The sequence below is a fragment of the Vulpes vulpes genome, chromosome 6 (assembly GCF_048418805.1).
Source record: "Vulpes vulpes isolate BD-2025 chromosome 6, VulVul3, whole genome shotgun sequence".
NCBI classification, from domain to species: Eukaryota; Metazoa; Chordata; class Mammalia; order Carnivora; family Canidae; genus Vulpes; species Vulpes vulpes.
Window position 1 is genome coordinate 88,440,554 of NC_132785.1, and position 288,358 is coordinate 88,728,911.

A 288,358-nucleotide genomic window follows, 5' to 3' on the forward strand; every position below is an offset into this window, starting at 1 on the left:
AAACAAAAATGCACTGGAGAGGAGGGATGTATTTTTAAGGTAAAGATATTATTAGTAAAAACATTAAAATATTACATATATATTAAATAATGCAATTTTGTTTTGACAAGAAAGGAGGAGTAAGGGCTTTTAGTACAAAGTACTCCTGTCAAAGAGATTACCCCAAATCTGGTTATTTTACTTATCTGATTCCTCACCTTCCCCTTTTAGAAAACTTAGCTTTAGTTTAAAAAGATTTTGTTTACGAATTATGATGGACTGCTGGATGTTTCATGACTACCACCCACATATGAATTCAGTGCCTGCCCCAGGGATAGTGTGGAGACAAACACAGCTACTGTCTTTTGAGATATTAGACAAACCACTGGCGTCAACAGACAGACAAGTAAATACACATGCATTTATTCAAACATTGATCATGACTTTATGTTAAGAAAGCCAGTGAGCTACCCAATTATACTAAGTACCAGCATAATGGTGAATGAAAAGGAGACTTAGAAACAAAATCTGTAAATGGTAGATCTGGGAGTTCGAGAGACATGGGAGGCAGGAGGATGCATCACAGGTAGGGTGAAGCCTAGGGAAAGCTGGAGCAAGGTTTGAGCTAATCAGCTGAGCAAACCTTGTTAAAAATGCAGATTCTCAGTCTGGGGAGTGGTCTGAAATTCTGCATTTTTAACAAGTCCTCAGGAGCTACGTGGTGATACGAAGTCAGTAACTGCAACTCACAATTTAGACTTCTGCTATTCTAGTCAGAAGGAGAACAACAAAAAATAAAATAAAAATTTAACAGGAAACGGTTGCATTTCATCAGTTGTTAATCTTTCATCTAGAGTCCACAAGCTTGTGTTAAAAACTAGAAACTCCACACAAATGAGAATATCCGCAAAGGATCAAAACATCCTGACTTACCAAACACTTTCTGCGGCTCTTAGGCAAGGGAAGGTGGGGGTTTTCAAATACTGGTCAGTGTGAACACTGCTTCCTGTAACAGGAAGACACTTCATTTCAGCGCTCGGGACTGTCGTGAAACATACCTGAAGGTATGCCACGAAACAGGACAATGAGGTAGAAATAGCTTTCCTCTCAAAAGCCATGTGTACAGGAGAGCTGACAACGTATTTTCTGCTGAGAAATGCAGCGAGATCATATTGGTTTGCCCTCAAGCAGCTTTCAATGCTCTTACAAGAGATGAACTCTGGACTTGCCACCACTGGCCCACTCCTATGCAAGTCAGAGCCTGCGTTTGCTCTTCTGAGGGTACACAAAGTGACAAGGCACATCAGCAGATTACTCTTAATGATATCAAATGATGGTCTAGTTTTTCCCTGCTGAATAATGGCTGATTTTAAGTTCACTGGGGTAATAAGTTCTGTAGAAAGATAGAATTCTTAGCCTGCCGTTCTTTATTTTGAGTCTCTTCCTGATTTGGCAAGGAATCAGATAATTAATTCCCTCAAGTTCACAAAGCTTGTTTTTAAGGTAAATTGAAAAACATTTCATAACCACAAGTTGGTCTGAGCAGATCAAAGGAGAAAAGAGAACTGCCCCCTACCACTCCCTCTAAATCCACAGAAGCTGCGGAATGGTGATAAACGTCTTCTCTACTTTTCTTTCTTTCAATAAATCAATAAACTGCTCTGTAAATTTAGATTTCCACATAGCCAATGATCCCTGAATGCACTAACATGCTGAGCCATACGAAGGGTGGGGGCAAGATGGAAGGCTTTATTTACATCCAAGGGGGCTGTTGGGTCTGAGCATCCCAGATGAAAGATAACTGAGACAAAGTGAGCATGGGTCTGTGGAGTGAGAAGTAGTGTGCCAGTCAGGCGAGGGGGGACAGCCTAGACTTGGCACCTCCCTAGAGGAATGACTCAATGGAATCTGTACTATAGCCAGCACAGAAGCAGAGGTCGGCCCAGGGAGCTCTGTTAGTGACTGAATTCTAAGAAATGCTTTCCCTCTCAACGGTGGGACACACAGGACATGAAGACCTTACAAGCAAACAAACTTTGTTTTCTGATGGAACAAATCATTGAAAACTGTTTCCGGGGAACACCACAAATTCAATAGTGGTAACTAGAAGCTTATTGGGCAATGTGAATTGTGCATGACTAGTTACAGCAGACTTGGCACAGGTTCTGAGGAGAGGGAAGGGTTCTGTAGATGTTGTTTGATTCAACTCTAAGACACCTGCTGTGAGCACCTTTCTGCTCAGAACTTTGGTAATGATTGTTAAACTTTAATGCCAGGCTGTTGCAATTGTCTTTCCCTTCCTCCTCCCAGGAGCCAATTATTTTCATAGAACACTATTACTGATAAACTTTCAATGATTCTCGTTAGATAGACTTCAAGAATTTTTTTAAGTCAAGAATTTTGGCAATAAAATGATTTCCTGTAGGGGGTTCACAATGAACACTATGTTACTGTAAATCTTCCTTCAAGAGAGACTTCAAAAAATATAAGTCCATTAACCTTCAAAAATCTTCCCAGCTTGGGGCACCAAGCATGCAACTCTTGCTCTTGGGGTCATGAGTTTAAGCCCCACATTGGATGTGGAGCCTACTTAAAAAAAAAAAAAAAAAAGACTCTTCCCAGCTTGTGCCATTTTCTTTAGCAATGATGTATCTGATGTGCTTGAGGGCATGCCCACCTAGAGGCATGCTGCTTTCCCAGAAGATACATTTTGTTTTTTTATGGAAATAGTTTCTTTTTTCATAGTATAATGTATTTAAAATACCACCCCAGTAAATAATGTATATGGTAAATACTATTATGAGTTTTTCTGACTCCGTTTCAAGTCATCATGAGAGTGGTGATGATGGCTAGTGAGGTCAGCTTTGGAGACTAGCAAAAGCCACACAGTCTCTCATTTTTATGCACATCAGAAATATATACTTCCTGGGTCTGACAGGAGAAAAAGGGATGGTTTCCTAGAATAAAGGCCACTTAACAGTAACAAAGGTACCAGGTATGATTTTCAAAGAGCAAACTTTCATTAAATTCTGGGGAAAATGTGCTTCAAAAATTTTTTTTTGAGATTGATTTGCTGAGTTTCTTTTAAATTTTTCATAGGATAGTAAGGAGATAAGAAAGAAAATCCTTAAACATTCTGGGGTATAATGAATACCACATGGAACTTTCAAAGACTGAAAATGGATACCATATATTGCTTGGTCAGATGGTGTCAAAACATTGGTTGTCCTGGAAATGCAGGCTAAACTAGATTTCTCACACTGGAACTCTAGGTTAGTTCATTGAGGAAGGGAACTCGTTATTTTGTTTTTATAAATTTTGTGATTGTTATTTTTTTAAGATTATTTATTTATTCATGAGAGACACACAGAGAGGCAGAGACATAACCAGAGGGAGAAGCAGGCTCCCCGAGGGGATCCTGATGTCGGACTCGATCCCAAAACCCCAGGATCATGACCTGAGTCAAAGGCAGATGCTCAACCACTAAGCCATCAAGGTGTCCCTAATTTTATGATTATAAAATACACATTTCTTATGGAATATGAGTCATGTGGAAGAACAAATATAAGATAGTAAAAGTTACCTGTAATCCTATCTCCCAGAGATAACTACTGTTGAAACTGATGTATTTTTTCCTAGTATTTTACCTTTTTGGCTTCTTTTGGATAGTCATACCATCCATATGATTCCATACCTCCTTTCCTCAACTAACATAAAGTTTCCCATTTCATTAAAATTAATACAAATATAATAATAACTACATCGATATTTATTATATAATACCATAATTTATTAAATTATCCTCTTTTTCTTAGGCAAAATTAACATTTTACTGGGAGCCTATCTGTGTACCATACATTTTACATATATTCATAATGGTTTTGTGAAGCTGGTATCTCCATTTTGCAGATGAGGAAATTGAGGCTCAGAGGCATCAGGTAAACTAATCAAAGCAACACACCTCATAATGAGTTGCAATTAGGCCTCAAATTAGAAACCAGATCTCAATTAGGGCCTACATATTTTTCCCTACACAGTGCTGCCCTCTAATTTATTTATGGATACCTAAAACACACTGGTCCTTAACAAAATTTGGAAGTTTATCTTTCAAGATGTTCCTAGTATTATCCTTCTGAGACTTTTCCTTGGTGCATTCTCTCATCCCACCAAACCTTTTAGTTCCTTCTTGCTTAGCTCAGAGAGTGTCAAAATCCTGATTGCAGGAAGGAGAATGGCGCTGACACTAAATTTATTCTCATCCTTCCTCCCCCTTGCGATTAGTTCCAGCCTAGGTCGCCCTGTCCTACCCTGAGCACTCTTCTATCTCAGACTAACTCATAGAAGTGTGGGAGGGGCTCAGAGAATGTGGGCTTTTTGGAAATCGAATCCAGCCTCTTTTTGTTAATGATGTGTGTGTGTAGGGGAAAAAGAAAGGGAGAGAGAAAGCGTAAATCATACTTAGCATCAGGGAAGACTATTCAGACTAGGGCGATTGTAGGCTCAAAGAATGACCAAAGATAAAAGAAACAAATACCTAAGAATCCAGTTTGGTTATATAAAAATCAAAGGAAAGTGATTTGTATGGACTGATTACTACTGTGCAGATTTCTGCAGAACACTATAACTATACATATTAAATAGGTGCCAGATTTATTGGACATAAAAGTTACAAGACTGCCTGCTTGTATCTTATAAAAAAAAATTAGAACAGTGAGCTTATGTGTCTTGTAAGATAAACAAATTAAGGAGGGCGAGACTGAGTATAGAGAAGAATACTGAACGTGGACCTGGAAATCTGGGGATATAGAGCCATGTTTGCCAGCAGTGTGATCTGAGGTAACTCCACTGCTTAAGAGTCTCCATTTTCTCACCTATAAAATAGCAGCATGCTTCCTACCAGCAAGAGTTATAGGGGAAGGTCATAAGTCAAAAGATGTGCTCCTCCTTTTGCATGCTGCAGAGAACAGATGTCACACATTGTAGAGGGTCTGCATTCAGGTGTCAGTGATGAATGTTTTCAGAGTATTCTTATGAGTCAGACATTATGTGAGGTGCTATGGCAGGCTCTCAGCTCTTAGGGAACTCACATCCCAAAGGGGGAAGACTGCTAGTTTTTAGTGATGTCAATTTAATGCCAGAGATATTAGAAGAGCTCTATATTAAGTATCTGTAAATTATAAATCACCCAGAATGCTATGAAGGAGAAGTATTTTAATAACAAGATTTTGAAAGATGGCTCACATACCTGCCATCCATCTCGGATCTTCTGATTGAAGATTCCATATTCGTATCGGATGCCATATCCATAGGCTGCAAGTCCCAGGGTTGCCATGGAATCCAAGAAGCAAGCTAAATTAAAGAGAGCACAGGCAAAAGGCAGAGTCATCAAGGTTAGTCCAAATTTTATCTTTTAAAACAAAACAAATTTCATCTTTCTTTAAAAAACATGGCAGCCATAAAACATTTTTCTCTGAAAAACCACATGTGTATTTTAAAGCACAGAGATAGCTGTACAGTATTAAATTTTTTAAATAACATTTTAAAATTATAAAATGAGTATTATAGAAAAAAATCAGAAAATACAAAAATGTATAAAGAAGAAAACAAACAGCATTTACTATCTCACCATACATGTTGTCTGTAACATTGTGTACATGTTGGCATTTCATTTGAGAATGATAAGGAAGCTGGCCTGCCTTAGATATATTCATTATTGTGTCTGTCACTCACACTGCCCTTTCTAAGGGAAGCTGTCTCTATGGCCCCTGCTTGAAAAGATGGCCTTAGGAGAGTATTATTTACATGTGACCAGCTACCCAACTAGCTGTGGCAGACTATCTTTCTGGTTAATGGAATTCCAATGTTGTTCAGATATCAGGTGGTCACATGCTTCAGGGAGGCTGGGCCAGGAAATGAATCATGCTTTGGTCTAAGCTTCAAAGCCAAATCTAGTAATTCTATTTCCTTCACCAGTGATTGGTTTTGGCATGGGCACACAATGGCCTACAATCTAATGAGAGGTTCTGAGAAGTCTGCTGGGTGCAGTGAAAGATTTCCTTGCTCTTGCCATTTTTTCCCCATGAAACAAAAGCCAAAAGAACCACAAAGATCCCGAGTCCTGAAGAATCATGGAGTCCTTGCTTAGTCAGTGATAACACATGTCTTTGTTGGTTGAACTCACTGATGAAAGATTTTCTGTTTCCTCTAGCCAAAACCATTAATGACAGACCCCCCCCTATCCAGAGCAGCCAATCAAAAGGCTGGGCAGGGGTCTATGTTGTGGCCAGGTGCAATCTGAGAGGTTACTATTGTAACTGTTACTGATTGTTCCTTTCAGGAATTTGAACTGAGAAATATACAGAGAATGAGGAAATGTACAATAGGATCTAAAACTGAAAAGAGCATTTGTAGATCAAACAGATACCGGCTGAAGTAGGTTCAAGTAGGTTCACGGTGGGGCCCTAAAACAGAGAATCTACAAAGGCCAATGCCTTCAAGTTACTGTAACATCACAGTGGTCTTTCAGTCCCTGTGCTGCCATGGCCTGACTCTGCTTAGTTCCTGCTCTCTCAGAGCTGTGGCCATTTGCTTTTTCCTTGCTTTTGATCAAATTATTTTCAGAGCCTGACCAAAAGGGTCCCAACTTTTTCAGTCATGTCAGAGATGAGGCCATCTAATGAGAATCACTCAGCCTCATTTACCACTTCACATTGTGACCTTAGCCAATGGAAGGTCATTAATATCAGGTACAGAGTGGGGTTAACCCAGACAACAAATAGGCCTGGGGCTTTACATAAATGAAAGGCAGGCTGGTTGTCATTCTTCAATGTGTATGCCACTGGTTCTGCTGGTCTTTCTACAGCCTCATGGAAAGCCTACTAAATTGCTCAGTGGTTGACTTTACAAGGTAGTATTTTTTAATACTAAAAGCAATGTCCATGCACACTGCAACCAATGTAGTAAGGATTGCACACTGCAACCAATGTAGTAAGGATTAAATACCATGAAATACACTCCAATGGATTTTCAGTAATTTGAAAGTGTGTGTAAAATTAAGAGATACTGAAATCGTTTCTGAAAAAAGAAGAAATAGATTATTTTTCGTAGAGTGCAATCTGATAAAGACCTGTATGGTGGTACATTTTTATTATTCAATTTAAATTTCACAAGTACACTGTATATTAATTATACTGGAATTAAAATAAAAAAATAAATTTCACAAGCAATATATCCTCATTGTAAAAAACATTAAAACATTAACGACAGGGTGAGCACCCTCAGTTTTGCACTCCTCTCTAGGGAAGATCAGAGGGAGCAGTTTAGTATTTCAAATTCCAGACTTTTTTCCCTATGGATTTACACATATACTTACAGAAAATATTTAATTTTTAAAAAACATAAATCATATCACACTGTGTTGCTTTTAATGCCACTTGCTTTTTTTCCTTCCCCTTTAGAGGTCTACCCAGAGAAGTGCATACAGATCAATTTTATTGTTTTTATTCTTTTACTGCCTATTTTTTTTGCAGCATATATGTTCCAATACTTACTTACCTATTCTTAGATCAAGGGAAATTAGGTTATTTCTAATATTTTGCCTTAGCAAACAATAATATAATAATTTTTTCACATGCCTCCTTGTGCACTTTTATCTTTGAATATATCTTTAAGAGAGTAAATATCAGGAAGTAGAACTGCTTGGTCACAGGGAAGCATATTTTTAATTTAATGGAGTTGGTATTATCTTTTTAATGTTTTCCTTTATATCTGTTGAAAAATCATTTCCTGGATAAAGCACTCAAACTGGATCCATACAAAAAAGATATTAATGAACTAAATCATCATCATCTCAATAATATGACAAGAGTATCATTGCCTACTAGTCAATCAGAAGCAAACTGTTAAGAGCACAAGACAACAACATAATGGTAAAACAACTTAGGTCACAGCTCACAAGTATGTGAAGTGAGTAGCTGTGGACAAGTGCCAGTGACAGAAAGGGACCACTTTGGAAACCCGTAAGTGCACAGGAAGGAGCAGGTTAACTGTGGGGTTTTAAGCAATGTCTCCAAGGGTTTTAAGCAATGTCTCTTTTGTTCCAGTTCCCATCTCTACTCTTTGTATAGAGCTGATCAAGCCATAGTGCAAACTCAAAAACATAGACTTCTATAACCAGGTCATACCTTGCACTCCTCCTAGGGAGCCCATCTGTCTCTGAGAAGCCATCAACTGGCTAGATAACACATAACACACTCATGACGTCACTTACCGGCAAGCCTCCCAAGACCACCATTGCCAAGCCCAGCATCTTCTTCAATTTCTTCCAACTCCTCCATATCCAACCCAAGCTAGAAACAAAAGGAAAACAATGCTGGATGCAGACACAAATGTGGTCATCTCGGGAAGCATGGTCGTTTCCTAAAGCTCTGGGTTGGGCACCCAGGGTCATCTGTGTAATCAGTTCTGTCAGTTCCCTCACAGAGTGTTCTGGCCTCAGATGCCCACTGCAGATGTTCATGACTGCAGATGCAAACCGTATGAGATGGCCCAGCAGCAGTGTGGGACGAGGGTGGGCTCCAAAGGTCCATTACTGGCTCTGTTACTTAGCTCTCTGACTCTAGGAAATGTAAATCTCTACACTTTTCCTCTCTTATTAAAAAAACAAGGATAACAATATCTGCCTGATTTAGGGCTGTTATAAATTTATTTTTATTTATTTTTATGTTTTAAAGATCTTATTTATTCATGAGAAACACAGAGAGAGAGGCAGAGACACAGGCAGAGGGAGAAGCAGGCTCCATGCAGGGAGCCCAACACCGGACTCAATCCCGGGTCTCCAGGATCATGCCCTGGGCTGAAGGTGGCACTAAACCAGTGCGCCACCTGGGCTGCCCATGTTATGAATTTAAATGAGCTTATACAAACAAAGCATTTAGAATTAGTCCGAACAGATATTTCTCAATAAATGTTAGCTACTACTATTTCTTAAAATTATTTTCTTGTGTGCTACGTAGAAAATGTCAGGAATGGTCTAGCACCATGTTGACACTAACTGGGCTGAAGGATTTTGGAAACTATCAAAAAGTATGAGGTCAGACTTTCTGGGATGGGCTAAAGTTCATTTTTCATGACCACAACACATTATTTACTCAGTAGGGTCAATGGTTGTTAACCCAAAACCAGTTACTGAGTCACTGCCCATGAGACCTAGGGCCAAGGAACAGTCTGGGAAACAGCCTGGGGGCCAAGTAGACAAGGGCTAAAATCCTCTGCTTCTTTCTGTGGTGGGTAAGGGACTCTGGGAGGCCAATGAGGACCTGTGAGCTTGGTGATGGATGGAACCGGTTGCCAGCCAGCTCCCTGCCCCATGTGTTTGGCTTGCACAGCCAGAGGCCCCTGGCACCAGCATGGACTCGTGTCAGAATTTCGTGGACCTGGAGATTGCTTTGGGCCACTCATCTTACAATGAGGAAACTGATGGCTAGATAAATTAAGTGACCTGTCCTATGTTGACTAGATAGCAATCTAGCCTATGCTTGGCTAATAATGTTCTGTTGTGCAAATGACTGTATTCTTATCTGAAAGTGATGCAATCCATTAAATTAGGCATTATTTAAAATGGAAACATAATTTACACACTTACAAACATAAACACAAATTAGAACCAAGCTTGAAGTTAATGCCCCAGTTTCCATGGAGCCACATACTTGGATCTCCACCCTTACAACCAAAAGTGGCTTCCTCACACAAGTCTTGATAACTAAATCTTCTGAGAGTTCAAAAATGGCTTTGCCTTTGTTTATTTTTGAAGGGGCTTCCAAATTTGCTCCCCGTGACAAGAGTTCAGCAGGGTCCTTGCACAAGCCAACAACACAATGGTTAAGTAATTTAGGTAATACCACAAAATTTATGTGACTTGAGTAGCTGTGAACAAATAACCATAAGGTAAAGAAGAGGCCACTTTGGAACCCACTCAGTGCCAATGCTAACACTCAGGATTTTTTCAGTTCTAAAAATGGAAGTCTAAAGTAGGCTGTAAACTTTGAGGCAGTTGATATAGGTTACTTCACCCCCTGGTTAGATGCCAGGCCAGGGGAGGTATATTGTTTTCACCTAAAATCAGGGGAAGCAAAGAGAAGGTAGATGGAAGGGGAGCTGCAATGATTCTTTCATAGAAAATACCTAACCCCCTGTGAAGGAAACCAGCCCTTAGTGACAGCAGCTGGCCACATGAGACAATCCCAAGGGAAAGGAGCAGTTTAAATGGTCTCTCATGTAGAATATGTCTTTGCAAATACATATTCCTCCTTTCACTCACATGAAAAGGATTAAGAACTATTTGTTTTTTGGCATGGAGATCCTTGAAGCTCAGGGGAGAAACCATTAAATACACTCATAAAAATAAGTTAGCATATTAAGTTTAAAACCTCAAGCTCCTCATTTAAAAAGGAAGTGTATTTTACATCTCATTAAGCAGTAAAGAAAGTATGTCAATGTAATTGAAAAAACTTATTATTTAACATGCTGCTTTGATATGTGAAAAATAATAGTCAAATTTCGATCATTTTTAAAACTAGATAGGAGGAGTGCCTGGCTGGCTCAGTGGGTGGAGTGTGTGAGTCTTGATCTCGGGTTGTGAGTTTGAGCCCCACATTGGATGTAAAGATTACTTAAAAACAAGTTCTTAAAAAAAAGAAAAAAAAAAAACAAAAAAAGGTAGATAGGAGTCCAAAGTAAAACTTTGGGATTCTGATAGCAGGGGCTCAGGTACTTTTAAAAAACTCGTTCAGATGCTAATTCCTAACATGTAATTTGCTGGAGAATGCTGTCAAAAACTGATTACAGAAGTAAATCTCTGAGGCAAAACCAGTTCTTTAACATTTCTCTTAAACCAGAGAGCTCCACTAGTTTATATTTCTAATTGTAATAGTCATAGCTAAAGAAACAATTTTTCTTTTATTTTTTCAGTGCTACATTCCCAAGGTTCCTGAATTGAACTTGAAATTTAAGGGGAGAGAATGAAAGAAATACGGCAACAACATACCTGGTAAATGGCCTCGTCACAGGCATTCTGCAGGCCAAGGTTTATCATGGTGTTCTGTAATGTTCGGCCCATATAAAATTCCAAAGAGAGGTAATAAACCCTCTGAAACAAAGACAGGACATGTTAATGCTATAAGGACAGTGTTACTTGTCATCATAAAAACACAAAAGGTCACCAATAAGAAACTAACAAGCGAGACTAATACAGGTTCAAGTGAGACTCCTACAGATGGATGAAAGGCTACATAAAAGCATGACTGACAACTGGCTTTGAGAAAAACCATTTTATACCCTATTTTTGGCAAAGAAGTTTTTATCCCCAGGGAGGAAAAAGGCTAACTCATCCAACTAATTAGGTTCAATGTTTGGTGTGTGTGTTTTCCTCCCGGTTCAGGTACCTCATGAATTAAGCATTTGTTTTGGACAAACAGAAGTCAGACTGCCAGAGCTCATCACTGATTTGTAACATATTTATACAACAAGAGTTAGGTGGGGTTGACTGTGATCATCTCATCTCATCCAGGAGACCTAAAGATTAACTCCTTCAAGATACACACAATGGCTATAGTATAGCCAGTGTGATTACTGCCGGTAATACTAGAATAATTTTATTCTAGAAAGGCTATGCATAGTCTGGTAATAACAAAATACTACCTCAGGCTTATTGGTTTTTGTTCTCTGCGAAATGGGAAATTTCTCTATCAACTTAGAAACTGTTTGCCTCTGACATAAAGCCAGATAAACACTATTTGAGTTGAAAGTGAAAAGTGCCAAGGTCAGAGTTGCCTAAAACCTTTCAAAATACAAGATCAGTTTACTAACTTAAAATAAGGAAGATCAGTGAGTAACTTCATCATCCCCTTTCACAATACCTTACTTTCCATATCACTTCTCCTTTTTCTTTTCCGCCAAACTCGAAACAACAAACATCTATAAATGCATCAATATAAAGTCACTTCAAATTTTAGGGATTCCTTCATTACCTAATAGGAAGAACTCAAAAGAAAAGTACTCGGTCAACCCAAAAATATAAAAAGAATATAGCTCTAAATCACAAATGCTTATTACAATATTTAACTCATTAGTTATACATATATATTTAAAATAAAATATTAGTGAAAATGTCAACTTAGGAATTTTACTTTTTCTCACTTTCACTTTTTTTAAAAATTTTGTTTATTTATTCATGAGAGGCACAGAGAGAGAGGCAGACACACAGGCAGAGGGAGAAGCAGGCTCCCGGCAGGGACCTGACATGGGACTTGATCCCAGGACCCCGGGATCACAACCTGAGCCAAAGGCTCAACTGAGCCACCCAGGTGGCTTCCCACCCTTCCCACTTTCATCTTATGGAACAATTGAATTCCAAGCATTCCCATGGATTGTCAACATCCATTTCTTAGTGGGTCATATAACATGATTTTCCAGACCATATCCTCATTATTTTTATGCAAGGTGTTTGAATATTTATAATGCTCTCATTAGGGGTCTCATCAGCTTATTAGATGTCTCTGTGTGAGTCAAAAAAAGGTATCTTTTCTGAGGCAGAAACAGGCCAAAGAGATGCATGGTGCCACTCTCTCCCGCGGATGTACCTTGTACAGGAGGCTACTGCATCCCAGGAAGAAATATCTCAAGCCATAAGCATAACATCAGGGCAGTTTTTCCCATTCTTCCCTGTGTATTCATGATCTTGATAATAAAATCCCTATGTATTGCTTTTTATGTTTTAGTGATCTCTGAAAAGCTTGTTTGTAAATAGAGTATATATATATCCAACACTTGCAATTGTGAATTCACACCCTCAGATGACTACATCTGTGTTAAATTTCTTTGCTTTCCTTTTTAAAAAAAGATTTTTTAAATTTATTTATTTTAGAGAGGGAGGGAAGGAGAGAGAGAGAGTGGTGGAGTGGGGAGGGAGAGGGATAAGCAGACTCCCTGCTGAGCACAGAGCCTGAGCCAGAGCAGTAGCAAGTCCACAGGGGCTCAACCTCCTGACCCTGAGATCACAACCTGAGCTGAAATCAAGAGTGGGACACTTAACCTAGTGAGCTACCCAGGTGCCCCTCTTTATTTCCCTTTTAATGATTCCAAATTAGCATGGACTCTAGACATTTTAAGACACTTCAAGGTCTTCCTAAAAAAAATGTTGCTTAAAATAAAATAATTGAAAAAGCACCAGGGCGCCTGGGTGGCTCAGTGGTTGAGCGTCTGCCTTTGGCTCAGGTCTTGGTCCTGGTGTCCTGCAATCGGGTGTCCTGCAATCGAGTCCAGCATCAGGCTCCCCACAGGGAGCCTGTTTCTCCCTCTGCCTATGCCTCTGCCTCTCTGTGTCTCAAATGAATAAATCTTTAAAAAAGAAAAGGCACCTCATTACATGACAGACTACAAGCACATGAATTTAAGGTGCTTTTCTATTTTGGGGAAAACTTCACTTCATATTTGCGGATATACCAGACCTTGAAAAATGGACCTCTCCTGTCCTCTTAGTCAGTGGTCTCTAAAGACTTAAAAACATACTCCTAGTTGTAAAGTGTTTGAATATCTCTAGCACACCTTATAAATTACATGCATGCACTACTATTACTGATATTTTATGTATATTTTATACAAAGTGGACATTTTCAAAAGGCTTACAAAGATAAAATAAAGACGATATAACAATAACCAGTATTATAAAAATAATGTTATTTTTATTCCTAGGATCAATCAGCAGACCTGGGTACTTCTGGGAAGCCCTATGAACAGGCTGCAACACAACTGTGACTTGCGGGACAGGCAAGAGTTGAGAATGGGGACACGGGGGGGAAAGGCATCCCATGTGACAGGTGCATTGTAGGCAGAGACCCAGAAGCAAGGAGTACTGAACATAAACGGGGATGGAGATAGGTTCAGTGGGAGAGTAAGGTGAGCCCAGGCAGATAGGACAGGAGGGACAGGTTTACCTGGACCGAGAAGGGCCTTAAATGCATGACTGTGACAGGCAGTGGGTGCCAAGATATCTGAGAAGGCCATATGTGTTGCTTTAGGAAGTTTAACTGGACAACAGTGCACGGAATGAGATGGGATCACACATCCAAATGCCTTCAAGAGCCAGGCAGAGAAAATAAATGTGTAATGGAGGTCACATGAAACAATGAGGAGTCGTGGGCCAAGAAGAGGGGGTGTATGTATCCTGCTTGCAGGCACTGAAAATTTAACTGCCTAAAGGTGTCTTGCTGGCCAAATGAGAGACAACAGCTAGCCACATTCAGCTGCACACTGCCAGCTTTACCACTTGTGGGAAGCAAGGTAATCAGTTAGAGGTCCACTTCATACACCAGTACCCTGGGCCTCCAGTGCAGAGAAGTGAGAACGCAGGAGAGTGGGTACTTTAAGAGAACCCACAGGTATCAACAGAATTTGGCAACCTGTTGAATGGGGGATAAAGGAGGAGATCAAAGGTGAGATTAAAGTTTTGTGTCTAGGGAACTCTCAGGGTGGCAATACTATTAAAATTATAAACAGAAGACAGGCCAGGATTCAGAGGGATGATGATTTGCGTTTGAGGGAATAGAAGAGATCCAGGTATGCACACTAGGTACTCAGAAATGTAGAAATAGAGTTTGAAAAGGAATTGAGGCTAGAGGTCCAGATTTGGGATTCATCTGTACAGTTACCACAGAGCAGGGGAGATGGGAAGAAGGCTTGGACACACTTACTGACTCCACTCTGTGTCCCAGTGAGGGCAGGGACCTTCTGTTAGGGAAACGGTTGTCACAGAGGGAAATACTTTACTGATGTGTGTAGAATGAATCTTGTTTGCTGTTATATCCCCAGCGGATCACTGCCAGAACACCTAGTTCTCTCTGTACTCAGGTAGGAAAGCACTATCCAATGAAGAAACCCATCAGAGGACAGGAGAACAATAAAGCACCAGATAATCCATCAGAGGAGAAACATACAAGGTGAGTACGTTCTGTGGTGCTAAGGGCTATGAAGGTAGGTGTAGGTGTGTGTGTGTGTGTGTTAGGGGGTGGGGTGAGGTTCTAAAACTTCCTCTCATAGTCTCACTCTCCAGTTCAAAAACTTAAAATTATTTTTAATGGGAGGTACAGTCCCTTCTATACAAATAAAAAGGATACAGTAAATATAAGTATACACTAAGTGTTTTCTAAGATAATATTTTAGCATTTGCCACTTTTGGGTAGAGGCCTAGGCCTCTGGGGGTGCAGAAGCACTTGGAAGCTTTGTTAGAGCTTCAGTTTCTTACTACAAGAATTTACTTTCCTTTGTTCGTGGGTTCTTTGGACTAGTCTTTTTCCCCCATGTTTTTATTTTTCCCCCCATGTTTTTACATATTAAAACCATTCCTAAAAAAAAAAAAAAAAACATTCCAAATAGATGTTTATATTCATTTCCCACTGCCTCCTGGATATATCTCTTTCACCCTTTCCAATATGCCTCCAGCCAGTTTTTCCAGTTTCCTCTCCCAATACATTCTCACACCCACCTCGCTCTGCACAACACAATACCTCTTCCTGCCAGGTCCTTTCCAACCTTCCCACCCCACCTTCCCACACTGGCCAGGTGTCCCCTCTGTGCGCCCCAAAGCGCCCTGAGGACCCTTGCTTTCTAGCGCCCAGGGCAGTGGGGAGGGGGGGTCGGTGAGCAGCCTTGCCCAGCCGCTCCTGGAGTAGGTCTCAGAGTCCAGAGCGAGTCCGGGCCCTCCGCCTCCACCCCGCAGGCCACAAGGAAGTGCGGGAGCTCCACACCCCTCCCGAGCAACTGGTGGGAGTGACGGGTGCGCTCCGACCGCGGGGCGGGACCTCTGCCCCTCCCTCTTCACCCCACTCAGACCCGGGGAAGTGGGGTCAGCCCCGCATCCCCCAGGCCAGCGTCTCCAAAGGCTCTCGGGGCACTGGGCACCTTCCTTCGACTCTTTTTTTGCCTCCTCTGCACTCCTCCCCCGCCCCGCTACCCCGCGCCCCAGTCTTACTACCGTCGGACGGTCTCGGTGTTTATCTCCCCTCCCTAAACATCAAACTTAGCCAAAGCGGGGCTTTCTTTTGTGGGTTTTGCTCAGGGCCGACTGGCCTAGGACGGTGCCTGGCGTACACACGGGGGGCGCCGAGTACCTCCCATTAAATGCTGATGTGGATGCTGCAGAGTTTGTGGACTACGCGGGCGGGCGAGGGAGGCCTGGGCGTCGGCCGCCCAGGGGGCCCCGGAGCGCGGGGGGGCGCGGGGCGCGGGGGGCGCGGGGGGCGCGGGGGGCGCGGGGGGCGCGGGGCGCGGGGCGCGGGGGGCCGGCGGGCGGCGGGGCCGAGCCGCGGTGCAGTGCGTGGGCCGCGCAGGGGCCGTGCGGCCCGGGCTCGGGGGCGCCTCCCCGCGGGGAGCCGGGGCAGCGGGAGCCAAGAGCGCGGCGGGGACCCCCGCCTCCTCCCGCCCGGCGGCTACCTTGGGGCACTTCTCGTAGTAGTGCTGCTGCGTGCGGATCCAGCGCCCCACCAGGTGGTCGCGCACCGTGTGAGCCAGCGCGAAGAAGTAGTCGCGGGGGGTGGCCACGTTGCGGTCCTTGACCAGCGTGAAGTGCAGGTGCCGGTTGAAGCCCTTCTTCAGCTCGGCCACGTTCTCCACGCCCACGATGCCGCGGATGCTGATCTGCCGCCGCTTCTCCTGGTCGGTCAGGGGCTTGGCCATGGCGGCGGCGGCGGCGGCGGCAGGACCGGGGAGGAGCGGGCTCCACGCTGCGCGCCGCCGCTTTTGAGTCCGAGGAAAGTTTGGGGTCCGCCCCTGGGCGCGGCGCCGCCCGGCTCCGGCCCGCGGGCCAGGGGAAGGCGGAGGGATCTCCCGGGCCGCCCCGGACAGCGCAGCGGGCGAGGCGGGGGGCGGCGGCGGGGCGCGCGGGACCCCTGGCGGCCGGAGTCTGCGCGCCCGCGGAGCCCTACGGGGCAGGGGGCTGGGGGCTGGGGGCGAGGCTGCGGGGAGGGCGGGGCTCCGGGCTGGGGGCGGGGCTCCGGGGAGGGCGAGGCTGCGGGGAGGGCGGGGCTCCGGGCTGGGGGCGGGGCTGCGGGGAGGGCGGGGCTCCGGGCTGGGGGCGGGGCTGCGGGGGGCGGGGCTCCGGGGAGGGCGCGGCGGGGCTGTGCGGACCCCCACTACAGCGGGCGGCCTGCTCCCGGATCTGGGAGTCCCCAGAGAGCGGCACTGGTCCTGTCAACTCTCTCGGGATGCTCCGATGCTAGGAGGATGTCGGTGTGTGGAAGCACGCGTTGGCAAACTTTTGTGTTACAGCTGTTTATTATTATTATTATTATTATTATTATTATATTATTATTATTATATTATATTGTTATATTATATTATTATATTATTATTATATATTATTATTATTATTGTTATTATTGTTATTATTTCTCACCTGGAAGGGGTTCCACCATAAGCATCTGAAGGCATCAGCGCGCTTTCACTTCAGCTGTCCCATCGTCCTCCTGCTCCGTCCTTGGCATTGTCCCATGGGGCATCCCAGACCTCAGAAAGAGATCCCAGGGTGCCTCCTTTGCTTCCAGTTATTTTTCCAAGACTCAGGGATTCGGATTTCTTGACTCCTCAGACCCATCCCCAGTTTGCCCTATCAGAAGCTCACCCTACTGCTCATCTGCAGAGACAGGTTAGTAAGAATCAGAAAGTCCTGAGGTGCATCTTTGGGTTGATTAGGCCCCGGGAGCTTTTATGTCAGGCCTCCTGTTTGAATTACCTTCTAAAGGGAGGTTGGGGTGGAGTACAGAGAAAAAAGAAGGGTATGTGTGTGGGAAATGAAGGGATAACTCACCCAGCCAGTTGCCTTGTTTACATAAAACAAAGCAGTCTGTGTTAATCTACAGTATAGGCTGATCTTTGCACTGGTCACCTCCAGCTTTGGTGGTGGTAGTGGTGGTGGTGGTGTGTGTGTGTTTAAGCCTTGGCAAAGGCAAACGCATGGTATTTTAGGATGTCGGAGGCTTTTTCTTCTTCAATAAAGGGTAGTGTTAATCTGTTAGACTCTACTAGAAACAGTCCATTGCCAGAATTGCCAGCCTTGCCAACAATGACTTGTGTTATTCCTGGGTCTCAACTACTCCCCCGTGGGTGCTGTGATGAAAAGGCACTTAGGAAGAGCTGAACAAACTGTCCAGACCTCACAGGACAAGTCTAAGTTGCCCGTTATAGGAAAAGAACCCTGGGAAAGTGTGTTAGTCCAGGAGATTTTGGAGAATCAGATTCTAAAACATGATTAAACAGGCAAAGATTTTATCAGGGCAAATGCCAGAGGGAGAGAAAACAGAGAAGGAGCCAAGTTAGCTGGAAGAGCATCAGACTATGAGGCAAGTCTGACCCCCCAGGGAAGGAGAGAGGGACTGAAGAGTGGGAGGGGGCATCCCAGGCTGCCCTGCGGTCCTAGGAAGAAGCAGCAAGGCCACCAGGCTGTTCTGGAGCCAAAGTCAACTGTCAGAGGTGTCCCTGTGCTGAGTCATCTGTGGGAACTTGCCCTGGAGGCAAAGCCTCTGCACAGGCAAAGCGAGACTATTTGCGGCCCTGGGTCAGGTCAGTTATTGCTGCCTGCAATCGGAGATCTCTGAGCCCCATTCTGGTGGCCACCACAGAAAGATATCAGATAAACATAGGTTAGCAGTTACTGTGTTTCAGGGTGGAGCTTACTGTGTTGGCATACCACTTTCGGATTCCTCCAGACTGCAGCGAGCATTTCCCGAGGGCTCCGGCTAGGCACTTCATGGGCATTCCCTCATTTAATCCTCTCACCAGTTCTGTGGGGCCAGTTGTAGCTTTCTTCCCACTTGGCAGATGAGGAAACTGAGGCTTAGTGAGGGTAAGCAGCTGGCTCAAGGTCACTGAAGGAAGGAGCCAAAGAGGTTTTCAGACCTCTGCATTTTGCTTTTCCTCTTCCAAAACAGGGGGTTGGGAATCTTGTTTTGTAAACCCAAATTCTGACAGCACCTCAGCTGACCTATTTACCCTATCCACTTGATTGTTTCGTCCTGTTCCCTGGCCTTTTGACCTACTTCTAATACGTTTTGAAATCCAGGGAAACATCAGAAGTCCAGAGTGGCCCCGCAACAGATCACTCGCACTTTGGAGATGGGCATCGTTGAAGGTGAGCTGAGGTTTCTGTTCAGCGAGCATATTTAAGCACGTTCCACTCAGTATATTTAATGTATGAGTCTGTCAACCAAGGTTATTACCTGGGCTCTGCTGTTTTAAATATTTAGTAAGATGACTGAGAGCCCAGATTTATTACACTATTGAATGCCCTAAGAATCTGCCGACAGCATGGCTGACCGAATTGCCATCTCTGTAATTGGCTGTGACTGTGACCATTCACTTGGTACCTGAATATATTTGGCTTATCTTAAAGCAAGTGAGGGTTTCTGACACTTTCACGTCCTGTCATATTTGATTTGCTCATTAATACAGTAGTTTGACTTATTAGATGTGGTCCAGTGGGAGTTCTCTAAAAGCCAGAAATATTTAACAACCTGTCTTTTCCCTGTCCATCAAATCACTGACAGTCTTAATGTGACTACTGTGGAATATGCTGAGACTGGAGAATCCCTTAGTGCCTCAATTTCAATTTCTGTGAAATAAGACTAAATCTCTCTGTCTTAATCAGTCCACAACATAGCTAAGCCCCCCCCAAAAGTACACGTGGAGAGATACTGGATATGTTAAAAGCATTCTTAAGACGTTAACTTTGGGTTTGGGATGATGTTTTGGAATATTAGAATTTTTTGGAATTTTCTCTTGGTAGTTTACTTTTTCCCCATCTCCCTTGAGGAGCCGCTCTAGTATTGGTGCTTACAATCTCTGAGGAAAGACATGAGCCTGCCTGGTTTGGGACAGCTGGCCTAGGTTCCCTACCATTTGGGAGATGCATGAAGAGTGAGGACCAAGAGGTTGAGGAGACTGGGGCAGGGGTGAGAAGATGACATGACAGGTGTGGGAGGAAAAGTGATGCTGCTGGTCTTGCAGCAAGGATCCTGGAGCCTGCTTTTCTAGGGAGGCAGCAGAAACCCCAGGTAGCCTGAGTATGTAAAAGCAGCCTGGGATGTTGCTCTGCTTCCTTGGAAGATACAGGGAAGTAGCAGGACCCCAGGGAGGATGTGGTTGCTTGGAGACTTTCCACAATCAGGGCTTAGACAAGTTCACAAAGACTCCTCACTCCCAAGAAGCCATCGGCTGAAAGTTGGTGTGAAGCTGACTTGGAGAATCTCCAAGGAGAGAGATGTCAAGGCCTGAGGCTTGCATCCTGCACCCCTTCCACTGGTGCCTTGGTCTCTAAATGAAGGGACCGCTTGACTGAGATCACATTTTTCCCCTTCTTGAAGAAATGGGGGCTCAAATGAGAAATTAAGCTGACATATGATAAAAAGCTGCAGTTTTTGCACAACTGAGTTTATATGCTGCTTGTGCTTGCTTTACTACTAATGCAACAATGCATGTTTCAGAAAAAGCTTTAACTTATTATGGGAAAGAACGAGAAGGTTAATTCTGAGAAAATTTTGCAAAGACTTATGAAGAAATTCTGACAAATGAAGGGAAAAGAGAAATGTGCTAAGCATAGGGTTTCAGCAGAAAATCATAATGCAACATGCCCTAGAGACAGCATCCCAGTAAGCTTGTCTCAGGCTCTTGGTCACGCAGACACCTAAGTGAGCTTGCATTTTGACTTGCCTTTTGTGCACAATTGATTAATCATAAGCATTAACCATATAAAACATAAACCATATAAAATGGTGGTTCTGGGGCACCTGGGTAGCTCAGTGGTTGAACTTCTGCCTTTGATTGGGTCGTGATCCCGGGATCCTGGGATTGAGTCCTGCATCGGGCTCCCTGCAGGGAGCCTGCTTCTCCCTCTGCCTGTGTCTCTGCCTCTCCTTCTCTGTCTCTCATGAATAAATAAATAAAATCTTTAAACACAAAAACAGAAACCATGGTTCCCTGAAAAGCTGTGGTTCTCCTATGCAAATTTTATTTGTTTTTAGAATTTAGTTTCCTTAGGGGGTAAATTTAAAGAATCACCAACACCAGGTTCTCAAATGCAAAATACTTTCACATTTCTGAGCTGTTTAATTACTAGCCTTTAAAGCTTTAATCAGTAAGGTGTTTAGATACTGAATGCTTAAAACATACAACACAAGAGAAAAACAGCTTCCTTTTCACTTAATATTTTCAAGGATGGAGCCTGGGAGTTGGGATGGTATATTGAAAGCTGTCCTCCAACACAAATGCAGTTTTGCATGTTTAGTTTTCATACCATAATCTAGCTGTTTTTCATTTTCAATATTTCTAATTCATTGATTTATTAGAAAAATATTTTTAAGTGCCTACTGTGTATCCAGCATTGCACTGGGCACTTGAGATACATCAATGAACCAAACTGACCATAGAGTAACCAGATACATTGTTTCCCCAGTATTCTGTTTTCTGGGGACTACCTCTCCCTCTTTACCTCCCCCTCACCCTTATACATTTAAAAATAAGTCTATATACTTATTCTGGGAGTGGTCATTTTACAATCTGACCCAGGTTTTACCACCATGACTATAGGACTTCCCTGTGGTCATGTCACAGATGAAAGAAGGACCTAGAAGTATTGGTGAACTTGGAAAGTCAACAAAGGAATCATTGAATGATCACCGACTATATACAAGGTACCATGTTCTCTGCTAATGGTACAAAAGATACAGGCCACCGTCTCAGCCTTACCAAGAACTTTAAAACTATGTTAAGGTACCACACTCACATGAAAATACAAGGCAGGGGGCGCCTGGGTACCTCAGGTGGTTAAGCACCCAACCCTTGATTTTGGCTCAGGAGGCTCTCCCTCTCCCTCTGCCTCTCTCCCCCACTCTCTCCAAAAAAAAAAAAAAAAAAAAAAAGGAAAGAAAGAAAGAAAGGAAAAAAGAAAGAAAAGAAAATACAAAGCAGAATATGCTAAAGGAAAAAAATAATTGGCCCAGAACGTAAGTTCACAGGAAGGAAGGAGCAACAACCTTGTCTTTGTCTTGAAGTCAAATGACAACAGCTGTTTCCCTTTCTTCCTGGAAGTTCTGTGCCCTCTTGAATGATAGCATCTTAGTCATGGAATCATACATAGTACACTTCCAGCTTAAAATGAAAACACCAAGTTTCACTGCATTAATAATTTTCATGACAAATCATCTTTTATGTTTCTGATGAAAAGATTTAGTGTGAGAACTGCTAGAGACAGATTCATACCAGCAGGTGGAGGAATTTGCCATTTGAACTTGATATTTCAGGTTATCCAGTGGTTCGGCAAGGTTGTGGTTGCAATTTTAATCACTGCTTTATTTCCCTTTGTTCCAGATATTTATGTGCCAAAACACCCTAAAAGAGATACCCATATTCTGAAGAAGATAAATAAATATTGATCATTTTCATCACTCTAGCCAGAGCATAAAGTAGATGGCCCTTTCTCCCTTTCAAAATATTGGATGTAAAATATTGAAATCTAAAGAAATAGTTTATTCTGAGACAGAATATTAGAGAAGTCTTAAAATTAAAAAAAACAGCATGGGATCGTAACATTCTTACACTAGATTTAGAACACACTCAAAGTTGGGTGTGCTAATGGGTTTCCCAGTCAACCGTATGAGTTTGGTTTTCAAGCTCATCTGGGCATGTCTGAACTGATGAAACGGAGCCTGAGTGAAGCCAATGTGCCCAGGGGAGTTTGAGGTCATCTGGAAGGAAGTCAAGTCATGCCTGTTGTGGGGTTTGGGTATGTATGAGCTTGTCTAACAAGTTGTTGGTGGCTGGTGAGGTCTGAGGAGCTTCCTGGGTGACAAATCACCCTAAGGACAGGAGGGCAGCCCGGGTGGCCCAGCAGTTTAACGCCACCTTCAGTCCAGGGCCTGATCCTGGAGACCAGGGATCGAGTCCTGCGTTGGGCTTCCTGCATGGAGCCTGCTTTTCCCTCTGCCTGCATCTCTCATGAATAGATAGATAAATAAATAAATAAATAAATAAATAAATAAATAAATAAATAAATAAAGGCAGAAGGAACCTGGTGATTAACTTGAGCCAAAAGGAAGCCTTAGTTGTCAGAGGGGAGCGGTGGGTCTGATTGGGACATTGTAGCTGTTATTTGATTGTGTTCTTTAGCTACTTAGAAGCATGGGCTTCAAGGGAACAAAGAGGGCTGTCCATGAAAACAATGAATTTTCACACTAAGTTTTATAAAAAAAAAAAAAAAAAAACTCAGATCCCAGGAATACTGTTTTCCCTTTCAACATGAACTAGTGAGTCATTCTCTTGCACTTCACTCTTGCACAGCTTGGAGGGTCGGAAGAGCTGCTCACTCAAGGGGCAGAGGGTTGCCCACAGAATTGGGAGCACGTGGAGACACCTTCTGGAGACTCCCAGAAGTACAGGACTTGTTATGCAGGGGTTGGAGGTTTGGTCGCAGGAACCAGTGACATTGTGTTGGAATTAATGGAATGCCCTCTGAATCAGAGGTTTGTAAGAAGAAGAGAAATAGGCATTATGGATATACTATTAGCCCGGTTCTTAGAATCATAAAACATTTACTAAAAGAATCTTCATAACTATGTCTTTCTTGATGTATAAGCTCTTTGGCAAAACTGCTTTTCTTGGGTAGTATTTTTAAAGCACTAAAACACATGCTGGTGAATAAATCTTAAGTTTGTATCACAATGAATTTTATAATTGAATAACTCATGAAAACTCACATATATTGATCTACAGAACATTATGAGCAGCCTAGAAGCTTCTCTTGGATGTACTTCCACTCTCTTTCCCTCAGGATAATCACCACCCTGATTTTCAACATCACAAATTACTCTTGCTTTTTTTAAACTTTGCATAAGTTGAATTATACAGAACATCTATATTGTCTGATTTGTCTTACTCATCAATATTATGCCTGCGAGTTTCACTTCTGTTCTTGCCAAATCTCTAGTTTTCTTTTTTTAATATTTTATTTATTTATTCATGAGAGACACAGAGAGAGAGGCGGAGAAACAGGCAGAGGGAGAAGCAGGCTCCCTGAAGGGAGCCCGACGTGGGACTCGATCCTGGGACTCCAGGATTATGCCCTGGGCTGAAGGCAGCGCTAAACCGCTGAGCCACCGGGCTGCCCAAATCTCTTGTTTTCATTCCTGTATAGTATTCCATTATAGGAATGTAGCACAATTGCATTTATCTCTCCTACTGTTGGTGGACATTTGGGTGGTGTCCAGTTTTTGATTATCACGAACAATGCTGCCATAAGGATATCGGTACATGTTTTTCCTGAACACATGCCCTCATTTCTGTTGGGGATGTAATGGCTAGATCTGATATATAAGTTTTAACGTCCCTTTTATTTCTTCCTGATATAGAAAATGTAGTTTGATTATAGATTTACAGTCCTCTTGAAGTAAAGATATTGAAGTAGTGATGAAAGTAATTTGAGGCTAGGAAGAAAGCATTGGCATTACTTAGACTAGCTGGGTATGGATACTTTTGAATCATTGTTATCATAAGTTATAATGAATGGTAACAATGTAAACCATGCCCTTGTTCATGACACCTTAGGATAGTTTTCCACTGCTACCTAGAGTATTCTAGGATATTTCCTCCCTCTCGGAAGCTAATTTTTATTATGAACCTTAGGAAATTTAGCTTAGGAAAATAATTAAAATTTAAAACAATTCTTAAAATTTTTTTTTCAATTCTTTTTTTAAAAAAAGATTTTATTTATTTATTCATAAGAGACACACAGAGAAAGGCAGAGACACAGGCAGAAGGAGAAGCAGGCTCCATGTGGGGGACCCAATGTGGGACTCAATCCCAGAACCCTGGGATCATGACTTGAGCTAATAGCAGATGCTCAACTACTGAGCCACCCAGGAATCCCTAAAACAATTATTTCTGTCCATCAGTGGAGATGGCTAAAAGTTGGTTGTAACACTCTCAGTGTGTGGTGTTTACCACTGGAGGTAACTGATGAGAAATATCAGTGGGTCCTAATTTTTCTATTTTTAGTTAATCTGTTTTACTTGTTGGCCATTGTGTTTCATGAATTAAAGCTATAAAGACCAAATGGAAGGGAACAGTGCTGAGTTTGGATCCCCAGAAACAAATGTTTTATGCTGTAGGCCTCACCCAGAATCTGTGGCCAAAAATATCCCTGGGGTTAAAGTTCTCTAGTAGCTCTTGTCCCAACACTGCAAATTCTGAATCTAACCTACTAGACTGTCACTTGGATTTGTTTAAAAACTAACATTATTTATGCTTGTCTTCTAATTAGGAAACTACCATGCATTTATACTAGGAAATAAGAAATGACTTGTGAAAATATAACAAACAAACATTGCATGTAATAGCATCATTCTTTGTTAGTATTTTGGATTAATTTCTTTCAGTTTTTAAATTGCCCAATTTTTTTTTTTACATAGCTCTTTTCTTCATTACATGTTTTTGAGAACTTCCTATGTATTGATGGCACAAATAAATAGAATCAGAGATCCTGAAATCTGTTACAGGGCCTCCAAGACTTGAGCTTACCCCACAGAATCCAGGACAACTCTAAGATTAGAGATGGTAGGGTAGGGGGCTGGCCAGAGTGACCTCCAGGAGACGGTGCAGGAAAGATAACATAGCAGCCCTGAGACAGCTGTCCTTAGAAAGGCTTGCTTTCAAGTTGGGCCATTGTCCAGCATCTGGAAACTTAGAATTCAGGAGTTTTCTGACCATTCCCTAACTGATAAGGAAGGTTTGCTGTATCCAGCCTAGACTGTTTGGGCAAATGATACGTTTATGCTGAACACTTACTCTTCTCCTGGGAGTCTGGAATTTTGACACATGGCAGGTCCCTATGTGAGGGACCTCCAGTAAAAACCTTGTATTCTAAGTCTAACAAGCTTCCCTGGTAGACAACAGTTTGCATGTGTCACCATATATGTTGTTGGAAGAATTAAGTACTTCTTGTGACTCCACTCGGACAGGTTTCTAGAAGCTGGTTCTAGGTTCCTCAGGACTTTGCCCCTGCATCTTTTTCTTTTGCTGATTTTGCTTTGTATCCTTTTGTTGTGCCAGTGAGTATAACTGTATCCTATGAGTTCTTCTAGCAAATTACTGAACATAAACTTGGTCTTAGGGACCCCTGACATGGTGACCCACTGGGAAATAAAGTTACCCAGATGAGTCATTGCCTCTCCTTTCATGGTGACCTTAGGATAAAGCTGAGAATACAACTCCTTGAGTGGGTGTCCTCCAATGCGATGCTCCAAAAGTAGAAAATTAGGCAAGATAAGTGGTTTAATTTACCAGGTAACTTATAGCCACAGGAGAGTTGGGGGAGACTGAAACCGAGGAATATCTATATATTCAATTCATATCCTCCTCTGCCCTGATCAGTCCTATTGCTGGAGAACAGTCTCACTGGTTTGAAAAAAAAATTCCAACTACCACTATAGTTCAATATACCTCAACACAAATATAACTAAAACAAGGCAGACCAAAAGCATGATAGGCATGGATTCAATAGACAGAACTGACCCACAAAAGAGAGAGAGTTAATACAGGAAACAGAGGAAATCTTAAAAATATGTACAAATATGTAATAAAATGGAGATATTTTTATTTATAGAGCTCTTCTTATTGAGAGCACCGTATGTGTTAGAAGAAATGTGTTGCTTGGGTCCTGGCTTATTCTCAATCAATCCTGAGCATTTTGGTTTACTCTCTAATCCCAAATCACTTGGTCTCAAACACTGAGACACTTCTCACTTAAAACTGGCACTAGTTTATAGGAGTTAAGCATCTGAAGAAAAAAAAGAGTCTTTAAAGACTTGGCAAGGAGGGTGGTAATAGAAGAGAATCCTGTCACAACACAGGAAATATCTTTTTTATTATTTATTTATTAATTTATTCATGAGACACACACACACACACACACACACACACACACACACACACACACACAGAAAGAGACACAGGCAGAGGGAGAAGCTGATTCTCCCTCAGAGCTCAATCTCAGGATCCCAGGATCACGACCTGAGTCGAAGGCAGACGCTCAATCACTGAGCCACACAAGCACCTGAAATATCTTGAAATTGGTGATCTGATATCATTGTGCACAAAGACCATCAGCCACACTGTCAGAAGGAGTTTCTTTCTAGCTGGTTCTTTCCTTGAATCCTGTTCTGCTTCCATGTTCTTAGAGACCACCCTTTTAGATCAGAGTGGCTTTTTTCATCTCCTCTTTCCCTTGAGATCCCCAACTGCAATCTCTGGGCTTCCAGGAGGAAAAAGAAGTCTCTTAAAATAAAATGAACAAGCAAACCCAAACCTATCTGCCCAAACATGAAACACTCATGTTACAGCACAGAACAATTTAGCTCCACATTCTCTCAGTCATCTATCCTTGTTGTGAGTTTCCCTTAAAGTATTTTAATAAAACAACAATAACAACAAAACAAAAAACAAACAAAAAACAAAAAACAAAAAGGAAAAAAAAAGCAGTTTTCCCTCAGAGCAGTTGTCCACAGTGTCCTCAATGTAGCAATAGTGACAGCTCAAAAAATTTTAAGCTTCCCTTCCTTTTGTTCTGTTTCAGTAAGAAAGGTAATTTTCCTCAACAAGAATATTAGCAAAACACCCTTAGCATGGCTGACCTCTGGAGATCTTCCTGCCTCAAGCCTTCTTGTGCCAGCATCACTTCCATGGCAGGGTACACCCGCTCTGCCTCCAACTATGGGTGTTCTGAGAGGTATAGTGCTGAGTGGAAACAAAAAGAAGAGGTGGTGCCCTGTTAGGAGCACCGGGACATAGCTCTCTGGGTATTATTTTGTGTACTCAGGCCCTGGATTTCTGAGCTGGGTACTGATAACAGGGTAACTCACACACTTTCTCTGTCCATTCCAGGCACCCAGTGGCTCTGTCCCAGAGGGTGGAGTCTCTTTGTTTCAATCAGTTCTCTTTGCATCTGATGTTCCACAGTCCAGCCCCCTTTGTGCTGACATGGGGCTAGATGGGTTTTAGGTCCTGCCAAATGGTGGACAGGATTTCTTTTGTTGAAATTTTATATTTCAAGAAGCTCATATGAATATGAATATCTACGTGGGAATTTGCAAGAAGTTGTATTGGAGATTATTACCCTGATATGGCAATAACCTCGAAATTGAAGGCTGGGAGATTTGATTAGTGAGGGAAGTAGAGGAAAGATTGAGCTAAATATGGTTCCTGAGGTAGGGATGGGGTTAAGTTGCAGCTGTTGGAAGCTTTCCATACTTAGGATACTGTATTTCTGGTGAGGAGGGATGAATGGAAAGGACAGTGACAGGTTACCAAAGAGATATCTTGTTTACTTTGAAAATTTTCCTGGAGTTGGCTTTGGTCTTAATCCTCCCAGACACTGGATGGGAGTGAGCCTAAACAAGAAATCCTCTTTACATTACTTGGTGATCCTCTGAGAGGGCCAAAGCCAAAGGCCAGGGTGCAGGAAGACCAGGTCTCTATCCGAATTTCTCCAAGTCCTTTAAAAGAATTAAATTTTATTGTAGTGAGAACATTTAACATGAGAACTATTCTCTTGACAAATTTTTAAGTGTACAACACAATATTGTGAACTATAAGTACAACGTTGTATAGCAGGTCTCTAAAACTCATTCATATCATTTAACTGAAACTTTATGCCCAATGATTAGCACTTCCCCCTCCCTACTTCCCCCAGCCTATAGCAACCACCATTCTACTCCTTGACTGTATATATTTTAGCACTTCCATGTTCAATGCAGCATTATTCATAATACCCAAGATATGGAAACAACCTAAATGTCTGTCTACAGATGAATGGTTAAAAAATATGGTATATATGTACATTGGAATATTATTCAGCCTTAAAAAGAACTGAATTCTGTTGAACAGAATGGATGAATCTTGGTGACATGATACTGAGTGAAATAAGCCAGTTTCAGAAGAGAGAACACTACATGATTCCACTTAAAAGAGGTATCTAAAATAGTCAAATACTTGGAGATAAACCATCTTAATCCATTCCAGGAAAAGAAGACTTATGTCCCTCTAATCCCATATCACTATCTGATTCCAGTTGATAACATCTTCATGCCATGTGTGCCACTTGCATGAACAGATGGAGCTGAGAAACTTGGCCAATATCAAGTGTTAAAGGAGTGTACATAGGTAGTTGTGGCTCATTTGTTCATGTGTCTAAGGAAGCATATAGGAAATGGTTGTTTCCTATTGGAATAATGCTAAAAAAGACAGGTCCCTGTCCTCCAAGAATTAATTCACATAAAGTATTTTTCTAACAAGACTTAAAACTTGAAAACTCAAAAAAAAAAAAAACACTTGAAAACTCTTTAAATCTATTTTTGAGGATCCACAAAACACATGTAATTTTAAAATTGGAGTTGTAATTTGTTATTCCATACCCCAAGTGAAACAACTTTGCATGTAAGGGAGGAAGCTGGGCATCCCACTGAGGGTATATGTGGATTAGTGCTTCTTTCCTATTTGGAAAGTAGAGCAGAATGGTTAGGAGTGAAAGCCCCAGAACTGACATGTGGGGTTTCCAATCACACAGCTCTATCACGTACCAGCTGTGTGACTCTGGGTAACTTACACAAACTTTATTTGCTTTAATTTCCTCATCTTTAAAATGGAGGACAACAATAATGCCAACCTCATAGGGCTGTTATATCGGTTAAGTGAGTTAATAAATGGGAAGTGTTTAGAATAGTGCTTGGTACATTGTGAGCACAGTAACAATTGCCATTAACAATTACTTACCCTAAGAAACATCGGTGTGAACAATACTAAAGGAATGAAAATCTCGTAAAGTTATTCAAGGCTAAAATACTTTGCAAACCTTTTCCCCTTCCTCATCCACATTGTAAGTATAATAGCAAGGTGTATTTAATTACATACTGACCATTCTGCATTGCCAGGATCTGCAAGAGCTTAACCAAGAGGAATCCCGATGAGATACTATATTAGGCATGTCACTTATTTTTTCACTTAATCCTTATAACTATTATATCATGTAGGTACTATTATCTCCAGTTTATAACAAATTAAGGCTTATTGAGGTTAATTACCTGGTTTAAGGTTATATCTAATGAAGTGGTTAATGTGGGTGGGAAACCTGGTTTTTGTGACTCACTCAAGAATCCATGTTGAGACAGATTTTCAGACCAGCAAGATCCAAAGAATGATTTAAAATGTTTTTTTTTTCAAATTAAGTTAATGTTTTTATCAACTTAAAAAGTAAACAGCATATAAATAAATATGGGACGAGGACAACCATGTTATAGAATAACAGTGAGTTGCAAATGAGCCTTCAAAACCACAATTTGACAAAAATGAAAACTAAACAATGATTACATAATCCAATTTCAAAAGTATATACAAACTCAAACATTTTATTTTTATTTATTTATTTATTTATTTATTTATTTATTTATTAAAATTTTATTTGTTTATTCATGAGAGACACAGAGAGAGGCAGAGACACAGGCAGAGGGAGAAGCAGGCTCCATGCAGGAAGCCCGATGTGGGACTCGATCCCGGACTCCAGGATCATGCCCTGAGCCAAAGGCAGACTCTCAACCACTGAGCCACCCAGCCATCACTTATTTTTATTTTTAAATAATTTTATTTAAATTCTAGTTCCAATACAGTGTAATACTGGTTTCTGAAGTGGAAGTTAGTGATTCATCACTTACATACAACACCCAGTGCTCATGACAACAAGTGCCTTCCCTATCCATCACCCATTTAGTCCACCCCTCACCAACCTCCCCTCCAGGATGCCTCAGTTTGTTCTCTACAACTAAGTCTTGGGGCAGGTGGGTGGCTCAGTTGTTTAAGCATCCAACTTTTGATTTTGGCCCAGGTCATGTTCTTGAGGTTGTGAGAATGAGCCCATTGTTGGGCTCCGTGCCCAGCAGGGAGTCTGCTTGAGATTCTCTCCCTCCCTCTTCCTCTGCCTCTTGCCCCCTGTGCATGCGCTCTCTCTCTAAAATAATAAATTAATTAATCTTTGAAAAAGAAGTTCTCATGGTTTGCTTCCTTCTCTTTTTTTCCCTTCCCATATGTTCATCTGTTTTGTTTCTTAAATTCCACACATGAATGAAATCATATAGAATTAGTCTTTCTCTGACTGACTTATTTTGCTTAGGATAATGTACTCTAGCTGCATTCATGTCATTGTGAATGGCAAGATTTCATTTTTTTTGATGACTAATATTTTATCGTTTGTACATGCCACATCTTAATCCATTCATCAGTCGATAGAAATTTGGGCTCTTTCCATAGTTTGGCTATTGTTGATAATGTTGCTATAAATATCGTGGTGTATGTACCCCTTTGAATCTGTATTTTTGTATCCTTTCGGTAAATATCCAGTAGTACAATTGCAGAATATTAAGGTAGTTCCATTTTTAACTTTCTGAGGAACCTCCATACTATTTTTCAGAGTGGCTGCACCACTTTGCATTCTCACCAACATGTAAGAGTGTTCCCTTTCTCTGCATCCTCACCAACATCTGTTGTTTCCTGTGTTAATTTTAGCCATTCTGAGAGTCATGAGGTGGTATCTCATCATGGTTTTGACTTGTATTTCCCTGATGATGAGTGATGTTGAGTATCTTTTCATGTTTTGATAGCCATCTGGACGTCTTCTTTGGAAAAATGTTTATTCATGTCTTCTGCCCATTTCTTTATTGGATTTTTGGATCCAATCTTTTTGGATTATTTGTTTTTTGGGTGTTGAGTTTGATAAGTTCTTTATAGATTGTGGATACTAAAGCTTTATCAGATATCTCTTTTACTAATATATTCTCCCATTCTGTACCCTGCCTTTTATTTTTGTTGACTGTTTCCTTTGCTGTGCAGGAACTTTTTATCTTGATGAAGTCCCAGTACAACTTTGCCTTTGTTTCCTTTGCCTCCTGTGACGTGTCTAGCATGAAGTTGCTCCAGCCAAGGTCAAAGAGTTAGTGGCTGTGTTCTCCTCTAGGATTTTGATGGACTCCTGTCTCACATTTAGGTCTTTCTTCCATTTTGAATTTATTTTTTTATATGGTGTAAGAAAATGGTCTAGTTTTATTCTTCAGCATCGGGCTGTCCAGTTTTCCCAATACCATTTTTTGAAGAGACTGTCTTTTTTCCATTGGATAGTCTTTCTTGCTTTGTTGAAGATTAGCTGAGCATATAGTTGTAGTCATTTCTGGGTTTTCTGTTCTGTTCCATTGATCTATATGTCTGTTTTTGTGCCAGTACCATACTGTCTTGATGACCACAGTTTATAAAAAAATATTTTATTTATTTATTCATGAGAGACACAGAGAGGCAGAGACATAGACAGAGGGAGAAGCAACTCCTCACAGGGAGCCCCATACGGGACTCGATCCCCGGACTCTGGGATCAGGACCTGAGCCAAAGGCAGATGCTCAACTGCTAAGCCACCCAGGCGTCCTGACCACAGTTTTGTAATACAGTTTGAAGTCCAGAATTGCAATGCCTTCAGCTTTGCTTTTTCAGGATTGCTTTGGTTATTCGGGGTCTTCTGTGATTCTCTACAAATTTTAGGATTGTTGGGACACCTGGGTGGCTCAGTGGTTGAGCATCTGCCTTCAGCTCAGGGTTTGATGCTGGAATCCCAAGATCGAGTCCCATATTGGGTTCCCTGAATGGAACCTCTTCTCTTCCCTCTGTCTATGTCTCTGCCATTCTCTGTGTGTATGTCTCTTGTGAATAAATAAATAAAATCTTAAAAAAACACAAATTTTAGAATTGTTTGTTCTAGCTTTGTGAAAAAAGCTAGTGGTGCTTTGATAGGGATTCCATTAAATGTGTAGATTGCTTTGGGTAGTATAGACATTTTCATAATGTTTGTTCTTCCAATCCATGAGCACAGAATGATTTTCCATTTTGGGGGGTCCTCTTCAATTTCTTCATAAGTGTTCTATAGTTTTCAGAGTACAGATCTTTTATCTCTTTGGTTAGGTTTATTCCCAGGTATCTTATGGGTTTTGGTGCAATTGTAAATGAAATAGATTCCTTTTTCTGTTCTTTCATTATTGGTGCATGGAAATACAACAGATTTCTGTACATTATTTCTTATTACTTTGTTGAATTCATGTATTAGTTCCAGCAATTATTTTTGTGGAATCTTTTGGGTTTTCTAAATAGAGTATCATGTTTCCTGCAAATAGTGAAAGTTTGAAAGACTTCTTCCTTGCTGAATTGGATAACTTTTATTTTGTTGTTGTTGTTGTCTGATTGCTGAGGCTAAGACTTCCAGTACCATGTTTTTTTTTCCAGTACCATGTTTGTTTTTATTTTTTTTATTTTTTTATTTTTTAGTTAACTTTTATTGGTGTTCAATTTACCAACATACAGAAAAACACCCAGTGCTCATCCCGTCAAGTGTCCACCTCAGTGCCCGTCACCCATTCCCCTCCAACACCCATCCTCCTCCCCTTCCACCACCCCTAGTTCGTTTCCCCGAGTTAGGAGTCTTTATGTTCTGTCTCCCTTCCTGATATTTCCCAACATTTCTTTTCCCTTCCTTTATATTCCCTTTCACTATTATTCATATTCCCCAAATGAATGAGAACATACACTGTTTGTCCTTCTCCGATTGACTTATTTCACTCAGCATAATACCCTCCAGTTCCATCCACGTTGAAGCAAATGGTGGGTATTTGTCATTTCTAATGGCTGAGTAATATTCCATTGTATACATAAACCACATCTTCTTTATCCATTCATCTTTCGATGGACACCGAGGCTCCTTCCACAGTTTGGCTATTGTGGCCATTGCTGATAGAAACATCGGGGTGCAGGTGTCCCGACGTTTCATTGCATCTGAATCTTTGGGGTAAATCCCCAACAGTGCAATTGCTGGGTCGTAGGGCAGGTCTATTTTTAACTCTTTGAGGAACCTCCACACAGTTTTCCAGAGTGGCTGCACCAGTTCACATTCCCACCAACAGTGTAAGAGGGTTCCCTTTTCTCCGCATCCTCTCCAACATTTGTTGTTTCCTGCCTTGTTAATTTTCCCCATTCTCACTGGTGTGAGGTGGTATCTCATTGTGGTTTTGATTTGTATTTCCCTGATGGCCAGTGATGCAGAGCATTTTCTCATGTGCTTGTTGGCCATGTCCATGTCTTCCTCTGTGAGATTTCTCTTCATGTCTTTTGCCCATTTCATGATTGGATTGTTTGTTTCTTTGGTGTTGAGTTTAATAAGTTCTTTATAGATTTTGGAAACTAGCCCTTTATCTGATATGTCATTTGCAAATATCTTCTCCCATTCTGTAGGTTGTCTTTTAGTTTTGTTGACTGTATCCTTTGCTGTGCAAAAGCTTCTTATCTTGATGAAGTCCCAATAGTTCATTTTTGCTTTTGTTTCTTTTGCCTTTGTGGATGTATCTTGCAAGAAGTTACTGTGGCCAAGTTCAAAAAGGGTGTTGCCTAAAAAAAAAAAAAAAAAAAAAAAAAAAAAAAAGGGTGTTGCCTGTGTTCTCCTCTAGGATTTTGATGGAATCTTGTCTCACATTTAGATCTCTCATCCATTTTGAGTTTATCTTTGTGTATGGTGAAAGAGAGTGGTCCAGTTTCATTCTTCTGCATGTGGATGTCCAATTTTCCCAGCACCATTTATTGAAGAGACTGTCTTTCTTCCAATGGATAGTCTTTCCTCCTTTATCGAATATTAGATGACCGTACATTTCAGGGTCCACTTCTGGATTCTCTATTCTGTTCCACTGATCTGACTTCCAGTACCATGTTAAAGAGTAATGGTGAGAGTTGACATTACTAACTTGTTCCTGACCATAGAGGAAAAGCCCTCAGTTTTTCCCTATTGAAGATATTAGCTGTGGGTCTTTTGTATATGGCTTTTATGATGTTACAAACTCAAACATTTTAAGACGTTAAGCAGCAAAATGAGACATCCCAACACCAAAGGAGAAAACTGAAGGCAAATGGTTACCTGATGGCACAAATGCCTCCAGAAAATATTATTGTTAATAATCTACAGGAGAGGAACTTTCAAGAGTTTATGGTTCAGATTCCAAATGTTTTTGGGTAAAGTGATCTGAGACTGATTCTTGAGTGTGATATAATTCTGAGTAAGATATCTGAGCATGTCCTTCAAAAGGTATCATGAAATGAGTAAACAGGAAATCTTGTCCCTTCATGCCTTTCAACACACAAAGACCAAACCATATTCATGAATATCGGACTCTTTCTAGTAATGCAGAATGTAAAGGAGCTGACTGGTATATAAGGAGGTGTGGTACTTCTATTTCCTTTACATATGTTTTGGCTCAAGTCAAAAGGCCTACAATTTAATGAAATAAAGGAATGCTCATGTTACATGCTGAAGGACACTTACCATGAATAGTGAATCTACAAATATTACTTTCAAAGCCTAGAGTTATCTGTTAGCAATGCATATTATCAAGAGGTTTTATAAAATGTCTAACCATGACTTAGACATGAGTGCTATGTGCTAAGTCCAGAATATTGATAAAAATCAGCCAGCATGTCACTGACTTCATTTTATTTTAATTTTTGAAAGAGAGAGAGAGAGAGAGCACGCAGGGGGAGGGGCAGAGAGAGAGAGAGAGGGAGAGAATCCTGGGCAGGCTCCATCCTTAGCGCAGAGCCTAACACAGAGCTTGATTTCATGACCCTGAGATCATGATTTGAGCCAATATCAAGAGTAAGACGCTTAACTGACTGAGCCACTCAGGTGCCCTCAACTCTCATTTTAAATAGGCATGTGAAAATGAGAATGCTGCTGTATGGTACTGAGTAGTATATACTGAAGTTAGTGTGCTTTAATGAGTATCTGCTCTACATTAATTCCCTTCAATTAAAGAAGCACATGAAATAGAAAAAAAATCTTATCAGTCAATAAAAGGAGTTAGTGTTTAAAAATGACAATGGAGCACTTGCAGCTTCATTTTTCAAAACTTCACAAAGGTGCAAACAATGTACTGCTTTCCAGGCTCACATGGACAGATCAGTACTGTTATGTCTGGTCTTCCTAGATGCACCGGCATCTCGTGGCAGTACTTTCTGCAAATCTGATAGAGCAGCAGCTCTCTCCTCTTTTTTTTTTTTTTTCCTCCTCTTGATGTCTATCACAGCATGCAACTGTGTGTGCCTGGTAGGGGTCTGTGGAAGGGCAACGGTAGGCGTTTTTGGAGTCTGACAGTCGTCAGAGTCACTGCCACCTTCCAAGTCAACCTGTATGTAATTGAGCTGCCTGTGTTCTAAACTTGGGCATCTGATATCAAAGTTAAAGACTGTCAGCATACAGTCCCAATGTCTTGAATATTCCATTTTGTAAGCACTTGCTGGCACTCTTACATTCTCTGTATTTACAGTTATGATCTGGATCTAGATTAGTATGGTGGCCCTTTAGAGATGGGATCTATGGTCCAAAGTTGTCATCTTCATCCCTGCTTAGCTTGGGCGCTTCCTAGATAGGAGGCAAAGATGATAAATTTTCATAGTTTAATAACACAGTTCTTCTCTGAGCTGAAGTATTGATATTCTGGGTAACTGAGGTAATGCCAGATGTTAAATGACCTCTCCTGACCCCTGAGGCACTAGGGATAGATAGCCCATTGATATTTTCATACACCAGTTTGTTAATAGAGGGTGCAATTCTTCACTCATCATTATCATATTTAGTGTCCCATTCTGTGCTATTGTCACCACTTCCGCTGACTTGGTCTCTTTCAAGTTGTTCTAGTTTCTCATTTTACATTAACTACGTTTGAACAGGAGTTGGTCCTAAGACAAATTTGACTCCTTTGGATTCAAGAAGAATCTGAGGGTCTCTGTCCTCAGTACTACTTGGTTGTGCTGCTTTCAGCACTAGAAATCCTCACCTCCAATGGGACATGCACATTTGTATGGTTTTTCTGCTCTTCTTGAAACTCCTGTAGTGTTGATATAGGTATGTACTTGCTCCCCAAATTTCAAAAAAGTTTTTTTTTTTATCAGCTATGTGGATTTTTATGCTATGAGAAAAAAAAAAATTCCCAGTTCAGTTCTGAGTAGCTTAGAGGCAGTGATATCTTGTGTTCATTTCTTGGAAAAGATGTATTAGGTAAAATCGGCTCTGGCCTCAGTTTCAACTGAGCTGTGGAAGTTCTGTTGTTTTTTGAGCTAAATCAGTTGGCTTCCTGCTATTTCTAAAATATTTGCTTTTGTAAAAAAAGAACATATCCCAGTAATTAAAGGCACAGATTTAAACAGCATTCATTCACTCAAATCACTGCATAGATATAACTGTCACTTTCCTTTGCTCATTTTGCTGCCAGCACCCACCCCCACTTTTCTGGAAACAGCACTCAGATCGAACGTGGTGGCTTGGATCCTGAGTCATGGTGTTCTGCTGTCCTTCAGCCAAGAGTCAGACACAGGACCCAAGCAAAATCATACTCTTTTTGGAAATCAAATCTTGAGCAGAGAGAACAAGATGGGAAAGAGCCAGAGAAGGCCAACTGCTCATCACTTTCTGCTCTGGTTCCCATCTTTCTGAGCTACCATTCTAGTACCTTCTATCTGTGCCTTGAGGTCAGCCAGAGTCAGGTTCCATTTTTTTGTAACCAGACTCCTCTCTGGTGTATGTGGCCTGCGAGAGCCTCGGTGGTCTAGCCCTGCTCAGCTCCCGAGCTCACCTGGCGCTGCGCCCCCTCTCACCACAGGCCAGCTGCACTGCATTGCTCTCTAGCTCCTTGGACACACGGAACTCGTTCCCACCTTGAGCCCTCTGCCATTGCCCATGGCTCTGTTGCTCAAATGCCACCTGCTCGGAGAGGCAAATGCTGACACTCCAAAGCTTTCCATCTCATTAGCCTGTTCAATTTCTGATACTAGTATTTAAAATTATCTCTTGTTTTATTTACTTACTTATTATTTGCATTTCCCGGTTAGAATATCATGTCTAAGAAGCTAGAGACCTTGTCTACTTTGTTTACTGGTATCGCTAGCATTTCATAGCATGTGGCACTTAATAGGTGCTCATTAAATATGTATTGAATGAGTGAGTGTGTTGTATGTAGTACACCCTGGGTAGAGCAATCTTGTGTCCTATGACTAAGTGGTTAATGAAGAGCATACATAGGCTTTGGTATTAGGCTGTCTGGATTTCAATCTTGGCTCTAACGCTTGCTGTGTGGCCTTAGGTAAGTTACTTAAGCTCTTTGTGCATCAATTTTCCCATTTCTAAAATGCTAATAACAAAAATGTATAAGTAGGATGAAGATTAAGCAAGTCTTTGGTACATTGCATGGAAAACAATGAGGTTGAATATACGGCTACCAATATTATTAGAGTGTTTCTCAATTGTAAGAAGCTTTTGTCAGAGATTGTAAAATGTGCCACTGGCTTCATATTAGTGCTTCTGGAGAAAACCAAAATCAAATACAACATTAAATGAAAACAAATCGGGCAACCCCAGTGGCTCAGTGGTTTAGCACTGCTCTCAGCCTGGGGCGTGATCCTGGGGACCTGGGATGGAGTCCCATGTCGGGCTCCCTACATGGAGCATGCTTCTCCCTCTGCCTGTGTCTCTGCCCCTCTCTCTGTGTGTCTCTCATGAGTAAATAAGTAAAATCTTAAAAAAATTAAAATAAATGAAAACAAATCTACAAAAACTATTTGCAACATCATACTTTATCTCTACAAATACATGCTGTTTCCTTTTTCAGAATGCAATCATACCTGGCATCAAAAATGCCTATCAAGTGTGGTGGCCATGGGCTGTTCCATGTAATATAATGGTAACCTCTGCTGATGATCTGGACCTTGTTAGCATCTTTGTGATGCAGCAGAATAATTTAAACCCGTCAAAGAATTTCGTGGGTTATGTGGTAGTTTGTTAGTTTGTTTGCATTTCCCTTTTGGCTACATTGTATTATTGTTGCGAATTGAATTATAAGTAACTCTAAGTAAAGAGCTTTTCTGGGAAATAGCTGGACGCTTTTGACAGATTTGGACATGATAGTTTTTGATACATCAATTGGTCCCAACAATTGAAAATCTTGTAATCTTTTCTCAGAATTTTGGCAATTTTTACTGCTTTCAATCACAGAATCCAGTGTATGGTTATTAATTTTGTGCATACACTAATTTTTTTTCTGTTTTCTATTTTTTTTTCTATATTTTGCATTATAGTAGAATCTTTTAAAAGACCTCTTTTTTTAAAGATTTTATTTATTTATTCATAGACACACAGAGAGAGGCAGAGACACAGGGAGAGGGAGAGGGAGAAGCAGGCTCCATGCAGGGGGCCCGATGTGGGACTCGATCCCAGGTCTCCAGGATCACACCCCAGGCTGCGCCAAACTGCTACGCCACCGGGGCTGCCCTTAAAAGACCTCTTTTTAAAAAATTTTATTTATTCATGAGAGAGAGAGAGAGAGAGAGAGAGAGAGAGAGAGGCAGAGACACAGGCAGAGGGAGAAGCAGGCTCCATGCCTGGAGCCTGATGCGGGACTCGGTCCCAGGACTCCAGGGTCACGCCCTGGGCCAAAGGCAGACACTGAACTGCTGAGCCACCCAGGGATCCCCCTTGAAAGACCTCTTAACTGATAATTGTCATGTGAATTTAAATTTACCAGCTACCTGTACACCTGAAACTAATATAACACTACATGTTGGTTATCCTGGAATTAAAATTTAAAAATAGTAAAAATAAATAAATTTACCACCTACCAGTGCAGATAACTTCCCAGAAGCAACAGGCCAAAGAACTGACCCACCCCTACATCTTATTAATTTCCCAGACATATAGACAGTGCAAACTGTGTGTATATGCCATCCACACATTCTCTCTCTACCTCTGCCTTCTCATGCCTGACTGCACACCAGAATCATCTGGGCAACTTGAAAAAATCCCACATTCTCAGGCTGAATGCCAAGCCAATTAATGTAGTATCCCGGTATCACTGTTTCTAAAATTCTTTAGATGATTTCAATGTGCAGTGGAGGTTGAGAAGCACTGCCGTACCAGTGGCTGGTGAGATTCTTTTGACACATGTGAGATGTGTCTTAATTGCAGAGATGTTAATGTGTGGAAAAAAAATCTTTGCATCTGAAAAAGAAGAAAATATGATATTGTTTTGTTATTATTAGCCTAGCCCCAGGAAGCTTCAGACCATGAAAAATATATTGGGTCAGACCCATTTTTGTAGAAAACGGACATTCCTTTGTTGCCCTTAATAGCACCTTTGGTAGTTCCTACTAGGAATGTGTCCCAGTGATGACGTTTCCTCTAGTTACTGCCAGAAACCTGACAAGGGGCTTAAAGATGAAGCCTGACAGCTGAGACCTCTAAAGAGTAAAAATCATGTGCGGAATGCATCTGAAGCTCCTTGTCAATGAGCCTGCACCTGTTGTCCCCTTTGAGCCCCTGATTTGGCATCCCAAATGCTCCAGGACTGGCCTTGAGTGTGTTGTCTGATCCAGTGGGATCTTCTCTCTACCCATTCCCAAGGCATGGAGAACAGATCTCAGATTCTCTTAAAATCGAGGAAGGATTGGATGATAGACAAGCAGCTTACACGCAGTCTGAGTATTTATTGCAGGTGGTAACTGCACTACATTTCAATACTTGGTCTTAGTTGAAATCTTGAAAACTTGAAAGTTAATAGTGGCATAGAGTTTTGGCTGATCCTCACAAGTTTCTAAGATTGACTGATTTCTTTCTGATAGATACTTGTGATTTTTTTTCCTGCTGGTCTATCAGGTCTGAGCAAGCCCATCACTATATCTAAATATTAAAGTCTGCATGTTTGTATAGACTATCGCATTGCCAACAAAGAAACCAAATTCATGAGAAACTGCACTTAACCTTCACCTGCTCATCATTTTCAGCCTGCCAATCAATAAGACTGGAGACTTATTTCTTCACATCTGACATCCACATTGTCCACCAGGGCAATAGGAAAATATATTGAGTGGAGTGTTCTTTTCACAGATCTTATGTGGAAATCCTCATTAAGGAAGGAAGCATTAGGATCCTCATTTACCTCAGACAACTTTCTCATTATACACTTATTAACTGCTAGGTTGAAAATACAGGCCAAAACCAGAATGCAGAGTAGTTAATATTTAATACCTTAATCTTTCCTTAAAAGTAGTTTGTTAAATAATGACATAATAAATCAATGCAGCTGATAAATCTATAGTACTAGAAGTAGGTTTAGGCAGGATAAAGATGGGCCCTGTTAATTAAAGAAGAAAACAGATGGGCATGATATATAGGCAGGGATAACAAAAGAGGAACCAAAATGTAAAGTATAATTTGGAGAGGGGTTTTAGAAAATTGATAAGCCTATTATATAAAGTAATTTACAGTGATTTAAACCTCCTTGAGAAAGATCAGATGAATATTTGTAATCTCTTCTGGTTTATTAAAGTTCTAAATATTTTGTTTAACACCTTAATATCTGGAATGTAAGTATGATTAAGAATATAATTTTGCTTTCCAAATAGCTAGCCAATTTTCAAATATTTTTCAACAATGCCGAATAATTTTCATTTCCTCCTTCCTGATTCTCTGCTCAATATCTATTAAAATCTCTATTTTTGAGTTGTAGTTGATTTTAGTAATAGTATGCCATTTTGATTACTGTGGCTTTGAAAATAGATTTTAATGTGTCATACGAATTAAGTGACTGCTTTTGCTCAGAATGTCCTTGCCTACAGTCTTCTATTCATTTAACAAATGAATTTAACATTTTGTCAAGTTCCATAGATAGTTGTCCCAGGAATATGAATCATTATTGACACTCAGTTGAGATGTTAGTAATAAAAAAGGGAGGGGATGGGATGGTGGCATTATGAAGAGTCTGCACACAAACGAATAATCCCTAACACTTCAAAGCACTCATCATGGGCCAGGTACTGTCCAGAGTGTTTTACACATATTATTTGATCTAACCCTCAAAACCATTCTATTGTTACCTCTACTTTAGACTGTGGAAAATGTGGGTGAGCTTTCATTCCATGCTCCTGAGCAACAGCTGGCACAACATGGGGCCAGGACCAGAAATTAGACAGTGACCCCCAGATGCTGCTCTGTCACTACACTTTTCTCCTCTCAGGGTTGTCTGATAAGGCAGAGTATAGAGGTTATTTAATAATTAATACTCACATTTAACCCGTCTTTCCTCTCTATTGCACAAAGTACTTATTTATGTGTGATCTCATGTTGTGCTCCTTTCTTTGTGCAGAACTCAAAGAAATGCATGATTGAACACACAATCCTTACCAGAGAATTTTAGCCAGGGTGGTCAGTCCACTGGTTCATACCTTCATGAAGTTTCTCTCATCAAGATGGTTTCTTTAGCTGTATGCTTTATTTTACATATTACAAATGGTGGCTATATATCAAAAGATGGTTTGTAAGTTGTTAACAAATAATTAAAATAGAATATTCAGCCATCCTTATTAGTGGAATAGTAATTTATTATATTCGTTATTAGAGAATTTTAGACAAATATATTGGTGGAGAAAGGGCAAGAACAACCAACCAAAATATCAACTCTTCTAGATTTCATGGTGAACATTTATTTTTACCTGGTGGGAGAAGGAAGAAAAATATGAGTAAGATTCATAACCACTGGGGGTAAGAGCTTCCTTAACGGGAGTCAGGTTTTCTACTTTTTCCACCACCCCGGCCTTTCAGGAAAGGGATAAGTTAAAGTCCATGTCAGAAAGGTTCAGAATAAAATGGAGAGGCCATCTTCACCATATAGGAAGAGGAAGCAAATCAAAGCCCTTTCACCACCAAGGGAATATGGGAAGGAAAAAGTAGGGTCAGGAGATCTGCTCCTAGGTCCCTGAAACCCTTTCTTCTGCCTTGGGCTTTATCTCAGAGGACAGCCTGGGGGAAATAGGAACAGACTGGGGTGTAGTTGGAGGGAGGCTATAGGGAGATCCTGGTCTTGTCAAACATGGCCCCTCAGCCTTTCAAAGTGTATAATTCAGTGATTTAACAATTACAAGGTCATGCAACTATCACTACTAGTTCTGTGCTATCTAGTTCTTACCTGAAGCTTTTCTTAGCACAGCTGTGGCAGAGTGGTACAGATAATACATCTGAAAACTCCACTGATCTTTCTGTGCATTTAATTAGGGGCCTTCACTGTTCAGTCTTTTCCAATACCTCAGCTTCTGTGTGTATCCCAAACACTGGTTCTTTGGATAAAGACACGATTTAGGAAGTCTCAGTTACCTGTGATGTATTATGTCAGACTCAGGCTTCCCTAAACGCCAGTGGAAGTAGCTGGCACATATATTTGAAGATATGTGCAGGTGTCTTTAGTGTATTCGTATAGATTACAAAGTAGTGTGATCTGAGAACTTCTTTAATTACTATAGTTGCTTTGATTCATGATCAAAATCCTGATTCAACAGAAAATTCTCCTTTCTTATCAGTGAGCTGAATAGATAAGCAAAAGATTAATGTGCACATTAGAGGCAGAAAAAAAGGATTTCACTTCCCGAAAATAGGATGATATCTTGCAAATCACTTCTTTGTTCCATGAGGCAATGCCAGGAATCAGAAGTTCCATTAACCTCACTGCCATGAGAAGAGTAGAAAGCTGCTAACATGTTCTCTTAGAGAATAGGAGGGAAGAAAACCACCACAGTGAAGGGACCCATAGAAGACAAAGGGTAGTGGGTGAGGAAACAGGGATGTGGAAACCTGGTGAACACAGAGCAGGCGCAGCTGCCAGTTTCCTAGTGTGGCGTTCTGATGTCATACGGTGGATTAGGTGCTTGTAGGAGATATTTTTTCCTTAAAAAAACAAACAAACCCATGAAAAAACCCCAGCTCATTTTATAAGGGTGATGATAGGGGTGCCTGGGTGGCTCAGTCAGTTAGTTGAGCATCGAACTCTTGGTTTCAGCTCAGGTCATGATCTTGGGGTTGTGAGATGGAGGCCCCAAGTTGGGCTCTGTGCTCAGTGGGGAGTCTGCTTGGGATTTTCTCTCCCTCCCCCTCTGCCCCACCCCCCCTGCTTGCACTCTTTCTCTCCAATAAATAAATAAATCTTTTTTTTAAAGCGTAATGACAGTGTAAAGGAAATCAGTACAGTTGTGATTATTTATTTATAAAATATTTTATTCATTTATCTGAGAGAAAGAGTATGCACAAGCAGGGGGGAGGGGCAGAGGGAGAAGCAGGCTCCCCACTGAACAGGGAGCCCAATGTGGGATTCTATCGCAGGACCCTGGGATCATGACCTGAGCAGAAGGCGGACACTTAACCAACTGAGCCACCCAGGCGTCCCTGTTGTGATTATTTAAAAACAATCTTAATGTTCAGTCATTCAAAGTAATGTTGAAGAAACCAGATTTGAAAAAGTCAGTGACCCTATACTTTGTAGTACAAGTTTATGGCCTTTTTCAGGAGTAGGTTTGTGAAAGTAAGTTTCTGAGATTTGGAGGTAGACCCACACAGCATCTAAACTATAGATGTTTCACACGAAGAAGTTAAGGTTCAGGAGGTATGTAGGTACCACCAGGAGGCAGTATTAGGGTTCTCAAGGAAATCAGGTGAAGACCAAGTGCTTTCAAGAACTCTGGAGGAAAAAAAAAAAAGAACTCTGGAGGAATTTCCAATTACACTTGACTGAAGACCTATTGCTCTGACAAAGGTGAATTGTCATCCCCAATAGACGAAAGCTAAGAAATTCTCAAGAGACACAGGATATTGTCTCATAAAAATCTTTTATTGGCACACTGGGAATACCCATTTTTTTCTAGTACAGTAGCTGTATGCATCTACAATGGCAATTCTGTGTAAACTATGTGTTACAAGTCACTAGAAATCTACTTAGCAGGATGAATTTAATAAAGAACAAGAGTAGCTATGAGTCTACAGCGGCCCAGCCATCGAGTCTCATCGGAGAGTAAATCAAATATCAAACTAGTGTTGTCCTGCAACAGAGTTTTTCTGTAGCCAAGAAACCAGATGGACATAAACAGGATAGCACCCATTCAATAAATTAGGTACACTTAAACTAGAAAAACACTGTAACTGATAGAAATGATCTAAATAAAGCACAAAAGGAAATAATTAGCTATTTACACATATTACTTCTTGCCAAAACTTTAGTTGGTTAGCTTTCCCAACATACCTCTTCTCATTTTTCTGTTATTCTTGTTTGTTCACGTGGAATTTCTTGGCTCACTGGCAGATATGTAGACAATGTTATCAGAACCTCTTTCCATGTTCTACATTTTCTAAAGCTTCATGTCAAACTAAAGAATCTGAAGGTACCTATGTAAGTCTATCTCTATAGAGAAGTAATAAGAATTATTGTTCTGCTATTGGTCATAGCAATGACATACAATTTCATTTTCTTCCAAACATGATTTGAACTACTCCAGAAAGTTAGGTTGTGAATGGCAGCAGAGTGGATGGGTTTGTCATTTGTAACAGGCACAGATATACATGGAGACAAGTGTGTTTATCCTGAGAATGGGGATGCCGTGGACTGCAAATTAAGATCCCCCATTACTGAAAATGGGTTCTCTCTCTGGTCACTACTTTTTTTTTTCACATTTATTGTTAAGGCTTTGTGTCATTGCAGCATTAACAAATAAGAATGCCGACATCATTTCTGCCAAAGGAGGGCTCTGTGATGAATGGCAGCAGGTACCATAATTAAAATAGTGTAGCTGAAAAGGCATTGAGTTGGTATGTTTCCGGTGCCATGGCCAGAATGGGTAGATTTTTAGCATCTTCCTTGGAGATCTGAGAGATCTTGCCAATGAGCCTCTTTGCCCCATGTTTATTTCCTTTTCTAGTACCTATAACAATTTGTAATTGTATTATTTTTGGTTTGCTCTCCTATGAGAATATAAGCTCCAGAAGGGCAGTAACCACACCTGTGTTCACCACTGTGTCTCCATTGTTTAGAACAGTGCCTGGTCTTTAGTAGGTTCTCAGTTAAAAACTTAGATTAAATAAATAAACCAAATCATAAATCCCCTGGTCTGCCTATGTCTAGAGATTTTCTAGTTTGTTTCAATGACCAGGGTTGGCCTGTCCCAATGACCCAGCTATCCTAATGATCCTACCTGCTGTGAACCTTTGTGTAGCCATGTGGCTGATATTTTTGTGCTTCACAGGATAGTAAAACTTCTCAATGCTGCATTCACTCTGCCCACCTCTCAAAGATTAGCTATGCAGGGCTAGCACTGCACGAGAGGTAACAGCAAGAAACTTCTAGGAGGTAAACTGCAAGCTCCAGATTCACCTGATTCTTCCCCACCTCTCTCTACAACCTCTTTGTCAGAGAGCTTAAGAAAAAGGTTATCGGGAGAATATTTTCTTGGCAGTAACAGTTCAGTAAGTCACCAATAACGTGATCAGAAAAGAAACAAAATATAACTCACCTACAAAAAAAAAAAAAAAAAAAACTATGTAAAATAAAAGCAAAATCTCGGAGTGGAAACCAAGTGCCACGGTGGGCCGTCTGGGTCCTTTCTTGGTGAGAGTTGCCGGACTCGGAAGTGAACGCAGGCATCAGAGCAGGAGAGAGGTTGGAAAGGAAGGGGCAGAGCAGAGCTGAGGGGCATGAAGACGTGGGACCAGCTTTCCTCTCCTCCTCGCCCTCTGCTTCCAGCTCTCCGGCACCCCGCATCCCACCGAATGCTGGCTGAGCTCCTGCGTCGCTCTCGGGCGGAGGTAAGAACGGGCAGCTGGCGCCTCCACAGCCCATCCTTAGGCTATTGATGCTCTGCTGGAGTAGAAGTCAGGGACCGGGAGCCCGGTGTGAAGCGTGACCTGGGGGACGAGACTGTGAGTCCTGGAGGCACGCGGGAACCCTCCCTGCACGCCCCTCCCCAGGCCACAGTGGATGTGTCCCTAATTCAACAGGGGGCCTGTTCATGTTCTTTAACGTCTATTCTAGTAGACGTTAAAGAGAATTCCAGTAGAATTCAGCCTGTGCTAAGAGCCTGGCCACCGGTGGTGGGTTCCCAAATCCTGGAGACACTTGTTAATATGGTTCTCATCCACCTGCCTCTTTTAAGGGTCCTGGGAAGGCTGCGTTCCTTGTGACTGAAGACACGGGCAGTGATCTGCAGGTAGCAAAGCCTGTTGGCCCCGGGCGCAGTGACACTGCCAAATCCATGGGTAGAGAACCGGTGAGCGGATAACCCTTCTCTCATCACTTGTCCACTAGTTACTCCAATTAGGATGAGCCTTCCGTTGGGGGGAAGAATAGGTGGTTGCCAGGTTTAAGAAACATGGGCACTTGTACTGTTCCCCTGGCTCCTATGTGGCCTGGCACCTCCTCGGTGGACAGCTGTGAGGACGAGGCTGGAACTGTCTCCTGCAGGACTATCGTTACTGTCATTCTTCCCCTTCTTGTCCCTGTCTCCCCAGCCCAAGGATCTTTCTCTAAAGATACTCAGGACATCCTGGAAAACACTGAAGAGCACCGAGTACAAGATTCTTTGGAAGGGGAACCAGCTGAAAAATGTGGAAGACTTTGAAGGAGGTTTTTCTAAGACTCACGTCTAGGGCAATTTATGGTTTCCTTTCTTCCAATGTAGAGGCTGAACTCTGAGAGATTAGATTTCAGCCTCCCAGAAAACCCCATCTAGTTGCAGGAAGAGAGAAGGGCAGAGGTCACTGGGTTGCAATCACTTTTACTGCACACACTGATAAATAACATTTTTTTTGTTTTGTTTTGTTTTGTTTTGATAGCTCCCAAGACTGTGGTTCTGAACAGAGGAAAAATCACCTGCAGGCTTTTGATTCCCACAGCCTAGCTGTCTGCTGGATGAGGTGAACAACTGATAATGAGAGCTCTGGCTGAGAAGGGCAGGGGAAGCTTGGCTTAGCAGTGCCTGCCAGGCACCCCACGACTCTGATCTGTACCCCCATCCTGGCCTCTTGGCCCCTTTTGGCTCCCAGGAGGCTCCTTATGCCTTAGAAACTTTGTGCTGGTTGTCCCCTCTGCCTGGAAGGCTCCCCACAGCTCACCTGTGACTGGAGTAAGGCCCACCCACCCTGAGCAGCCCCACTGAGACTGCAGCTGCCTTCCCCACCCCAGCATTCTCAACCCTCCTCGCCCTGCCCTTGGCCTGGTCTCCTTTGCACATATTGTCTTCTAACTATGTCATTAACACCACCATTGTGCTTATTATTGATTCTATCTGTAACAAGGGCACGATTTTTATGTTTTGTTTTCACTGATTAACAACAATACGTATAATAATTATAATAACCGTGCCTTACGTATGAAAGGCACCCAGCAGTTGCTTGTTGAATGAATGCATGAGAAGAACCTGTTCGTTTGTCATTTGTAGTAAATCGTAAGTAAGTGGCCCGCAGGCGGGGACTGCTTTCTATCCCCGTGGCACCTAAGAGAACGGAGGAAGAGTGCGGAGAAGATGCTCAGGATTTTCTGATAATGATGCTAATACGTCAGTCTCATTCCTTCACCTCTCGAGTGCTCGCTCATGGAGCTTTGCATAAGTCTTTTTCATCTGTTTTCGAGCCAGCTGGTTCAGGAGTTTCATTCCTACTAGGGATGAAACTCGGCCTCAGGGCCGATCAATAGCAAACCGTGAATTGAGTTCCAACTTCCCACTTGCTGTTAATTAGACTGTCCGAGCTTAACGAAGGGGCTGATGCTGATCTGGAATCATCTCGGTTGTCATCGGGGATCCCTTTGCCCTCTCCTTTCCTCCGTGTCTTGGTCTGGGCCTTACCGGGTTGGCTTCCCTCTCTCAGGGATTAATGTACCACCCGCGGGCCGCCTTTGGAGTGGAGTGGGCAGGCGCTGCCGGAACACGCGGGGGCACGGTGCTTACCTGCACGTTCCTGTTCAGGCTGACCGCCGGGAAGAACAGGCCCTCCACGTTCTCGAAGGCTATGGGACCCTGCTGTTCGTCGTTGATAAAAAATGTCAAGGTTTTCCTATTTAAGTCGAGGAGGACCCCGATTGTGGCCCCCTTGGCGATCCCTCCCTCTGTTCTGTGGGAAAAGAAAATGACTGGGTTTCACTTGTCATCAATCTAGAAGCTCCCTTTTCGGTACACAATGTACAAATCCCTCTGTACTAACCAGTGATTCTCAGCCGGTTTAAAAATATCATCCTCCACATCCCAGGAGTCTTTTTAAATATTTTTTTTTCCCTAGTCACCCTCCTCACATGAAATTTTAATGCCACAGATATTCTGGGTATCTGTTGATGTGTTGTGTGTCTATCTGTGCTCTGTAAATAAAAAGTATGATTTTTTGCTTACCCCCCCCCCCACACCAATTTTCACTCTTTTGGGGGGAGATATCACTCCCTGTGAAGAATATAGATTCAGCAGTGCTGCTCTGCTGTTGCTGAGAGTGAACTCCTTGCCGGAGGGTCTCTACCGCTGAGCCGCAGCAGTAGGAAACAAACCGTTCAAGTCCAAGAAAAAAAAAAGTAGGCTTTGGGCTATCAGAGCTCTGTCTACAGCTGTGTCGCACACTTTGCACAAATGGTGTGAATTAAACATCAACTCCAAAGTGACTTAATTTGAAAGTCAAAATAAAGAAGCACTTAAGCTGAATCTGAAGCATATGCATGAAGAAAAATTGGATTTGGAACCTTATGCTACCCATTTGACAGAAAAAAAAAAAAACACCTTATTCCAGAAAGATGTTAATTTTGGGCATGTTGAGCTTAAATTGAGAAGGCTCTCTAAAAAAATGACAACATTGAAGATGATTCTCTTCTGCAAAATGAAACAATCATATTGTAGTAGATGGAGGAGTGATTTTAAAAGAACCTGCACTGAAATGTCATTTTAAAGCAAATTATGTCTTATGCTTCGATTGATGGTTTTGCAGAAACCATGAACATGGATGATCTGGTTTGCCTTTTCCATCCCTCTTTGAGGTCTAGTAATATTGAACTTCATCTTTATCTCAGCTGAGCACAGAAGGGTGTTATTCTCTTCCCCTGGCCTGCAGGCTGCACACAGTTGTTAAAAGACGAGTTTATAAATTGCATCTTGCTAATTCACAGCTTCAACAAGGACAGCACAGTTTGCACGCAAGCAGACATGTTCAAGTTTAAGAACATGTCTCTTTGCAGTGTGACACTTGTGTTGTTATTTACTTCCTCACTCACAAATAATATTATTTACTTCCTCACTCCAAGATAAAGAAGCTAGAGGAGAAAAGTAAGTGTGGTACACAGGGGAATGCATTAGGAATCTCGTGATTGATCATTCTCCCAAATGTAAATCACCAAAAACAACCACTTATCCACATCTAGTAGGATTTGATATCGGGCTGAAATGGTATGTATGTTTACTTTAAATGATAATAAACAATACACATCTGAATGGATCTGTATAGAAAATAAAATGTCCAAGGGAATGGGAGTTGGGGAGTTGGAGGTCCCAGGAATCCTACTGGCTAGAGAAGGAGCAGTGATGATCATCCAGAAAAAGCTGAGAGTGGAATCCACCAGCCTGCCACTGCCAGACTCGCTTTCCTTTTGATATGACTGAATAGAACTGTATTTTTTCCCCCAAAACACCAGTGAGAGTGTATCTTAGAGAAATCTTTGAGAATAAGGTGCATGAAAATCCATGCAAGACACCTCCCTACCTACACAAACCAAATGATAAAGGAAGTCTAGGGGGAAAAATACAGTTTGGGTTAAATTATAATTGCCTGTATTTTGGTGTGAGAGGCAAACCTAGGTAGACCTCTATGTTCTCTTTCCCCAACAAACCGGGTGCTCTGAATTTATACAGTAGTAAGAGAGTTCTACAAATTCTAAAGCTATCCAAACTGGCATTTGTAAGATTTAGTTTGATGAAGTGCTTCTATTCTGGGCAGTGATATTGATAATAATCATAACAAGAAGAAAATGGCTTCTGTTTTCAGATACCTCTAATGTGAGGCGTTTTCACATATCGCATTTAATCTGGAGCACACTGTGTCTGGAAAAATATTATTATCCCAATTTGGTGGATTTTGAAAACTAAGCTGCTTTCCCAGTAAGTTGTAGGTCTGGATTTTAGGATCCTGGTATGTTTTCCTGGAATTGATATGTGTGGGGATTCTTAGTTTCTAGCCACGGTGGAATGTAACACTGAAGGGCCTAGGAAAGTGCTCATGTCTCTGGCATTATGCAAAAAAAAAAAAAAAAAAAAAAATCAATCAATAAATCCATCAATGAACCACTGAGGAGTCAGGGAAGAGTAGTAGAACTCCTGTGCCACTTACTGAAGACCACCTGCCTGGCTTCCTCAATGTTGTTTATTTAATAGGACTTTGAAATTGGGCTCTCAGTTTTCACCAGAAGCCAACGTGAAGAAGGCTTGGTTTGGGGGCTGCTGGGTACCTGTTGGTGTGCGAGTTGTTGTGCATGAACCAGCTCCGGTTATTGTCCACATACATTGCCCAAGCTTTGTCGTCCTTCCCTAACATCACATCCTTCATCACGTCGATGCGAGCCACACCGAAGGCAGGGTCAGGGTGGTTGTCGTAGCGATCCACAGTTAGCTCCCAGTAGTGGACGCCCTTGGAGAAGCCAGTCTTCCCCAGCACCACCCGGTCATCATAGCTGCTGCAGGTCACAGTCAGGTTGTCATTGGAGAAGATGATGTCAGAGTGTGCCGAGCCAGGGTCGAAAGCAAACCAGGCCACTGAGAACAAGAGAAGGGAGTGGGGTTACTGAGGCAGACCCAGAGAAGGTGGTATCGCAACGCACTCCTGCACGGGTGAGGAGCGTCGTGTCCCGTTTTCATGCTGCCATGCAGGAAGGAGGTGTCCGGGGCCAGAAGGGGCCGTGAGTGAGCAGACAGGGGCACATCCTGGGAGGCGGTACTCTCTGCACCCAGAAGCAGACGGAGGACACAAGACCGATTCAGCAGGGGTTACCTGACTCAGACTGCACTCCCAACCAGGTGATCCGGGAGTGAAGTGGCATCGGTTTTGGAAGGTGCAAGTCCCTTCACCCGGTGACTGGGACAACAGTACACCAGAGACATAAAGGGAGAGGGTGCGCTAAGATGCCTGTGTAACCCTGAGGCGGGGAGGCTAGGATCTACGGTCCTAGATGGAGGAGGGACAAAACACACTGAGTGAAACCAGGAAATATCCCTTCAGCAGACATGTAGTCATTCTGACAACTTGCTCAGCTCTAGCGGAAGCTCAAAGGCTGCAAAGCCATGAGTGACTGTGACATGGAGGTAAGACAGGTTGCTTCCTTCGTACCTTAAAAATAACAGTTTGCATGTTACTCCTAACACTGACATGTAGCCGATTTTGCTGGAGCAGTAGGTATTTTGGATATTAGGTGAAGATAGAATGACATCTTTGCACACATCGTTGTGACCCAAGTCCGAAATGTCGCCTACCAAGAACATACTCCAGAGAGATGTCATTGCCGCTGTATCGAACCTGTGAGCTACCTCACATGCACTTTGGTCTTTGCTATTTGTAACAGAATAAGGTTATTCCATACCTGCTAACAGCTTTTTAATGTCAACTGTTGTCATTCCAAGTGAAAGGCATGGGAGAGAGAAACAGGAAGCAAAATTGACATCGATAAGAAAACACGTCTCTTTTGATAGACTAATAACCAAAAAAGGGCTCAATTGAAAACACTACACATGCTACTGCGGTTGATCTGACTTGCACCTCTACCCACGTTAGCACTCGTAAAGAGTGCTCTGCATTGACGTATAAGAAAACTGGAGGGCAAGTGCCATCCTCTCTTAGGGTATAAAATTTTTAAAAAATGCCTAAGTATTTGGCAAAGTGTTATAATGGGCTTTTCATGACCATGAGACAATTTTATTGACACACAACAAACTGCCGCCATTTATTTGGTGAAGGAAATTGAGCATGCCAATCACACGAGGAAAAGATGACAATCACGGTAGTTGTACTTGCCTAACTGAGTGTAAGGTGCGGACTGCGGCTCAAAACTGCATCCTATAAAGAGATACTGCACATCAAAGCTATGAAACAGCAACCAGGCGCATCAACATTATTCGTATACACTTCAAAAGCACCAGCTGAAAAGAGTCACCAGAGGCCTGATTCATGAAAAACCAAAGCCCTTTCTCTATTAGTTTACTTTGCTGGGTAAAAATGAGTTCTTTTGCTCTTTCAAAATGAAAAGTATATCACCCTCCCCCCATTTAATCAATCCTTCTCCAACTGATTCTAAACCATACAGCTTAAATTTCTATCAGCCTCCCCTCCCCAGCCAAGCTCAATCTTTTCCACTAAAGTTTCCATATTAAAGAGAAGGCTTAACTGTTTAAAAAATGGGGAAAATCTGGGGTTGGAGGGAAGCAAAATAAATTAAATAAAAGAGAAAAAAGAAAAATTCACCTAACTGAAAAGGAGAAATGACTGGATCTTAACAAAACCCTGTTCCATATCACTATTTCATGCTCTTCTAACTCTGTTGATAAGCAGAGGGCCTTTGTCGAGACTTGATATGTACATATGCGACTGAACATAGAATGTAACCTATATGTTAATAAAAACATCTGATAATTTTTCATAATGACATGAATTAAATGTAGTGAAACAAATTACTTCATCTCCTTCTTGGATCATTTCATTACATCAGTTCTTCTTACCTAAGGGAGGGGTGGGGGCTGGGGGAGATAGAATGGTCTCAGAGAGGGGTGACTCAGGGATTGAAGATCTGTCTTCAGCTCAAGTTGTGATCCCGGGATCCTGGGATGGAGTCCTATATCGGGCTCCCTGCATGGAGCCTACTTCTCCCTCTGCCTATGTCTCTGCCCCCCGCTTTTTTTTTCTCTCTCTCTCTCTGTGTCTCTCATGAATAAATAAATAAAATCTTTAAAAAAAAAGAATGGTTTCAGAGAGAAGCACCTGTGGAACTTTCCCACACCCCCTTCCTCAAGATTTGGATGCCCCCTACCTACTGCATGTAGAGTGGTGTTAGGAACTGACCTGGAGAATGTATTTTTGATGACCACTAGGGTACCCCTAGAGAGGGTCTAGGGGCCTTTCAACTCAGTAAGGCCTTTATACACTAATTTCTAAAACAATCGAAGGATAATACACTGAATTAAAAGAATTTTAAATTAATACAGCTTTGACTATAAAAAAGGACTAATGAGGGATCCCTGGGTGGCGCAGCGGTTTGGCGCCTACCTTTGGCCCAGGGCGTGATCCTGGAGACCTGGGATCGAATCTCACATCAGGCTCCCAGTGCATGGAGCCTGCTTCTCCCTCTGCCTATGTCTCTGCCTCTCTCTCTCTGTGTGACTATCATAAATAAATAAAAATTTTTAAAAAAGGACTAATGATTGAGTCAAAAACCAAAATTGAAAGGTATAACCTTACTTTTGGTTATTTTACTTTGGAATGAATTCACATACAAAAGAATCTTTTTTTTCCCAACTCATGGCTGATTTTTGTTTAGCTTCTATCACTTAAATTCCTATCCACAGGTAAAAGGACAGAATACAAGGAGCTTTAAAGCTGAATTTCATATCCAGCTTTGGAAATAAATTTATAGAATCTGAATAGGGCTTTTAAAAATTTTAAATGAATCATGCCTCGTGCAAGTCTTTTTCAAAACAAATGTTCTGAAAACTTTTTACACTATTTAAAACATACCACCATACATTTTAAGAGTCAATGATACAACTAGAACAATGCTGTCAAATACAGCCATCACATCGTCCCAGACCCACATTTCATTTTATTCTTGAGACAGTATACATTACAAAGACTGTAACAGTATTTCAGTACATTGGACACAAGTGAAAAGAGTTCCATAACAAAGCATGTTTGAAAGCCAGTAGTGCACAGAAAAACAATAAGAAACGTAAAAGCACAAAGAAAAATGTCATTTTAAAGAGAGCTTGAAGTCCCTGCATCCTTTTTGCACTGTCATGCTGTGGCCTTCTTCATTCCAGGATGTGGGATGAGCAAAAAAAATAAAATAAAAAACAAAAGAAATCTTTGGAAATGTGAAATGTGCATCATGTGTATCCACGATTACAATATAGTCCTGAAGAGATCAAATAGGTCTGCATCTCAGATGCTTTAGGATTCTGTGGGCTAGCAGAGTTGATTGCACAATAACGCATGTCTAGCTTCCCTGAAATCAACCTGAAGCCCTGTCACAACCTGCTTGGCTGTGGGACACTAGGGGGAAGCTAGCCTTTTTCATGACTTGGATCTTTGGGCCTTCAGCCAGTTAAGGGTTTCTAATTTGGCTAGTGATGGTCCCTCCCCTTTGCTAGGAAAAAAATCTGCCATGAGCCAGACTGTCCTACCAGTGAGCACAGGCTTTTGCAGAAAATACTTTCATTTTCAGCTCTCTGGTTTGCCTGCTTTGTAGGATGCATTCTGCTGTTGTTGTGTTTTGACTTGATTTTTTTCAATAAAGATCTCTTGAGTCTATGTTTAATCAGACCCCTATGGGCTGGATGCACTGATCCAGTCTCCCAGACATGGCTGGTTTCCTGGATACAGCAGGGTTGCAAACCTCCAAACTAAGGCCACAGCCTCCACTCAGCCAGCGCCTCTGCCGTGCTATGCCACTGCATGTGATGACAGAGCAGGTTATCCATGGTGGAGCCAGCTTGTGCAAAAAGAACAACTTCACTCGTCACTTTCCAATGCCATTATACATTGACCACAGCTCCATGGTTGGGCCTTACACCACACGAACAAGAACACCACAAAGCTCCAGCATCCAAATGCTCCTCATACTGGAAGCAGGCCACAGACATAGAGACCAGCTCACCGCCCTCTCCATGCACATATGAATGGCAAGAACAAAACAGGTATTTCAGAGATGCCATGGAGGCACAGAGAGATCAAGGGGAAAGGTCAGACGAGCTCAGCTCACCCGGTGCATTGAGAGACTGCAAAGAGGAATGCAAGCTCAGCTGGTGGGGTGAGGATCGGAAATCAAAGTAGGATCTCCCGGGGAAGCTGGGTTGTAGATTAAGGGTGGAGGAGAAAGGACTCATTCTACGGAGCGGCAATCTTTCCGAAGGCACTGGAAAAGGGAGTGTCTGTTCTTCTGAATCTGTGTCTAGATGTAAGATCAATGCAAACTAGAGATCAGAAATCTGCTATGGTTCCCCAAGACCTGCCTTACCAATGCATTTGCACAAAGCCTCACCCATCCCGCAGGTGCCACAAGGCATTTACAAAACCAAAGTGGCTTTGGGCCGGGAGGGCATTCTCAGCAGATCAGGACTCAAACATCATGGACAAGTGCTTTCATTTGCCCCTATTTTTAGTGGTAGATAAAGTATCTTGGAAGGTTTCCTTTTCATTAAACTTTTTAGAGTTGAATTTAGAAACTCTAGAGGTAGATTTTACCCATTGATGACCAAGAGTAATACTTTACCCGCCTTCAGCTACCTTGGAATTACTACCTGTGCGGCAATGGCCTATTAAAGGGTTTCTATTTAGATGATGATTTTCTTTAACCAATTCTTTGCTTTCCCATAGTTTTCCCTTTTCTCTCTTATATATATATTTCCACTTCTAAATGGATGAGATGATTTTTCTATACTAGCATACTCAATACTTGTTCTTTGAATAAAAGAAGATAGGACTGAACAAGTAATCAGATAAGGAGTCTTACCTTTGTTTCTGAATTAAGATCAGACCCCAGGGATGCCACTTGGACATCTCTGGTTCTCTAATAATAAACAGTCTGTGGGACAGTGGTGAGGTGCGTTGGTGGCAAAAATGTCTTTATTTTCAGATACTTGGGTATGGTGTGAAGATCACTAAATTACAAAAATCACTCCTTTCTGTTTTGTCAAACAATAGTTGGTTCTATGTAGTAGGGTGGTTCCAGTCAGAGATAGATGTTTTACCAATTGGGCCTTCTTAGAACACAGTGTGGACAATAATAATTTAAGAAGTAGAGATGGCATGATATGGTAACATTCTATGTCCAAAACCGAGGAACTATCTTTTCATTACAAAAACAATTTTGTTTTAGGGGATTGTTCCTGAAGATGTTCCTGAGAATATTTTTCTGGCTTGAGTCTGTCAGCATGCTTCTCTGTGTTGAACATACCCTTGTCCTATAAAAATGCTATTGTGGGCATGTTCAAGCCAAAATAAGTAGAGTGTGTGTATAACATGATAATATTTGAAAAGCTCAGAACAAGGGCACTGACTTGTTTTAATTGAATACTGTCAAGAGTCAGCTGCATTTTAGTTTCTCCATTTACAATATTAAAGTTAGCTTTTCAGGCTTTAATCTTATCCTTGGAAAAGTTTTTGTTTTGTTTTGTATTGCTTTTCAAGAAAATTATAAAAAGATCTCAGAGTAAAGGAACTGTTATTATGGAGTTAAGGTGTTGTATTCCCAAAAATATATATTCAAAGTTTCTTCTATCTAAACTTCATATAATTTGGGTTACATGACATAGTGGTCATTTCTTTGTTCAGAATCATAAATCAGAAATGATTCCTCTTATAATTGTCTCAAGGGGGAATTAGTCTTTTAGTTTAATGGAAAATTTGAAGTACAACCCAGCATCATAAACTGACATGGGCTTTGATTAGGGAGAGAAGGCCGCATTTATGTCATAAGAGATTTTTTATTAATAAGAATTTGCTTGGAAATGTATTTTCACCAGGTGGTAGCAATCAATTCATTATATTGAAAATATTTGTTGCTTTAAAAATTAATGAAAAGGATATGCATAGTGAAATTAATTCTAGAGTATATGAACCTCCAAGTTGTCATCTGAAAACCAGTGAAGAAATGCATACAGAATCCAGACCTTGGGTAGCATTTCTGAGCCATCATGAAACATACTCACCTTTCCTATTCTGAGTACCAAGTTGGTGACGGCACCACTCTGTGGGGTGGGGCTGAGAGTAGCTGTGGTTATTCATGGGATTAATTACTTGACACTAGAATAGTTATTGTTTTTCTAACCTTTTATGTGGATCCATTATTTATTGATGACCCAATTTGCCTTGACTCCTCTCACTTTTGAATGATGTTCTCTTTTCAGGCAAGCTTATTTAATACCCACATTATCCAATCATCCCATCTCTTTTTTTTCCCCACCTATGGCCTCCCATACCCTTCAGCTGGGCCCTTACCCCATTTTCTCTAAGGAGCTCCTAAAAAATATTTCTTATCTCATCATTAAATCTTTCCAAATGAATTATGAGAGGGAGAATGTTTTCCACCTAATCCCAGGTTTAGCCAGACTAAACAAGCAAGCAGTGCTCCTTTATGCCCTTCCCCATAGACACATAGTACAAATATTTGGTCAGTTGCCTGTAAGTCATCCATGTTACTTGATATTATCTTAGATTTCCGGAGTCTTAGAGGAAGACACTTGGGAAAATCTGGGGACCAATCATCAAGCTTTCCCTTGAAATATCCTGGGTTGAGGAACTCATTGTCTCTGGGCAGTCCCCTTCAGTTTACTGCCATTGCTTATATTTGTCTGGATATACCTCTTTGGGAGCTCCACTTATCAACTGTAGCATTATTCTCTGGGGCCAAGATCACTAGTTTTTCCAGTATTTGAGTGCAGTCACCAATCCCCTTTAAATCTTCCCTTTTCTGGGCTAAAAATAATCTATTTCCAGCCCTTTTTCTATGCTATGAATTTCAAATCTTAACTCTCTTTGTCTTGCCCTTCTGGACATACTAAAAAACATGAACCAAAGACACTAAGACAATATTGGGCATAGTATTGCCACTTCCTGGTTTAGTCAATTACACAACTCACAATGAACATACACACAGCTATTCAAGGGTATATTTTATGCTATACCCATGGGATGCAGGAAGGATACATCCCACTTCCTCATCTCCCCTTGAAAGCACAACTGAGAAGGGCACTTGACGGGATGAACACTGGGTGTTATACAATATGTTGGCAAATTGAACTCCAATAAAAAAATATTCAAAAAAAAAAAAAAAAAGCACAACTAATGAGATTTGTAGAAGACTTCTCAGCCATTAATGTTCTATTAGCCAAGACAGATAGGAACAGGGTTTATCTCTACTCACTCTCCACCCAAACAAACACATGATATGGAAGCTGTTTCAGGTCATTGCTAGTATTCAGGATCATTATTATTAATTTTTAATGTATAGATAGGTCACTAGAAGAAAAACAAGTCGCAACTTAAAAGATTTTAAATTTCTTGTCACATTTCACGACTTGCAGTGACCCTGTCTGCTGAACAGTTTTGCTGAATAAAAACAGCTTATCGGGGAAGACCAATGGAAAGAGAAGTAGAGTGCCAGCTGAATACTGGCATGGTGACTCTAGGCACAACTGGAATTCTGGGGTGAGGACTGTGCTTATAAGGGGAATGTGTCAAGACACACTTTCAATCAACTTTGTCATTGACCACTATTTTCCTCTTGTCCTTGCCCAGACTGCTTTCCCTTTCCAACTGGAATTGGCTGGATTCTGGAGTCAAGGCCTATGCTTAAAAGAAGCCATCAAGAATAATCAAAGCAAAGAGCAGCTGGGGAATCACACTTATTATTTATTGACTTTGGGTTCAAGGTGAAAAAAGAATGTCTAGGTGGTATAGTCCTGTGTGGCTTATGGTACACGCTTCTTTTATTTATTCACTTGTTAACATTTATTGAACATCTACCATGTGCCATTGTATTAAAACTGGGCAGGTGGGAAACATGAAGTTGAAGGGAGAGCTGACCCTAAGAAAAAGACTAATTTAGAGAAAATCTTCTAGGAGTAGAATTTCTTGACTTATCCCAACATGTACAGGGTATGAAAGATTTCTGCATTGTGGTAGAGTGATTTGGAAATATTCCTCACCAGTCTGTGAGGTGTTATTTTTGGAATTTGAAGAGGAAAAGCAAACCGACAGGGCTTCCTTATGACAGTGTACATTAATGCAGCTCTCTCTCTTTTTTTCTGCGACTGGTAGAATTCTTGGTTATCTTTTTGTCTGGTAGTGAACAGCTTCATAACTCAGGCAGCCCTGGGGTATTGGTCCAATAGGACGGGCGTATTTCAAAGCCCAGAAAGATGAGATATATCAGAACTGCACAAGCAGCATTAAAGATGAGTTTCAGTTCAATTATAAACCAGCTATAAAATAATTCGCTTTTGTTGGGAAGAGTTTAAAGAGACAAATGAATGAAGGAGGCTAAGTTTCCTTAAATGATCTAATACGCATACAAAGTCACAATTATGTCCAACTTGTACATAAGTTACAGTGAAAGGTGGTATTTTAAGCTCTTTTAAGGGTGGCATTAATTGCAGTTGAGGAGTGAGAAACAAATCTGTTTTTGAAAAAATTCCTTATAAGAGAAGAAATGAAATAGTCTCTTACCACCCCTGGGACAGTTGCACACTTTGTCACCAAATCCTCCACTCCAATTTAGAATACCATGGCATTATTTATAAGTAACTACCATCAGAAGAACTAAAAATTCCTGTATTTCAAATAGATAGAACAGATTCCAAAGGACTAATCTGCTCCCCAGAGTATCAACTGCAAAACATATTCCCCAGAACCAAATATAGGGTCTGGATTAAATTCAGTACTATGGGAAAATTCAAGAAATTCACTGGGGTATCATGCATGTGGTCAAAATTAAAAGGAACAGACTATCTCTCTTTTCTGGGCTCTGAAAACTATCACATCTCTTACTTTGGATTTTGTAAAATCTACCCAAATTTGTTCAGGTATGATTTACCTACCTTGAGGATTTTGTCCTGGGAATGCACATTCTTCTAACTAAGTAATGTTTTGGGAGCTCTGATGCTCTGAATTAAGAAAAATAAAGCAGAGGCATAGGAAAAATGATCTCCAGTGGATGATATACTCTTCCCTATACAATCCTTTATCAATAATTTTCTATTAGTGTTGAATTCTCAGTATCATAAGCAGAGCTCTAAGACCTATTAAGACCCTTGCACAAGGCGGAGGTGTCTATGCCTGTTCATAGCATTTTCTGAAACAGTTAACAGATTTCAGCAGTAATTTTGAAGAGAGAAACCATACAAGAAAAGCAGGGGTACAAGTTGAAAAGAACTTGGAGGTTATCTGCTCTAAGTCCATAGTGATAGAGATAAAAACAAAAACAAAAACAAAACAAACCCTGCTCTAAACCAAGAAAGCCCTCCCAATACTCGCCCACCTGTCAACACAAAAACAACAAAACAAAACCCACTGAATTCCAGAAAGGTTAAAGGACACTGCCCAAGTTACACTGCCTGCCGTGGTAGGACAAGATAGGGACCCAGGCAGGATCAATTCCAGGGGAATAAAATTTTGGGAGTGACAGGGCTATTGCTTCTCTTTCTGTGCCTTGGAAATGTATAAAAGGTAGTTTATACCACAGGCCATGGCGTCGTAGGGCATGAACAAAGTTTGTGGAGATGAACCTAGTTATCATTCTTTAAATCTTGTACTATATTGAGTGAGGGTGACTCTTCTCCAAATGGAGTGTTCTATGGACTGGGGCAATTAGGGATTGAAAGCCAATACATCATCCTCTCCTTTGGAATTTTGGTCTTGGGGGATGGTAAGTAGAGGAGTTCCCTGCTGGTCTTCTGAGACTGGGTGAGGTTCTTCACCCCACCTGCCCAAGGTTACAAGTTCTCTCGGGGGGGGGGGGGGGTTTAATACATCAGGATTTAAGAGCGCTGTACTTACATTGCTCCAAAATCGCTATAAAATATCTGCAAAGAGATTTTGGACAGATGCATCTGGGGCCATATGCTGCTTACGTCACTGAATATTCTTTGGGTTAATTTATTTCAATGCGTGGAAGAAGGAGATATCACATTGGAAGGGGTAGTATGATGCTAATAGCCTAAAAGGGATAATAGGCATTTTAATTTTATGAATAACATCTTCTATGCCCTTTTTTAGAAAGCATTTTCTAAGATGTAATTTTAAGAATCCTAACCCTTTTATTATCATTAGAGAAGATAATCCTGAAAAGTGTTGGGGAGATGACTCCTGTGGACATTCAACTAAGAAGATGCTCTCAAGCATCTTGTCTAAAGCCCGATCCTCCATTTATCACCATTTACCTTCTCTTCAGTTTCCTCAACAGTTGAGATCTGGAAGGCTGAGAGCTCTTGCCAAGAATGGCTCTGTGGTTTCAGTCAGAGCGGCTGCAAGTCCCAGACCTCATTTGGTAGGGTCTTTTAAGGACCTGGGAGATCTGGCTCTGATATTCCTTTTCTTTCCCAAGTAGCCACCTGTCCCTGCCAGCCAATAGCATGTTCTGTTACCAACAGAGGAGAAGGGCCTCTCACTTTGGGGAGGGAGGGTGAGTGGGTGAGAAATTGGAGATGCAGAGACAGAAGAAAAGGACAGGACCTGAGTAGGAGCTTGTATATGATGCTGGAAAGGACAGCCTCTCCACACCTCCTTCTTAAAGGAAGAGTGTTATTTTTTTTTTCACCAAAATTCTAACATGACTCTTTGAAAGTGTAAAAGTCCATTTATTGCTGGGGTTTCTGGATAAACACATGAGGCAGCTACACGATGCTGCTGCATTTTGACAAGATGTTTTCACTCACTTAGCAAACAGACTTAGGATAGATTTCCCTATTTCCTCCCTGTGCAAATAGCACTGTTCTAATGTCAGCCCCAAAATGCACCAGGCAGTGCGGGTTGGAAGGCCCAGGTCTGACATGTCACTTAATGTCTCAAAAGCTTAATTTTCCCATTTGTAAGATGAGATAATAATCATACTATTTCCTCCTAGAGTGTGTGGTAGGTGGAATAAAGGCATGCCCAAAATGTCCATGTCATATCATCCTTGGAATCTGTTATCTTATGTGGTAAAAAGAACTTTGCAGATGTAATTAGAGTAAGGATTTTGAGATAGAGAGATTATCCAGATGGGCCAAAGGTAATCACAAGGGTCCTTATAAAACAGAAGCAGGAAGCCCAGAGTCAGAAAGAGATTGGAAGATGCTACACTGCTAGCTTTGCAGATGGAGGAAGGGGCCATGAGCCAAGGAATGCAGGTGGCTTCTAGAAGCTGGAAAAGGAAAGAGAACAGATTCTTTTCTAGAACTACCTGAACAAATATAGTCCTATTGATACCTCACTGTTTGCTTAGTGAAATCCATTTAGAATCTGACCTCCAGAAATGTAAGGTAATAGATTTGTGTTGCTTTAAACTACTAAGTTTGTAGTAATTTGTTACAGCAGCAATAGGAAATTAATACACAGGGTAAGTCTGGAATATTGCAGCAACAGAACAGGAGGGGGGGTTTGCATTAGCAGTGGGGATGGAGATATAGTCTAAAGTCTTTATAATTATTTTAGGGTGAACAAAAAAAAATTCCTAGTTTTTCCTTAGGACCTTATAGCAAAACATAGAATGGCTAGTTTTTATACAGTTCTTCTACTGGATTTCGGTATTCTTAAAAAAAAAAAAAATTTGTTGGCTGTCATGTTGCTGTCATTTTTCATGGAATCTTTTAATGGACAATGAGAAAAGTTTCTAGAAGTTCCCTGACACAAAATGAAATAGGGTTTATTGCAATAGTTTTCTCATGGTATTTTGTATTGTGATTCAATAAAGCCTTCTGAGATATACCTAATCCGTTACCAAGGATTTCAGATAAATACTGACTTTTAAATGTTAGATGAAAATATTTTTACAATTCATTTTACACTTTCTAACTTTCTTAACCAGAACATAAACCACAGAATCCTCTCTTTTGACTTTTTTTGTGGGGGGGTCTGTTCTCAATTTTCCCAGTTACCTTCCCTACTCACCAATCCCTTTCCTCTCTTGTAATGTGATGCTCCTCATCTGCTGCAGTCTTCCCAAGTGGGTCATGAGCTCAGTGGACTCATGTATAAAGTAAGAGTAAGCAATAACTGAGTGAGACCAAGGACCCCGCTGTAAGGACAGCACAGAAATGTCTATACCTGAGCTTTGTCCTTTTTACCCCAATCAGAGGTCATTGTCACTTCTTGATTGTAAGATAACTATCTAGATTTCAGGTGAATATCTTAGCTCTAGAGAGGTGAGGTACCATAAATTTTAGGCGCTCTGAGTCAGGAGTCATGGAGTTTAGGAAGGAGGAATGGAGTCTCTATGCTCTAGGGCAGGGGACACACCTCATGCATCTTTGTGATCCTGGACCCAGCACAGTGCCTGACAAAACTTAGGTGCTCCATTAATGTTTTTAAATGAGTGAGTTTTCTTTATCATAGTCCACTCAAGGCCAATTTTGAAGTTTTTGCCTTGCATACAGTTAATCCTGTTTGGATTTCTGTCTGTCCATCTGGTTCTCTGTCTACCCTCCTTTTTTGGATCATATTCATTTTCCCTGAAATATGTTGTAACTTATTTCATGTAACTATTAGATGTAAAACCATCAGAATATGACTTCTATGGAAATACAAATGTAAAAGGCCCTGTTGCTTGTTAGTCAAAATTAAATTCTAAATAGCAGAATTAAAGTGATTTAAAAAAAAATGGGATGGTTCATACATTTCTCGTATAAAATCTAGCTGGAAAGCAATTGAGAAACACAGATCAAGGACTTTAAAAGTGGGGGATCCCTGGGTGGCACAGCGGTTTGGCGCCTGCCTTTGGCCCAGGGCGCAATCCTGGAGACCTGGGATCGAATCCCACGTCGGGCTCCCTGCATGGAGCCTGCTTCTCCCTTTGCCTGTGTCTCTGCCTCTCTCTCTCTCTGTGTGTGACTATCATGAATAAATAAATAAAATCTTTAAAAAAATAAAAAGAAAAGGACTTTAAAAGTGTTTATACTCCTTGGTCCAGTAATTCCAACTCAAGAATTTGTCCAAGGAAGGTAATAAAGATTTGTGTTGGAGAGTATTGATTGAGTAAAAGTGCCACCCTTCATGTTCTTATTCCCCCAAAGGACTCTCACCTCTGCTAAGACGGTTGAAGCATTCCTTGGTAATTTTTTCCCCCCAAGAGAGGGGTCAGTGAGAGATCCTCTTTTCAGCCAGCTGAGAGTCTTAGTGAGTTATTTGAGCCCCAGGAATGTTACCTTTGGTCTATTTCATTTTCTCTCCAGATTCAAGAACAAGAAAAAGGTAAGTCTGTTTAGATAGGTAGAGGGAAAATAGGTTAAAGTAAATAGGAAAATATCCTATTCTGTTCTCAGCCTTGTATTACAAAAAAAAAAAAATTGTCTTTCAGGAGTAGAGTCTCCCAGACAGAATAAGCCCCAGAACTACGTAGGAAGAAGGCCTTGTTACATAATGGATATTCTTTTGCAGATAGTTTCAAAGACTGTGACATAGCCATGAGGGCTATTAAATGAATTACTTTAAAAATATATACAATGAGGGATGTGTGCCACATTTTAAAATTTCATTAAGGTTCTTAATTGCTTACAGTTATATTTCTTCTTAAGTCAAGGTAATTTGGCTTAGATCTGTGACTGGCTTTATTTGCATGGCTCTCTTAGGTACATTCCCAAGAACTCTGCCTTCAGGAACTAATCACACTTAAACTCACCTAGTAATGCATTTTTCTTTCCTTTTCTCTTTTAATAACACATTCTTTATAATTTCCAATGAATTAAATTATTTTTCATTGTTTTCTTGACTGATCCCTGGATATAAATGATGTCTTCCTGCTAGTCTTCCTTCCCAGTGGTTATAATTACTTGTAAGTATGTAACTGGTTGTGTCTGGTTTTTCAAGGCCTATCTCTCCTCGTAGACTGTAAGCTCATAAAAGCAGGGGTGACATCCGCTCAGCCCTCTACACCCACAGTGTAGCACACAGTGAGCCTTTACCAAGTACTACCCAATAAATAGATAAACAAACAGAACTGCTTCTGGAAAAAATGATCAGCATTTATAACAATGTGGACATCTGATCTCCCCTGCATAATGTTACCTGTAAGTCAGCAGATGGTTTTATGATAGTTCAAAGAGTATAAATGACAAGTGGTTTAGACTTTGGACTAAATGCATGTAAACACAAGCTAGACTTGCTATCACATATGAATCAGATCCTTCTGTAATACAGACTTTTGTTTTGAACTTTGGAAAAGGGTCAGCTGTTGCTAAGAAGACTGCTAAAGATCTTGTTACAGTAGAAAGCTGAAATGAACCACCACATCATCCCCAAGAACAGCAAACAAAAAGCAACGTCCAAAGCAAACCTTTCCAGGAACTGTAGGAAGAAAGATTAATAGAGTATAATATAAGTTCAGTTAATTTATTGAACCCTGTCAATGGCATTTTTCTCACTGATTTCTAAAAAACAAAAAAATATATATATAATTTTTTAATTCTATAGGCTTTCTATATTTTTACAAGGTTGATCAATTTTTTTTAAATTAGCTCTTCATTATATATTTTTTTCTTGCTTTCTAAACCTTGTCTCACCATGTGAATGAGTTAGAATGAGGGAGAAACAAATAGAACAAACCAAAGTTATGGAGAAAGTATGTGTGTGAACTTTATTTCATCATGAGAAAATCACTTCTGTGCAGTAACAGAGAATACTGATATATCTACACGATGATAAGGTTTTCTTTGTATTTAGATACATACCTTATATTTGTACACAATATATAAAATTCATGGAGGAAATTAATTTCTACAGTACAGTTTCTTTGTTGGAAGAGGACTTGTTCCGTTAGTTTCTTTTAGAAAATGACCCCCAGTTCTGTGACTGTGGTACCAGGGATCGCAGTTCCAATCCTGTAATTTATTAGACACCATAATCTTATGAACAATAAGAGAAACTGAGAAACTACATCCTCCTGCAGGATGAAAAGAGAAACATGAATGCTCAAGCTGCTATGCTAGTAACTGATTTTAGCGGAAGAATATGATTTCCATGATGTATTATGAATAGAAATTGTAGGTCTCATGATACATATTAGCAACATTGCTGCAAACTGTCTCCCTGCTCTGATGGCATGCACTTCACTCGTCAATCAAACCGCCTTTTACGCCCATGGGAAATGAGGCCATCATCATGAAGGGCCTTCTGCATTTGTAGGCAACTCTTGGAGGGCTTTAGCATTTAGGCAGGGTACTTGGGAAAAGAGGCAACAGCTCTCAAGGAGACAGGTCATCCCAGAGAGACATTACTAAAATGATCATTCGGGAAGCTGTCGCTACCACATCCCTCTAACCCAATGGGAATAGGTCGTGTGGGCATTTTGCCTTCAGTGAATCCTTTGCTTTGAATAGCATCCCTCACAGACTTACAACTGCTCCCCAAGCATGGTTTTTATGGCTAGGGGCCCGTCAACCTTGCTGTGGGATTTGAAGTTGTGCTTGTTTTTAACCATGTGAACCATTTTAAGGGTGATTGGCACCAGCCAAGGTTTGTGGGAAGTGGGAAAAAACCACCACCACAGTTCTTTGAGCTAAACATCTTGAATTTGAACAAAATCAACACAATTAGTTCTGCAGAGGGAAAGTATGGGGAATGCCAGGGGGGGTGACTTCTATGATTAAAATGACACCCAAAAGGTCTGAAAATGCTTTGGCACCGACCACAAATACCTCTTCATAAAGGTTTAATTTCATGTGCTGTGATTGCTTTTTAAATGAAAGTGTTAAAAGCCTCAGAGGTGATACCTGGTCATCAAATGCAAGCCCCTCTTTTGAGAGGAATGGGTTGACTTTGATGACCAAAATATTTACAGTACGGCCAAGAAGCAAAAGTTCTCTGGGGCTTGACCTTGTACGATGGCCCTTGATGGCCTAACCCAGCCTAACAGGATGGGCAAAGGTGAAAATGGCGAGGTAATGCGGAGTTGCTGGTCATTTCCTGTTTGGTGCCCACAGGAAGCCTCAGTCGTGGTGCCGCCGGCCTCAGCTTTGGGAGTGAGATGGAAGCGGTCCGCGCTGGGGAAGCCAGGAGTGGCCGACAGGCCCTCTCCAAACAGCTCTAGCACCCCGCACCCCTCGGAAACACGTGCAGTAACACAAATCCACAGCTGGAAAGAACCTTGGCCCCACCCTCACAAACAGGCAAGTGCTACAAAGCAATTTAGAATCATCTGGGTAAAACTGGCAAATGATGTGTATCGTGGAGAATGGGAGCCTGCCCTAGAGCCTAGAATACATTTGTTTCACACACTGGGGGTGGGGGACATTCAGGCCTTCATTTTTTCAGCGTCTTCAACTGCAGCTTATTTAGTGTTATCAAAGGAAGCCGACGCCCCAGGCCATTTGAACTGCCGCTGTGGACTCTTTGGTTTGATCACATCCACATACCATGGGCTCTCTAACGCACGGCAGGAGAGGAACAGCGGCTTTGTGCCAGAATGCAGAGCAAGTCATGGAAACACTTCAGAATTGTGGGCAGTGGTGGGGTTACCTCCGGGCTTGGCAGCCACGTTAGATGCCTCGCAGTTCTCGCTCTGAGGGATACTGCTGAAGGGCCTTACCCTCAGACGTTTGGAGGACCAGGGTCTTGCTGTACTGGCTGACTCCTGTTTTATTGAAGGCCTTGATGCGGGCATTGTATGTGCTGTTGAAGTGAAGACCGTCCACGGTGCACATCGTCTCCTTTCCGACATACACTTCCTGAGGGTCAACAAATAATAGGCTGCTGTTTAATGCCAGCCCTCGGGAGGGCTTAGGGAGGCAGCGTCACTCTGTGGTTAAGGAGCTAGCATTTTGGTGTCAGCCTGATCTGGATTCAAATCCTGTGGGATAGCAAACCACGTAATTGACCTTTTCATTTTTTTTTTAAGATTTATTTATTTATTATTTGAGAGAGAATGGGGAAGGGAGGAGAGGAGGGAGAGGGAGAGACAGAGAATCTCAAGTAGACTCCCCACTAAGTACGGAGCCCAATGTGGGGCTTGATCTCATGACCCTGAACTCATGATCTGAGCAGAAACGAAGAGTTGGATGCTCAACTGACTGAGCCACCCAGGAACCCCTAATTGGCCTTTTAAAGTCTCAGTTTCCTCATCTGTAAAATGGGGACAGATGAGTTTATGAGGTTTATGAGGTTGCTATGATGATCATAGAAGGAGGTCCTGTGCACAAACCAACAGAGTGCCTTATGTTTAGCATGGGCCTGTCAGCTTAATGCATGGTATTTACTAGTGGTTAGGGCTTAAAACACTAAAATTGAGTGCTTAGAGTTAGCATTATGCTTATTACTATTACCTTGGCATCTATACATATATTATACCTACCCAACTCTTTACCCATCAGTGTGATTTGTAAAAACTTGTTTGGAAAACATGAGGGTGGTCTCTATGCTGTGTTTATAACTCCACTGGTAACTTCAGGAACTGTGACAAAAATTACACTCAAAGTCATAGGCGTATAGGTTTTATCACAGTGCAGAGGGAAGGGGGGAGGAAATGAGCGGGAGGAAGAATGACATTTCAAAGGCTTAAAATAAATTGCAGCATGATGCATCTTTAGCATAGGTTAGGCATGTGCCTCCCTCTTTAGCTGTATGCTTTTGCAACATTATGCTGATGTAATGAGTAAAAATAATTTGTATTCAAAGCACAGCCTTAAAATGATAACTCTCTGGTGGGACACTAACAAGATGGGGGTCTGGGATCCTGGCATGCTAAGAATTTTATATGGATTATCTAACTGACTCTTAAAAACAAGAGTGAGGTACAGGTTCATATTACAGACGAAGTCCTGAAGGCTCAAAGAAGTGAGAAATGGGCACAGTCACACTGTTAGATGGTGGAATTGGGACCTGAGTGCAAGCAGCTGGACTCCAGAGCTTGTAGTATGGCATGTGCTTTCTCTTAAGGAGGGTAGAGTAGTTTTTATTCAGAGACTCTTTCCTCCATCTTTGATGGTTCGAGAAGAATGTAGGCCTCAGATGAAGGAGAGGCAGACTCTGCCAGGATGGTCTGGCCTCGGGGGAGGTGGGGAAGCTTGGCTTGAGACTCCACAATAGGTCCTCTGAGGTGGTCACTGGCTTTGGTTAACAAATAACAGATTCTCTACTCACCCGAAACTGACCACCATTGCCATCATCCAGCTCCAGAATGTAGCCTTCGGCAGGCACCGTGGACAGAGGTGGCTGTTTCCAGGACAGCGTGGCACTGTTGTTGTGGGTACAACACTCCTCCAGCTGCAGAATGGGGGTTGCTGGGACTGGAGAGGAAGCTAAACAGAAATTAGTGTAACTCTGGCTTCTGTTGAGTTGCAAAAATTTCAGTATCTTGGAATGAGAAACATCCCCCTCATCAACCAAGTAGCTAGCCCAGGGGGGACCTGACCTGGATCCCTTCCAGAGTCTCTAGGAATGGGACTGGTTCCTGAGCCACTGTGCTGCCTTCTGCCAAACTCATGATGATACTTCCTACCTTACCTGCCGGGGAGATAATTGCTCTGTTTCTCACCCCCTTGGGCACTGAAGACATCATCCCTAAGGGGAAGGTATTTTATGGGGGATGGGTTTCCAGCTCAGCCCACTAAAGCCTATTTAACCCATGGCATGGCTGAAAAACTTATCATTAAATTTATTCAGAGCCTTGACCTCCAGTGTATAAACTTGGAACTGCCTATTCTGAGCAGGTTTTTGTTTGTCTATTTGTTGGTTTTACTAGCGATTCTACTCAAGGTCTTGTGTGTAAGTAGCTGTAATAGTGAATTTTTGAAAAGTTAGTACTAAGTGACATAAAAACAGTGATTTCTCCATATCAAAACTTCTAAGAACTTGACCTCATTCTTTGAAGGTAGCTATGCTAGCTCAAGTCCACTTTCTGCAGGTGTAGAACAGCCAACTGTGAGCCTGGAGAGTAGTATGGGAGCAGAAGGGGCCCAGCAGGGGAGGGTCAAAATGTCCTTACCACTCTGTGATAATCTGTCACAGTATTACTAGTCACAACATGCCCCTGTCCCCATTTTGTGCTGAGAGTCTTTCCTATTACTTCAAACTGTAGAGTGGTTGAGCCTTTAGACACACATATATGGAAGTGTTGGATAACAACAGTCCCAGTTCCTAATATGTGAACTCAATGTATGTATTTGGGAGCAATGTTTTTACCAACTGCTTAGCAATGTTTTTAGCACCAAAACATTAATTTATTTGTGTAGCACTTTAACAATAGAGAGAACAGTTTGGACCACATCCAGGGACATTTAAATGAACAAATGTTAATTATAGAACACCTGGTATGCTGTACCAAAATTGGACTCTGTGTCATGCATCAAATTATCTGCTCCCTGCCATCACCTCAGCCAAAAATGGTTTATTTAATAGCAGTTTAGGAAACAGGTTCTATGGTGGATAGCCTAGAAAACAAAAGCAGTGACCATAACACAAGAGATGTGAAGGTGAGGCAGGTTGATTATACTTATGAAAAGACAAGAAAACCAAGCCTGAGTTACTACATCAAACATAATGAAATCAAAAGTATGACCAGTTAATTGGAGGTGGTGAGTTTAGTAAGGGAAAACGTGTTTCAGGTTTCAATGGCATAGAGTTCTGTAGGTCTTATAAGAGTGGCTTCTACAGCCTCAGAGGTTCCCGAACATCTGGAATCAGAGGAAAGCAGATAATTCATTGCTTTGTCCAAGGAATAGACTATAGGACTGGATGGGAAGGGGAGGAGAGAGAAGATGTAACTCCTAATGATCATCTACTCATAAACAAGATATCACCTGAGAGTTGTAATTGGAGGGTGAACTTTAGGTCATCATGTATTAGGAAACTACTTTGTCATCAACATTATTTCCCTAATAAAAATAATAAACTTTAATATATTAACCAGGGAGTAAATTATGATAAATTTAAGCAAACCGTTCTTCAAAGGGCTTCTAGAGATGGAATGATTCTCCCTGGGGATATTTGCTCTTAGCTGTCCTTATGAATCAGAGCCTACAATAAAACAACCTATTCCTTGGATTCTCTTTATTTTATTAGCTGCCCATCAATCTTCAATTTCCCTTTATTAGGAAATCTTTATTTCCCTTCATTTTCCCTTTATTTCCCTTCATTTCCCTTTATGTTTCAAGGAAATCTACATTTCATCAATTTTAAAATCAAAGAATAAGATCACAAGATGGTTTCAGCTTGAATCATGCAAATGCTTGCAATGTCTCTGATAAGAAACTCAAGTTTCCTTGTATAGACATTAGGTATAATTAACAGATTAATTGAAATACTTGGTGTCAGGTGTAATTAAAACATGGGAACTTCATTTGTAAGTCCTCAGTGGATACACTTTATTTTTTAAAATTTTTTAAAGATTTATTTTTATTTATGATAGACATAGAGAAAGAGAGAGAGAGAGAGAGAGGCAGAGACACAGGCAGAGGGAGAAGCAGGCTCCATGCCAGGAGCCCGAGGCGGAACTCGATCCCGGGACTCCAGGATCGCGCCCTGGGACGAAGCAAAGGCAGGCGCGAAACTGCTGAGCCACCCAGGGATGCCCGTGGATACACTTTAAAAGACCAAAAAGATAATAAAAAGTCTAACCACTTACTGACCTTCAGATTTTAGTACTGTTCAGAATTTAAACAAATTAAGCAAACAAATAAGCAAAATGAGAGAAGGAGGGAGAGAGAATAAGAGAGAGAAACAAAAATGAAAGAACATAGAGACATTTGCATGTCTAAATCTATTTCTCAATGTGCTTAGAATTATTTTTTCTGTTTCCTTATTTACCACAAAGTGATGTTGCATATAAGAGGCAAGTGTGACAAAATTACAGCCTCATTAGCAAAGACTAAGGCTGACATTTTAGAAAAGCAGATTTTATAGTGGGTGTTATTACCCTATTTCACTTTATTAGGTATAAAATAAATGGTCTATAAGAATCCAGAGTATTTTCAAATTAACTTATTATTTGTGTTTTGGAAATACAATTTGGATTGCATCACAGTTCCTGGGCTGAACTCTAAGAAATTTTTATTTCATTGAAAATTCTGTCATTCGGCTGCCATAGCTGTCTTAATCTTAACACTTTGACCACTCTTGGATGTTTTTGTTTTTCCTAAAGAACTAGTGGTACCTGACCTTATCAGAAGTCTATTGCTCAGCATTCTTTTAGCTCATAAAAATCAAGCTTCAGGCTAAAAATTCTCTTCTTAGTTATAAGGGGTAACTGTTCTTACAGACTTCCTTGAAGGTGACTTCGTAGAGCCTTGGCTCAAAATTAAATTCTGCAATGGTGTCTCCTTAAAGTTTTCAAATGTCTTACCATTCTAGTTCAAATTATAACTTACATCTTTCATATTCATTTAATTTTTTTTCAAGTCCTTCCGATTGTCAACACAATGGTGCAGGATTCCTCTGTGAAAGGTCATAGGACAAGAGTGTGACAAGGACATGGAAGGACACATGGCCACCCACTCTGGATGTGGAAACTAATGGCTGCTGATGTCTTCTGAGCACTTACCAAATACCTGGTAGTGTGGTGAGAGGATGCAGTCACTCATGTGGTTTTCACAGCACCTCCACAATAACAGATGCTGTTATTATTTCTAATTGGTTGATGAGGAAACTGAAACACAGAACATCTTCATGGCTACTAGTGGCAGAGGCGGGATCTGAGGACAAGCAGGCTGGCTCCAGGGCCTGGGTGCTTCAACTGCACTACACTGTCTCTCCAATCTAGTGTGCGGTAATAGTGTACTAGAGAGAAGTCCCTGCATCCAATTCCAAGAGGAATGGTTTCTTTTGCTTCCTGTATCATGAGTGGTAAAGTTCCCCAAGACTTGCTGCTATGGATTAATGAAATATTTCACCATACATAGATTAATGTATCAACTTATTGTATTGCTATGTTGTACACCTGAAATGAATGTAACGTTGAGTATCAACCATACTTAAAAAATTTCAAAAAGAAAAGAAAAGAAAGAAACATTTCACCATAAGAGCTAGGGTGGTTGGGAATGCAATTCTACTGAGTCATCTTGTTTCACTGTCCCTTGGTGGACCATCATTCCTTTGTATTGGCTGACCAATACAGTTGGCATCTCAGGGAAGTTTAGACTTTAGAGGAACAACAAGCCATTTCTGCAAAGCTCTCATTATCACACTGTTAAAGAGCAAATGTGAAATACGTGATGACACGTATTTCAGGCCTCCAAACCATGAATGGATCACAAACATGAACAGATTAGAGGCGAGTCAGCATGTGTGCACATCCCCATCCCCGTCAAATCTCTGGGTGCTCTTTCTCCATGATTTATAAGATGCTCTATTCACATCACACCAACCTTGCTTATGACCTTGGTGCATACTCAGGGCTCTTACGTTTGACATGAGTTAATAAAGATAAACGTGTTCTTAGGTGACTAGAGGCACTTAAGGGATTAACAGTCATTGGTCTATATGCTAAAAAGGCTTGGGGGAGCATTAGGTCACTGTTTCATCCTGGTTCAGAATGAACATGCAGGCATTTCTTTTCAGCACTGACTCATGAATCTTGGGACACTTTCTGTACTTAAAACAATTCTGGGATAATACCCTTCTGGGGATGTTTGAACAAAGAAGGTACCGGCATTCTCAGTTAGATCTCAGTTGCTTGAGGGTGATGTAGAATCAGAAAGAGACCAGTTAAGTCCTTAACTAATAAGAGAATAATTTTCTTGCTGAGTAGTTGCTGGCTTAACTGGAAACATTTAAAAACCAGCAACAGAGCTGTGTTCTTTGATATCAAAGAGAAAAAGGCATCTGAGATGAAATTTCAAAACCAGAGAGATGTTAACATTTTTAGTCAAGAAATAGATATTTCTGTTGTTAGAGTCAGAATTAAACACATATTTTAAGTAGCTTGGAAAATATTTTAACTTTCTACTGTAATCTGCTTAGCATAATTAGAAAACGTATGTTGAAGTATATGCATTGTATTAATGGTCAGATTACTTTAGCACTATTCCCAATGCTATTTACATTTTGGCCATTTGTACGTGTATTTTGTGGTACAGTTTCTTGAGATGTTTTTACTGAAAGCTGTGAAAGTGCAGTTTATTAAACTGACCAAGCATATCCTAAAGAAAAGCACTGTCTAACACTATACCAAGTACAGTTGGGTATGTTAACAGATATCAGAGAGGCCAGTAGGAGTAGCCTTAACACCAGGCAATCAAGTTCTATTACGCAATGACCTTTTGGTTTTTTCTTCCCATCGAAAACATCTGACAGATAAAAATTATTCACAGTCTAAAAAGGACTTGGCTCTCACTGAATTAATTAAACTTAATGAGCATAAAGCGAAGCATATAAATTAACTCTGCAGAAGGATACTAATCAGAAGTAAATTAAATTAATATGAAGTGTTAAAAAGAAATGGAAAATGGAATAATCCAGTCTCATACGAAATGGCCTGTTACATGAACTTCATAAATAACTGCTTTGGATAATTTTGTGTTCCAGGTGAATATTTGCTGTAAGTGTGTTCTGGGTTTTGGTCTTTGGAGTGTTTGGCACTGTTTGCCATGTGTGCAGACTTTGATGGAGGGTATACACAGCCATGTTCACGCATATTTCTGCAGGTAGCCTTAAACGGACAAGTGACACTGCTTTAGGAATGTGGTCTGTGAGGCATAGCACATGAGTCTGCAGTTCCCATGCCAGATGAAGGGCCTGTTTATTCCAACACAATTGTTACCATCCTGCCAATTCGCCTGGACTCCACTTTGGGCAGATGGACATGATTCAGAAGGACAGCAAATGGGGGAGGAGAGGCCTCTATCAGATGGTGAAAGCAGTTTAAAGCCCAGAGGCTTTTACCCTCTACCTGCTCCATCATCAAGGCTAATTGGGTTGGCTAATTTTTTTCCCCTCTTCCTCCAAAAGCCCTTCCATTGCCCTTTCGTGACATATTTTCTCCTCTGTGCTATTTGTGACATAATCTTTCAATGATTTTACTTCATGGAAAGAACTGGATACAGACAGGCTGATGGAGGGGGATTTTCCTGGGGCTCCATATATTACTCAGGTGGCTGTATTTCACGGACCACCATATGGGTGTTAAAGGAAAAATTTTAAATAGCAAGAAAGACATTCTACAACAAAAAAATCAAATTTCTTAAGTTTAAGAGAGGAATTCAGTTATTCCTTGAAGAAGCCAATTCATAAGACACTAATGTTATAGCACAAACTGGAAGTTGTAGGTGCAGGTTCTGGAAACTTACTCCTTGGGTCTGAATCCCTGCCCTGACATTCACCAACTGTGTGATTTTAGGCAAGTCGTACAGTCTTCCAATGCCTCAGTTTCCTCAGATGCCTACTAGGGTTGTGAGAATAAATTGAATTAATCCACATGAGGCACTTAGGAGAGAGTATCTGGTTTGGTAAGTAGTCAGTAAATGCTAAACATTTTTGTTACTGCAACCATGTACTTTTATTTACAATCTATATACTATTTACTCCAAAATTTAATTAAGGCATCATCCCAAAGCAATGCATAGTAAATGAAAGATGAGAAAATGGGGTCTAATAAAGGAAGCATGTAGATTTTTCTTAAAATATCTTTCTTTTTAGGGGATCCCTGGGTGGCTCAGCAGTTTAGCACCTGCCTTTGACCCAGGGCGTGACCCTGGAGTCCTGGGATCGAGTCCAACATTGGGCTCCCTGTGTGGAGCCTGCTTCTCTCTCTGTCTGTGTCTCTGCCTCTCTCTCTCTCTCTCTCTCTCTCTCATGAATAAAGAAATAAAATCTTAAAGAAAAAGAACAAAAACTTTTTTAAGCACTGAATTCTAAGTCCTTTCTTATGTGGCTGCTTATTGGGAGAAGCAAAGAGCAAATCAATTTCTTCAGTTTTAAAAAAGATTAGAAAATGACAGAATACAGAGATGAAGAGCAGATAGGCGGTTGCCAAGGATTGGAGATGGAGGGGATAGGAATGGGTAGGACTATATGACCACAATGGGGTAGCATGAGGGTGGTACAATGATTCTGCAACTTGATTGCAGTGCTGATTAGATGACTCTATACACATGACAAAATGGCACAGAGTAATACGTATACACTGTACCATTGTTAATTCCTGTGTTTTTTTTTTTTTTTTTAAGTGGGTTCCACTCTGGGTGTAGAGCTCAATGTGGGGCTTGAACTTACAACCCTGAGATCAAGACCTGAGTTGAGATCGAGATTCAGATGCTTAACTGACTAAGCCACCCAGGTGCCCCTAATTTCCTGGCTTTTATATAAGATGATAATTATGTAAGATGGAACCACTGATAAAAACTGGGCTAAGGGTACACTGGACCTCTCCTTACTATTTTTGCGACTTCCTGTGAATGTATAAATATTTCAAAATGAAAGTTAAAAAAGTCAAAATATTTTTCCAATGAATATTACTTATACTGCCACAAAAATATTGCATAGTCAGCTTTTTAGTTTTCTTTGAAAGAGTTCTTTTCCTTAAGATAATTTTAGGTACTTGGACTTCCTCCCCACCCCTAGCCACCCAAAAAAATCTCAAGGAGATCTTGCATATCCCTTAACACATAAGCCAAAAAATTTAAAAAGCTAAAATTGATTTCAAATCTTCATATTCTTCCTGTAACCAAGCTTGGCATTTCCTGACCAGTATTGGAAAGCCAACTAGGATCCTCTCAAATTCCCACTAATTCATGCTCAACCATTTGCTCAGGACCTATCCATGTGGAAGTAGTCATTTCGATCCTGAACTGCCTCGATATACGTATCAATGTTTCTGGGTTACTTTCTGTAACAAGATTTTATTTATGCACAGTGATGCAGTCTTATCACCTTATTTATTTATTTTTTTAATGTCAGCTATTCCCTGACACTGGGCTTGTGACATCCCTAAGACTCTTAAAGAGTCAAGCATTGAGTTTATCTGAATTTATCTGGCTTTCTTAGAGGCAGGTCACATGGATGCAATGCTATGTTTCTCTTAGGTGATAAGATAGGAGCTACTCCAGATTTTTGTATCATTACCCAGAGGTGTGTGTGTTTACTTCCCCACCTCTTAGGTCACTGATAACCTGGCAGCTGCCTTTTGTTTGCTGCAATCTGGCACAAAGCCTCAATCCGGCTTTAAGCATAGTATCTGCTTGGGATGTTGCTCTATTTGGGGGGATGCAGGGACGCACCTTTCATCTGCACAAAGTCGAGCTGGTGAATGGATTGTAGCAGAGGGCTGTTGTCGAGACTCAGGTCAAAGTCCGTGGTCATCCTGGGAGTGAGCGTGCCTTTCCCCCACTGATCCTCAGTCAGATGCACTCTCCTTATGAGGGCGTCAGAAATCTAATCACATCAAAGATCACAGCCTAAGAAATATAACATCACACTGGACACAGAACACTGCCCCACCACTCTCTGGGAGCATTACCAAACCGATTTGAAACCCACACCTTTCCTGTCTACATGTAGGCAGTGAGAAGCCTACTATGACAATGGTTACCCATGCAAATCTGGATGCTTTTGTGAGTCAGAGGGAGCCACTATAAATAATTAGCAGCTGTAAATTGCTCTAATAGACAAACCTGGATATATGCTAATGCCTTTTATGATTAATCAATGAAAAGCCAACAACATTAAATAATATGTTGGTGATCAGTTAATTTTAGTAGAACTAAGAACCCAAGTTTCTAATAGGAGGTGGGGGTATTCTGTTAAAGCTTGGAATGAGTTTTATAAAATAGTTTAGCGGGGCTGCATATGGTAATCTGTAAATTGGAACTTCTTACGCTTTAAGCCCATCATCTTCTGTATCATTTTATTCTTTGATAGAGAACTCTTTCATTTCTTATATTTAATCTCCCTTTGTCACTCTTGGCCAGTATGATAAAACGTGAACTGGAAAGGATCTATGTATTCCTTAATAAAAGCTCCCTTAATTTTTGAGATCAAAACTTAAAGTAAAATTCAGCTGACATCATCACGTCTAATTAAAACAATCAACAGTGAAAAAATCATGAGAAATCCAAAGAATGAAAAAACTTCACTTTATTTGGGAAATCATTGATTAGCTGAACTGGCTGGTAGGAACTGTCAAGAAGGTAGAAGCCTTGCATATGTAGACATTTCTAGCTGATAGAGCTGTCCAAGATATTAGTGGAAAGGGACCCAATTCTTAGGCAAGGCAGTAACTCTGCTTTGGAGGAACTTACAGGGAATTTCATTTTCATGATTAAACGTGAACAAAAACAAACTTTAAAAAGGCCATGTACTTCTCAATCTTGTAGCACATGGTGGCAGAGACTTTCAGTAAGTCACTGGAGTTTTGCTGGTGCCCACATATTCATGGCACTCTGAAGGTGGGTTCCATTGTGGAGGGACCCATGCTCTCAGCAGGGGCCGTTGGGAGTCTGACCTTGGCATTGTAGACTGAGTTTCATGGGCCATTGAGAATCTGAAAGAGAAACTAGTTGACACTTACCTGCAAAAAGCCACTAGGATCATTTTCCTTAATGACCTCCAGGCAGTACTCCATGAGACCTGTGGTCTGGCGCAACTTCACTGTGCAGTGAGAGATCTGATCTCGCACCACCTAAGATTGATGAGAGAACAGAACAGTCCAAAGTGGCACAGGGTTTAAAAAAGGAAGCAAACTGGGACTTTGGAAAGCTTCTTCAAACCATAATCCAAGAGCATCAATGGATGGAACTAAATGTATGAGAATATTTTGTGGCAATGTCTGCTGTGGACAATGGCTCTGGAAGACAGATTATATAAAGGCTATTATTACGGGGACTTGTGACAACAGGACCTATCAGAAAGGTGCACAGATGCTGGAAGCCTGGGAAACTGGTTACTGTGGTGCCTGGAAGGACATCTTCCTCAGGTCCCTCTTGCTCCCCATCTTCCAGGAAACTATTACTGAGAGCTGTTTTAAGTGGGAGGTTGTGGAGAGTCTACAAAGGAGCTGAGTAACCCGAGATGCAGCTGCAGCATCTGCTCTGTGAACAGTCACCCACCCTGTGCCTGTCTCTTCTAAAGAGCAAATGTCCCCATCTGAACCCAATTCCTTCTCATTATGACTCTTTTTTCTGAGTGGGTGGTGGGATGGGGTTAGAGGTGAAATTTGCTAAAAGACAATGAACTAATGACAACAAGGAAGCCAAAGATGGGTGCAGAATTAAGTTTTGAATATAACCCACTTCAAAGCAATCACTGCCTCATTTGGGAGAGCAGTTTTAAAGGCTCTCTATTTACCATGCTGCGAGTGTGCTTTAACCTAGAAAGGCATCTCTCTGAACACACAGTTCCTGCCTCTGGGGAAGTTGTCTTTGCAGTGTCAAACACAGGATAGTCCTTGAAGAGTTTCTTTCTTTAAAGATGTTCATTTTCCATGTCCTCTGCTCAGTGACCCAAATCTAGAAGTGGTTTCTAAGGCTAGAGTTGAACAGGAGTTTTCTAGGAACCTTAATTACTTATATCCTTGATATTTATATTACTTTGAAAAGCCTCAAAAATATCCAGCCTTCTGGATTTTATGAATAACTACAAGGAGTTTTAATAATAATTGTTGAAAAGCTTTTTCTTTGTTCCTTCTTTTCAGTTTTGGTCATACATTTTCCATTAAAGATTATTACATCTACGTTCAAAAACAATTGGAAAATAAACCAAAAAAAAAAAAAAAAAAAGCAATAATCTCGTCACTTTAATGCAAATTTTTAAAGCATTTTGATATTTCCTCTTGGGTTTTATCCTTGAGCTAGATATATTTATAGTTGCAATCATAATATGTGACAATTTTACCTCCTTCCCACTTAACACTATAACATAGGCATTTTAAATGTTGCCACCATCAATAAATGTTACTGGCTCCATAAATATCCCACTGAGTGGGTTATCATAATTTATTTAATCATTCCTGTTCCTCTATTTTTGGACATTTAAATTCTTCCTATTTTTTTGACAATGCATCCATTTATTATTGCTGGTCTCTGCTTCTGTTTTTTTTTATCGTGATAAAGTATATATAACATAAAACTCACAGGTTTAGCTATTTTAAATTGGGTAATTCTGTGGCATTAGATACATTCATATTGTTGTCATCACCATCCCTTTTCAGAACTTTTTTTTTTTATCTTTCCAAACTAAAACTTTGTATCCATTAAACAATAGCTCTCCATTCTCCCCTCCTCACTGGCGCCTGGCAACACCACCATTCTACTTTCTGTCTCTATGGATTTGACTCTCATAGAAGTAGAATCATATAATATTTTTGTTCTTTATGACTGGCTTATTTCATTTAGCACAATATTTTCAAGGTTTACCCATGTTGTAGCTGATGTCAAAATTTCCTTCCTTTTCAAAAAGCTTTATTTATTTATTTATTTATTTATTTATTTATTTATTTATTTAAGAGAGAGAGAGAGAGAGAGAGAGAGAGGGAGTGTGTGTATGTGAGTGCATGAGTGGGAGGGGCAGAGGGAGAGGGAGAAAGAGAAACTCAAGCAGAATCCATGCTCAACATGGAGCCTGATATGAGGTTCGATCTCATGACTCTGAGATTATTCCTGAGCCAAAACCAAGTCGGACGCCTAACCGACTATGCCACCGTGTTGCCCCTGAATTTCCTTCCTCTTATGACTGAATAATATTTCATTGTAGGTACATATCACATTTCTGTTAGTGGACACTTGGGTTGCTTCTACCTTTTGGCTATTATGGATAAAGCTGTTATGAAAATTATATGCAGAAATCTGCGAAAATCTCTGCTTCACTTCTTTTGGATATATATTCTGAAGTGGAATTGCTGGATCATATGGTAATTCTATTTTAGTTTTTTGAGAAATCATCATTCTGTTTTCCGCAGCAGCTGCACTGTTTTATATTCCTATTAGCAATGCACAAGGGTTCCAATTTCTCCACATCCTCACCAATACTTATTACTATCTGTTTTTTTAAAAAATAATAATAGCCATCCTAATGGGTGTGAAATTGTATCTCATTGTAGTTTTGATTTGCATTTCCCTCATGACTAGTGATGCTGAGCATCTTTTCATATGCTTATTGGCCATTTGTATATCTCCTGTGGAGAAATGTCTATTCAAGTCCTTCACCCATTTTTTAATTGGTTTTCTTTTATCTTTTGATGCACAAAATTTATAAATTTTCATGAAGTCCAATTTGTCTACCTTTTCCTTTGTTGCCTATGCCTCTTGAGTAATATCCAAGAAATCACTGCCAAATCCAGCATGAAGCATCTGCCCTATGTTTTCATCTAAGAGTTTATAGTTTCAGTTCTTACATTTAAGTCTTTGGTCCATTTTGAGTTAATTTTTGTATATGGTGTTAGGTAATGGTCCAACTTCATTCTTTGGCATGTGGACAGCCAGTTTTTTCCAGTGTCATTTGTTGACTGCCCTTTCCCCATTGAATGGTCTTAGAACCCTTGTCAAAAATCATTGTACCATATGTGAGAGTTTATTTCTGGGCTCTCTGTTCAGTTGCAGTTGTCTATGTGTCTGTCTCCATGTCAGTGCCACACTATTTTCATTGTTGTTGCTTTGCAGTAAGTTATGTAATCAGGAAGTGTGAGAACTCCAGTTTTGTCCATTTATAGGATTGTTGAAATTAATTAATTAATTAGTTTGGAATCTCCAGATTTTTTGGTAGATGACTTATTACCACTTTTTAATTTAAAAAAATTAAAATAAAAATTGCAGTGTAGGATTTAACATCTCTGGATCAGAATTGGTGAAAGAAACCAACTTTGATGTGAAGATCGTTTTGTGATTTTGGCGGGGAGAGGGGAGATCAAATTTAAAATTCATTGGTTGGGACACCTGGGTGGCTCAGTGGTTAAGCTTCTGCCTTCAGCCTAGCATGTGATCCTGGGGTCCTGGGATAGAGTCCCACATCAGGCTCCCTGCATGGAGCCTGCTTCTGCCTCTGCCTGTGTCTCTGCTACTCTCTCTGTCTCTCATGAACAAATAAATAAAATCTTTAAAAATAAATAAATAGAAAATAAAATTCATTGGTTGACTTATTTTCTTCTAATGTCTGGTGTAATGTCTGGTATTATGTCAAATCACCACTACTATCTGTTGGTCTGGGCTCATGGAATGCAAATTATTTTATTTTTTTAATAAAAAAATAAGAAGGTTAAGCTTCTGCTTCTTAAGGGGAAAAAACCCCACAGAACACCCAAAAGTATAATAAAAAACGCAGGACAGGTGACAGCTATAGGCTACTCGTCTCTGCTATCTTAGGCATTACTAAATTGTTCCAGAAGATATTTTGATATTTTGGTAGCCAGTGCATCAGCGCTTCTAGGTAGCAGAAACTCAGCAGTCACCAATCACTATGTGAATGGCATCTGTCCTAGGACAGTGCTTACAAAACTGACTTGTACTCAAATCTGAAAAACAAGCACGGACTAGATCTGGGCATTGCAACCCAAAGTGAGTCTGCTATTGAGGCAAAATAGACTTGAAATGTTGTGTTTACTTTCCAGAACATTTAGATCAATGATAATTTTATGACCCAAATGTACTGAAATAGATACATTAATCAGGCCTCATAAAATTCTATGTCTGCTTCTATAAATTTCCTTCTCAAGCCGGATTTATTTGATGCCAAAGGAGCTGAGTGTGGGGTTTCTCTGACTACTCTTAAGAAGCTTCATTGTAGCAATGCCAAAGAGTTGGTGAGTTTTAGTGGGAGTTTGCCATTGGCTCCTGTATTCCACGGTTCAAGCTTCTTGGAAGGACTCAGTATCCCTGAGTTCCTGGCTCTCAACTGTATTACAACAATGGATTTTGGTCCATCTTTTTAAATTTTAATCAACCCTTTCACAATGATCCCTGTAGCCAGTGATAAAAATCACTGCTAAAAATTAAACTACAGTGTTCCCAGAAGCAGCACTTTGGGTGTGTTGTAATTGACATTTAGTTTCTGAATTAATTTGGCAAGATTTCCCATCCTATGGAAATCAGCCAAATAATTAGATATTTTAAGAGTATAATATTTTTCTAGTTGTTTTTAAATAAGCTCTCTTGTTACCTTCTTAACTCTGTTTTATTTCTACTACTATTATTACTTATTTCACATTATATTTTTTTTTATGGAAAACCAATTCCTAGGAAACTAGGCCATGTCACTTTTTCTTTGAGTTCCACATTTCTGTGCAGTTGCTCTGATGCTCCAGAGAAACCATTGGCACCATGTTTGCAGCTGGCTGGAGTTGAGTTCCTTTTCTTAGGAAGGAAATGTGCAAATTGCAAGAGTGACACACACAGGGACTGGGAAACAATCTTCCTGGTTTCATCTGCATGATGGCCTAAACCAGCTCTCTGGGGACAATGAATTAATCTTTAGTTCAGTTTTAGAGAAGGCTTTCACAATTTTATTAGCAGTTCCCATCTGTTCAGGATGGCAAATCCTATTGATCGTTTGAACGTTTTATTTTGTTAAGTGGCAAATTTATTAAGGTCATTCCTTGGATCAAGATATGTCACTGATACCTATTTGGCAAAGGAGGATTTGAGAATGGATAGTTGTGTCCCTCTGAATGCTCAAGTTTTTTTAGTAGCATAGAGCCATCCATGATAGCTTATACAAGTGTAAAATTTTGTTCTGCCTATCCACAGCTACATTTCCCATCGCATCTCTAGCAGACCAATCTCCTTCCTCCACTCAGCTCATATAACACAGCCAGCAACAAGAACTGAAGTTAATTAAATTGAATTTCATTATTTTATTCAACCTGACCTTGACACCCTTTCTCTGTCTCCATTCACCTCTCCATCTTATGTATGGCTCTTTAAAATTTATTCTTTTTAATAAATACTTTCTCTCATACTATTTTGTCTCATCATGAGGTGTGGAGGGATACTACTACTGAATTTTTAGTCTAAGTAAACACTAACATTCTCTCTCTCCTATTTCAAGAAATTCTTTCTTAAATATAATATATACCTTCTTATCACAGTTTAAAACAGTTTCCCCTAAGTATAAGGCAATCCTTTTTTTTTTTTCTATGTAAGGTACAAGTACTTTCAGGATGCAAGCTTGAAGAATTGATTCTCCATAAGTCCTTTTGGTCAGTGGGAGGGGTTTCTACATGTACCATCATTCCTACAGCAAGATGACCAACTAATGCTTGGAACTGACTCATTTGTGAGTCATAGGTGAAGTGCTTTGAATATGAGATTCATCTAGAAAAATAACAAATTCTTTTGTTTTTTTTCCCCTAGAGTAGAATATCATCTCCAATATTATCATTATATTCACTGAAACTTAGAGGAATTTAAGGTTGAACATTTTAAATTTCTCACATGCCACCATTCTCCCACATGCTGATTATGCAAATATTTCCCCCATTCTCTTGATACCACTCTTTGTACTAATCTCATTAATGTTTATCAGTTGCCAATGTTTACCCACATTGGCAACTAATCATTTCAAAGACAACTCTTGAGGCTTTGAGTTTTTAATCAAGAAAAGGATAATTTAGCCGTATCAAATAAATAAAACATGTACCTGTTTGAGGAAGGCTTGAGATTTTAACAGCAAAACTGAACTTTCCATTCCAAAAGTGTGAATGCACCAATAGCCTCATCAATTGAGGCTCAAAACATTGAGTAGAATATGCAAAGCAGGCTCTTAGTATGTAGTATACTATATCCTTATACAGAGAAGTTAATGAAGAAATACAAGTCGTTTGTAGAGATTAGCATATTGATGTGGTCTCACCCACACAGGAGAACATTTGCCATTTATGGTGGGCCTCAGTAAGAGTGATGCATGCAATGTGGTACTTTGTAGGCTGTGAGGTACAGGGAGACACAAGATCACTGTCATCTTCAAAGTATGTGTTTAGTGCCCTCTGGAGGTAAGGAATGTGACTCACGCCTGGGTTTAGGCAAAGGGCCTTAAATAATGTCTGTGACTGCCCTGCATTGACATGGCCAAAGTGGGCAAAGAGTGTTCAGAAGAGTGTTCCCTAACTTTGGTGAGCTCCAGTTGTGTGAGGTGGCATCCTAGTGATCCCATGGGCACCCCGGGTACTCTGTTCTGTACAGTCCCTCTGTGACTTTTGCTTCTATGTGGTAGGAAGCAGAGATCACAGAATTTGCCAAATGAATTCATTAATAATAGCCTTATAATTAATAATTATTGAAATTAAAATTTTAGAGTTGGCCCTGCAAGGGCAGTCAAAGGTTTCAAGTGTTTCAATGTGCCTATTTTTTTTTCCAAATGTTTTCATTTTAATGGACTTACAGAACCTCTTGCCAGTAGTTTTGTTGGGATTGAGCTGATTATTGGCTTAAATTTGTTGCTTTTTCTTTCTAGTAATTGCTGTAGCCAGTCAAATCCTCTATAGTTATTTTTTAAAATTTTGTGAGCTTGGATAGGTCTGTCTTCCACATATACTCCCTCCCTCTCCCTTTCTTTCTTCTCTATCCCCCAGATCCATCTAAAGCAAAGAAAGGATTACTAGCCTGTTTTCAGGCAATGGAAAAATAGCTTAAGTAAGCAATCTGACAAGCCAGTAATGTCCCTAGTGTAAATTTGTACTCTGACTGATATGACCATTTAATTAAATTTTTTAATCAACATAATGGGAACACAACAGGCAGTACATGGTAAATAATAACAAAGATGATGATAATAATGATAATGATTCTAACAAAACCCAACAGTACAGTTGGCTTCAAAGTCAAACATCCTGTATATAGTTATAATGGAGATACAGAGGTTCTCTGTAAAAATGAAATGTTGTAAAAACCAGTAAACTTTATCATTATCTTTTAGCATTCTTTCTGGGTAATTTTATTGGTATGTTCCTTTACCAACTACACATGGAAATTAAAGATTAGATTTTTTCAAAATATTTTTAATAACTATAATTTTTTTTCTTCCAGAGAATCTTAGAACCGAAAGGTAACCAAGAAGATATCTGTCACCTCATATTATTCAGCATATGAATTTACTCTAAAATATTGGAGCAATATACATTTAAGATGATTGTAGAATTATTTCAAATTCTGAGTTGCATAAATAAAAATAATTCTTAGATATTTCTTTGGGCTTACTAAAAGAGAAATGACATTTGTAAGTTCCCTGAGAAAAGCACAGACCTTATTAATGGCACATTTAAGTGTCACAAATTCCCTGTGAGGACATTTTAAGGCCTTACTCAGGTCAAGAACCCAGGAAGAATGGAATCAAAACATATACCTCAAACAAAACACCTGGGGGATCTGGTTTTTTGTGCTTATTGTGGGCGATATTGCCCAAGTAGTCCCAAACACAAATTAGGAGTATTTCTTAAAAGCTCAAAAGCATTTTTTCCCCTTCAGTAGCTTTCTGACATTTGATTAGTTCACCACATTCTGAAAATAGATAGTTGTCTCCCAGTGTTTTTTTTTTCCCAAACCACAGAATAGTATTAACTGTAATTTACATTTCAAAGCATTCCTAAAATACAGTCACAGCTGCATACAAATGTCTCAGAGCCTTTTTACGAACTTTAAAAATAGCTCACCAAACTTTGTGAACTATTTTATAGGATGATCAATTAAAAACTCAAGCCACTTTCCTAAGTTCAGAGACAGTCACATCTGTGTATAGACTAATTCTATACCCTGTACTCTGGTATTACAGAAGTTAAGTCCCGAGGAGCACTTCTTCAGTGGGCTGGGTGCCACCATACTTGCAGGCATTCTTTCTCAATAACAATAATAATAGCTAACATTTCCTGAGGACTGTGTGCTAAGTGCTTGGCAATGCTCTGGGAGGTGACAACTGCTTCTGGCCTGATTTTACACACAGGTGAAAGTAACTGAGTCATAGACTTGCCCACAGTTAGAGACCTGGTAAGTAATAAAGTATGTCCTCACACCCCGTTCTCTATGACACAGAAGCTGGGCTCTTCACCTCTCCGCTCCAGCTTGTCTCAGAACCAGAACCATTCAATCTGCTCAAGCCATCAGTGCTTTCAGAGAGGGGCATGAGCAGATTATAAAGACTGTCTTTATACACACTCACTTTCCAGCATCCCCAGCCTTTTGGATTGCTCAAGAAGAGAAAGTTGCCAGAAAAATACACACACAACTCTCTTCTTTGTCAGCAAAAAGTAGGCCCCTAGAGAACTCTGCCAAAGGGAAGCGGAAGACCATAAGATTATCCCTGCCAGCCTGTGAGTGATGGGTTAGCCAACAAAGACAGAAAGAAGTACTGTGCTTGGCAAGCGAAGTCTATAAAAGGCCAGTCTTTTCTCACAAATCTGAGTAGCAACAGAAATGACAAGAAAGGGGAAAAGCAGAGGAGAAAAGCAGAGGGAGGGGGACTTGGAGGCTGGGGTCAGTACTCAAGGTGTCAGCACTGCTGTCTGTCTTTAGCAGTGACGTACAATTTGCTGAAAACAGCAGAGAAACAAATCACTCAAGATAGAAGACAGAACAGCTTGGCTGCCGTGGGGTACAACCTGCCACCTGCTTGTTGTTTCTGTAGCCCTTTGGGATCTGGGGCAGGGCACTCCACCCTGGGCAGGGTGGAATGAGAGCAGGCAGCTGCCTCCACTCCACTCTGTGGCCCTGGGCGCCTTGGTGCGCCCTGTTGGGGCAGGTCACCTGTACTGATGGACTGTCACCGGGCCAGACATGACATCTCAGCCATGAGTAAAAAAGCCGCTCCTGTGCAGTCTCTGTGCCCACAGCACAGCCCATAATGGATTTTCACCCAGTTTCATTCGGCAGAGACAGCACTAAGCAGGGGGCCCTGGGGGGCTTTCTCGCCCCTTTGCCCCTGTCTGATATGGATAAATGATGCTTTCTCAATCTGTGATTCCCTTTTCTGTTCAGATCGCTGCCCTTATGGCTCTCCCATGTAGAAAACCCAGAGTTGCCACTACAGTCACTATATGATTTATCGGTTCACTGTGTTCAGTTTAAAGATGCCAAGAAAGTGTCTGAAATGTTTTAAAAAAGAGATTTCCACTGAGAAAAAGTTAATGTTTGGTGACTACATACTGAAATGGCTGGTCTACTCTTTAGAGGGAAAATCCAGCTGTCCAGCTCATTTCCTGTAGACAGCTGTGGTTTCATTTTATTTTTTTATTTTTTATTTTTTTATTTATGATACTCAGAGAGAGAGAGAGAGAGAGAGAGAGAGAGAGAGAGAGAGGCAGAGACACAGGCAGAGGGAGAAGCAGGCTCCATGCACCGGGAGCCCGACATGGGATTCGATCCCAGGTCTCCAGGATCGCGCCCTGGGCCAAAGGCAGGCGCTAAACTGCTGTGCCACCCAGGGATCCCTGTGGTTTCATTTTAGACAGCTCTATGTGATTCAAATGATATTTGGGTTCCACCATCACACTAAAAATTCTAGGTTTCTAAAGGGTGTTAAGTGAAAGGCTATAGTGACAATGTTTTAGTAATGTTAGAGCAGGTGATGGAAACAGGTTTGAGCTTATTCAAAGACGAACCTATCACTAGGTTTTCCAGTTAGGTCTAACTAAGTGAGACTAGTGATAGGTCTTACCTATCACTAAGGAACAGGAATGGCGTCTCTGGAAGGAGTGTTATAATCACCAGCCTCGGTTCTCTGTCCAAACCAACAGCCAGAGGCTCTCTGAACATTAGAGACCTATGCAATTTGCTTTACAAACTTCTGGTCCAGATTTAACTTCAAGCCTTGCAGTTTTCTTTATGAAGGACTCTACTGTGCCTCTCCTGCTGTCTCGTCAGGAATGCTCAGAGAGACCTGGCCCTGACAGAGCACCAGAGAAGGTCAGGCCAACAAACGTCATGATTGCGGGGAGCCCTTAGGAGCTCTCCCAGGCTTGGACCTTGTTACCCTCAGCTTGCCTCCTGCCTGTTTCAGTTCTGCAAGCCTTCAGGGTGACCCCTGGGCAAGTCACAAAGGCAGGGGAGAAAGGTTTATATTCCAGCCACATTATTAATAGCCCTGACTTTGGGGAAGGAAGAGAAGGTGTATGGCTCTAAATATGTTTTGCAGCAGGTGGGCAGTGGAAGAGGGAGCCTCTTAGAGGAGGGAGCTAAAGCTGGGGTTTTCTTACTTTTGGAGAAAACTGTGAAGCTTCCCTGGGGAGTGGTTGTTCTGTAGCATGCTGCCTGGCCCCTGCCTTCTTCCAGAGCCCCCTGGGGCTCAGGGTCCTGGTGTGTGGCTGAGGCACAGAGTAAAGTTGGAAGGTTGGTGACTCTGCTTCTCAGGGCTCAGAATGCCTGTTTTACTGCAGGTCTTGTCCAGGACTCGTACCCTAGTTAGCACCTAGTTTATTGCCTTGTTTCTGGTACCCATGGAATGAGTACTGGCCCGGCTTGAAGTTCCCTGCCACCAAACTTGAGTCACAAATCTTGTAAGCTGTGTTTTCTTATTTCTTCACTTTGAAACTCTTCCTTGGTTCTCCCACTTGAATCTCATTTGTTTAGATGGGGCCTTCCCTTGTTCTTCAGGGACTACAGCCTGTTCTAAACTGCTGGGGTATCTGATGCTTACAGGCCTTTTCATGAGCTCCCTTGAGGTCATATCCATTCTGTGCTGCCCACTATTGAAGCTCCCTGATGTTGACTGCCTAACCCCAACAGAGAGCCTGGAGTTAGACATCACCTCACCTTGTACCCTAATCAGACCAGCACAGCATATCCTCTACCCTCCACACATTGGTAGCTACCCTGGGGCTTACTGGCAATGAATGCGGACCTCTGTTGACTGCTTACTTCTCATCTTTCCAGCCTGCTCTCACATCTTGTTGCCCTGCTCCAATGGGGGCAATGGATGGGGTATCAGATGTCTCCAGGAAGACCAATCTTTTTGCCAATAGGGCCCCAGATTTGTAATCAATTGATTCCACTGTGTGATGACAAAAGTCTGCAGCTGTCCCATTGCACAGTTTACTTCAGAAGTTAAGACAAATCTTGTTTGTTTTCTGGAAGGTATGGTTTCCAATCCTATTTCAAAAATACATTTTGCCTCTGTATGGTCACTCTGGTCACCCTGTCTAGAACTTCAACTTCCTTCCCCAGTATTCCCCATTCCCTATTCCTTATTATTTTTCTTAGTGCTTTTTTACTAAATACTGCATATCTTACTTACTTATCTTGTTTATTCTTTGTCCCTTCTGGTGGAATATAAGCCTTATGAGGGCAGCAGTTTTTATTATTTAATTATGCCTGCACCAGAGCAATTCTTGACCCAGGGGAGTCACTCAACTAATATCAATGAGGTAAATTAGGGAGTGCATGGTGAATGAAGGGATGCTGGCTTCTTGCCCTCTGGGGCATTGGCCACCCAAGACTGTGGGCATCTGGCCTACCCATCTAGCTTGTCCATCTTGTTCCCAGGAGCTGGGCTCCTTGGCTTTCTGCTCTCTCCATGGCACAGCACTCACCTTCAGCTTGTGCTCATGCTCCTTGTTAACACGTGCAAGCAGCTGGGCTTTCCTTCTGTTAAGGGCATCGATGAGGGCATCACATTGGGCCACCAGGCAAGCCTCAAACTCCACGCTGTTCTCCTGCATGAGAGAGCACATGTCTTAGCCCCAAAGCACCTGGGTTCCTTGGGCTGCCAGAAAAAAAAGAGCTCCCCTGTCCATTTGTGGGATGGAGATCCCTGCTGAAGGAGATAAAAAAGAACTCTGTCCACAATGCACATTTAGCATTTTAAAAATAACTGCACAAATTTCATTCTACAGTGGTAATATTCACTTGAATTTTACATTGAAAAGGATAAGCATTACTTAATAAATTAATTTTTATCAAAAGGAGATCATCTCCACAGTCCACATTATATTGCATAAAATAAAGCTTGGTTTGTAGAGCTGAACAGGAATCCTTCTGAGGGCTGGCATATGTCTACTTACGTATGGTGGAAGGTGGCATTCAGAGAGGTTGGCTGCCTGAAAGGGTGGGGTATTGTGAAGGCAGGAGAGTTAAAGAATCATTAAATTCAAGAAGAGAGAGAAGAAAGAGGATGGCAGTGGTCTTCAATATTAAACAATAATCCAATAACAATAGAAGTTTATTAGAATAATCATGGGCAAATTACAAAAGTACTTGCTCCTTTCATTAAGGAAAGCAAATAGTTAATGCACATAGCTAGCTGATCAAGAACAACTGGTACATGTAACAAGCATCATTCAGCTATAAAAGTCAAGCCATGAACCAACTGCTTGTGGGAGAAAACTATGTTTGAAATGAACTATAAAAAAAAAAAAAAAGAAAAGAAATGAACTATAGCTTCTCCATGATGTTTAAATTGAATCCTGGATCTAACTATTGACTTGATTTAAATCTATACATGCCATAGACATTTTCTTTCAAGTAATTCTCTCCTAAATCATAAGGATTCATTAACAGTAATCCTTTCAATAAGTTACATGTATAATTTTAATTACCAAACCATAATCTGAAAAACAATTGTAACAGAGAAAATGAAAGATGAATACTCACATATTCATGAATAGCACTGAAAAAATAGCATCCAACTGAGTCAACCGTAAGCTTTTGGGGACTGGCGAGGAAAGAACAGCTTAGCCTATCAAAATTTAATTTATTCCCCAAATCATAAAGAACTTAATATAAGGATATACTGATAGATATCTGATAATTTCTCAAGTGCAAGGTCTTCTTCATTTAAGGTGTGCATTAGTAATTGCTAAAGCAATGACTCCTACGTGTAAAGTTTCAGCTTTCATGACAATTGCTTTTGAGTACTCAGAGAAGTCTTATGGAAAACATCACTTAAGAGCTCTCTCTGTCCCATGCAGGGTAATATTGGGAGGATGAGGGCAGGCTTCTTACAGGTTCTGATTTAGAGCAGAAAGAAAGCTTTGCTCTGACGAAGAGGTGGGGTGCAGAGGCAAGAGCAGAGAAGAGACTGACTCTGTTGCAATAACCTCTGTTGCTCTGGGAAACAGAAGGAAGTGTGCAAGTGGTAGGTTGTTGGGGAACCAAAAATTTTAACATGAGCACACATGCAAAAAAGGATGAGGAAGTCAGTGTGAGATGCTTTGAAAGGCTGGCTTACATTTAAAAAGATATTTCTACCTTCACATGGGTTAAATATTAACTCAGACAGCAATTTACTGGAGGCCAGAGTGAAGGTTATTTCTGTGGGGCAACCTCAAAACATAAGAACAGTAAACAGAGAAGGTCATTATTTAAGCATCTTGTGCAGTTATTGGCTTCTTCCCTTTAGCAATAGTGGAGAATTCATGGGCTCTTAAATGCTGGCTGATCTGTGTGTCATTGTGTTCAAATAAAGTAATCTGAAATTATAGCTACCAAGGGGGCTCATGGTTGGAAAATACTTAAGTATCTAAGTAGAGAAGAAGCATTACTATGCCAGGAGGGAAGGAAGGAGGAAAGGAAAGAAGGAAGGAAGGAGGAAGGAAGGAATGAACGAAGGAAGGAAGGAAGGGAGGAAGGAAAGAGGGAGGAAGGAAGGAAAGGATGGAGGAAGGAAAAGAGGGAGGAAGGAAGGAAGGAAAGAAGGAAGGAAGGAGGAAATGTGACCTGTTTGTTACCATCAGATAAGATATAACTATTGGAAGGTGTTTTGGGAATCTGAAGAGTTTAAAAAATGCAACAGTTATGACTCTGAATTCACAAGGAGACCTCTTTTCTAAATCCAGAGTAATAGAGGACCTCAGTCCCAAAGACAGGAACTATTTGGAAAACCAGGCTGTGTTGCCACCTTGTTGGCAAAATATAACCACCTTGAGAAGGGGGCATATTTGAGTTGATCTGTACTCATGTTTGTATTAGAAGAGACAGAGGAGAAAAAAATAATTGGAATTTCCCCACAACACACAAAAGTAGAAGAAATAGACAAACTTCCCCACTACACAGCTACATCTTAACCTGTGGAGGTTTGCTTTCAGTCTCAGGTGCTGCCAATACCTGGATCTGCTGGACCATGTTGCGGAGCTGCACCAGAAACTCCTTGGCTTCTTTGGCCCTGTCTGACAGTCCATTCAGCGCCTGAGACAGCTGGCTCTGCAAAGATAAAGAAGGAAGCCATGGAGCTGTAGTCATAGAAAGTAGCAAAAAGATTGTACAGAGTTGTTTCGATCCAAGACCCCAGCGTCTTCAACCTCCTCAGATTCTTCTTGTCAGAGCTTGGGACATGTAGTCAACATTTGTAAAGAGGATTCTGGTAATAAAGGTATCCAGACATCCTTCCGCAGGCTCCTGAGAACTTTCTCTTCTGAAGCAGTGAAAACTCCGGGCTATCGCAAAGGGCCTCACCACCTGATATCTGCCTGAAATTACTTCATCTCATTAATTAGTTAATTAATTCAGCAATAATTTATTTAATTTAAAATTAAAAGAAAACAGTGAGTCAGATGATTTGATAATCGCCAAAGTTATTTAGGCCAAAGTGCTATTGGTCTGGGCCTGAAGTAGGAAGATTAGAGTCAAGAACAGGATGAGAAGAATGAAGGGTTAGAGCACTGGTGTGACTCTCTGGGGCCGCTCCAATGGAATGACAGATACAAAAGCCACAACTGCATTCCTCCTCATCAAGGTTGCCTTTCTTCTCCCAATTGCAGCCCTCCCTGTTGCCCTTACTCCTCTCTACCCCTAAACCAAGGCAGACTCTTCCTGATTTCCCACACTGTCCTGTCCATATGGGATGCAATTCTGTTGGACGGCTGTGTGTGCATGTAAACACTTGCTTTTTTCTCCAGCCTCTCTGCCTGCTGGGGTGGCCACGGGACACACTGCTAAGTGATGAGACGGAAGTGGCTGTTGGCTGGAGGTAAGGAGGGTTCTGAGAAAGCTCTTGCTTTTCTCTCACATGAGACCAGTGTGTCTGGTGCAGCCTCTGCCCTTGTGTTCCCGACTTTATGGTAGATGTCTTAGGACTCTCACTGAGATGGCCAACGTGGTAAGGGAGGAGGGTTGGAAGGAGAAAGAGCCTGGGTTCCAGGGGCAGCTTTGAGCAGCTGGATAACCCTTGAAATCTCCTACCACTAGGCTTCTTGTCTATGGGGAACATTTAACTCCCAGTTAAGTTTCTGTACTGGGGTTTCCATTACTCCCAGCCACTACCATTGTACTTAATGCAAGAGTTCTTCTAGCAGCCCAGGCATATCCTTCCATCTCTCCTGTAAATTATAGAGACAAACTCCTTTCCCACAATACCTTCTTTGAAAGCTAAAGCCCACTCTCTTCCTTGCCAACACAATACTTTAACCACTCTTCCCTTTCAAGTAAAAGGACAGAATCTTAAGATTATATCTCTTGATCTAATGAATGTTTCTCTTGTCTCTTTTTAAAAAACTTTAAATCCAGTATAGTTAACATACAATGTTATATTAGTTTTAGGTGTATAAGAGAGTGATTCAACAATTTCATTCATTACTCAGTGCTCATCAAGCTAAGGGTACTTTTAATCACCTTCAACTTACCATATGTAATTCCACTACTGGATATTTATCCAAAGCATACAAAAACACGAATTGGATAATATATACACACCCCTATGTTTATTGCCGCATTATTTATAATAGCCAAGATATGGCTCAGCCATAGAAAAGAATGAAATCTTGCCATCTGCAATCACATGGATAGAACTAGAGAGTATAAGGCTAAGTAAATATTTTTGTCTTATATTTGCCTTATTAAATACAAAGTTGGGCACTGGATGTCCCCAAAAATATGCATGCCAAATGCTTAATAGAAGCAACGTGGGGTGGTAGAAAGAAATAGGCCTTGGAAGGGCTCAAATCCTGCCTCTGTCCTTTACTAAATGTGACCTTGAGAAAGTTCCCTGTGCCTGAGTTACTCCAACGCAAAAAAAGCATAATAATGTTTTGTCGTTGGGTCATTGTGAGCGTTTAGTGCATTTACCAATGTAAAAGCTCCTGTTAGCTAAGGGTAATGGCTAAGGGATCTACTCTGAATTCATAAATGCTGCCAGTTACTTGCTGAAAACCTTTTATAGATAGTATTACCTCCTCCAAAAAATGAGAAGAATATTACTATTCTTGGGTGTTATGAGCATTGCATGAGATACTAGATTAAAGCCCCCCCCCAAAAAAAATAAAGCCCAGAACCCCTCTGATGCATGGTACATGATTAATAAATGTTGGTTGTTATTAACTCTTTTTTTTTTTTTAAGATTTTAATTATTTATTTGAGAGAGAGACACAGAGAGATAGCATAAGCATGAGAGGGGGGAGGAGCAGAAGAAGATGGAGAAGCAGGGAGCCTGACATGGGGCTTGATCTGGGGCTTCAGGAACCCGAACCAGAATCATGACCCAAGCCTAAGGCAGACGTTTAACCGACTGAGCCACCGAGGTGCCCGGGTTGTTATTAACTCTTATTCATCTTCTTTCTTCCTGCTCACAAATGCCTGCAGCCTGATGGGGGAGATTCGCAGAGCATATTCCTGGAACAGGATCTGTTGGAAAACATCCTTCATCACTAATACTTTGATCTATGTACTCAGACTCAGGGAGGCTAGACCAACACAGCTGAGTAAAAAAAAGCACAAAGTGAGCCTACAATGCTGGAAGGACCACTCAATTATTTATTACCAGGTTTCAGCTGCTCCCATAATTTGGGGTAAAAGCTTTCTCCTAAAGAACTTTTCCCAAGTCCAGGGGATGGAGGAGGGTAGGAGGGTCTCATTTAGAGGAGCAGGCAATAAAATGAGAGACATATTCTTAAGGAGACATTTTTCTTTTCTTTTTTTTAAAAGATTTTATTTATCTGTTCATGACAGACACACACACAGAGAGAGAGAGAGAGAGAGAGAGAGAGAGAGAGAAAGGCAGAGGCACAGGCAGAGGGAGAAGCAGGCTCCATGCAGGGAGCCCGGTGTGGGACTCAATCCTCTGTCTCCAGGATCAGGCCCTGGGCTGAAGGTGGCGCTAAACCGCTGGGCCACCGGGGCTGCCCAAGGAGACATTTTTCATAGTTACTTTAGAACTCATATCCCTTTTTCTGAATGAGCAAAAGTTTGCTGGCTACCACAGTTTTCTTCCCCCTTTTATTATAATCTCTGTCTTAGTAACCACATTTGGATATTGGAATATAGAAACCAAGTTCATTCAGCTATACAGAACTGAAGCTACATAATTTCTTATATCCCCACCTGGCAATTAATTGTACAATATGAGTTAGACCTGACACCCATAAAGAATTGTTGACCAGTCACTGCTATCCACTTAGAAAATAATTATTCCATAGTATGCAAATAGTGTTGGCCTCATCCACTCCCAGGTTTTTATATGGCAAAGCAATAAGTGAGCTGAAAAAAAAAATCAATTCGTTTGCAGATTACCTCTCTTTGTGTCTATATTCAGTCTCAAGAATGCCTTCTATCTGGTTAATGGTTCTGGTATTTGATAAACAACTGCATTATATGATAAAGATCTAAAAACCTTTTTCTTAAGTTTTGCCAACTTGTAGAAATTGAGCAGGAGACAATGAAAAATCTTGGAAACTATTTATCACTAGAAAATGTTCTTATTATAAGGATTTATGTGTGCTTGCTTTTATAGGATAGTCTTTTGATCACACTTATAAGCTACATCTGATGTAGAAGAACATTATTATTATTGATTGATTTTGTTTCCCAGAAGCATTTAAATTTCTGCTCCGGGCTCACAGAAATGTTTTGTATTCAGGACCACAGACCAGCCCTGTAAATTTATATCAGAACACCAAAGATGCAAATATTTAGTGTGTGTTTTCATTACAGCACCTTTGGCTGTATATGTACCCATTAGAAGCAGTTTATAATGCCAAAGCAATGCCATTCTGATTTCCTGGATAGTTGTTTTCCAATTTTCTGAAAAGCTGTCATGATCAGAAAGTGAATGAGAGTGGGGAAATGTAACCAAGGAGGCAAGAGCTCAGAGCATGCTCTGAATCACCAAATCTTCCATCCCAGAAAAAACGGCAAGTTGCTCAGAGCGTGAAGGAGAGAAACAAAGCATTCTACCTCCTCCCTCCTTTCTGTGCTGCTTTCTTTCCAACTTCCACCCAGATTCCCCTCACATTCCAAAGGAGTGAAGGTTATAAGGGATCAAGAACTCAACCTGGAAACCCTGGGGGAGGACGGTCCACACCCTATTATTATTTAGGCTTGGTAGATGGGTATGGGATTCATTTCCTCCTGACCAACTCCTCCGTTGGCTGAGCATCTGCCGAGCTGCCAAGTATGCCCACATGGAGGATGGTGTCTCTTTTCCTCGCTCTGCCATGAACATCATTCATGTGTCATTTCCTCCCTTAGTTTACTACAAATATTGGATGGAGACAATTGGGACACATGAAGGAAAGCTTCCTGGCATCTGTGATCTGAAGTTTCAAGCATGGGACGGGTCAAAAAGGATCAACCCCAAAGAATTCATACAAAACAGATGAGGCCACACGCAAGCAACAGTGGCTTGATAGTCCCTGTGACTGTCACAGTGCACTCCACTCAGGTGCTATGGCCGATGCCACCTCCTTCTCAGGTACCAGGGTCAACACAAAATGCAGAAGCAAAGTGACAGTTGATGTGATGTGACTCTGAAGTAAGGCCCCTAGGAGAAGAACAATTTTTTCCTGGAAGAAATGCTGATTTTTAAGTCTTACTACATTAAAAAGTAAAGGCAATGGGGCACCTGGGTATCTTAGTTAAGTGTCTGCTTTCAGCTCAGATCATGATCCCAGAGTCCTGGGATTGAGCCCTGAGTTCGGCCTCCTGCTCAGTGGGGAGTCTGCTTCTCCCTCTATCCCCTACCTGCCATTCGTGCTCACACTCTCTCTCTCAAATAAATAAATAAAATCTTCTTAAAAAAGTGAAGGCAAAAAATTCTAGTAAGTTATGAAATATTGATCATTTCTTATTAGAAGAAGGGACTGAAAGGTGCTTCTTTTTATTTTTTAGCCATTAAATGGATATTTTCTTTTTGTTTATTTATTTATTTTTTATTGGTGTTCAATTTGCCAACATATAACATAACACCCAGTGCTCATCCCATCAAGTACCCCCCTTAGTGCCCGTCACCCAGTCACCCCCACCCTCCACCCACCTCCCTTTCTACCACCCCTTGTTCGTTTCCCAGAGTTAGGAGTCTCTCATGTTCTGTCTCCCTGAAAGGTGCTTTTTATGTGCATCCTATTTAATCTCAATCACTACCTTGCCATTTTGCAGACGCTCAGAGTTGAATTTAGTTTTTACAACTCACATATAAAAGAGCCCTAGTCTGACTACAGAGTTGTGCTCTTTGCTTCCACCGTCCAAAGAAGAAGTAGAGGAGTCGTCTCATACTCATACAGGAAGAAATAAAAACCACACATGGTGAGAGCATGTAAAACCAAGGAAGGTGAATTGGTAAGGGGATTATGATTGATTATGAGGAAATCTGATCATGTTTAACAGGCAGATAAAACGTAAACCATAGCATATCTAGTTAACCTATGAAATGTTCAACTGCTTTTTTCCTGCATAAAGTTTTTTAGTAAATTTGAATAGGATCTGTCAATGAGATCCATGGGTCTCACGGGAGAAGGCCAAAAGCTTTGGACTGAGGTCCAGCGCTGGCTTTATCACCCACTGACCCAAGACCTTGGGAGGGATTCCAGTAAAGGAAGGAATAAGAAGTCACCAAGTGACTAGAACTTGGGGAGCCTTTGAGCTGAACTCTCAGGGGGACTGATTCTCCTTCTGACTAAAACTTCTGTTTCTGGACTGTACCTCTTCTTCACATAAAAGATCTCTCGTCTGGTTTCCCTGGTTATGGAAGACCCTGGACCTACCCCAGCCCCAGCTGATGAATTAGATGGGCAGGAAGACTCACAGGCTGGCCTGCCTGGAGATGAGGGCCAGCAGCGGGGCAGGGGCAGTAAACAGATTGTGATATGTAAACAAATAGTCTAAGTACATGTATGTACGTGTATGTGTGAAAATGAATGTGTATGTATGTGAGGAAGTATGAGCACAGAGTGTGTGAGTGTGTAAGAACGTGTGTGAGAATACATGTGTATATGAGACATCTCATCAGTGGAGTATAGGGAAGCTCTTGGCTTTGGGTAAGGCTACCAGCCTTGGTAGGGGCCTTATGGGCAGTTGATTTGGGTCCACTAAACTGCTGATTATTGATGATTGGTTGTGATAAAGACCCTCTCTGTGGCTAAACTGTAGCCAGGAAAGTGACCAACTGTGTCACTTTGCCTTCTTCTGTGCCTTCTTCTCAACCTTGGCCTATAAAGACTTGATCAAAACACTAACATAGTTTCTAATGGCTTGTGGCCACATCTCTAGGATGACCCTAGCCCCCTTAAAATGTCAGCCTGAGGAAACTCAAGGCCCCTACATGAATTTACTGGTTGTTTCAGCCAATACCTGAAGATAGGGCCCCTGTCTCCTAGTGTCTGTAGGAGGATAGACATCTAAAGTCAATAAGCACCAGTGAGCAGCCCCAGATGGGTTTCACATGGCCCACCCCCTTCCCACTCTAATTTCTCACTTCCCTGCCTCTCCTGAGCCCTAGCTAATCCCCTTCCCACTCCCTCCTTCTCCCTGTAAAATGCCTTGTCCCTCCTGTACAAATGGAAGTTGAGTTCAGTTCACACTGAACTCCCACTATTGCAACAGTATATTACTGATTGAAATCTGTCTTCACCACTTTCACTGGTGTCCTGCTTTGTTTATATCTGATAGTGGCTAACCCTGGCCCTGACCTAGGGCAAGCTGGGGTAATTGTGAGCAATGAGCTGTCCCTTCAGCAGGCCCGCGTTAACCTCAAGGGTAGGGAAGGAAGCACATCCAAGTTCCCCTGCCTAAACTGGCCCATTTCTCATATATTAAACCAATCTTACCATTTTTACTGTGATTGTGACTTATAAGCTGTGTGGAAGACAGAAAGGAGGAAGACATTATGCATCTATAATCTAGAACACTGTTCCATATAATCCCCTTTCCCATTCCTCAGTGCTAGATCTGCACACACAAGTATGCAAACATCTACACCAAAAGTTAATGCGTAATACTACTTACCACCTTTTTAATAACAATTCAAACCCAAATATTCTGTTTCAGTTATTCTTTAAACCATAAACATAGACCAGAAATGTTCTTTTTTTTTTTTTTTTTTTTTTACCAGATAGTAGCAACTGACTGAGGTAGACAGGGCAATATGGACTAATCTGGCACTGGGGTTAAGAAGATAGACTTTAAAGTCAGATGGACTTAGGTTTAAATCCTAGCCTTTTTTTTACTAGCTGTATGACCATGAACATATTACCTAACTGTAGTGGATACTCTGCCCTGATTCCCTTTTAAAGGCTGTTGCACATAGATGGAACTGGAGGGTATTATGCTGAGTGAAGTAAGTCAATCGGAGAAGGACAAACAGTGTATGTTCTCATTCATTTGGGGAATATAAATAATAGTGAAAGGGAATATAAGGGAAGGGAGAAGAAATGTGTGGGAAATATCAGGAAGGGAGACAGAACATAAAGACTCCTAACTCTGGGAAATGAACTAGGGGTGGTGGAAGGGGAGGAGGGCGGGGGGTGGGGGGAAATGGGTGACAGGCACTGAGGGGGACACTTGATGGGATGAGCACTGGGTGTTTTTCTGTATGTTGGTAAATTGAACACCAATAAAAATTAATTTATTAAAAAAAAGAATAAAAAAAACAAAAACAAAAAAAAAATAAAGGCTGTTGCAACTCTATGATCAACTAATCTTTGACAAAGTAGGAAAGACTATTCAATGGGAAAAATATGGTCTCTTTAACAAATGGTGTTGAGAAAACTGGACAGCCACATGCAGAAGAATGAAATTGGACCATTTCATTTCCTCACACCTTACACAAAAATAGACTCAAAATTGAGGAAAGACCTAAATGTAAAATAAGAATCCATCAAAATCCTAGAGGAGTGCATAGGCAGCAACCTCTTTGACCTCGGTTGCAGCAACTTCTTGCTAGACATGTCTCCAAAGGCAAGGAAAACAAAGGCAAAAAATGAACTGTTGGCATTTCATCAAGATAAAAATCTTTTGCACAGCAAAGGAAACAGTAGACAAAACCAAAAGACAACCCACAGAATTGGAGAATATATTGCAAACTACACATCAGATAAAGGGCTAGTAATCAAAACCTATAAAGAACTTATCAAACTCAACACCAGAGAACAAATAGTCCATTCAAAAAACGGGCAGAAGACATGAACAGACATTTCTCCAAAGAAGACATACAAGTGGTCAACAAACACATGAAAAAATTCTCAGCATCACTTGGCATCAGGGAAAAACAAATCAAAACCACAATGAGATACCACCTCACAGAAGTCAGAATGGCTAAAATGAACAAGTCAGGAAATGACCGATGTTGGTGAGGATGTGGAGAAAGGAGAACCCCCTTACACTGTTGGTGGGAATGCAAACTGGTGCAACCAGTCTGGAAAACAATATGGACATTCCTCATAAAGAGGTTCCTCAAAAATTTGAAAATAGAGCTACCCTATGACCCAGCAATTACACTATTGGGTATTTACCCCAAAGACACAAATGTAGTGATTGGAAGGGGCACCTGCACCCCAATGTTTATAGCAGTTAATAGCAGCAATGTCGACGATAGCCAAACTATGGAAAGAGCCCAGATGTCCATCAACAGATGAATGGATAAAGAAGATGTGGTATATATATATATATATGTATATGTATATGTATGTATATGTATATGTGTGTGTGTGTGTATATATATATATATATATATATATATATATGACTACTACTCAGCCAATCATCAAAAAAAATCTTGCCATTTACCATTATGTGGATGAAACTAGAAGATATTATGCTAAATGAAATAAGTCAATCAGAGAAAGATAGTTATCATATGATCTCACTCATATGTGGAATTTAAGAAACAAAGCAGAAGATCATAGGGGAAAACAGGAAAAAATAAAACAAGATGAAATCAGGGAGACAAACCATAAGAGACTCTTAATCATAGAAAATAAACTTGCTGGAAGAGAGAGGGGTGGGGGGACATGACATCACTGAATGTGGAGTTAGAAGAGATGTATACTATCAACTCTTGAGCAGTGAGCAAGTATGAACTGATCAGCATACCTGCATACCAGTGGACATACCCCATACAGTGACTATGGGCTTCAGAAAGAGAGCATATGTAATAGAACTTCAGACTACCTACTGTGATAGAACATGAGCAAGGAATAAAGCTTTGCCACTGAGATTTTAGGGTTTTTTTTGTTACTGTAGCAAAAGTGACTAATATAGATAGCAATTATAATATTTTCCTTCATGATTTAATTTAATTAATATTCATAGAGTTTTATCATGGACGCAGGCACAGTGATTCATGCTAGGAAAATAATGATAGAGAAAGTAAACACAATCCCTTCACTAAGGAACCATCATTGTTTTGAAACCACAACCATTCTGAGCTTAATAATTTTTATTTAAAAATTCTCTCTTATGTGATCTCTAATGAAGCAGAAGACTAGACTATTCTAACATCCAACAACAGAAAGGTAACTTCTCCACCTCTGAGGACAAATGAGAAGTATCTGCTTTCCTCACCAGACATAGCCAGTTCTGGCTAGAGTTTGAATTCTGGATGTACTCTACACAGCCTTTATCCATGAAACTTAAAATATTTTTCTGCCTTAGGAAACTCTCAAGCTGGAGATACAAATCAACATAGAGGGTTTTTCCAGCAAGATAGAAGAGTCACTTTTTGCCTCAAGGCAAAAAACAAAAAACAAAAACAAAAAAAACCCCAAAACAAAAAAGAAACTGTTGCCTCACCCAATGTTCATCATTTCTTGGGGGAAAATCAATTTGCCATGTCTCTATGGATTTTGCAGAATTCTGGAAGCTGTGAAAGAATTCAGGCAGCAATTGTTGCAATGAAAGGCATGAAACTTTAATAAAGCAGCAAGTATATAGGCTGCAAGGTCAACACCACTCTGCCCAAGGCTCTGTCAGAGAACATGCCTTTCTATGGATATTTAAAACCATGTTATGTGTGTTGTTAGGCAGTTACTAAGTATTTATAGCTGAGGATCAAAAACAAGCCTTCCTTGGGCTAAGCCTTTGTGTAAATATTGGATTTTACATCCCACAGATGGACTACCAGATAGATCTCCTTTGTATGTATGCTGCCTTTTCTCTTTGGAAAATTGTAGGGCTCCACTCAGCAGGCTCTGAGTCCTTTCCCAGAAAGCTGTTTTCTCTGTGGATCCCTCTGGCTGCCTTCATGTCCACACTGGTCTGCCATGACCTTCCAGGTGGTATAGCATTCCACACTGTCTGATACTACCAGGGCACAGTTTTAAGATAAGCAAAATAGAATTGAGGTAAATAAATTTTCAGTTTTTTATAGTATTTAAGTGTCCCAGATAGAAACTCTCATTCTTCAAACAAGGGTTTTTCTTTTTCTTTTTTTTAATAATAAATTTATTTTTTATTGGTGTTCAATTTACCAACATACAGAAAAACACCCAGTGCTCATCCCATCAAATAATTAAAAACGTGCTCCTAGAAATATATATGATGAGGTGAAAAAAAATCACTGAACTATTTTTCATATAGAAATGCTTTTCCTGTGCTCTTTCAGAGACTTAAGTGTTAAGTGCCAATGCAGGAATGACTACTATCTGTCCCTCAAGCTTCTAGTGATGAGAATGAAATAACTAGTGGGAGCAAGATGTTTTTGTTTTAAAAAATAACTTTCCCTCCATATTTCAAAAACAGAACATGCTCCTTTCAGAAAAATTGGAAAATAAAAGATTTAATAGAAGAAAAAAACAATCTCACCTGATATATTAATAGCCTTGATAATGAACCCTTGATGCTTATCCTTGAAATCTTGTATACATTGATACTGTCTATCGACAGCCAGATATGTATGTCTCTATATAATGTGTACCAACAAAACTGGGATAATATCGTATACCCATTGCTGTTTTTGAAATCTGCTCTTTTCACTTCATATGCTATATTTTCCCATCTCACAAAAACTATGTAACTCCCCCCCCTTTGTAATAGCTATATAACACTTTGATAACATTTACTATGTGGCAAGCACTGCTTATAATGCTTTGTACATATTAACTCCTCTTTGTTTCATAACACAACCCAGCAAAAGTAGGTACTTTATGTTACTCAGAATTTTTGTAGGTGATAGAATTAAGCAAGGAAGGTTATATGGTCCAAAGTCCTAAAATTGTTAAGCAGAGCAGTATCCAAACCCATGAGGTTTCCGGCCAGCATTTATTCTGTTAACCACTAAGTTTTAGGGTAACCCACTATGTAGATGCATCATAATTTATTTAACTACTCTCCTGTTTTAGAACGTTTAGTTTGCTTCCATCTTTTGCAAAGAACTGACATGAATTTCCTGGAGTAAATCTTTCAACACATTCTTGATTATTCTCATTTTCAGAAATGAAATTTCAAATTTACTCATATTAAATGTTATCATGTTATTAAAATGTCCCTGAGTGCTCATTCAATTTATACTCCTGATAAAGGTGATGTAATACCTGCCTATATAATGCACTGGAAATATTATCATTTGTATTAATTTTTGTGATCAGATAGACAAAGACTGGAATCTCATTTCTAAAATTTGCTTTAAAATTACCAAGTTGAGAGGAGGGAGATTTTTTCCAAAAGCTTCTTATTGATTTTTTTCCTAGTCAAGGTGAAAATTCTCACTGATATTATTTGTAAAGCATTTGAGAGAGAGAAGTCCTAGCCCAGAGTGTTACTAGTATTACTGAAGTGTTTGTCAAGGAAATTAGCTTCTTCCCACTGTTGATGACTATCTTGAACAAGGCTGGCCTCAGGACACTTGTTTGCTTACCAAGAAAGCCATAGGGACCAAAAACAGAAAAACAACCTAGAAAATTTGGGTGGCTCCCAGAGAAGTGAAAAGTCATGGCTTAATAGTTTTAGTAGAATTTGGTCAGATGGTCTGGTTCACAAAATCTCTACTCTTTAGAGATTATTTTGTGGACACATACATGTATGCAAGAGCTTCTGGTAAAGATTCAATGAGCATAAGAGAAGAATATATTCTTTGCTTCTCAGAGAGTGTATATATATTTTTTATATAATATATAAATATATATATAATAAAGACAATATGCATAATATAAACTTTATAACACATTTGTCAACATAATTAAACTTGTTAACCAGATTCTTGCTTATTATTTGTCTCTTTGGCCTATAATATTCTAAAATAAAGAAGTGATTAAATTTCCCACAAAGATTGTGCTTTAATCATGTTCTTTATTTATAAGAGTTTTTGTCTTATGTAATGTGGCTGTGTTATTTGTTCTATCTTCTTTGTGCATCATTATATCTTTTAACATTAGATCATATCCTTTTGTGTTTCACTTAATTCTTTTGGCCTTGAACTTTATTTCATCTGACACTATTAAATTTTCCCTCCTCTTTCTCTCTCTCATATAGCTTGGCCCATCCTTTTTTTTTTTTTTTTTTAGATTTATTTATTTAAGGGCAGGGAGGGGCAGAGGGAGAGAATCTTCAAGCAGACTCTTCACTGAGCGTGGAGAACATTGCGGGTCTCAATCTCATGACCCATGATACTGTGATCTGAGCTGAAACCAAGAGTCAGATGTTAACTGACTGAACCACCCAGGTACCCCCACTTTGCTCATCTTTTATTTTATTTTATTTTATTTTTATTTTTTTTCATCTTTTATTTTAAAACTACGTTTGTTTTTAACTCAATGTGATTTTTTTTACCTTATCATAGGGAAATTTCGGCTATTTACATTTATTATATTAATTGATATAGTTGGCTTTATTCCATCTTTAGTGTATATATTTCTATTATCCATTTCCTTTAAAAATTTTTCATAGCATAATCACATTTCTTTTAACATCTAAAATTACTCACCAGTTAATTTGGATATTTTGCTATGTTTTTCTATTTTGCAAGCTGTTACCTTCCCATCTTTCATCCAATGTAAACCTACATTTGTCTATTATTAAGTCAAAATTAACTAGTAACTTTGATCCTCCTATCGAACTACATTCCCTCAAATGCTTCCTTTAATGTTTATTAATGTCTTGCACATTAAGAAATATTTAATATTTAAATATCTAAATAACTCCTGGATCAAATAGGAAATTAAAGCTGCATTTATAAATTTTCTATATATTAATGAGGAGAATCAGTTTATGAAAGTATATTTTTTTTTCAAATATGATTTTTTGCAGGGCTAGCTAGGCAACTCAAACACTATAACATTGTTCCCTTTAGAAATACTGTTCTTAGATGGAACATAAAAGAATGGATGAGGAGCCCCTGGGTGGTTCAGTTGGCTAAGCGTCCAACTCTTGATTTTTGCTCAGGTCATGATCTCAGAGTTGTGAGACTGGGCCCTGGGTAGGGCTCCATGTTGGGTGTGGAGTCTGCTTAAGATTCCAGAGGAAAAAGAGGTGGCTTTTTTGCACTTACGTTCTCTATCCAGGGCTTTTTGGCACTTAAATGCTATGCCCAGGATGGCTCTGACACATTGTTCTTAAGTTTTAAGAATTCAATAATTTCAGAATTGTTTTTTAATGAAATCTCAGCTTACTTGAACTTATCTTAGAAAAGCTATAGTTGGGGATCCCTGGGTGGCTCAGCGGTTTGGCACCTGCCTTTGGCCCAGGGCGCGATCCTGGAGTCCCGGGATCGAGCCCCGCATCAGGCTCCCAGCATGGAGCCTGCTTATCCCTCTGCCTGTGTCTCTGCCTCTCTCTCTCTCTCTATGTCTATCATAAAAAAAAAAAAAAAATCTTGAAAAAAAAAAAGAAAGAAAAAGAAAAGCTATAGCTTCCAAAAGCATGGGAGTCATTAGTAGGCTGGTAAATGTTAATCACAATATCCGAATTTTAATTCTGACCTCAGGACCCCACTATATCATCAATGCAGACATTAGCAAAAATTCTTTTTCTTTTTTTTAAAGTTTTTAAAATTTATTTAAGCAAACTCTATACTCAACATGGGGTTCTAATTCATGACCCAAAAATCAAGCATTGTTGTTGCATGTTCTATCGACTGAAACAGCCAAGTGTCCCCACACATTCTTTAAAAACAAAAGGTACACAAAGACCACTACAGACCCACCAGACTGACAACATTAAGTGCTGGTGAGGATGGGGAACCTCACACACTGATAGTGGGAGTTAAAATGGTAAAACCATTTGAGAAAACTGGCTCTTTCTAATAAAGTTAAATGTACACCTACCCTACACAACAGCATATGTCCCAAAAGACTTGGATAAAATGTTCATAGCAGCTTCATTTATAATAGCCCCAAAGCTGGAAACAGTGCAAATGTCTGTCAACGGTAATATGAATAAGTTGTATATATTCACACAATGGAATACTGTTTAGTAATAAAAAAGTACAAGTTAATGATATACACAAAACATACATGAAATTTAAAAAATTATATGGAGTAAAAGACATGAGACACAAGAAATTACACATTGGTTTTATGTAAATTTCAAGAATAGGCTATTTCAAGAACTAACCTATAATGATAGAAGTCAGGAAAATGAGGAGATTGACTGGAAAGTGTTGTAAAAAAATTCTCTGAGGTAGGGATATGTTCTATCTTGATTGTGGTGGTAATTTTATATATATATATATACACACACACATATATATACACACATGTATGTGTATATATATATTTATACATATGTATATGTATGTATATATAAATATATACACATATATAAAAATTATATATATACACATGTATACAAATTACATATATATGTTAAAGTTTATTGAGTAAATTTAAAATTTGTATATTTTACTATAATTTATGCTTTTCAAAAATGGATATTTTTGATCCTGAATAGCCAAAGCAAGAATTAAAAAACAAAGTTGGAGGCATCATACGCCCTGATTTCAAGCTATATTACAAAGCTATAGTAATCAAAACAGTATGGTATTGGCATAAAAACAGACACATGGATTCATGGAACAGAACAGAGAGCCCAGAAATTAACCTACACATATACGGTCAATTATATTATGACAAAGGAGCCAAGAATATACCATGGGGAAAGGACAGTCTCTTTAATAAATGGTGTTGAGAAAACTGGATCACTATCTTACATCATATAAAAAAATTAACTCAAAATAGATTAAAGGCTTGAGCATAAGACCTGAAACCACAAAATTCCTAGAAGAAAACAGGTGAAAAACTCCTTGACATCAATCTTGGCAAGGTTTTTTGGATTTGATACCAATAACTAAGACAACAAAAAGCAAAAATAAACAAATAGGATTAGATCAAACTAAAAATCTTCTGCACAGCAGAGAAACCATTAACAAAATGAAAAGGCAACTTGCTGAATGGGAGAAATATCTGCAAATCATTTTTCTGATAAAGGGCTAATATCCAAAATAGATAAGGAGCACATACAACTCGATAGCAAAATAACAAATAATCATGTTAAAAATGGAGAGAGGGTCTGAACAGATATTTTTCCAAAGATGATACAAAAGGCCAACAAGTACATGAGATCACTAATAACCAGAAAAATGTAAATCAAAACCACAAAGTAGTATCACCTCATTCCTGTTAGAATAGCTTTATCAAAAAGACAAGAAACAACAAGTATTGGTAAAGATATGAAAAAAACAGAACCCTTGTGCACTGTTTCTGGGAATATAAATTCGTGTAGCCAATGGAATATTGTATGGAGGTTGCTCAAAAATTAAAAATAGGACTACCATAGGATCCAGTAATCCCACTTCTGGGTATTTACCCAAAGAAAACGAAAACACCAACTTGAAAAGATATATGAAGCCTCATGTTCACTGCAGTATTAATTACAATAGCCAAGATATGGAACTAACCTGTCCGTTAGTAGATGAATTAATAAAGAAGATGTGATATATCTCTCTTACACACACAAAATGTAATGTTATTATTCAGCTACAAAAAAGAATGAAATCTTGCCATTTGTGACAACACTGATAGAACTTGAGGGCATTAACCTAAGCGAAATCAAAAAGAGAAAGACAACTACCATATGACCTCACTTATACATGGAATCTAAAACAAAACAAAAAAGACCCCCAAACTCATAGATACAGAGAACAGATTGGTAGTTGCCAGAGGTTGGGGGTAGGTAGGTGGTGGATGGGGATGGTGAGTGAAATGGGTGAAGAGTGTCAAAAGATACAAACTTCCAGTTATAAAATAAATTGAGTCATGGAGATATAATGTACAGCATGGCAACTATAGTTAATAACACTGTACTGTATGTTTGAAAGTTGCTAAAAGAGTAAATATTAAAAGTTCTCATCACAAAAAAATGTTTTTTGTAGTTACATGTGATCATGGATGTTAACTAGATTGAATGTGGTGATCATTTCACAATATATTCCTTATCATTAATAATATATTCCTAATCATGTTGTCATACACCTGAAACTGATATAATGTTGTGTTTCAATTATACCTCAGTACTAAATAAATAGGTTAAAATAATGGACATTTTTCCCCAAAGATAAATACTCATTATATAATTAAACTCTGTTTACTAAGACCCCATGCTTTGTAGAAAAAAAATGTCTTGAGATGGTCTTATTTTTTCAATTTAATTTCTGAATTTAAATAGATATTTGCAAAACCCTCAAGCATCTTATAATGGGCCAATAGAAATGTTTCACTCAATTTTGTTTAATACTTGATACTGGGAGCCTTCCACTCACAGGCTCTTATTGCCTTGGATGATCTCATGCCCTTCCCCTGGTCATATTGGCACTTTTCTTCTGTTGTAAGTATCCAGCAACACCTGAAATCCAGTTACCTGGTCACTGCTAACTGGTCTGTGCGCCCTCTCACAACGACGTGATTCTAATTTTAAAGATGTGTCTGATAAAGGTCATTTAGGAGGAAATGTATGCCTAATTCGAAAAGTGGCAATTCCTCAGAGGAGCAGGAATGATTGGCGCTATGGAATAAGAAATGGGATGACACATACCACCTCTTCGCCCACCCTCAGAAATGTCCTATCTTTTGGGAAGGCACAAAACCATCTCATAATGCAAATGTGCCCTTTGTGGCCAACTTATGATGTCATAAATTATAGGAAGAAGAACTTGTGTGCAGACATTCTTGATTCCTTTACATTGACTATGAGTTTGAGAGGCATGTTATCTTTCGTTTTGCTGATAAATCCACATGTCCTCTCTCTCACAGTCCTAATGTTCAATTTATAAAGCCCAAATATTAAGAAATTAAATTATTCTTAATATAACTCTCCTTTTTACTACCATTGCTTTGGTTACTTTGAGAACAAAGTAAAACACAATCTTATTCTAATAAATGATCGTCTTTAGCAAAAGAGAAAATCTTTGGGATATCTCAAATAGCTTCTCAAATATATTTTGTTTTTTCTCCCTCAGTATTGAAAGATTTGTTAGGATCCAGTACTTATAGTCAATTTCCAACCAACATAAAATTAATAGTGATCATCAATAACGTTCAGGAAAATGGATTTAAGCCATGTCTGATTTCTTTTCACCCTTTGCCTCTGCGGCTCTGTCAATCTCCGTGCAAGTCAATTGCAGTGCCAGCCTAGTGAAAAGGGAATGGTTTCTATGACAACAGATTTTTGCTCTGCTAGTTAGAATCTAAGATTTGACTCCCACAGAAATAAATCTCACCATGGGAATTGGTTGATTTTGTAAACGACTAAATAACTGTGCAATCATTTCCAAAGAAAAGCCTGTTAAAAGCTTGCATGAGCAAGGGTAGGTTATGCAAGGTGACTGCTGAATCTGCCACCAACATCACACAGAGAGAGCCGGGAAATGCCTGTTTTGAGCTGCAGCTTGCTCCGTTCGGCACCCACCAAATGTGGGCTGCACAGCCTGGCCCTCTTGTGAATTTCAATGATGCTTTAATTCCAGGTGGAGGGAATAGATTTGAGAGCACCTCACAGAAAATGGCAAGTGTTCGTCACCAAATGTCTTCAAATGTCTTTCCTCTTATTTCCAGAAACTATTAGTTCCTTGAAAGGACAGGATTCCCAGAGCTGTGATTAAGGCAATCAGCACAGTATGACTTTAATTGCTTATTGCCTATTTCTCAGTTAAATTAAGTGCTGCTATTGTATAAGAATACTCTTTTAACTATCATTTCCCCTTTTTAATAATCCGCTTTATTTATTAATTTAAAATATATAGGAACACTTACAGATTTTTAACTTTCATTTTAAAACCTAACATGCTGCTAAGTGTTTCAAATAATGGTTTGTAAATATATTTTCCTAATAACATTTATACAAATTATAATGGTTAATTCTGATCTATAAGAAAATAATTGCTATCAATCTAGTGGTATATGATTAAAGTGAATTCCATTAATTCCATTCCTGGATCCAGTAAGCCAGGTTTCCTTCTGAACAGTGGGACTTGCTGCTGTAGCAGGAATTTCTGTTGCGGTGAGGTGGTATCCTCAGCAGAGATGTGAAAAGGGAATGAGTGTATGGCTTGAATAAGGATGCAAATATTCAGGACTGTGATGAGGACGCTCTGCAAAGTGCAAACTCAATAGCTAAATCAACTCTCTCCTACATAGCACGTTGATGCATTAGGCTCAGCAAGCTGGTTTTAAAAAGCCATTGCAAGTATGCAACAGAATCCCAGCCTGTTGCTGTCCCCACTGAGCAGAAGATAATTATGGCCAATTCTGGTAAAGTCTGCACCTCTATGCTGTACGCCTTCCTTGTCTCTTCAGGCTGTTCCCTGATGCCAACTCTCCTTTTTCTTTCTCCTCTCAAAGCTTAGGAAGGATCTAATAACAGTCACTTAAGAATGATGGGCCAAGGAGCCCATTAGCCTTTCATTGAAAATCATGTGTATTAAATTTTTATCTAAACCAAAGATTTCCCTTTTACATTTTTCATTTCTAGTTGTCAAATGAAAGACTTGGTAGTTAAGGAAATTTTCAGTAATATTTAGAAAAGTGGGAACAATTTTGCTTAGGAAAGGGGACCTTGAAATTTTATCAATTTTAGCTTGCTGGTCACAAAGGCAAGCCTGATAACATCTTTTTAGGATGAAGTCTCTCTCCTTCCATCCCTCCCATTGGGCATCTTCTCCTTGGGGTAAGAGCATCCCTGTGAGGTCATTGGAGGCCTAGTCATATCAGCAGGTAAGAATGGAGGAAATGATCCCTTCATTCCGAGCTTTTCCCAAGAGCCAAGCCTAACATGGTGCAGACATGCTGGCAGTTCCTCTTCTTGCAGATCTGTCTTATTGTGTTTCTACCTCTAAATTTCTGACAAAAGAATGTTGTTATTGGAGTACATCAATTTGATGGCATTTTATGGAGTGCATCTTCCTGAATGTCTTATATTTAGAATATCACCTTTTGACTATTTCTACTTATATATTTAAAATGATAGAACTCAGATTTGCAAATGGGCTAATCAATGAGTCAGGTGTGGTGAGAGGTGAACTATTGGGGAAGGTAGAAACCAGAGTATGTAGAATATGTGGTTTCATGAGCAGAGTACAACAGAGACATCAAGTTGGGGGAAGGAATAATATCCAAAGGAAGGAGACAGTGAATAGTAGGAACAACAGAAAGAGGAGAAAGGTAAAGAGATACACAGAGGGAAGATGGAGAACAAGTTAAAATAAAATATCAGACCATGTGGGATGCTAGGGAAATGCCTGTGGTCTCCAGAGCACTTTGATCAATTCTATCAATGGTCCAGAAAGCTAGGCAATGTGGTGTCAACTGGGTCTAACCCTGAGGGACCAGCAATGCCACAGAGGTTATATGAAATCTGGAGAGAAAATCAAATATTAGGACTTATAACTTAAAGATTCTTTTTTCTCCCCACTGTGTAACTTAGAGATTCTTTATCTGTTTCTTTATGACATGCAATCAGAGTCAGCAGAAGTAGGCAGCTCACTAATTACATGAATGCTTTTCAGTTCATGGTGGTACAAAGAAACTGGAAGAGGTGGTAGCTTCCTAATGTGTCAAGGTAGGTGAAATTACATCTCTCTTTCCTGTATGTATAGTTAGGATGGGCCACAAGAGAGATATAAAAGATATACATAAGTCAGGGATTACCCACATAGCAGTCATAATGAACATAGTGACATACGTCAACATATCAATTTTGAAAATATAATGTTCACTGGAAAAGAAGCAAATTGCAGTATAATAGATGGATTAAGAATTCAGACTTTGCATAACATTTTAGAAATGGAGGACAGTTTGGTGGTTGTCAGGGGTTAGGAATGGGGTTGGGGGATGGGTTTGGAGCAGGTTGAGCAGACAAAAGAGAACATATGGGTTTCAAAGGGCTACATGAGGAATCCTATTGATCATCTTGACTCTGGTGGTATCTATATAAACTTATACAAGGGATAAACTTGTATTAAACTTAATGTACACACACACACAAGTAAAAGTAAAATTGGGACATCTGAATAAAATGGGTGAATTGTATCAATGTAAATACCCAGTGATATTGTGATATTGTACTATAGTTTCATAAAATATTATCACTGATAGAAACTGGGAAAAGTATAGAAGGGATTTCTCTATAGTCTTTCCTACAACTGCATATTAATCCACAGTTTTCTTAATTTAAAAAGGAAGAAAGAAACATTGCTTCAAATGAGAAAAACCTGGAAAATATTCTTGGCCTCTTGTTCTATGACAGAAATTTTAAAATTTGCCGGCACAGAAAAGCAGGGTGATTCTCACTAATAAAATTACTTTTAAAGCCAAGGGGGAAAATTCAGGCTTTGGAACCAGATTGCTCTCCCACTTACCATTTTTGAAACTTTGGACATATTAAACTCTGAACCTTAGTTTCCTTCTTAGTAAAATGGGATAACAATAGTACCCACATCATTGAGTTATTGTGAGAAGAGACTGGCTCAATATATTTAATGTTCACAACAGGGCTTGGCACATCTTAAGTGCCCAGTAAGTTGTTGGTTCTTTCTTTTTTTTTTTTTTTTTTTAAGATTTTATTTATTTATTCATGAGACACCGAGAGAGAGAGAGAGGCAGAGACCCACGCAGAGGGAGAAGCAGGCTCCATGCAGGGAGCCCAACGCGGGACTTGATCCCGGGACTCCAGGATCATGCCCCAGGGCCAAAGGCAGGCGTTACACTGCTGAGCCTCCCAGGGATCCCTCTTATTATATGAACGCTATGACTCTACTGATACAAAGTTTGAAAATAGGTGATACTAGAATAGGAATTCATATGTATACAGTGAGACTATAAAGAAATGCATGGAGGTGAATAATATAAATTCAGGACAGAAATACCTCTGGTGGGGATCCCTGGGTGGCGCAGCGGTTTGGCGCCTGCCTTTGGCCCAGGGCGTGATCCTGGAGACCCGGGATCGAATCCCACGTCAGGCTCCCGGCGCATGGAGCCTGCTTCTCCCTCTGCCTGTGTCTCTGCCTCTCTCTCTCTCTGTATGACTATCATAAATTAAAAAAAAAAAAAAAAGTTAAAAAAAAAAAAAGAAATACCTCTGGTAATGAGGAGGGGAATACCCTGGGGAAGGACACACAGGGATCACCATTTGTCTGCATAGTGTTATTTCTCAAACACCACCTCCTTTGAGACGCCGTCCTTAATTGCCCTGCCCCAGGTGAGATAATCAGTTAGCACCCAGATAGTACCTTATCTACCTCTGCTGTAGCACTCCTTCTTCTAGTGCTGTGTATTTCATTGGAGCTCCTTGACAGCAAGAATGGGTGCATTATGCCATGGCTGACTATTGAGAAATGAACATAAATGCTTAGAAAACCATTCTGTAGGATAATGAAATCATGGGACTGATTTATTTTCAGAGGTGTTGCAAAGTTATAAAGCAAGAAAGGACAACGAACACTCTGCAGCAAGGTATTTGATGGGTAATTAATTAAAATATTCACGATGCACCTAACATGCGTAAGGCATCAGTCTAAGCTCTGCCGTACAAAGACAAACAGGATAAGGCACATACTCAAAGGGCATATGGTCTAGTATAGGAAAGACTTGCACCTATGATCTGTCTCTAGTAAGGAAAATGGACAAAGAAAGATATCAACCAAATGTTATGGGAGAATCTGAGTCTTCTAATTTCCCCAAGTGAGAATAGCACAAGACATTTTAGAGAACAAGAATACACTTTCAATGGGACTATATAGCTTTTAGCAACATGTTATATAAAAAATGTTTTCAATGGAAATACATAGTCTTTAACAAAAAGTTATATTTTATTCTAATTTAAAAACCCCTAAATAATACTCTATTTTGACCATATATAATCTTATGTAAAATTTATTATTTTAAAAAATCCCCTTAGCAAATGTTATAACCATGCAGTATATGCCTTCATTCAGGCACTAAAAGGTAACATTTTCCTTTCTGATTAATAGCTTGTTTGTTCCAAGATGCTATTTCCTAAATTTAGCTCACACAAAATGCTGCTGTTAAGTTTAGAACAATGAACATCTAGCTATACCAAATTAAATTCCCCAATTGTTGTGCAGTGCTGAGGTTTTCAGAATTAAAATGGTTGTCTGGCAGCTTACAGAAGAATCATCACTTCATGGGCAATCTTTGCCTTGTGAATGTTCAGCTGTATGTGATGTAGAGGCTGTGCTGAATACCATGCAGTTCTGGCCTTAAAAGCCAGTCCTGAGAATTCTTATCTCACAGATCTTATAGATAGGGGCTGTATTCAATATGACAGTCTAGGAAGAGAGCCACCAACCTTTTCTACAGTGAGTAGGATATTAGGATGAGTACATCTCCTCTCAGACTTTCAATACTCTTCTTAGTAGAGCACTGTTAAGAAAGTTCATGCATTTGTCTGTCTCCCTTCTATCACATCTTCCTCTAGAATGTGTGCTATGTAAAAATCATTGGCTTCTTGGTGGAGATACAATAAGACCAAAAAGGACTAGACTCGGGATGCCTGGGTGGCTCAGCGGTAGAGCGTCTGCCTTTGGCTTAGGGCGTGATCTTGGAGTCCTGCGATCGAATCCCACATGCCGGGCTTCCGGCATGGAGCCTGCTTCTCCCTCTGCCTGTGTCTCCCATGAATAAATAAATAAAATATTAAAAAAAGGACTAGACTCTGTTTTTAAGATACTGGTGATCCAGGAAAGGGCAGGCATGCAACATATTAAATGTAAAAAAGTGTTAGAGTTCTGCGAGAGGTGTGCATACAGGGTACCATGGAATCAAGAGAAGGAAGTATCTAGTTCTACTTTGAAGTGGGTGTGGGTTAAGCAAGGCTTCAGAGAGGAGGTGAGCTCAATAGGTGTAGCATTCCCAAAACAGGGAACATAGTAAGCAAAGGTATGGAGGTGCAAGATGGCCTGGCTTGGCCAGGAACCATGAGCAGTTCAACATGGCTAGAGCACAGCAGTGAGGAGACCTGGTCCAGAGATGCCTTGATGCTTTTTCTGCTTCCCACAGCAAGTACAGCCATCGCTGATCAAGTTGTTGCTAAATTTCTTAAATTAGCAAGCATGGGCATTAATCTTGATTTTATTCTGCTGGCTTTCAGAAAAGGTCTGACCTATCATTTCATTAGCAGTACAATTTACCTCGTACCCAGTGATATGCAAGGCAAGCCTGCCTTTTAAATGTATAATAGAATCCTATTTACCCTGAAGTTTTAATCCTTTGATATAGTATCATTAAGATAGTGCTCCACAATTTCAAGAAGCCCCAAAGATAGTTGATTTTGGCATGAATGATGAACAAATTCAGAGACAAATTGCTGGGTTAGATTCTGAATCCACAGATTAAAAGTCATCCCATCTCAGTCTTATCATTTACATTAACACAGTTTATGTGAGTGCCATTATGGGCCTTTCTTACTCATTCATCAAGATTGAAAAGATGATACCAGGTCTCACTATGACTTGCAGTAATGTGAATGTTTCTTGGCAGCTAGAATCTGTGCATGTAGTGGAGTCCTGCCCTGCCTAATCCTCCCAGACACATTCATTGCAGTGCTGCCACCACTGGTCAGAGCATGGTTAATGGCCTTCAGAAAGAGTTACCATCAGTTTGTTTTTTCATTCACTCACTCAGCACATACACACATTGAACACTTCCTCTGGGATATACACTGTTCCATGCACTGAACAAAATGAGTTCCTTCCCTTAGTGATAGTAGCCTTGAAGAAAAATAGAGCAGGGTAAGGGGAAAGGGAGGGAGAAAGAAAGAGTGTGTGCATGAGCACACTAGGTAATGTGGGGTCACTGGAAAAGCTTTTCTCAAAAGGCACTTTTTAATCAGAGACCTGAATGAAGCAAGAAAGCAAACCATGTGAATATCTGGGAGAAAAACTAATCCAGGCAGAGGGAATGAGCTTGGTATATGGGAGAAGTGGTGAAAAGACAGTGGTTGAAATGGGGGAGGGGTGTGGTAAGAAAGAGGTTCAGAGTGAAGGGCTAGGTCATGTAAGGCTCTGTAGTAAGAAATTTTGGAAGTAGTTGATAAGAAGCTATTAGACAGATTGATATGATCTGATTTACCAGTTCTATAAAAGAGTTATAACCACTTAACCTAAGTGGTTCCAAATCCTCCCCTTGGAAGACTATATTTTCCAAAGTTGACCGTATCTATATATTTATCTCTTCCTAACTATACTTCTAACAATATGATCCCCCAAGAGAAGGAATTCATGGAGTCTGGAGAGGCTCTTGGAGTATGACACAGGTAATCTTATGTACCTTCCAAGGTTAGGTCATAAAAAGGATAAACCTTCTTATTCCAATCTCAATCTCTCTCTCATTCTCCCTCTCCCTCTCTACTCCCCGCTCCCCTCCACTCTCTCTCCCTTCTGCCTCTCTTTTCCCTTTTCTCTCCCTCCTTTTTTCCATGGATGCTCACCATTGGAACCCAGCTGCCAGCTTGTCAGGGAGCCTGGCCTACATGGAGAGACCTATGTGGAGAGGAATAGAAGCTCCCTGAAACAGCCAGCACTAACTTGCTAGCCATGTGCTAGCCTCCTTGGAAAGGAATTCTCCAAACCTACTCAAATCTTATGATGCCTTTGGCACCAGATAACAACTGACTGCAATCTCAGGAGAAGCTCTTAGCCAGAATTACCAGCTATTCCTGATTCCTGACCCATAGAAACTGTTAGAGATAATGAATTGTTTTTGGTTGCTAAGTGGTGCCTCAGAACTAGATCATGTAAGGCTTTGTAAGTTATGGTAAGGATCTTGGATTTCTAAGTTTGATGGAAAGTCATTGAAGTATTTTTAGTAAAGAATTGATATGCTCTGATCTACCAGTTATAAAAAAAATTATCATAGCCAGATAGCAAAGGAAACCCTCTTTGTCCGTAAAAATTTTATATTTTTTCTCTTTCCTCCTATTTCCTTATTTAATCTCTTCTGTCCTCACTCTCTCTTTAATGTTTCTCTCTCTCTAGCTCTTTCTTTCCCTTACTCTTCTTGGCTCCCTGCCCTTCTCTCAGTTATTCTTATAACTGCGTAAGAATCCCTCCGTGTACTGCATAAGGCCACTCAGAGGAACATGTTCCTTGGCCAAACCATCCCTGTAGAGAAAAGATCAAAGAGGAATTTGGGTTGGGTGGAGTGGGCACAGGCAACTCTTACCTGGCAAGCCTCTGTTGTACATTGGGATTGAGAGATCAGAGATTTGTACACAAAGTACCTAGGAAGAGATGAATTCACATAACTTGCTAGTGTGGGTGTACTTGGCAGAGAAGTATAATGCAGATAGCTAAATCACCCTAAACTTGGATTGTTAGTGAGATATAAACGTGGGTCCCCTGAAGAAAAAGATGGCAGTCAGACAATCCATACTTAAAAATTTTTATATGACAGTCATAATGATCCAGTTCTGAATTCTATTAATATCCTTATCTGACTTGTCATTAAATTAATTCTTTCAACATATATTTTCCCAAAATCATTAATATGTTGGCAAAAAGGCCTCTAAATGTTGTAAAGCAAACTGCCAACTCCCTAATATTTGAAGAGACTCTTTAAAAATAACAAAAGAGCCAAAGTCTGTAAACAAGATCATAAATTACTTTTTAGTTAATAAGGACTCCACAAAACCTTTTTACCCCCTATTGTGTGTCTGCTGGAATTCCTTTTCTCCTGGGAATTAAATGTGATCATCAACAGCCTCAAACCCCTAATTTTTTGGCTACTGTTGCTATTACCAACATTTAATTCGTATTTAATCCCTATGGATTTGATTCTGAATGGGAAGGAGACAATGATTCTGATTGCCTGAAGCACACCACTGAACTGACACATCATCACTCTTCAATGAGGTAAGTCCTTGATTTCAAAGTAGGAGTTTTGATGTAGGCAGAGAGGTTGCCAAGATTATGACACTCAGTTTAGCTGCTGCCACTATGTACTCAGACTCTATTACATAAGCAGTTTTCTTCAGCCCTCATTTTAGACTCCAGATAAGATATTATTGCCTATAAACTCTATGTGTGGAAGATTAGGGTTGGGCAGGTCACATCACTGTACTGGTGCTCCGTATAAGCCCCAAACCTCATTCTTGGCACTGACGGAGGGAATATGTCACTTTAGTATCTTTAGAGCAAAAAAAGAAAACAAAACTCAGAATCAAAAAGAATCTTGAAAACTGCTTTACACAAAGCAGTGCTACTTCATATTTATGAAATGTTTTATTAATGATAAGACAGGCTTATTTTAGGTACTCTCAGTATTTATCAGACTCTTAAGAGTTCCAGGACAAGTCAGGTTAATAAATACTCATTTGCTCCCAAGGTCCTGAGGGTAATCCTCTGCTTCGCTCAGCAATTTCTTTTAAAATGTTGTCTTTGTGGAGGGGTGTGTGTGTATATGTCTGATGTTGGGGAAGTGATACACAGTGACAACACAGGATACTTCAAATGTGGAAAATTTCATTCAATACTCAGTTTGTAGTGCACACTTTATGCTCTTTAGAAGTACCTCACACATATGAGCTCAACTGTAGAATTGATAAGAACAGCTATCCTTATGGATGAAGTTACAAATTATCACCCAAAGATAAAGACTATCAAATGTAAAGAAAATATTTATGGGCAAAGAGGACCCTATAAGGTTTGGCTATCTTACAATCTTTAACAAAGGAAATTGTCAATTTTATCAGCTAGCATCTCTAAAGATAAATGAATGGCCAACCTGAATTTAAAAATTCATTATTTTAAAATTTGGTAATTGAAATCCAGAGATGATCACAGAATTTATTAATCTTTCTCTAGAAATCATTTTGACATCATTTTGAGAGTATGATTTATGACTCACTCAGAAGAGAAATAATTGAATCTTACTTATACTCATTTGGTTTATTACTGTGAAGCTACAGTTATTTCATTAAGTCTAAATGCCATTAATTTTAAGAAGCAGCATTATTTTATGTTCTGATAAGAAAGAAGAATAGACAATTAAACTAAGAACAATATTTTCTTGTCACATTGTAGGATGTATCCTGTTTGTGGAGATGATAAAAATGTGAAAAATAAAATGTGGTAGGCAGAATAATGGGCCCCAAACATTTCCATATCTGGATCCCTAGAATGGATATGTTAGGTTACATGGCAAAAGGAAATTAAGGTTGCAGATGGAATTAAGGCTGCTAATCAGCAGATGGGGAGATTATCCTGGATTATAATCACAATGTAATCACAAGAGTCCTTAAAATGCAAGATGGGCAGAAAAATCAGAGGGAGCTGTGATTAAAGAAGAATGATTAGAATGAAGCAATGCTGCTAACTTTGAAGATGGAGGAAGGGGTCATGAGTCAAGAAATGTGAGTGGCCTCTAAAAGCTAGAAAAGGCAAGGAAATGGATTTTCCCCTATAGACTTTAGAAAAGTATGCAGCCCTGCTGCCACCTTGATTTCACCAGTATCAGACTTCTATCCTAGAGAACTATAAAAGAATACATTTGTATTGGTTCAAGCTTCTAATTTTGTATAATTTGTTATAGCAGGGATAGGAAGCTAATACAATGTACATCTTAGAATCAATGAATACAACATAATTTGCACAAATTTGAAATTATAATATTTAACTTTTACTAGATATATAAATTCATGAGAATTCAATTATTATTCATAAATAAATAGTCTTAGACAATCCTGAAAATCTTATGACACTCCTCTGCCTTAGGGGTTAACTTTAATTAGTATGTATAAATTATACATTGGGATGTGTAAATTATAAATTGTATGTCCAAAATCCAACCTCACTACTCAACACTCCTTTCATGTCTCTGATGTTTTGTTCACTTCTATTTATTGCAGACATGGAAAGGCAAATCTTTGCAATGGATAAAAATTGTGCATATGCATTCATAGTCCCTGATCCAGCTAAAAAGTTAGAAGATTACAGAAGTATTAAAACCTCTCTAATCAGAAATTAGTTTTATAGTTAGTGAATCTTTATCATGCAATGTACACAGTAATTGGCTTATTAAGCTTTAAATATTTTAAAAATTTCAAATTCTTTGTTAGCCTTTGGTCCAGCACATAATACATTAATTCTATACAAATGCATAGCTTGCAACTGTACTGCATAAATCCAAGACTGAATCTCTAATAACAAAACAATAAACTCATCATGAAATAATTCCCAACACCAGACATGCCACACTCTAAATCCCAGATCTCATAATCTAACATATAAAACGTTGACATTAAACAAATGAGTCCAGCATTTTTCAGGCAGTTTGGAAATGTCACCTCACATGTGCACAGCAAGCTATCCATCAGAGAGCAAAGCACTCTGAATACAAAACAGATGACCAAGGCAGTTTGTTTGGATCAACAGCTCAACAAACCATCAAAAAAGGCTATTGCAGTATTTTGCTTTTTTATGCCATTATCCTTCTTTCCAGTTTCACAATTCCAGGATCTTAATTGCAACTGGTCCAAGATCTTGACTTTTCTGGTAACCAGTTTTTTTCTTTTCATTTCTTTGTTTCCTCTATCAGTGCTATCTTGTCATATGGAATACAATTTGCCCAAGCTTTTCCCTTACCTCCTTCAAATCAAAGGTCAGTGTGTCCAGCTTCTGGATCAAGAAGCAAATACTATTAAGGAAAAATAGAGAATCAAGGGAATATCTTATATCTGTTAATATTCATCTGACATGGCATGGCTTAGCTTCTGCCTACCAGATAGGAGAATGAATAATTAACCCATCTCCCATTCATTAACAACCGTTCTGGAGCCTTTTACTTTCTGGAGCATTTGGGTAGCCAGCATAGGGCCTCAGACATATTCTGCTGCATCACCACTGATGCCGTACTCTAAAAAACCCCATCACCCTTTGGTAGAAATTGCTGTTCACACTTTCAAGGGGAAGCAAATTACTTGGGTGGCCATGACAGCAATTACTTAGCTAATGAATTGTTCTAATACTGCCTAATTATCAAGAGTGCTGCTCTTTTTACAAAATTAAAATGTTTCTGTCTTCTAAAATAATTCAAAGAAATTTACAAATGTTTACAAATTAAATATTCCTTTAGTTATCTTTAATGATGATGATTATAATGAAAATCTTATTTTCTTGCATAGATGAAAGGATTTGTTTTCTGGAAGTCAATTAATATTATTAAAGAGTTCCTTTTTATAGCAATACTGTATCTGCTAAAATAGAACACTAAATTTAAAGGACTGCTTTGTTATTTTTGAAATTTTTTCTTAGATTTTTCACCTTTAAAATCTGCTTATCTACTGTTTGATACACTAAGAATATGACACCCATAGAGTAGCATTGTACAACAGCAGTTTTCAGAAGGTATGAAAATCATATTTTATTTTTGTTATGAAATCAAAATCATGATCTTTTGATTTATTCATCTTTCTTCTAGTACTGTACTCTATTCACTTAAAAAATAGGTCAAGTTTACAAAATCTGTAAGTTAAAAAATTCTTTTGAGACTAAAACATTTGTATAAGATTAAACCTTCTCCCTGGAATTTAAGTATGAAAGAAGAGGTGAGTGGAAATGATCCCTGAGGAGCCAAGCTGATACATGAGTTTATCCACTAAAGACTAATTAAAGATAATTTACTCAAATGAGAGAACTTTGGGTTCTGATGCCAAGCAGATTTATATTATTTTAAATTGAATTCTAACAACCTTGTTTATTTACTTTCTAATTCTACAACTTATTGAAGGTAACACTTCTATAAAAAGATTAACAGCTGATGGTCTGTTAGTAAAAAGACTGAAAAACAAGTGAAAATGAAAAAAAAGTCTGCTGGTAATCCAGAGGCCTTGGCTAGCACACAAGATTGAGGATGTCCCAGCATAAGAGCACAACACAATCATGCACTGGAAGTCAGAGGCTCGTCTAGACATAACTACTTAATAACTGAGTACCACTGAGTGAACATGCAGATGCTGGGAGACTGGCAACCACAAAGGAAAGGGTTATTTCTGCCTTGCCTATTCCTTCAACATTACTGGTTGGGAAGACCAAATGAGATCAAATAAGTATTAGGTTATTGATTCAGCTGCATATAAATCCTCTCTACCAGAATAAAAGACTGCATTTCTTAGCCTCTCTTGCTCCTGAGTGTAGCCCTAGTATAAACTCTGGCCATTGGATGTGAGGAGAAGGCAACCTCCAGAACATGCCCTCCCTTTGCCTTTTTCTACTGCAGTGGTGAGAATGCAGGTAGGGTGGTGAACCATCCTGAGCCATAAGGAGGATGGCAAAGGACCAAAGACACCTGTATTCCCAATGACTGCTTCAGCAGAACAGATATACTCTGCTCAGACTCTTATCTGAAAGAAAGAAATTTCTGTCTTGCGGATGCCCCTTCAATTCAGCTGCATGTGGAGTATCTCTATCACACTAATTCAGAATGACAAATGCCCTGAAGATTCTGGATGGGATTTGTTATAAGATATTTGAAAAATAAGAAAAATATTGCTTATTCAGAAGCTTACATAGCTTATATTCTTAGCTCTCCAAGTATAAGAAAGAATTTTCTGTGATCATTTGCATTTTTTAGAGACTAGTAATAAACAAGGATTCAGGAATCCTTGGATTGACTACACAGTTCCCCAAGTTCCTTAGGGCAGATCAGAGTATGTCCATAAAGGAAGAAACTGATGAAGAGGAGGCTTAGTTGGCCAGGCCTAGACCAGTCCAATGTCAGCACAAATCCCTGCCTTCTCCCCACGATGGTTCTTGGGAAATCAGCTCATTCCTCTGAGGAGAAAAACAGTGGAACATAGAAGATCAGAGAGCAGAGGAAGGGCAGAGATTTTTCATTTCCCCTAAACACCAATTCTACAACTTTGCCTCATGTTACCATGGTTACCACATGACTTTTGAATTAATTTCTACAGAAACAGCAATTGTGGCATAGCACAGAATTGCAGCTACGCAGGTGCCCTCATTATTAATAGAAAATACAGGCTATCTGTTAAAGATACACACGATATATTTTTCTTTTTTTAAAAAATGATTTATTTATTTATCCCAGAAAGAGAGCAAGAGAGAGAGAGAGAGGGACAGAGAATGAGTGGGGAGAGGCGAAGAAGAAAGAATCTTCAATCAGACTCCCCGATGAGCGTGGAGTCACACGTGGGCTAAATCATGACCCATGAGATCATAACCTAAGCCAAAACCATGAGTGGATGCTTAACTGACTGAGACACCCAGGTACCTCCACAAAATGTATTTTTCAACAATTAATTTTAATTGTTCACCAATATTCAAATTGGGAGCACAATGAATCACCTCCTTCTGCTTATAACGCATCTAAATTTGTAATGGGTTTTCTACCTTTTTGTTTCTTTCTTCTATAAATCAAATTGCACTTGGTTGTGAAGATAATATTTCAGAAACATTTTCATCATATTATCTATCAAGAATCTAACTATTATTTTGTTTGGTTATTCTCACTCCCTTAGACTACCCTTTGAAGTCTTATTCTGGCTCATCTTCCTGTTACTATCTAGTTAATTTCTTTACTCCCTCAGTAGTGACATCATAGCATTCTCTGCCTATATCATATTTTTATAGAAGCATATAGCATGTATGCTTTTATTCAACATAAAGTTTCTGAGATTCATTCATATGTATCACAAGTTCATTCCTTTGTACCATGGAGTAGCATTCCATTATGTAGCTATTCCACAATTCGTCTATCCATGGTCCTATTTATAGACATTTCGGTTGTTTACAGGTTTAAGCTATTTTGAATATGACTACCATGAACATTCTCATACAACTTTTACTGGACATATCCACTTGGGTAAATATCCAAGAGTAGTATTGTTGATTCATAGCATATATAAATGTTTAACTTTATAAGAAATCACCAGTTTTCTAAAAATCATTTTATTCCTCCACCAGCAGTGGATGAAAGTTCTGGTACCTTCATATTGTTGCTGATATTTTGTAATGTCATCTTTTAAAATTAAATTAAAAATTAGATGATATAAAATTTAATGTATAATATAAAATAGTGTCTTATTGTAGTTTTAATTCACATTTACTTGATTAATGATGTTGAGTATCTTTTCATGTGCTTAATTGCCATTCCTATTTCTTTTGTAAAGTGTCTGCTCAAGTATTGTCATTTTTGGGGCACCTGGGTGGCTTAGTGGTTGAATGTCTGCCTTTAACTCAAGTTGTGATTCTGGGGTCCTGGGATCGAGTCCTGTAGTCGGGCTCCTTGCAGGGAGCCTGCTTCTCCCTCTATGTCTCTGCTTGTCTCTCTCATGAATAAATAAATAAAATCTTTTTTAAAAGTACTGTCATTTTTATTTGAGTATAGTTGACACACAATATTACATTAGTTTCAGGTATACAACTTAATGATTTGACAAGTTTGTACATTATGCCATGTTCACCACAAGTATAGCTACCATCTGTCCCATTACAATGCTATTACAATGTCATTGCTGTATTTGTTATACCTGCTTTTTATTACTGTGATTTATTCTTTCCCTAACTGGAAATCTGTATCTTCCTCAAGTCTTGTCATTTTTATTTTTATTTTTTTAAGATTTTATTTATTTATTCATGAGAGATACAGAGAAAGGCAGAGACATAGGCAGAGGGAGAAGCAGGCTCCTCGCAGGGAGCCTGATGCAGGACTGGATCCCCAGACCCGGGAATACGTCCTGAGCTGAAGGCAGGATGCTGCCGCTGAGCCACCCAGGCATCCCAAGTCTTGTCATTTTTAAATTGGAGTATTTATTTTTTATTGCAGGAATATATATGCCATATTCAAATTCTTTGACACGTATTTTATTTATTCCTAGTCTGTGTCCTGGTGCCTTTTGGTTTATAAGAATTTAAAATTTTGATGAAGTTAATTTATGTATTTTTTCCTTTATGGTTAACACTTTTTGTGTTCTTTCTAAGAAATTTTTACTCTTTCCAAATGAAACATATATTCTCCCATGTCTTCTAGCAGCTTTATGATTCTAATGTATCCTTCTAGGACTATAATTTAAACTATTTTTTATACATAGATTGATATAAGACTTGAGGTTTGCATTGTGTTTATTATCTATCTATCTATCTATCTATCTATCTATCTATCTATCTATCTATCTTTGCATACAGTAGCCAGTTGTTTCAGTATCATTTATCCTACTTAGGTTTCTGTTACCTTTTTTGAATCCTTGGGTTGAAACAACTTTTCAAATTTGGATAATTCACAGACATCATCTCTCCAAATATTTCTTCTGTACCATTCCCCTTCTCCACTATTCTGGGACTCCAGTAATATGTTTGTTAGGCCATATAATATAATTCCACAAATTTCAGACCCTCTGTTTTGGCTTTTTGTTTGTTTGCTTTCCCTTATTTTTCTTCTTAGTGTTTTAGTTCAGATGATAACTTCTTCAAGTTCACGGATTATTTCTTCTGCTATATCCAGTCTGTTATAAAGCTCAATTAATAAATCCTTTACTTATGATAATAGGGCTTTCTACTTCCAATATTTACATTGGTTCCTTTTTATGGTTTCCCTCTCTCTGCTGAAATTACTCATCTGTTTGTATATGTTATCCAACTTTTCTACTAAATCTTTTTGTATGTGTATCACACTTATTTTGATATCCCTGATGATGTCAGTATCTGGGTCACTTTGTGTCTGCTATACAGAGGGCTTCCTGTCTTGACTATGTGTCATGTTTTCTTGATTCTTCACGTCTCACAATTTTTGTTTATATGCTAGCAATTGCATTGAAAAAAAAAAAACAATAAAATGCCAGCTTTGCTAATGGTGGAATAACTTTTATTGAAATAACCCTTATACAAGTATCAGTTATAAACCATAGGAAAAACATGTATTTAAAAAGTATTTGAGGGGTACTTGGGTAGTTCAGTTAGTTGAGCATCTGACTCTGATTTTGGCTCAGGTAATGATCTCAGGGTCATGAGATTGAGCCCTGTATCAGGCTCTGTGCTCAGCATAGAGGCTGCTTAAGATTCTCCCTTTCCCTCTGCCCCACCTCCTGCTCATGTGCACTTTCTCTCTCTCCAAATAAATAAAATATCAAAAAATAAAAAAGAAGAAAAAGTATTTTAAGGCATTGGAAACCAACCCAAAACAGGTACAAATCATTCCTTATTTACCACCTCCTTCCAACTACTTTCCTTTTTTTTTTTTTCTTTTAAATTTTTTTAAAATTTTTATTTATTTACGATAGTCACAGAGAGATAGAGAGAGAGGCAGAGACACAGGCAGAGGGAGAAGCAGGCTCCACGCACCGGGAGCCCGACGTGGGATTCGATCCCGGGTCTCCAGGATCGCGCCCTGGGCCAAAGGCAGGCGCCAAACCGCTGCGCCACCCAGGGATCCCTTTCCAACTACTTTCCATCTCATTTTAGTATTTTATTTTATTCTTAGCACCTGTCCTTATCTGAAAATATACTATTTATTTGGGTTTGTGTTATGTCTGTTTATTCCAACACAATATAAGCCTCATGATAGCAGAGATATTCTTGTTTACTGCTGTATCCCAAATTTGTAAAAGTTACTGACAATGGTAGGTACTTAATACCTGCTGAATAAGTGAATTAAGGTTTGAGTGGTAATCAAAATTCCCTGTAAATCAAAATTACCTAGAGGGCTTATCAAAACAGATTGCTGGGTCCCACCCCCAGAATTTCTGAAGCATGAGTCCGGACTGACACTCAAGAATCTGCATTTTTAACAAGTTCCCAGCAGATGGTCTAAAGACCACACCCTGAGAGCTGAACTAGTATTTACTGGGTGTCAGCTATCTTTTTAGCACTATGCTAGGATCATGAGGATTAAGGAGAAGAAACACAGGGTTCTGGTCCCCAATAAGTACAACTCTATTTAAAAAAAAAAAAAGAAAAAAAGGGCAGCTGGGTGGCTCAGTGGTTTAGCGCCACCTTCAGCCCAGGGCCTGATCCTGGAGACCCAGGATCGAGACCTGCATCAGGCTCCCTGCATGGAGCCTGCTTCTCCCTCTGCCTGTGTCTCTGCCTCTCTCTCTCTCTCTCTCTCTCTGTCACTCATGAATAAATAAATAAAATCTTAAAAAAAAATAGAGTTTTAGGATGCCTGGGTGGATCAGTCAGTTAAGCATTGATATCAGCTCAGATCTTGATCTCAAGGTTATGATTTCAAGCCCTGTGTTGGGCTCCACACTGGGTGTGAAGCCTACTAAAAAAAATAAAATAGAGTTTATGTGTATGTGTGTGCATGTGCATGCATGCTCACATGTACACAGAATAAAGTCAATGTATGTGAGATGTCAAATAGGCAGCATAAGTGGTAGGATCAATAAGATCTCACAAGAAGAAGGTACAACGAAAATAAATACCATGTGACATTCATTAAGAGCTTCCTGTGTGCCTAAAATGGGCCTAGTATCTTACATGGAAAATATTAGTTAAGTCTCATAACAACCTTGTATGTATTATTTTTAATCCTCACTTAGCAGATAACAAAAATGAGGCTCAGAAAGGTTAAAGAACTTCTTGAGAATTTTAACCTTAGTTTGCTTATCTCAAAACCCAAGAACTTAAAAAAAAACAAAAACAAAACAACAACAACAACAACAACAAAAACCCAAGAACTTAGCCAGTCACTGTTCTGCCACCATGGGTGGGTTGAGTTGAGAAGAACAGAAGAACGGGAAGTTGGGTAGAATTAGAAGAGGAGGAATTAGAAGAAGCTAGGCTATGATGGAGCCAAGGCTTAATCCAGGCTTCCTGGCATTCTAGAACACCTGTTTATTCTATTGCCATGCTTCCACGCCTCTTCTGATAAGCTCTTACAGGAGTTGTTGGGTGCTTAGCAATGATCTCTGATAAAAGAAGCACTGTCTAACATTTTTAAATGAGGGCTAAAATGGTATGAAGTTAACAACATGATAAAAAAAAATCAGTGTCTTCAAGTATTAATTCGTAGTGATGGCCTGATGGAATATACAAAGGGTAAACTAGTGTACAATGCCCAGTTAGGAGACTATTGTGGTAGGCTCGATGGGAGGACATAGGGGACTGAGATAAGGATTTTAGTAAGAATAAAGGGGGAGTTGAAGGTAAGAACTGGTAGGTTTAGAAGTAGAATACATATGAATGAGAAAGGGAAATATCTGAGTATTTGGAGGATTTAGGCCTGGATAATCAGGAGAGTGGCAGTTTTAGGAACAGAGAAAAGTTGAGTCATAGATGCCTTTATGTGGTTCATCTGTCTTGGTCTAGACCAGTGGTTCTCAACTAGGGGTGATTTGGCAATATCTGGAGGCATTTTTGGTTGTCACAGCTTGGGGGTAGGTGGTGAGTTAGATGCACTACTGGCTTCTGGCCAGCGGGGGCCAAAGGTTCTATAATTGTCCTACAGTGCATAAGACATCCACCTTCCAACAAAGAATTACCTAGCCCAAAACGTCAATAGTGCTGAGACTGAGAAACTCCGCTCTAGGCTACAGGGACAACTCGTAAACCTGAGGCCCTCAGGCAAGTCAGACAAGGTAAGGAGATATATTTAGTCTGTTCTATGGTGCTGTTGTTTTTAATTTAAATCAACATCTAAAACCAGGAGAATTCACATTAAAATGATCCAGATGGCGGGCTTCTCTTGGAAGATCTGCCAACTCTGGCTCCAAATTTCTCCTGGGTGATATCTGACTGTAACTGCACCTTCCTTAGTTTGCCAGCCTCATGACTCCCATTTTCTCTGTTATCATTGAGACCAAACTCAGACACCATTTGTCTTTGTGTTCACACTATTATTTCTTCATGGTGCAACAATACAATTGATCTTTATTATTCAGATTCCATATCAGTAAATTTGCCTATTTCCTAAAATTTATTTGTAACCTGAAAATCAAAAATCATAGGACTTTCACGGTCACTTATGGAAAGAGCAGTGAAAAAGTCTGAGTTGTCCAATGCACACATCCTAGCTGAGGTAGATGCTCTGCCTTCTTGTGTCAACTCTCATACTGTACACAACTGTCCTTTTCATGTATATTTATTTAGAGCTCTGGTTTTTGCATTTCCGTGCTTTGTTGGTAATCTTGCTATTTAAAATGACCTCCAAGTGTAGTGTTTAAATGCTGTCTGATGTTCCTAAGTGCAAGAAGGCTCTGATGTGCCTTATGGAGAAAATGCATGTGTTAGATAAGCTTTGTTCAGGCATGAGTTGTAGTGCTCTTGGCCATGAGTTCAATGATAATCAATTAACACTATGTACTAAACAAAGAATTTATAAATAGAAAAGCACAAAAGACAAGGTTATATATTGATCACTTGTCAAAAATATGACCAGAACTCACAAGAACCTAGCCCTAAATTTCCATAGGAGCAATGGTTCAATATTCACTAAATCGATGTTTTTGGTGACTTTATACAACATAAATACCTTGAATAATGAGATTAACCTGTATGCCTTTTTCACAAGTGGATAGACCATGGGCCACATGTTACTTGAAAAAAGGGAAAGTGTATTTCTTTCTGAAGGTGAAAACTATTGCTGTCCTGGACTAACTATGAAAACCTTGTTTGTATCATCTGGTTCCTATAGGCATTTAACTTATAATCCTAGGATTGTTTTTTTTTTTTTTTTTTGGCTTATTTATTTATTTATTTTTGGTTGAGATGAAAGATGTCCAGAACCAGGATAAAAAATGATGAATCAGAGATTGAGACAATAAGAACCATCATATAATATAAATAATTTTGGGAAAAGTAATACATTTACATTTTAGGGCTATTGCAGAAGATGGATTAAGAGTCATAATGCCTAAGAAAGTGAAGGCAAGTAGATACCATCTTTTAAAAATTTTTTTAAAGATTTTATTTATTTATTTGAGAGACAGAGTGAGAGAGAGAGAGAGAGAGAGAGAGAGAGAAAGAGTGTGTGTGTGTGTGTGTGTGTGTGTGTGTGTGTGTGCGCGCATATGTGTGCATGCAAGTGAGGGAGTAGCGGGGCGGGGGGGGAGGGGAGGAAAAGGGAGAGAATCTCAAGTGACACCGCACTCAGCACAGAGCCCCATGAGGGGCTTGAACTCACCACTCTGAGATTATGACCTGAGCCAAAACCAAGAGTGGGTCACTTAACTGACTGAACCACACCGGTGCCCCAAGTAGATACCATCTTAAATGCCAATTCTGATAGATTGGTATTGGTCTCTCAGCATGCTGTGATAAGAATTCTGAGCTGCATTTGGGTTACACCTGGACTTACAGGAAAAGTGCCATGATTGACAATAATGGTTGCCATGGGGCAGAATAGAGGAGTGGCAAGATGCTTTATATTTGCCAATCCTAGTCTCAGTAATGTAAGGAAGTACCACGAAGGGACAGCATAGGGGTAAGAGAAGCAGAATGCACAAAAGGAAAAAATTTTCCTTCCCAGTTTTGCTCTGGGCTGCCCATACCATGTGTAGTGAAAAGGCACACATGGCAGGACCACTCAGGCCTAGTCTTTGAGGCAATATGCCTGGGCCTTCAGGTGGTTCTGAAAATATCCCCAATCTTTTCTGGAACATTTCAGGAAATTTCTTTCTCTTTCTTCATGGGGAGACTGAAACAGTAGCCTTAATATTTTATCTATTTTGTTACCTAAGAAAGAATAATGAAGGTAAAGCAATTAGGCTTCTATAAAGAAACTGTTTGGTATGTTTGACCCACATTCAGTTATCCAAGGAAAGTTCTTTAATCTCTGAAATAGTCAACTATTTTTTTTAACATTTTTCTATATTCATGCCATAGAATCAGTTTTGTATGAATAGGTTGCACTCCCATATCTAAATAAGGATTTTAAAAAATAAGACAGCTCACACAATACATAGGAGGAATTCAATTTTTAGTGAACATGGTTTTTTAAAAAAGGACTTATAGATAAGCAATAGGTTTTTCTCTTGAGATAACAGAAAGGAAAATGAAGCCTTACCTCTGAAAAATTTTAAAAATTCATATTTAATAAGAAATCAAAATTACTTTTTTTGAGGTAATTGAGGCTTCAATTTATTTTTTTCTTACAGACTATTTGAATAGCTCTTACTTTCATTTAAGAAAGAATTGTTCAGTTTTGAAAATGCATTTGCATTTGTACTGTTTCTTCTTTAAAAAAACCCTTCTCCCCAAACTGCTTTATAATATTTCTAAGTGAAGTTATGAAATAAGCACAAAATCTGATAGAGGCTTGATAAAGAGCAATGTACAGTGTAGGAGAAACTCTACATTGAGAAAAAATTACACAAGAAAACAGGGAGACAAATCTTTCCTAATTAATATCTTTGGCCCACAAGGAAAAGCAGCTTATCTCAGAATTGAGGCCTTTTCTTTCTTTTTTCTCTAGTATTCGTAGGTACAAAAAAAAAAAAGAGAGAGAGAGAGAGATTTAAAATGCATGTAAGTAAGAAAAAGGCAGACAACGGGATGCCTGGGTGGCTCAGTGGTTGGGCATCTGCCTTTGGCTCAGGGCGTGATCCTAGAGTTATGGGATCAAGTCCCACAGAGGGCTCCCTGCATGGAGCCTACTTCTCCCTCTGCATGTGTCTCTGACTCTCTCATTCTGTGTCTTTCATGAATAAATAAATAAAATCTTTTACAAAAAGAAAAAAAAGGCAGACAATTCAATGAAAAAGTAGGCAAATTACTTAGACTCCACATGAAAGAGGATATTCAAGGGACCAGAAAATATATGAAAACGTGCTCAATACCACTAGTGACCACAGCACTGTGGCACTGCTATATACCTACCAGGAGAGCTAAAATGAAAACAGTTAATAGCAAATGTTGGTGGCAATGAGGAGTACTACTGAGGGAATATGACACCACCTTTTGGTAACACTGGTGGCATGTACTAAGGCTGAGCTTATGCATACTCCATGACCCAGCAACCTCCCTCCTGGAGGTATAACCGGCAGAACTGCTTACATTTGTGCATCAAAAGATATGTTCTATCGTGTTTACAGATGCACCACTCACAATAGCCAAAACCTGGAAACCGCCCAAATGCCCATCAATGGTAGAATGGATAAATTGTGGAATATTCCTAAAATAAAATACTATAAAGAAAGAATGATCTAAAATTACATACAACAAGGTGAATGAATCCAATGAAAATAAAGATAAGCAAAAGATGCCATGCTGCAGTGCATGCTGAGTACTTTCATGTGAAACACAAAACCAGACAAAATTAACATGCTGTTATAAGACAGGGTACTGGTTACCCTGGATAGGGATGGGTTGTGCTGTTGGCTGAAAGGCAGCAAGGAGAGGGCTTCTGGGGGACTGATAATATTTTGTTTCTTGATTTTTGCTAATTATATAGGTGTGATCAGTTTGTGAAAACTCACTGAGCTGTACATTAATAATGATTTCTACACTAAAAATTTCTGTAACTTTTTTTTTTTTCCAGCTGCAGGCTTAAATAATTTTAGAAGACTTGCAGTCTGGCACTTCATCCAGTCTGACATAAAGCAAAAGAACTCACAATAAGTAGGTGGTGTCCTAGAGCTGGTTTGTTCTGACTCTCTGCTCAGGATCAGTGCTCTCATGTCAGGGTAGCTGGAAGTCAGCCATGGTAAAAGCTGCAAATCAAGGATTTGCATATTTACCAGCATACCACTGAATCACAGCAATAATAATAACAAAAAACCAAATATCTACTTTTCCTGCATAAGTAATAATCACTTGAAATAGAAGGAATTTGGCACATACCTTATTCCCCTTGGAAATTTAGCAACTAAATGGCTCTTCCTCTGAGATAAGGGAATTTAAGGCCAGGTTCATTTCAACACTTAATCTTCAAAATCCCCATGATGGGGGCATAATCGTATTTACCCATTTTGCTTCCACCTTTGACCTCTTTCAACTTAAATCTTACTTCTCGGGATCCCTGGGTGGCGCAGCGGTTTAGCGCCTGCCTTTGGCCCAGGGCGCGATCCTGGAGACCCGGGATCAAATCCCACGTCGGGCTCCCGGTACATGGAGCCTGCTTCTCCCTCTGCCTATGTCTCTGCCTCTCTCTCTCTCTCTGTGTGACTATCATAAAAAAATTAAAAAAAAATCTTACTTCTCATTTCAGGAAGTAAATAGTCAAAAACAGCTTGTTTATTCCTTCTTGACCACCTCCCCCTCCACCCCATGCTTTTCTTCCTCTGCAAGGAAATGATAGTGAGTATCCTATGTAGACAAAGGTCATTACAGGTCCACCGGTGGGTTGTTCCACCTGGGATGGAGAAGCAGAGTCCAATGCTGGGCAGTATGGGCTTTCCTCTCCCCACTTAGCTGCCTGTGTGCATTGTACCTCAGCTGTCAGCCACTTCTACCCTGCTCTGGAGCCATAGTGCACTGTCACGGCCAGGGTAAAATGAGGAGGATGGAAGATGTTGCTGCTAGCTGGTCCAACTTCTTTTGATTTCCAAATGTTGAAATTCCAACTGAGAAACTTGAAATAGGAGGAAAACTAAAGTGTCTCTTCACAAAGGCACAAACAGCAGGTAGCAGACAGTTTTATCCAAGAAACTCTTCTCAGGAACTGAGCCAGAGAAACATCAATAAATGTAGATCCCAATTAAATTCGCCCCTGACAGGGACCTTAGCTCTCATCTAATCCTACACCCTTATCCTATACACAAGAAGCTGGAGGTCCAGGGGAGTCAAGTGGGCTGCCCAAGAGGGAGATACAGGATCAAAACAGAGGCCCCTAGCTCTGTGTGTCCTGCTCTTTTTCTTTTTATTAGATGTGGCCACCAGTATTCTCAATTTCTTGATGGACCCGTACCCCACTCTTATTCCATGTTAATGTTTCTGATTTAGAGATGTACCTTACAATTCTTTTGAAAATTATTTTTCTTTCTGCTTTTTGTTTTTGTTTTTTTCTAGAAAACAATTTAAGAGGCTATTCTTAACTTGTTGGAGTCCTGGAATCTAGCATCATGGCTTTACAATAGATATTTATGTTTGAAAAATATATACCATTTCTTTATATTGAAAATGTCTTCATACCTTTAAAATATAATTTGTCTTACATAAAGTTTTTAGGAACACATGCCCGTTTGGGGCTGCATTCAGAAGCAACGTGTTGCCTGTCAATCTTTTTTTTCCATTTTTGCTGCCCTCCTTGAAGTCACTGCCCAAATTCCTTGCAAATACTCAGAAGTGAGTGAGAGTCAGGAAGGCCTTGAGCAGACTCTGGGCAAGAACAAAGAGCAAATGCAGATGGCTGAGCTGCCTTAACTCTCAAGATGTTTGGGAGAGGAATCTGATCCATCTGAATTTCTCATTGCTCTTGGCCAACTTTTGACTAAACCAATGTGATGGTTAATTTTATGTGTCGACTTAACTGGATCACGGGCTGCCCAGATATTTGGCTACCCATTATTTCTGAATGTGTCTGTGAAGATTTGAATTGGTAGCATTTGAAATAGTAGATTGAGTAAAGCAGATTGCCCTTCTCAGTGTGCACAGGCATCATACAATTTATTGAGGGCCTGAAAGAACAAAAAGTGGAAGAAGAAAGAATTTGTTCTTTATAAAACTGATCGTTTACCTGGGACATTAGTCTTCTCTTGCCCTCGAGTTGGGAACTACACCATCAGCTTCCCTGGTCCTCAGGCCTTCAGACTCAGACTAAACTACACCACTAGTTTGCCTTGGTCTCCAGCTTGCAGATGATAATCATGGGACTTCTTAGCCTCCAACTGCATGAGCCAATTCCTTATAATAAATCATATATAAAATATAATATAACATAATATAACAATATATATTTTTATAATATAAATTATATCTATATGAATTTAAAGTCCCATTTCATAGGTAAAATAGCTCATATTAATCATGTACTTATTCTGTCCAGGCTGTGTTCCAATGGCTTTGTATCTACCATACCTGTTATCCTCATAACAATCCTTGGAGTTTGGCCTGATTTAAAAAAAATTTATATTCCAGCATAATTAATATACAGTGTGACATTGGTTCCAGGTATATAGTGATTCAACAACTCTATATGGACTGATTATTATCTCCATTTTACAGATGAGAAAACAGAGGCACAGAGAGGTTAAATAACTTACCCAAGTTCACATAGCTAAGCAGTAGAAAAGCCAGGGGTTAAACATAGGCAGTCTGTTTCAAGGCCCAAGTTCTCCGCCCTATATTGTGTTGTCTGGATAATACTGGACCCAGGAACAGACCTCAGCTCTTTGGGCTTCATACTAGTGAGCTGCATAATACCATGCAGGCAGCCCCCACACACTGTAGCTTTATCACAAAAAGGCCTCTTCATCCAGGCCCTGGATCTTTGGCTCTAATTCTCATCAGCACTTGCTATAAAAAGGCATAACCAGAGACTTGTTTTTACATATCTGCCATGCATATCCTATTTCCTACTTCTCTTGACTATTTTGTTGTCTATTACCTGAATTCTTGCTGTGCATCTTCGATTCTCCTAGCTTATCTATAGTTAAAATGCTTGTCATCATTTGCCCTTAGCCAGCAAGGCAACTGATGTGGCCACCTCACAGTGACATGCATGATCGACTACTTTTAGGAGCAGGGAGGAAGGAGTCTCATGTTTCCTGTAGGATACATGAGAGCCTCCATAGGGTGTTTTAAGCTTGGAGGTGAGGTGTTCATGAATTGTCAGACTTAAGTTCTGGCCCTCAGTCTCAGCTTCAATAGGCACAAAGCTCTCTTCCTAATGCAATTCTAATGATCCTTGCTATCAAATCAAAGAAATAGTTCATGGTGAAAAAGACACTGATATGAAATCACATCCTGCAGCATGGTTCACACAGCAAATCCTGTTCTAGCACCAGCTGTTCCAGGACCTTGGTTTTAATACTTATGAGAATAATTTCTTCTTAGAGGTGCTTGGGAATTGACATGGTCACACACCATTATCTGTGTAACCATTATCCAGTTCTCTGGGCACATAAAAGTGCTTTGTCTCTGGTCAAACTGGAAATCTCCCTTTCTGTGTGAATTTCCCCAGTTGAGCAGCTGAAAACGCCTGGAGCGCAGGACCAGCTAAACAGCCAGTGTCTATGCTACACCACCAGTATCCTGAACTTGAATCAGCAACAGGGAAGGTGTCACTCAGCCGACAATGGGCCTTGTGGTAGTTTCGTGAGGGTGGAGCTCTGAATACAGACCATCAAAATTCCTTAACATGGCTGGGAAGATTAAAGAACAGAAGGACAGGAAGGAATGTTGTGGGTTTTGTGTACACTGATAAATATGATTTAATCCCTGAAGAAAATCAGGAAATATGAACAAATACAAAATGAAATTAATTTTCAAATCTCATATTTATGTAATTTTTATACCAATCTCCTCAGGTATATATATACTAATTAAATAATTTCTCTAAAAATACTGGGTTAGTATTTGAGGGCTGTAGCTCACAATAATAACCTTTTGTACATATAATTTTGGAACATTTAATAATTGACCATAACCTAAAAGCCATAATAACATGCAAATTAAATCACATATAAATGGTAAATTGATGACATTGTTTTCATGTTAGTAAATAGACCTATGGAGGTAAGACTACGATATAATTGAACTATTTGGCTCCACTCAGAAGACAGTAATTGACCAGTCTCTGGCTAGCCTCCAAATAGGGTAATAATATTCTAGTAAATAATCATTCCTTCCCTGTTTTGCAGATGAAATTTATAAATTATTCTTTACTTTCTGCCTTCAGCATAAGCAGAACTTCCAGATTCAACTAAATCTCTCATTTCAGTGGTGGTTGTATGTCAACGGATTCTGTGTTTGTATTTGGCTAAATCATTTTATGACATGTTTCAAACGAAAAGAGTTATGTGAGTGCACTTTTATACAACCCAGATGTATATGTTATAATCTTATTTTACCATTACAGGTGATGGGCCAAGTACATTACAGTAATCTATTGTTGGGACCCATGCCAACTCTGAAGCTGCTACCCACGAAGTATGATTTGAGGAGCTGTCATCACTGGGTCCTTCTCTGGGAAGGAAGCCAGCACCGGAATAGCCAGTGTCAGGCTGGAGGCAGAGGGTGCACAAGCCAGTTGGGCTGGACAGAGAGGCTCTCTTGGGAGTTGCTGGTCAAGGTTCGTGGGCTGGATGAACAGACTGGACATACAGGGATCAGAGCAAGGTGTGGAGATAACCAAACAAAGGCCCATACTTAGGGCCAAAGCTGGGCTTGCAGACAGGCAGGCAGAAACCAGAAGATTCACAGGGGATCGCTGTGGGAGGGGAGGGGAAGAGTAGAGAGTGCTGGCGGTCAGTAAGGTGCAAGCAGAGTTGGCAAGTAGTATACCGGAAGGGGGAGAGAAGCAACCAGAGACTCTCTTTTGCTTCATCCTATAAACTTCTTTTGCGCTCTGGCTAGGGCTGGAGTTAATCAGAGAACCAAAGGGGATAGCCATGCTGCAATGCAGCAGTTCTCCCTGTGTGAGGGAAAAAGCAAAGCCTATTTTCTACAAATTCTTTCCTGTCCAGTTCTTATGCTGAAACTCCTACATTAGATGGATCCTTTGAGCAAAGGCACTATCTATTGAGAGCCAATGTTAAAAAATAATATTTAAAATGAAGGAACATTAACTCAATAATACAGACTATGTAATTACTCCTTAAAGAGAAAACAACAGGTTTAAATAAACTTTGATAGTTGTGGTCATGGAGTACAGAAAAAAACTGTGATTATCGGTGTCTGAGAGAAGAGAGCCCCCAAAAGAGAATAGGTGTTTTAATTGAGCTTCACTGAGCACACACATACACACATACACACACATCGAAGCAACTGAAAATGGGTCCTTAGATGTCCAGAATTTTTAATACAAGTTCTAAGAAATCAATGGGGTTTTTTTTGGTAATACACACTGTGTGATTATGATAATTTATGAAAATATTCTGGAATTTATTCCTTTGATTTTGGAGAGGGTTGGCAAGTGATCTCAAATATCCAGTGTCCCAATTCTATCAATTTGTAACGCTCAAGTACAGGGGAAGAATGCACCATTTTGACACCCTGAAGTGATTTTTTAAAAAATACCACAATTGTAATCTGTAAGTAACAGAAATCATAGCACCACTGGAACTTTGTTATACTGAGATGAACTCTATCACCAAAGTTGGCAGAAGTGTAACTCAAGTTAAGGAGGAGGCACAGCCACCATATCCAGGTACATTGACAACCAAATTTATTTCCTCCTACTATTTTTGGACTTTTCCAATGTTTCCTATTCATCAGGGCCACTTCTAGTAGAACTTATCTGAGCTCTGCTTCAGAATTGGCTGATAGAGGTTACTGGGCAGGAAATTAGCAGTAGGTCCTGGTAGCCCTGTCTTGATAACTTTTTCCTCACACTCAGCTATGTGTCTGCTTTTCATTTTCTGTGTTTCCAAGAGAAGAGAGGTTCACATCTCTGTCCCTTCCATTCTAAATGAGTGAATAAGTGTCCAGAATATATAAAAGATCTCTTACAGCTCAACAATAAAGGAGAAATAATCCAACTAAAAGCGGCAAAAGATTTGAGTAGACATTTCTCTAAGTAAGATTCAAAAACAGTCAATAAGTCCATGAGAAGATGTTTAATATCACCTGTCATTAGAGAATTGCAAATCAAAACCATATGAGACATCCCTTTGCAACTATTAGGATGGCTCTAGACAAAAACACAGAAAATAGCAAGTGTTGGTAAAAATATGGAGAAATTAGAACCTTCATATATTGCTGATAGGAGTGTAAGATGGTGTAGACTCTTTGGAAATCAAGAATCAAAGAGGTTATCAATGCTAGAAACATGAATTTTCTTTTTGGGTTTGACAGTTTTTAAAATTAATGTAAAATATTGTGTTGATTTGCCAATTAACACCAATATTTACTATTACTTTTTATATGTACATAATAGGACCTCACTATCAATTCAAATTTTCCACAACATTTTTATGTGCAGTGACCAGAGCAATCAGAAATCCACATCCTCAGTCTAAGCATAAAGGTGCCATTTCTGAAGTAACAGAGTGGTAGTCACACTTGGGTATCATGCTTGTTGAGGCCGGCCTGGAAATTCAATGCTTATCTAAATTTTTGTATTTCCATATTTCTTGTTTCTCAAAGTAGAAAGTAGAGAAAATTTTATTTAATACTGAACAATAATTTAGTTCCACTAATGGCAGATTTGCTTCCATAATGGCAGAAGGTAGCCAGATAACATGAGTTGACTGTAAACATCAAGCTTCTTCACACTATATTGATTGTGTGTTGAAAGCTCTTTATCATATTTCCTTGCTAAGTCTGGGCCAGATGATTGATGGTCAATAAAATCAGTAACAACTGCTTGTTAAAAGCACCACAGATTTATCTGCATCATGTAAGATTTATTAGATTGGATGGGAGTCCAATTTTACATTTGATTTTATGTGACTAATGCTCTTGGGATACCATTTCATAGATGTAGGAGTGGGGATGCAACAGCATAAGCAACCCCATTTTACCATGTTATCAATTTTATCATGAATTGGTGTGTCTGGGTGATGTCATAAACATCCACAGCATATCAGGCATTATGTAATGTATTACACATAATCAGTTGTTGGTTATTTGTACTGATGAAAAGAAATTACAGTATAGACAAAAAAAAATGATAGATTATATTACAGAGTTCTTTCCCTTTAGCTTTTGGTGAGTTGTGATTATCACTGAACCTGTATATATTTGACCTTCCAAGCATTTGATCCCTACAAAATCAAAAGGCCTGTTAAGAAGACCTGCTTTAGGTAGAAACTATAAAAGCCCCCATATTCACATTCACTTCCCTCTGCAACCTGCTTTTTCAGAGATTAGATAATGTCTTAGGCTGATGTACAGCATAGGTCAGAGCAACATGGCCTTCTCCCAGGCTTTTTGCTGGAGCATGGGAGAGAGTAGTATTTGGTGTTAAACAGTTACTTCTTAAAATGCAAGCTGCAGGCAAAATGAGAGTAAAGAGAAGATGAACAAAAATCTCAATAAAGCTGAATTGATGCTATCTGGCTGGAAAGTCAGCTTCACATGAATAAATCAGCAGATGAGAATTCACCATCTATGTGTACTGGCTAATGACAGAAGGTGACTATTCCCACACCAAAGAACAATGTTTAGCATTCTACTTCCAAAGCTAATTCTTTAAAGAACAGTTTCTTCTTTGAGCAGAGCTATTAGTATAAAACACACAGTTCTGTTTCTATGCAAGGCTTATGAAAAACAAATTTTATTTGGCAGTGCTTAAACCCATTCGTAAACAATTGGCTTTTCCAATTCATATATTCCTTTTTATATCTATGGAAAAGGCAGCCAGGCATATATTCTTGAAAAGGAATGTGCATATCTTCTTTTAACCACCTCAGCAAAAGGTCCAAGAAAAAAATGGAAAGGAAACAGATACCTGCTTATGGGTTTCAACATATTTTTGTGTTCAAGATAGACTTAGAAATGTTTTATATCTGCAGAAATAAAGATTCTGAAAGTACCAAAAAACCTCAACCTAATATTTATGTCATTTCTGTCTATAAATCTTAAGATGATGGTTTTGTTACAAGACAACAATGAATCAATGGCTGAGCTGAGAGAATCCCATTGCCTGTCTGCTGTTTGACTGGTTCTGACAAGGAGGCAGGCTGGACCCTCCCAAGGTAATCAGTCCTATTGGGTATGCCTCCAAGGATCCGGTCTATGGCATCCTCAACTTACTTGTCTTTCCCTTCCTTCTGCCTTATATTTTCCTCTTTAAATTTATTTTGTCACAAGAAAACTTAGGGGACAAATTACTTAATTTTTCAGTAATTTTCATGCATGAGAACTAATGGAACTCAGTTTATTTGTTATGCCATTATAATCTATAGGACCATAAAATGGTGCTTTCTAGGTCATGTATTTCCTGTGATTATCAGACAGTAAGACGGAGTAGCAGTTCAATATGTAAGCTCTGGAGTCTTACAACTGGTATGACTTTATGATTTTTCTATGTCCCAGTTTTCTCATAGGCAGATTCTGAAGATAAAATGAGAAGTGCCAGGAAATGGCTTAGAGTAGTCCTGGCATGTAGTAAGTGCTCAGTAAATTTTTAACAAAAGGAAAAAAGAGAAAGCTTTCAGATTTCACTATTATCAGGCTAACATGAGAAACTTAAAATATTGGGATATTTGCTAATCATTAATCTTTTTACAGACTCTTTTTTTCATTAAACCTTTTCAAACAGATACTAAGAGTACTAATGGAGCAAACAAAGGTATATAAGAAATAATCTATGACTTTGAGTTAGTAGGGTCCAGTGAAAGATTCTAACATATGCAATTATAATACAGTGGGGGGTGCTTAGTGTTGGAACTCAGAGATGGGAGCTAAGGGAGGGGTGGACAGAAGATAGAAGAGAGTTTGGGAACACATTGTGAAAGGGAATGGGACTGAAATGTCTGGATCTGTTTTAGACATTCAAGTGCAGGTGGGAGTTGAGACCATGAGGAGATGTGTCTCTAGAGACAGGCATTTTGAGGAAGAGAGAAAAGTCAGTGGTGCTTATTTATTCATGACTAGAAACTCAAGGCAAGTTTTCTTGCTTTTTCAGCTTAAAATGAGTTAGTCAAAATGAAGAAAACTTTCTTTCTATAGTCAAGGGAAAAAAAGTGTCTCTAATTAAACCCAGCTGGTGTGAGGGTGCCGCTGGTGTAAGAGTGATGCTGGTGGAACGGGGAGCAGCATTCAGCTTCCTGCTGGCAGACAGATCTACTGCAAGGCTGTTGAGAATGGCTCAGTTGATTTGAAGGTCAAGTTTAAGAAAATGCTGGAGGGCTGATAGAGGGCTGATAGACACAGGGTTCCGTGGGGAAACTGGAAGGCCATGCAAGTCAAGAAAGAAGAGGTAACTTAGATAGGCAGATGGGACTATGGCTGGATCCAAGGCCAAAATGTTTCACTATAAGCCATAAAAGTTAAAAGATGGTAAAGCCAGGGCTAAACAAAAGTGAAGTGAAATTGTGATGATTTCCCTGATGATGTATGTGTCAAGTGTATTCTGTGCATTCTGCTTGGAATTTTTTGAGTAATATCAGTCTGAGATAGGCTCAGTTTAAGACAAGGGCCCAGTTTAGCGTTGGGATAAAACTGCTGTGAGAACACTCCAGGGAAGCATTTTGGCCTTGAGATGTCTTCTGGAATAAATTAGACATGCTGATGACAAAACCTAGATCATCTCTAATAATCTATGTACACTGCTGGGGGGCCATTTTATAGCTAATTCTTCTCCCAAGGTACAAATTGACTCTAAATGTCATTTTGAAAATATTAGCAAAGCTTGGAACGTAACAGGCAAAATACTGTTCTTTTAATTTTCATAAGTTGTTGTGATATGCTGTTACAGGATCACCTTTAGAGTTTTAACCTTTTAGTTAAACTATCCTTTTTGCCTTATCATAAGTACCTTAGGGACGGCTGCGTGCCTCAGTGGTTGAGCCGCTGCCTTCAGCTCACAGCGTGATCTTGGGATCCAGGATCGAGTCCCGCATAGGCTCTCTGTGGGGAGCCTGCTTCTCCCTCTGCCTATGTCTCTGTCTTTCTCTCTCTCTCTCTCTCTCTCTGTGTCTCTCATGAATAAATAAATAAATCTTAAAAAAAAAAGTATCTTAAAAACAACCTATTTCTATCTACCACAACTTAATGACAAATTCAATCAAATAAGTCATTTGGCATCATGTACACAATGCCTAAAAATAGTCAAAAGTAGATCAAAGTAGTTATTTCTAATTATATTACATTAGTATTACTGATATCTAAACTAATTTTTTCATTTATTTACAATATAAGGGGAAGCAATATATATCAAACACATGTATATAAACACTACAAAACTTACATTAATTGCCTTTACCTCTATCGTTGACTTTAACAGTTAAAGAATAACATAAATTTAACTTTTAATACTAATTTTAATAATTAACATAAGATTTAAGGATAGTCTTATTTGGAACATTAACCACAGGTTGGAGTTTTAGAGTGGTCTACTCTGCACACTTCAGAAATTAAGAATGTTTACATTTTTACTGACTTAATAGCTAATCATTGTCTAGAATAGTGTTTCCCAAATACATCTGGCACTAAAAAAGAATTTCTACAACTTAAGTGTCCATTGACAAATGAATGGATAAAGAAAATGTGGTACACACACACACACACACACACACAGAGGAATATTATTCAGTCATAACAAGGGAAATTCTGCCTTTTGCAACAACATGGATGGATTTCAAGGGCATTATATGCAGTGAAATAAATCAAAGAAAGGCACATACTGTATGTTCTCACTTACATGTGGAATCCAAAAAAAGCAGAACCCAGAGAGAGAATAGGATGGTGGTTGTTAGGGGCTAGAGATTGGGGGAAATGGTAGATGTTGGTCAAAGGGAACAAATTTCCAGCTATTAGAAGAATAAGTTCTAGGGATCTAATATACAGCTTGGTGACTATAATTTACAATACAGTATTATATACTTGAAAGTTAAGAGTGTAATTCTTAAAAATTATCTCCACACACATACAGAAAAGGTAATTATGTGAGAGGATGGAGGTGCTAATAAACCTTATTGTGGTAATCATTTCACAATATATACATGTCTCCAATCATTACTTTGTACATCCTTAACTTATATATGTTATATGTCAATATTTTAATAAAACTGGAAAAATTAGAAAAATTTTTAAAAATAGTTTCTGAAGTCAAATAAGTTTAGAAAATTCTAGATTAAATAAATTGCTGCAGAATGAATCAGTACACTGATATAATAATGTACACTGTGAATCATCAGGAGCATGTTTAGAGTAGAAAGTCTCAAAACTATTAAGTTTGGAAACAGTTTGAGAAATCTGATGTAGAGAACAGGTAAAAGCAAGATGTATATGTCTTCAGAGATTTCTTGCCTTTCAAGACAAATAAAATTGATTATTGACAGAAGTTTGATTTCAGAACCTCCCTGTCCAGCCTATAGCCCAATAAGCTCGTACAGGCTACACAATCAGCGAATGGGTAAACAGCATTATATTAAATATCATATGTTTTCTGCTTCATTGTATCGAAACTGCTTTCCATTTGTTTCTTTGGCATCAGAATGCAGCCTTCTAAGTATAGTATTCTAGAGACAATATCTAAAATGAATAAGAATGTCTTCAAATACAAATGTTCACATGTGTTAATGTATGTGCTTTTATTTCATTTTATTTTATTTATTTTTTTAAAGATTTATTTATTTATCTATGATAGACATAGAAAGAGAGAGAGAGGCAGAGACACAGGAGGAGGGAGAAGCAGGTTCCATGCAGGGAGCCCGACGTGGGACTCAATCCCGAGGCTCCGGGATCGCACCCTGGGTCAAAGGCAGGCGCCAAACTGCTGAGCCACCCAGGGATCCCCAACGCATGTGCTTTTATAAGTGAGGACTTCTCAGTTGAAAGTGGCTGACACAAACTGGCTAAAGCAAAAAAGGAGGGGAGGTTTATTGACTCAGGTAACTCAAAAGACAGGATGGGGCAGTGGGACTCACTCATGGCGAGTCTCAAATACTGTTCTCAGAATTCTCTCTGTATTTCTCAGTTTTGTATTTCTGTGGGTTGCCTTATTCTCTTCTATTTATGTAGTGGTAGGAGGAAGAGGCACAGACATAAACACTTCCTGGCTTTTATTATTCTAGCTGCAACAAGCCCAGAGGAAAGTAAGGCTCCTCTGTCCCTGACTCAGTATATAGAAGCCTCAGAAAAGGACTGTGATTGGACTGGCTTGAGTGACGTGCTAATCTTTGAAATTAAGCACTTGGGCCAGAGGGATAGGGTATGACAATTGGCCAGGCCTCTGCCACATGCCCTTCCATTTGGCCAGGTTAAGGTAGGGCATTGGATTGGCATCCCCAACAGAATCTCAGGGCCAGGCAGAGGTAGGAATGTCGTGGTGAGGGAAACATTTAACTAGAGCAAGAAGAGTACTGCTGGTATAAGGCCAAAAGACAAAACAAAAACAAACAAAAACAAAAAACAACAAATCAAACCAAAACAAAACAAAAAACCCCACCAAAACACTGAACTCCATGGTTACTAAAGTTCTTCTTCCCTTCTAATAAACAGATGCTATTATTCATATGAAACTATATGGTTTTAAAAATCTCCCCCTCCCAGCTCAATCACATACTTTAGAAGAAGTGCCCAAACTTAGTACAAAGTCATGTTTTGGCACCTCTGTCCTCCTTCCTCCACTCTAACATAAGCAAAATGAGGGACTGCTTTGCTCTGACGTGGCCAATTCACCATAGAGGGACAACAACACAAACCACTTGGTGGTGGAGCATTGCTGGAGAGAGTAAGCACTGAGCTACCGATGCCAGTGTTCTCTTCTAAGAACTTCTTTTTCATCATCACCAACTCTTTTACTTTTCTTTCAAATAAGCTCAAGAAACTAGTACTGTAGCTAAAATGTAGAAGATCTAAGTAGAGCAAAAGGGCTTTCTTCTGCACCTAGCATGGCTTCCTCTCAGACTGTACAATAGTGCTGGTCAGTGCCTCCCTGCCCCCACTGCTCTCAAATGCATCCTGCCTGGAGGTTGTCTCTGGCTGAACAGTAAAACTAGGAGCCAGGTGTTGTAGCAAGTGATTCTGTCCATCAGGGTTGGGACTGGGGTGAGGGATGTGAGGCACTCTCCTCAAATGTGGAATTTAAGGAAATGCCAAAAACCTCAGTAATAACATCAATACGACTTTAATGTGGTATTTTTTTTAAAGATTAATGCAAAGATTCTATGATGAACAAAGGTCAAAATATTAAACAAAGACAGGACCAATATTAATGATTTTTCTTTTTGACTCAGGGCCCAATATGGATCAGCATAGCACTGTTACTGATCTTGCCTGAATTTAAAATATTGATATTTTGTCGATCCTGGATTTTTTTGCATTCATTTTTATTTTTTAAGATATAGCATTACAGTATTTTTAATCTTGATTACTGAGTTTTGGGGGCCTCTCAAGTTTTGCTCCTGAGGTGAGTGCCTCAGTTGCCTCACCCTAGGCTTCTATATCCACCTCACCAAAGGAGTGGGGTCATGGGCCAGACTGTCATCAGTCACTACCTGATGCAAGCTGAATCACTAAGATTCTTTCTCTAAAGTTGAAAATGTGAAGAGACAGGGACACTCTACTTAGATGACAGTGGACACTTGCACTGAAATATCCTGCTGCATTGGGGCTAAAGGAGTCATGTCAGGCCCTGTGCAGGGCAAAGAGGCCCATTGCCAAGAGACAGAAGCAGAGATGAGACAGCTAACTAAACATGTGGCCTACCCTTTTGGGCCACCTTTAAGAGTAGCCTTTTAATCCATCTGTACTCTAAAATAAGCAAGCAAGGTATCCCAAGTTGGGGGATGAGGTTTTTATGCAGTTGACTAGTAAGACAATAACTTCTGTTTTACACAAAATTTTCTCTTGTGCCAAACTGGAATCAGTAAGTATAAACATTTAAATTATTTTTTCAAAATATTTCCACAAATAGAGATTTTTGGGTAGGAAGCACGGAAATTTATGAGACTTGCTTCAAGTTATTAGCAAGTTAAGTGGTAGCATCAGGTCTGGAACAGGATCTCCTGTCATTCAGCATTTTCTATTATGCCTCAGTACAAAGAAGAACAACTGACTTCTCTGATATATTCTCCTTAAGATTTGTAACACTGTGCACAGAATGTTCTGATTGTACTAGATGTAAATTTTAAAAATACAAAACCCATGAATATCTGCTACCTATTATATTTATCATAGGGACATTTAGATTATATTGTATTTACTGCTGACAGTTAACTAAATATCATTTTAGTTACATTAAATAATACACTTGGCTACACAAATATTTGATGAGACGCCAACATACAACAAAGCAGATAATATTTTCCAGAATACTTTGAAAATTAAAGCATAACTGATAATTTATTTTAAAATGTTGCTGGGATGCCTGGGTGGCTCAGTTGGTTGAGCATTTGACTCTTGGTTTTAGCAAGAGTCATCATCTCAGGGTTGTGGGACTGGGCCCCACCAGGGGGTTTTGTACTCAGGGTAGGACTCTGCTTGTCATTCTCCCTCCCCTTTTATTTCCCCCTCCCCCACCCATACTGGGTTCTCTTTCTCAAATAAATAAATAAATAAATAAAATCTTTAAAAAATAAAATAAGATGCTGCTTAAATTGCAAATATTCAATAAAAAAAGGTAAGAGAAAAAGAATAGTTGAGACAAGATTTAGAGTGGTTATAGTACATAAAGGAAAAGAAAATCCTTGCTCAATAGCACAAATACAACAGAAGGATTACAAGTGTATTGATTCAGTGACTGATAAAACACACCAAGAATTCAAGGATAATGTTATATTTATAAATGTGAATTACCAATATTATAAAGTAGTAATAATAGTTCCAACTGCCTATTTTGAAAGTATCTACAAAATGATTTTTTTTGTGTAGCAATTCTTTATATCAACCTAAGTTGGATTAAGGAATATAACAAGTCTAGTACTAAATAAAAACTGTTACCAGATATTTGTCTTATATGGCTACTTCATATTTTGAAGGCCATATATGTGCGAGAAATATTTTAATTTGGTCAATTGACAACTAATGAATTTCAACCAGTTGTTTTTTTTTTTTTCAACCAGTTGTTTTTAAAACCTCATTAAAAATAAATTTCAGCCATTTTGTCTTGAATGTGTAGGATGATGATTTAGTGCTAGAGGGAAATACTTACAGAATTTTTTTATCACCAGAAATGACTAAGTTAATATGGTGGAACATTAATGAAATCTTTCAAGTCTAGTAATAACATGTGTTGATAATTAACTGCTCAACTTTAGGAAAACTACTTCATGTAATTCTTTGCTCTCCTGTTTTGAAGGATATAGAAATTCTGGCCCATGAGCTTTTGTGGAAACAGAACATAAATAGACTATATGAGAAAATCCAGCATTAACACATTAACTACCTTAATAAAAGATAAGATGGAGGAGCAATGTTTGTTGTTCATCTAAGACAATAAGTGAATATTAAAATCTATCATCTTTCTGCCCTTTTGGGGGGCAGTTTAATAATTCTGATATTGACTGAACAAAAATTATACCTATTCATTATTTTGGAAAAAAATGTGCAAAATATCAGAAAAGAAATGGCCTTTTCTTTTTTTTTCCCCCAATGTACCAACCTTCCTTTTCTAGCTTACTTATGTCACATCCCAAGGGCTTTGACATTATTGTTTTTTTAATAGACATCCAAATTTCAACCCAGTCCACATCAGTGTCTACTCACAATTTCCATTACTCATAAAATCAATGATTTAACATTTCAAACCTACACAGGGCTTGACAAAGATTAAAAGGTTGCTTCTGGTTTTAATGGATAAAGTATAGGCTCTTCACAGAAAAATAATGCTGTGGTTGACCATCCTAATCAGTGTGTGACTCTTAAATTCCTTTTTCAGACAGAAGGATTAATTTCTTAGTTTCCAAGGATAACTTTGAAAGGCAGCTAACATAGGCTATGGTTAGCAGTTTAAGAGTGAAATCATATCATGAAAAAAAAATTGGCCATGAACTCAAGTTTTGAAAACTTTCAAAAGTAAGTATCATTTCAAAACATTTAAATTGGAAGTGTTTTAAAAATAGTGGCATGTGCCTAATAGGGCTCAAATTTGTGCTGACTTAAATTTCCATCAGTACGAATAAGATTTAATAGGTTATATGTGAGAACACAAATAACTGTAAACATGGATCACATTCAATGAATACTAAATTGAGAAAACCTCCCTGATTGTTGAGAATGGTGATATCTTATTTCTTTTCTTGCTGTAAATAAAATATCAATGTTTTAGCCTTAACCCCATGGTCTCTCTCAAAGGCTAGCCCTTCTAGTCTCCAAGAAATGCTAGGAAACCCTGAGTGGGACATAGTTGAGGCCTGGACACCATCTTTACTCCCCTACCTGATCCTTGGGCTTGCAGCTCAATGAAATGAAAATCTCCCTACAATAATCCCGAACTCCTGCCCTACCCTTTGCATCCCAACCAAGCAAATTATTTAAAAATTAAAAGTGAAATTTATACACATCTCCTTCTTTCTAAGCAGGGTGGCTTAACATTATTATAAACATCTTTTTCCTCACAAAGCTTATTTTCTCGTGTGTGCAGAAGGAAGCAATAGATAAATACAAAAGTAACAATGAAAATATATAGCATGCCAGCTAGCAGTGTCTGAGGCTAGTGGCAGCAACTGTATTTAGAAGGGTTTCACTGCAGAGGTAACATCTGAGCAACAATCTGAAGGAAGCAAGAGAGTGAGCCGTTGGAAGATAGGGTTTTGGGTAAGACTGTCCCAGGCTGAAGGAACATCAAACGCAAAGGTCCGGGGCGGGAGGCTGTCTGGTGTTCTTTGAGGGACAGTGTAGCTGGGGAGGAAATGAGGTCCATGAGGCCAAATGTGAACAGGTCAAGCAGGTCCTGGTGGACCATTCTAGGGACTCTCTAAGAAATGTGGGGGACGATTGGAGGGTTTTGAGCAGAGAAGTGGCGTACCTAAACCTAAACGTTGTTAAAGGACCCTTCTTGAAGCTGGTGGAGGCACCGCCAAAAGAGACAGGAAAAGGTAAGTCTGGTGGTAACAGGTGCCTCAAAGCTTGCAAAGACGACTACTGAAAGGGGGAAAGGGTTGACTCCTGGACAAAATGCCTGTGTGGTGGTTGGGAGGATGGGGTTACCCTGGGTTACGCATCTGCCTAGCTTTCAGGCCTAGACGCAGAGACCTCTGGTCCCGCCACTCCAGCCGCAGGTCCCTAGCTCCAGGGGCGGTCAGGACCCGCAGCTTTGTTGCCGTGGCGACCACAGGATTCGACCCCCACCCCGCCGCCCCCGCACCACACCACTCCCGGGTCTCCTGGGGCAAAACACCCGGTCCTGCATCTGCTCCAGCGAGGACTTCAGGTCGCGGCCAGCGCGGACTCATCAGTATTCCACCCGCGGAGTTCTCCCCGCCCCCGCCGCGAATCACAGAGCCCGCCAATCCCGCAGCTCCAGCTTGGCTGTTCTGAGCCTCCCCACCGCCCCCACTTGGTCTCCGAGGACCGCAGCCGGATCTGCCCCGGGGCTCTCCTGGCAGCCCCCCGCGCGGGCGGGCGCGCCTCTGCCCAGTTACGCAGCGCTTCCCGGCTGGTTGGCGGCGGCCGCAGGCTGCGCCTCCGCGGCAGAGAGGGCACCCGGGAGACCCGTTCTAAGGCGAGCCCGCAACAACTCTCCGGGGATATTCAACTCCCCTGCGCTCGGTTTCAGGTCCTCCTGCGCTTCTGCAGTGCACCAGACGGGGGAAGCAGATACAGGAGAACCTGCATTGCGCCCCCGCGGGGACGCACTGTGCGCAGAAAGGGGACCTTCTGCTGCAAAGCCGGAGGATCGGGGGCGCGGGGGAGTCAGGGGTGGGTTTTCGTAGGACTCACCTTGTGCAGTTTCCACATGGCCCCCAGAGCTTTGACTTCGTGGCTGGAATGTTTGCCCTCCTCCAAGCACTGGTAACACACGGGCATCTTGCACTGCACGCAGTACATGCTGTGATTCTCCAGCTCGTGGTCTGTGCAGGTGGAGACCTTGCGCGGGCTCAGCCGCCGGCTCACGCGGCCCTGGGCCGGGGGCACCAGACGGTGTTTGGCTAGGGGCCCTCGGGGAGGGTGGCAGCGCAGGCGGCACGGATCGCAGTAGAAGACGTCGCACTGTTCGCACATGACAGTGGCCTCCTTGGGCGCCTTCTCGCAGAGCTGGCACTTGAGGGCTGCGGCTTTGCTCTGCTGGTAGCGGTCAATTACCCCTTCCAGGACGCGGTTCTTGGGGAAGCCGCGGAGCCCCCGGTCATCCAGTATGAGGCTGCGGTGGCACTGGGGGCAGGTGATACAGGAGTTGCGGGGCACCGGGGCCAAGGCCGGTGACAGGTGGGTGGCCGGTGGCGGCATAGCCGGGGGGAACACGCGGACGCCATTGGGGGACTTCTGGCACGGAGTAGTGGGGGCACTGGCGAAACCCCCGTAGGAGCCATAGCCGCTGTCCGCTTCGCTGTACAGGCTCATCTTGTCCAGGTCCAGGTAGTCATAGTCGGAGACCCCGGAGCCCGAGGCCCTGCGGCTCTGGGGGGATTCAGACTCCGGGGTCTGTACCAGGATGTTGCGGGCGCACGCTTGACATAAATTGTGAGAGCAGGGCAAGATGATGGGCTCCCGATAGAAGGAGCCGCACACAGGGCATTTTAACTCTTCTTCCATCTCTTCCATGAGGACCGGGCTGGGAGCGAAGCAGCGGCGGCTGCAACGGTGCCTGAGCGGGCGAGGCGGCCGGCCGGCCTATCGTCTCCAGCACCTTGGCCAGCGGCGGCGGCGGCGGCGGCGGCGGCGGCTGCGCCTTCCCGCGTCGATCGGGCGCCGACTCCCCGCCAGGCGCTCTCCCCGCGAGCCGCTCTCTGTCTCGGAGCCGCGGACCCGCGACGCGGCGCGCCAGCCGCGGACCGCCCCCCTCCTGGTCCCGCCCTGCCCCGTAAGCAGCGGCCCATTGGCTGGCGGCGAGAGGGCGAGGCTCTGATTGGCCGCACGCCCCGTCCCTCTCCTCTCTTCTGCAGGCCACGGGGGCTCCGGGAGCCGACTCTAAGGAGGAGCGAGTCTCCGCTCCCGGCTGCGGCGTCTCGGGAGGGGGCCGGCGTGCGGAGGCGAGGGACCGCGAAGGAGGAATTAGGCGGGATGACTCATCCCTCGCCCCGCTTCCTTCCGACCTCCGGCGCCGTCTCCCAGGAGCAGGGGGCGTGAGAAAGCCCTCCCCGCAGCGAGCCGGCCCACGGAGGGGCCGGGGCTGCTCGCCAGCGGTCTGCGTTTGGCTTCCAGCCCTGGTCCCCGCGCCGACCCATACCGCGGGCGAGGGCCGCGCGCCCGCGAGACCCCTCCTTCCCCTTGCGCTGCCCGCAGCCTGCCTGGGCCGGAGCCTCCCCCGGGCCCGGGGTTTTGTACCGCCCGGCCCCGGCGCTCCCCATCCTGGGAGCCTGCAGCCCCGGGCGGAAAAGCCCCCAGGAAGGGCCTCTTGGCTTCTTTCACCCTCACTGCCTGGGGTCTAAGAGGGGAATTAAGAATGCCAATTTCTTAGTGTTGCCATGAGATTGCAGCTAGGTGACCGATGTAAATAAAGGCTCAGTATGGAACCAAAAAAAAAAAATCTCTAACTCTTCATTTCCCGCTTAAAAATCAGGCTCGGCCCAGAGGCTTCTCCCGGCGTGGTGTGAACCTTACGGTGTGGACGTGCCTGTCTCCCCTCTTCACCCTCCCTGCCTCCCAAAGCGGTGCTGTCACGGTGCTCTCGCACCTGGCCGAGCTTTCGCAAGGCCAGCAGTACCTTTGGCTCAGTTTGAGGCAGGTCAGGCAGGGTTGCCTATTTCTCAGCGCCTGCAGTTCAGTAACTAGCTGCGGATGAATCACTGTGTCACTGCGGAGTCTCAGTGTTTGAATCCAAACAGCATTATACAGTGTCACGTGGCCTGAGCATTTACCACAGCTTCAGAACGGTGGGTTCTTTCTGTTTCTTCCTTTGAGGTGCATGGGGGTCCTCGTGGAGGGGTGCAAGTAGGGGGGTGGGGGCTAGATCCAGGGGTAGTCCTCATATATTAAGCACCCTTCTCCCTATCCCCAAATATTGATGGAGATATCTGGTCCTGCCTCTCGCCCACAGAACTGTTCATTTGATGATGGAGGAGGAAGAGGAACTCCCCTCACCCTTCCAAAAAAAAACCAAAAAAAGAAAAGAAAAAAGAAAAAAATCTTTGAGTCAAGTGACAGTGACATTCTGAGATAGCAGCCTATTTGAAAGAGTACGTGGCTGCCTTTTGCTGAGTGATTCATAAATAAATGGTAAAAACTCTTTCTAAAGTCTAAGAAATCTTATATTTTTCACCTTCCAAAAAAGAGGTAACTTGAGTATATGCAACAACATTTACAGTTTAAAAGCACTTTACTGCCCAGTTAAAAATGGCCCATAATCCTGCCCTTGGAGAAATAGTCCAATAAAACTAGATTATCAAAAAAAAAAAATAAATAAAAAATAAAACTAGATTATCTTTCCAAAACCTTCTTCAGTTGCAATGAAAACAGCACTTGATTATTGTTTGGGGAAGGGGGGAGGGAGTTATTTAAGGTTATGCTAATTACAAATACTATATAATTTATTTTTAATTTGGTTTTTAACTGAGTTAAAAAGGCATAAGTACTCTGTTTACATCCATACAATTTCTTCATGTGGGCTTGGAACATTATCTGTGTCTACAGAATGTATCTATGAGTCCCAAGAGAATTTGCTCATACCAAATAGTTAATTATTAAGAAATTGTTAGAAAGGGGTGTCAGTACCACCCATAATTTACAATCCTTTTCAGGATTTTTTTTACACATTTGGCTGAAAGTCCCAGTAGCCTTGGACCAGGGCTATGGACGTTTCAAGGTGAGTACCAGATACTCTTTTTTACGAACCTGAACTTTGCTTATCATAGTATACCATCTGCTATAGATTAAATGTGTCTCCCAAAAATTCATAGCTTGAAATACTAACCCCCAGGGTGCTGATAATAGGAGGCAGGGTCTTGGGGAGATGATTGGTCCATGAAGGCAGAGCCTTCATGAATGAGGTTAGTGTACTTATAAAAGTGGCCCAAGAAAGCTCTTTGCCCCCTTCCACCCTGTGAGGTTACCATGAGAAGACCATCTATGACAGAGCAGACTCTCACCACATGGCAAATCTGTGGGCACCTTGATCTTATAACTCCCAGCCTCTAGAATGTGAGAAATAAATTTCTATTGTTTATAAGCTACCCAGTCCGTGGTATTTTGTTTTAGCAGCCCAAACAGACAGACACCATCTGAGAGATCTGCTAATTAGCAGAAAATGCATCCTAAGTTAAAAATAAAATAATTTTAGGGAACGTTTGCAGTGTAATACACCATTGGTTTCACAGAGACTTAATATAATACAGATTTATAATATAATCAATACATGAAGAATTGACCTATTATGAAATATACTGAGATAATTTAATGGTTAGATCTATTTGGCTAGGAATTAGCTAAATCAATCTCAGGAGAGCTCTTACAATGACTGTCATTTGTTAAGTGTTCATTCTGTTTCAGGCAGTGGGTTTATTTATTTACATGGATTACCTTGTTCAATCCCTGTGATAACAAAAGAAGGTGGGCACAATTATCCTCATTTTAAAGATGAGTAATCTGAGGATAAACAAAGTACTCAAGGTCAGATATTGGTGAAGCTGGGATTTGAATCCAGGCACATATAATTTTGCTTCTTTGTTCATTCATTCATTCATTCATTCATCAAATGCTAAGTTCTCTCTCAAGCCTCTGTGTGTAGGAAATACTCAAAATGATCTTTGTTAACTTCTTTGTTATTCTGTTTACCTTCCCTGAGAGTTTATGATTTTTCTTGAATTCATTTCTCTAAAAATTTTTGGTAAACTTTTGAAGATTTCCCCTCATGTTGCACTATGTGGCCAAAATGTACTATAAAGTCCTCCAATGAGTTGTGTTTAAAGGGACATAAAAATCTGAATGTAATTGATGATATTATAGAAATACCATAGGGAAAATCTTTCCTTTTCCAGATGGTGATCAGCCCATGCCCTGTAGCATGAGGATTGATAGCCCTATAATTTCATCATTCCTGGGGTGACTGCAGATGTTCTCATTTGTGTAAAGCATCTTATTATCCTCTGAAATTTACTCAACTATACACCTAAATGATGGTTTTTTAAAAAAGATTTTATTTATTCAATTGAGAGAGAGCACAAGTGAGGGTAGGGATAGAGGAAAGAGGGAGAAGCAGACTCCCTGCTGAGCAGGGAGCCCCCACAGGCTGGATCTTAGGACCCATACTTTTATTTTTCACACAGTAGTAAATAAATATGTGCATTATGAGACCTAAGACAGGAAATATAACTATTGATATAATGGAAAGCAAAATAAAACTCACAATGAACAAACACTGGGAAAATATTATGTGAAATGCTATGACAACAAAATTTAAAGCCTAAAGGAAATGAATACATTTTCAGCCAAAAATATATTAACTTAATAGATACTTCAAATCTAGCATCAACGTAGCATTAGCTTTCTTTACTGGTATCTGATGACTAGGTATTCTCAGAATTGGATACCTTTAATATTTTTATGGAAATTGAACTTTTGGCTCTTTGGCAATATGTCAAGGTGGATTTTTTTTCCCTCATACAGAGCACTCAATAGTCAAGGATATTAAATCAAACTCTTAAATTAATGGATTCCATGTAAGTTATATGGTCTTAATTTTGTACTTGTAAATAGCAGTAGATTGGTTCTTTACCTATAATAAATACTCCAAGAAGTAAGATAGCAGAGGGGTTTTAAAAAAATTTTTTTAAACGATCAGTTAATTTACTGTGTAAAATTGCTGTAAAGGATAATGTATACAGATTTTTTGTTCAAGTATTCTATTGTAGACTTGTTAAGACTGTTATGTTTTTATAACATAAAAACATTTTATGTCACTTTTGTATTAAGTGACATTGCAAAAATAAAAAGAGCCTTCAAAAAAAGATGTTCAAATTCTCTCAAAGTAGAAGGCTTGGGTAGACCAACTTCCAGAACAGAGATTTGGAAGGTAATTTCAGATTAATCATTAAAAAGGATAGGATGGTTGCATGGGTGAGTTCTAGTTAACTTTTAAGAAACAAGTAATTTTAATGTTAATGAAGTAATCTAAATTAAAGAAAAATATAGAATGTTCCCCAGTTCTGTTTTATAAAGCCATAATAACTTTAATAATACTTTTTAAGAATAGGCTCCATGCCCAGCATGAAGCCCAAAGTGGGACCTGAGCTCACAACTCTAAGATTAAGACTTGAGCTGAGATCAAGAGTTGGAGGCTTAGGGCAGCCCAGGTGGCTCAGCGGTTTAGCGCCACCTTCAGCCCAGGGCCTGATCCTGGAGACCCGGGATCAAGTACCTCTTCAGGCTCCCTGCATGGAGCCTGCTTCTCCCTCTGCCTGTGTCTTTGCCTCTCTCTCTCTCTCTCTGTGTCTCTCATGAATAAATAAATAAAATCTTTAAAAAAAAAGAGTTGGAGTCTTAACAGACTGAGCTGCCCAGGACCCCCAATAAAATTTGGTAATATAGTTAACAGAAAATCCAATAAATAAAAAACCTATAGGCTCAAATCACTTAAGTAATAGATGCAAAAGTCCTAAATAGGATATTAGCAAACAGATTTCAGTGTTGTATCAAAATATTAATAAACTATGGCCAAGTAGAGATTTTTTCAGGAATCCAAAGTCAGTAACACTATCAACACTATTTACCACATGAAAAACCAAAAGGGCACAATTTCCTCTGGACCATATGGGAATAATCTTCCTTCTATAAATACTAAAAAACAAAAGGGTAAAATTTCCTCTTTAGACTATATATGGGAATAATCTTCCTTCTATAAATACTAAAAACCAGGTTCAACTATAGGAAACAACTATTGTCAGACACTGGATAATAGGCAGTGTAGCACTGTCATTCCTGAGAGAAGGTGAAGAGGGGAGTCCTACTTCAGCCAGGCTTTCTACCAGATGCTAATTTCTAGAGTACAACACAGGGAAGAGAAATCCAAGCAAAACTCACCGATCTCTCTGAGTTGAGGAGACAGACTGGATTTGGGGAACATCAAGGAAGCTAGAATTTGCAGAGGAAGAGTGAAATAGTCACAGAGTTTCAGCATAGGGATTTGCTTGGATCTCTGACTGAATACAATGTGGGCGTGTATAGGGTGACCTCTACCATAGGTTGGGCAATAACAACTTCTGAGGCAAGAGTGATTACTGGAATTATGATACAAACAATTTTCAGAGCACACACAGGACTAGGAATCATTCATATTTCTATCAGCCAGAATGAAGAGAACTCATTATATATACAAAAATCAATTATATTTATAAATACTAGCAGTGCATGATTAGCAATTTTGATATTAAAAACTGTACCATTTACAGCATCATCAAAAAACATGAAATTGAATTAAAAAAATATGTGCAAGATCTATACATTGACAACTACAAAACATCCCAGAGATAAATCGAAGGCAACTTTAACAAATGATGAGATATGCCATGTTTATAGATTGGTAGACTCAATATCATATAAAACAGCAATTTCCCACAAATTGATCTATAGATTCAATTAAAATTTTCAGAATATATTTTTTGGGGAAGGGTAGAAATTGACAAGCTGATTTTAAAATCTACTTGAAGATGCAAAGGAGCTAGGATAGCCAAATATATTTTGAGCAATATCCTACTTGAAAGATTTATACTGTTTTAAGACTTATAAGACTGCAGTAATTGGGGCACCTGAGTGGCTCAGTGGTTGAGCATTTGCTTTTGGCTCAGGTGGTGATCCCAGTGTCCTGGGATTGAGTCCCACATCGGGCTCCCCGTGGGGAGCCTGCTTCTCCCTCTGCCTATATCTCTGCCTCTTTCTCTGTGTCCCTCATGAATAAATAAATAATATTTTTTAAAAACCTGCAGTAATCAACATGTGTCTGTGGCTTAAGAACAGACATAAATCAAAGAAACAAAGAATCTAGAAGTACCTATGGCTAATTAATTGTAGGTAAAACATCTATATAAGCTATATGGAAACATGTATTAAAGTCAAAGTAACTACTTAAAAAACTTAAGTTCAACTCACCAATTTCCATTACTAGGGAGCTATGTTATAAAAAGAATCAGTATGGGGCACCTGGATGGCTCATCCAGTTAAGCATCTGCCTTTGGCTCAGGTCCTGATCCCAGAGTTATGGAATGGAGCCCTGTGTCAGGCTCCCTGCTCAGTGGGGAGTCTGCTTCTCCCTCCCCTCTGCCGCTCCCCATCTGCTTCTACTCTCTCTCATTCTTTCTCGAATAAATAATTTTTAAAAAATCTAAAAAGAAGAATCAATATGTAAGAGTAGGTATATAAAGATTGTAACGTGAAAAACTTAGTATGCTTGACTCCATGTTGCTTTCATTTGCCCTGCTGCTGTGACGTATAAATTAGAAACTTCTGTTTAGCCTTGCATGTATGCTTGTTAATCATTGAAGGATTTTTGCTTACAGCTATGGTTTATAAAAACCGCTTTTTACCCCAAACCTATCTCCCTAAGGAGATAAGTAAGTATGTACAAAAGTAAAAACACTATGTTTAAGATTTATAGTAAGGACATGGCCAGACTCCTATATGCAGAGATCAACTGACCAATGACCAATAACCAAGGGACCATGACTTTCCTTGGACCCTTGTAGGCACCTGAATGCCTGTAGACGTCAGTTACTTTGGACTCCAACTGCCTGACACTTTCTCTTCTTCCTAATACAAAAAGCTTGAATTCCATACTGAGTTAAGGTGGTACTTTAGAACAATAGTCTGCAATCTCCTTGGTTTGCCAGATTTCCAAATAAAGTTGCTTTTCCTACCCCCAACATCTTGCCTCTTGACTTACTGGCCTGTCCTGCAGTGAATGAAATAAGCTTGGACTCAGTTACAAGATGTTCATATTGTCCCCAAAGTAAGGAAAAAAAAGCCTTTCATTGATAGGGCAACGTTGAATAAATTATATTGCATCCATACTGTGGAATATGAAGACATTAAAAAAGAATTGAACTGGTTATAATTTGATTTACAGGGATTTCCATCAAGTATTGCTGCTTCAGAAAAGGGAGATACACAGGAGTGTACGCAAGATGATTTTGATTTTGGTAGGTTGAAAATGACCCCTACTCAAAATACCTATGTAAATATGTTTGCATATGATTATATAAACACATAGAAACTTATTCAAGTATGTACACCAATTGTAAACCCTAGTTACCTAGGGAGGTCAGGGAATGGTTTGTAGGCGGGGATGCAGGGAGAGTATGGAAGTCATTATAAATGTACCAACTCGGGCAGCCCCGGTGGCTCAGTGTTTAGCGCCGCCTCCAGCCCAGGGCCTGATCCTGGAGACCTGGGATCAAGTCCCATGTCGAGCTCCCACGTCGGGCTCCCTGCATGGAGCCTGCTTCTCCCTCTGCCTGCATCTCTGCCTCTCTCTCTCTCTCTCTCTGTGTGTGTCTCTCATAAATAAATAAATAAAATCTTAAATAAAAATGTATGAACTCTACTTCCCCAGCACACAGGATGTCCCACTTATGTAAATAAAGTTTATGAACATCTTATGTATTTTATACACACACATGTACATTTTTTAAACACATGTACATTTTTTAAAGAAAAATTACCTAGATGTACAGATACGTAGATGTCTATGGTTATCCCAATATCCTGTCAAATGAAAAAGAACAATTTGTAGGCCAAAGTGCACATTATGATTCCCTTTTGTTAAAAACCGACCAATCAACCCACACACCACTAGGTATAAATATATTCACTTGAATGTGTATGTATGAACAAGTAGAAAGGGTCAGAGTACCATATCATCAGCTCTGCTTCTGAGTTGGGGCTGGGAAAGAAGTGAAGAGAGAAATGATTGGCTTAGACTTTATAGATTTATGTACTTTTATAACAAGCATATGTTACATATCTGTTACAATTTGAAAACCATCTAATAATTTTTACAAGAATTCGGAGCTAATTTCTGAAGGAGTGTGAGCACTTCTCCTGGGATTCCCTTTCTCCTATCTAATCTTCATTGCCACATATAAGAATTTGGAAAGCACGTCTTATGTTCCTGATCTTGTATTTTGGAATTCTACTTTCCATATGCTGTTATGTTGTTAACCCGACTTTATACCACTTACTCTGTCTCTATTAGAAACCACACCTACTTTCTCCTTAAACCTTCCAACATGGTTCCAATGCCTTTGGTTTTTATAATGTTATCTGGAGCTGTATTCCTGGTGAGTTTCCCTACCTCCTGTAAGATTTCAAATATTTTTTCCTTGCCTTTAAGAAGAAGATAGCTTGCTAGAAAAATAAAGCTGCTGGAAGAATCTTTTTTCTTTAGGTGTTCAGTGAGCAGTGCCCTATGCTCGAGAAGATGTTTAAGTCTCAGAGACAGAGGTCATTCATACCACAATTTTTTTAAAAGAAGAAATTTTATTTAAAAGTTTTTTTATTAGTTTCAGAGGTAGAATTTATGTATATAAATATATATATTCATATATTCGGTTGCATATAACACCCAGTGCTCATTACATCAAGTGCCCTCTTTTTTTTTAATAAATTAATTTTTATTGGTGTTCAATTTACCAACATACAGAATAACACCCAGTGCTCATCCTGTCAAGTGTCCCCCTCAGTGCCCGTCACCCATTTACCCCCACCCCCCGCCCTCCTCCCCTTCCACCACCCCTAGTTCATTTCCCAGAGTTAGGAGTCTTTTTTTTTTTTTTTTCAGAGTTAGGAGTCTTTATGTTCTGTCTCCCTTCCTGATATTTCCCACACATTTCTTCTCCCTTCCTTTATATTCCCTTTCACTATTATTTATATTCCCCAAATATATGAGGACATACACTGTTTGTCCTTCTCTGATTGACTTACTTCACTCAGCATAATACCCTCCAGTTCCATCCACGTTGAAGCAAATGGAGGGTATTTGTCATTTCTAATGGCTGAGTAATATTCCATTGTATACATAAACCACATCTTCCTTATCCATTCATCTTTCGATGGACACCGAGGCTCCTTCCACAGTTTGGCTATCGTGGACATTGCTGCTAGAAACATCGGGGTGCAGGTGTCCCGGCGTTTCATTGCATCTGTATCTTTGGGGTAAATCCCCAACAGTGCAATTGCTGGGTCGTAGGGCAGGTCTATTTTTAACTCTTTGAGGAACCTCCACACAGTTTTCTAGAGTGGCTGCACCAGTTCACATTCCCACCAACAGTGTAAGAGGGTTCCCTTTTCTCCACATCCTCTCCAACATTTGTTGTTTCCTGCCTTGTTAATTTTCCCCATTCTCACTGGTGTGAGGTGGTATCTCATTGTGGTTTTGATTTGTATTTCCCGGATGGCAAGTGATGCAGAGCATTTTTTCATGTGCATGTTGGCCATGTCCAATGTCTTCCTCTGTGAGATTTCTCTTCATGTCTTTTGCCCATTTCATGATTGGATTGTTTGTTTCTTTGGTGTTGAGTTTAATAAGTTCTTTATAGATTTTGGAAACTAGCCCTTTATCTGATATGTCGTTTGCAACTATCTTCTCCCATTCTGTAGGTTGTCTTTTAGTTTTGTTGACTGTATCCTTTGCTGTGCAAAAGCTTCTTATCTTGATGAAGTCCCAAGAGTTCATTTTTGCTTTTGTTTCTTTTGCCTTCGTGGATGTATCTTGCAAGAAGTTACTGTGGCTGAGTTCAAAAAGGGGTGTTGCCTGTGTTCTCCTCTAGGAGTTTGATGGAATCTTGTCTCACATTTAGATCTCTCATCCATTTTGAGTTTATCTTTGTGTATGGTGCAAGAGAGTGGTCTAGTTTCATTCTTCTGCATGTGGATGTCCAATTTTCCCAGCACCATTTATTGAAGAGACTGTCTTTCTTCCAATGGATAGTCTTTCCTCCTTTATCGAATATTAGTTGACCATAAAGTTCAGGGTCCACTTCTGGGTTCTCTATTCTGTTCCATTGATCTATGTGTCTGTTTTTGTGCCAGTACCACACCGTCTTGATGACCACAGCTTTGTAGTACAATCTGAAATCTGGCATTGTTATGCCCCCAGCTGTGGTTTTCTTTTTTAAAATTCCCCTGGCTATTCGGGGTCTTTTCTGATTCCACACAAATCTTAAAATAATTTGTTCTAACTCTCTGAAGAAAGTCCAAGTCCATGGTATTTTGATAGGGATTGCATTAAACGTGTAAATTGCCCTGGGTAACATTGACATTTTCACAATATTAATTCTGCCAATCCATGAGCATGGAATATTTTTCCATCTCTTTGTGTCTTCCTCAATTTTTTTCAGAAGTGTTGTATAGTTTTTAGGGTATAGATCCTTTACCTCTTTGCTTAGGTTTATTCCTATATGCTTTTGGGTGCAATTATAAATGGGATTGACTCCTTAATTTCTCTTTCTTCAGTCTCATTGTTAGTGTATAGAAATGCCATTGATTTCTGGGCATTGATTTTGTATCCTGCCACGCTACCAAATTGCTGTATGAGTTCTAGCAATCTTGGGGTGGAGGCTTTTGGGTTTTCTATGTAGAGTATCATGTCATCGGCGAAGAGGGAGAGTTTGACTTCTTCTTTGCCAATTTGAATGCCTTTAATGTCTTTTTGTTGTCTGATTGCTCAGGCGAGGACTTCCAGTACTATGTTGAATAGCAGTGGTGAGAGTGGACATCCCTGTCTTGTTCCTGATCTTAGGGGAAAGGCTCCCAGTGCTTCCCCATTGAGAATGATATTTGCTGTGGGCTTTTCATAGATGGCAAGTGCCCTCCTTTTTTTAAAAATATTTTATTTACTTATTCATGAGAGACAGAGGCAGAGACACAGGCAGCGGGAGAAGCAGGCTCCATGCAGGGAGCCTGACTTGGGACTCGATCCCGGGTCTCCAGGATCAGGCCCTGGGCCGAAAGTGGCGCTAAACCGCTGAGCCACCCGGGCTGCCATCAAGTGCCCTCCTGGATGCCCATCACCCAATTATCTCTTCCTCCTACCCATCTCCCCTGCAGCAAGCCTCTTTGTTTCAGAGTTCACCATGCCATAGTTTGCCTCCCTCTCAATTTTCATCTTATTTTATTTTTCCTTCCCTTCCCCTATGTTCATTTGTTTTGTTTCTTAAATTCCACATATAAGTGAAATCATATGGTATTTGTCTTTCTCTGACTTATTTCACTTAGCATAACACTCTTTAGTTCTATTTAGTTCTATCTATGTCATTAGAAATGGCAATATTTCATTCTTTTTCATTCATGTCTGAGTAGTAGTCCATTATATATATATATATATACATCTTCTTTATCCATTTATTGTCGATGGACATCTGGGCTCTTTCCTTAGTTTCACTATTGTGGACATTGTTGCTAGAAACATTGGTGTGCATGTGCCCCTTCAAATCACTATGTTTGTATCTTCTGGATAAATACCTAGTAGTGCAATTGCTGCATGATTTGGTATCTCTATTTTTAACTTTTTGAGGAACCTCCATATTGTTTTCCAGAGTGGCTACACCAGTTTGCATTCCCACCATAATTTCTTTTAATTAAGTTGTTCCTACTTTTGGTCATGCTAGAAAACACTAGGTATAGGAATTCTCTTCATGATTTTGAAATTTGAAAATGGAAAGACTGAGTACATTAGTTGTGTGTGTGGGGAGGGTGGCTAAGCATAAAGGGCAAGAAGTGTATGAGAGGCCAAATTAGCCAATATGGTTATATAGAAGCTAAAGTTTTGAGGAACATGTCTGGTGTGCCAGACATTACCAGTGCCTAGCAATATGTAGGTATCTCATCCTTCCTGGGCATGTAAGAGACTATGTATCCCAACTCTTTGTTGTTAGGAAGACTTTGTGACAAGTTCTAGCCAAAGGAACCTGTACAGAAGTGATGTGTATTACTTCCAGATGAAGTCAGTGAAAAGCTCCCATGCAATGTTATGGGAAATGTGTTGAGATTTTGCCGAACCATAATATCAAAGCTGCCCAGATTACTGAATCACCACATGGGAAAAACTATCCCATAGTTTTTCTAGGAATAGCTATCAGAATTGTTGTTTCACTGCCTGGAGAAAAATGGAGAAGAAATTAACTTTTGTCCCATTAAGCCAGAGATGTGAGAGTGCTGTGTTATTGTAACATAGCATAGCCTAAACTGACTAATATAGTATAATAAAGTGAGTGGAAGACACAGGCAGAGATGTGAGTGGAAGACACAGGCAGAGACCAGTCATGAGTATGGTCTTGGAAAGAGAAAAAGCAGCTACATTGCTTATTTCATTACATTTCCCATTAGGCCTGGCATTACTTCGAGTTTTTTATTACTTTGTATACTCACAAACCTATTAGTATCTTTATGATATATTTAACTTTTCTTGATTAGCTGAAGGGTGCCTTTTTTCCCTGGCATTCAAAAGACCAAAATTAAATTATTCAGTTAGTCATATTTTAATTACTCACATATTCAGATCTTCATTGTGGCAGATGCTGTTGGTCCTCTTAGCATGTACCTCTTTGTGCTGAAGGCTGCTTTGTGTAATAATCTGTAAGTTTTTGAAGGCTTTTTCTAGCTGAGGGAGCATGCTCAGTCAAGACAGGGCAAACCAGAAGAAATGCTAGAGTCAATGCCCCCAGAAGCAGCCCCAACAAATGATGCTCTTTAGGTAAAGGTTTCAGCGTTTAAATACCTAGCTCCCTACTATCTCTTGGCTGGGATAACTTTGAGGCATGTTCCACATTGTCTCCCAGAGTCCTCAGGTGGATTAGCTCAACATGGCTCGATAACTTCTTGTGTTTCACTACTCACTTCTTTAATAGTGTTCCTTGGGATCATCCCCCAAATAAGATACTTACACTTAAATTCATGTCTCTGAGTATGTTTCACAGAGAAATCCAAACCAAGATAACCATTTTGTATGTATAACTAGGCCATGAAGGGAAGCTTCATCTCATGAAATTGTCATTTATTCCTCCATTTTAGTGATGCTTTGTCCATTCTGCCATTTATACCACCTAATTTCAGTTCCAGAATTTTCACTTGGTTCTTTTTAGTTTCTCTTTTTTATATACTAATTTTGTTCATACAGCATTTGTTTTTTTGGTTTCATTTAGTTATCTGTGTCCCAAGCACACTGAACTTCTTTAAGACACTTATTTTGGCAGTGCTTTGATGGCTTAGTTGGTTAAGTACACAACTCTTGTTCTCAGCTCAGGTTTTGATCTCAGGGTCATGAATTCAAGTCCCACATTAGCCTCTACGCTGGGCATGGAGCTTACTTTAAAAAAAAAAGCACCTATTTCGAATTCTTTGTCAAGTAATTCACAGATCTGTTTCTTTTGGTCAATTTCTGGAGCTTTCTGTTTTGTTTTTCCTCTGATTGGGCCACGTTTCCCTGAAAACAGTTACCTCTTCAAGTCTTTATGGGAAGTTCTATACAGAGGGAGACCTTCCCCAATGAGACTGGCCAGTGATTCTGGTGACCTCTGAAACTTTTTCTGGGGTTGTGTCTTTTCTGTTGTGCTGGTAATTTCCCAGTTAAAAAGGTTTGGTGTTTTATTTTTTAGGAGCATATAATCTCTTGCTCCTTCTGGTGTCTGCTTATGGTACTGCAGGTTCTCTGGTGCTGCAACAAGCCCCAGAGCTCTCTTTTGTTCTCTGGCCCGCCTGCATCAAAAGTTTGCTAGTTCCATCATCACTCCAAATCAGGGAAGACAGAAATCAGTCTCTTGGACAGCTAGAATGTTACACACACATTCCACCCTTCTCTCTATTTTAATTTTTTTTTTAAATTTATGATAGTCATGGAGAGAGGCAGAGACACAGGCAGAGGGAGAAGCAGGCTCCATGCACCGGGAGCCCGACGTGGGATTCGATCCCGGGTGTCCAGGATCCCTCCCTGGGCCAAAGGCAGGCGCCAAACCGTTGGGCCGCTCAGGGATCACCTCTTCTCTCTATTTTAAAGGAGAAGCTGTGAGTAGTTGGGCTTTTTCTCCCTTAGGCTTTGCCAGCTGAGGGCAGGAGCAACTGGAGATAGAATGCTGAAGGGGCGGGAATGGGGGATGGGGTAACTAAGTGATGGACATTAAGGAGAGCACGTGATGTAATGGGCCCTGGGTATTATATAAGACTGATGAATCACTGAACTCTATCTCTGAAACTAATCATACACTATATGTTAATTAATTGAACTTAAATTTAAAAAAAGAATCCGATGGCTTTCCTAAACTCTTAAATATAGAGAACAAACTGATGGTTACTGCAGGGGAGGTCAGCCTTGTGATGGGTTAAACAGGTGACAGGTATTAAGGAGGGCACTTGCTGTGATGAGCACTGAGTGTTGTATGTAAGTGATGAATCACTATATTCTACACTTGAAACTAATATTGCACTGTATGTTAACTAGCTGGAATTTAAATAAAAACTTAGAAAAAAGCCTTATATCTACTGAAAAAACATGTTGCTTAAGAGAAAGTTTAGACACAGTGTAGTTTCAATGAATGAAGCAAACAGCCACTCCCATATGATTCTACACATATGTTTACTAAGACTGGTATCTTATTGAAAAAAGAACTTAGCTTAAGTTCTTAGCTTAAGGACACATTACATGCAGTGTAGTTGCAATGAGTTCAGCACATATTCTCATATCCTTCTACACATATATTTAGAAATACTTCTATCTTAATGAGAGAAGATAATCGAAAGATGCATTGTACACAATGTAGTTTCAGTGAATTAAACATACAGCTATTCCCATTGATTCTACACATATATTTACAAATACATATATGTTTTTAGATTTTATTATTTTGAGACAGTGTGCATGCACACACTCACACGCACAAGTGGGGGAAGGGGCAACCTGACTGCTGAGCAGGGAGTCAGGTTCCATCCCAGGAGCCTGAAATCATGACCTGAGCTGAAGACAGCTGCTTAACCAACTGAGCCACCCAGGAGCCCACAAATACATGTATCTTAATGAAATAAGATGTTAGTTGAAGGACGCATTACATACAGTGCAGTGTCAATGGGTTAACCATATGACCATTCCAATATGCATCTACACTTCTGTTTAGAAACACATCTTAATGAGAGAAGATGTTAGTTGAGGGCTGCATGATACACAGTGTATTTTCTGTGAGCTAAGCCCACTGCTATTCCTTTATGCTTCTACACACAATTCTACAAACACTGGCATCATAATAAAAGAAGAGGGTAATCCAGAGTGTTGTTTCAGTGAATTAAGCATACGGTCATTCTCCCCCTCCCCCTCCAACAATGCAATGGCTTTTCTTAACCATTTTAACGCAGCTGTTACTGGCTTTGCATTCTCCTGTATTGTGACTTAACTAGCTTTTGGAGTTCTCATAAAAGCATTTTGGTCCATATTGTTGTTAAGTAAGTGTCTCTGTGTGGGAATGAGGGCCAGAGCTTCCAATTCTGTTATCTTTCTGACATTATTCTTATCTTCTAAATAGAATTTAGATTATTTGTGTTTCCAACCCATATAATGTAATTTTCTTTTAATCTTTCAGGAGACCACACAATATATAACAAAAGGGCCTGTGTTCATTCAGAACTGTATAGCTTATAGAAGATATTCACATTTGCTATCTTCTTTGTTAAAACTGCAAAATAATCAAGGCAGGCATCTTAGTTTTTACAGGTCAGAAACTGGGACTTAAAGAAATCTAGTGACTTTTCCAAGTCACCAAGTAATGATCAGAGTCAGGCTTTTAAGGCAGGACTTCTGATGTCTAGTCTAATTCTCTTTTCCCTACATTGAACTAGCAGAAAAGCAAGAATAAGGTTATTATTTATATGTTTTCTTAATATTGGCAAGGTAAGAGAATTTGTAAAGATCATGGACTTGAATATGAAGACTTGAATGGACTGATTCTTTCAATCTGATTGCTCCTTGAAGATGGAAAGAAGAGGTTCCAGTTCTAGAAGTTAGATTTCTAGGGACTGTATGAGCTATATGATCTTGAGCAGGTCCTATTCAGGTTCCATACCTTGAAGGTCCTAAATTTCCAAGTCTTAAGAATGCCTAGATGGTTCCTTGGGCCTTTTGAAGCTCTAAAAAAATCTGGCTTTACTATCCACACTATACTTCTGGGAAAGAGGGGAAAAAAGAAAAGGGGGTGAGGAAGGAATAAGAGAAGGATGAAGAAGAAAATCTGCTCTGTAGTCTCCCAGGAAAAAAGTTACGGATCATTTTTCCCCAGACTGATGAGAATGAGGATAGTACTTAAAGCATCCTGTACAAGTTCTTGTAATTGAAATGTCAGAACTACTTGCTTGCTACATGATGATATCTAAGTAGGATAAATTAGAGCTCAAACTCATTTGGGAGAGGAACACTACTCCAAGATTGCTGTAGTTCTACTAGCCATTTTATTACTAATTCCTGTTCTTTGATATGAATTTTTACTTAATTTCCCAAGCAGAAAATATCTATGCCTGTAAGTAAAAGTTTATTTTTTAAAATTTTTTTCAAAGATTTTATTAATTTATTCATAAGAGACACAGAGAGACAGAGGCAGAGACATAGGCAGAGGGAGAAGCAGGCTTTCTGTGGGGATCCCAATGCGGAACTCGATCCCTAGACCCTGGAATCACCCCCTTAGCCAAAGGCAGATGCTCAACCACTGCGCCACCCAGGCATCCCTGTTAAGAGTTTAATGTAACAAACATATTAGTTAATATTTAAGCAGATAAGAAACATAATAATATCTTTGATATGGTACCTAATTTTCACTTTCATGTATTTGATGTTATGTGCTCATGACCCTTATGACTTTATCTTTAAAAAAGCAGAGGCTCTGAAAAAAAAAAAAAGTAGAGGCTCTGAAGGTTAAATAGGGTCCCCTTGTTATGCAGATATCATTGGAATTGAACTCAGGTCATACCTATGGTAGCCAAACCAACTCGGAGAGCATTTTTGTCATAATTTTTAGAAGTAGCATTCTACTATGCAATGTTTTCTCAGCTTCAATGATATTTATAGGTTGATTACAATGAAAAATGAAATGCCAGTTTTTATTAAATGGCTAATACTTATTGCTCCATATTTCTCTTCCTTGATGCTGCTAATGGATACTATATTAGAATGTCTTTATGCAGATTTTGGAATAATTTCTTTTATTTCCGGTTTTTGAACACTAGCTTTTTCAATTTTACTGAGCTACTTCTGATAAGAGCCCAAATGAACAAAAATTATCTTTCTTGTCCCAAATTCATGATTCAAATCTTTTTGAATTGCTTATAATCACCTCTTAATTGATAAGCTAGTAAATTATTTTATAACACTTCACAAATTTGGATATATATTTGGTTCTTCAGTGCCACCTCCAATTCTCTTGGAATAATTCCTTATGCAGTGTAAATGACAAATAATTATTTATGGATTGAATGAAAAATCTTCTTTTATGTTCTTACAGATTCAGACTCACTGTAACATGGGCTTTTATTTGAGTGGCATGTTTGTGGTTTTGAAAATAGCTGGTTCTCTAAAATGGCAGTTAAAATTCTGAGTAGAGATAATTATGGGCTTAATTATAAAGAATAACACAATCAATTAAAAGTATTTATTGCTCATTTGTTGATTATGAGACTTGAGAAAGGCATCCCTGCCCTCTCAGAGTTAATGTTTTGTTAGAGAAAAAAAAAAAAAGTCATTCATGATTACAGTATAAGGCTATAAATGCCAGAAAAAGGTTCCAGAGAGTCACGGGGGTCAGAGGAGGGAAGAGTGTGGGTGAGGTTATGAAGCCTCCATGGGTAGGATTTCAAAAGAAAGAGCTAGAATAGGGAAGAACATTTAGTAGAGTACAAAGTAAGCAGAGAAGTTGGAGCATGGGATCTTTGAAGATGTAATCTGTAATAAAGGGGAATCAGTCCAGAGTTATTTTACTGTATAAGACGAGAACATATGGATGGAAGAAGCAGCTAGACTTTTCCCAAAAGGGCAGACACAGATCTATGAGACTTAGCATCCTCTGAAAAACTTAAAATAATTCCTTCTAAAGAAAATCTGATATTCTCCAGAGTCTAGACAGGTAAAGGGAATTCAGCAATATCTATTTTTAGTGAAAAAAAAAATCATTGTTTTAAAAAGTAAATAATTTAGAACCAAGAATTGAAATTTACTTTTTGGGTAATCTCTCTCTTCTATTGGAGAACAAATGCAGCACCATATAACATTTATTCTGAAAAAAAAAAAAAACACATTTATTCTGATTACTCAAATACTGCAGTCTTTTTTCTTTGAGTTCTTCCATTCCAGTTGCCATGTGCAGTGAAAAAAGCATGAATATTGGGATATGACAGATCTGGATTTAAATCTACTTACTAACCACAAGGATATGGGCATAAATTCCATTAGGATCTTGTTTTGCTCCCTGCTATATATCCCCAGCATCTAGAACAGTACTAGAACAGTACTCAGAATATAACGAGTACTTTATAAATATTTGTTGAGTGAATTAATGTTAAACCTCAATTTCCTCATTAATAAAGTGGAAAATGTAATACCTTACTCAAAGAGTTGTATTGAGAAATTACACAAGAAGATGCTAAGGATAAAAACCATTGAATTGTATACTTTAAATTACAAATTTTATATGTAAGTTATATCTAAATCAAAATATGTTAAAATATTTCATAGTTTAAAATTTAAAAGTTACTGTTATGAGAATTTATTGAAAGTAAGTGTAGAAAGAAAAGACAATTTATGAAGCTATTGCAAAAGTTCACATACATTATTAAAATCAATTAAGATACCAAAGTAGTCGGAAAAAATTATATAATACCCAATTTGGTGGGGACCTCCAGTAAGAAATAAGGTTCTTATTGTTGTGAAATGTTGATGATGAAATAGTAAGTAAGAATAATTTGGGAGTATTTCGCAAAAGTCTCAAAATATAAATGTTTAACTGAGAACCAATTAAATAAATTGTATACTAAAAAAATGCTAAAGAAAGTAACACAGTACCTTTCACATACCAGATTTCTAAAAACATGACATTCTTCACATTCTCAGATAAAGGTGCACCTAACTAGCTTTCATTGATTAATTCCCTTTTTACTTCTATGACTATATAAATGGTTTTTAAGAATATGTGGCTTAATTTCAGTAGGTCCAAGAACACCACAAAAAAGTGACTTTACAAAAATTGGGAAAACAAACCATTTATTGGCTTTGATGCTTTTTGCTGGCCCAGCCAAGGAACCTCACTGAGAGAAATGGAGATGATGCTCAGAATGACAGGGGGATGAATAAGTGATTTTCTCCTCTGTGCCTGTGGGTTCATCTGTTTTAAATGACAGGATCAACCAATTTAGTTTAACAAAAATGAAAGCAGGCTAGTTGAACCAGACTTTTTTTCATGGGCGCAGCTCAAGTTAGAAATAAGTCACTGAAGGACTTACTCCTTTTATTCAATATAGATAAAACTCTTATGCTGATAATTCCACAGAATTTTATGCAAATTCAATCCAATAAAATGTGTACCAAGAGCTATGCTAGATGCTAGGGATACAAAAGTGAACAAAAAAATTAATTCTACTTTTAGATTCAGAATAAGATTTGCAAGTGACAAAGATGGTATAGCAAAACTTTGCCTTGTGTATGTCACTTGATTTTTGAGACTAGTTATGCCATCAAAAGTGGCAAGTCTTAGGCCCGTGGCTGGATAGGCCTTTGAGTAGTGGTGGTTGGCTCAACCTCAAAAATTAAAATCTCCAACTACCACCATCCCCTAAATGGCCAGTCCAACCTCTGGTCCAAGAGAAAGGAAAAGTTCCTTTTTCATCCTCGTTGCAAGATCCACCTGTATTCCTGTTCAAAGATGACTGGCAGGGGACTGTCCTTTCTGTACCTAGAGTTTGACAGGGGAACAATCCATTCCCTTTAGGAGTAAATCCATATCAGTCACAGCTTCTGGTCGCAGATCTGGACAGTCCATATAGTTGATGGTACTTTTCCTAAAGTCTGGTCTATTCAGTTTTTATAAAGTACTAGGATAAATAATACTTTCCAAAGATAGTAGTGTCTAGGGTTAAACTTAGGTAAATGTTTTCTTCTACACCGACAAAAAATAGACTCAACACATTATGAAACAGAAGATTAAGCATCTCAGCTGGAAGTATGTGCATTCCAATTAATGTTGACAAGGCAGAGTTTTCTGTCAAACAATGGGTATGCATTTGCTTCATTTGGAGACTAAGGCAGACAGAAAGAAGTTCCATTGATGTTACCACTGCTAAAGACAAAAGAAGCTTTCCACTTTTTAAAAAGAAGATTTATTTATTTATTTAAGAGAGTGAGAGAGAGAGAGTGCGCAGGTGCGCAGGGGCAGGGGAGGGGCGGAGGGAGACAGAAAGAGTCTTAAGCGGACGCTGTGCTGAGCCCCACGTAGAGCTTGATCTCAAGACCCTGAGACTATGACCTGAGACGAAACTAAGAGTTGGGTGCGTAACCAACTGCACCACCCAGTTGCCCCGAGAAGCTTTTCATTTTAAGTGACCGATGCCTCATTCAAGTCTCCCCATCATCTGTGGCAGGGAATGATGAAGCCTCACATCCTGAGTATCAGCAGCTTGTCAGTGACAGCAGTTTCTGAAGGTGAGCACTTGAGTCACATTTTGGTATCTTCTTTGTCTCTTAATCTGTTAATGAGTACTACGCTTATAGGGAGTGTTGCATTATATTTGCTGCTTTAATTTCATTTTTAAACTCTGCTTTTATTCCTTTAGTTACTCTTCTAGGGAATTCCGTGATTGAGCTATTCATAATTATATGCTTAAGTAGGTTGTTTTCCATGTATAATATAATAGATCTGCTTGTGAAAGCATGAGAAGATTTTACCAAGTCCTGCAAGAGACATCACAGATGTTCATGGAAGCTGTCACATCCAGCAGTATCAATCCAAATTCCTCCATGCAACACTAAAAAAGTCCAGAAGATTACAATATTATCAGCTTCTGTCTTGTCTCATCAGTATAGCCTAAAAGAATTTTAAAAATAAAACACACTGATTGGTCGATACAATTGATTGACAAATTGCAATGTGATGAAAGAAGAGACAGTCAGTAGAGTCAAGTCAGATACAAAATCGGTTTTACGGGGAATTGCTGAATCAAAGACTACGGGTGTGCACTTGCAAACCGAGTTTACCCATTAATAGCTAGGCTAGCCTATGGAGTGGGGTCACCTGAACAAGCAGAAAAGTTTCTTGGAGATCGAAGGATGCAATACAAAGGAAATGAAGTGTCTTGTCTTCCACCTCCATGATTTACCATGAGATGTGAACATAGAGAGGCTAAGCTGAATAAATCTATTGATTTAGCATTACTTAAGAAAGCAGAAAACAATTTAGTTTTCTGCTGGGTCCAGCAATTTAGTAAGCAAAAATACATATGCAATGAAGTTTCCATTATACCGTGTTTAATATCCACAAGGCAGTCTTTATTTTCTCCTCTGCTGGACAATGTGGTGTCTCTCTAACAGATGCTAAGAGAACATATCACTGTGGTAATTTCTGTGCTGATGGAGATGTTGAGAAACAGTGTTATGCAAGTCTTGTGTACATAACCATTCACAACGGAGAATTTTACTTCAATTCAGAGGAACTTATCTTGCTCTTATTCTTCTTGAAGAGGAAATCAACTATAAAAGAGGTCTTAAAAATCATGGGGCAAAAAAAAAAAAAAATCATGGGGCATATGGGTAATTCAGTCAGTTAAGTGACCAACTCTTAATTTTGGCTCAGGCCATGATTCAGGGTCATGAGATGGAGCCCTGTGTTGGGCCCCACACTGAGTATAGAGTCTGCTTAAGATTCACTCTCTCCCTCTTCCTCTGCTCCTCCCCGCCATGTGCACCCACTCTCTCTAAAAAATTTTTTTTTTAATTTAAAAAGAAGCCTAAAAATATCAAAGTTTTGTCTATTTTTCTTTTGTTAGGCTATTTTTTCCAAGATTTTAATGTGTATTTATTTGAGTCAATTGTAGATTTGGGAAGGTTTTGATTGACAATCTAATGATACAGTCTTAACAGCTGTACTGCTGGAACTCCCAGAGGCCTGATATGAGAGTGGGACCCAGGTACTCCCTCCTCTCAGCCTTTCTGCTCAGGCTTTCTGGAGTCTGTTGCACAGAGTGATTAGCTGTATTGCATAGGGACATAGGTAAGAGATAATTGAGAACAGGAGGCTGTAGTGGGCTTTGGGCACCAGAGAATGGAGGAGACAGCCTTGCAAGAGGAACAAGGGGGACAGAATAGAAAATACAGATGCAGGGCAGGTAACATTCTGGACTGGATAAATGAATAGAGACATTTCCTGCCACAGTTGGGGTGGAGAGACAAAGAGGGGGCAGCTCACCGCTGCTGGCAAGGAATGGCCCAGGATAGAGTATGCACACTGGGGGCAAAACTCAGAAGAAAGGCTCCATCAGTTTTATATTTTGGTGTTCTGTACCTGGCTGTTCAATCTCAGCTTTACCTACATTAATTGATAAAAGCTTGAGGATAGCATTAAAATAGGCCATTGATGTTATTGTGCTCACTTATAAAATCCTGGAACCCAGAGGTCCAAAGAAGCTCTATTCCTGCTCCTGAAATGATGCAAGGCAATGTGACACATTTGTACTGACTATGGAGAAGGCCTTGTGGGTAAATAGTTTTGAGTTATCTGTTTTATAACCTTTTTGTGAAACTGTAGGGTGGGGGATACAGTATTAGTTTTAGTGATGTCTTCCTTTCTCTTATCAGAAGTTTCGATTGCTAGAGAAGCCATATAGATGAAAAATAATTTAAATGTCAAAATTCAGAATGCTTTTTGGAATTTAATGTGTTTGGGGTCACCTGGGTGGCTCAGTTGGTTGAAAGTCTGACTCTTGATTTTGGCTCAGGTCATGATCTCAGAGCCCTAGGATCAAGCCCCACACTGGACTCTGCTCACTGGGGAGTCTGCTTGTCTCCCTCTACTTCTGCTCCTCCCCTTACTTGTGTCCTCTCTCTCACTCTCTCAAATCAATAAATCTTAAAAAAAAAAAAAAGAAATTTAATGTGTCTGACCTGAAACAATAATAATCACATAACTTTTACAAGTCATTTATCTGAGAACCTACATTTAAGAGGCTTTCTCAGAAAATTAATTAGAAACAAGATGCTTCCTTAATTACCATTTAATAAACTATTTTTCTAAACATAATCACTGATAATTCTCTAAGTTTAAAATTTATTTCATTTGGGGTGCCTAGGTGGCTCAGTCGGTTAAGCGTCTGCCTTTGGCTCAGGTCATGATCCCAGGGTCTTGGGATCAAGCCCCACATCCCTCCTTGTCTCCCTCTCCCTCTGCCTCCTGTTCTCTCTGTTTATATTCTGACAAATAGGTAAATAAAATCTTTAAAAAAATTTCATTTGTTAGTGCAGATTCTTCTCATCTCCTTTATTGCAGGATGGACTTTGCTTATATTTTTCTACAATTCTTATCTACATTTTGAAGATCAAGGCCACCTGTAGCTTGCAATGCCATCTGTATGGGAATTGAGGGCCCCTTAGGAGTGAGAAGCCACCAGGGTGGTGTGATCCAGGAATAAATATTTTGTGAGTATTTGCATTAGTGTAAAAACAAGTGATGGTATAAAAATACTGATCTCATTCATCTGTATCCAGTTAAAATTTCAGTATAAAAGTAGTAATTAGTCGTAACAATAATACTTGATGAAATGCTAATAAGTTCTAGGTACCATGAAAGTACTATGTTTACCAGTAATGGATATTGTCTCATTTAATCATTACAAGCACCCCATAAGTCAGGCATTGTCATCTCCATTAACAGTTGAGAAAAGTGAAGCTCAGAGAGTGATCCATGTGACATTTCACAATTACTAAACAGAAGAGTTGAGATTCTAACATAAGTTTGTCTTCCAAAATCTACTTGTGTTAGTCTGCTGGGGCCGCCATAACAAAGTACCACAGACTGAGTGGTTTAAACAACAAGAATCTATTTCCTCACAGTTCTGGAGGCTACAAGTTCAAAATCAAAGTGTCAGTTAGGGTTGGCTCTCTCCTTGGCTGGTAGATGGTTATTTTCTCCCTCTGTCTTCAAGTGGTCTTCCCTTTGTGGCTGTGTCCTAATCTCCTGTTCTTATAAGGACATGGAGTCATACTGGTGAAGGCCCACTCCAATGACTTCATTTAAGTTTAATTACTTCTTCTATCTCCCAAAACAGTCACATTCTGAATTGCTGGAGGTTAGGACTCCAACACGTGAATTTGGCAGGGACACGATTCAGCCCATAAGTCCTAAAGTCATTAAGTCTGTATATAGTGTGTAAGAGGAAATATTAGGTCACTAGACATTTCCACTCTGGTATTAACTAGCTTTTCCCCAACTAATCTCCTGGGTAGATTTGATGATGAAACTGAGGGAGAAAGTTGGGGCACTGTGTCCTTCAGGAAATGAAGAAAACCCACTAAAAGTGGGAATATGAAAGAGAATCTGAGGATGTGGGAAAATTGGCATCTCCTAATTTGCTTTTAGAGGGAGGGCCAAACATAACAGAAGCAAATTAAACACAGGCCTCACTTTCTATTTTTATTTCTATAGTTCATCTTTCTAGCCTCTTCACATTTTTATTCTGAAAGTATTATGACTATCCATCCAAGCCAGCAGGCTCCTCAGTTGTTGGAAAAGCTCCTTAATAATCTCATTGTCACTTCTAAAATGGTAGCAAAAAAGTATTATTCTGCTGGACTCTATCATTTAAAAATAAGTTGTTAAAAATTATAGTCCTCTATTGATACTGATTGGAATCCAGAAGTTATCAGGAGGTGTTTGGAATATTTAATGAGAATTCAAAGGGAGCCAATCATGAGTGATGATTTTTTCCAATTTCCATCAAAGCTATTACATCTAAAGGAATCTACCAGAGAGTAAATCAGAGCACTGCTCACAACTTGCCTTCTGATACTCCTGATTTTATAACATCTTGGGAGCCGGACCTAATGGGAGGAGGTGGAGCCCTCCTCTCCACTGTCATCTATCAAGAACAGGTTCTCCCATTACTATTCTTTCTCCCACATTAGTGAGTTTGTTCATGGATGTATATTGCTGAATATACCACTTCTCCAGAAGCAAAATTAACTACCAATCTCCTTTTGGACATCAAGCTCAGTGTTAATAATCCTGTCGACAGGCTGTTAAAGGCTGCTTGAATCAGGAAGAGCTAATAGGCGTTAGTCTGCACACCAACACTGAATGATTGATTGGTAGTGGCCCTCTAGAAAAGAGTGGTGTCACATGAAGGTTGTGAAGCTTTTTTTTTTTTTTTTTGAGAAAGAATGATATAATCAATTAGTGGAGTCCACCGTGGGAGAGGGACTAGAGGCACAAGTATAAATGATCTTCCATCGTTAATAAATTCACAGCTATAATTTATTGAGAGCTTACCTTGTGGCAGGCCCTGGGCACAACCCAGTACATTCATTATCTCAATGAATCTTCACAACTCTGCAGGATAGGTGCTTTATATCCTCTTTGTGAGGATAAAGAAATTCAGGCCTAGGAGGATTAAATAATTAGCCCCATGTCACCCAGCTGCTAAAAGCAGGCACAGGAATTTGTACCCTGGCAGTCATTACACAGTTCTTGAAACAGTACTCCAAGTGTGTGGATCAGGATTTGAGCGGAGGCTGTGCCACAGACATAGCTACAGTGCTGCAACGGCCATGAAACTACAGGGCACTGCCAAGGGCCAGGGAGTGCCACTATCTTGGATGTACCTTCAGTACTGCTTCTCTGGCATGGAGATGGGGGATGGGTGTGGGAGTGAGGTTTGCGAGGAGGAGGACCTGTCTCCCCATAGAAAAGTCCACACATGTTTATTAAGCACCTGTACTATGCCAAGCATCTGGGAATGCAACAGAGTTGCTTGCCCTCCGGGAGCTTATGCCCAAATTGAGGGAGACAGATAATAAACACAGAAGCAAAGAAGATGTTTTCAGGCCCAGATAAGTGTTGTGGAGATGCTTTAACAGGCTTACTGGGTGGGACTGAGCAGGGGACTACTTTAACCAGGGATAAAGGCCTTTTGAGAAAGAATCTGAAAGATGGAAAAGAGGGAGCTGAGGGGGAATATGGGGACACGCCCCACAGACTGAAGGACAACAAAATGCAAAGACCCTGACATATAAAGAACTTGTCATCTTTGAAGGGAAAAGGCTTAGTTATTTGCCACTACCCTGTTCAGGACTTAAGACATAGACATGATACAGCACTGTCTGGGGTTTCCATGCACAAAACCACTTGGTGGGGGGATGGAAGCAAATGATTTGTCCTCTCTTTTCTTTCTTCCCTCCTCTACCCTCTGAATTATGTCTCAGTTCATATAAATCAGTGAGGTAACACATGCCAAAGCCTTCAGCTTTGAGAAGGATTGAATTAATTTGCTTGGAGAAGAATGTGAATTACAGCACGTGTTATAGAAAGTGTGATTGCTAATATATTGGTCATGCATTGATCAAAATGATAGCAGAGAGAATACTTTCACACAATTTAGAGAGTTTATTTTTGTAAAGTAAAGAATAGGTTAGAAAATTCTAGGAAAGGGAGGTCATTTTCACTAGTCCTGCTACATTAATTACGTGTTTCCCAAAAAATAGACTCTCTTTCTTCTAACTACATGAGCCTTTGGAATAGCTGTGGAGGAACAGATGCCTCAAATTAAGGGATTTACGGAATGATGGGGCTTTGTGTGTGTTTTCCCACATTGATTTGATTTACATTAGCTCATGTATTGTTTTAAAGTAAAAGAACATATATGTATTTCATAATTATTATAAATAGGACAACTATTGGCTAAAAACCTGAAATAGCTTTTCCAAAATGAGTTAACCAAGCTTCCTCTGACAAAACCTCTAGCATTGCTGTCCCACATGCTTTTACTTATTTAAGAAAAATTTATCAGGCTCTAACTATGTACCTAACCATATATGCAAATTCTATGCCAAATTCTATGGGAGATAAAATTGCAAGCAGAGAAATCTTTGTTTCCACCCTTGAGAAACTTGCATTTAATTGGTGGAATGGTTAGAGAAGTCTTTGAAAGAGCTAAGGGTCAAATCTAGAGCAGTTCAGAAAAAATGATAGTATCTAGAATTAATCTAGTACATTATAGATTGTAGATCATCTTCATATTCCTTTCTGTGTCTCAGCCTCACATTCGTCTTTTGAGATAGTTACTAATATTATGCCCATTTCACAGATGAGGAACGTCAAGTTTAGAGAGGTCAAATACTCAAGACAGTGAGTATGGGGCAGAGGCAGGCCATGGCAGTAGTTAAGACCTTGGGTCAGAGAGATTGTGTTGTTCATTTGGCTTCAACTCTGATTAGTTTTGTAACCTTGGGCAAGTTTCTTACCCTTATAAGGCTCAGTCTCCCCATTTGTAAGGATAACAATAATACTCACTTTCTACAGGGCTGGGACCACAGTGTGCACTCCATGAACGTAGCCCTTGCTACTAGGAAGTGGCAGAGGGAAGGCTGAATCCCAGCATCTCTAGCCTCTCAGTGCAAGGTCCTGCATATGGTGTGGACTCCAGTATCTTGCTACTTAGGTTCAAACCATGGCCCTGCTACTTATTTATAAGGGTAACCATGGGCAAGATCCTTAACTGCTGTGTCTCTATTTCCTCATTTGTGACATGGGGTAAACACAATGGCCACCTCTCAGGTTGATGTGAAGATAAAGTAATTAGTTACACATACTTTGAGCAGTACTTGGGACGCAATAAACTCCCTACAGGAATTCACCATAGAAAAGTTAAAAGATGGAGGTGGGGAGAGTTTCACTAGGAAGGTTTCTTCCAAACAGCACACTTGTCACTTACATCCTGATGGGACAAATGCCAACACATCCTGCTGAGCATCCATGTCGTGCAACTGGGGGAGGCATTGAGGCATCGTGGCTAGATTCGCAAACCTACCTCCACCGCCTCTCTTGCACCTGTCAAAACTACAGGGGCTGCTGAGCAATACATGAAAAACCTAATTTGCAATAAAGTAATTTTTTTCCCTAATACATCTGTCCACACTTGAAGGTGGCAAAACACATTTGAGAATTCACAATCCCGCATAGAGGGTACGAACTTGTCAGCTTGTTCTGTCAACATGCTTGATGTCGGAGCATTGTTGTCATCACAGGGCTGCTTGCTATCTGCCAAGCTTGATTGCTTTGCTCTCAAGTGGGAATTGGAAGGTTCTCTAATGGAGGAGAAAGCTTTACCAAGCCCCAGATGCAATTAAAAGCCACAGCCCTTGATGTTGTAAAGTGGGAGGTTTGGTCTCTACACTCTCAGTTCCGTTCAGCAAGTGATATGGCCCTGAGGCCTTTCCCCTTTGTGTCATTCCTCCTCCTTCACTTTTCATTCCCGTTCTCCCCTGCTAAGGCTGCCTAATGGAGGCAGGAGTCAGGTCAGCTTTATTTGCCACCCAGTAAGTATTTGTCAGATTAAGTGACTATTACTCATCTCTCAGATGCTTACACACAGGACTTTTTAGTCCTCCACAACCCCTGAGAATTTGAATATTGGCACGCTTGATGACAGTATTTAGACCCTGATGCAGGCAAAGAGCTTGCCTACCTTGCCTGGAAGACACGGAAGCTTTGAGTTGTATAATAGGGGATTGTTTAATTGTGTTACTTACATTCTGGTCACCTAAAAGGGGTCAAATATAAGCAACTTGTAGATTAAATAAAGAGGAGAAAACAAACCTGGGTCCAGAAATTAAATCAGATGAATTTCGGTGTCTTCTCATAAATGTCATTCAAATAGGTTATATGAAAATGTAGGTGATAGGAAGAAACAGATCACTGGCCTTCCGGCCAGACCCATGTGGGATCAAATTCTGACTCCATATGTGGCCTTGAGCATGTTACCACACCTGTTAGAGAACCCTAATTTCCTCAACTACAAATCAGAGATGATAATAGCTACATTACAAAATGGGATTAAAGAAGCTATCACATGCAAAGCACCTGGATCAAGCTACCACAAATCTAGTTTATATTTCCCTCTCTTTGAATCATACCTTTCTCTTTTTCTTTTTAATTAATTAAAAAAAAAAAAAACTGATCTCTTCATCCTACGTGGAGCTCAAACCCACAACCCCTAGATCAAGCATCATACACTCCACTGACTGAGTCAGCCAGGCACCCCTGAATCATACCTCTCTTTAGTGGATACAGAAGGGGACCTTTTCCAACAACTTGAAGAACTACAACATGAATGTGATTTTATTATTAAAAAAAAACAACATTCTTTTGCCATGACCCGCCCAGACAGGTAAAAAAACCAAATCAAAACAAAACAACCTTAAACAAACAAACAAACAAACAAAAAACTACTTGAAAATGAAGGAGACTAGTGAGGCAAAAAAAAAAAAAAAAAAAAAAAAAAAAGTATTTTTAATGGTAGCATTCCACCATTGAGTAAGAGTGATGTGGGAGTTGCTATTACAGCGTTCTCAATGAATTTTTGGGGAAATGATTGCCAAATAGCATAAAGAGATTAAGGCCAATTAGTAGAGTTTTCAGTTTCTTAGAGGACGCTCCATTGGTATACGACACAATTGCCAGAAGTGAGTGTACGTTTTGAGTATGAGCAATAGCCTCAGGAGATCCAGGTTGGGCTTAGAGAAAGCCATGTGAACTTGGGTCATTTTGCTCTGGAAGGTTCTGATTTCCTATCTGACAAAACTTGGTTCCAAGGTCGACTATCTTAAAAAACAAATGATGCAGATGTAGGCATGTCCTTGTACTCTTTAGAGGTAAGAAGGGCATCTGCACGAGCCATTCATCATAACCTAAGTACCATAAAAAAAAGTCACCTGGAAATATTGCTTTTTCTGTACGCTGGCTTTAGGAATACTTATTTTGAAAACAGCTCTTTTAAAGCTATTCAATTGTAGGTAAAAAAGTAAGTGAAAATGTCAACTAACGTCCTGGTGGAAACAGAGTCAAACTTTAAAACAAAGACATGTTTGATGAGAATTCAAGAACTATTTTCTTTCTTTTTTTAAATTTTTAAATTTTTTAAAACGATTTTATTTATTTATTCATGAGAGACACACAGAAAGAGAGAGGCAGAGACACAGGCAGAGGGAGAAGCAGGCTCCATGCAGGGAGCCCGACGTGGGACTTGATCCCAGGACTCCAGGATCCCACCCTGGGCCGAAGGCAGGTGCTAAACTGATGAGCTACCCAGGGATCCCCACTATTTTTCTTTCTTTAGAGCTATTGTTTATCGCTTCCCCTTGGCGACTTCCGCCATGTCAGTTTTAGTGATGACATATGGACAAATGATCAAGTTTCATCCATTAGGTAAATGTGATTCATCCTTTAGTTTTTTAGACCAAATGGGTTGGTGGTTTTCACAGAGGGAGATGTTTTGCTTGTGTGAAATGACTAATGGTACAATTTGTTTTACATTACTAAAAAAAGGAGAGTAATTGACTTGAGAGCTTGGTTGCAAAGGATTTTTGAAGAAGCATTTCATCTTCTGAGAATGCAACACCTGAAGCATGAACAAAGGTCCTAATCAATCCTCCTCTGTTTTGAAAAATTGAAGACTGTTTAATGAAAAAAGAACGTAAGGAAAAGACATATTTTAGAAAAGGTGCTGAGCAGGAGGAAAAAACTGGTGGATTTAAAAGTCTATTTTTTATTTGTGTGCTTTTAAAAGTACACAAATGGAAAACTAATGTATTGTGTTCCTTTATATTTATAGGCAATGGCTATAGGACAAACCATGTCACTAGCACACTACAGGTGGCATAGGAAGGCAAAACTCTACTCTGACATTGGTGAGAAACCTCTTCATAGATACACCCAGGATGTAGCACTATAGAATGACTATACCCAAGTGGTGGACAGACCCACCATGAAACCTACAGTTTCAGGTTGCTGATCTGGCTTCCAGTGACTGCTTTTCTGGCACAGATGATGTGCCTATTTTGTGTATGTGTTAATTTGGCTTTGCATTTATAAGAATTTTTATTGTATTTTATAAGCTTTTTCTAGGAGTTGCAGTGGGGAGGCAGGTTTCAGGTTTCTTAGTCTACTATACTGCTAAAATTGAATCAATTAGAAGTGATTTTTCTAAAGATCTAAGTGGGTCATACTTCCTATCTTTAGGTGCTTTAAAATTTTGTCTGGTAAAACCACTTACATGCCGTAAGGAGTCAGAAAGCATTCTGCAATCATCTTCCTAACTCAGAATCTCTATGCTCCTACTTTTGACCACAGATCCCAAGACTGGATGCCACCTGATAAAGTCCCACTGCTTCCTACCCTCAGATAAAAGTTCATATATGAACACATGCCTACACATACACATGTCCTCCTCCCCTATCAGAGTTTATGAGGGGATACCAATAGGCCAGAAACCAGGGAGCAAACTGCAGCCATAATGACCTATACTTCATTTCCTGAGAATGCTGTGTTCTCTTAGATCTTCTTTGAACTTACTATTTCCTACTTGGGCTATTCTCCTTCCTCCTATATGGCAAAACTCCTGTTTTATCATCCAAAACCCAGATCAGTGATCCTTTCTGCAAAGTTTCTTCTGTTCTTTTATTGCCTTGCACATCTTTCTTTTTTTAAAATATTTTATTTATTTATTTATTAAATATTTTATTTATTTATTTATGAGAGACACACACAGAGAGAGGCAGAGACACAGGCAAAGGGAGAAGCAGGCTCCATGCAGGGAGCCCAACGCAGGACTCGATCCTGGGTCTCCAAGATCACGACCTGGACTGAAGGCAGTGCTAAACCGCTCAGCCACCTGGGCTGCCCTTTTGCACATCTTTCTATTACTGGATTTATCACACTACATTTTTGCACATAGATGTCTATCGTCCTCATTAAGCAATGAGCTCTTTGGATCCCTAAAGCTTGGTACTTTAGGCATGCAAGAAATGTTTACTGACTTTAAATTATCAGGGTTTCAGCATGACATCAAGGAAATGTATTGAACGTTGACTCACAGGGTTGGCTCTACTGGCAATCTTCCCCTACCACTTTGAAATTTAGGAAAATAACACATAAGTTATATCTTTCCAAAGGCATTCAAAGGAGAAACTTGATGAGAATGTAAAATGATATAGGCAATGTTGTGCTAATGTGCATTGCACCAATGTGCAAACTGTGGGGAATGGTTTGGTGGTTCCTCAAAAATTAAACAGAATTATCACATTACACTTTGGAGTATATACTCCAAAGAACTGAAAGCAGGGACTCAAACAGATACCTGGCATCAATGTTCATAGCAGCATTATTCACAATAGCCAAAAGGTAGAAACAAACCAAATATCCATTGACAGAGGAATAAACAAAATACACATACAATGTGTTTATGTTGTATATACATACAATGGAATATCATTCAACCTTTAAAAGGAGGGAAATTCTGATAGATGCAACAACATGGAAAAATCTTGAAAACAGTATGCTAGCTGAAAGCTAGCCATAGAAGGGCAAATATTGTATGACTTCACTTATATAAGGTATCTAGGATAAACAAATTCATTGAAACAGAGTGTTAAATAGAGGTTGCTAGGGGCTTAGGAGAGGCAGTAATGGGGAATTATTTTTTTAAAGATTTATTCATTTGAGAGAGAGAATACACATGTGAAAGCAGAGGGAGTGGCAGGGGAGAAAGGGAGACAGAATCCTTAAGCAGACTCCTTGCTGAGCACAGAGCCTGACTTGGGGTTCATCTCATGACCCTGAGATCATGACCAGAGCCAAAATCAAGAGCCAAAAATCAAGAACCTAACCAATTGAGCCACACAGGTGCCATGGGGAGCTATTTTTTAATGGGCATAGAGCTTCTGTTTAGGATGATGAAAAGTTCTGGAAATGGATAGTGCTGTAGGTCATACAACATTGTAAGTATACCTGATGTCATTGAATTATACATTTAAAAATGGTTAAAATGGTAAATTTTATATTATATATACTTTACCACAATAAAAAAGTAACTTGATCTTTCCTGGGATGTAGGAAGGGTAAAATTTATCTAGAGAATGGACCCCCATCTCAGAGTCTGGTCTCTTGTTCCAGGGAAAAAGTTGACAATTGCAATGAGAGCCTGATTTTCTTCTGCAATTCCTTAAAGGAATAAGGAGAAAAAGAAATATTCCCTTGTTGCTTTTTCTGAAATGAATTCAGATTCAAAGAACATTCCCCTGTAGAATCTGGGATAGTTCTTAATATTTCCAAATAATAGTATATAGTGACCAAATCAGAGTTTTGTTGTGTTTTGCTTTGTTTTGTTTTGAAGTAGGCTCCACGCCCAAAGTGGGGCTTGAACTTTCGATCCTGAGATGGAAAGGACTAAGCCAGCCAGGCTCTCTGTGACCAAATCAGTTCCACTATAGGATCAATCATTCTGCAGACTGGTAAATGTTATACTGTAACTAGAAATTTCAGCCAACCAAGCTAAACCTACCTCAGCTATTGGCTTATGCTACATTTCCTGCTTAAGCTGGGGAGAAAGGCCAGAGCCTTCTTTACTGCAGACTAACATACAAACCCAGGGCAGACAGCTCATCACACTTGCCCCTCCATAATTTCACCAGATAATCTTAATGCAAACTGACTGGTGGATTTGGAAAACAGACTGTATCTGTATTCATTTCGATGTGGTAAACACAGACAGCATGTGACTGCATTACAAACTCTTGAGACAGACCTGCATCTGGAAACCTTTTCTAGTTCTGTTGCTGCTGCCATGGTAACTGCTGGAGCTTTTGGCTCTGTCTTGGCCCTTCCTCCAGCACTTGACCACCGAAGCATGACTTCTGTTTAGTGCTCTGGAAAGCCCAATTTCATAGACCATGTTGCAGTCTCTGACTATCATAAGCGGAATTGTGCCTTCTTTTTGCTGCTCACAGAAACGTTTTTTGGGGTCTGAAGTCCTCTCTCTGCGGGTGCTGCTCAGAGGATCTAAGTGGCTTCTTTGGGGCTGAGTGCTTACATATAACCTTTGGGTGTTATGGGGTCTGCTCCTCTTTCATTGTGTGACTCCTACAGGGGAGAGAGAACTATAGTCATGGTGGTAAGTAGGAAAGAAGTCAACTGCTTGCTGCTCTGCTGTCATAGGACAAACAATATCTTGTTTGGGGGGGCACAATTTCGGAGTCATCATAATCTTTCAGGATAGAAGCAATGGCCAACACTGAGAAATATCAAGACACAATTTTGAATATGTAGCTTTCAACTTCCAATTACATTAACATAATTTTCTAGGTTAGTGGATTAAATATAATACCTAAGCTAACAAATTGATTAAAATATGCTTTTAGGCTTTGTCTTAAAATACAAGACATTTACAGGTCATTGTAATATGTAACTTTCACAATTTTCAGTGCTGAAAGGACTACTGTTCACCAATATGTTGAATAAAGGGAAATGATTTTGTGAAAAATTAGGAATAAATCTTTATATTTGAAATAACCCCTTTCTGGCTGGAGGGTGTTATGCTAAGCAAACTAAGTCAGACAGTGAAACACAAATGCCATGTGATTTCTCTCATATGCGGAGTCTAAAAAACAAAACAAATGAACAAGATGGAAGAGGACTCATAAACACAGAAAACAAATGAGTGGCTGCTAGAGGGGAGCAGTGGAGATGGGAGAAATAGGCGAAGGGGATTAAAAGGGACAAAATTCCAGTTATAAAATAAATAAGTCATAGGATGTAAAGTACAGCATAGGAAAAATAGTCAATAATATGGTAACAACTTTGTAGGGTGATAAATAATAACTATACTTATCTTCATGAGCATATTGTAATGTATATAAATGTGGAATCACTATGTTACACATGGAAGTGACCGTTGTATGTCACCTAGTCAACTATACTTCACCTAAAAATAAATAAATAAAATTTTAGAAATGACTCCTTTCTTCAGATTTTAATTATTTACTTAATTAAAATTCATAGATGTACACAAAAGGCACTGGATCTAGGGATAGTCAGATCTTAATGCAGTAAGAAGAAATTAGTTTTCTGCATAAGGGTTTAGAGATTTATAATTCATGGCCTTTATCACTTTGCTATGCTTCATAATTTGCATTGCTTATCACAGTGTATTAACGAATACTCATTAAATGCCTGTGAACAAAATCCAGTGAGTTAAAGGACTGATATCAACACTGTCTTACCTACTTTGTCAGAGGAGAGAAATGAACATAGATTGAGTTTACTCTTTCCTTCCTAGAAGAATTTGGCCAGAATAATAATTCACTTGCCTCTAACTGGCTGGAAAATGTGGGAGGGGAGGTGAAAAAAAGGCTGGAGGGAAAGAAGAAAGCATCTATATTTTAAGCTTTTCTGTATGTTCCACACACTGGAGATGTGAAGGCAAGGTTCCTGGCTTTGTCTTGATTTTAGATCACTTGACTTCTGCTGGTGACTGTGTAAATGAATTCATAATGTTTAACATATCCCAGCTCACGTGCCTCTTCTGTTTTCTTCACACCACATTGCAGATCTGCTTGTTTGTGTTCTCTCATTCTCTCTGAGGCATTCCCCTCAGATGGCTTAATACCAGTGAGTCCTTCCTTCTATTAGGATGGTGGAGGTTACAGCCTGGAAGCAAATATCAGGCCTCAGGGAAATGCTCAGCAGGGAAAATCCCAGAGCACGTGTTCCCACCATGTGGTGCTACACAATGGACCTTCTGATATGTGACCTCTGGGAGAGAGGGCTAATGCCGGACAAAGCAGTTGCCAGCATGAACCATCAGTTTATCAAACCCTCTAAGATCATCGTCACTCTTTTTTTTCTTTTATTAAAGATTTTATTTATTTATTCATGAGAGACAGAATGAGGCAGAGACATAGGCAGAGGGAGAAGCAGGCTCCCCATGGGAAGCCCAATGAGGGACTTGATCCTGAGACCCTGTGATCACACTTTGAGCCAAAGGCAGATGCTCAACCACTGAGCCACCCAGGCATCCTGCCATCATTCTTCCTAATTGGCCTTCCTCTTTGAAATCAACTTTTTGTTGTTCCTGTTTAACAAGACGCTTTTATTAAAGACTTGGTTACATTCCGTATTTGAGTAGGATAGCTTTGTTTTGAAATTGAAGTTCAATTTTATACTTTTCTTACAAGATTCACTTATACAGAAAGGATATGTACAGATACCAATGTTATGTGTAGTGGGGAAAATTTGCTATTTTGAATCTTTACAGAGAAATTAAAGGGGCCCAAGAGAAAAACAGGAAGAGAGATCTCTTTTGAGAGATGGAAGTCAGGCCTATCAGAGATGGCAGGTGACTTCAGAAACAGTGATTTCTTGAAATACACACACATATTAAAAATTCACATGGCTCAAAAATCAAAAATTGAAATCTCCCTCCCACCCCCACCCCCAGTTCATCCAGACTCTCTCTCTCACTTTCCTTGCCCTAGTAACAACTGTTATTATTTTCTCAGGAAGTTTCTTGAATTTCTGTGTGCCTATACAAGCAGATGTGAATAAATCTATGTATTTATTTGTTCACTTAAAAAATTATCAACTGTTTAGGTAAGAAACAAACACAGATTCCTGTCCCCAAAAAGATTACATCCTAGCTGGAAGAGACAGGCAATAACCAGTAAACATAATAAATTTGGAAACAACATATTCCATTAAATTAACAGGGTTAAGGAAGAAGGAAACATTAAGGAAGGAGAATTGATATGGGGACCTATGAAAACATGGTCCTCAGAGGGGCCCTCCTTGAGCAGGTGGTATTTAAACAATGACTTGAGTTGAGAAATCCTCATGGGGGAAAAGTTCAATTCCATTCATGAGAAAAATGATTTCACCTGTTTTCTGTGTGCACATGTGGTATTCATTCTCAATTACAGGAGAGTGGCCTCCACTTCACAGAAGTGGAAACACACATTTTCTCCCAAGCAGTGCCTCCTCCAGAAAACTGCCTCCCTCTTTGGGCATCTACCAGTGTCAGAGGGACTCACTCACTTTATGTTGTTGATGTACAACTTCCTTCCCCTAGGAAGAACCCAGAAGAAACTGCTGCATTTCAGCTGTGGTGGGCACCTCACATGCATGAGGAAGAGAGGCAAAGCAGAGCAGCTCATTGCTTCCCTCAGTGGGGAAGGTAATACAAAGTCCTCTCATTTACTGAGCACTTACCATTCATCAGACACACTGCTAAAGCACATTGCCTCATTGGACCTTTTGAACAACATTCAGTTGTTGTGAGATAGGCATTTCTATTCTGTTTTTATAGATTACAATGGTTAATTTTATAGATAAAAATTGTAGACTCGGGTTATGGAAACTGTCCAAGGCCACACAGGCCCTAAGTAGTTAACTCCAGAGTCTGAGATTCTGGAGTGGAATAGATTCACTGCAGTCCTTGCTTTGCAAAAGAAATACCAGGGAAGGGACACATGGGTAGCTCAGCTACCCAGATGTTCAGGTTGAACATCTGCCTTTAGCTTAGGGCGTTGGGTTCTGAGATCAAGCCCTGCATCAGGCTCCCCATAGGGAGCCTGCTTCTCTCCCTCTGCCTATGTCTCTGCCTCTCTTTCTGTGTCTCTCATGAATAAAAAAATAAGTCTTAAAAAAAAATACCAGGCAAGTGACTCATTTGCCTTGTCCTTCAAGTTTAGAACAGCTTGGTAGTAGCTTTGGGTAGTACAGGTAAATATATATGTTATCTCCTGGAAGGTCATTCTGTGGTTACTTACAGAATGCATGGTACTTGGTATTTGGCTCGATATTTTTCACCTTCTATTATAAAATACCATATCAAACCTACCCCTGTGAGGCCAACGAATGTCTTTATTGGCTGTCATATCTCTAAGCTTACCTGTAGATTGCTGGGCAGTTTTAAAATTAATTACATGTTTCTCACATGGAACTCACAAGGTCATAATTTTGTTACTATGATAAAATAGTACAGCTGTCATTTAAAAGTTAACACTTAACACCACACAATCGCCACAATACACACATGGCTTCCATAACACTGTTTGTCAAGTTTTTAAGTTCCTTGACTTGTTGTCAGGAGTCCACAGGAGAAGAAACAAGTTTTTAGTAACGTGGATCTTATTTATAATAATGTTTCCATTAGAATATATCTCAGATGTTCCTATCTCTAACTAAAGTCTAATTACTCATTAGAGGTAAGACATAACACCTTTATGGGATAAAACCGACTCCCAGGTCAATGCCAGGTGCCCTATTTGAGTTGTTGGAGCTAGACTGTCGATTCTATAATTAAAAGATCAATATTTAGTCCTTCAAAAATGTGGTCGTTTTAATGTTCTGCTGTCATTCTCTTTGATTCTTAGAAAGCAAGATTTAAAATAAACTTAGTTTGTAACCCAGGTAAAAAGTTGACCCAAATACTTCTTTCTGTCATCGAAGATTGATTTTAATTATTGAAATGTCAGTCTTGGAAGTATTATTTTGTAGAAATGAAACTGAGGAGCTTCTCAGGATACTTTTATGTGTGACTGCCTTACCAATCAAATGCATGTAATTTCAAAAACATAACTTTAAGAGATTTATGATTTCTCAGTATGCCACATATTCATTGTTCACTGTAAGAAGCTTCAACCACAAGTGATGCTGACATAGAAACAATTTAGGGGGGAGGACAGAGATAGAAAATGAGTTTCTGACATTCTGATATGTTTTTAAAATTACTTGGAAGCAATACTGAGAAATATTCCCGAAGTAGCTGCCAGCTTTCAGGCTGCAATTTGTAGTGAACTCTAATTTGATGTCTAAAGACACCTCCTTATAGGAGGAAAACACAAATCATAAGCATAGATCTATGTGACACTTCCTGGAAATTCTTACAAGTTGCCATATAGTCCTATCCTATAATGCAGAAAACAAAACAACTGAATTCACCTCATGTGGCTGGCTGCAAAGACAAGAAAATGTCCTTGTCTGTTTTATTACTGTCATCATTATGATCATTGAGACCCAGTTTAGGAAAACTGCTTTCTATTGACTTTAGGTGTGTCTTTGGTCACTTGCACATAGTAGATGCTTGATACCCACTTTTTGAATGAATGAATGAGATGTCTATGTTTATGACTGAAATGTGGAAAGAGTTGGAGGATCTTAAAACATTTCAGAGTTCTTCCATGAGGCAACATTGCAATACTCATGCTAAAGAAAATCTTTCAGAGTTCATTTTCCCCTAAGTTGTTTCCTGCATGAATCATTCTAAAGTTCTCCCAGACACAGTGGGGCTCCCAAATGCCTGTGATGTAAAGCCTCTGCAATGTGTGAAAGTGTAGGAAGTGTTTTTAAGATTTTCTTTCCCAATCATCTTGCCTTTTGGCAGATGACACAATTGAGGTACAATATGTAGGTGGACATTTTCTAAATTATGAAATAAAGGAGGCTAGTGGGTGACTGCAGAGGCAATGACATTAACAAAGTAGAGAAGATAAGGTTTGAGAGTTAGAAAAAGCAAGAATTCTTTCACAATTAATAAAGAACCATGAAACATGATACTAATAGAAAGGATAAAGCAACCAAAATGTACATCGAGTATGCTGCAAGAAGTGCTAGGAAAGCAAAGATCATTTTATTTTTGAACCCAAACTTTTATTTTGATTGCTCTTCCACTAACATAACTCCTATTTTCAGATTTCACACACTTTCTCACACACACACACACACACACACACAGCTATACACAAAAGTATAATGTGAGCATGTGTGATTTACAAAATAAAATCAGACCATGAAGTACTTTCTAAATATAAAATGAAAATTGAACAATGTCCTCTTTGGGTTCCATATGGTGACATTAGGTAGTTCAATCTCACACCATTGAATGAGGGTGCACACCACCATGAGTTTAGCAGCAATGGTATTTCAATCGTCAGCCTTGAAGACTGACACTGGGGGTTGTTGTTATACCAAGAGTGGATCCACCTCTTTAGGGCTGACTTACTGGTACTGATATGTAAAATCAAAATGTTACACTTTACCATGAAATACAAAACTGTCACATAGGCAGGAGTCCTCCCATCACCATGATCAGCTCCTTCCCTCCCTATAAAAAGACCAAATGGAGAAGTCATGTGGAACCAGAAGATTGTATGATGAGCACATACAATCTCATTAAAATGCAGGAAGTGAGAGCAAAAGATCAGCTGATGGTATTCAGCAGGGGGTAGGAGTTGTGGGTGGTCAACAGAGATGCCTTTGGGGTCCAGGCAGGTTAAGAGAGCTGAGTGAAGGTAACTGATTGGGGAGTGAAGGTGACAGCTTTTACCCAGTTCAAGCAGATTTTTGTCACATGAGAATGTGGGCTTTTTCAAGAAAAGCAATAAATGAAGAATCTTACCACAAAATCTTTTAAGATTTTATTTGACAGTGTGTGTGTGTGTGTGTGTGGCACGCACAAGCAGGTGGAGCAGCAGAGGGAGAGGAAGAAGCAGACTCCCTACTGAGCAGGGAGCCCCATATGGGGCTCAATCCCAGGACCCTGAGATCATGACCTGAGCTCAAGGCAGATGACTGAGCCACCCAGGTACCCTGAATCTTAAAATGTTAAAAAAAAATGTTTCTAGTTAGTTTGAATATCAAAAAGAAAACCTACAGGATCCAGATAATCAATCTGGAGCCAGGTTAGGTGGGTGTGACCTCTGCCTTGAGTCTCCATAGGCTGATGCATTTGGTTCACAGGAATGGGAATGCAGTCACTGGTTAAGGTTCTCTGTCCTCTGGACAGTGTTTAGACACACACAGCCAACATTTGCCTTAGTGATACTCGCTTTTCTATATTTCTGTGACCACCTCCCACATGGCTTTGGATAATACATTCTTTAGGCACCACAATATATTCATTCTTTCATGGCCCAGTCCTGCTGACCTGACAGCTGCTTGGTCTCTAAGCAGATGTGCACTGTCAGCTCTGATCACTATATATTGATTGCATGGTTTAGCACTCAAGTCAATCCTTATTTCCTGTATTGGAAGTTTCAGGGGGATAGAGTATTGTATCTCCATGAACTGACAATATTGCCCTATAAAACATATGTCATTTTGTCAAAATCTTACTTTATTTTTAGTTCTGCCCATTTGACCTGGGATAAACTATTTTTTCCTATCTCTTGATAAAAACAATGATCCTCCTGGTGGCTGGTTTAAAATAGAACCCATCAAATGGACCATCTGTATGGTATCTGTATGAGAGTTTAGTAAAGAGGGGAGTAATATTTGAGAACTGTTTAGTATGAAATAAAATGCAGAAATGATTATTAATTTTTTTGTCTAATCACAGCTGGCTCATTAGATATGTTATTTTTAAAATCAGCAGCATGGTCATAGAAACATTTTCTTCTCAATTTGCCACACCAGTAGGCATATGGTGCTGATGCCAGCATGATAAAATTGAGGCATTGAGGCCTTAAAAAACAACCCATATTATTATGTTTTCCTTTGGGTGCTAACTTGAGATTGAGCAGCTGTTCAACAAGTGTGGGAGGTGTTTCAAAGACAGCTTTTGGGTCTGGGCCTGAAACTCTGCAGAATATGGAAGGTTCTGTCCTATAAGCTGCACCAATCTGGGCATCAGCTCTCAGACAGTACATTTACTGCAATTTAGCCTGAGCTTCATGGTCTCCAAACCTCCAGAGAGAAGTTAAAATATGCTTTATTTTGTCAGATTGGGCTGAAAGAAGCATTATGATCTCTGGTATTTACCTGGCTCTGAAGTTTTGGTTTACTTAAATAATCATTCCATGTAGACAGAATTTTCAGAACAGTTAATTGAAAAGAGGGGAAGCTGCTCATGTAGTTGATATACAGATCTTATGGGCCCATGTTTCATTTGCTTATGAAATACTCATCCAAATCACGACAATAAAAGAAATTTTTTGTTATGGAAAATTTCAAGTATCTACAAAAGTTGAAGGAAGGGGTGCCTGGATGGTTCAGTTGGTTAAGCATCTGCCTTTGGCTCAGGTCATGATCCCAGGTCTTGGGATCTGGGATCATGTGCCATACGGGGCCCCCTGATCAGCAGGGACTATGCTTCTTCCTCTCCCTCTGCCCCTCCCCTTATTCGTGCTCACACTTTCTTTATCAAATAGATAAGATAAAATCTTTTTAAAAATTAATTAATTTTAAAAAGTTGAGGGAATAATAATAATATAATGAACCCCTATGTACTCTGAAACCAATCTCACCATTTAGCAACACTGGTCAATTTGTTTCATTTATACCTCTACCTGCCATTTCTACTGCCAATGGATTAAATCTCAAACATTATCTAAAATATTTCAGTGTGTATCTTTAAATAATGACTTTTTTCCTAAAACACACAATAGTATTACCACATCTATAATTAAGTTAATCCTAAATGTCATCAAAGATCTAGTCAATGTTCTAATTTTCCTGATTATGTCATATATATTTTATAATTGGTTTGTTCAAATCAGGATCCAAACAAGGTCTACATATTATGTTATTGTGTCTCCTAAGTATGTTTCTCTCTTAAAATATTTTTTTGGAATGTAAAATAAAGATATAGAAAACTGCACAGAGCAGATACATGGCAATGAATTTTTATAAACATGAACACCTTTGTAACTACAATCAGGCCAAAATATAAAACTTGGCCTTTCACTTCAAAAGTCTCTTTCCACAAGACTTATCCCAATGATGAACACTGTCTTCCCCATTTACTTTTATAGTAATTGTTGCTTTGCAGATAGTTTCATCCTTTAGTGATAAAGTGTCTCTGGAAATTTTAAGTTAGCCTTGCCCATTAAAAAAAAAGATGTCGGGGATCCCTGGGTGGCGCAGCGGTTTGGTGCCCGCCTCTGGCCCGGGGCGCAATCCTGGAGACCCGGGATTGAATCCCACGTCGGGCTCCTGGTGCATGGAGCCTGCTTCTCCCTCTGCCTGTGTGTGTCTCTGCCTCTCTCACTCTCTCTCTCTCTCTGTGACTATCATAAATAAATAAAAACTTAAAAAAAAAAAAAAAAAAAAAAAGAAAAAAAAAAAAAAGATGTCTTTTAAGTGTTAACCTAATCATCACTGTCTTTTTCTTACCTTTTATTTGGGTCCTTTGACCTAATTTTGCTTATTACAAACTTATGGTACAGTTCAACATGTTTCTCTGTCCTCGCTATTTCCTGAGAATTGGCAGCTGGACCCAGGGACTGGGTCAGTCTCTCGTTTGATGATCCTTTAAGCAAGAGCATAGGAGGTGTTGGGCAGTTCTATAGGAGGCACATCTAGTTGCCTCCCTCAGAATGTTAACAGCCACTGACAATTACTGCCTATATCTAATACTTCACTCGTTAACAAAATGGACATATTCTAATTTTAATAATTTCTATTTCATTTGTTAAATATTACTAATAAAGAGATACCTCCTCTAATCTATCATTTGGCTACCCAGTAGTATAGTTCATATAGGAAAGGAGGATAGATCCTTGATTCTTTGTTTTTACTTATTTATTTTTAAAGATTTATTTATTTGAGAGAGAGAGGGAGAGAGAAAGATAGTGAGTGGGGCAGAGGGAGGGAATCTCAAACAGACTCCCCACCGAGCACAGAGCCCACTGGGGGTACAATCCCAGGATCTATGAGGTCATGATCTGAGTTGAAATGATGAGTTGGATGCTCAATAGACTGAGCCACCCAGGCACCCCTCCTTGTTTTTATGTAGATCATCTTTCAAGATAATGAATTTATTCCTATCACATCCTGAAGGTGATCAATTCTTTATATATATATATATACACATAAATATAGTTACATAAAAACATATGTGTACATATATATTATATATATGCACACACACATATAAATATGATTATGGCCTCATAGATTTAAATATATTTAATTTGTTTCAATCCATCAAAATTACTAGTATCATGATTGATACTAGTTCCATCTAGATACTAGTTCCACTTGTTCCACTTTTGACCAGTGAAAATCTCCTTATGTTGTCTCCTGAACTTTTTTGTGGCAACCCTAGCAGTCTGATAATTTCTTCAGTATTTGGTAGACAAGATATTCCAGGCGTTTTCTGTCATTTTCTGTCACACACCTGGAATCAGCCATTTTTTTTTCTAGAAACTCTAGTTTTAGTGAAAAATGTTATTTCAAGACCACAGTTTGGGCACTAGAGATGCTTACTGTTATGAAGTTGGTCATTATTTCTATTCTCTGTCTCTATTTATACTTATATATGTATATAACTTTTATACGCTACATATAACACATAAAAATATATACCTTATTAATCATTTTAAAATAAGTTGCAAATATATTGACACTCTTAGTGACATTCCACCTATGTTATCATTTACAAAAATTTTACATTGACTTGATAATATCATCTAACATACAGTCCATATTCAAGTTTCAACTCCCCCTGCCAATGGCATTTACATTTATTTTTAAAATCCAAGATGAAATCCAGATTTCTTTTTTTTTTTTTAATTTTTTTTAATTTTATTTATTTATGATAGTCATACAGAGAGAAAGAGAGAGAGGCAGAGACACAGGCAGAGGGAGAAGCAGGCTCCATGTGCTGGGAGCCTGATGTGGGATTCGATCCCGGGTCTCCAGGATCGCGCCCTGGGCCAAAGGCAGGCGCCAAACCACTGCGCCACCCAGGGATCCCGAAATCCAGATTTCTGCATACTGTATTACTGTTATGTCTCTTTAGTCTTCTTTAACACAGAATAATTTCCCTCTACCTTTTCTTTTTCCTTTTCTGACACTGACATTTTGAAGTCTGAGCTGTTGTCTTGTAGAATATACCACAGTTCTGTGTTGGTCCTATGATTAGATTCAAGTTAAACATTTTGGCAAGAATACTACATAGATGGGCAGCCCAGGTGGCTCAGGGGTTTAGCACCACCTTCAGCCCAGGGCCTGATCCTGGAGACCTGGGATCGAGTCCCACGTCAGGCTCCCTGCATGGAGCCTGCTTCTCCCTCTGCCTGTGTCTCTGACTCTTTCTCTCTCTCCTCTCTGCTGTGTTGCTCATGAATAAATAAATAAAATCTTAAAAAATTAAAAAAAAAGAATACTACATAGATGAATCTGTATAGTTTCTTTTATAGCTTACGAGAAAGAGGTGTAGTATGCCAATTTTTCTGTTATTACCGAGAAAGTCTGATAACTTAAGGTGTGTCTGTCAGATATCTTCATTGTAAACATCTTTTCCCTTTTTAATTAAAAAAGAGTCTGTGGGGTGATAATTTCAATAACATTATTTTTTCTCCAACAAACTTTCACTGAATGGTTTTAGCATCCTCTATTTATCCTTGAATCAATTATTAAATAAGGATTGCAAAATGGTGATTTCTCATTAAACCATTTCTTCTTTATTTATTATTTCCCCTATATATATTATTTTCCTATAAAGGAGATCTTTTTCTCTTTTCTGTTTTTCTATCCCTCTCTCTCTGAGTTTTACTATGGGAATTATGGATATTTAAGTTTATATTATTCAGTGTGGCTAGTGGCAGCACTCAAAGTGCTTCAAAGAAATGCTTGGTCCACTTTCAGTTTCTTGTCACAATCACAGGACACTTTATAAAACATACAGATGCATAATGTAAGGTCATACATCATATATGAATATTGGGCACAGTGACCAGTATCCTGTTGAAATGAACTAAACTTGCATACTCCTGAACCATGTCCATACTTACTGGGAGTCAAGCCAGTGAAGAGCTTTTTCATCTTCTCAAACTGAAACTCTGTGCCCATTAAACCCTAACTCCTGATATCCCTCTCCCCTAGTCCCTGGTAACTACCATTCCACTTCTGTTTCTATGAATTTGACTACTTTAGCTGCTTCAATAAGGGGAATCATATAATATTTGTGTTTTTGTTTTTAGTTTTTAAGCAGCTCACAACCCTATTAATTATTTTAAAATATTTTGTTGAAAAAGGAAAAACTGTATAAAAGATTGACAGCATCATTGAGTTTATTACACAGTTTTCAACTTATCAGAAAGACAAATCACTGACAACACGGGGAACAAGGCCCCCCTTATTTTTCCTGTTTGCCATCAGGAATTAAAACTGAAAATTGTATCATTTGAGTAAAAACAAAACAAAAAATGGGAAGAAAAAAAATTCTCCAGGTAAATGGTTTCTCCCACATTCTAGATATATTTTCCCTTAGACTATCAGCTCACTTGATTATCTCTGCATTTTAAAAAGATATGATATGCTTAGAGTGGATGCGAAGAGGAGAAGGAGGGACTCCAAAGGTTGAGGAGAGAGGTGGTGAGGATGGAACTAGGGGTGGGGACAGATCCAACAGGTGAAGGGCTGAAGGAGGGCAACTGAAGTGTGGTGGCACATGTAGGGCCTACCTTCCAGGTAGATGAGGGTCCAAGGTGCTGAGGGTATGGTCCATCTACCAGCAGAATCACTAGTATCTCAGAGGTGGTTCCATGGGGATATCCCCTGTCTTGAGACTCAGACACACATTTTTGAGACTATGCCTCAAACTGTGATGGGTTCTAACACGTGCCTGGCCTCTGGTCCACTTTTTCTACGTTAAGAATTTTTCCTGTAGGAGTTCCAATGATTTGTAAACAGTTTTCAGAAGCTTTTACCACCTCAGTATACTCTTTGGATTGGCCATTTGCTCCATTCTCTGCAAATTTCAACTCTACCACATTATAGATTCCTACCCGAAATTGCTGCTGGTCTGTGGTCCACCAGGAGAAGTTGCCCACCTACCTCATCTATTTTATAGGCCATTGTAGGCATGCAGAACCACAGGGGTCTTGTTGCTGAGCTTGGAGCTGGCTCCTGGCAAAAAGGAGGAGGTGACTCCGTGCTGCTATCCTGTCATCTGAGGGCTATGAGGTGGCCATCAGCACATCATCATATAGGTCAATGTGATCCGTAATGCTAAACTCCAGGTTCTGATTTTTTTTTAAGATTTTGTTATTTATTCATGAGAGCTATGGAGAGAGAGAGGGGCAGAGACACAGGCAGAGGGAGAAGCAGGCTCCGTGCAGGGAGCTCGATGTGGGACTCTATCCCAGGACCCTGGGATCATGCCCTGAGCCAAAGGCAGATGCTTAACTGCTGAGCCACCCAGGCATCTCTCCAGGTTTTGATTGAACTCTTTGTCCATATATTTATCAATCAAGTTCACTCCTTCTGAGATGGTTCCAGAAGGAAGGGGGAGAACCCAGAAAGAGGCTTATTTCACTTAGCATAATGTTCTCAAGGTTCATCCACAAACTATAGCATGAATAAGGATTTCCTTCTTTTTTGTTTAAGGCTGAATAATACCCCATTGTATGTATATACATATGCTTACCCATTCATTAGTCAATGGTCAGTGGATTGCTTTCACCTCTTGGCTATTGTGAATGGTGCAGCTACGAACATGGATGTGCAGATATTTCTTCAAGACCCTGCTTTCAGTTCTTTTGGATATATATCTGGAAGTGGAATTGGTGAACACTTTCCTTCCTTGTTAAGGCTGAATAATATTCCATTGTATGTGTATACCACATTTTGTTTATCCATTCATCCCTCCATGGACATTTGGGTTGTTTCCCCCTTTTGGCTATCATGAATAATACTACCATGAACATGGGTGTACAGATCTGTTTCTAGGTTCCTTCTTGATGAATGCCTGAGGCTCCCTGTTAATTTGTTCATTCATTATGCCTACTATGTGCCAAGAATAGTTGCAAGCCACAGGATACCTCAGTGATTAATCAGATAAAAGCATCTGCTCTATTAGCACTTAAATTTCAAGGAGGGAAGGTATTCCATAAAAAAGAAATATAATAAATAATGTATTAAGTGATATTATGATACATGACTTGGGGAAGAATAGGGCAGAGTTAGAGTGATAAGATGAAATGGATGGGTTGCAATTTTTAAGTGGGATGCTCAGGATAGGCCTCACTAAGAAGTGGCATTTGGGCAGAAACTTGACAGAGCTTAGGGAGCAAAGTTCAGAAAATAAGTTCTATTCAGCCATCAGGGAGAAATGATAAGAGCATCAATTTAAGTAATTTCTTAACCAAAATTTGAAATGTGTAAAGAATTAAGTTTTTAGGATTATGTCAGTGATAATCTTTTCTCTGGCAGACATAATTGAGTGCTATTATATATAAAATACAGCTTGTGACACAGCTTTCTCTGTATTCACCGAACTCTTTTATTTCCTACCTGGGCTCACAGGAAGACTACTTTTCCCAGACTCCAGTATCTAGGTGGGACTGGTGTGACTAGTTCTGGGTAAAAGAATGCAGATAGAAATCATGTAGGCCACCAGGTCTCCACCTCCCTGGTGGTCCTTCACCATCCCTCATCATTCTCTCTCTTTCCCTCTGCACTTGGGATGGATAGAGGTTCCAAGGCTCTAGGGGAGAGATGAGCCACAATATGAAAGAAGCCTGGGCCCCTGAGCCCTGCCAACTTGACAACATTTTGAGATGAGCAAGAATTAAGCCTTTTGCGTGGGTGTAAGCCATTGAGATTTTGGGTTGTTACAGCAGTAAGCCAATTCTAATACGTATCTTATCCTAACATATAGCTGAAGCCAGCTGGAAGCTATTTCTTTTCCAGTTATGTGTAAAGCAAACAACCCTACATTGAGTCCCAGGTAGACAGTTCCTTAGACAGATGGTGCTGCTTTTCTTGCACAACTTTCTGCTGCTCCCACCTGAGGTTTGCTGGGCGTTAGAAAATAAGGCCTTCCCTACTTTGAATAAAGCTTTGCCCCTCTGTGCAGGACTTCCCATGCACTGTATCACAAAAGGTGCTTCTGCGATAATGGCAGGGCCTTCAGGGTAAAACTATATCTGACATAGTCTTAAATATATAGACTCCTTAAATATACAATCTTAAATATATAACTTCCTGACTTCATTCGTGTACCTCAGAAGTAAAATGTTGCCTGATATCTCCCAGTCACTTCCTGTTCTTTTTCATCCCACTCAGATGGAACAATCATTGTCCCCTCTTTCTAGTTTTTTCTAAAATGTCTGAGCTGTGTCTCTCAGGTGTTTTTGTTTATTTTTGTTTTACTGTTTTGTTTTCCAGTCCCTAGGAAAGTAAAACACTTTTCTTCATGGGTCTTAGCTTTAAATCAATGGCATACCTCAGATGGTTCAACAGGAGAGGAGGCAAGATGGTGTACCAATTCATCTGGTCCCACAAACTTACCTAGATAACTTTCAAAACATTCTGAATACCTACAGATTCGACCTGAGATATAAAGAGAGAACAGCTACAATGCTACAGAGAGAAAAGTGATTGCTTCACTGGCATACCTCAGGTTTTGACTAAAGAAGTTATTTTAATGAATTTGATGTCTATTCTTGATTTGGTAGTTCTGGGAATGGGTTGATTATCCAAGGTTCTAAAATGTTGGTCAGTTTTCCTGAGTTCCCTGTAGTTCACTAACATCTTGTAGCAGACAGTTGGAGCGCCCTGAGCCACACTCCTGGCTCACCTGAGTTCGTAATCATTTGAACCATTCCATGCATTCTGACAACATCCTACCTCAAGTGTGTGCAAGGTATCTCTCTGCTTTTCTTAGTGCTTTCTCAGAAGCTGTGGAAGTTTGCTCAATTGGCTTGTGGGTTTAGGGGAACCCAAGGTAAAACAGCTGGGAATGGAAGTGCTAGATAAAGCAAACCCTCAGGATGGGACACTGAAACTGGTGAGATGAAAACAAGGACCCCACTCTTACAGTGGTATGTGGAATGGAAAGAACCTCTGGTGAGCTTTTCCTCATAACTGCTAAGAATCTCACTAGTAGAAGACTGGCATGAGGGTTAGGTAGAGGGGGGAAGCACTGACTTCCACGGTTGCTCTAGTACTTATGAGGTAAGTATGAGGACCATGGCCCTCCACCCTCAGAACTCAGGATGGGACATGGGAGCTGGTCAGTGAACAGTCCCTGTAAATGGCCAATGTCTTATCTCAAGCATGTGCCAGGGATCTCTCTGCTTTTTGCCTTAGGACTTCCTCCAAAGTCTTTTTGGTTCACAAAGAGGTGATTCAGAGGTGTGTGGGGTGGGGAAATTAATGCCTGAGGGGATAAACTTCAATGAATGAGGAAGAAGTTAGGGAGTGAATCACCCAGCCTCCCTGTCTTTCAGTGGGCTAATTATGAGACACATTTTCCAGTTTCTTTGAGGGTCTGCAGTGGGAGTGAGTCCCTGATGTCCACAGCAGTAAAAAGTCTCCCTGTTTTGGCCTCTTTTTTGCCCAGAAAGTCACCATGTTTTATTCTCTCTCCTGTTCTGTCTCCCTATCTCAGTAGCCTCACTCTTGCTCCCTGGAGTCACCTCCCAGTTCAACTACCACACCCCAGTTCTTGTCTCACATTTTGCTTTTAGGGGAGCACAAACTAAAGCTCTTCTGTGCTAGAATTTCAAGTTCCTAAAATTCATATCTGGGTAGCAGAGTACATTAGGAACCAGTTAACCTATTAAAATATCCTCACTTGGAAAACATATCCTAGGTTAGCATTAGCTGATTCTTGATAATATTGGTATTCTCAAAATTGTACATTTCACTCTCTACCTCAAGTACATTCAGGGAGGATGCAAAATTTTTCCTACAAATACTACCCAAGCCCTGTGGAAAGTCCTTGACAGCAGAGCTGAGACAGTAGAGGGAAAGCAAGAGGGAACTTAACTCCTGTAAAGCTGCTGGTCTGAGACAAGGGTTAAAAGTTTCCATAGGCTTAAATACCTCCTTCTGGGAAACAGAACAAATGACAGACAACAACCGCCAGGGGAACAATGGTTGTCTGAGCAAAATAAGAAGTAACAGTTTAAAGCCTGCTTCCACAAGGTATTTCTGTTTTCCAGGAGCCCTAAAGAACACCGACCACAAAGAAAGGCATCCTGTGGACTGTCTTGTGTCCAAGACTGTTACTAAAAAGTAACAGTCACAAGATAATGACCGTGGGACTGAAGGACACTTCCCCACTCACAGTTCCTCACCCTCTGGAAAAGTGTCTTTATAAGCCTCCCAAACTCCCTGTTCAGGGAGTGACATTCCTCTTTCTAATCAGCTCCCTTATATACAAGTTATCTCTAATAAACCCAATGAGTTATCCCTTGTCTCGTGTTCAGTGTTCATTTCTGTGGCAAGACCTGGTCTTGGGGGTCTGGTAACAAAGTCAGGTAAGGCTTACAATAAGGGTGAGCAAATAACCGGAACCACTATATTTCATACAGAGCAGCTGTTATTAAAAGCAATAATGGGACCTAATTAGGTCTAGTGCAATTGAAAGTAATTGCATTTTCTGATGTAAGCACTTCAGTGTGTCTGAGTGCTTAGCCTTAGTTCTCCGTGCTAACTCCCATCACTTATTTGCCCTGCTGTTAGTTAAGACCTATTTTGCCTGAATTATTATCATTTCTGTTAGAGTTTGTATCTGACTGACTTTTGACCTGTACAACATCAGATGTCTCTGTTTCTACCTTTATCAGGAAAAAATATCCTTCCTGGTTTATATCCCAGATCTTGAAATATTCTCTCTTTGGTAGACACAAGCCTTACCACTTCATTTGAAAGCTTCCCGAATCTCATTTTGTTTCTTTTATCTTCTCTCTTAGGAGTACAATATAATAATGGCTCCAGCCTCTCCAAACTTGGAACCCCTTAGAGCCCTCCTTTTCTGATTCCCCAGGAGAGGCCTTAAGCCCCAGGCAGGCAGTGAGATTCAGACTGGTTGTTTAGATGTTCTTTGTCTTCACTGTGGTGGTTTTCCTTTTTTTCTTTAAAGATTTTATTTATTTGTTTATGAGAGACACAGAGAGGGAAGCAGAGACATAGGCAGGGAACCTGATGTGGGGCTCGATCCCAGGACCCCAGGATCACAACCGGAGCCAAAGGCAGACACTCAATCACTGAGCCACCCAGGCACCCCACTATGGTGGTTTTCCATTAGAAATTCCTTGATCTCAAAAATAACATCCTTGTAATTCAGTTTCTAGTGCAAAGTCATGCACAGAAAAACACTTAATATAATGTGTTTGTTTTGTTTTGTTGTTTTGTGTTTGTTTTTTTAGGGAGGAGAGGGAGAGAGAATCTTTGGCAGCCTCCACATCCAGCCCGATACAGAGCTCCATCTCACAACCCTGAGATCATGACCCTAGTGGAAATCAAGAGCCGGTCACTTAACCCACTGAGCCGCCCAGGTGTCCCTTAATACAGTCTTTTATAAATAAAAGCTGAAGGGCACCTGGGCGGCTCAGTGAGTAAGCATCCAGCTCTTGGTGTTGGTACTGGGATCCAGCCCCAGGTCTGGCTCTGTGCTCAGCAGGGAGTCTGATTGAAGAGTCTTTCACTCTGTCCCTCTCCCACTCTCAAGCTCTTTCTCAGTCTCTAAAATTAATAAATAAGTCTTAAAAATAAGTTAAGACTGAGCCAGATTTAAATCCAGAGAACACACAAAAAATTTTTTTAATGTGACATCTTAATATAATCTAACAAGTGAACAATATTTTGCCTTGGGTTAATATTAGAAGGCTGGCTAGCAGGTTCACATAGCTATAATATACTTCTTAATACTTAGAAGCCAAAAGCAATTTAAAAACACATAGAAAGCACTAAGCTATATGAGTTGGAGAGAGGAGAGTAACAGAATCAACCATATTCCTATACAATGTTTAGTGTTCTCTATGGTATAAAAATAGTGATATAGTAATACCCTATATCCATTATCAGTGCTATTCCTTTGTGTTACACAGCTCTAAAGAGCATAAGAGGAATTATGGTACTGGATAGGAGCTAGGTCCACTGAGCAAATATTTAAGGAATATTGAACACAACTGGAAGGACAGAGATTATCTAATTCGACTCCATGATTTTACACCTGTAGACTTAGAGGTAAAGAGGCTTGCTTAGGGCACCAAGGTAGTTTGTGGAACAATGAGTCTTGTGACTGCTTGGATGGTATCCTTCTAACATTCTGTGTGGATATAGAGAGTAACCTATTGGTTCTTCTCAGCTGTAGGCTTATCAGGAAACCAGGACAGATTTTTAGGGATCTAGGTAAAAGGCGGGGGCGGGAATCTTCAACTGCAGACTAAAGTTTTATGAACAAAGATGCTCATTATAGACTGTTTATAATAGCCAACAAATTAGAAATTATCTGAATTTCAACAATGAGGGAATTGTTAAGTAAATAGTAGGATAATGGAGTAATAGGATAACACAATGGAATACTGTGTAGACATTAGGAGTATTCTATTAAAAAAAAAGTTTAATACCATGCAGGAGAAGCAGGATACTAAATTTATATTTGGTATCATCTTATTGGGTAGACATGAATATAATGTATAAAAAAAATAGAACAAAAGCATACTGAAATGATACCTGGCTGTCATGTACCTTCAGGTGCTGAAACTGGGTGGTGATTTTTATTTTTATTTATTTTTAAAAAGATCTTATTTATTTATTTGAGAGAGAGAGTGCAGTGGATAGAGGGGGAGGGAGAAAGAGAGAATCCCAAGCAGACTCTGCACTGAGTGTGGAGGCCCATGCATAGCTTGATCTCATGACCCTGAGATCATGACCTCAGCCAAATCGAGTCTGATCCTTAACTGACTGAGCCATCCACCTGCCCCTGATTTTTATTTCTTAAAAAATTATGTTCTAAGGTTGCCTGGCTGGCTCAGCCAGGAGAACATGGGACTCTTGATCTCAGGGTTGTGAGTTCAAGCCTCATTCTGGGCTTAGAGCTTACATATAAACAAACAAATAAAGTTCTCAACTTTCCATAATGACTTTTCTAACAGGAAATACTTTTAGGCAGAAACAATATGATGATCTAAAATGTATTAATCAAAACCTATACATTTTCACATGAAAGAGAGTTTTCAATATTTTGCATCAATCTTTTTTTGTTTGTTTTTGCATCAATCTTTGAATAAGAGAGGATGCATCTCAGGAAAAGCTACAATTTTCATCACAACAATGTACTGCTGTGGATATTTTTGACATGCCAAATACAGAGGAAGTAACGTCAGAAAATATCAACTGGTTTTAAAGTTAATTTGCGACCCTGACAAGAAAACTAGTAAACTTTCAGATTTTTGTCTTTTTACTCTAGGTTCAACTTTTTCCCCTTATTTCATTTATTTTAAAGATTTTATTTATTTATTTGAGAGAGAGCCGGCATGAGTGGTGGGGGAGGGGCAGAGAGGGAAGGAGAAGCAGACTACCCACTGAGCAGGGAGCCTGACCTGGGGCTCTATCCCAGGATCCTTTGATCATGACCTGGATCCGAAGGCAGATGCTTATCCAACCGAACCACCCAGGCACCCCTCTTTCTCCATTACTTAAAATTCATTCATAAACACCCTGATTTTATCTTGTGTGATAGAATAAAAATCATGGTCTTTGTGTTTCAGGTCCTCTGAGAAGCAGATTCCAAGATGGGGTTAGATGCACACGAGAGGGTAATGGATGTGATGGATGAGGAGGGGAGGGCAGAACTAGGCAGGAAGACCCTTTAGATGGAAAAAAAGGTCCAACTCCTATGGAAGCAGAGAGGAAGGGGAGGTTGGGTAGTACCGAGTCTCAGACTGCCGTACAGTTCCCAGAGAAGTTTAGGCAGGCCAACAGGGAGTCTTTGAGCCAAATTACCCATTGAAGGAGTCTGGAGTTTCACACAAATAGACACATTTGTACCTCATTGTGGGGGTGGCCTGTGGGAATTGTGACCTTGGTGCCCGTACAGTGGTACATTCAGAGGGATAGCTATTAGAGCCAGAGTCAATTATGCTCATTACTGGTGGTATTTGGCTAGCCCAAGTTCAGGGCCACCACGGTCATTAAGATACACATTACAAGGAGATGGCTGGCTGGCTGGTTCCCTAAGTCTTTGAAACACACAATGAGTGACTTTGGCATTTTCTTATACTAAGTTATACTCTCTGCAGGTATGCTAAGAGGCAATGTCTCAAGCAATTTAGGAGTGAAGCACATCTGCATTTGTGGGCAAATAATGCATATCACTTTCTGATTCCTAACACATGAAGAAATAGTTATTGTATGCATATTTAACTTCTCCAGATGAACTTTGGCTGGGGATACTCAGCTTATCTATTCTGCTGTACTTTGGTTTTGCTAATTATCTATTTCAGGTAAATATAATGAAGATAATAATGTATTGCAAATGAGATACCAATTCAGAACATTTCACAGTATTTCCTTTGGAAGTATTGGCTCAACAGATTATAATTACTGGAAAGCAGAAATGTAAAGCTGTCATACAAATTGAAGCGTTTCTACTATTTCTCTGAGGCGTGTAATCAATTCAGCGGAAGTAATCAACAAAACCAGTTGTTTATTGTTATGCAGTCCAAATTGCCTACTGGTTAACTGGGTTTCTTCAGATTTAATTGACTAGCTGTTGAGCTGCTGTGATAACATACCAGCATACCTAAATGGCTTTTAAGGTGGTAAGATTGCTGAAAGGCCACTATGGCTAATATTAATGAGTAAAACTCCTTTCAATTATTTTACACTTTGAAATAAAGACACTATTGAATTGTAAAATGGTCAACATAGCCAGTAAGTTTAAATAATACAACTGTTTATTGATTTTTGGAATTACCTTGCTATAACTGAGGAGTGACTTAAATTTTGTCTCTGGAATCTTCTTTTTCAGTGTGCCCTTGTATTACCCGGGCAGAATAAACCCTGGATGCCCTGCTCATGGTAGGAGTTCAATGACTACTACTTATTTTTTTTTTTAACTGAAGTATAGTTGATATACAATGTTACATTAGTTTCAGGTATACAACATAGTGTATACACTGTACTTTACAACTCTATATGTTATGTTCACAAAGTGTAGCTACCATCTGTCACCATATAACGCTATTACAATACCACTGACTATACTCTGTAGGAGGTACTTTTCATCCCTATGATTTACACACTTTATAACTGGAAGCCTATACCTTCAGCTCACTCATTTTGCTCATCTCCCCCACACTTTCTGACAACCACCAGTTTGTTCTCTTTATTTATGGGTCTGTTTCTGCTTGTTTTGTTTGTTCATTTGTTTTCTCTTTTAGATTCAACATATAATTCAAATCATATGGTATTTGTCTTTCCTCTGTCTGATTTATTTTACTGAGCATAATACCCTCTAAGTCCATCTCTGTTGTTACAAAGGAAAAGATCTTATTCTTTTTATGGCCGAGTAATACCCCATTGTGTGTGTGTATGTGTGTGTGTGTGTATATATATATATTCCACATTTTCTTTATCATTCATCTATGTAGGTCAATATTTGGTTTGCTTCCATGTCTTGGTTATTGTAAATAATGCTGTAACAAACATAGGAGTGCACATATATTTTTGAATTAATGTTTTCGTTTTTTTTTTTTTTTTTTTTTGCTAAATACCCAGTAGTGGAATTATTGAATCATATGGGATTTCTATTTTTCATTTTTTGAGGAAATGCCATACTGTTTTCCATAGTGGCTGCACCAAATTACATTCCCATCAACAGTGTGTGAGAGTTCCTTTTTTTCCACATCCTCATCAACATTTGTAGTTTCTTGTGTTTTTTATACCAGCCATTCTATCTGGTATAAGGTGATTATCTCATTGTGGTTTTGATTTGCATTACTTTGATGATTAGTGATGTTGAGCATCTTTTCATGAGTCTGTTGGCCTTCTGCATGTCTTCTTTGGAGAAATGTCTATTCAGGTCCTCTGTCCATTTTTAATTGAATTATTTGGGGGTTTTTTGGTGTTGAGTTCTGGCGGGTAGCCTGATATAGGCCTTGATCCCATGAACCTGGGATCACACCCTGAGCCAAAGACAGACACTAAACCGCTGAGCCACCAGGGAGTCCCGTATAAGTTCTTTATATATTTTGGATATTAACCTCTGGTTGGATATATGATTTGCAAATATCATCTCCCATTTAGTAGGTTGCCTTTTTGTTTTGTTGATAGTTTCTTTTGTTGCGCAAACACCTTTTATTTTGGTATAGTCTCCACAGTTTATTTTTGCTTTTGTTTCCTTTGCCTGAAAGTATTGTTAAGGTTGATGTCAAAGAGATTACTGCCTATGTTTTATCCAGGAGTTTTATGGTTTCAGGTCTCACATCTAGGTCTTTAATCCATTCTGAGTTTATTTTTGTGTATGGTGTCAGAAAGTGGTCCATTTAAAAAAAAAACGATTGTAATAAGAACACTTAACATGAGATCTACTCTCTTAAAATTTTAAGTGTACAGGGATGCCTGGGTGGCTCAGTGGTTGGAGCACCTGCCTTTGGCTCAGGGTGTGATCCCGGGTTCATGGGATCAAGGCCTACATCAGGCTACCCGCCAGAAGCCTGCTTCTCCTTTTGCCTGTCTCTGCCTCTCTCTCTGTGTCTCTCATGAATAAATAAATAAAATCTTAAAAAAAAATTAGTGTACAACACATTATCAATGACTGTAGGCACAATGTTGTACAGCAGATCTCTAGAGCTTATTCATTTTGCTTAACTGCAACTTTATTCCTGTTGATTAGTAATTCCCAGTCCCTGGCAACCACTATTCTACTCTTTGAAACTATGAATTTGACTATTTTAGACAACTAATATAAGTGGAATCATGCAGTCTTTGTCTTCCATGATTGGTTTATTTTACTTAGCATGTTGTCCTCTAGGTTCATCCATGTCGTTGCATATTGCAGATTTCCTTCTGAATGATATTCCATTGTATGTATATACCACATTTTCTTTATACTTTCATCAGCTGAATGTATTTAGGTTGTTTCTACTCTTTGTGAATAGTGTAGCAATGAACATGGAAGTGCACTATCTCTTCAAGATCCTGATTTCAATTCTTTTGAATAAATATCCAGAAGTGAGGAATCTTCATACTGTTTTTGCATAGTGGCTGCACCATTTTTCAGTTTTCCCAACACCATTTGTTGAAAAACTGTCCTTTCCCCATTGTGTATTCTTGGCACTCTTGTTGAAGATCAGTTAATTGCACATACATGGATTTATTTCTGGGCTCACTATTCTGTCCCATTGATCTACATGTCTCTCCTTAGGCCAGTACCATGTTGTTGTGGTTACAACTGCTTTGTAAAATATTTTGAAATCAAGAAGTATGATACCTCTGGTTTTATTCTTCTTTCTCAAGACTGATTTGCCCATTCATGGTCTTTCGTGGTTCCATGTGAATTGTAGAATTATTTTTTTCTATTTATGTAAAAAATTCCAATGGGGTTGTGATGGGGAGTGCATTGAATCTGTAGATCATTTTGGATAGCTTTGATATTTTAACAATATTAAGTCTTCCAAACAATGAATATAGGATGTCTTCTCATTTGTGTCTTCTTTGATTTTTTCCATCAACGCTTTGTAGTTTCAGCACACGAGTCTTTTACCTCCTTGGTTAAACTTATTCCTTAGTATCTTATTCTTTTTGGTGCTATTATAAATTGAATTTTTTCAGTGTCCTTTTCAGATTGTTTATTTTATGTATAGAAACACAAGTGAATTTTGTATGTTGATTTTTGTATACTGCAGCATTACTGAGTTTATTAGTTCTAAGTTTTCTTGTGGAGTCTATAGTGTTTTCTGTGTTTAATAAGATCATGTCATCTGCAAAAAGAGATGATTTTATTTCTTCCTTTCTAATTTGGATGTCTTTTTATACTTTTTCTTGCCTAATTGCTCTGGCTAGGACTTCCAATATACTATGTTGAATGAAAGTGGCAAAAGTGGGCATCCTTGCCTTGTTCCTGACGTTACAGGTAAAGTTTTCAGTTTTTTACCACTGAGTATGCTGTTAGCTATAGGCTTTTAATATTTGGCTTTATTTCAATGACTGTATTTCTTGAAGAGAAAGAATGGATGAGACACTTTCAGTCTGTGATTCATTCTCAAAGTGTGGTTCCTAGACCTAGCAGCAACAGCATGCACCCAGGAACTTGTTAGAAGTACAAATCCTCTCAGGCTCACCCCAGACCTACTGAATCTGAAACTTTGGGAGTACAGCCAGCAGTCTGCATTCCAACAAATCATCCAGATGATTTTGATGCATGCTAGGAAGAAGTCTGGCTATCAGCATTTCCCATGTATATTTTTCAGAATGTGGCATATTAACAAGTGTTATGTAACAGAAGAGTTTTTTATTTTGAATACATTTGGGAACTTTTGAGCTAAAAAAAAGCTAAATAGAACTCATGGACCATGCTCACAGAGGTTCCCTCTGGGTCATTTCTCCTGATCCGTCACTAGTTATAGGAACCTGCTTATGTCCCACAAATAGCACATTTCATGTCCTTTCTCCAAAGAATCTAGTTTCTCATCCCTCCCAGCCATTCAGAGATAGTTCTCCTTCTATCATTCCAAAGTCCACCTTTCTTTTATCTACCCCAGTATGACTGACAGTGGGGAAACAGTGTGGTCTGCTGCCCCACTCACTCTGCTGCAGGGTAATCACAGTAATTAATGAGCAACGTATTAACCAAAGAGTAGGTTGTTCAGTCCTAAGTAACTACTCTTTTGGGACACAGTGAAATATATATTTAGAAAAAAGACATTTTTCTGCAAGGACACAGTCTTGCTAAAGACATAGCCAATTCCTATTTCTAAACTGAATGAAACATCTCCGTCTGAGGCATCTATATTTGTGCTATTTCAGTGGTTCAGTCCTCCCAAAATTAATGTGGAGTTATTTGCTTTACATTTCTCTGCAATGCAGAACCTAGCAAAGGCCTGCCCACAGAATAGATTCCAGTTTCCATTTTAAAATGCAGAAATTGGTTATGGGCCCCCGGATAGCAGCTTCTTCTTTTCAGCAACTTAGAATTCAAACTCTACCTCCAGCAACAGGAAGAAACTTCAGGCAGCTTAAATATACTGGTGTGTCCCTGATATAGGACTTATATGAGAGAGTCTAAATTACCTTTTCACTTAAGAAAAAAAAATGAATATACTCCAAAGCTTTCAAATTTTAGTTTAGTTTCCCTGTCAGTTCGACACTGTAAGCCAAAGAGCAGGAGGAGAGCATGCAGAAAAAAGGATTATTCCAGACTCTAAAAAAACAATACTGTGTGTCTTGTCTGCCTTTACTTGGATCAAGATATATCCCTATACAATAAAGTACAAACCTCTAATGGCTGTGTAGGAAAGAAGCCTTCCAAAGCACAGACCCTACAGAAAATGGATAAAATCTGGGTGAGAAAGAACTTGGAAATTAACTTAAGCATGATTTAAACCGTCTTAAAGGAAAACACCAAATTATGCCAAGTTGCTTGTGCCCTGTCATAATGAGAACAATTCAGTTCCAAAGGAGAAGGGGCATTGATTTAAGGATTGTTGGCATAGGGAACAATAGATGACGTGTCATCCCTTTATCCTATAATAAGTGTGTGTCATCCCAGTCTTTCCTCCAGTTCCTCTGACTCAAATTCATGCATTGTTAAAAACTTATTAAAATGAACTGAATCAGAGCACTGCAGACAACAAAAATAGAGACAGTTTTTGACGCCAAGCCAAATAATTTTGGCTCTTCTTCCCAACGTTCATGTAAACAAACTGTCAGACACCCATACATGCGAATGGAAAATTATTCACAAAGGGGGCTGATCACTGAGGTTCTCAGAACAGTTCTAACAGCAGGGAATTAACTCACTGACATGTTGTCTGTGGAGGGCTGTTCCTTTCCTTAGTGTCATGTCATATTAACAGGTATTTCATTTTATGTTGTCCACCATGGAACACAAAACTCTCATGTAAATTATAGTAATTAAAACCCAGGTCTTTCTAAGCAGAAACAATAAGCCTTTTCCCCATGTGCTGCTGCTTCTTTCTCCATGTGGAAAGGAGATGCAGAATAATTGTTCCAAAAGTTTGGAGGTCAGATCTTAGGAAATAATCATTAATAAAGCAGTCACAATTATCACATGATTTCCCTCATTTGTGGAAAATAAGAAATAGTGAAAGGGACCAATAGGGAAGAGGAGGAAACTGAGTGGGGAAAAATTGGAGAGGAAGACTCCTGACCCTGGGAAACAAAGGGTTGCAGAAGGGGATATGGGTGGAGAGATGGGATAACTGTGTGATAGGCATTAAGGATGGCACACGATGAGATGAGCACTGAGTCTTTTACTATATGTTGGCAAATTGAATTTCAATAACAAAAACATACTTGGTAAAGCAGTCACATCTATTAAAAAGATGGTGAAGGGGAAGAAATGGGGGTGTAGAGCACCAAAAATTCATACAGGAGCTAGAAGAAACTGAATCTAGGGAGATGACCACATTAAAAACATAACTGGATTTTAAATGTGCTCAATAAATACATGCTAAAGGTTTTGTCACAATTGAGTAACAGTTATAGATTGTAATGGATCCATGAAACAAAAAGTTTTAGTTGTAGTAGAGATTGCCAAATACTCTCCAACATCTGTCCTCCCATCTTTTATAGCATAGGATTTGTAGCTGACTACGTGGCCCACTAGTTTGTCTACATAGCCCAGGCCCTAGAAGCCAGCTGTGACCTAGAGGGATGCACACAGGGGGATTCGGGCAGAAGTGGCACATGCATCTCCCTGGCTGCCCTTGAAGAGAAGAAGCATGCCCTCCACTTCCCTTCTCTGTCCACAGGTGGAAATGTGGATGAAGATGTAGGTACAGCTGAGGGCAAACCTTAATGATGAGGACCCATAAGACAGAATCCAGGGTCCTGAGACCATGGTGTTGTCAAAGCAGCTCCTGACCACTCACATATAATTAGAGAAATAAACTATCTTGTTTAAGTAATACTGTTTAGATTAACTGTCATAAAAGCTGAATGTATATTCTATTGACGCAAGGTATGTTTGTTTAAAATGAAGGATGTAGAATTCTAATCCTCTATAATGAAGCTTGGTAAAATGACAGCCCCAGGCCAAATCTGGCCTGCTGCTTGTTTTTGTAAACAACGTTTTACTGAAATACAGCCATGTTCATTCATGTCTATATTGTCTCTGGCTGTTTCCATATATAATATCAAAACTGAGGAGTTGTGACAGAGACTGTATGGCCTACAAAGCCTAAAATATGTATTGTCTGGCCCATAACAGGAAAAATGTCCATGCTATCGAAAACCTAGTCATCCAGTACAAGTCAGGAAAGAGGGAGAAACAATAGAAAATCAAGAAAAAGAAAATTTAAAATAGAAAGTTAGGAATATAACTAAATGTTGTGGTGGTTCAAATTAATGTGAGTGGGCTGAAGTCCTCCACTAAACATGTTGACACTCATCAGGTAAGACAATGAGTCACATCCAGAGTTGTCAGGAAATCTGGGGCATTTGGATAAATTAGATGATTAATTAGAGAAGCAACAACAGAAGGGATTTGTTGTAGGTAGAATTTTCCTAGGAGAAGAGGAACTTTACTTTCAAGAAATTCTGTGTGAAAAATTCCAGGTAGCTATTAGTAAGCTAACTCAGAGAATCAGTAATTATTTCAGCTGAAGAGAAAAAGACAGGGAGAACAGGCAGTCTTGCTTCTCCAGTGATCTAATGGCCCTTGGTGAAATAGTCTCAGGGAAGAGTGGCTATCAGAGAGGTAGAAGGGACACAAAAGCCAGTTCTTCCAAAAACACAAGCCAAGTCAACTGATGGAATTAAGGGCTTGGAAATCATCTAATGAGCATATACTATCTGCCAAATTTATTCCTTTACATTTAATAAAAGAAATGTATACTTAAGTATCCTAAAGAGCTCTTAACCACTGGAGGAATGCTGAGAAGGAGCCATGATTCTAGTTATGGGTAAAGGACAAACTCGCATCCTCTGGGGGTTACCCAAGGGCGAAAATGGTAAGGAAACCTGTCTTTGAGCTTCTCTGGGCTTCTTCTGTGTTTGTCTTGCCAGGAGGAGCATGCTAGCATTCTTGTCATTGACTGCAGCCTTGGTCACGCCTCTTTCAGGGAGCACTTGACTGGACTTCCTCCTAATGCAGCCACCTGCTATGATGTCATCTCCCCCGGCTTCAACCATTTCCACCAGAAAAGATCACACAATTGCCCAATTACCTACAGAACCAAATAAGGAGATGCTGACATGAATGGAGCAGCTGCTAGGGCAGGCACGGGGAGGGGGAATGGGGATGTAGAGAGGGCACCCTGACTCTCCTCTCATGCCTCCTTAGAACTAGGAGTCTCCAAATTTGTGATTCAGTAACACTTTAAATCCAGTGTCAGAAAATCATTCATTCATTCATTCATTCATTCATTCAATCCAGTGTCGGGGTGAATTTTTCTGGGATGCTAGAGGCTATAATTTGAAGAACTGCTCTTATTATTAGTTCAGTTCAATAAGTATATCCTAAATGTTACCTGTATGTGAGGTATTATGTTAAGTATCAAGGATGCCAAGATGGATTAAAATATGTCCCTGCCTTTGATGAACTTATACCTAATGGAGAGAAAAAAATTCAAGAATAAAACTCCCTCCATTCTCCTTCCACCACTTTCCCCTAATGCACAAATATAGACATATATGCACAAGTGTGCCAACTATTGGTCCCACATTTAGTTCTATAACTATTACAGTACTTAGGTTGGAGTGGACCCCAGAAACCATGGGTCCCTTCCGGTTTCCAAAATCAGTTGTTTTTGGAAGCAAGGGGACAGAAAATATGGATTTTGTATTGTTTATAAGCTAAATCTGTTTTGCTGGTATTTTAGCATTACTTAAAAAGGGAAAAATTTGTCTGGTTTAAAAAAATAAAATTGGGGCGCTAGGGTAGGCTCAGTCAGTTCAGCCTCTGACTTTTGCTCAGGCCATGATATCAGGGTCCTGGGATCAAACCTCTCAGTGCATCCCAGTTCCTGGCTCACTTGGGAGTCTGCTTGTCCCTCTGCCCTTCCCCCACCCCTGCTTGTACTCTCTCTCTCTCACTCAAATCCCTTAAAGTCCCTTAAAGTCAGTATTTAATTTGTGCTATTTTTCTTGAAACTGGTTCTAACATTTTCTGGCACCCAACACATACTGCTTGAGTAATATACTAATGAAAAATCACATTTCAGTATGGAAGGGACTTGAACTCATTTTCAACTGTTTTAGAGTTTTTGTTCATTTGTTTCTGGATTACTAATGGCTTTCTGAAAAAAAAAAAAACCCTAAAAAAAGCCCTCTACTTTCCCTGCAAAAAACTCCTCTACTTTCAAACTTTCAGTGAAAGGAAGGAAGGTTAATCAAGAAGATTTGGGACAAATTTTCCTGTCTTAGAGGTGCAACTTTGAGTTTCATTGACCACTATCAGAGTTCTATTTGGCCCACAACCAATGTGTTTTATGCATAGCAGAACTAAGTGAAAGTCATTCGAGTTATGATGGTTGTCCCTCTGCTGACAACTGTCAAATTTGTCATCAAAGGGTTGCATGTTGTAGGATGACCTTGGGCAAAATTACCAAGGAAGTACAGGTTATCTTTGACCCCTCTCACTTTTTCTTTCCAGTCCTTCTGCCCTTTTCCTAGTTACCCTTCACCCTTCCTTAATATGACCAGTCTTCCCATGACTGACTGACAGCCCCAACCCCATTATATCTCATCAACCCCACAGACTGGTTTTCACTGCCACTTGTTCCTAACAAAATCCTGCCTTTTATGTCATATTCCCTTAAAGCCCATTCTCCTCCAAACATTCCTGGAGCCAATCTGCTCAGGTAGAGTGAGTCAATGTATTTGTGCCTGTTAAATGTCTTAAAGCATTGCATTGGCAGCTTCACTGAATTTAGTTTGAGGTTATACCCTCGGATTTGATCAAAGGTCAGAATAATAACTGACCATGGGAGAATGATCTTGCATCTTTTCCTAGATTACTGTTGAAAAAAAAAAGAGTTCATTTTTCCATTTCCTAAACACAAGGGTCTTTTTTTAAAATTTAGTATCAGAAAAATGTCTCTCTCCTGAAAAACCGGTGTCTTTTAACAGGCCATAATCAAATAATGAATCGTAATAAAAAATTCATTTGACTAGTTTCAGGAAACTTGGAGCTCAATCAATGTGTAAGCATAGTCTGGATTTGTGGCATATTTATTCCTTTCTGTGGTCTCTATACTAATGGTCTTAGGAGAAATGTCGTTTTTATTATGTGCCACCTCATGTTTTCCTAGAAGTAAACAAAATATAAAATTGATCATAAAATGTTATTCCTCCCAGAAGCATATTTGCAATTTCCCAGAATCACATAGCAGCAAATGACTTAACAAAAGCAGTGGTTGTTATGATAATTGGGGACATAACATGGCCTTGGAGATTATTTTGGGATGGTGGTTTTTGGTGTCCCCCAAGTTACAGTCCCAGGGTACTGCCTTAACAGGCCCACTCTCAGGCCTGGCCCAGGTAGATCCTGTCTGTTTTGCCTGTGTCCGTTGGGGAAAGTTTGGTGAAAGCCTCCTGGGAGCTCGGATGGTTGGCTTGAAAGAGCTATTCAAGATGAATGTAGAAAGCATGTCAATTTATAATCTAGTCTAGTCTAGAAGGTTAAACAGGAAGACCCTGGGAGGGGGGGCAGAGGGACAGGGGGCTTATCAACAAACTCTTCTGATATAAATATTCAAACCTAGTTTTCATTGGTCACAGTGCTATTTTTGTGTCTGAAATGATGCCCTGTGGGAAAAAAATCAGGGCAACTAGGGCATGGCTGTGAACACCTGGGACTTTATAACAGTTCTAGTTCTAAGTAAAGGTTCTGTTTCTTTTATTCATCCACCTACCCCCCCAACCTAATTCCAAGCTAGTTTCCACTTAACTCAGAAGAAAACCTTCATTTAAAAAGCACCTTCACTGTGGATCTCCTTTACATGATGTAAAATGATCTCTTTTAGAATTTAATTCTGCACAGCTGGACAAGCAAGGGGGCGACGCAGGTTGCCACAGAAACTGCTGTTGGTGCTAGGAGTCTTTATACTTTGCTCCTAAAAATAAGATGTAAAATGTACTGAGGGTGTGATTAGCGCAGCACAGAAGGGAATTTCTAAAAGGAGAGCCAAGCCTCCCACCCCCACAGGCACGGGGGTGTTCTTCATAGCTGGAGGACAGGACAGAAATCCAGGAGCAGATGCTTAACATGGCTCCTCCCTCAAAAGGTGCAGGGAAAGACAAATGGGAAAAAGTGGCTTTTGAAGAAGAACACAGTCTTGAATCAAGAATAATTCACAGGAATTTCAAGTTTGGGATGTCCTAAAATCACCCAGGGAGGAAATAGACTGTTCTTCCTAACCTACAAAAAAGCTATAGAAACTTGGCCAAGAATCTGGATCAGAACATTGTAGCCTGGTGTCTTGCCCAGTGCAAGATGCCATCTTGCTCCACTTTTGTCAGGTGGTCCTCCAGTCAGTTGGGACATGTTCAGTAACCTTTATTTCCTTAGGAAACATCTAAAAGCTGGACCTCTCTGTCTAAATATTGTTGGAGTCTGCCTTTCTGTAACGTCCACTCACTTGCTTTTGTTTACCTTCTGGAGCAACCAAAGAAAATCAATTGCCACATTATTTTTTTTTTGGTCTTAGTATGATAATTCTTCACTTACTACCAAAGTGGAACAATTAACACAAATGTCCACCCCATAGCTCAGCGAGGCTCAGCAAACTGAAAAATCAGTCCATTTCACAGATCTCTGGCTTCAGTGCAGAATGACATGCCATTAAAACTCCATCATTTCATGATTACACGCAGAGAATATGTATGTACTCTCCAGCATATTCAGCATCTACCATATGCCAGGCATTGTGCTAAGTGCATACATTATTTCATTTTATCCAGTTACATGAGGTAAGTAGTTTATTATCCCCATCATATAGAGGAAATTCAGTTCAGTCTGAATGGCAGCATCCTCATGGGTGTGTGCACACAGTAGAGTAGCAAGGGCATAGACTCTAAAGAGTCAGAGGGGGTTGAGCTCATTGAACACCAGTTCCTCGACTTGCTAAATTTGTGATCTTGGATAAGTTATGTAACCTGTTTAAGCTGCAGGTTTCTAGAAACTGGGTTAATAAAATGTCGTGAGTTAGTAAAAGTAAAGAGAAGTACATGCTTAAAATGTCAAATGTAAAGTGGGTGCTCTCAATAAACCCCAATTCTCCTTCCCTTCCCTTTCAGTCCTAGAGGACCTCACCTCCATTATTGTATGCCAGAGCTGTCAATCAAAAGTCACCTTAGATCCATGTGCAATCAAACCTGGAGAAGCTACCTGTATAGATATTGAACAGTCTGAGCAAATGAACCATTAAATGACTAAATCCTTTGCAAACAGAATATAGTGAAACGATATAAGCTGTTAACATAGAACAATTTACCTCCTCCAAGGAGGTAATATGGAAATCTCACTGACTGCTAAAATGGAAGGAAAAAAAATAAAATGGGAGGTTGCAAATATAATCTTTAGTTGATCAGCTATATGCCCAGAGAAAGAGAGAATGAATGTAAAAAGATAATCAGGACTCTCCATCATGACACCGTATAAGATAGTCACATTTTTATCCCCATTGTGCATATTTAAAACAAACAAACAAACAAACAACAACAACCCTGAAGCACAGAGAGGTTAAGTAACTTGTCCAGGTAAACTAAGCAAACAATGATGGGGCCAGGATTTCAGTTCCAGGTAGTATGGCTCCAAAGGGCTTGCTCTTACTGACCCTTCTGCCCTCTCAGAGTCTACTGTATTTTGTGGTCATTTACTTTTTTTCTCTTCACTGTGCTATATAAGCTCCTCATGGACAAGATCTCATTCATTTTAAAATTTCCTGCAAGGTAGCTTTGCATATAAAGGGTGTGTCATTTCTTAGTTGCAAAGGACAGAGTTGCACACTCTAGCTAGTGTAAGCAGAAAATAAAGGAAGCAAATGATTTTAGTAGCACACATACCGAGGACCATAGCATCAGGGTGAAGGTTATAGAGACTGCAGCAATGTGCAAATTCTACTATCCTGTGGGGTTACCAGATGAAGGCAACACCACAGATCACTGCTGCCCCCCAGAACACACTAGCTTGTAGCTGAACCTTGGTTCTGGCTGCCTCTGGGTGCCCACATCTTTGCAGTCACATTCCCCAGAATGAATTTGTATAGCACTAGCTTAGGCAAGGCACCAGTTTCTGAACTGAGGTGTTACATGTTTCTGATTGGGGTGGCCTCCGTCACTCTGGGGTGGCCTCTATCACTCTCACATGCTGGTGTCTGGCTGCATGGAAGGTGGAAAATAGTTTCTGTCTTCCGTAATGAGAAGGACAGGACTCAAGAGACGGAGAATTTCCCAACATAGGAAGGGTGCTCCAAGGAGTAGGGCAGCCAAAAATACATGAAGTGTCTACCCCATCTGGGCTTGAATAAGGTGTTTTTTCCCTTCTAAATTTCCTAAATCTTTTTTTGCCTGAGAAGTAGATTGTCTGAAATATTGAGATGACTTTCCAGTGGCTGATTAAGAAGAAATGTTTAGAGTTCAGAGAAACCTCATAAGTTTCCAATTCTATAGTTTTTTTGGCATTGATTTAGTAGGACACGGATAAGGGTAACCTAGCCCATTTAGCTGCTATAAGGGGTAATTAGCAACCTAAATGGTGCCAGAATCTTTAAATGGACTCCAATCTCTCCTCTATCCTCCTCACCTCACTTAAAAAAAAAAAAAAAAAAGGCAGTTATGTTTTTCTTCCTGTTCATCTAGAGCCTATTGATTCCTACCTACTGACTGTAAAGTTTCACTATTTTTGTTGATGTTTTACTGATTTATAAATTCATATCAGAGAGAAAATATATGTGAATGAAGGAACACTGAGTTAGCATAAGAAAAAAGGTCTTTGAAAACATTAGGTATTTAAAATAGTAATTATTGTTATGCACAATACCATATTATCAAAATCTAATAAAATGAGATTTATTAACCAAATGCATTCTAATAATCTATTTTGACTAGAAATTTGGAGATATAGCAAAATTCTAGAACTATGACTGCTTTAGTTTGGATTCCCCAATTGTAGACAATGACTTAAGTACAGGTAGTTGATTTGATCAGAGTGAAGAAATGAGACAAAGAAGGGAGGGCAGCCAATAAAGGACATGTTATCAACCCAGCTATCAATGTGGGAGGCTGAGCTAGAGGAACTTGAGGAACCAGCTTAGATCTCACTCATACCTCAGAGTTATCCTACCTAAGAAGGTGAGGGAGCGCTTGGGGGCTGCTCTCAGGCAGTGTGCATTTTCCTGCCTGCTGACCATCACAAAGTGGTGACAGTAAAGTTGCATCTGGGTGGTTCTTATAGCAAGAGTTCTTGTCCTCAGGTAAAGAAATGGAGGTGCTAGCAGTTGGAAATCATGCTAGAGTAACTTGGTGAGTTTGGGGACTGTGGGCAGGACACCAAGAATGTCTGCCACCATGATTCCTAACTGAACTCTTAAAACTCGGCTTACATAAGATGTTGACCTAGTAGTTAATCTCTCTATCTGTTAGGAGAAATATGTTTGGGCCAAATGTTTTCTAAAGTTTCTATGATATTCTCCAGTTTCCTCATCTGTTTAAACCCTGCGGCCCCAGAGTTAATGCTTGCTTGTTGTTAATAGTATGATATAAATGGAATGTTTAATGCTTCTGCTATGAAGGGAAATTTAAGTTCTAGGATATTATTTGTAGTATATGGTATCAAAATACCTGATTTCTTGGCAGGATCTTTTGGGATGTTATTATGACTCTATTCCAGTACATTTTATTGCAATAATTTCCTAAGCCATGGGTAAGAAAAGATGCTTGTTACAGATTTATAGAGAAAGTGGAGACTGGGAGATGTTACAAAAACATTTTTTCATAATAGGAAACCATTCTGGGCCTATAGCTTGACCAGGGAGACGGAGATAAGCAGATGCCCCCCATTGAGTATGGTGCCAGAGACAATGTGGGGCTCAGTCCCACAACCCTGAGATTAGGACCTGAGTCAAAAATCAAGAGTCAGATGCCCAAATGACTGAGCTACCCAAGAAGCCCCTAGTGCCAGTTATTTTTATCTGGGTTATTTTTTCTTTCTTGCATAAAGTGGTTGGGATTGTTCCATGGCTTTAGAAAAACAAATAGACAAGAACTTTTTTGGTTTCTCTTCTTATCTAGGGTTGCCAAATTTAGCACACAAAAATATAATACATACTGTTAAGTCTGAATTTCAGATAAACAGCAAATAATTTTTTAGTATAAGTATGTCCCATGTAATATCTGGGATATACTTGTGCTAAAAGTATCTGTTGCTTATCTGAAATTCAAATTTAACTGGACAAACTACATTTTATCTGGTGGCCCTAGTCTTAACCCACTTTAAAATCTGTTTTTGCTTTTATTATGTGACTGACCTACCAGCAATAACTGCAGTTCAATTTCCATTTTCAGCTCTTAAGGCCAAGGAGATACAGGCATAATCTCATCATTTATGGTGAAAATGCAATTATTAGAGCAGATATACTTCATTTGAGAAAGTTTTCTCTTGCCTTTTTCTTTTGAGACTGAAGTATTTCTAGGATTATGTGGAATAATAAAATGAAAAGTGTAATTATTATGGTGTTGAGTTGTGGAATGGAAATTAAAAAATCTATTACTAAAGGCAATTCTCATCCATCACATATGGCCTTTGTGATTAGTTTGTATGTAATCTGCTATACTCAAGGAGTTTTATATACTGTCTGTTATAATAAAGGTAATTTAATATGGGGAGCCTGAGTGGCTCAGTCAGTTGAGCATCTAACCCCTTATTTCAGCTCAGGTCATAACCTCAAGGTCATGGGATCAAGCCCTGCATCAGGCTCCACACTCAGTGGAGAGTCTGCTTCTCTCCCTCTTCCTCTGGCACAAAAAGGCATTAGAAGGCGTAGCTGATGCCAGGTTGGAGATAGATGCTCTATGACGAGGGGGTGCTATCCTTCAGGATGTAAATCCAATGCCATTTTATAGTACTATGTCCCAAATAGGGAGACTACATGGGGTAGGAAGCCAAGGGATAGCAGCAGGAACAGTACTATTCTCCATCATTACCAAGGACCCACTTGGGAACTTTGTGCTTCCCATTCTCACAACTTTTGGTTCTGTGGGTCTAGAAGTCCTTCACATCAAAACGATGTTTCCAACAGAGAGTATGTGAAGATACCCACTAAACTTATTGCTATGGCTGCCATTGGGTCACTTAAGGCTGGCTCCTTGTGCCAGTAGACCAGCAGATACACACAAGACTTCTCACACTGCCAGGTGCAGTCCACCCTGAGCATTATGAAGAGGTAAGCCTGATACAAAATGGGGGTAAAAGGAATATATTTGGTACTTAGGCTATCTACTAAGGCATCCTGTGGTTCTCTCACACCCAATATTAACTGAAAATGGGCAGACGTGAGACAGTAAGATGAAGCCCAGACCCTTCATGATGTGGATGTAGGTCACCGCACAAGCGAGCCACTTAGTAGAAGTACACACCAAAGACCAGGGGAATCTAGAATAGGTGCTAAAGGAAGGTGGTAATGAACAATGGTTATAGCTTGGGGCCAAATGCTGCAGGAGAAACCTGCTTTCTTCCTCTAACCTTCCTCCTATAAGTTTCTGAAGAAATTGTGAACAACTAGAATCCTAGAGAACTTGTATCTAGATGGAATGAGCTTAATGAACTGGAAGGCAGTGGATCTGAGCACTGCACAGGATGAACTGTAATTGATGCTGCTGGTGCTCCATCCACTCAGATAACCTATATTATACTTACACACATATAGTCTATTTTCATCAAGTCCCATGGCTAGAATGCTTGGGAGGTCATATACTCCCTTCCTGGGGACAATGATAGTCTGTTAGAGGTGAGACAACTCTGCATGATTTTTACTCCACAGCACCCCCTCCCTACCTCTGTCTTTACACACACACACACATACACTAATGAATCAGGCCAAAGCTAGACCTGAGACCACATCCTTGCTCAGTGCCTCCCTCTTCCCTTACAGATTTTTTTCCTGAAGATTATTCCCGCAGTAGAACACATGACCCAAACCCCTCTTGCAGGCTCTGATGCTAGGAAATCTAACCTGATACTTTGTCATTTCTGACTCCAGGAGGCAGAAACTATTTTTAAGTTGACTTAGACCAAATACAAGATTAATTCAATGATAGGTGGATCTTAGAAGAGAATCCCATGGTATAATTACAGGAGAGTAAAAAAAAAAAAAAGAGTACCTCCCCTCCAAAAAGATATTAAACATAGGTTAAGCCTAAACACTGGAGAAAATAGAACTGAGTAATAGTCGATCTCAAAAACCAAATATGAATTAGCAATGGTAGTGCTATTGTTTAAAGTATTGTTAAAAACAGAGATATATTGAAGAAATTTGATGTCTGAACAGCCAAGAATAAATTTTCCAGTATTTTCTGAATTGGTCAGACCCTTAATAAAATAACCCTTTCTGGTTAACACAGAGCGTGGAGAAACTAGACACCTTGTATGATAGTCACAAAATTGACTGTAAGTACGAAGAGTAGGTTCTGTATGTGGAAAAGATTTTTGGGGGAGAGAAGTATCTTTTTCAGGGAGCCTTTATCATTGACTTTGTTTAGAATTGTCAGTGATCAAACGGTGAATAATAACAAAAATTGGACTCATTTTTAGTCAGTTTTATGACTTTAAAAATTCTCTATAAACAATACAACTTCTATTGCGTATGCCTAGGTGGTTTGCTCACACCTCCCTGCACTTGGCATGACAGAGATGCACACACATGACAAAAGACTGAGATAAAGTAACAAGAATGTCTGAGAATAGTGCTATGCAAGACATGGCTTATGTTATGATATTGGTTTATGACAAGATAAGTACAGAAATTGAGAGGAAGATCTTAGTTATATCTTACAGCAATTTGATTTTGCTGATATCCAGTATTGTCTTCTAATAATTCATTTTCTTTGTATTTTACAGAACTACTGGTCTGTAACAATGTTAAATTGTTTTTTTAAGATTTTATTTATTGGGGTGCCTAGATGGCTCAGTTAGGTGTCTGCCTTTGGCTCAGGTTATGATCCCGTGGTCCTGGGATGGGGCCTTGCATTAGGGTCCCTGCTCAGCTGAGAGCCTGCTTCTCCCTCTCACTCTGCTGCTCCCTTGTTTGTAATTTCTCTCTCTCTCTCTCTCTCTCTCTCTCAAATAAATAAATAAATAAATAAATAAATAAATAAATAAAATCTTTAGGAAAAAAAAGATTTGAGAGACAGCGAGAGAGTGAGAGAGTGGGAACGGGGGGAAGGGCAGAGGGAGGAGAAGCACAGTCCCCTTGAGCAGAGAGCCTGATACAGGGATCGACCCCAGGACCCTGAGATCATGGCCTGAGTGGAAGTCGGATGCTTAACTGCTTAACCAACTGAGCCACTCAGGTGCCCCACAATGAGAAGATTTTTAAAAATCATTCTTTACTCCAGATACTTTGAGAAAATTAGTTGATATCTCCTGCTGAAATACAAGATACACGTGAAAGTCTCTTGATTAAACAAGATGGTGAATAAATCTGTGAATCTAAAAACATACCAAATGGCTGGGCTTAAGAATGGACTAGAAGTCAACAAAGCTGATTATATCAGAACATAGCAGGTTATATTAGCACAATTTTAAACATTAGGTTCTATCCTGGAACAGACTTAATATGGTTTTCCCATATTCCCATATTAGTATGAAGAAGATGAAGATGTGAATATTTGGATGGCTGGTTGCATTATTTGTTTACCTGAAGGCAACAGATTGGAACCAGATAATTCCTTGGGAAGAGTGCTCACCTTGATTTAATAGGGCAGAATCTGGGTAACTGGAAGGATGCCAAGAATAAAATTAATACTATATGGATGATAATGTGCAAAAAAGAGTAGGAGGGATTCTTTGTTAATTCCAGAGCAGTAATAACTGAGATGACTAAGGCAGTATATAATGGAAGACATTTCTGATGGAAATAATTAGGAGATGAATGAAAGCGTCAATCTCTTAGTGACAGGGATTTCTTTCTATCCTAATTGTAGTCCTGATTCTTCTTTGGTTCTTCTGTTGTCTGAAATCTTCTTAAAACAGTTTGGCATTTCCTTTTCAAAAATGCCACCAGTCATCATGATTCAAGCAGCAACTTAGCCCCACAATGTTAATTTTCTCTATAGCAGAGCACAGTAGAGAAGGAAGGAATGTTTATCTCGCAGGGAAGTTTAAATCTATGACTTTTATAATTTCTATGATAGATCTTCTGGGGTACAATTATTAGTCATCTTCACTTCATTATTCATCCATTCATTTCATACTTTATGGTATATTAGGAAATAATTCTTTGGCAAATGAATGGACTAGATGAATAAAAAATAGATTGGAATAAATCTGAGTCTGAGGAATGCTAGATATTCTTGCCTATGGAAAAAAAAAAAAGGAGAATTTTTTTTTTTTCCTTTTCAAATCTATCATGTTGGAAAAACAGTCTGAGAAATCCATTGTTCCAATCACTCAGGAATCAACTGGGCAAAAAAAAAAAAAAAAAAAAAAAAAAAAAAAAAAATGGAGGTCTATCAGGGTCCAAATACTTTATGTTTATGATTAGAATGTTTTTTATGAATAGGCAGGTTTCACTGACTTTTGAAAAAGAGATCAGAAATACTTTTTACATAATCATATTTACTGCAAAAAACCACTTTTGATCTAATGACCCATTATCCAGTGTTCTGCCTGTGGTCAAGTTGCTACTATGTCATAAAACACTGTCATATTTTTAATAAAAGTTATATTAAAAATGACTCTTCTATTAAATAGCTATCTTATGACCTTGTTCAACAGCCAGTTTCAGTGTATAATTAATCTTGCCTCCATGAAATTCTTTGTATGCCTAGCTTGAAGTTTTCAGGTAATCATCGAATTTCTTTATACAACTTTTTTTTTTCTTTTTAAAGGTTTATTTATTTGAGAGAGAGAGAGAGTGCATGCACTTGAGAGGGAGGAGGGGCAGAGGGAGAGGCAGAGGGAGAGGGAGACAAGGAGACTGCCTGCTGAGCAGGGAGGACAACTGGGGACTCTATCCCAGGGCCCTGAGATCAAGACCAGAGCTAAAACCAAGAGTAAGTAGGTGGCTCAACAGACTGAATCACCTAGGCATCCCCTATAGCTTCTTTAAAGAATGACTTTGGTAACATGTGACTGTAGGACAATGTATGGGACCCATACTCACAACTATTTGTTGGTTTTCTGATTAAACTTGAAACTTGGTGGGTTTTTCTTACCCATCTATATACCACAGGAGGCAAAGCAGGACTCTCTTGATGGAAGAAGCAAAGCAGAACTTGTGGGACGAGACAGAAGGAAATAAAAATGTCAGAGGTGGCTGAGTGTCCTGAGATTTTAACCGCCATGGAGGGCTTTAAATTTCTAAGGTTTCTTTTTTCTTTTTTAAGATTTTATTTATTTATTCATGAGAGACATACAGAGAGAGGCAGAGACACAGGCAGAGGGAGAAGCAGGCTCCATGCAGGGAACCCAATGTGGGACTCAATCCCGGAAATCCAGGATCATGCCCTGGGCTGAAGGTAGGCACTACACTTCTGAGCCGCCCGGGCATCCCAATTTTTAAGGTTTCTTATCCATAATCCAATACTTCTCTGTAGCTAATAATTTCTGACAGTTTTTCATGCATTATTTTCAGAGGGAACATTGCTTTTAACAACAAGCACCATGTTATATCAAAAGAAAGACCCGTACAAATACATGTGGGTGAATGTAGAACCTACCAGCTCACATGTTAATTATCCTTGATGAGGTAAAGTGTGGGTGAGATGAATAAAGTTTCAGACTCAGTTTCAAATAGCTGATAGATCTCCATAGACTCTGTCAACACGTATGTGGTATGTAGTATAATATTTTCACTGATCATAGTTTATGGAAAACATCTTTAAAAGTATGCGGCATAATCTACTGAACATAAAATACAGGATCCTTTTTTCCCTTAACTAAGTTAGAGCTCTTTTATTGAGAGAACCTTAATAAAGGATTCTAATTTGGCATTAAATGGCACAATAAACTGTGCACATAAAATTTTCCTTTTCCCCCTACAGCTCTTGAAATCTAAGATGTAACAAACTGTTGGTAATCGTCATCAGTTAATTGTTATTTGCAGCTCAGTGTATAAATGAAATTTATGTGGGATTTCCCCCCAAATACTTTAAGGAAAAAAAATATAGGTTCAAATACTACTGTAGTAGAAAGGTTGGCTTTTGGATTCTGTGACCAGGGACTCTGGGATTCCTATATAATCTTGCTCAATTTCGACCTTTAAAGTCACAGTTAATCTCTATTTTTATGCCTTTTTTGGTTTGCTTTATTCTTGTTTTTGAAAATTAAACCATTAAGTGAGTCCAGATTTCTCCTTACACACTTAGATTGAATGTGGTGTATAAATATCTTATATAGCATCCCACTGAAGGATGATTACCATACTAAATATTTTTCTTGATTAATTTAATTGCTGTCACTGCTATTTTGTATTAACTAAGTAAGCATAAATGATGCATATTATTTTTATTACACTTATTATATTTCTAGAAAGAGGTACAATTTGTATTAGGAATTTTTACAAACTTCAATAAAATGCATTTTAATCATACTGTAAAATAAGTTTTACTTTGTGAAAATTCCAAACAGAAAGACATGTCAATGAAAACTAAATTTATTAATTTTAAGGATGTATTTGAGAGAGAATCTGGGCACAAGTGGGAGGGGCAGAGGGAGAAAGAATCTGAAGCAGACTGTATGCTGAGTGTGGAGCACGACGTGGTATCACATCTTACAGCCCTGAGATTGGGACCTAAGCCAAAAACCAAGAGTTGGTCGCTCAACCCACTGTATCACCCAGGTGCCCCTCCTTTGTCACTTAAGAAATTTAATGATGGGGCCAGTTCATGCATTTATCACGTTTAAAGTCTAGCACTCTTTTTTTTTTTCCATAATGAGAAAGAAATGTCCATTTTTCTTGGCTAAACAATTTTGCATAGAGCACTTTTTAAAAAATTAGTATTAAAACAGAAATGGTAGACTCTTGGGCATGCCATGCATATTGGTGGTCAGCTTAAAACTACCTGTGTGTGTTCCCTGGTTTCAGTAGTATTTGAGCACAGAAGTCACCTCTCAAATAGATGTGAGGATGAGGAGAGACCTCTTTTTTTAAAACAATATTTTATTTATTTATTTGACAGAGAGAGAAAGAGAGAGAACAAGCAGGGGGGAGCAGCAGGCAGAGGGAGAGGGAGAAGCAAGCTCCCCCCTGAGCAAGGAGCCTGATACGGGGCTGGATTCCAGGATCCTGGGATCATGACCTAAGCTGAGGCAGACACTTAATCGACTGAGCCACCCAGGTGTCCCTGGAAGAGTGGAGACCTCTTAAAGCCATGGTGGGGACAGTGTGCATCTCTGCATGGAATGAATGCCTCCCAGCATCCAGCACATAGCATGGCAGAGGGCTAGGAAGTCCAGACATACCTGCTGTCTGGCCAGTCTCCTCCAGGAGGAGCCATGCCAAAGGCAGGTCAGGAGTAGGGGTAAATTGTATGGTGAAGAGCAGCACAGTCTCTATCCCCAGCTGGAGCTAGTTCCTTCTTACTCTTTGCTGCTTTTAATATCATATTAACATAGGCTGTACCACTGGCTGCTGGTGGCAGGAGAGAAGGCTGTGACATGAGATGAGAGATGTGATGAAGGATCATAACTACTCTGCGCAGATAATGTGTCACTGCAGACCAGCTAAAAAAAATGGAGATGTACTCTGCATTTCCTACATTAAATACCTAGTGTAATACCTGACACATCTCTTGCATTATCCTAGAAGTTAGTGCTAGCAGATGGCACTAGTTTCCAGATTAATAAACATTACCATTTCCTTAGACATCAATTCAGATAAGCCAGTGTTCCTAAACTTGAAGGTTCTAGGTGGCCAAGAGATCTCCTTTTAGTGGGTGATTTTTCTTTGAGAATTGTATTGTTTTTTGAACACATACAAAGATGAAACTTCAAGTTTAGGTCACGGGCAGCTACAGTTTCATATGTTGGGAAAATGAAAGAGCAGAAACTTACTTAGCTAAGATCATTTGAATACAAAGAGCCTGAGATGAGTATCGACCATAAATTCTCTCACCTATTCATCTTAGGCTCATGTGTCAGTTTGCAGGGTCCATTCCTGAATTCTAATAGTCACCTTTTACAGCTGTTTCATTGATTTCTCTCATTTGTTTTCCAGAATGTGTGTTTTCTTCAAAAGTACCTCATAAATCACTTTTACCCAGCCTCCCATTTGGGCAGGATATGTTCTTTTCTAATGATAGATGGGACACAATTTGTTCTCAATCCAAATGATATAAAATTGGCTGTGAGCCATTGCTCAAACTTCTATTTTAATATATCTCCCCTTGGTTTTGTAAAAAAATACCTCTAATGAATACAGCTCAGATTTCTGTTCTTAGTAAGATGCATGCAGCATCTTAAACTTATTTTGTTTGTTTTTAGGACTATTTTTAGTTTATCTAATTTTAATAAACCTTGCATTTCATCAGAGTGAACCAGGATTTCTGTTGAAGCATATCATCTCACAAAGGAGTGTCTAACAAATCCTTAAAATGTTCTTTTACTTATGAATGACGATTGTCTTGAAAGCTGATCATCATCATAGGCTGATGATGCAGGGAGAAGCCCACTGATTCTCTGGCACATTGTAGCACTTTGTGAAGAGAAGTGGGTCTTTCATTTGAGAGTTTGGATTTTGATTTATGCAGGGAATTGCTAATGTGCCAATATACATTCTATAGACTTTGTGTAAATATAAATAGAGCCTCCTCTACGGTCCAACTGCAAGAGTGCAAGAACTCTTCTCTCCTGTCCAGCATCAGGATGGGCTCTTCCCATGGACAGTGGCTGCTGGGCCTATGCTGCCTGTCTCCTTCTCTTTGTCCATCTTCTCTCTCCATACCAACTGCTGCTTTCTGAAGCCCCAGACCAACTGTGGCTTGAGGCTCAGAATGATGAGACAGGAGCCCATGATGCATTTGAATTTGCCTGAATCCCAGGGGTCTGATCTCAGCTCCTATATGCTTTGCAAGTAGGAGAAGCAAAGCCCCAGACAATGACTTGAATTTTGAGATGGAACTTGCAATAAATGTGCATAAACCAACAATATTACCAATGATGCTTCTTGTTTCTAGGACTATTAGCATATCACTATGATTCACTTATAGAATTCCTATGAGAACTAGAGAGATCCAACAAAGGAAAACACAGAACGTGGCTGTTTTCATATAACTTCTTTCATGGGGATGAGATTTTCTAATTTCATGAAGATTACCAAGAGCTGCCAATGTATTATAGATCCCATTGCTCCTGAGCTCAGTTTATATCTTCCAGCCTATTTCCTATGTCTAAATGGTGTTTTCCCTTCAGAAAGAGAAATTATAATCTGATTATAACATTTTCCCCAGTAGTTGTGAAGTGTTTCTTTCAGTTTCTGTCAACCTTATTTCAAGATGGAGAGCACTACTAGTATTTTGCCAGCCTGTTTGAAAGATGTAAGAGTAGTAGACAGATCACTAGATAACACATAACATACTTCAAAAAGCAATATAATGGCTGCAAATGGTTCTACACCTACTTTCCTCCTTTCCTCAAAAATATGAATAACTTCTATGAGACAGAAATGCCACTCAAAGGAAGCTAAGACAAAGTAATGCATTTTGGATATATACTACATTCATGAAATAGAATATTGAATTCTGGTGATACTATAAAAAAATCTGGGTTAAGATGGAAGGATCTTTTACTAAAGAGATAATCTGATCTTTACGAGATGTGCTTTCAGGTAGAATATTGTTTGATTGTACTACATTGTATAAAGGATATTTTACATTTTGAAAGATTAATGTCATCGGATCTTCATGATATACAAAAAATGTAATAAGTGAATGGAATGGGTATTACTTATACTCTCAAATATGACACACTAAATCTTACATTAGGCCACATCAGCAGAACCAAAAAGTTACAGATCTACCTTTTTAATTTCAGCTTCATACCACATCGGGCACCATTTCCTACAACTATAGTGTTAATGTGCTTCATGTGATGTATTAATCAGTGACATTCTGATGTGTCAGGCAGCCAGCTGTACCCAGCAGGTTCCCATAGCCTAGCAGATGGTCCACCATTGAAACACACTGCAACACCTGTTCTTTAGAGGACTTCTAACCCAGGCCTTCTCCCTAAACTCAAATAATTTTTTTCAACTTTGTGTAAAAGTCATTCTATTATCTTTTATTGCACATACATACAAATTAATATTTCATGTATCTATTGGGAGTAGGGGAGGTAGAGACAGAAGAGAATGCTTTTGAGCCCTCAATTAAGTGAGAGAGTGTATGTGGTGGTGTGTAAGCAGATGCAATGGAAGGCAGGCTCCCTGGGGCTGCCCTCTGCTCACTGCACCATCTGCTTTGCAGCTGGGACAATAGCAGGGGCTGAATTAGACAAATAACTTAGCCCTGAAGAGGGCCATCTTTAACCTAAAAAGCAACCAAATAGCCCCAGATGGTGGGTTAATGTCAATCCATAGCCTATTTAAGATGATTTGGGCAGCAAAATTGAGATAAAATACTTGATTTAAAAAAAAAAATTAAGGGACTAGGTCTTTAAAAAAAAAGTTTGTATCTTAAAATTTCATTTTTTTAATCTACAAATATTTGAAGATACAGGTTTACATATTTAGATACATTAGCCCCAGTAGCACAAATAAAAGAGCCAGTTACAGATCCCCGAACTATTTTGATCATCTTCACTAGGAAGATCATTGGGGACTGTGGCAAGAGTTATAAATAAAAATCCTTTGGATAGTTCTCTCTAAATTTTAGAGTCTATAAATGACTGTTGACTAAAAGTATAATTATAGGTAGCTATGCCATAGCAAATCAGTATTTTTTACATACTCAACTGCAACTCAAAATTCAGGTGTTACTGTTAGTTTGAATTAGGACAAAATGGTAACCTAAAATTAAAATAGAACGCATCCAAGACATGGTAAAAACTAAACCTCAAAGTTCTTCATTAAAAGGCAAACTAATGAAAACTGAATTAGGCCATGGGGCAGAGGGAATTCTAATTGTAAAATGAACCATAGAAGGTCATTAGATTGACAAACAGGATGAATACCTGATTCTCAAAACCAGACCCAGTTTGATAACAATCACCACACCAAAAGGTCTTGACTAGGCATATAACTTAGAGGATGAAGGGCAAAGATGAAGGGTTTCCAGAATTGAGGACAAAGGAAAGTCTTAGTAAAGCATTTTATTTGCATACTTCTTCACAGAATAGTCTATAGCTGTTTACAGCTGCTTGAGGTCATTTAAACAAATCTACTCTTCAGGACATTTTCTAAAACCTTTCTTGTGATCCTAAGGGAATCAGGACAGAAGAGTGGTTGCACGTGTATATCCTGTGTAGCTTTTACAACACTCTCTTGGCCAGCCCTCAGGTAGATCTACAGAGCTGGGATTATCTGAGGCCTGCTACTTGGCAGACTCACTGCTTAGTGCTGGGGATCCACCATGCTATTTTGTTTTTATATATACACACATAGCTAACATATTTACATTTTACCATATATTATACATTCAATAACATATTCAATATATGTTTTTTTAGGATGACAAATCTTAAAAACACTGTGAAGAGTGATGCTCTGGTGTACTGATAAAGGTTTAAAAACCAGCTCTCTCTCTCTAAAAAAAAGCCTGATTTGTAGCATTTGTTGATTTCCGTGTGTAAATACTCCCCACCATGGCTAATTTTAAGCTACAAATCTGATGCACTGAACATGGGGGTTAGGTAGAAATTTGTAGCAGCCACTGCTATATGCTTTGGGGCCATACAGATACAATAGATACAAGTAACTTTAAAAACATAGATAATGGTCAAATGCAGTAAAATAATTAGGAAGTGGTAAGTTTTGAGTATTACTTTTGATTTAACACAGCTCATTTATTAAATTATACAACTGAATTTTTAATAGGGACTGTGTTTGACAGTAACATGTAAAATTCCTGGAAATTTAACTGGCTTTTATAAACAGATTAGCCCTCACACCACTATTGATGAGGTAAGTAATCCCCATTTTACATTAAGAAGAAACTGAGGAACAGAGAGATGTAGTAAAAGTTTAGTGACTTCCTTAAGATTCCATGATCTGTGGCTGAGCTGGGATAGCAAATTTAGTCTCCAAAGTTTTCCTGCTTCTCTGATGGGGGAGTGTAGACTTACAACAGCCCATAGGGACCCCAAATGCATCTCTATTTACATTCTTATCACTGGTTGTGGCAAAAACTATTTTGTAGATCTTTAGTGGGGAGGATAATTTTAGGGAGGAATGGATGATTCTCCAGCCTTGATGGATAGAAGACTGGTTAGAAGGACACTCCAAGAAGCTGAAAAGGACGGCTTCTTCTCTCCTTTGCTCCCCAGCAGGAGGCTGTGTCTGAACTTAGGCTTACAAGCAGAATTTTGTGGAATATTCTTAGTGGAGAATAGCAATGCAAAGTTACTCTTCTTAAATTTATAGAAGTCATTTCTGGCTAAGATGAATGAATTTATAGACTTATAACAGTCATTTAGGCTAAATCCATATTTTCTTCAAAATCCTCACAGAGATTTCTGAGTCAGTCATAATTCCAAATGAGAAAGACACAATATTTAGGGGAAGAAAATGTTACCATTCAAGCAAAGAGTATTTTATGAGAATTAATTAAATATTGCTGGTCATAACCATTACTAACCCTACACTGACAACAATTACTTTCTGGTATGACTTTTAGTGGTTCTCATTTTATATGTATCTTTTGAAATAATTATTATTTTGAGATTGAGAACAGATATAATATAAGTCCTATAAAATATTAGGTAATTTTGAATACAATATTAACATTAATCTTGATATTATATATAAAATTTTTCATTATAACTGCACATTTTAATGATCTGCAACTGATAAAAGCAGCTGATAGCATTAAATTGCTTTTTTGTTATGACGTTTTTGTGATGAACTAATTCATAACTTTAGGCTCATAAAATGAATATTTCAGTGAATTAATTTTATATTTATAACCTATGATCCTGGGCTGCATATTTATGAAACTCAGGCAAGTAAAAAAATCCATATTCATTTTTGACAAAAATGTAAATCATTTCAAAAACCATTTGAAGCAAATAAAGTACAAGAACATTCATTGCTTGGAGGCTAATTCATCTGAGTTACGGATTTATACATTTATGTGCTTCCTGTGGTCTCCATGGTAACAACAATAAAATAAGTTAACAGAAGAGGTTTCTTTTAATCCCATAAAGGAGGTTGAGACCCTTTCATGACATATTCAAATTTAAGCTATCAAATCAAATTCACATTCAGTCAGCTTCAAAGATTAAAAAGGTGATCAATACACTTGGATGTAATTTTCAACAACCAACAACCCAGTTACCAAATTCAGTGCTTGCACAAGTGTCCTTCATGGCATAAGGCTAAAAACAATGTTTTAATCTATTGCAAATATCATTAAACTATGCATTAATACATTTGCTTAATGAACCTCTAACCTTACTAATTTTCTTGTCCAGTTTTTCAGTTTTCATTCTACAAATGAATATGGGCCACGTTGATAACGAATTCTCTGGCTGTCAGAGGTGGAGGCCAGGTCGCACTAGAGGCACTCACTGGAAAAATGGATTCAGAGGAGAGCTGGAAATATAGCAGTAGAGCTCTCATTATGGTGTTGGGCACTGCGCTCAGCAGAGTCAGGTAAATCTGAGCCCCTGCTTTACCTACTGGATGTCCATTTTCCTGCTTTCATGACTCTTACCCAACCACTGTCTGCTCTAAAGCCTCTGAGAGCCATCTAACACTTGAGGCCTCTCAGGGAAAGATTTCACTATAAAGGTTCAAAGATTAGGAATGGTGGCAGGGCAAGGAGGTGGCTTGAAAATCCTACAGCCTCAAGCCCAACTTGCTTCTGCACAAGGTAAACATGAGAGTTGTTGAAAGTAACTTCTTTCATAGGACTACTACCATGGACTAGGCAAGGACTGCCACATGTTCAACAAAACCTCCTTGATTTCTGTCCCATGGCTAAACAACATCTCCCAGCCTCCCTTGTGCATGACTCAGTTATGGCTAATGGAACAAGGGCAAAACCATGCTGGCCATTCCAGGCCTGTCACAAACTTTCTGTGTGATTCTCCACTTCTTCCCAGTCTATATTTGCCAGCTGGATGCAGAAGATCCAGCAAAGAAGTCTGGGATCCTAGCAGATGGGGGGCCATACATGGGAAGGAGACAGCTTCCGAGTGGCTACACTGGAGGCTGTCCTCCAACCCAGAACAACCTCCTCACACTTTACACAAGAGCAAAAATAAACTTCTATTGTGTTAAGCCACTGACATTTTGAGATTTGATTGTTGTAGCAGCCAGCTTTACTTATCCTAGTATATTGGGAAAAGGGAAATAGTCTTACATAACATGAATTTTTTTTATCTTTGATGCTTTTGCCAAGGCTGCCCCCTGTTTGTTAAAACAACATTACTATTTTCAGTGGAGAGATGGCTCCTGATGCTTATTGGATAACTAAAAATAGCAATTTTTAGTAGGAAGACAAAAGGCATTACAGAGGTTCAGAGAAAGGGAGAACAGTACAAATATATAAAATGTCTGGCTCTTAGTGATTTATTGCATAACCATATATACACAAATCAAATCATGCAAAAAATAGAAATGCAGGTGATAATCTCTTCCTAAACAATTAATGGATAGAGTGGAATATTATCTAACAGCTAGAGGAAATAAGTAGCTAAAATAATAGTATGCAGGGTAATTACATTCTAAATGCATTGTATTTTAAATTGTAAAATCAGAAGAGAGATTTCTTCTGACATAAAAAGACTCTCAAAATTGCTCTAGGTAAGCATGACCTCTTTAAAAAAAAAGGAAAGGAAAAAGGGGGCTGGTAACCACTTATGAAAAATCAATTAATCAAGTAAGTGACAGTAAATAGCTGTAAACTGCTAATCCCTAACATACTTCTATTTATTTCTTTAGCTTAAGGAAATAGTAATATTAAAGAGTCGTCAGTGAAATTTATAATCAGTGTGATAACAATTTTTCCTCCCAAATTCCTATGATGTTGGATTCTTAAAAGGTTTATTTATCTATTTTGTTTTATTTTTAGAAAAGTTCTCCATTATATATAGTCACAGTGAATAATAAGTCACAACTTATTGGGACATTTAAAATGTACACATAGTATACATTTAAGTTTGACCAACATAAAGTTTGAATATTTAAAAGGAAACCAGGGCACCTAGGTGGCTCAGTGGTTGAGCATCTGCCTTTGGCTCAGGTTGTGATCCTGGGGTCCTGGGATGGAGTCCCACATCAGGCTCCTTGCAGGGAGCCTGCTTCTCCTTCTGCTTGTGTCTCTGCCTCTCTCTCTGTCTCTCATGAACAAATAAATAAAATCTTAAAAAAAATAAAATGAAACTAAAAAAGGAGTAGTATTTTTGAATTTTCATTTTGCCTACTGTAATTTGAAGATCTTCATAATGAAAAATAATAAACACTAAAATCTAGTTTAAGTGACAATACAAATAAGTATTAAATTTAACATCCAAAAACTACCAACATCCAATGAACTACTAATTGCTCATCTGTTAGCTTTTCTCCCTTCTCTATTGCAAGGGATAAGCTGATGTTTTTGAAAGCATCTTCTAAACTATAAAGCATTTTATGAATGTAATATAAAGTATCATCATTCAATCTAGATGATTTGAGGATAATATCATAATTTAATGAGTAATAAAGACATATGAGATTCAAGCTTCCTTCTGTTGGCCTGCACTCCCATTTTCATATCCAAGAACATGAGGATTTGGAGATGCTCCTTCTTTTATTCAAATAACATCTGTGTAGATATGAGATATCACCTTCACTGCTCTCCCCTCCCCCAATCTTTTCTTTTTCCAAAGAAGAAAACTATAAAGGAAACACAAGGATAAGATACCAACTAAAGCTCTACCAACTAGAAGGAGGACTAGCCATAGCCTTATGAAATTTCTACATGATCACTGCCCCATTTCAGATTTATGTAACAGTTACATATTGCCACAAAGCTTACCATTAAGGAATATTGTATCTATAGTTTCTCCCTTTTCCATTACAGTGTATATCTTTAAAACTGCTATTGTTATTGAGGAAATTTTTAAAAATTGCTTCTTTGATAACTTATGTCAGCTACAGGCTTTAGAATATGTAGTTTTCTGAAGATGAATACAATGGATTGCAAAAACTATTAATGACTGGGTCATCTGATTTCACTTTATTTTATTTTTTTTTTTAAATTTTTTTTTAAATTTTTTATTTATTTATGATAGTCACAGAGAGAGAGAGAGAGGCAGAAACACAGGCGGAGGGAGAAGCAGGCTCCATGCACCGGGAGCCTGATGTGGGATTCGATCCCGGGTCTCCAGGATCGCGCCCTGGGCCAAAGGCAGGCACCAAACCGCTGCGCCACCCAGGGATCCCGATTTCACTTTATTTTCTATGTGTGGTCATGGACACCATTAAAATATTGTTCTTGTAAACTACAAACTACACTGTTGCAGGGAACTTAAAAATTTTTAGTTAGAGGAAGATCTATAAAACAATGGAAAAGTTGGCTTTCATTCATAAATTGTCTTTTCTTGACATACAGGTATAATGGAAAGGAGGTTTTGAGGGAATAGATTAAACATGATGTATAGGAATTGGGTTCAAATGGTTACTAAATGGGAAAAGAGATAGGAGGTTGTGAAGTCCTTAATAAACTTTTTATTTTGTAAGGTCTTTAAGGATTAGATTGACAGATATGAATGTGACATCTAAAATATTAGAAAATATCTGAATTTAACACATGTCTAAAACTAATTATATCATAGAGCAGTTAATCCTCCCAAAAAGATTTAAATATTCTCCCAGTGCTGAGAATCTGTGAAGTAGTTAATTCCTCACTCTCTGGAATCCAACAAACCTGGTTTGAATCTGACCTCTGCCACTTATCACTGTCTCAGGCACATCGTTTCTTTTCTTTTCAAGACTCGGCTTCTTCTGCAAAGAGTGGCTCAACAGTGTTTGCCTCTGCTAGCTTCTGTGAGTATTAAACAGCATAATGTGTGGGCGCCTCTTAGTCTGGTGCCAGATATATACAGTAATCATTCAATAAATCTTTGTGGTTTTGGTATTATTGTGGTTGTTACTAAAATATGGCAGTAAGCCAAAATTGTTAATCCCAAGGCCATGGGGCACTAGAATAACATGTTAACCTATGAAGTCTACAGTGTGATGCTTTTTATGTTTTCCAAAACCTATTTCCTACTGAAATTCTTTTTAATGTTTTCTCCCTGCTATCAAAAAAGCATCCTCTGCCACCTAGTGGCTCCTTATGACCAGTCAAGAAAAACCTAAGACACCGCCCCCTCCCCCAAAAAAGCAAGGAAAAAAACCCACCATACTTATTTTAAACAAAGGAATTGTGCTGTAGGTTTTCAAAAGAAGCAATACATAGTAGGAAAAAAGCTGCTTAAATTTAAAATATTGAAATATTATTTTTTCTCTATAATATTGGTCAAATTGCATTTGAATATTTAATTGCTAACAACATTTCTGCAGAGTGACTAGTATGGCTTTTATGCCACATTTAAGTTCCTTGGTTTCTTCATGGCATAGGTGATACATGAACATAAGGATTTTAACTGCCATGCTTTTAAAATATAAATATCACAAATGCTGATTTTAAAAAAGTGTGGGGTGCTTAGGGGCCTTCTATTTCTGTGTCTTAAGCTGGGGGTAAGAAAATGTTCATTTTATTACTCTTCTTTAAATATATATATGTGTTATGTAAAAGTGATAGTTCATTGGGCAAAAGAGGCAAGAAGGGTCCTCTAGATAGAGGGGACACTGGATGCACAGGCGGGGTATGTGTAATACCAGGTTTTGGAAATCACAGTCGGTCTATGTATTTAGGCTACAAAGTGCAAGGTGAAAGGTGTGGGTAAAAAGGTGGGTGGGGCTCGGTTCCCAAAGGCCTGGAATATGATATATCTTGACTTTAGCCTGTGGGATATTAGGAGCCATCACAGAACTTTACAGCAGAAAATACTGTAAGGATGAAAGCTGCCACTAAATAGTCACCTCCTATGTGCCAGATCCCTTTTGTTCTAAAATTATCTCAGTCTTTACAATAACCCTTAAAACTTTCCCCCCTCATTTTATCTACTGAAAAGCTGAAGTTCATGGAAGTCAAGTCACTTAGGTGAGGTCACACAGCCAATAAGTGAAGAAGCCTGAATTCAGAGATGATCTATCTCTAAAGCATGACTCCATGCCAGTAAACCAGGAGGCCTATGCCATGCTTCCTGATATGGTCATATTTGTTTTAGGACATTATGTAGCATTCTCTTATTTTGATGGACTTTTTGAGAATTAGGGAACATACTTTGAGGTTGGGGAGTGTCTCTTTAAATGTTTTTGTCTACCACTACACACAGTAAGTGTTCAGAGGCTTGCTGAATGACTCAACACTGAGTCCAGAAAGGGTGAGTAGAAGGCACTGAAGTGAAGCAGTCTTAGATGGAACTGCATTTTCATAAATGCATGAGGAGGCATTTTGTACAACCTTCTTAGGTTTTCCAGGCTACCTTATATTAACAAATAACATGTATTGAGTATAGATTATATATATTAACTCATATAATCCTCACAATGACCCATGACTGAGACAAGAGAGATTACATCACTTGCCTAAGGTCTCAGGTTACTAACTGGTAGGATTCAAGACCAGGGCATCTGACTTTAGAACACTCACTCTTAAATGTTTCACTCTGAAGTCCCCACTGTACTAAACCGCCTCAGTGAAGACTGCTGTACTCGGTATGATTTAGCAGGGTAGTCATCTCCTAGAATGATAGTGAGATGTGCAGCCTGTAAGGAGCACAGAAGGAACAAGAGATGTCCTTGGCCTGCTATTGTGCTCTAGGGCCTCCAGCCAAGGGCCGAATTGGGCTCAAAGTCAGCTTGTGTTTTGTTGGCAAAGCCATGTGCCCTGGCTATTGTCCACACCAAATCAGGTCCCTAGTAGGGTTCCTTTGCCAGGACAAAAGTTTGCCGTTTTCAAATTAACATGAAGGCGCAATATAGGCAAGCCACCTTGCATGGGGATCTGGATCTGTGAGGGTAAAGGGGATAGTGAGTGTGTGGAAGAAATTACTAACCTTCTAGGACAATTCCAAGGTCAAAGAGTCATAAAACATGATCCTCTACTTCAGAGTTTGGTCAAGAAAGATCCAGGGCACTATCCAATCTCTAAAGACTCTTTTAAAAGTCAAATCTTAAATGAACTTAAAATGATCTGCACATAACATACCATTTGTCCCTAGCAAAGCCTGCTTATTTGGGAGGAAAAGACCAATTCTCAGGTAGAGACATCTGAAAAAAAGTCATGTATAGGAGATAAATCCTCCCTTTGCACTTCCCAGTTTTATTACCTGCCAAATCATTTTAACTATAGCTACACAGGGGCACCTGGGTGGCTCAGTGGTTGAACGTCTGCCTTTGGCTCAGGTCCTGATCACGGGGTCCTGGGATTGAGTCTCACATTGGGCTCCCGCAGGGAGCTTGCTTTTCTCTCTGTCTGTGTCTCTGCCTCTCTCTGTGTCTCTCATGAATAAATAAATAAAGTGTTTTTTAAAAAACTATAGCTACACAATGATAGCTTTGATTTAAAAATATTATAAATACTCTCTATAAATAACAAAGGAATTTGAAAATTGTAAAGTACATATATATGTGAGAGATTAGGACGGTCAAGATAATGGGAAGGATGTTGCTGATGAGATGTTGATGATGATGAAGTTGAAGTCAGATAAGATTTATTGAATTCTCATGATGCTGTGGGTCAAACAATGTGCTGAATAATTCATATGTATTATTTAATTTTTAAACAAATATTTTTGGGACACCTGTTGTAAGCCAAGCATACTTTTTTTTTAATTAAAAAAAAAAGATATAATTTGTTTATTTAACACACACACACACACACACACACAGAACAATCACACAAACAGGGGGAATGGCAGGCAGAGGGAGAGGGAGAAGCAGGCTTCCTGCAGATCATGACCTGAGCCAAAGCCAGATTCTTAACTGACTGAGCCACCCAGGAACCCTGCCAGGCATACTTCCAAGGAGTAAAGATAAGTTGGTGAATGAGATGCAGTCCTCATGGAAGTGACACAGTAATGAAGGAAAGGCATGATAATCAAAATAGGCAAACATATAATATCAAGTAGTGGTAAGTGATATAAATCAAAAACTGAAGAAGGATTAAGGGATAAAAGAAATGGTCAGGGAAGGTCTTTGAGGAGGTAACACTTAGGTAGAGACCTGAATGAAGTAGGCAAATGATCTATGAAAACATAAGGGAAAAGTGTTCCAGGCAGAGGGTTAGCAACTACAAAGGCCCTGAGGTAGGAGAGAGCATAGTGTGTTTGAAAAGGTGACCAACGGATAGAGTGAAGTGAGGAAAGGAGACAGTAAGAAGAAATAAGATCAGTTGGTGGTGGTGCCAGTAGTAGCAGCAGCAATAGTGAGAGTGGCTAAGTCAGTTAGTTGTAGGTAGGTCAGGATCTGGTAGTCCAGTTGAATTTCTAAGTCTAAAGATTTTTTTTAAGATTTTATTTATTTATTCATGAGCAACATGAGAGAGAGAGAGAGAGAGGCAGAGACACAGGCAGAGGGAGAAGCAGGCTCCATGCTGGAAGCGACATGGGACTTGATCCCGGGTCTCCAGGATCACGCCCTGGGCTGCAGGTGGCTCTAAACCGCTCTGCCACCAGGGCTGCCCTAAGTCTGAAGATTTTGAGTTGGGAAATGATATGATCTGATAGAAACGATTATTCTGTGCACAGTAAGTCATTTAATGCTTACAACAAACTTTTGAGGTGGATCTATCATTTCCATATAACAGATAAGAAACAGAAGATTGGAAAATGTAAGTAGTAGTGCCATTAAGTTTGGAATACTGGTCTGTCTGACTTCAGAACCAGGTTCCTAGCCACCAGACCTAACCTATCATGACCATTAAAATGGAGCTGTAAGGTGTGGTAGCCAGCCTCCAAAATACCCCCCAGTAATCCTTACCTTTTTGTATCATACACTCATGTGGTCCTCTCCCACAATGAATAGATCTGACCTTTAGCACCAATGGGATGTGGTGGAAGTGACCAACAGTCAGTAGCCTCTGAGGCCAGGTCAGAAAAGACATTACTGCTTCTGCCTCGCTTTCTTGGATGGCTCCCTCTGGAGGAAGCTGGTCATGAAAACCTCAAGCAGCTTATGAAGAGGCCTTCCTGGAAAGGTGCTGAAGCCTCCCCCAGCCAGCACCTTCCATGTACCAGGCACATGAAAGTCACTTTGCAAGTGTATCCTCCAGCACCAGTTAAACCTTTGGATGAATGTCCCTCGAGCAATACCTTGTCAACAGCCTCATGAATGACCCTGAGCCAGAACTCCCAGGAATTAAGTCATTTCTAAAGTCTGAACACACAGAAACTGTGGGGATCATGTCTATTATTTAATTTAGTTGAGGTAACTTTGGGGAACAGTACATAATTAATAATTAGGCTTCTGTGAAAGCAATTGCCCCCTACACTGTTGATCTAAATATTCAGAATGGAAATATTAAAAACCAAAAGCAAGGGCACCAGGGTGCTCAGTTAGTTGGTTGAGCATCCAACTCTCGGTTTTAGCTCAGGTCATGATCTCAGGGTCATAGGATCAAGCCCTGTGTTGGATTCCATACTTAGTGTGAAGTCACGCTACAGATTTTCTCTCTCTCTCTCTCTCTCTCTCCTTCTGCCTCACCCTCAACATGAGCTTTCTCTCTCATTAAAACAAGTAAATAAATAAAAATTAAAAAAAACCCAAAACCAAAAGCATATGGGCTTGCTCCTTTTAATTTTTAAAAATGACTGTAATAGTCTGCTTAGGTTTCTATAAGAAAATACCATAGCCTTGGTGGCTTAAACAACAGACATTTATTTCTCACAGTTTTGGAGGCTGGAGAGTCTAAGATCAAGGTGCAGACAGTTTTGGTTCTTGGTGAGGGCCCTCTTCCTCATGGCAGAGAAAACCAGTCTGGTGTCTCTTCCTCTTTCTCTTCCTATAAAAGCACTCATCTCATTATGAGGATTCCATTCTCATGAACTTATCTAAACCAAATGATATCCCAAAGGCCCCACCTCTTAATTCCATTGCATGGTGGGTTAAGGCTTCAACATATGAACTTTGGAGAGATATAAGCATTTAGTCCCTTAACGACAATTAAGGGTCATTTTCTATAATTACTGAGTTTTAGAGAGATACTTAAATATGTGTGGTATGTCAATATACATATATAAACTTTGATATTTAACGTACTAAAATTAATGTAATAGGTAAAAATAAGATAATATGCAATGTTGTTCCATATTAACTGTCAATTCTCATGGGCAAGGAAACTGTGACATCCATGGCATGCTCAGATAACCATTTCTGTCTGGGTCCATTCAAGCATTTCTTCTTGTCCTGACCCCGTATCATTTATGATCCTTTCTCTATCTTGGGCCATCTATGCAGGAAGAGCTGCTACTTGTGTCAAAGATTTCAATGCTAAGTGAACACATTTCTCTTTCTTCTTCTGAAGTTGACATTTCAAAATTTAAGTCTGGTGTCTGTGGCTTTAGCTTTCCTCATGCCTTGTGGACATCTGCAATAACATATATTAAGCTAATCTTGAGCTACAAATCCCCTCTAACTTGCTAAGTAATTATGCCAGTGATTATAATCCTTCAGATGGCTAAATCTTCACTTATGTCTAAATTAGGGGTTTCATGTGATGGCATCACTTTGAATACTCAGAATTTTCTCAAGTTTCATTTAAACATTTTATGCATGAATGAGAACATTATAAAATATTTAATACGCTTCTTTAAAGTAAAATTTTTAAGTCAACCTCATAAATTTAGAATGGTCCTTACTTTTGTCTTTCTGCATCTAGATGGGAAAGGAGAATAATTAATCTTCCTAATCTTGGCTTAGAGAGCTGTGAGACTAAGGATGTTATCTCACAGACAGTGTAGTTGTCAGAGTTTAGCTGGGTTACACCATAATATTGCTGCTTTGGCATCCTTTTGGGGTGGTGAAGCAGCCTGCAGTCTGCAGGTGGTCAAATCAGCCTTGAGCCCTTCTGTGAGTGTATGCCCTAGATAATAGCCCATAATAGAGTCATAAGTAAATGTAAGCTCCTGATAGGACTCCCTCAACGGCCCTTATGATAAATAGTCCCCACCTTCTTCCTAGGACTTTCACTTTGTGTACCCCTTAGATAAAAACTCTGAAATTTACCAACACTCTGGGTTTTTTTGTTTGTTTGTTTGTATGAATTGGCCAATTTGGCCATAGCCCAAGAATCCCAAAACACTCTACCCACTGACCCTCAAGACATACTGTGTATGTGTACTTCTCTCAGGACTTGTGAGCAATAAACTTCTCTATTTCAATTTCCCTTGTGTTCTTTCATTAAACTGCAACTTGCCATCTGATAAAGGCTCTTATCAGGGCTCTAACAACAAGTATTAATTTAAGAAAGTCACAACAAATGGCTAAGCTAATATCAGACAAAATAGACTACAAAACAAAAAAGTTACTAGATTTAGAGGGACATTTTTTTTAATATTTTATTTATTCATCCATGATAGACATAGGGGGAGAGAGAGGCAAGACACAGGCAGAGGGAGAAGCAGGCTCCATGCAGGGAGCCCGACGCGGTACTCGATCCCGGGACTCCAGGATCGTGCCCTGGGCCAAAGGCGGGCGCTAAACCGCTGAGCCACCCAGGGATCCCATAGAGGAAAATTTTATAAAGATAAAAGAGCCAACGGATCAGAAATGTATAACAATTATAAAGATATAAATAATAGAGCTCTAAAACACATGAAATACAAATGGTCAGAATTGAAGAGAGAAATAGTTCGGAACAATAAGAGTTGGAGACTTCAATACCCCATTTTCAATAATGGATAGAACACTTAGGCAGCAGATCAGCAAGGAATTAAAAGATTTAAACAACCCTATACACCACCTAGACCTAATAGACATTTATAGAGCACTCCCCTAACAACAGAAGAATGTAAATTCTTCTCAAGGGCTGGAATATTCTGTGGTTAGCCTATATGCTAGGCCATAAACCAAATCTCAATAAATTAGGAAAAACTGAAATCACAGGAAGTATCTCTTTGATAATAAGGGGGTGAAATTAGAAATTAATGACAAAGAAATTTGGGAAATTCAAAAATATGTGGAAATAAACAACACACTTCTATATAACCAATGGATGAAGAAGATATCAAAAGGAAAATTATTAAATACCTTGACAGCAATGAAATGATGACACAACGTGACAAAAGTTAGGGGATGCAGCTAAAGCAGTGTTTAGAAGGTAACTTAGGGGTTCAATGTCAATGTTAGAAAAAGAAGAAACATCTCAAGTCATTAACCAAATCTTCCCCCTTAAAATACGTTAGAAAGAGGAAGGGAGAAAACTAAATCCGAAGATGCAAAAGGAAGGAAATAATGAGACAGAGAATTTTTTTTTTTAAATAGAGAAAACCAATGAAACTGAAAGTTGGTTCTTTGAAAAGATTAATAAAATTGACAAACCTTTAGCTAAACTGACCAAGAAAAAAAGAAAAAAACTCACATTACTGAATTATTGATTAGTAAAATTAGGAATGAAAGAAGAGATATTAGTATTGACCTTACAGATATAAAAAGGGTAATAATGGGATACTATGAACTACTATAGGCCAAAAAATTAGATAACTTAGATGAAATAGACATATTCTTAGAAAGATACAAACTACCCAACTGACACAAGAAAAAGTAGAAAATCTGAATAGATCTACAACAAAAGATTGGACTAGGAATTTAAAAACTACCCACAGGGCAGCCCCAGTGGCGCAGCGGTTTGGCGCCGCCTGCAGCCCAGGGTGTGATCCCGGAGACTTGGGATGGAGTCCCACATTGGACTCCTTGCTTCTCCCTCTGCCTGTGTCTCTGCCTCTCTCTCTGTGTCTCTCATGAATAAATAAATAAAATCTTTAAAAATAAAATAAACATAAATAAATATATAAAAACTACCCACAAAAAAAAAAGCCCAGGCCTAGAAGACTGCACTGTTGAGCTCCACCAAACATTTAAAGAATTAATAGAATTTTTCAAAAACACTTCTAAAACATAGAAAAGGAGAGAACAATTTCTACCTCATTTTATCAGGCTAGTATTATTCTGATATCAAAACCAAACAAAGATATCATAAGAAAACTACAGATCAATATCTCTTATGAATATAGATGTAAATATCCTGAATAAAATACCTGCAAATTAAATCTAGCAATATATAAAAAGAACTAAACATCATAACCAATGGGATTTATATCAGAAATGCAAAGTCGGTTTAAATCAATTAATCCAATACACTATATCAATAGAATAAGAGACAGAAACACCATGATCATCTCAATAAATGCAGAAAAAGCATGTGACATAATTCAACATTCCATCATGATAAAACTACACAACTACCTAGGAACAGAAGGAAACCTCTTCAAGCATTTGTGAAAAACCCAAACTCACATTAGACTTAATGATGAAAACTGAATGCTTTCAAGAATAGGAATCAAGACAGACTTTTCTAGTCTTACCACATCAAGACTATTCAACATTGTACCAGAGGTCTAGCCAGGAAAATTAGGGAGGAAAATTAAATAAAATGCATCTAGATTGAAAAAAAGTGAAGTAAAATTATCTTTACTTTAAGATCATATAATCTTACATACAAAAAAATCCTAAGAAATCCACTAAAATGTATTATAACTAATAAACATATCTAGCAAAATTATAGGATACAAGATAAATATAAATTCTATTACATTTCCATACAGCTGCAATAAACAAACAAAAAATGAAATTAAGAAAATAACTGCATTAATATTAGCATGAAAAAGAGTACTTAAGAAAAAATTTAATAAAAATGCAAAGCTTATAATTTGAAAACTACAAAATTTGCTGAAAAAAATTAAGAAGACATAAATCATAAATCAATGAAAGACACACCATGTTCACAGACTGGAAGACTTAATATTGTTAAAAAGGAAATACTTTCCAAATTGATTTACAGATTTCATGTAGTTTCTTGAAAAATTCCAGCTTGCTTTTTTATGGAAATCAATAAACTAATTTGAAAATTTATATGGAAATTCAAGGGTCTCAGAATAGCTAAAACAATCTTTAAAAAGAACATGGAGCACCTGGGTGGGTCAGTGGTTGAGCATCAGCCATTGGCTCACGTCGTGATCCCGGGGTATTGCGATAGAGTCCTGCATCAAGCTCTCCCCACAGGAAGCCTGCTTCTCCTTCTGTCTATGTCTCTGCCTCTCTCTGTGACTCTCATGAATAAATAAATAAAATCTTTAAAAAAAAAAAAAAGAACATAGTTGGAAGACTCACACTTCCTGATTTCAAAACTATAGTAATGAAGACAGTGTGATAATGGCATCAAAGGAGACATGTAGATCAACAAAACAGAACGAAAATTCAAGGAAAAAAATAAAACAACATACATATATGACCGATTTCTGACAAAGTTGCCAAGACCATTCAAAGGTGAAAGAATAGTCTTTCCAACAAACGATGTTGGGACAACTGGATATCCACATGCTACAGAATGAAGTTGGACCTCTTAAGCCACACCATATATAAAAATTAACTCAAAATGAATCAAAGATTTAAATGTATGAGCTAAAACTATAAAATTCTTTTAAGAGAGAAAGAGAGAGAGGTGGGGGAGGGGCAGAGGGAGAGAGAGAAAGAGAAAAACTTAAGCAGGCTCTATGCCCAGTGTGGAGTCAGATGTGGGGCTTGATCTTACTGCCCTGAGGTCACAACCTGAGTTGAAATCAAGAATTGGTGTTTAATCAACTGAACTACCTAGGTGCCCCAAACTATAAAATTCTTATATGAAAACATAGGAAACCCTGGATTAGGCAATAGTTTCTTAGATCATAAAGACTTTCAATTCAAAGTGGATGCCCATGAGAAATGAGAACATTATATCCACACAAAAACTTGTACATGAATGTTCACAGAAGCATTATACCCAACAGCTAAGGAGTAGAACAAATCAAATGTCCATCGACTGATGAATGGATAACCAGATATGTTCTAATCATACAATGGAAAGTTTAATTAGCAATGAATAGAAACGGAGTACTGATACATGCTACAACATGAGTAAACTTTGAATACATTATGCTAAATGAAAGAAGTTAGTCACAAAGGGCCACATATTATATTATTCCATTTCTATGAAATATACAGAGTACCCAAAACCATAAAGACAGAAAGTAGATTGGTGGTTGCTGAGAGCTGGGGAAAAGGGTCATTGAGAGGAAATGGAGAATGATTGCTAATGTACATGGAATTTCTGTTTAAGGTGATAAATAAGTTCTAAATTTGACTGTAGTGACAGTTGCATAACTGTGAATATACTAAAAACCATTAAATTGTATATTTTAAAGGGCTATGTTGTGCTATAGGTACATGAATTATATATCAATAATGAGATTATTATTTTTAAAAAGGAAAAAAAAACATTCAAGATTCCAGAAGAAAAAGATGATGGCATATATCAGGGCTATGACAGTGGGATGAACAGATAGATTTGAGATGGGTTTAGATGTTAAAACCAACAGGACTTCATGATTTGGTTGATTAGTTAGGAGGGTTAATCTGGTTTTAGTAACTTAAATTTAAGAGTATTTCCTTGTGAGTTTCTGTGGTAAGCCCTAGCAGTGAAGCTAGATCATCAGTGGCTCTTCCCCCTAAACCTAATGAAATAAAACAGAACAGTGAAAAACTAGCTCTCAGAGGGAGAGGAACAGCCCTAGCCTGGGATAAGTCTTCAGTTACATTGTGAAGGTAAAGATGCACCAGTTGTTAAAATATTGAAATACTTGGTTGGTAAACAGCTGCTCCCTGGATCCTAATGCAGAAATCTATCACCAGGGTGGATCCCAGGACCCAGAAATCGTGACTTGAGCTGAAGGCAACTGCTTAACTGACTAAGCCATTCAGGTACCTGTGTGTGTGTGTGTGTGTGTGTGTGTATTATATACACACATACATATGGAATATATATATATGGAATAGTTTATGTACACAAAAAAATTCCAAAAGCATACAAAAGAAAATGTTAATAGCAGTTGCCTATGGGGTACAAATTCGCATACAAAATGGGAAAATATTTTAGATGGTATTTCTTTTCACTTAACAGTCTTTTAGTCCTAAGTGCATTTTTTGTACAGAAAATTTCCTTAAAAGGAATTTTAATAGTCTTGAATGATTTATAGTTTAAAAGGAATACTCATGAACATAACCTCATTTTATCCTCTTATCAACCCTATAAGTATAAACAGGAGGTATTATCTCTATATTACACATAAGAATATATTTATATTCTTTCTTAATACAGCACATACATTAAAATAAAAGCATGGCATATCTATAATTATGATTTCCCTTATTCATTCATTCAACAAATATTTATTGAGCATTTATTACGTACTAAGTTCTAATAGTGGCTAGGCACTATACCTTAGAGATTATAGTAGTGAACAAAATAGAGTTTTCCACTGTCATGAAACTTATATTCTTTTTTTTTAAAGATTTTACTTATTTGGGGATCCCTGGGTGGCTCAGCGGTTTAGCGCCTGCCTTTGGCCCGGGGCATGACCCTGGAGACCCGGGATCAAGTCCCACGTCGAGCTCCCTGTGTGGAGCCTGCCTGCTTCTCCCTGTGTCTCTGCCTCTCTCTCTCTCTCTCTCTGTCTCTCTCTGTCTCTCATGAATAAATAAATAAAATCTTTAAAAAAAAAAGATTTTACTTATTTATGTATTTGGGAGAAAGTGAGAGAGAGAGAGTGCAAGCATGGTGGGGAGGAGCAGAGGGAGAGGGACAAGCAGACTCCACGCTAAGTGTGGAGCTGGACATGGGGCTCCATCCTATAACCGTAATATCATGACACAAGCTCAAATCAAGAGTAGGTTGCTTAGCCAAATGAGCCACCCAAGTGCCCTAAAACTTATATTCTTATTGAGTGAGGAAAGAAATCAAATCAGATAAACAAGGACATCAGTTTAATATCATGCAGAGATTTAGAGTAGACTAAAATCATGGATAATATGACTCTCTAATAGGACTTTTAAGAGATAACATTTAAGCTGAGATCAATGACAAAATGGAATGATATGAAAACAAGTGGATAAGTAGTCTAGGTACAGGGAATACCAATGCCAATTCTCTAACGTGGGAATGAGTATGGCATATTCAAGGAGCGATGGGAGTGTAGTAGGGTAAAAGGAGGAGAGCGAGTACTACTACCTGAGGGAGCAGTTAGGCAGATTTCAGATCATGTAGGAATTTATAAGTGATAATAAGGAGTTTAAGAAGTTGGGATTTAATTTTAAGTAAAGTGGGAATCACTTGGAAAGTTTTAAAGAGAAATGGCTTGATCTTATTTAAGGAGGCAAGAGAGGACAAAGGGAGGTCAATTAGGAATCTAATATAGTAGAGGCAAGAGATGATAGAACCTTGGAGTAGGGTGTTGGCTATGGAGATGGAAATTAGTGGTCAGATTCAGGATATGTTTTGGGGGTCGAGTTTATGGGACTTGCTGATGAAGTACAAGAAGAAGGGATGAAGAGGGAAAGCGCCAAAGAATTAAAATGTGAATTTTTGGTCTTGAACAACCTGATGGACGTTGGAGCTTTTTGCTGAGATGGAAGACTACGAGAGGGAGAACCTGGAATTTTATTTTTTGGCCACATTATGTTTAAACTGCCTATTTGATATCCAAGAGACGTCCAGCAAAGAGTTGAATATATTACATCTGAAACTTCCCAGAAAGGTCAGAGCAGAAATGACAGGTATACTGATGGCTTTTACAGCCAGATTGAGGTTACCTGGAGGAGTGTGTCGATACAAAGAGAAGGAAGGGCCAGTAAAGCAAACTGGGGCAAGCCGACATCTAGAAATCACATAAAAACCAACCAAGAAGCAGCAGCTAGTGAGGAAGGAGAAAAACAATCGAGTGAGGCCTAACTGAAGGCCAGACAGTAAGGCAGCTTCTAGGAGGGTGTGGTGACTGCAGAATGCTGCAGTCAGTGGAGTAAGATGAATACGGAGAAGAAACAATTGGCTTTGTTAACATGCAGATCACTAGTGTCCTAGAAAGAGCCTTTCAGTGGAGGGGTGAGGAAGTCAGCCAACTGGGGTGAGTTGAGGAGAGATGTGAGGTGAGATGTAAGGACTACAACTACCAACGTTGGACTAATACTTTCTAGAGGCAGTGCACATTTTGATGTGTATTTGCATTTACAACGATTGAGAAAAAAATTTCTAATATTTGTTATAAGCCTATGTGTTTTGTTCCCATTTTGAATTTCAGATCTTGCATCTCTGTCAACTACTACATTTAAAAAGAAATTGAGGGCAGCCCGGGTGGCTCAACGGTTTAGCGCCGCCTTCAGCCCAGGGTGTGATCCTGGGGTCCTGGAATCGAGTCCCACGTCAGGCTCCCTGCATGGAGCCTGCTTCTCCCTCTGCCTGTGTCTCTGCCTCTTTCTCTCTGTATCTCATGAATAAATAAAATCTTAAAAAAAAAAATCTTGAAAAAAAAAAGAAATTGAAGGACAACATACATCCTAAAGTGCATACAGTGCACTAATCTCAACATGTACAGCTTGATGGTTTTTTATATGTGTACGCCCATGTAACCAACTGTTGAGACCAAGATAAGGAATGTAAAACGTATGCCCTAAGGTTCCCTTGTTGCACCTTTCCAGTCTGTATTCCCCGAGTAAACCAATATTCTCATTTACATAAACATTCATTAGCTTTACTACAAAAAAACTTCAAAAGAAGCAAGGGAAACTCTAAAGGGCACTTAATTGGAAACTGCTTTAGAGTAAACTTACCAATTGGCTGGAGGAAGTACGACTACCAATTATTTGGCGCCAAAAAGCTGGAGCGGTATTTATTTTTTTATTTTTTATTTATGATAGTCATACAGAGAGAGAGAGAGAGAGAGAGAGAGAGAGAGGCAGAGACACAGGCAGAGGGAGGAGCAGGCTCCATGCACCGGGAGCCCGACGTGGGATTCGATCCCTAGTCTCCAGGATCGCGCCCTGGGCCAAAGGCAGGCGCCAAACCGCTGCGCCACTCAGGGATCCCTGGAGCGGTATTTAAGTCAGTCATCTCCGAAGCCCCGCCCCACTCTCTAGGCCACGCCCCCTGCCTGTGCTGCTCCTTTCCAAACGTACTGGGGGCTCACCAGAGGGTGGGAAGAAACTGCAACTCTGTCATGCGCACTAGGGATAGGCGTGCTTTACAAACCGACTCAGTCGGACTCGGCCTTGTCATGCGCATTGAGAGTTCCCAGGAGCGCGCGCGCGCGCGCGCTGAGCCGCGCGGTCAGGCGCATGCGCAGATTAGCCCGCGAGGGCGGAAGTGAAGAGCGGCTGCGCAGAGGTGGGGGCCGCCGCGCTTGCTGTGGGGTGGGCAAGCTGCAGGAATGACGCCCTCCGGGAGTCCCGTGGTTCCTGTGGCAGTGTTGCTGCTCTTGGTTTGGGGGGCTCCCTGGACCCACGGGCGGCGGAGCGACGTGCGCATCATCACGGACGAGAACTGGAAAGAGTTGCTGAAAGGAGAGTGGATGATAGAATTGTGAGTGTGGGGCGGTTGTCTCGGGTCCCCTTGGTGGGCCGGAAGGTCCGCGTCCTGGATCCACGTCTGGACACCCGACTTCACCTCCACCCACCACGCCCTGCGGGCCCTGGGCTCCCCAGTACTACGCCTCGGAGCCGTGGAGCCGGCGCCCCTGCCTCTTCGGGATCCCTAAACTCGTATTCGGATGCGCCGCTGGCTTGGTCCCACCCCTTGGTTTCTTACCCGGGAACGTTGAGTTTCCCCCGAAGGGTGTGTCTAGCGCTGTGCTGCGGCTCCGAGACGGCGTCCCGCTGGGAATTCTCGCTCAACTTTTCATGACTGGGCTGGAGGTGGTTGGTCTCACTAGCTCCTATACAGCTGTCTATCTTAGCATGATCCCTCCACAAACTTCTCACTTGACTTTTCACCAGACTTTACAAAAGAGTGAATTGAGCAGAACCTCTCTTCTCCTTCTAATTATCCTTTAAAAGTCCATTTATAGTGTTGGAATTTGAGACTCTTTTTTTTTTGAGACTCTTTTTTTTTAATCTTAAGTTTTAGTTTATGGATTGAGTATATTCTTATTTGAGGTGCTGAGTAAATTCAAGTTGGATTGTTGTTAAATTTTCTTTTGCTTTGGTTTTTTTTGTTGTTGTTTTGTTGTTTGTTTGTTTCACTTTCTCCACATCTCAATTTTCCTTTGGATGTGTGTTTTTGCAAAGAACTGAATACGGTGGACTGTTACTTTTAGGCTCAAGTGTTATTTCATTAAAAAGTAAAATTAATGTATGAGTGTGATTATAAACTCTTAAGACCACAGTAAATGATGATTTACTGTACAGAAGAAATCACTTTTCTGTGGGGACTCTAATAGTGTCCCTTCTGCCTCCCTTTGCTTTAGTTGCTGATTGGTGGTGGTGGTGGTGGTGATGATAATGATAATGGTACTACTATTGATAATAGTGGTGTTAGTGATGTTAGTTAAAAAAACACTAATGAGTGTTAAGTGTACTAGACACTGCTACGCACCTTGCATACATTATCCCGTTTAATGCTCTACAAATTCTGTAAGGTATTATTTCCTGCATTTTACAAGTGAGAAATGCCTAAAGGCTTTAATTAATGTGGTCCAGTGCTGTTATACTGGCTTCCTTTCTGTTTTCAGAGCCTAAGAGTAGGTATGCAATAATTGTTAGAATAGCCCCCTTCTTTAAAACAGTTCAGGTGAGTGATTTCCTGTATCCTTAGGTTGCCAGTTGATGGATGGAGGTAGATGTCCCTAAAGGAGAGCGCAGAAGGCCAAATCAGTAACTCCTGAGTTATAAAATCAAAAAAGGCGTAGAACATTTATATGAAGGAAAACTTAGGGGGAAGTGTTTTTGTAGTATACATATAATCTGTAACTTAGTGAAATGGATTTTCAGGCACCTTTGAAGCTACAGGGCAGAGGAAATATAACCAAGGACAACATTTAGTTTTTATTGACATGAATGACTTATTTTAGATTGTGCCAATAAAATAGTTACAGTTTCATGAATATTAAACAATAGTGATTATGAATTTATGTGCAAAATACAGTCAAGTGGTACTTGAAGTTTTTCTTTTTTTGAAGTTTTTTAACTCATTTGCTTAAACTATAAATATAGTGGTCAAAAGTTTATTAGGGGGTTTGAATTAGAACTCAGTGAAATTAGACTATATTATTGTACTTTTTATTTTTTTCCTTTAGCTTACCGAATTTGGGGTTAAGATTTTAAAAAGCACCTAAGAAACAAGAGGAACTTGAAAAGGGGGATAGATTGTTCTAGTCCTAATGATAGTCAGCTCATATTACAAGTCTGTTATCTGCATTACATCCATCTTGATCGGTTTTGTTACAGAGATATTTTCATTGAAATACAATCTCTTGTTAAGGGCTTTCCCTTTCATGTATGGTGCTAGTCTTGTTCCACAGTGCCAATTACTTTCAGGAATTTTATTTTCATAAAGTAATTTCAGATATAATGAAATGTAGAAACTACTCTTGTGTTCAACAAGTACAGGCTTTATTCTTGGTTACATTAAAAAAACTGATTTTTTATTCTTGGTTACATTTTTTAAAAAACTGATTTTTTTTTTAAACTCAAATTAAAAGATGATAAAATCCTGGGGGAAAATCAGGGCCTTGAAAGATGCTGAATGTCTGAGGAGTAATTAAAAAGCCAATAAACTTACCCATAGATTTGTAAACCCGAGGTCTTAGAAACTGGCTGACCAAGGGCTGGCAAAAGGAATTTTTTTTGGCTTGCCTACTGTTTGTGTCTTAGTTTTGAGGTAACATTTTTGCATAAAAATGCAGATTTTCAGCTAATTTTAAATAAAAGCTAGACCTTGCTACCAAGCTGTAAATTGCTTCCTGGTGGTCTTGCTGGTGATTATTCTCCATTAAGTAGGGGCCTACATTTCCTTGTTCACTTCAGCCCTGGGGAGTTCCTATTTTTCTCATTTGTGACTCCTGTAGTGCAAATTATTAAAACTAGTGAGCTCCAGATTTGGTTTTGAGGTTTCCAATGGCCACGTATTTATAGAGAAATTTACAGGTTTTGGGGTTTTTTTTTTTTTTTTTATGATTTTATTTATTGAGAGAGAGCACGCACACAAGTGGGGGAAGGGGCAGAGGAAGAAGTCGACTTCCTATTGCTGAGCAGGGAGCCTGACTGGAGGCTGGATCCCAGGACTCTGGGATCTTGACCTGAGCTGAAAGCAAAGCAAATGCTTAACCCAAGCACTGAGCCAGCCACCCACGCATCCGAGAAATTCAAAAGTTTTTAAAGAGCTCTTTTGCATGTGAACTTAGAAACTTACTTTTGTGTCTTAAGAACTTATTTTTGTGTCTTAAGAACTTACTCTCACAATTACTTTTCTGTAATTAGTGTAATCAGTTAAGAGTTTTGATTTCCAGAATGTTAGACCCACAATTAAAACTTTTTCATCTTCACAAAATTAATCATTTTGCTGTATTGTTTTTAGTATGAAATATTCTTCACAAATTACACATATAGAATTTTTTATCTCTGTGTGATCATATGGTGCTTAACTTTTTTTTTTAAACTATATTTCTTAGTTATGCTCCATGGTGTCCTGCTTGTCAGAATCTTCAACCAGAATGGGAAAGTTTTGCTGAATGGGGAGAAGATCTTGAGGTTAATGTTGCAAAAGTAGATGTCACAGAGCAGCCAGGTACTGTAAGTCCGTGGTTAGTCTTTGCAGATTGGGTTAATATGTTCATCCTGTTTGCCACATCACTTGGTTTTAACTACTTTTCCTTAGATTTTGAAAACATAACTGTCTATGCTACTTAAGCTCACCTACCTCCCCGATGAGGGATAGGGATCCTTGTGCAGTGGCTGCAGAAAGCAGATTGTGTTGCTCTAAGGGACCTTGGAGACATTGCCTTCTCCCCATTCTTGCCCATATAAGAGCCTCTGATCTGATCTTTTTTTCCCTTCTTATCCCAGGCCCCAGACTAGTGGTAAGATGCCTTTGAGAAATCCTAGAATACTGTGGTTTAGGTGGACATTGGCCAAGCTGTCATTTGCATCCATACCAAGCTTCAGAATAAGGAGCATGTGGTTGAGGTTCTATATAGAGCCAAGGGCACATTTCCTGACAAGTGATCTGAATCTTTTAATTGGGTTTCAAATTTAATACCTTTTAATACAAAGATCTCATGGTTATGGGGTCAAATATACTCCTGACATGGCCCCCTGAACAAGTGGCACGCCCTACTCTTACGGATGCTCCTTTCTTAGACCAGCTTTATCTTACCTGTTCTTGGTCACAATAAACTTGGGTTGTTGAATTTGTTCCCAGCACTTACCTGGTATAGATATTGTTCCAAGTGTTTTGCGTTTATCCTATACATATAGTTCTGTACAACCTTGTGAGATAGGTAATATCCCCATTTTACAGATAAGAAAACTGAGGCATAGATTAAACTCTAGTTATATTACTGCCTAACATGGTTAGTAATGTTAGCTGTTATTGCTCACCTTATGAAAGATTCAAAATATTTTCCATTTTTTTATATTTTCCATTTTTAATAACACATTAGACTCTGCCTTTGTTTTTTGAATGTCAAATGCAATTTTATTTTATTTTACTTTATTATTTTTTTAAGATTTTATTTATTTATTCATGAGAGACAGAGAGAGAGAGAGAGAGAGAGGCAGAGACACAGGCAGAGGGAGAAGAAGCAGGCTCCATGCAGGGAGCCTGATATGGGACTCAATCCCGGAACTCCAGGATCACACCCTGGGCCGAAGGCAGGCACTAAATCACTGAGCCACCCAGGGATTCCTCATTTGATTTAGACCTAAGATTACTGTTATATTGTGCTCTCCCATTACTCATTGCTAGTAGTCTTATCACACAGTGGTATAATTGATCAAATGTTAATATATATATTCACAGATACCTTCGATATTTAAGCATTACGTACTTGTAATTGAGATACTGTGCAATAGTATTGATTTTTAAAGTTGCTTTAAGTACATAATTAGGATTTTTTATTGTTACAAAGCTCAACTACTTTTAGGTATGATTTCATATGCTTTCCCCATTAATATTGAAATAATTGAGAATCAACTTTTAGTAGCAAGTGATTGTTGGCTCATATAAAACCTGCTGTGTGTTCTTTCTTGTATTTATTTCTAATCTTTATAATTTTTAGGGCTGAGTGGACGATTTATCATAACTGCTCTTCCTACTATTTATCAGTAAGTATTTGAAGAATCTGTAGTTACAGAGAAGGATTCGACATAGCATAATCAGAATAGTAGGCCTCTGGCCTGGATTAAACAGCATTATATTCAGTAAGGCTTATTTTGCCCTTAGTGCTGTCCAAGGTGTCTCTAGATAGATGGATGATGTATGAGACAGTCCCTGGTCTCAGAGCTTTGTAATTATTTTGGAGGATGATGTTCATATGATACCAAATAGTATAGTAAATGATGATGAGCCCAGAGTTGTGTTTAAGTCCTGTAGAAAGTCTGGTAACAGAAAAATCACTGGGCTAGGGTGGTTCCTGGTTCATCACAGGGATGTAGATGCAAACCTGAATTTTCCAAAGAGTGCAGAAATAAGCATTCTACCCTTTGGATAATCTCATGAACAGTCATAAATAGTCTCATGAATCTGATATGTTCAAAAATTAGCTTTGAAAGGGCTATAGCTCAATCTTCAGACAGTAGTAAGTGAAATGGTTGAGTGCTAAGTAAGAATGAACAAGATTATGTAGTCTTCAGTATCATGTCTTTTAGTTTGAATTTCTCTTTTAAACTGGGGATCAGAAATCTCAAGTCTATACAGGCACACCTCATTTTATTGTGCTTCACAGATCCTGTGATTTTTACAGATTGAAGGTTTGTGGCAGCCTTGTGTCAAGCTAATCTGTACCATTTTTCCAATAGCATTTGCTCACTTTGGGTCTCTGTCACATTTTGGTAATTCTTGCAATATTTCAGACTTTTTCATTACTGTATTTCTTATGGATGGTCTGTAATAAGTGATTACAACTTACTGAAAGCTCAGTTAATGGGTTACATTTTTTAGCAATAAAGTATTTTTTAAGGAAGGTATGTACATTTTTTTAGACATGCTATCACATACTTAGTAGACCACAGTACAGTAAATATTTATATGTGTTTGGAAAGCACAAAGTTTTGTGACTTGCTTTGTTGTGATTTACCGGGGTGGTACTGTGATATCTCTGAGGTATGCCTGACCTGCCCTATAAGGTAAATAAAGTTCATCTAGCTGGTGAGTTGAATGCCAGGAGGTACTTCTCTTCTCATATAAAATCATGAAAGCAAGTTGACAGTTTTTTGTGTGTCTGTATCTCGCTTTTCTTTGTCAACTTTTTTTTTTCATGTTTATGTCTGTTTCCCTATACCTTTGTATTCATCCCTACTCCCTTTGTGCCTGTTCATACACGTGTTCTATGTCTCCGTAAGTACTACTGTCCATTTTCACTCAGTTCTTTTCTCCACATGCCCCTTAACTGGTTCTAATCACTGTCTTTGATTTTCCTTCTCACTTATTAACATCCCCTGAACTTATCTGGAATTTCCTGTCTTTTTTTTTAAGTCACATTGTTTGTCATGCCCATTCTTTCACCTGTTGAACTTCTCCCTATTCCTCAAAAACAGCTCAAATGCCATTGACGTTACAAAACTTTGTGTTTTTTGAGAGGGGGCCTCCTTGTGGTCTTTGGCTCTGGATGGCTAAAGGATCCTCTAACCCTACTATAGGTAGGGAATTTTTGAAGGTTTTTGCACTTAAGCCATAAAAATAAAAGTATTATATAGGGTTGGACTGGCAGTATTATTTAGGGTAGCTTGAAAATAGTGAAGATGTGGGACCAGGGAGAACATTTTTGAACCTATGAGAACTTCATACATTGGGAATGGGAAGGGGGAGGTGGCTGTCAGGAAGAATGCAAAGCAGACAGTAAAATAAGAGGAAAGGAAACACGAACAGATCCCTCCAGGACTTCACAGTAGCACAGCTAAAATGATGTGATTAGGGCTGAAAATACCAGAAAAATGCCTTAAATTTTTAACCTATATAGTTTAAAAGTGGCTAATAATTAATAAGTGCCAGACACTATTCTCACACTATTCTCACAACTTTTCATGCAGTCATCCTTTTAATATGTGCGTTACACATTTATTGAGCTATAATTGACATATAACTACTGTGTTTCATAGTTTTATTATTTGGAAAGGTAATAATAGTCTTAAGGCTTATGATTGTTTATAACCCCATTGTTTAAATTTGGAGCTAAGATGTTATGAGTAGGCAGTTAGTATGATTTGTTACTTATGCATTACTAATGATTCTGAATATAAGGATTGATTGTAAAATGATGTTAAAGAAATAGTAAAACAAACACAAAATTTACCTACTTGGTTCTGTTTAATATGTAATTCTGATCCTCTTTAGTTGTAAAGATGGTGAATTTAGGCGCTATCAAGGCCCAAGGACTAAGAAGGACTTCATAAATTTCATAAGTGAGAAAGAGTGGAAAAGTATTGAACCAGTTTCATCATGGTTTGGTCCAGGTTCTGTTCTGTAAGTATGAAGGATTTTTCTATTATTTATTTCAGAATCAGTTGGACCAGATAATTACATTTTGTGGGAATAAAGCATTCATACTGAGTTTTAATTCTTGGACCCTTAACGGTACATTTATATTTACTGTGATATTTTTAGTTTGGCTTTTTCTTTTAAGTCCGATACTTTGATCCTTGTTAAGCTAGAAGGAGGCATTCACTAGAATTGAAAGCCTTTTCAGGAATATTTTAGCTTTGTAGATCATGATTATTTGTATCATCAAAAACTAAAGAGTCTTCCTGAACAGTATAATGGGTAAAGTTATCATTTGAACTTATTCTTTGAATGAGAAGCCTCAAACATGTATCTCCTTTTGCTGTCTTTAGATTTCAGTTCTTCATGTGATTGAATTATTCTACTCATCTGATAATTTTTTGGTTGAATAGTATAGATGAACAATGATCTTAATGGCATGAATAACCACTGGGCTTTATGTATAGCTAGGCAAATGGAGTAGTAATGCCTGGAGATAGCCAGCATATTTCCTCTTAGCTGTTGGCATATAAGGCCTCACACATCATTTGAGAGACATCCAGAAATACTGAGTTTTGCTGAGGTCCCCATGGAGTCATCCTGGTGTGGCCAATCTGTTTCTTCCTGTCCTCTTACCACACTTGCTCTTGAAGGATGGGGGGTGTTGTTACACCAATGGTATAAGAGATAAAAATGCTCTGGATTCTGGGAGTGGACGAAAGATCAACCCTAGGCAGTATTTTGAAGTAGAATTTTTTCTTTACCACCTTTTCCTGACACCTTTCCTGTGATAATCTCTGAATTCAATTGTCCTATAGCTCTCAGAATTCCCCCTACTGAACCATCATGCCAGCCCAATTAAGGCACCTGATATTCCTGATAGAGCCTAATTAGTGCTGACTACAGTGAGGCTACAACAGTGCTTTATGTTTCAGTTCCTTGTTCCTGTTCCCATTTTGCAGTTTAAACAGGAGAAGCAATGTGGTTGAATCACCTTTTTGTGTTGAACTGAAAATGCAACTGATTTTTGTTAATTTGAAATCTTGTAAATGACTCTTCCCCTCTCCAGTAGCTTGTAAGTCTCTGTTGAATTCAGCAGTTCATGCCTTTTTTACTGGTGGACTGAAAGAGGCACTTTCTGTGTCATTAGGTTCACCCACCCAATGATTGGCAGTGGGTAAGACCATCCTGCATCCAGGAACTTTGGCTTAGGTGTGAATTAGTTCATGTGTTAGTGGTAACACTTTTCCTCTGGGGGAAAACAGGGTTTGTGGGTACAAACCCTTCTTAGTTTTGGAGCATGCCTTTTTCTAAATTCCCATCTAAGCTACTTGGGTTTATGTGAAAATAATTATTATTTTTATTTATATTATTACTTAGCATTTATTTCCTATGTAGTTTCTTGTATATCATTAAATGATATCAAACTAATGCTATTGTAAGATTTATTTTTAATACAAAAGGGGGATAATTCTTAGGTGGGCAGGATCAGTTCAACAAGTGCTCCCAGTTCTCCCTTCAGGCTCCCTTCTCTGCTCATGCTTTGGAGGATTAACACCAGCAATAAAATCTGTCATGATGGGGAAATTTTGACTGAAAGGTAGAAGGTATAGATATGCACATATTGTACTTTTAAGCTGTGTGTCTTACTCAGTTTCTGATTCCCCTCTCTTTCAGGATGAGTAGTATGTCTGCACTCTTTCAGCTGTCTATGTGGATCCGGGTATGGGCTAAAGTTTTATTTCTATTTTAAACATTTTTGACACTTTTATTCTAAACAACTAGGTTTTTAGTTTATTTTTTTCTTTTGGTTTTAGACTTGCCATAACTATTTTATTGAAGACCTGGGATTACCAGTTTGGGGATCATATACAGTTTTTGCTTTAGCCACTCTGCTTTCAGGACTATTACTAGGACTTGTAAGTATTTCATTTTCAGAGTACTAGGGAAAAAAAAATAAATCTGATAATTTAATGTAGTTACACTAGCTCTGTTATATACATTTGAATTTCTTGTATTTATTTTTGCAGTGTATGATATTTGTGGCAGATTGCCTTTTTCCTTCAAAAAGGCGCAGACCACAGCCATACCCTTCCAGTAAGTATATTTTTAAATGTTTATTTGCTATAATTCTGTTCATTTCTGTGAACATAATCACACACATAACAGATTGCCCTTCCAGCTTAGCTTTCTAAATATGAATGGTAGATTATGTTGGAAGGAACTGGGAGACACTTATTCTGTGTAAGAATGACAGCCTGGTGGATTTTGGAACATAGTTATTTTCTTGGCTTTTATAATGTGGATAAGGGATCCCTGGGTGGCGCAGCAGTTTAGCGCCTGCCTTTGGCCCAGGGCGCGATCCTGGAGACCCGGGATCGAATCCCACGTCGGGCTCCCGGTGCATGGAGCCTGCTTCTCCCTCTGCCTGTGTCTCTGCCTCTCTCTCTCTGTGACTATAATACATAAATTTAAAAAAAAAAAAAATTATAATGTGGATAATTTTAACAGTGCATATAACTTGTAGATATTTAATGACATTGGTCTGTTGTCATTTTATTTGAAAATTCCATGATATTCATGGATCCATTTGAGTATACTTGAATGAGAAAAGGTTGAATATATTCTACTCTTGAAGTCATTCATTATTATAGTGACCACATTTGAAAATTTTTCTTTATATGCTAGCCAAGTTAAGTTTTTATGGTAGGCTTTTGGAAAAATAGCTGATTTAGGATTAGCATTGACACTGTACTCCAAGATGAGTTTATATAATTAGAAGTATTCACTGATGTCTGTCTTAATATAATTGCTTCTCAAACATGCATTTTAATCTTGAGAATTATACTGATTTGGAAGCACTCCTGTTTGCTGTTTATAAAGAACTTTCATTTTGTGCCATCCCATTCAATTTTCAGCAACTCTCTAGATTTCATAAGTGATACCCTCTCCATTTGTGGTTGAGGAACGTAAGGCTCAGAGAAGTGAACTATTTTCCCAGCGTCACACAGAAGTGACAGAGTAGAGTAGAGCCTAAATTAGACTGTTGGCATGACATTTTCATCGTGCTGCCTTTCATGACTTAGGATATTTTGAGATCAGAACTCTTTAGTTGAGATCAGTGGAGATTGCTGATAATTGGCAGATTATCTTTTCATTTCTTAGATCATTACATCAGTAATGAAAAGGACATATACAGGGAAAGGAATCATTATAAACAAGAGCCACTGACCTGTAAGAAAGAAATGCAAGCACAGATTACTTAAAAGACCATTTAAAAGTTGTTGAATAAAAAAAATAATAAAAGTTGGTGAATGTACATGTAATGTTTATACCACTTAAAAACCCTTAAAGCTAACAACAAATTTGTCTCTTAAGTAATCTGTGGCACAACTGATAGATATTAACCCATACTTTAATGTGATACAGCCGGCCACATGATTTGAGTTGTTTTCCAGTATGTGTGTTTAACTTAGATTTTGAGTTGCTAGGTAAGACCTACCTCAGTCCAACTTTAAGCTAAATGGAAGTTTATTGCTTCAGATAGCAAGGAAGTCTTGAGGGCAGAGATGGTTGGATTCTAGGGCTCAAATGTTAAGATGTGTTTCTGAATTGCTTAGTTTTCTATGCCTTAGTTTGCTTCATTTTTGGCTCTTTCCAGTCCTTAGCATAAAATGATTAAGAGAGCCATAGTTCACAATCCAGAGTAAGAAGGAGATAAATTTTTTTCCCTACACCCACCTATCTTTTAGAAAAACTCCCATGTACTCCACTAGTATAGAGGGTTCACTTGTTTGGAACAGTCACTCTGAACCAGGGTTTCCCAGCCTGAACACTTCTCACCTTTTGGACTGGATAATTTTTAATTGTGACGGACTGTCTTTTGTATGTTGTTGAATGTTTGGTAGCATCCCACTTGTTGGCAGTAGCACTGCTCCTTAGTTGTGACAACCAAAGATATCTCCAGACATTGCTAAGTGTTCTTTTGGCCAGGAGGTGGGGAATAGGGGATGGGGGCAGGGTGCAGCAAAATCACCCCTGGTGGAGAACTGCTGTTGCATACTGTAGTGCTCACCACTGCTACATGAGATGTGGTACAGAAAAGGGGCTCTTAATCCAACAGAAGGAGGGATGCCAGACCAAATAACACTGTCCACCATGTGGTAATTTCTTCCAGTGTTTTCTTGTGCCTTAACACCCTTGCATCTCCCTACTCTCTTCTGGATCACCTAAGATTAGGGGCAGGCTAGGATCACTGAACAGACTGAAGCTCATTGACCCAATTCTGTGTTCTGTATCTCAGTAACATGGTGTGTTCTAAGTTGAAGTTAATTATCAATGGGTCTTTTTAAAAGAATGGAAAGGGTATATATGTTATATGTGTGAACATAGAAAATTCATTGAGCTGGGCAGCCTGGGTGGCCCAGCGGTTGAGTGCTATCTTCAGCCCAGGGCATGATCCTGGAGACCTGGGATCGAGTACCATGTCGGGCTCCCTGCATGGAGCCTGCTTCTCCCTCTGCCTGTGTCTCTGCCTCTCTTTCTCTCTGTGTCTCTCACGAATAAATAAATAAAATCTTTAAAAAAAATTCATTGAGCTGAATACTTAGGATTTGTACATTATATTATTTGTAATTTTTATATATGTAAGGAAGAACATTTGTGAAACTCCTTGAAAAAACCTGGGTAGGAATATAACCTTTAATTGTAAATGTCTGATTCCTGTTCATCTGGGAACCGAAATGAAGGTAGTGGTGATTTGTTTCAGTGTACTTGTTAACTGGAAGAGTGATTGATTGATTGATTGATTTAAAAATTTTATTTATTCATGCGTGAGAGACAGAGAGAGGGAGGGGAGTAGAGGCAAAGGGAGAAGCAGGTTCCCTGCGGAGCAAGGAGTCTCATATGGGACTCAATCCCAGGACCCTGGGATCATGACCGGAGCCAAAGGCAGACACTTAGCCACTTAGCCACCCAGGCACCCAGCTAGAAGATGTAATAGCAAATTAAGATAGCTCTGTTTAAAGCAGTGTATTTTCTTACAGCATCCACAATCACAGCATTAATTTTAGCTTATTAATGTCAGTTCAGTTTATAAACAAGCAGGTAATTATAATGAATTTGGTAAGTCAGGTGGATCTTGCAAACCAATTTTTATTTTTATGGTGTCGTTTATTCCTAAAGATATTCCTTTTGGAAATCTAAATTTAGGATTGATAAATAAAGTGGCAAAGCAATTTATGGGCATATGAATTGTCTCTTGATTTTACTCTAGTGCAAGTCTAGTACATCAACAAGGAAAACCTATTTCTGGTCTTGATTTTTATTATTATTATTTTTTAATGCCCGCTGTGGATGTTATTTTCTGTTGTCATATAATGCTATTACATATTCCTTATGCTGTACTTTTCATGTCAGTGACTTATTTATTTTATAACTGGAAGTTTATACTTCCTAATTCCATCTGGTCTTTATCTTTAAGAAAAATTATTACCAGAGTCTTCTCAATCTTTGCAAAAAGTGGAGGAGGAACAAGAGGCTGATGAAGAAGATGTTTCAGAAGAGGAAGCTGGAAGTAAAGAAGGAACAAACAAAGACTTTCCACAGAATGCCATAAGACAACGTTCTGTGGGTCCTTCATTGGCCACAGATAAATCCTAGTTAATTTCTCTAAATGTTGTAATATTATTTTGGCAAAAACAGAAGATCGATCATTTCTTTTTGGTTTGAAGTGAACTGTGACATGCTTGTACATTGCAAGGTTCAGTCTAGATTGTCATTAGATTGAACAGACTACCTTCAGAAAATAAAAGTAGCACTTGAACAGACTACCTTCAGAAAATAAAAGTAATACTACGTAAAAAAATTTGAAATAGGATTTAAGAACAGCAGTATGGTGGTTTAAACAATTCTTTAATTTTTGAAAAATCTGGTGCCAAGCAATAAGATTTGAGTATGTTAATAATGTTTCAAGTTTTCTGAGTTGAACAATTACATTTCCCAAATATTGCATTATTGAGATACTTAAGAGGATTACTTTGGAGAAGAAGATTTCTCATTTGATATGATTTTTCTCAGTTTCACTGTGTGAAAAAAGAACATTTTCCCATAAATGGGAACTTTGCCCATTGTCTGAAGAAATGTGTATTTCAGTGACAACTCTGGTCATTTTAGAGATATAGTCCAAAATTCCTTCCTATTTTTAGATTATGCAACTAATAAAAACTACTTTGCTTTAGTTTTCTACATGTGATAATACAGGATATGCTACTGATTTAGGAAGTTTTTATATAAGTCCATGGTGTTGTCTTGATTCCTATAAAGGTCGGTTGCTTTTATTGTCCCCTTCTGTTCAGTGTATGATTTGTACTTTTTTTTTACCATGGGTTACATTTTTCATTTTCCAAATTGGATAATTTTCTGGAAATGTTTTTCATTCTTTAATAAATGGTTCTTTTTTGTTGTTTCAAACTGAAGTTTACTGCAGGATTCTTAAAATTGAAGAGCTATCTAATAATAATTTAAAATTTTGGCCATTCATTTCAGGTTTTATAACATTCTACTGAACCTCTACTTGAATTTTTTTTTTTTAATATGAAAGTGAACATTCCTGATTTTTATTTGGTGTTGAGGAAAAGCTTTGATATTTTACATTTTGAAAATTCATAGAAACTTAATTTGATATAAAATAAAGTTAACATTCTACTCAGGAAAAAGTATCTCAGTGTATATTTTCAATGTACGTTTGTCCTCACACAGAAAGTTCTTAATTGATTTTACAAAGGCTGTACATGTTTGATGTTTAAAAATCATAGCATTCTTAAGTTTATGAACACACAAAATCCATATTCTGCTGTACTTTTTATTGTGTAGTATTTCACAGGTAAGCATCAGCAGTATGGGACATTTAATATGTTTTTACTCCTCAGACAGCTACAGCACAGAGTTTTCACCTTTCAGCAAAAGCAGTGAGGTGTGATGAGTGGAAATAAGAACTGTATTACCTACAAAACGGGGAAAAACCATAACTCAGAATGAGTCATTTGTCCATTATGTAATAGAAAATTTCTGTGATGGTCCCTTTTGTCTAGATTCTGCTGCTATGTGACTCCATTAGACTTACACAGTATCATAATGTACAACAGTTTTTCTGAAAGATCTTGCCTTTAGAATATTAAACATTCTATCATTGATGAGTTTTGGATGTATAATAATTTTGTGATGCTTTAGAAAAATAGTCTAAGCACAAAATAAACTTTTCTAAGCACTTCACTAAAGCTGGAGACAAGTGTGATTTCTGGTTGCATATTTAGAAAAGCCTAATTATTTTGTATTTAACAATGTTCAGATGAATAGTTGTGTCACTGTGTGTTCTTGATCTGTACAGTCAAAAAGCTAGAGTCATACACCTCTTTTTCTGTTACTTGAGATGATAGAGGAAAATCGTGCTCCTTAATCAGGCATTCTGTTTTCTAGTGTTCTCATATACACAGCATAGATTTTAAGTTTTTAAATGATTATAAAATACTATGTATGTAGAATATTTAAAAGTAAACAATGTGAAAATTTTAAAAAGTAAAGTAAAATTTTAAAGTAGCCTAAGTAGAGCCATGATATTTTAGAAAACATCTTGCATTTCATCACGACTCTTGCATCTCTCCAGTGACTCTTCAGTCATCACTCTAGACATCTGAATAATCAATTTTCTGTCACACTAGCGGTGTACAGAAGCTATGCAGTATCATTTTACCTTTAACAGAACCCTTTTGTTTCCATTATAGGAAAGATTAAGGTGCAGTATCAGCATCCTGGAGAACTCTGCTCCCTCCTGGAGAACTCTGCTCCCCCCCCCCCCCCCCCCCCCCCCCAGTAATTATTCAGTGATACCCTGGAAGTGTAAAATCTTTCCACTCCAATGGAAAATGCAGTTCTACTACATATTATCTAGATACTTAGCAAGAATGACAAAAGTTTTAATGAAGAGTCCTGTATGTATAATCGTAGCTTCCATTCACAAGGGTTCTTTTTTCTCCACATTCTCACCAACATTTGTTATCTCTTTTCTCATTAAGTATAGCCATTCTGATGGGTAAAGTGATACCTCATGGTTTTGATTTGCATTTCCCTGAGGATAAGTGATGTTGAGTATTTCATGTCTGTTGGCCATCTGGATGCTATATTTGGAAAATTGTTTTGTTAGGTCCTCGGCCCATTTTAATCAGATTATTTGGGTGTTTGTGGTGTCTACTTGTATAAATTCTTTATATATTTTGGATATTAGCCTATTACTGGATAAATCATTTGCAGATAAATTCTCCCATTCAGTAGGTCGCCTTTTGATTTTGTCAGTCGTTTCCTTTGCTGTGCAAAAGCTTTTTATTTTGATGGAGTCCCTATAGTTTATTTTTGCTTTTGTTTTTCCCTTCTCTGAGGAAACATACCTAAAAAATACTGCTAAGGCTGGTGTCAGAGAAATTACTGCCTGAGTTTTCTTCTAGAAGTTTTATGTTTTCAGGTCTCACATTTAGGTCTTTAATCCATTTTGAATTTATTCTTCTGTATGGTGTGAGAAAGTGGTCCAGCTTCATTTTTGAATGGTGCTTTTGAAAACAAGTTTCTGTCAAGTCACTTGTGTTCTTATTCAGCCCAGTGCATCAAAGGCATAACTCTGGATGTAATTACATTATAAGATTAACATTAAACATTTTGACTTATTTTAGAGTTACCAAGGATATTCTGATCTATCATGATAGTTTAAGTTAGAAGTCTTTCAATAAATTTTTTCCAGTTTTATCAGAACCAATTACTTTGATATGGATCTTTTATTAATAAAATAATTGACCTGGGGTGGAAATTTAAATGAGTAGTCCTACTGAGTAACTGTATAATTGTGAAAGTAAAATTTTAAGCATCTTACTTGCAGATTTAGATTTGTATTTATGTAGCAACTTTTGCATTTGTTTTAAAACCATTAAAACTAAAACAACAATAAATTTAAATGAGAAGTTTGATAATATATAAGTAGTAAGGTCAAATTACATATTTGAACGATCTAAAATAATATTCTTTTAATGATTGTTTCTTTTGACTCACTAATTACAAATGGTGGTACTGTCAGTATTGTGGCCATTTATGAAATCAGCTGTCCTTTCTACCCATTTGGTTTTGTGTGACATTATTTTTATATCTATTTTCATTGTGGTATGACAAGACTGGTTGTATCCTGAAAACGAAAATATGAAAAATGAAAATGTAAGAAGTCAAATGACCAAATAGAGGTTTGATTCTCTGAAATTTCTTTCAAATCTAAATATAAAAGAGCCAGTTTTAAACTGAGTGAAAATATACTTAATTTTGAAGAATAAGTAATTAAGTATTTTTAAAAAACTTTTCTAGTTTCAGTGTTTTTAATACAGCATGTCATAGAAATGATGTTACTAGTAGATTGGAGTATGTCCAGTCCAGTACTTAGGAAGATTCAACTTAATGCCACCTGGGCATTCCAAATAAAATTTCTCTATATAAACTTCAGACATCTCTGCTTCCACAGAAGCATCTATACTATATACTTGGTTGGAAATTATCAATGCAATCAACTTTACCTCCCCACCCCAGCCCAACTAATATTCCTGAAACTATTTTAACAAGTCTTCTGTCGTTAGGCCAACATGTCTCACATACCATCTGTTGGTTTAACAGTCCACTCAAATCCTTTAAATCCTTTCTGACCTACAGTCAGAAACCTAAAATGGAGGTTTTCATCATTCCCTGGCAGTTAAATCACATTCTGTCTTGTAATATTTATTCTCGCATTTATAATCCCAATTAACTGAGTGATACTGAGCAAATCACAATATATCCCTGGCCTCAGCTTATGAGTTCAGTGATTCTGGGGTTCTCTACCTTTAACAAGATAGTCACTGCATTTTTAAGTTGTCTCTAAAACCTGATTGTCATCACCTTGAGACCTGAAAATACTTGTTAGTTTGATTCAAAGCATACTATTGTGGGGAAACTTGGCAGAAGTCAGGAGAGCTGGCTTCAAGTCTTGTCTCTGCCCCTGACTGGGAATGTGACTACCACCTCTCTACACTGATTTTCATTTTTGTGAAATGCGTGTAAGTCAAGTAGTCCAGTCCTTGGATAAATTACTTTGAGGAAGTTCTTGAACAATGAAGTTTTTTGCAACTTTAACTTCCTGGGCAGGTTTCCTAGAATATTAATGCCTTGTGAAGAAAGACAGTTGAAAAGTAAGATTGTTCATGTTGACAGTAAACTGTGTGGGTGTCACTGGACACGAACTTAGGTCTTCAGTCTGCTGAGCTGGGAGAGCAGGAAAAAAAAGGCTATTGTGTCTTCACTATCATTGTAAACATTGATGTCTACTCTACTCTCTAACATTCACATCCTTCTCAGCAGAACCCAAATTTTACGTTCTCCATCTCTCTCTGCAGCCATGTGCTTCAGGACAAGCTGACTCCCTCCTCACCTAGATTTGAATTTGAATTAAGACACCATGATAATCCAAACCAGTGATTGACATGGTCAATAAATATGTAGTCCAGTTTGAGCCACTGAGGAGGTAGGGGCTTCTTGTAAGGTCTCTGTTTACAAATGAGGATTTAAAGGAGATGTCTCTTTCTTTTGGAGTTGGCCATTTTCTTAGAGTTTTATGACCATCTCACAGCCTGAGGATGAAATGAATAAATAGGAGGGCAGAACCAAAAGAATCAGAAAAGCAAAGCTAGGGCTTTGCCAGAGCACATCCTATCTCTGGGCATCTTGTTATTAGAGATAATTTTCCTTATTACCTAACCACTTTGAATAAGGCTTTTCAGTTCCTTATATCTAAAGTATCAGCATGGTTGTCACCATTCTGGACTTTGTGAACAATGGTATCTTTATTTGGCATAATTTAGCTCAATTCCATGTCATTTTCAGATTGCCCACCTCAGGTATGGTTAACTTTTCTCCCTGTGACATTCCAATGTCAGGAAAAAGAGTTATCTCTATGTATGTGTTTGAAACTAATTCAGACATGTACTTCAAACAGACTTGGTAGAGAAAAGTGAGTATAGTTTTACTTTTTTGGAAGGTTTTTTTGTGTGTGTGTGCACTTATATTTTATTACATTAATGTTAGGATCTGTAAGCATTAGAGGTGAAATCCTAGAAGCTAAAAATAGTGTGTTGAGTGTAAGTATAGCTGGCTATTTAGTGTTGACTCAGTTTTGAGCCTAAAATAGCCTGGTTTGGCTTGTAAAATCCTCTTTTATTTGGATATTGTGTTTAGTGAGCAAATTCCTATTGTCATTTTTGACAATAGCTTGAGTTTTTTGCTGAGAATGAGAACAATGTAAGTTTGAAGATGGTAAGAAGGAATTATTTTGCCATTCTATTCCATTTGGGGAGGAGCAAATAAAGGATGAAGTAGTAAAAGGTGAAGTTTGTTTATGTCTTCTGGAATGTTTCTCTCTTTTCTAAGTTTATTATTTGTTTATTGTCAAGATTAAATAAGAATGTATGTGAAAATGCCAATCATAACTTAGCATGTGTAAATAGCTTGATATAGAATGTTTCTTAATCTGATGTTTATGAAAGGGGATTCCAGCTGAATAAGCCTACTGCTTAATAGACTGTAACTTGCATTGTAGTTTGAAGTGTTTATTTTGCAAATCTGTTGAGAATCCAGTTACTTTTTTTGATGGTTGAGCTCCTTGTCAATGCATGTTTTGATATTTCATTGTTGGAGGACTACTTGCTAACTTTGAGTTATATGCTGCATGTAAAAATGTTTAGTTATGTTCTTTGTTTATGTATGAGTTCAAGTTCAACTGGTTCCAGCCTTCAAGCTGATTTTTAATCTGGAGATATGTAAATTGCATAAAATGGTGTGTTACTTGTTCTCATCCTTGGATATGAGCTTACAGAGAAACTTAGAGTAAACAAAGACAAGAGAATGTGATGAGTTTTTTATTAAAGGCCTAACTTTTATTCTGGGATTATATCCTTCTTTAAAATTTTTTTTTTAATTTTTTATTTGACAGAAAGAGAGTGTACAAGCATGGGGAGCAGCAGCAGAGGGTGAGGGAGAAAATAAGCTCCCTGCTGAGCAGAGCTCCATGTCGGGCTCCATCCCAAGACTCTGGGATCCTGACCCAAGCTGAAGGCAGACAGATGCTTAACCAGCCTAGCCACCCAGGCCCCCCTATGTCCTTCTTCTTAATGTTTTAAAATTAAAAATGCTAGATTTTTTTAAATGACCCTACCGTAATAAAGAGTTGACAGTCTCTTATGAGTATCTTAAATTTGGAGAATTTTACTGGATGATAAAAATTTGAAGTCTGGGAGCCACTCTTGTCCAAGATGAGCAACCTGAAGTTTCTTCCCTAGACCTCTCATGAAGGGCAAATAGAGAGTAAGAATTCTGGTCTCCTCACAATTGATTCCTTCTTTCTTCATAAGGTTTTCTTACTGGGATTATTGGAAGCCATGCCATGTTATACAAACTGTAAGCTAAAATGCTCTGTTCATATTATTAAATAGAACCCAAGTCTGATCAAGCAGAGCTGTTGGCTTATAGGAGATCTGTCATGTCACATTTGGTATTACTATGCAATGTAAACCTGTAGTAACCTCATTTTTCTGCGTCTCTGTGTTAAGCTGCAATCATCAAGGAGAATAATTGAATTTAAGCTTCATCAGTAATATTTCCACCTGTTCATATAGGGAGATCAGATTAAATCTGATATTGGTGGTAAGCAATAGAAAGTGTACCAGTTTGGTACACTGAGGTTCTGTAGCTTTATTATTTTTTTCTGGTTGAAGCATCATTATAATATATAGTAACAAGGAGAAGTACCCAACTTAAGTTTGTGTCAATCACATTCATATCCTAACACTATAAGAGCTCAATAAGTGTTTGATCAGTATATTTATTTAGCTGTTTACCACTAGGCTTGAGGTAGATAAAGAAAGCTCTGATGGTGCTAATTATCCAATTTTGCACAGGATAGTTTTTATTAGCATAGTTTCCATTTTATCTCACTAATAATACTGCCCCATGATCCCCATGGATTTACCTCTCTCCTGTGAGGTATTGTTAAGAACACTTGACTCATGGGGCACCTGGGTGGTTCAGTCAGTTGAGTGTCTGCCTTTGGCTCAGGTCAGGATCCCAGGATCCTGGGATCCAGCCGCATGTTGGGGTCCCCCCTCAGTAAGGAGTCTGCTTGCCCCAATTCCCCTGACCCTCCCCCTGCTGATGCTCTCTTGTGCTCTCTCTTAAATAAATATTTTGTTTTTAAAAAAACCAAACACACTCTCCACGTGTGTACTGCTGTAGAGTTTTCAAAGAGCTTTCACAAGCTTTGTCTCATTTGACTCACAGAAACCTTAATGAGTGAACAGGGTAAGTTTTGTTATTATTTTACTAATAAGGAAATTGAAACTCAGGCCAAAGACCTGCTTGAGGTTATACAATCATTAAGTGGTGGATTTAAGACTAGAACCTAGGTTCACTTACTTTAGTAGAGTTCAGTGTTTCTCAAGTTATCTTTAGCTCACAAGTCCCACAAGATGTTTCATGAAGAGTCTTGTAAAATGAGTTAGGGAAAGCATGTATATTCTGTGTACAGACTGTCCCTGTAATAACAAGACCAATTTACCTTTGTTCAACCTGATACTTCCCTTTATTTGAACATATAACCTCTTTTTATTTTTTATTAAATATTTTATTTATTTTAGAGAAAGAGAGGGAATGAGTGGGGAGAGTGGCACAGGGAGAGGGAGAAGCAGACTCCCACTGAGCAGGGAGCTCAATTCAGGATTCAATCCCCAGATGCTGGGTTCATGACCTGAGCCTAAGGCAGATGCTTAATCAACTGAGCCACCCAGGTGCCCCAGAACCTCTTTTTAAATTAACATTCTTTAAACTTCCCAAGGCAATTAGTTTTCCTTAAAGTATACTTTAGGGCAGTGCCAATATAGGAACTTATATACCATGCTACCCTCATACGGGGCTTTCTTTATATGGTACCTTATAATTTAAGCTTCCTAGTCAATTGTTGAATACTAGCTTCCTGAAAATATACAAAAATGATCTATTGATTAAGCAAAGCTGAGTTTATTCTTTATGATGGTAAGGACAATCACATCATTGACAGAGCCTTAGTACACTGTGTCTTGGAGAGAGGGAAAGCAAAGGCAGGTTATTTGAGTTCTTTTGGGATCTGATTTAAGGTGGGTTTCTTGATTTGAGGTCTTGTTTATGAGTGAACAAATTTAGGAGTAGGGTTTTAAGCTACATCTTAAAAAGTAGTCACTGAGTGTCACCTAAGAAGGGAGTATATGCTTTGTTGAGGAGAAATTGAATAGTCTAGTGTTCAGGTAAATGACTTTGAGGAAGTTCTTGAACAATAAAGTTATTTGCAACTTGAGCTTTCTGGGCAAGTTTCCTAGAATACTAATGCCATGTGAATGAAGACACTAGGATAGTAAAGTTGTTAATATTGACAGTAAGTTGTGTGATTGCAAATAGTTTCAGTTCCCAGTATCATACCCTTACCACCATTCTTTGGTCTGAGCTGAAAGATTCATAACTGGGGGTGTGGTCCCACAGTCGTTATTGCAGATCTTCACTGCTATTTGTGGCATTGTGATCACAGTTCCCAGGTGATTGATTCAACATCCATGGTGTTAGTTTTTTCTGTTCTTTGTATTGCTTATTTGTTTAATTATGTGATGGGACACTAGTTGCACAGCAGCATTTAAAACTTGCCATCATCCATCTGAATCCCTATATATACCAAATTCTAGGAGAAGGACTATGATCAGAGTTTGTAGGGCACCTTTTAAACCCTGAGCCAAGAGTGCCCAACTGAAGATGGAAGAACAATTTTCATTTCCATTGCAATGAGTCTGCAGGACCAGACATGGGATTATTAGCCAAATTGCCTAATTTTGTGATTTCTTTGTCAGGTCTCTTTAGAAGTATCAGAGATGCCGGAAAGCTCTGCAGGGATATAATCACACCATTTTCCACTAAAACAGCATATACTCCCTCTCAAGAAATCAATATTAGGCTTAATGGGCTCTTAGTTCAATTTCCTGAATCTCTTGGATTCAGGAACTATATAGCCTTAGTGGAACTATATAGCCTTAGTGGCTTTGTCTGGCTCTCCTGCTTTTTCTCTGAACCACAGCATGTGAGATGGCTCCCTTTTTCTAGCCTTTTGCAAAGTGAAGTTAGCAGAGAAAAGAAAGCAAACTAGAATCTGCTGTGAGTGGTTAAGGTTTTTGAATCAAGGCCCGGTTTTTCTCCTTTCACTAAGTTACCTAATTTCTTTTTCTAAAAGGCAAATTGGTGAGTCAGAGTGGCTAAGAGACTATTCTGAGAGCAGGTGTCTATTTACCATGGTAACAACCCCTTGTACAGTTTGTAGTTAGTAGCCAATAGACTTTGGTGTTACAGATCTAAATGTATTATAAATTCAATTTTGTGTTACAAATGAAATCACTGGTGGCCACCCACTTACCTGTTTTTGGTCAAAATACCTCTATGTGGTTGTCAAGTAGTTTTTTAGGATTTGGGACCACTTGAGTAGTCTGGCTCTAGGTACTGAAATTTATAGTGTCAAGAACATCATTTAGGCACATCTAAAGTGAAAGAAATAGTGTGTTTTACCTGTAAAACTGGATAAAGTGAGACCACTTCCAAATCTCTACCATATGTACCATAGTTCTCTTCCAGGCTCTGTATCTGAAATATCTGCATAAAAGGTTCCAAATATTAATGTTGGTGGATACCAGAGCCTTTTTCCCCTAAAATATCATAGAGGATTTTAGATTTCTGGCTGCCTGTGTTTTGTTTGCCATCTAAAATGTTGCCTAGGAGGAGGGGCAAGATGGTGGAAGAGTAGGGTCCCCAAGTCTCCTGTCCCCACCAAATTACCTAGATAACTTTCAAATCATCCTGAAAACCCAGGTTTTGGCCTGAGGTTTAAAGAGAGAACAGCTGGAATGCTACAGTGAGAAGAGTTCCCACTTCTATCAAGTACAGCTTGTTTTTGGCCACTCTGCACTGAGCAAAATGACTAGAAGGAAAAACTCACCTCAAAAGAAAGAAACAGTCCTCTTTCCCACGGAGTTACAAAATTTGGATTACAATTCAATGTCAGAAAGCCAATTCAGAAGCACAATAATGAGCTACTGGTGGCTCAGGAAAAAAGTATAAAGGACTCAGGAAACTTCATGACTGCAGAATTTAGATCTAATCAGGCAGAAATTAAAAATCAATTAAATGAGATGCAATCCAAACTAGAGGTCCTAACGACGAGGGTTAACAAGGTAGAAGAACAAGTGAGTGATATACAAGACAAGTTGATGGCAAAGAGGGAAACTGAGGAAAAAAGAGAACAAAGATCATGAGGATAGGTTAAGGGAAATAAATGACAGCCTCAGAAGGAAAAAATCTTCGTTTAATTGGGGTTCCCAAGGGCTCCAAAAGGGACAGAGGTCCAGAATATGTATTTGAACAAATCATAGCTGAAAGCTTTCCTAATCTGGAGGGGAAACAGGCATTCAGATCCAGGAAACAGAGATCCCCCCCTAAAATCAATAAAAACGGTTCAACACCTCGACATTTAATAGTGAAGCTTGCAAATTCCAAAGATAAAGAGAAGATCCTTAAAGCAGCAAGAGACAAGAATCTCTAACTTTTATGGGGAGAAATATTAAATTAACAGCAGACCTCTCCACAGAGACCTGGCAGGCCAGAAAGGGCTGGCAGGATATATTCAGGGTCCTAAATGAGAAGAACATGCAGCCAAGAATACTTTATCCAGCAAGGCTTTCATTCAGAATAGAAAGAGAGATAAAGAGCTTCCAAGATAGGCAGAAACTGAAAGAATATGTGACCACCAAACCAGTTCTCCAAGAAAGATTAAGGGGGACTCTGTAAAAGAAAGAGGAAGTCCAAGGGAACAATCCACAAAAATGGCCAGAATAGGTATCATGATGACACTTAATGATCCCATCAAAAGGTGCAGGGTTTCAGACGGGATAAAAAAAGCAAGACCCATCTATTTGCTATCTACAAGAGACTCATTTTAGACAGAAGGACACCTACAGCCTGAAAATAAAAGGTTGGAGAACCATTTACCTTTCAAATGGCCCTCAAAAGAAAACAGGGGTAGCCATCCTTATATCAGATAAACTAAAGTTTATCCCGAAGACTGTAGTAAAAAATGAAGAGGGACACTATATCATACTTAGAGGATCTATCCAACAAGAGGACTTACAATCATCAATATTTATGCCCCGAATGTGGGAGCTGCCAAGTATATCAATCAATTAATAACCAAAGTTAAGACAAACTTAGATAATAATACACTTATTCTTGGTAACTTGAATGTAGCGCTTTCTACAACTGACAGGTCTTCTAAGCACAACATATCCAAAGAAACAAGAGCTTTAAATGATACACTGGACCAGATGGATTTCACAGATATTTACAGAACTTTACATACAAACGCAACTGAATACACATTCTTCTCAAGTGCACATGGAACTTTCTCCAGAATAGACCACATACTGGGTCACAAATCAGGTCTTAACCGATACCAAAAAATTGGGATCGTCCCCTGCATATTTTCAGACCATAATGCTTTGAAATTAGGACTAAAGCACAAGAAGAAGTTTGGAAGGATTTCAAGCATGTGGAGGTTAAGGAATATCCTGCTAAAAGATGAAAGGGTCAACCAGGAAATTAGAGAAGAATCGAAAAGATTCATGGAAACTAATGAGAATGAAGATACAACCATTCAAAATCTTTGGGATACAGCAAAAGCAGTCCTGAGGGGGAAATACATCACAATACAAGCATCCATCCAAAAACTGGAAAGGACTCAAATACAAAAGCTAACCTTGCACCTAAAGGAGCTGGAGAGAAAAACAGCAAATAGATCCTACACCCAGCAGAAGAAGAGAGTTAATAAAGATTCGAGCAGAACTCAATGAAATAGAGACCAGAAGAACTGTAGAACAGATTAACAAACCAAGAGTTGGTTCTTTGAAAGAATTAATAAGATAAATAAACCATTAGCCAGCCTTATTAAAAAGAAGAGAGAAAAGACTCAAATTAATAAAATCATGAATGAGAAAGGAGAGATCACCACCAACACCAAGGAAATACAAACAATTTTAAAACCATATTACGAGCAGCTATACGCCAATAAATTGGGCAACCTAGAAGAAATGGACGCGTTTCTGGAAAACCACAAACTACCAAAACTGGAACAGGAAGAAATACAAAACCTGAAGAGGCCAATAACCAGCGAGGAAATTGAAGCACTCATCAAAAACCTCCCAAGACACAAAAGTCCAGGGCCAGATCGTTTCCCAGGGGAATTCTATCAAACATTTAAAGAAGAAACAATACCTATTCTACTAAAGCTGTTCCGCAAGATAGAAAGAGATAGAATACTTCCAAACTCGTTCTATGAGGCCAGCATCACCTTAATTCCAAAACCAGACAAAGATCCCACCAAAAAGGAGAATTATAGACCAATATCCCTGATGAACGTGGATGCAAAAATTCTCAACAAGATACTAGCCAGTTGGATCCAACAGTACATTAAGATTATTCACCATGACCAAGTGGGATTTATCCTGGGGATGCAAGTCTGGTTCAACGCTTGTAAAGCAATTGATGTGATTGATCATATCAGCAAGAGAAAAAAAACAAGAACCACACGATCCTCTCAATAGATGCAGAGAAAGCATTTGACAAAATACAGCATCCATTCCTGATCAAAACTCTTCAGAGTGTAGGGATAGAGGGAACATTCCTCAACATCTTAAAAGCCATCTACGAAAAGCCCACAGCAAATATCATTCTCAATGGGGAAACACTGGGAGCCTTTCCCCTAAGATCAGGAACAAGACAGGGATGTCCACTCTCACCACTGCTATTCAACATAGTACTAGAAGTCTTAGCCTCAGCAATCAGGCAACAAAAAGAAATAAAAGGCATTCAAATTGGCAAAGAAGAAGTCAAACTCTCCCTCTTCGCAGATGACGTGATACTGTACATAGAAAACCCAAAAGACTCCACCCCAAGATTGCTAGAACTCATACAGCAATCTGGCAATGTGGCAGGATACAAAATCAATGCCCAGAAATCTGGCATTTCTATACACTAACAATGAGACTGAAGAAAGAGAAATTAAGGAGTCAATCCCATTTACAGTTGCACCCAAAAGCATAAGATACCTAGGAATAAACCTAACCAAAGAGGTAAAGGATCTATACCCTAAAAACTACAGAACACTTCTGAAAGAAATTGAGGAAGACACAAAGAGATGAAAAAATATTCCATGCTCATGGATTGGAAGAATTAATATTGTGAAAATGTCAAAGCTACCCAGGGCAATTTACACATTTAATGCAATCCCTATCAAAATACCATGGACTTTCTTCAGAGAGTTAGAACAAATTATCTTAAGATTTGTGTGGAATCAGAAAAGACCCCGAATAGCCAGGGGGATATTAAAAAAGAAAACCATATCTGGGGGCATCACAATGCCAGATTTCAGGTTGTACTACAAAGCTGTGGTCATCAAGACAGTGTGGTACTGGCACAAAAACAGACACATAGATCAATGTAACAGAATAGAGAATCCAGAAGTGGACCCTCAACTTTATGGCCAACTAATATTCGACAAAGGAGGAAAGATTATCCACTGGAAAAAAATAGTCTCTTCAATAAATGGTGCTGGGAAGATTGGACATCCACATGCAGAAGAATGAAACTGGACCATTCTCTTACACCATACACAAAGATAAAATGGATGAAAGATCTAAATGTGAGACAAGATTCCATCAAAACCCTAGAGGCGAACACAGGCAACACCCTTTTTGAACTTGGCCATAGTAACTTCTTGCAAGATACATCCACGAAGGCAAAAGAAACAAAAGCAAAAATGAACTCTTGGGACTTCATCAAGATAGGAAGCTTTTGCACAGCCAAAGAAACAGTCAACAAAACTAAAAGAACCTACAGAATGGGAGAAGATATTTGCAAATGGCATATCAGATAAAGGGCTAGTATCCAAGATCTATAAAGAACTTATTAAACTCAACAGCAAAGAAACAATCCAATCATGAAATGGGCAAAAGACATGAAGAGAAATCTCACTGAGGCAGACATAGACATGGCCAAGAAGAGAAATGGCCACATGAGAAAATGCTTCGCATCCCTTGCCATCAGGGAAATACAAATGAAAACTACAACGAGATACCACCTCACACCAGTGAGAATGGGGAAAATTAACAAGGCAGGAAACCACAAATGTTGGAGAGGATGTGGAGAAAGGGGAACCCTCTTGCACTGTTGCTGGGAATGTGAACTGGTGCAGCCACTCTGGAAAAATGTGTGGAAGTTCCTCAAAGAGTTAAAAATAGATCTGCCCTATGACCCAGCAATTGCACTGCTTGGGATTTGCCCCAAGGATACAGATACAGTGAAACGCCGGAATACCTGCACCCCGATGTTTCTAGCAGCAATGTCCACAATAGCCAAACTGTGGAAGGAGCCTCGGTGTCCGTCCAAAGATGAATGGATAAAGAAGATGTGGTTTATGTATACAATGGAATATTACTCAGCCATTAGAAACGACAAATACCCACCATTTGCTTCGACATGGATGGAACTGGAGGGTATTATGCTGAGTGAAATAAGTCAATCGGAGAAAGACAAACATTATATGGTCTCATTCATTTGGGGAATATAAAAATAGTGAAAGGGAATAAAGAGGAAAGGAAAAAAAATGAGTGGGAAATATCAGAAAGGGAGACAGAACACGAGAGCCTCCTAACTCTGGGAAACGAACAAGGCGTGGTGGAAAGGGAGGTGGGCGGGGAGCGAGGGTGACTGGGTGATGGGCACTGAGGGGGGCACTTGATTGGATGAGCACTGGGTGTTATGCTATATGTTGGCAAATTTAACTCCAATAAAAAAATTAAAAAATAAAATAAATAAAAAAATAAAAAATAAAAAGTTGCCTAATAAAATGATTGAGTTTAGTTACCCATAAATTTACCAGATTTCGTTAAAGGAGTGGAATCATGGAAACCGGGTGGTTCCTCCCAAAGGAAAATGTGTAATTCCAATAGTTAGTTTGGTTGTATGGGTTACCAGTTTATGAGTAGTTTGTCTCTTCCAAAAGGCCAAATCTTTACATTTTAGGTTGTGCACTATTTAGGAGGATTCTGAGGCAGGTCTCCTCATACCTGTTGATGCTAAAATTGGATGTATTGCATGAGCACCTTGCAATATTTGGTCATGTCTGCTTGCTAGTAAGATGTAATAATCCTAGATGCCTGGACAGGCCAATCACTCATAGAGCAAGAAGAGGTCATGAACCCCAGAGGTATCATTAAAGCCCATGAGAATATCTTCAAGCCATAGAACTTGGAGAGTCTGAGAGCTTTGTTATACTGAGTTTCAGAATTCCATTTGTTCTTTTTTACCTCTCCTGGAAATTGAGAAAAAATACATAGCAGATTTTCTGAGTAAGTGGAAATAACTCTTTAACGATAGTCCCAGAAGAATTGGTACCCTGTTCAGTAGGGAGAGAGATTGGAATTCCTCAGGTTGGGTTATGAAATCAGGTCAATACTTTTTTTTTTTTTAAAGATTTTATTTATTTATTCATGACAGAGAGAGTGGTAGAGACACAGGCAGAGGGAGAAGCAGTCTTCATGCAGGGAGCCCGACATGGGACTTGATCCCGGGTCTCTGGGATCATACCCCGGGCTGAAGGTGCTGCCAAACTGCTGGGCCATCAGGGCTGCATAGGTTAATACTTTTTATACTGTGGAGCTAGAGGTCTAGCAAGAAAGGATTTCAACATATCCTGCAAATGAGGCTAGAACAATGACCAGAGCATATTTAACACCCATACTAGGATGTACTTGTATGAAATCCATGAAGTGTTTAAGGAGGACCTGAGTTTGGGGCTCTTGGACAAGTCCAACCTTTGCAGTTTTATCAGGATTATGCTGGTGACATGGGACATGCATCAGAGACACCACCAGCAATTTTAGTAGTTTCCCCACTGAGGGTTAAATTTATGTCACTCAACTGAGCTAAGGGATGCCCAGATAGCTGGTAAAACATTATTTCTAGGTGTGTCTATGAGGTTGTTTGTGGAAGAGATTAACATTTGAATCATTAGAGTAAAGATCTGCACTAGCAATTTGAGTGGGCAACATCTAGCCAGTTGAGGGCCCAAATAGAACAAAAATGCTGAAGGAGAGTGAATTTTGTCTCTTTGTACCCTTGGACATCAGAGTTCTTGGTTTGGGGGCCTTTGAACTTGGACTGAATTATTTCACCAGCTTTCCTGTTTCTCCAGCTTGCAGAGCAGATACAGATCATAGGACTTCTTGGCCTTCATAACCACGTGATCCGATTTCTGTTCTCTCTCTGCTTATTTGTGTGTTTGTGTGTATGTGTGTGTGTATGTCTATATTTTGTTCCTTCTGTTTCTCTGAATAATAATACATCAATGTTGGTTCAGTACAGTGGCCAATTTTTCCTTACTGTGGTGAGTAGTTTCATGGAAACTTTTTACCACATCCCTTGCTAAAAGTGTCAAGAGATTATCCTCATGCAATTTGCATCCAGATTCCTTGCAGTAGCTTTCTTCTAACTCTGGATCAAATTGCTGGCATCTTGTAATATAGCCTCATCTCTCCAAAGGTTTGGTCTTTGGGATTTCATGGATGCTAGGATTTTACTAAGGGATGCCTATCTCACATCATGATATGCCAGAGAATTTTGTTTAGTGTTTTGTTATTCCTTTTGAGATGAGTTCCAATCATCATAATAACCAGTACTTTAAGAAGCATTACAGTACTTCAAAGTTCTTTAATCTGTTAACTGATCTTGGATTTTCTGCTGAGATAAAAAAATCATACCTGTTATCAGTTTATATATAGATTCTCTTATCTGTAAGTAACCAACAAAATCTGGTTAGTATAATGAAAGAAATTCTGCCTCTTGCAGGGTGTCACATCCTAGAGGTGAAATGTGAGACTTGTTACAGTGTATCTCTCCTAATACTTTTCTATGTAGGTCCATCAACAAAGAAGTTTAAGTCTGTATTTTCTAATAAATCAGTTTGGAGCATAGATTGTTCATGCACAGAGGTTAGTTACGAGTGTCTTCTCCAGGTAATACTTGGAGCAGCAGTATGGAATATGTCACAACAATGAATGTAAATGAGTACAAGAGAAAATAATAGAATTTCACAGAAGATAAGATCCCCTGCTAAGAAATGTATATTTCTAGCAAGCAAGAAAGACTGTACAGCATGAGACATCATCAAGTTTAAAGGAAACCCTAAAACGAAATCTGCAGAAGCCTCTACTAGTTTAGCTGCTGTCCTTACCAGGTCCGGAGGTTTTGCTACTACGTTAAATGGAAGACTATAGTAAGCACTTGACCTCTAGTGATTCCCATGAGGTTGAATCAGAACATTAAAAGCTTGTCCAAATTTGTTTTATACAAATAGAAAGGTTTATGATAATTAGGAAAACCCTTAGTGAGACATTGTTGAAGAATTCAACTTTGCTGTTGTAGGGCAAAGACAGCATTGGATGATCTATAAATGAATGAGTGTAGCTGTGTTCCAATAATACTTTTTTTACAAACAGGTCACTGAATATGGACATTTTCTTTTACTAAACAATTTAGTTTTTCATATTTATTTAGTTTTTTCATATTTATTTATTTATTTCATATTTCATATTTTCATATTTATTGTTTACTAATATATTTGGAGTTCTTTCCACCATCTTATTTTGTATTTCTTAAGTTTCTTATATATATATTTTTTCCTTTTTCTTTTGGATATTTTTAAAATTTTGTTCTCAGTTCTATATTCTGCATTGAAAGTGATGCTCTCTAATTTTAATTTTTTGTGTTCCTGAAAATTCTAACAAGCATGTTTAATTTAACAAATTCAAAATTTAATCATTATTTTTGCCCAGCAACCAAAATTATATACTATTATCTTTTATTTTACTTCTCTATATTTAACCTCATAATTTTAGCATGATTATCACTGCATTATACAGTAGTAGTTTAGATTTTCTTATGCATTTTCCACTTACTTTTGCTCACCATTGGTTTCTGCATCACAGACCATTTTTGGGAGGGTCCATTTTAATTCTTTCTGGAGTAGGTCTTCTGAATTTTAGAAGCCAGTTATTAGACTAATTTCTTTGAGATAATCTTTTCTTTTACTAGCTGCACTAAAATCTACCCTTTGTTCTTCTGTAATGTCTTGTTGTGAATCTCTTTGTTTAAGGATTTTAGGATTCATCAAGATTCTTGAATCTGAGGATTTATTCCTTTTATCAGTTTTGGAAATTTTTCAGCTATTATATTTTTCAGTATTGCCTCATCCCTATATTATTTATTAAATCCTCCTGATTTTCTTATTAGAGGTATGTTAAAAATTCTCCCTCTGTTCTCTACTAAGTTGCCTTTTTTGGGGTGCCTGAGTGGCTCAGTGGTTGAGTATCTGCCTTCAGCTCACGGCGTAATCCTGGAGTCCTGGGATTGAGTCCCTTGGGCTCCCTGCATGGAGTCTGCTTCTCCCTCTGCCTGTGTCCCTGCCTCTTTCCCTGTGTCTCTCATGAATAAATAAATAAAAACTTTTTTAAAAATTGCCTTTTTTATTTTTCATCTCTTTATTACTCTTTCCTTCATTCTGAGTAACTTCTTCAAAATTATCTCTAATAGTAATTCTTCAACAGTGTCTAATCTTCTATTTTGTCTCTTTACTGAGTTTCTAAATCCAATAATGTGTTTGAAATTTCTAGACACTGCTTATGAAATATGCCTGTTCATACTCTTAAGTTCTCTTTAAATATTATCAGTGTAATTATTTTCAGTCATTGTGAGTCAGATATGGTTGTGTTCTGTTTGAATGTCAGTCATGTATGCTGAT

General features: G+C 39.2%; 4 protein-coding genes, 1 long non-coding RNA gene and 2 pseudogenes across 25 annotated transcripts in view; 3 read left to right on the plus strand and 4 right to left on the minus strand.

The window, feature by feature from the left end:
- PYGL (glycogen phosphorylase L) overlaps positions 1 to 16,932 on the minus strand; it is a 42,585-nt gene extending 25,653 nt beyond the window's left edge. Inside the window, exons 1-4 of one of the 2 annotated variants that reach the window (XM_026000716.2) lie at positions 16,465 to 16,932; positions 11,024 to 11,125; positions 8,249 to 8,327; positions 5,225 to 5,328 (exon numbers count right to left, since the gene is read on the minus strand). In XM_026000716.2, the coding sequence (XP_025856501.2) occupies positions 5,225 to 5,328; positions 8,249 to 8,327; positions 11,024 to 11,125; positions 16,465 to 16,707 (528 nt within the window). In that variant the 5' untranslated portion in view covers positions 16,708 to 16,932. Of the gene's footprint in view, positions 1 to 5,224; positions 5,329 to 8,248; positions 8,328 to 11,023; positions 11,126 to 11,894; positions 12,014 to 16,464 lie in introns of those variants that run through there. The other variant, XM_072761538.1, reaches the window with a different exon arrangement.
- Positions 16,933 to 36,078: 19,146 nt separating this feature from the next.
- Positions 36,079 to 46,829, minus strand: LOC112921308 (fibroblast growth factor receptor substrate 2-like; annotated as a pseudogene).
- Positions 44,813 to 154,045, minus strand: TRIM9 (tripartite motif containing 9). Of its 20 annotated transcripts, none has more exons than XM_072761542.1 (13): positions 152,981 to 154,041; positions 93,838 to 93,933; positions 91,326 to 91,448; positions 79,395 to 79,505; positions 78,106 to 78,259; positions 70,037 to 70,182; positions 68,487 to 68,625; positions 55,971 to 56,159; positions 53,015 to 53,056; positions 52,584 to 52,607; positions 51,513 to 51,762; positions 48,934 to 49,096; positions 44,813 to 46,894 (listed from the first exon to the last, which is right to left on the minus strand). In XM_072761542.1, the coding sequence occupies exons 1-13, from the start codon at positions 153,800 to 153,802 to the stop codon at positions 46,832 to 46,834; spliced, it is 2,322 nt and encodes a 773-aa protein (XP_072617643.1). In that variant the 5' UTR covers positions 153,803 to 154,041; the 3' UTR covers positions 44,813 to 46,831. The 20 variants fall into 20 exon arrangements, with proteins under 20 accessions (XP_072617643.1, XP_072617642.1, XP_025856492.1 ...); XM_072761541.1 differs by having other exon boundaries at positions 51,459 to 51,762; XM_026000707.2 differs by having other exon boundaries at positions 70,037 to 70,194.
- LOC140599368 (uncharacterized) lies at positions 47,137 to 47,857 on the plus strand. Its single transcript, XR_012002168.1, has 2 exons — positions 47,137 to 47,256; positions 47,822 to 47,857. It is a non-coding gene; the product is annotated as an uncharacterized lncRNA (long non-coding RNA).
- LOC140599367 (uncharacterized) lies at positions 153,801 to 154,727 on the plus strand. Its single transcript, XM_072761550.1, has 2 exons — positions 153,801 to 154,061; positions 154,144 to 154,727. Exons 1-2 carry the CDS (start codon positions 153,801 to 153,803, stop codon positions 154,627 to 154,629), a joined length of 747 nt encoding a protein of 248 aa, XP_072617651.1. The 3' UTR covers positions 154,630 to 154,727.
- A 45,749-nt stretch (positions 154,728 to 200,476) lies between these two features.
- LOC112921307 (cleavage and polyadenylation specificity factor subunit 7-like) lies at positions 200,477 to 203,792 on the minus strand (annotated as a pseudogene).
- A 52,127-nt stretch (positions 203,793 to 255,919) lies between these two features.
- Positions 255,920 to 270,614, plus strand: TMX1 (thioredoxin related transmembrane protein 1). The gene is made up of 8 exons (XM_026000702.2): positions 255,920 to 256,227; positions 259,313 to 259,428; positions 260,921 to 260,966; positions 263,194 to 263,322; positions 265,015 to 265,060; positions 265,155 to 265,256; positions 265,368 to 265,434; positions 268,820 to 270,614. Exons 1-8 carry the CDS (start codon positions 256,076 to 256,078, stop codon positions 268,996 to 268,998), a joined length of 837 nt encoding a protein of 278 aa, XP_025856487.1. The 5' UTR covers positions 255,920 to 256,075; the 3' UTR covers positions 268,999 to 270,614.
- The last annotated feature ends 17,744 nt before the right edge of the window (positions 270,615 to 288,358 follow it).

Coding starts and splice junctions, on each gene's coding strand:
- LOC140599367 (XM_072761550.1), top strand. CDS start 153,801: ATGAGGACCGGGCTGGGAGCGAAGCAGCGGCGGCTGCAACGGTGCCTG. Junction 154,062..154,143: donor TCCTGGTCCCGCCCTGCCCC/GTAAGCAGCGGC, acceptor TCTCTTCTGCAG/GCCACGGGGGCTCCGGGAGC.
- TRIM9 (XM_026000703.2), bottom strand. CDS start 153,802: ATGGAAGAGATGGAAGAAGAGTTAAAATGCCCTGTGTGCGGCTCCTTC. Junction 70,195..78,105: donor CGACTTTGTGCAGATGAAAG/GTGCGTCCCTGC, acceptor ATTTCTGTTTAG/CTTCCTCTCCAGTCCCAGCA. Junction 56,160..68,486: donor GGTCCTCCAAACGTCTGAGG/GTAAGGCCCTTC, acceptor TCTTACATCTAG/ACACAGATTCAGAAGAACAG.
- TMX1 (XM_026000702.2), top strand. CDS start 256,076: ATGACGCCCTCCGGGAGTCCCGTGGTTCCTGTGGCAGTGTTGCTGCTC. Junction 259,429..260,920: donor AGATGTCACAGAGCAGCCAG/GTACTGTAAGTC, acceptor TATAATTTTTAG/GGCTGAGTGGACGATTTATC. Junction 265,435..268,819: donor ACCACAGCCATACCCTTCCA/GTAAGTATATTT, acceptor TTTATCTTTAAG/AAAAATTATTACCAGAGTCT.